This window comes from Melitaea cinxia, chromosome 15, assembly GCF_905220565.1.
Source record: "Melitaea cinxia chromosome 15, ilMelCinx1.1, whole genome shotgun sequence".
NCBI classification, from domain to species: Eukaryota; Metazoa; Arthropoda; class Insecta; order Lepidoptera; family Nymphalidae; genus Melitaea; species Melitaea cinxia.
Window position 1 is genome coordinate 3,321,076 of NC_059408.1, and position 288,358 is coordinate 3,609,433.

General features: G+C 34.3%; 11 protein-coding genes and 2 long non-coding RNA genes across 13 annotated transcripts; 7 read left to right on the plus strand and 6 right to left on the minus strand.

Moving 5' to 3' along the window:
* The first annotated feature begins 37,522 nt into the window (after positions 1-37,522).
* On the plus strand, positions 37,523-39,875 carry LOC123660732 (protein MCM10 homolog). Its single transcript, XM_045595781.1, has one exon. It carries the CDS (start codon positions 37,631-37,633, stop codon positions 39,749-39,751), a length of 2,121 nt encoding a protein of 706 aa, XP_045451737.1. The 5' UTR covers positions 37,523-37,630; the 3' UTR covers positions 39,752-39,875.
* Positions 39,866-56,300, minus strand: LOC123660733 (GMP synthase [glutamine-hydrolyzing]). The gene is made up of 16 exons (XM_045595782.1): positions 56,066-56,300; positions 53,910-54,032; positions 53,258-53,444; positions 52,268-52,385; positions 51,146-51,302; positions 49,014-49,157; positions 48,345-48,441; positions 48,002-48,090; positions 47,369-47,526; positions 46,705-46,885; positions 46,029-46,163; positions 45,465-45,636; positions 44,321-44,438; positions 43,803-43,917; positions 41,665-41,856; positions 39,866-41,342 (listed from the first exon to the last, which is right to left on the minus strand). Exons 1-16 carry the CDS (start codon positions 56,093-56,095, stop codon positions 41,241-41,243), a joined length of 2,118 nt encoding a protein of 705 aa, XP_045451738.1. The 5' UTR covers positions 56,096-56,300; the 3' UTR covers positions 39,866-41,240.
* A 3,331-nt stretch (positions 56,301-59,631) lies between these two features.
* Positions 59,632-68,403, plus strand: LOC123660105 (26S proteasome regulatory subunit 7). The gene is made up of 10 exons (XM_045595212.1): positions 59,632-59,810; positions 59,896-59,933; positions 60,044-60,217; positions 61,707-61,846; positions 63,692-63,860; positions 65,211-65,343; positions 66,495-66,621; positions 66,934-67,030; positions 67,722-67,930; positions 68,188-68,403. The coding sequence occupies exons 1-10, from the start codon at positions 59,738-59,740 to the stop codon at positions 68,330-68,332; spliced, it is 1,305 nt and encodes a 434-aa protein (XP_045451168.1). The 5' UTR covers positions 59,632-59,737; the 3' UTR covers positions 68,333-68,403.
* Positions 68,404-69,197: 794 nt separating this feature from the next.
* LOC123660607 lies at positions 69,198-74,153 on the plus strand. Its single transcript, XM_045595663.1, has 9 exons — positions 69,198-69,209; positions 69,386-69,517; positions 69,900-70,025; positions 70,460-70,638; positions 71,284-71,425; positions 72,086-72,168; positions 72,413-72,593; positions 73,550-73,808; positions 73,960-74,153. Exons 1-9 carry the CDS (start codon positions 69,198-69,200, stop codon positions 74,094-74,096), a joined length of 1,251 nt encoding a protein of 416 aa, XP_045451619.1. The 3' UTR covers positions 74,097-74,153.
* LOC123660608 (TBC1 domain family member 31) lies at positions 74,147-76,600 on the minus strand. Its single transcript, XM_045595665.1, has one exon. It carries the CDS (start codon positions 76,598-76,600, stop codon positions 74,174-74,176), a length of 2,427 nt encoding a protein of 808 aa, XP_045451621.1. The 3' UTR covers positions 74,147-74,173.
* Positions 76,601-85,962: 9,362 nt separating this feature from the next.
* On the minus strand, positions 85,963-86,616 carry LOC123660137. The gene is made up of 2 exons (XR_006744138.1): positions 86,218-86,616; positions 85,963-86,077 (listed from the first exon to the last, which is right to left on the minus strand). It is a non-coding gene; the product is annotated as an uncharacterized LOC123660137 (long non-coding RNA).
* On the plus strand, positions 86,447-96,467 carry LOC123660136 (fumarylacetoacetase). The gene is made up of 9 exons (XM_045595240.1): positions 86,447-86,656; positions 91,149-91,256; positions 91,422-91,546; positions 93,419-93,559; positions 93,708-93,805; positions 94,249-94,404; positions 94,982-95,188; positions 95,591-95,739; positions 96,127-96,467. Exons 1-9 carry the CDS (start codon positions 86,573-86,575, stop codon positions 96,328-96,330), a joined length of 1,272 nt encoding a protein of 423 aa, XP_045451196.1. The 5' UTR covers positions 86,447-86,572; the 3' UTR covers positions 96,331-96,467.
* A 4,679-nt stretch (positions 96,468-101,146) lies between these two features.
* Positions 101,147-150,906, plus strand: LOC123660399 (zinc finger and BTB domain-containing protein 49-like). The gene is made up of 11 exons (XM_045595489.1): positions 101,147-101,509; positions 102,031-102,355; positions 128,262-128,448; positions 133,979-134,149; positions 139,158-139,283; positions 139,728-139,851; positions 140,689-140,821; positions 143,368-143,635; positions 144,895-145,014; positions 149,185-149,241; positions 149,939-150,906. Exons 1-11 carry the CDS (start codon positions 101,316-101,318, stop codon positions 150,418-150,420), a joined length of 2,187 nt encoding a protein of 728 aa, XP_045451445.1. The 5' UTR covers positions 101,147-101,315; the 3' UTR covers positions 150,421-150,906.
* Positions 150,907-155,421: 4,515 nt separating this feature from the next.
* On the minus strand, positions 155,422-172,901 carry LOC123660332 (H/ACA ribonucleoprotein complex non-core subunit NAF1). Its single transcript, XM_045595434.1, has 5 exons — positions 172,489-172,901; positions 163,023-163,183; positions 160,949-161,055; positions 160,048-160,184; positions 155,422-156,568 (listed from the first exon to the last, which is right to left on the minus strand). The coding sequence occupies exons 1-5, from the start codon at positions 172,860-172,862 to the stop codon at positions 155,971-155,973; spliced, it is 1,377 nt and encodes a 458-aa protein (XP_045451390.1). The 5' UTR covers positions 172,863-172,901; the 3' UTR covers positions 155,422-155,970.
* Positions 172,902-174,095: 1,194 nt separating this feature from the next.
* LOC123660220 (protein phosphatase 1 regulatory subunit 7-like) lies at positions 174,096-179,014 on the minus strand. Its single transcript, XM_045595320.1, has 6 exons — positions 178,791-179,014; positions 178,461-178,692; positions 177,939-178,067; positions 176,934-177,096; positions 176,456-176,764; positions 174,096-175,469 (listed from the first exon to the last, which is right to left on the minus strand). Exons 1-6 carry the CDS (start codon positions 178,795-178,797, stop codon positions 175,296-175,298), a joined length of 1,014 nt encoding a protein of 337 aa, XP_045451276.1. The 5' UTR covers positions 178,798-179,014; the 3' UTR covers positions 174,096-175,295.
* Positions 179,015-184,210: 5,196 nt separating this feature from the next.
* Positions 184,211-186,206, plus strand: LOC123660264. Its single transcript, XR_006744156.1, has 3 exons — positions 184,211-184,396; positions 184,550-184,701; positions 185,933-186,206. It is a non-coding gene; the product is annotated as an uncharacterized LOC123660264 (long non-coding RNA).
* A 13,642-nt stretch (positions 186,207-199,848) lies between these two features.
* On the plus strand, positions 199,849-227,915 carry LOC123660465 (inositol-3-phosphate synthase). Its single transcript, XM_045595540.1, has 11 exons — positions 199,849-200,058; positions 200,691-200,803; positions 202,683-202,840; positions 214,213-214,346; positions 217,715-217,835; positions 218,447-218,597; positions 219,739-219,830; positions 220,712-220,820; positions 222,193-222,369; positions 222,744-222,919; positions 226,510-227,915. The coding sequence occupies exons 1-11, from the start codon at positions 199,949-199,951 to the stop codon at positions 226,606-226,608; spliced, it is 1,440 nt and encodes a 479-aa protein (XP_045451496.1). The 5' UTR covers positions 199,849-199,948; the 3' UTR covers positions 226,609-227,915.
* Positions 227,916-234,962: 7,047 nt separating this feature from the next.
* On the minus strand, positions 234,963-242,402 carry LOC123660609 (atypical protein kinase C; the record flags this gene model as incomplete). The annotated part of the gene is given in 11 exon segments (XM_045595666.1): positions 234,963-235,050; positions 235,476-235,591; positions 235,888-236,055; positions 236,299-236,511; positions 236,757-236,937; positions 237,333-237,553; positions 238,060-238,216; positions 238,448-238,647; positions 239,039-239,124; positions 241,129-241,179; positions 242,363-242,402. Coding segments are annotated over 11 exon segments (1,521 nt in total), but the record flags the coding sequence as incomplete, so codon positions are not given.
* Positions 242,403-288,358: the final 45,956 nt, after the last annotated feature.

Sequence of the window (288,358 nt, forward strand, 5' to 3'; positions counted from 1 at the left end):
AAATATGTTATTTTATTTATCCTTAATCCCTAATCCCTACTAATATTATAAATGTGAATGTAAGTTTGTTTGTTACGCTTTCACCCGAAAACTACTTAACCGATCATCATGAAACTTTGTACACATATTCTTGGAGGTATTAGAAGTAACATAGGATACTTTTTATTACAAAAAAAATTCAATACGAGCGATGCCGCGGGTAAAAGCTAGTTCGATACAAACTTTATATTATATGTACCTAAACAAACATTTACGTAATCACTCCATATAAACTGTTATATACTTTTAGTTTTAAAGCAAAACTAGGTTAATAAAAAAGGATATAGGTAAGTCTTCTATTAAACAGTAAGTAGAACTATCACAGATAACATCCAACTACAATATCTTACTTCAACTTGTTACTTGTATCTGGAAACTTAAAAAAACAAACAAAGCCAATAAAACTTACGGCTAATAAAAAGAAAATGTACTGAATTATCGTTCATCATCATTTCAGCGTTTTGCAGTCCACTACTGGACATAGGCCTCCACAAATTCATGCCATTTTGGCCGCGAACTTATGTGTGTTGCCCATAGTCACAACGCTAGGCAGGCGGGTTGGTGACCGCAGGGCTGGCTTTGCCGCACCTAAGACTGAATTATGTAGGAGATTAATTATCTATACATCATCATTACGTTTTACTCTTTGGATTTAGTCCTTGTTGTAAATTATGTACTATGTGTTTTCTTTTTATATAATTTTAACCTGATGCAGTGTGTTTTCACAAATAAATTTATTATTATTATTATTATTATCTGTGAAAAATGACGACTGAACCTGCAAATATTACGGTAAAAATTCATTGCTCCCCACCCGCACAAAGTAATTCAACAATAAGTATAGGTGAATAACTAAGATTAATAAATAATCCATGAGCTGATAAATCTCCTATGTGTCTTTTTCATTTTCTTTTTTATACTATAAATAGGGCAAACGAGCGTAGAGTGCGTCTGATGATAAGTGGATACCGTAGTCTATGGACGCCTGGAACACCAAGCGCGTTGCCGTTTTCATCACCGACCCTCTCCCGGGACTCAGGGTAGCCTAACCTTAGCACACGAACACATCACGAGTTTGAGAGCGGCGTTATTTAGCTATGATCTTCCTTAACTTTGACGTACTTCCCCAGTCGGACTGCTCTAAATTTTGACCAAGATACTACTGTGCCCTACCTCAAAAATTCTACAGGACCTTGGCGAATCCATCTGTGCTGTTTTGGTACTCGTGAAAGGCCTTTAATTTTTATAAATTTTAATACTAAGTACAGGTAAATCCTTAATTAATAATGGCCAACGAGTAAGGATGAAAGAAAATACAAATAAATACATACTTTATTGTACAACCAAAAACAATACAAGTAACGTAAAAGAAAAAGAAACAAGCGAGAAATAATAATAATAACAAAAAAAAGGAATGTACAAAAGGCGGTCTTATCGCTAAAGAGCGATACCTTTAGAAAAAGGATATGAATAAGAATAAAGCGGCAAAGAGGTGAACTTTAAAATAATATATGTAATCACATATAATTATACATACACTTAAATAAATATAATTAAAGGCATGAAACTACATATAAGAGTACATACATAAACATACATATACATACATACATACAATATAAACAACTAATAGATATTATGAATATAAACGACAGAGTACAAGAGAAATATAGCACTAAATCAGTAACGATATTATAGCAACTTTAAGTAATGGTCTTTCAAATGGCTCTTAAATGACTCTAATGATTGTGCACGCCGTATACTTACGGGTAAAGAATTCCATAGTCGGGCCGCTTGGACAGAGAATGAGTTAGAGTAAAAAGAAGAAAAATGAGATGGAATTTTAAGAAGGAGGTTACTATCAGAGCGGAGAGACCGATCGTGAGAATTCGATAATAATTCAAAGCGTTCTTTTAAGTAGCAAGGCGTCTTCGGATTGAACAGTGAATAGTAGAGAAGCGATAGAGAGTGAGTATTTCGGCGGAATCTAATTGAGAGCCACCCGAGATGCTTTCGGAAATCAGAGATGTGGTCATATTTCCTTATCCCAAAAATAAACCGAATAGAGAGATTTTGAATACGCTCGAGTTTATTAAGTTGGTCTTCCCTTAGGTCAAGATAGCAGTTGTCGGCATAATCAAGGATAGGTAGAAGGATCGTTTTTGCTAACACAATCTTTGCGGGGATAGGTAAAATATTTCATAACCTGCGCAAAGAACTGATCGCACAAAACATCTTACGGCTTAGTTCCTTTACTTGTGAATTCCAAGCTAAATTTCGGTCAAAAATGATGCCTAAATTTTTCACTTCTGTACTGTAAGGAATGATATTGTTGTTAAAAATAAAAGGTGGCAGAAGTGATTCATCTAAGCGACGAACCAAACGAGAGCTACCAATAATTAATAGCCTGACTTTTCACGGGGTTTACTTTCAATCCAAAAGAATTACTCCAGTTAACAATTTCATTTAAGAAAATATGGATAGAAAAGTAATAAAATCCTTAATAGCTAGACAATGTATTATAAATAAATAGGTAAAAACATCGCGTTGTTAATCTCAGTGAGAGTGATACATATCTTTTCACTTTACATTATAAAATATTAGTTTTACTTTATCGGTTGAATAATTTTTTAAATTGCATAAACAAAAAATAAAGTCTTTAACTTTTGAATATCGTACTTACGTTCGAACTTTCCTTGAAAACGTTAGATATTTACTAACAAAACAATTTTGAACATTAGCAAAACTATACGAACATTTGTACACAGTGGTGCGAGAACGAGTCGGTCATCTCTTTCCGGCGGAAGTTGTCCAGCAGCCATATCAAAAACAATGTCACAATTATATACCACATAACAATGTCCAAAATGTCACGACCCTAAGTTACAAACACAGAGTACTTATAACCAGACTCAACATTTAAAAAAACGTAAAATTATATATATTTGAAAATCAATCATACCGTAAGCTATGAGTATTGTGAACTAAGTGTAAAAATAGTATTGTCTTGCGCGTATGTGAAAGCAGATGTATATTAGTAAAGATGACGCGCGCTTGAGTGCTTTGTTCGGTTCTTTGTAATGTATCGATGAGACATGGCGGCGCTACCGTCGCTAGAAAACAGTGTAATGAGTGCGTAAACGGAGATTTGCTTAGATAAGCATTATGTGAACTACTTCTCACTGTTAGGATTCACATCAATTAATAGCATTATAGATTGTTTAAATTTCATTTTAGGACCACCATTGTTAACAGACAACATAATATTTTAGCCACAATATATAACACCTGCTGTGTGATTACGGCAGTAAAAAATATAGCCACGCCCTCTCTTCCTGTGGGTGTCGTAAGAGGCGGCTAAGGGATTACACAGTTCCACTACCACCTTGGAACTTAAAAAGCCGACCGATGGCGGGACAACCATCCAACTGCTGGCTTTGAAAAACACAGGCTGAAGATGGGCAGCAGCGTCTTCGGTGCGACAAAGCTAGCCCTGCGGTCACCAACCCACCTGCCCAGCGTGGTGACTATGGGCAACACACATGAGCTCAGGTTATTTTTGTCGCGAACTTGTGCAGACGTATGTCCAGCGGTGGACTGCGATAGGCTGAAGTGATGATGATGAGCGATTGATGTATTTTCATCATATTCGTCGGAGCGTATTTAATACTAGGAAGGTTCTAGAACTATTTATAAATAATGCATAGATCAAAATTTAAATGTACAAAATAATGGTACAGTCACGAGGTATGGCACAAAGAGAGACAAGGTTTTCAAAATCTGGAGCCGGTCATCTGAGGTACCTATTGACCTTAAGTTTGACCACAAATGGTCCCAACTACATAATACTGTTCTTTAATAAGGGAGTGTTCCTGTTGTAAATACGTTAGTCAAATCTCCATATAAAAACAATATGTCAATGCCATTTTAAGAGTTAATATGAAAATTCTCAACAATTTATCACGTTTCAGCCCGTAACACCCCACCGCCGGGGATAGGCTTCTTTCTCCGTGTAGGAGAAAGATCAGAGCTTAATCCACCACACTGCTCCACTGCGGAATGGCGGACATATGAGGTACTATGAGTAACGACCGCTATCAGGTATTTATAATAACAACCGGAACAGACGGCTTGACGTGCTCACCGAGGCACGATGGGGAGACCTACGAATATTTGTACAAATTCAAATACCCATCCCCAGCGGAACTCGAACCAGCAAGCTGTCGGTGATTTGGACGAGTACACGCACCACTACACCAGAATTTTGTGAAATGTAGAGAACTTCAAATTATAATAATAAAAGAAACTCTCACGTATCTTAAGGCATGACAGGTGTATATTACTTCATTGAGTAACATCAAAAACAGGAAACGGGTTTCACGTGACCGATGGCACTTTCTCCCGCACAATTTTATGGGAAAAACATGTGATTTGCATAAAGTAAACGATGATGTCTCTTGATATCATTTTTATTCAATGACATATTATTATTATGTTTAAAAAAATCATTTGTACGAATTGCTTTTTAATTTAATAATGATTATATATAGATATTACTAACTCTCGTTATTAAAGTTATTAAAGACTAGCTGGTACCCGCGACTTCGTCTACGCAGGATTAGTAACTACTTCGAGAAGATTATTATTTACTCAATATCTATCTTTATACCAAATTTCATCAAAGTTGGTGCTGCGACATAAAAATCAATTTGTTACTACCAAATGTGCATTGGAAATATATTATCAATTTTTATTGTATTTATGGTTCACTGTTTTTGCGAAGACATATACTTATAAGAGATAGATATATGCTGTCGCGGACTTTTTTGTTGGACTAATTAAGATAAACATTTCTCTTATACATTCTATACGTGTAAGCTATACAGTTTTTGCAACGTACGCCAGAAAAGCTCGCAGATGGCAGATTTTTTTCCGACTTACTTGACAATTATCGTTATATTTTGGACAATTCACACACTATCTTTAAAAATTATAGTCTATGTGTTATTTTAATGTATAAACTATATTATTGTAAACTTTCATTAAAATCCATTAAGTAGTTTTTGCATTAAAGAGGAACAAACATCCATACATCCATACATACAAACTTTCGCGTTTATAGGATAATTGTGTTTGCTAGCGAACGAAAAAAATCGACTTCGACAAGTAATACAAGGTAGGCAGACGAAAAAAATTAACAAACGCACTAGTCGTCACTACGATTTTCGAGGGTTTCCTTGATTTCTCTGGGATTCCATCATCAGACCTGGTTTCATGGCACCACCCTTGGGATATCTCCTTTCCAACAAAAAAAGAATTATCAAAATCGGTTCATAAACGACGAAGTTATCCCCGAACATACATGATATACATATACGGTCGAATTGAGCAACCTCCTCCTTTTTTGAAGTCGGTTAAAAACAAACAAACAAATCACAAGAATAAAGACCAAAAAGAGTCACAGATAATCTAAAACTGTGAATTTTGATGATTAAAGAAAATCCGTACATTATCCTATCCAGTTGAGAAAAGTTTTGTAATAGACATATAATTCAACCACTTAATAAATTACTGGTCGGAAAGAAATCATGTTAACGTCTCTAAGAGAGAGATATTCAACATAAATCAGACACATGACAAGTATGTTAATCATCATGAATTATATCCTTAGAATTACAATAATTGTGTTGGCTTGCAAATGAAAAAACCGACTTCAATTACATAGATCAGTAATATTATACAACGTAGGTAGACAAAAAATAGTCTATCGAATTCACGTTATTAGGGATAACTCAAAAAGTACTGGTCAAATCTCGATCTAATTTAAATGAGACCACATGACAAACACCAACTTTTTATTTAAAAAAAAATCATCAAAATCGATACGGCGATTAAAATGTTATGAGGTATAATACAACGGAGGTCGACGAAAAAATAGTCAGATCTCAATTAAATTTAAATGGAACCACATGACATTCGATTTAAAAAAAAATCTTTAAAATCGATACACCTGTAAAAAGTTCTGAAATACATAGAAAATACAATCGAATTGAGAACCACCTCCTTTTTTGAAGTCGGCTAAAAATGTTAATATGCGTAATTTGTTCAAGTGCACAGCGCTACCATCTAACGTGAAACATCAGCAATTCATCGCCACGGTCTATTACAGAACACTTCAATGCGCAAGAGTTGATTTAGGCTATTCTCTACAAATTATTATTGGTGCCGCTACTGTCGTTATCAATTTTAAATGTGCAGTTAACGCACAGTTTAGTATTAATTATTTAATGAATTTGTATGAGTATTATGCAAACTACGTCTACCTACAATCTGAATTCGAATTTTTGTTACACTAGCACGACACTTATTTAGCTTATTTTGTTTTATAATAGATTTTTAAGGTACTATAAATGCACTAATGAAAGGAACTATGCTGAATTTTAAAATAAAAGGTATCCACTGTCCACTAGTCCGCAATCAATTTTGTATCCAGTTTCATTAAAATTTAATCGTTTTAACGTAATGCCCGATAGCCAAAGTACAAAAAACATACACTCAGAGGGACTGAAGAAGTGAAAATAATAATTATAAATTTTTCTTTAGTATAGATATCATCACTCATCATCATCACTTTAGCCTAATACAGTCCACCGCTGGATATAGGCCTCTACAAGTTCGCGCCAAAAATGGAGTGAACTCATGTGTTTTTTTATGTAACTTTACACCAAAACACTACCGGGTTGCAATGTTTCTAAAGAGACTGACCCACAAACACTAATGGGATAAGATGAAAGAAGCAACGATTAAAAGTGATAAAATTTTATGTTTTACACAAAGAAACGATACTTTCTAAAACCAGAGAACTAGCTACTCTGATCACTCATACAGATAGCTTAGAAATAGTTAACTTATTCCAATAAATTTTTTTGAAGTAAAACCGCTTTACGCACGCTTGACATCTCTTTTTTTTTAAGCTAAGTGTTTTCTTCTGTATTTGATATAGAAACCACTTTGGGGCATTTTTATTGCGTCGTTAATTTATACGAGTGTCTAATAATAAAATTCGGGTACCTAGTTAAAATGTTCTGATTGACTGATTACCTGACTACCTGTCTTCTAAGACTTACGGCCGTTCCCAGTAATCTATATATCGCCTTTTAGCGATAGATTTTTGACACAATTTGTATGGAGCTTACATCAAAAGGCTATCTTCATTGAGCAAAATCAGAGAAAGATAGATATTAGAACGCAATTATATTAAAACTATATTGCGTGAATTTATATTTCAATATTGAAACTGGTTGTTATTCTCCATAATAAATAAACAGATGTGTTAGTGTTTTTTACAAATATCCTTCTCAAAAGAATACAATGAAACCTGAAATATAGGAGGTAGAAAAATCAGGAAGTATCTTTCTTAAAATGGAGAGCAGCCCGACTGGAGAAGTACGTAGACCTATCAGAAGATCACACCAAGTACTTCTCTGAAATAGTGCGGTAGTGAGTTAGGAAGCCTGATGTCCTGAGATCTTACTGTGACAGCAGAAGTGGGATCAGCAACGAGCTTGTGATGTTCCTGGTGTTGCGAAAGTATGTGGAGAGATTCTATGGACACCTGTCCATAGAATAACTACGCGATTCACAGAATCGGTAATAAAAAAACTATAATACGCCAGGTGAAATCGAATAGGAATCGAGGAGTATAATATGTGGTGAAATATAGAACATTACATTTTAAAGTAGGTTTTCAACCCAGATGCTCACAACGGCCTGATGGAACACGGTCAGTTGATTGAGCAATTTGCACCGATCATTGCTTCCAATATCGCACGTGCTAAGAATTTTCTATTGTATTATGAAGGCATTACTTATAAGACTTTATTATTTTATTTATTTTTTTATTTTTAAAATTTTCAAATTTTGGCTACTAAGAAAGTTAGTGAGGCCGAAATTATCTCTAAAATGCGATTTCTACCAATCAACCCACTGACTCTAACTCTTAGTGTGACTGCGTATATCTATATTATATTAGTGCGTGAAGCAAAAAATTTGTAACGCTTTGTACAAAAATTGTGCGGACGGAGGAGTATGAAATTTCGTACACTTATAGTTTATATAGAGAAGGAGTGCAGAATGCCATTTTTTTCTTAACTTATGAACAAAAATATATTAGATCAATAAAAAAAACATTACACACACATTTGTTTGACACACGCACGCATATTATACGCATATTTTGTTGATTGTCAGTCTGTAGTCAAATTAAAAAAATTAAAAAAAGATTCATTATTTTCATTTCTTACTTTTTGTCAGTCTACCTGTTATCTATATAAAACAATCGCAACTAAAGTCGCGGTACAGATAATTTACATACACATAATGTATAACACTCAACTTCGAGTTGAATGATTTATATCAGAGGTCTAGAAATACACACAAATTCAACGACTCTACTTAAATCATTGAAACATTTCAGCTTAAAAAGAGAAATTGTATCAATACTTAAGATATAATAAAGAACTTAAAACATAATAAGTATAAAGTCAATAAAAGACAGTTAATACGTATAATATGATATTACCGTGACCCCTATGATGAATGAGGTAGGTTATACATTGATCTAGGTTATAATACTACTTTTTTATTTATACAAATAAATAAAATTGGAGTGTCTGTTTGTAATATTGAAATAACAGCCTATTTACTAAATGTATATGGATTTATACACGGTACATATACCAAAATAATATTTTTTACAATTTATGTCTGTCTGTCTGTCTATCTGTCTGTCTGCCTGTCTGTTTGTTCCAGCTGATCTCTGAACCGGCTGGACCGATTTTGACGGGACTTTCACTGTCAGATAGCTGATGTAATGAGGAGTAAATAAGGCTACTATTATTTTTGAAATTTATTCATTTTATAAGTCTGCGAACTGAACAATAACTTTTTTGTTAAATTTCACGCGGACGAAGTCGCGAGCACAGCTAGTATATACATAAGTAAGTGAAACTCGACGACCGCTTTTCATATTTTGCAGCAGAAGTTAGGCCTTAGTTTTCCACATGAATGTTTGTCTACTTGTCCTTTATAGAATCGTAAACTATGCATTTGATCATATAATGATCTTCAGCAAAGTGTTGTGCGTGAGCACAAAGGTTTCGGAAATAATACGAGCAAAAAAAAACATAGCAACATGCGAAGGCTACAGCTATAATAGAACGAAGAGAATAGAAATAATAATATATTAAAAAATAATAACATATTTAAATAATAATAATAATAAATCATGCTAAGCATGCATAAGCTTTGCTCTTTTCTATATAACGCTTTTATCTTGTATCGATCTGTCCGTGCTATTACTCTGTACGTCTAAACAAAAAAAAAACATAAATATTTATTTTTATTTAAGGTGACAAGATTAATTTGTCTTGTTTATTATTTTTGTAAAATAATTAGCAATTAAATAGTTAAACCTGTCATTACGACTGCTTCAACTGCGACACAACGACTGCTAAAACATGAAATTTTGCAACAAAATTCGTATCAAACTTATGACAGACAAGATCTATTTTACTCTATGCCCGTAAATTTTGAGACTACAAACACTACCACTATCAATACAGCCTATCGCAGTCCACTGCTGGCCATAGGCCTACACAAGTTCGCGCCAAAAATAGCGTGAACTCATGTGTGGCTGGTTTTGTCGCAAACACTACATAAACCTTTTTTTCTAAGTAAATTGGGTTTTAAAATATCACGTTATTACTCACATTTCTTAAAAGTTAATCATAAATATCGGAATAAGAGAAACAGCGAGGATCATCTAATTATTTATACAACAGGAGTAAATGCAAAAAATGTATAATTATCCGTAGTATTAGTAACCCAGTACCGTATATTTAAAGATTCATTACTGTTTAGAAGCAAAAAATTCTCTATTAATATGATTTTAGTCAGATAAATACAATGCAGTGATAACAGACAGTGAAGTACAATGTGCGGATTTATGGCTAATTAGCCATTTCTTCCAGACAACCCAGGTAACCCAGGGTATTTATATTTTTCAAAAAAATTGTAAATTAAAAATAACATACAAACTATTTGATAGTAAAATTTTTTGTTAAACAAATTTTTAATATTAGAAATGATACGATTACGGTAATTCGTCTCTTTCACGCAGAATTTTTAATTCATATTTTCCATAAGTTTCCATGATCCTTAGCCCCATATGTTTAAAGATCATTATGCAACAGCTTCCTGTATTACCCGTAACAGAATGGAATCAGAGCGTGCTCTTCACTGTTTTTAGATCATCGCAGTACATTATAATTACTATGAAACGGCAATCAAAAACCTCGATAGCTTGGCAGTGTAGCGATTTATCACATTTTACTTAATACTCGTGTAAAATATTCTTCACTCGAATAGGTTTACAAATAAATTACCTTTAAAAAAAACATCTCTTTCGTAACGCTAGACCCGATTAATAATTTTATCGATCTGTGTTAAAAAAATGAATTATCACGATCAATGATCTCGTTATGTTGTTAAGCGCAAAACACGAAAGCCGTTCATAGAAGGTTTTTACGTAATGAAATATTATAACCCAAGAGCCAGTGAGGGCCAGGCCTTTTGTACGCCCTTGATACCTAGTGTCTGCCAAATTAACCATGAGTTGAACTTCATATTTGGCCATTGCTTCAACCTGTGTTGGGAGCATGCGCTGAGAAACTTTCAGCTTTTATAAAATGACAAAAGTCTGGGCTCTTGGTCTATTAAGAAAATAGGAAAATTTTAAAAATCGTATATTTAAAATCGCGTTATACAGTTTCCAAGACATTATAAGCTCTGTCGTGTCAGCTAGTTATTAAATAAAATTTTTGGTTATATTTCTGTATTTATAATTAATATTATTAGAATTTTATCTTAATAATTGTGTGTTGCTCGCTTTAATAAAATCGAACAGTAATACGAGTACAACGCAGGTAGACGATAAAACGGTCAAGCAACTACGCATTATTAGGGATAATTCAAAAAGTGCTATTCAGATATTAATCAATTTTGAATAGGAACATGTAACAAGTACTAATTTTCAATAAACAAAATAATCATAGAAATCAGTCCAATGAATAAAAAGTTCTGAGGTAACACACATTAAAAAAAAAGTTGAATTGAGAACACCATTCTTTATTTGAAGTCAATTAAAAATAACTAATCACTATTAATATTTCCTACAAAATGTAATGTTTCAATAAAACCTGATATAATCATAATTTAATTAAAATATATTCGTCTACCTCAAGTCTCACACGTTAAACTAAACATTTATACTGTTTTATTAATAAGATATGAATAAAATAAAAACTAACAAAGTTATTTATTTGAAATGTTAACTTTCTTTTCGTCGCAGTAAGATAAATTATCCTAATTGGGTAAAATTTCTGTTACCAAGACTTTAGGAAAGTTAAACGTCAGTGTATGAGCTAGCAACGTTTTTGAGATGATTCATTCAAACATAAATTTTGATGTATCTCACTCAAGGAGAAACAATTAAAATTTAATTTTAATTGGTGTTGGTATCGATTTTACACAAATTATTTGTTTCAGAGAAGACAAAATGTAAATTACATTAAAACGTAATAAATATCAAAACATTCAGCATAGATGTTGCGCTGCAAATTTAGAAAACCAATCAGTTAAACGTTGGTGGAATGATAATTTTACTTTGACTTCATTAGACATGGATAAATATGCTACATCTATTTTTGGGCACAAATATATTATTTTAATATTAATATCATCACTGAGATAGGGCACAGGAGGAAATATGCCGCACAAAACCTGAAGCAGTCCGTCTAGAGAAGTACCTCAACGATACAGAAGATCACAATATAATACTGCTTTCAAGCAGTGGTGTGTTCCTGTAGTGAGTGGATTGGGGTTAGGGCCGGCAACGCGCTTGCGATGCTTCTGGTGTTGCAGGCGTCTATAAGCTACGGTAATCGCTTACCATCAGTTGAGCCGTACACAAGCGTGTGTTTGCTGACCTAATTATATAAACAAAATTATAATAAACAACATATTTAAAATAAGCGATGCAGCCATGTATTATACACAGACATATAATTTCAATATGTTGTTGTCCTCGTTTGGACAATCTTTTTGAAAAATTATAACGAATTGATATAAAAGTAATATTAATTTTTTCTCTTGACTAAATCGTTTTTTTTTTTATGTATAAAATTAATATAAATACACAGGAAGCAGAAAATAATCAATACTAAAAGAAACGCTAAAATAAAAACGTCTGCATAAATAAAACATTAAACAAAAAGTCGTACACCAGATTCTAAGCTCGACTCAACCACTTACTCAACTGAGCGAAAAAAAATGAAATTTCTATTCAGAAGAAATTTTGCAAACTGATTTAATTAAATAAGAAGAAAGTAATGGTCAAGTAAAAAGTATTTTCTTATATAATAAATTAGGCTTTACTTTTTAATTTATATTTAATATTTAATATTTATGATATTTAACATATGTAATGTTATCTAAATTATCACATGTTATTTTATAATTGGCATAAATTTAAATTTAATTATTATAATTGTTTGATGTAAATTAATATTTTTTTATTCCTAGTTTACACACTGAATTTTAACAGAATCACACTCAACTGCCCTCACTATGATTTACTCTTGTGTCAGAGGCCCGGAAACAAAATATACAAGCACAAACGCCCAGAAAACAAACATCAATATGGCTAATATTATATACATAATTATACTCGTATTAGCCGTAACAGATGTATTATTTAAATATTTATTTATTTAAACTTTATTACACAACTCCAAAAAAAAAAAAAAAACAACATAACACATCAAGAAAACACGTTGCGCAAAAGGCGGACTTAAGGCCGTACAGCCTTATCTACCAGTCAACCTTAAGGCGTAAAAAATAGTAAAAGTAAGTGTTGAGGTAGGACTATAAAACAATACAAGCAAAATAAACATACGCATATAAATACATAAATATACTTATATATATACATATATACATACTACAAACAAAATATATAAAAAAAAGAGAAAAAAAAATACGTTCAAACAAAAGTAAACACACGAAGAAATGTCATGACGTTGAGAAATGTTTTGAAGTTATATTTAGTGTAAGCCTAAGATGAGGAGAGTAAAAAGATAAATAAGGAGGGGCTATTGAGGGGATATATATATATCTTATATATATAAAAAAACTCTGTCAATATTATATATAAATATCTTATTTAAATTTTCAATAAACAAAATACTTTTTATTCAATCACTCAAAATTTAATATATCTTCTTAAAGTTGTAGTCATTGACTGATGACACTAATTTTAATTTAACATGGGAAAAATTGTTTATATAGAAATTGGTATTACTTGATTTGGCATAATTTGTATTAGCCCGAAAAAAAAAATAATGATAAACCTGTATTATAAATATTTCCAGTACAAGACGTTTAAATTTTTATTCACAGATAATTATTGCACATAGAATGTCAGCAGAGAATGGCGGCAAAATTGTTAATAGCATTTCACCTCAAGTTGAAAATTCAATTCTCTAAGCAAAAAATAAACCACTTCTCACTAGTCGATGAGATGTATACTCTACATACTATTGAGCTCTCTTATTTATTGATTTAAGTTTTTTGAGTGAATTTGGTAGAAGAATATAATTTAAGATTAGTGATTAATATTCATTGCGCCGTTTAGCCGATTTAGTCTATGTAACAGGTTGTCATCCACAAAAACTGTAACTATAGTATGCGCATGTAAATCTTCGCAGCTAGCCTATATACTATACATTATATACTATACCAGGAACATGTTAGAGAGATTTATAAAAGAACCTTCAAGCTCACAGTGTATCTTCATTTAATCTGACTCTACGGGTGAGTGACTCTACTAAGCTATTCTGTTATACAAAATAGACTGTTTTTAAATTATTCAATGACTATATCAATTACTAGCCGACCCGTGCGTGCCCACTTCGTTGGACGTTAATTATTTTTGTGATGCAAATATATAGTAAAGTTTTCATCTCGCTCGCATTTCTCCAACTTGATTTAAATTAAAACTATTATTTTTCACTGATTTTTTTTTGTCAATAACAATTAAATATAGCCTATATCACTCCCCAATAATGTAGTTTTCTGTTAGTGAAAGAATTTTCGTGATCGGATCAGTATTTGCGAAGATTATCTCCTACAAACAAACAAAGTTAGAAACTTTACCTCTTTATAATATTAGTATAGATTATAAAAACAAAGATACGTAATACTGTTTACGTGTGGCTTAATATACGGTCACCGCCATTGATTGTACCTGTTGCGCTGGCGGTTGCGGGTAATTGGCCATACAGGTGTTTGCCGTGGTCTGGGTGTTTGTGCAGTCCTTGTGGGTCTCGCCACCGTGCCTCGGAGAGCAAGTTAAGCCGTCGGTCCCTGTTGTTATCATGTACACCTGATAGCGATCGTTACTCAGAGTAGGGAATATAACCGCCAACCTGCTTTGGAGCAGCGTGGTGGATTAAGCTGATCCTTTCCTACATGGGGAAAGAGGCCAGTAGGGGGCTATTACAGGCTGAAGCGTAATATACATGTAACATAAAAAATAATGTATTTTATTTTTAAAGTAACACAAAATAACGTTACTTTTCAGAATAGACCTCTACACACTTTACCTGTTTCGAATTTCAATACATGACAGTTTACTTGTCGAAATTGGTATTTTTTTTTTCAGTCTTAGCCTTAATAACTTGAAAGATAAATTCATATTACTGGTTTTACGTACAAGGATCAAACAACGGCCGTATGGTCGGTACGTCGTTGAAAACCGACGAAAATTTGGTAATTTCTCATCTTCAATTTTTGTCGTGTAGTTAGTTATTAAATTATTATTTATTATTAGTTTACTATTATATAGACCTGCAATAACTTCTAAAATAACTGTTGGTTTTTTTTATAGACACAGATGTCAGAATAGTTCTAATTTTAAGATAAAGTTTATAATCAAGCAAATGTTTTTTGGATTCTGACTTAGTCATAATTAAATTAAAGCATTTTTTTTAATATTTTAATGTAACATTCACATTTTTTCGTAAAAACCATTACATTATTAAAACAAAATTGCACATAGCTGTAAATTGGCTAATTAATAAAAAAAAATCTATCGTAATGCCTAACGTAACTGTTTATACATCATAATCACAGATACATCACTATTGCGTCAGTTTTGCATTATTTATTTTTACGTGTTAAGTAATTAATTATTATATCTGTTTTATTAACTTGTAACCTATCAATTAATTGTAATTCCTATTTCTTGTAATTTTTCCGGTATTTTATTATGCAAGAATATTAAATTTATTAAACTCAGCTTTTTGTGTTATGTTACTACATGTGTGTGTAAAAATAAATTGGTAAATCGAATACTGCGATTTTTTTTATTTAAGTCTTTGACTTTTTATTTTTCAAAATACATTTGCATATTTCACCACAGAGGTGGTAATACAGTGGAGGTTTAATTCTGTCATACATACAATGAGAAATTTTTTTTACCTTCTAGTAACAAAAAATAAAAGTAATAAAGAAATATTAAATATCCTATTATCATATTATATTATTATTATTAATTTTGTGAATATTTCATTGTTTTCATCATTTTTAACAATTAAAGTTAAAAATATAGTATCAAGTTCAGTAAATAGGTCGTTTACTTTGTTAAAAAACATTTTTTTCTCTGACCATTTTAAAAGTTGAAAATTGAATTTAAAATTCAAGGTTAGTTAATTAAATTTTAGAAAAAGCACTCCTATATTGTTAATATCACTTTTGTAAAGCTACTGAAGTGAAAATAATAAAAAATATATAATTTAAACTATCTATTTATTTCTCAAACATTACAATTTACGTAACAATACATGTAACATATTGTAATGTTAAATTGTAACAAAGCTCGTATGTTACACTAACATAATCCATTGTCCCATTATATCCTCGGCGGTTATGTTAACCTGGTGGATGATATGAACAGGTGATATCACAGGTATATTGCTGTGTTATTGAATCCTCGATATATTAATAAAGAAGAATAATTTATTTTTAATTTCAGCATTACAATTTAACTACTAATAATTACTAATTTACTATTTTTTTTTTACCGCCATTTCATTTTGCCTTTTCAACCAGTGTTTTATAACTATTTGTTATTAAAATAAATGGAATTATTTTACATAAAATACACTGTACTATACTTTTATGTTATAATTATTATTTGATATGCAATTTGTTTGCAGTAAAAATTTTGATACCCATCCAAACATTCTCTATGTAGACTCATAGATTGATAAGGATTACATGGCCTATATGACTTTTTTAAATATATATAAAAAAATTGCTTTTTCTTATCTTGTTCATTAAGAAAGTTTTAATATACGTACGTATAAATAAACATATATTTAAGACGTAAATGTTTTCTCTATATAAACTTTCGCGCCATTATAATTTAACTTTTTGTAAGTGGCCAGTTGCGATGAAACAAAAACCTTTTGTAACCGAACCTGGAGTATAATTAATTAATTAAATTATGCACTTGACATGTTTATTTGTATGATTTTAAATACTGATATTACGGAGCTAGAACTGTAAATTGGTAATGATTTTATCATTTAAGAGCAACGGTTTTCATAAGTTGGCATCTAGCGTAACGTTATGCTTGTAGTTTAACTTCCAGTTTTGTACGCAATGTTTATTTGAAAAGTATGAACGGCTTACGTTGAACCTATATTATGTTTTTATGCTCTATATAATATTCATATTATCACATCAATATCGAACTTTAATTCTCTCTTTATTCTAAAGATGATTTTTTGACATTTTTAATATATAATTTCTCGTATTATCGCATAAATTATAAATACAAATTGGTTCAAAAATTGCTTAATAATTTCAAATTGCATTTTACAAAAAAATATAAATATCTAAAATATAGACAGAAACATTGCATGTTAAAGTATATTTAACAAAATCATATCGTTAAAAATTTAGAAATTATATTTTTTATCATATCAGAAACTATTTTTTCAAAAATAAAATGTAAACAAACTCACCGGCACAGATGCAAAACCCACAAACACAATTAATTACACAGCACTAACACAGGCACACCACAATGTTCAAACCAAAGAGTTCCATTGTTTTCAAACGAAACAAAATATAAATTAAAAAATAGTTTATATTACAAATTCGAAATTTGAATAAGCGGTCATCAACAGCGCGCGGCTCTGCGATCAGTTGGCCGGCGAATGCCGTGATGGTATCGTCAATCGCATACACGTATGGCACATTACGTAGCTCCGTGTTACGGTAATATTTGTCTTTAGGAACGCAGAAGATTCCGAGCTTACATTTTTTAAGTGCACTCGCTGTCAATCGCGACTTTAGGTATATAAATGATGAAAGAAACATTCATAAGACGTTTATTTCGTAATTTAATAATATAGACAAATTTTCTAATAATCATCTCTATATAAACGAGCAGAAGCAGTTTAATAAATTTATTATGAACAACTTAACTTTGACTAAAATAGATAAATGTAATCTAAAAAAGAATATATAATCGTGAAATATGATAAATATATTTTAATTTTATCTATATGTATAAAAATTAATGTTTGTCTGTATGTCCTTTATAGAATCGTAAACTATGCATTTGATCATGTCATGATCTTCAACAAAGTGTTGTGCATGAGCCCACAAAGGTTTCTGAGTTAGTACGACCATAAGAAAATTTTTAAAAAAGCGCAGTTACGCGCGCAGGGTACAGCTAGTATTAAAATAAAATTGGATAGATCACACTTTAAATATTGACATTGCAAAGAAAAAGTTACTTTTGTTTATAATATAGTTAATTATTTAGATTTAAAATTAAAATTGTCTATTTGAAATTATAATAAGAATAATTAGTTTAAACAGTTTAAATAAAGTAGGAATTCCAATTTCACGTATAATATGGCTGAAAAGTTCGTACGTTTATTTATTTGAAATTTTAAAAGATCCCAGACTTGTTAAATTATATATTTTTGTATAATATAAAAATCTTGTTTACTGAAAACTTTTATAGGCTATTATTATATGACTGACTAGTTGATGGCTTTCTACTTCAAGGTTTAGAGTTCGATTACCAAACGATATATATTTATTTATATACATTGATTAAGTAAAACTTACATACGAAACGATACGATTCAGCCTGTAATATCCCACTGCTGGGCGTAGGCCTCTTTCTCCGTGTAGGAGAATTATCGGAGCTTAATACACCACGCCGGTCCACTGCCGGTTTGGCGGATATATTCTCTTCTGTGAGTGACGCTCGCTATCAGGTATCTATGATAGCTACCGGAACCGAAAGCTAAACGTGCTCACAGAGGCACAGTGAGGAGACCCACAAGAACTAACAACCAGACCGGAAATAAATATTTGTATAAACACAAATATTCACTCCGAGCGGGAATCGGGCCCGCAAACCACTGGTGTTAAGGCCGCCTACACAACACACGAACCACTACACCAGAGTGATTGTAAACTTACATATACATATATAATTTTGTACCTATATATAATTTAAGATTTTCTTCCACTATCAAAACGTTTAAAAGCGAGCTACAACGAATACAAGAATATTACGAAATAGTAACACGTACACGATTCTAATCGTCTTCAAATAGCTTTTATATACAAAAACACCTGATCTTAATCCGTGCTTCACATAACACATAACATCTTCGTGCTTACAAACGTTTCATCATGTCACAATGAAATGACATTACGATTAGTAATTGTAGAGATCCTATTACTTTGCACAGTATACCTTTAAGTATCATCTTTACAGTCTATACAGTCCACTGCTGGACATAGGCCTCCACAAGTTCACGCCAAAAATAGCGCGAACTCATGTGTTTTCACCACGTTGGGCAGGCGGGTTGGTGACCGCAGTGCTGGCTTTGTCGCACCGAAGACGCTGCTGCCCGTCTTCGGCCTGTGTATTTCAAAGCCAGCAGTTGGATGGTTATCCTGTCACCGGTCGGCTTTTTAAGTTCCAAGGTGGTAGCGGAACTGTGTTATCCCTTAGTCGCCTCTTACGACACCCACGGAAAGAGAGGGGGTGGCTATATTCTTGAGTACCGTAGCCACACAGTACGTAGTTAAGTATCATGCTATCAATATTTACTTTATAGACAGAGGTTGTCTCCGTAAATGAAATTGAAAAGCTTGCAACAAAGTGGTTAATAAATAAATATAAATTAAGTATATATACTTTATTTATTATTATTATGTGTTATATATAATATATATAATATTTTAGTTAGAATATTTGTTATTTTCTTCAAGGTACCTAATTTTAAAACGTGCTTAAATAGGCGTTTACGTTTAATTCTCAACGTCCCCCCTTAGGATGTAAATCCAGTGAGATCCAGAAACACAACTCAACCATAAATAAACAGATCGTGACAAACAATTGTATGATCTATACAAACATATATCATGTACGAGAATCGAAGCGGCGACCGTCAACATATCAGCTAGTTGTTATAACCTCTGCGTCAACGTGTCATCTAATATTAATACATGAATAAACATAGTTTTTTTTTTCATTAATCAATGTTTGTCTAAAACAGTCTATCTCAATTTTGTTAATCTAAATAATGAGATTTTTGAGCTCGGTGTAGGTATTTACTCTACAGGGCCAGGGTCCGGGGCGGCATTCTTTGTTAAGGTCAGCCGAAAAACTCCGGGGCGACAAACTATATTGGGCGTTGAATTTAAAATACGCTACTATTTTAGAGGTTTTGAAATCTTTGGTTAAAATATATCTACTAAGTTTTCTTATAAAAGTGAAAACATTTAGATAAACTTTTCTTAATTAAAAGCTTTCGTCATTCCTTTTAAGATGAAACATCTCATTCAAGATATCAGTTAAGGAATCTCGACTAAATCTCGTGCACAAATAATTAAATATGGAAGATCTAGAAATTACACAGAAAAGTCTAGAACAACCGGTCACAGATCTCACTGGTTACGGGAAAGTATTGATGTTCCGTAATGTACGTGTTTGACAACAGTGGAGAAAAAAAACACGTCAATTTCGTGAAATTTCCAGAGTAATTTGAAATTTCGTTTAAAATTTTTTGGTAACAGTTTGGTTAAATTTCATTAGTGCGCGCCAAAAATTTTAGCCCTTAGTTCCCGGCAGCCCCACTATTCCTGGCTATTTTGACTACCGGTGGGGCCGTAATGTTTGGCGCGAACTTGGAGAGGCCTACATCCAGCAGTGGACTATGATAAGCTCGTGTGTGTGTGTGTGTGTGTATGTGTGTGTGTCTGTGTTTGTGTGTGTTTGTGTGTGTGTGTGTGTGTGTGTGTGTGTGTGTGTGTGTGTATTTAGATAACATAGTAATTCTAAAAAAATTCCCAACTAATAAATAACTTAAGAACGGTTGTTATAGAGGCTCCAGCAACGGGCTTATTGCGAACGTTAGTCGCAGTTAGTAGTAGTTATATATCATATTACCCAGCTATTAATTTTTATTTGTCTCGTGTCTCATTTCTGATACTATACTCGAGTTCTACTAGTGTGAGTGGTTGAGAATGATTTTTTTAAACCATATTGTATCCATATAATATAAAATCGTACCAATTTAGTCGTTCTATATTGCAATTTTATTTCATGAGGACTTCTTTTCCACGCTTAACTCCTTCTACCTCTCTTTATTTTATCAATGGATCGATGGCTCTTCTGATTACACGAGTGCTATTAAAAAGCGTTAATAAACTTAATGCCGCAGAAACTGCCTAGCCAGATTCACCTAAAAACAACTTTTTATAAAAGAAGGTACATTTCACTAATTTGACATACGCTTCAGCTTGTAATATCCCACTACTTCTTCCCCCATTGAGCCTCTTTCCCTATGTAGGAGAAGGATCAAAAGGAGAACAGGATATACTCCCTACTATGAGTAACGATCGCTATCAGATGTAGATGATAACAACTAAACTTGTCAGCTTTATAATACTAATTATTGTAATTGTAATATGTATTGACTTTAAGGTACACGTATATAAGGTACACGACTCATCTGCTATACTTATATCACAGAGAAAATTTTAAATATAAAATTTATTCCTTTAAATTATCACAAGACGAGTGAAAGTTTACCATGGCGCGGTTTTACCTCAACTGTATATTCGTCAACAGATCCGCCATTAAATATAGAAACGCATAAAGATATCATAAAAGTGTCATAATGAAGTAATAAATCTTTGAAGCGACACGCCTCAATACCGCTGCAGGTGTAATAAAAAGCTAGACTTGAGTTTTAGTTAAGGCGTGTTCGGTATAAAAATAATCACTACAAATGATCGATATACAGATACAAAATATTATTTGTAGTTGCACACATCACCTGTTAGGTAAAAAATACCGAAACAGTTAAACCTAAAATCATAAATTATTACTAAAATTTACAAAATATTTAAATAGCAGCAAATTGCTTTTAATTGCATTTTATTTGCAGTTTTAAAATAATTTTTACCACATCAACCAAACATACCTGTTTATTTTTGTATTTCAAAAAATAAAGCAATAAAATATAAAGAACATTAAATCAGCGCTATGATTCAAAATATAAAATTTTCAGTAATAGAATAACAACAAAAGTTAAAACTAATTTTATAATTATTTTATTACTTGATAAACAAAACTCTTTCTCAGAATATATATTTGTGTACATAATTATGTATCGTAACGCACTTTTTAATTAGACGAATTAAACAAAACTCTATGTTCGCATTCAGCCTACAACATCCCACTATTGGGTATAGACCTCTTTTTCCGTGTAGAAGCATTGGAGCTTAATCCACCACTTTGATCCACTGCGAGTTAGCGGATATGTATACTATGAGTAACGATCTTTATATATTTTAGTTTTATAGTATTTGTACTCGATAGTTGATATTGTTCTAGGTGACACTAATTGTCACTTCTCTGTGTACACTTCCCTACCGCTTTCACTACGCTGTGTCCTATATGCCCAAAGGTTGTCTGGAAGAGATCGGTACTCTAGCGATAAGACCGCCTTTGTACACTGTTTTTTATTTGTTATATGTTATTGTATTGATTGTTGTTGTGTACAATAAAGAGTATTGTATTGTATTTATGATAACAACCGGGACTGACGGCTTAACGCGCTCGCCGAGGCACAGTGGTGAGACCCACAAGGATAGATCAAACCGGAAAGAATATTTGCACAGATACAAATATCCATCCCGAGCGGGAATCGAATCCGCAAGCCGTCGGTGTTTTAGGCGACTACTCACACCAGAACGGTTGTTGCGCAGCATATGTAAATAAACACAACGGGTATTAAAAATAAATCAGTGATATTCAACATACTAATATGCATATAAATTTCAATAACGCTAACACGAGAATTTTGTAACATCTCAAAAACACATAAATTATTTCATTCATCAAACCATAGTAACTCACTGACACAATGTGGATTTCATAATTAATGTTGAAATTTTATTGAATTCATCATAATTACTTATTAATAACCCTTTTTATAGTCAAGTATTAAAATACGTATTTTACAACTTAGCCTTGGAAATCATTTTCTATTTAAAATAAACATTCTCTTATGATCAGCTAATTATTTACATAAAGGTTACTAACAGAGCAAACAATGTAATAACTGAATAATATTTTGCTGCACATTGTTGTAAGGCTAATTTCTACTTTAGCTATAAATATCAATGTTATACATTGCTTAAAATCTAAAGGTTTCGTTATTATATGCGTATACCGTGATGGAATCTATGTACAAATAAATGAACTCACTATCAACGACCCCCATAGGACTCGTATCGTAACGAATCCCGTGTCCGATCTCTGGTATAAGTTGACTAGAACTCTAAATTAAACTGATCTAAACTGAAACAGGCTGAAATTTTTACACTGCTGAGCAATTACGTTGTTATTAAAGGGTTGAAGCACCGTGTTACCGGTGGACAAATAATGTCCTTACCAAAGGTAATCCTTAACAGATTCTAGTGATAATAACCGAAACCTAAAAGTTTTCATTCTCTTCCACATACGATACGACCCAAAAGAACTAGACCAGAATCGAACATTTTTATAAATAAAAATAAACCCACTAGTGAGAATCAAATTCATAACCATCAACATTCATAGAACATTCGCACCATTAATCATAACAGTCATCGAATAGCTAATCAGCTTATCATTGCCATTTACAGCTCTTGATTGTCAAATTACCAACTCTACCCTTACCTTAGGCAAATACTGCGTTAGTGAAGATTTTTTTTATGTGTTGGTTGGGTGTACTACATATTATGACGAATAATTTAAACAACTAAAAAAATTGTGCTGTGTGGCTACGGCACTAAAGAATTTAGCCATCCCCCTCTCTTCCCGTGGGTGTCGTAAGAGGCGACTAAGGGATAACAAGGTTCCACAACCACCTTGGAACTTAAGAAGCCGACCGATGGCGGGATAACCATCCAACTGCTGGCTTTGAAATACACAGGTCGAAGACGGGCAGCAGCATCTTCGGTGCGACAAAGCCAGTACTGCGGTCACCAACCCGCCTGCCCAGCGTGGTGACTATGGGCAAAACACATGAGTTCACGTTATTTTTGGCGTAAACTTGTGGAGGCCTATGTCCAGCAGTGGACTGTATAGGCTGTAATGATTGAAAAAAATTGTGTGCAACCATGTTCCAGATAGCAAATGCAATATCATTAATAAACATTGAGTAAACTACGTGTTTATCTAAAGTATTACACTGCGTCGGACAGTTAATGGAAACGGTACAAAATAAGGTAATAACATGTTCATCACAGAAATACAGATTCCTACACATGAACTAGTTTTCGAATATCTTCGAAAGTAACTTTTTCTTAAAACAGTGGTTTGGTGAAATAAAGTTAATGCGATTGCATATTTATGCGTGTAATTGTTTTTAATTATAGACTACTAGCTGACCCGGCGAACTTCGTATCGCCTAACATAAACTTTATCGTATGGTATTAAAGTTCAAATTGACTTTTAAGTATTATCACAAATCTTTTGTATGGGAGTATAGAAAAGTGTTGTTTTTAGACTTTTTCAGGAAATATATATATTATTTTTTTTTTAGAATTTTTCTCTCCGTAAGAACCATCCTCGTACTTCAAGGAATATTTTAAAAAAAGAATTAGCGAAATGGGTCCAACAGTTCTCGAGTTTTGCGCTTAGCAACACATTCAGCGACTCATTTTTATATTATAGATTTGTGGATCCCAATGTCATGATTATACAGATTGTGTGTGACTGTGTGTGTTGTGTATGTGTGCAACTTCTTAAACTGCTCAACAGTAATTATTTCATACTAGATTAACTGCATGTTCGTTTGCTATCTCCATATTTCCATAACAGGTAATTCAAAATCCAATTAAAATTAATTCAAGTAAGCTTATCTAAGCTTTATAAAATAAATGTCATTTACTAATTTTTAATCTCACAAGTTATCCAGTACTATATATGCAACCAGCACTTTTATCGTTCAGAACTATAAAAATAATAGCAGCAACGTGTCACTTAGGAGGTAAGGGTACCTGAGAGACTTTTGAAAAATAGGTGTAATATTTTAATAAAATGTTTCTGTCTCACTGTTGTCACCGCCCCGCCCCGAGCCAAGAAAGAGACAACTGCAGCTCAGACCATTGTAGGTAGATAATTATCGACCAAAACAGCATATCGTAGTCGGCTATTTTCTACCCAAAACATGCAAAAAAAATTTTTTTTAATGTAATTAATACAAAGCTTCAGTTATGCCCCTATGTTCTCGTTTATTTTGTAAATATGCGTAAATGTATAAAAATGCCTGAATATATATAAAAAATTAGGCCATATTTCTAGTTTTTGAAGACTCCTACTCCCTGTGATAATAAGAACATGAAAAAAACCAAGCCATAGGGGCAGGGGCATGGTCATGGTCATGGAAGTTATAAAACTTTTATGCTACAAAAATATTTATAGAGTGTCATTATCCAGGGAGAAAACAGTCAACTACGCTTGTAAAGAGAAAGAGATGGTACCCTTTACTCTTAACATCTCAATAGAGGCGTCGTATGTTTAGCAATAATCATTTATCATTACAGCCTATACAGTCCACTGCTGGACATAGGCCTCCACAAGTTTACGCCAAAAATAACGTGAACTCATGTGTTTTGCCCATAGTCACCACGCTGGGCAGGCGGGTTGGTGACCGCAGTACTGGCTTTGTCGCACCGAAGACGCTGCTGCTCGTTTTCGGCCTGTGTATTTCAAAGCCAGCAGTTGGATGGTTATCCGCCACCGGTCGGCTTTTTAAGTTCCAAGGTGGTAGCGGAACTGTGTTATCCCTCAGTCGCCTCTTACGACACCCACGGGAAGAGAGGGGGAGGCCATATTCTTTAGTACCGTAGCCACACAGTACACCATACAATTATCATTACATAGTATAAAACAAAGTCGCTTCCCGTGTCTGTATGCTTTTAGATCTTTTAAACAACGCAACAGATTTTGAAACGGTTTTGCAAAATCATTTTTCTTGAACACGGTCGAAGCTGTAACTTCAATTACCATCTTACGTACAAAACGTTTACGTTACGTTTTTTAACATATTGTGAATCGGAACTCTAACTTCTCTATTATTATGAAAAAAAAAAGAAATATTTAAATAAATACTAAACTTAATTAATTCCTAACAAGAGCCATCTATCGACGAATAGTCTAACCACCTATTACTTTATTTAGTTTACCTAGTAGTTAACAGATGGCGTTTTGAATTTTTCTGTAATCGCAACAATAATGACGAATAATTTGTTGAAAGTATTGCAAAGTAGTTTTAAATATATATAATTTAAAGATACATATTGTAATTTATAATTTAAGTAAACAAGTAAGTTATAGCTGATGTTAAGTGTTTATCATCGCGCACAGACATATCCATGAGGCTGTTACTGGCCATTGGAGGAAAAGCTATAGCGCATGCTAACTAAACAACAACTTATAAAAGTTATTTCTTTTACAGCAATTTACATATTTTTTAGTCTTTGTTAAAATTAATATATAAGTATAAATACATACAAGTATAATAAGGCAAAACAGAATATATAGGTACGCCCTCTCTTCCCGTAGGTGTTGTAAGAGGCGACTAAAGGATAACAAAGTTCCACTACGAACTTAGGACAGTCACTCACCCGCTTGCCCAGCATGGTGACTATGGGCATATCCCCCAATGATTTTGATACAGACACTTCGGCCCTCAGTTCCCGACATTTCCACTATTTCCGGCTATCGCCGGTGAGGGCTGGATGGTAACTGCAGAGAACCGGTATGTTTGCGGTGAAATAAGGGAGACCTATGTCCAGCAGTGGACTAGGATAGGCTGAAGTGATGACAATGACATGCGTTTAATAAAATTATTAGCCATTAGGTCAGGTTTATTATGATTTAGTTACGACTGTTTTTATCCCTTATTTTGGAGTATATTAAGGAAAAGATGTATGTATTTATGTATATATTTATGTATGTATTTATGTATGTACTTATGTATGTATTTATGTATGCAGTTTTGTATGTATATGTTTAATTATTTGAATATTTATTATAAATTTGTTATAACTTGTACACCTATGCTGACGTTAGACCATTTCCTTTGCCCTAAGGTTGCCTGGAAGAGATCGCTTTTTAGCGATAAGGCCGCCCTTTATACCTAATAAATACATTGTTAATATTTTTCTTTCTTTGCTATGTATTATTTCCGTTTTTGGTGTACAATGCAGTGTATTATTATTATTATTACTAATAAAAGATATAAGGCGCCCGGTATGAAAAACTATCGTGTTTAAAGTCTTGTGAAACAACGAAACACCAGAAACGCTAAGTGAGGAAGCAGCTATAAAAAATATTACCAGCATCTACTGTAGATACTATATGATCAATAGGCATAATTTATGCTATGATTTTAGAGTTTCGGCGTTTTTTTTTTTAATTATTACTAAATTCATTAATTTAATAGAAGATATTAATTTTTAAGTATAACGGTATAAATTCTTAGGAGTAAACTTCAATCGCGTGTTGGAATGGACGCCCATACTTTTTTATGTAACAGACTTTTTTCAGCAAGCCTTACGCAATATTTCAATTTTCTATCACCATTATATTTATTTAAATATTAACAATCAGAGAAACAAAATTAAACTTTCACTTATTCCATTATTTGTTAACAAATTAGTTTAATCCCATCAGAACTTTCCACTGACCGCTGGAATGGTGCGCAACTGGTAATAACAAAAGTGAAAAGTGTCTTCGACACAGTCCACCGAACTCTAAAATTACCTATTTAGTTCATAGATTGCCCTTAGCGTAAACAGATTGGTAACGTAAACAGTCATTACAGAAAGATAACGCCTGTGGCGTCACCTTCACCTTTGAGAATATCTTAGTGATCAGTCTGTTTTCTTTTAAGGGCCTGTTGTTCCGGTTGTAGATAACACTATTGGACGGATGACGGTATTCAACGAATAGACATTTCTGATATATTATCCAATTTTACCACCGAATTGCACTATATTTATGAGATAATTCTGTTCGCAAATAAGAATCTGAAAGTTGTACTAATTGATTGGTGAGAAACATGTCATAATGGCCTATTCTACCTCCTCCAGAGTCTAACTTATGTGCAGGATAAACTTTACCGCACATCAGGTTAAACGGTAAAGGTCTTATCATAATCAGTACAATGTAAGATGATACAGATACGTAACTGCATAATATTGATATAATAATATAATTGTGTTTGCTCGCAACCACAATTATATTATTATATCCAACCGACAATACAAAACCGACTTCAATTACATCGGCGAGTAGAGTACAACGTAGATCGACGAAAAAATACTCAAGTAACTGTGCGTTATCAAAGAGTACTCAAAAAGTAGTCATCAGATCTCAATGAAATTTATATGTGACCACATGACAAACATCAGCTTTCGATTAAATTAAAAATTATTAAAATCGGTACACCCAGTAAAAAGTTATTGCGGATTTTCAAGAAGCTCTCTCGATTTCTCTGAGATCCCATTATCAGATCCTGGTTTCCTTATCATGATACCAAACTAGAGATATCTCCTTTCCATCAAAAAAAGAATTATCAAAATCGGTACATCCAGTAGAAAGTTATGCGGTATAATACAACTTAGGTCGACGAAAAAAGCGTCAAGTAAAAACGGATTATTAGATATAGCTCGAAAAGTAGTTGTTAGATCTCAAATAAATTTAAATGGGACCAATTGGCACACACCACCTTTCGATTAAAAGAAAATTTGTCGAAATCGATCCACGCAGTCAAAAGTTCTGATGTAACATACATAAAAAAAAATACCGTCGAATTGAGAACCTCCTCCTTTTTTGGAAGTCGGTTAAAAATACTCAAAACTTGACGACGCGTTGGTGCAGCGGTTACAAGCAGTGGCTGTTGCGCTGGTTCGATCCCCGCTCACGATAGACATTTGTATTGGCTATAAAGATGCTTATCGTGGTCTAGGCGTAATCTACATATTAAAAACACTCCGTAAGTACTCAAGTCTTTCTAATTTCGTAATTAATACTCTCGTATAATATAAAAAGCTCTCAATGTTAAGCTCTTAATTTCTTAATGTTTATTCAGTGTTCCTATTGTTTTATATTCACGTTCCTATTATTTTACTATCTTTGTGTAAATTGTTCTATGTCTTAAGTTATGATGTACTAATCAATATTTTTTGTATATGTTTGCCTTGCAATAAGATACAAAAAATATTGCTTAATAGATATTAATAGTAAAATGTATTCTAAAAATAGACAAAGGTTTAGTGGAGTAAAGTGGAATGGAAATGGAATTTGAAAGCGCAGTTTTATTTCTAATTTAATATCATTTTAAGTACCTTTTATGAAACACTCGTGTCCCTACACACTTATGAAACTAAGCCACTCAACTTTTACATAACACAAAATTTGTCTTATTTTTAATATTATAGGTCGATTATTATGGCTACAGCATATACGTAATCTAATACGTATTTAATAGCACATAATTCTTCTTAGTTTTCTAGGTTAACAAAAATAAAAACACGTGTTACAAATAAACAAACGAACCCTTTCTCTTTGTAATATAAATATATGTTTAATAGTCGTAAATATATGTTTACGACTATTAAAACAAATTATTATTAGATTTGTTGTTTTTTTTTTTTATTATTTAGATGGCATATAAAAATATATAAATACTTTTTGTAAATGAAACACAATTAAATTTTGATTTAAGTATTCCTTTACAGTTTAAAATCTGTTACTTAGTAATATTGATATATTCATTAGCATTTATTTGTTTTTTCGTTTTTAAAATAAAGTTGATGACCTATTTTATTTTTAGAACAATTTAATCAATAGAAAGTACTCCGTAATTCAAATTACTCCTATAAAAGAGTTCCAATCAAAACTTCGCGGTCTCGTTTTGCACAGATAATCAATTTATTTATTTAAAAGATTGTATAATCGACCGAAATCAATTCGTATTGACCAACTTTTCTTAAATAAATAAAAAATAAAACGTCATGGATTATTTTAGGTTCATTTACGTGAGAATTTAAACCTCCAGACAGGTGTTTTATGGTAATAAAATATTATGATAACTAAACTTGACTAAAACGGCCTGTCAATATTTTTTCCTGTATAGAAAAGTTTTTGACATAATCAATCTCCAACGCTAATAATTTTCCCACAAATGATCTCTAAGAAGGTATTTAGCATATGTTTACAATTACTAGGACCTACATATTTACGTGTTCAGCGAGTAGAGAGACACCTAAGGACGAATACCCATACCTATACCTATATATATATTATATATAATTATACTTATGTAACGCAGTTAGATGTCAAATATCCCTGTATATGTTGTATATTTATACAAAAAAGAAATTGTCAACTTCAGTTAAATTTCTGTTTGTTTCACCACAATACTAAAGTGCTCGTCAACTAAAAAAAAACAATCCTTATACTAATAACAATATTGTTTTATATCCGGTATCTTAGAAAAATAATTTTAACAATGTTGCCGCTATTTTTGTACTAAATTATAAGTTATGCAAATTATATTATGATAAACGCAATACAACGTAATTCATAAAGAGCTCATTAATATTCCACTGTCGGGAAAAGCTTGTCGCGTTAAGGAACTCAAGCTTAATCAGACACCCTGTTAGATACCGGAAGGTTTTGTAGGTACTGGAAAATGTTGCAGATATCTTGTGAGAGATGCAGATTAGTAATGCTTTTTTTTTCTTAAGCAGAAATTTGAGTCATGTTTACAAAAGAAAGGCATTTATTTATCGAACCCTTTAGTTTCTGAGACATTAAAAACAATTCATGCAATTTATTATGATTTTTGAAGTGAAACTTCTTTGGGCGCATGAGGGTAAAATTTTTACAGATGAAACGGCAACGTTTTGATGAAAAGGCAACGTTTTGATGAAAAGGCAACGTTTTGATGAAACGGCAACGTTTTTGTCGATGGTGCTGGAACGGAAATCTAAAGCTATAAATTTGTATAAACATAAACGAGACTTAAAAATTAGTTTGCCGAAGAAGTTTCACTTCTGACATGTGTACTTTGTACGCAAGCACTTTTTAATTAGCAGTTAATAAATGTTTTAAAAACCTATGTGCTTAAACTTAACCATACTCTGTGGACGTAGAACTAAGTTACTGTGATCTGTAAAATCGACACGAACCGTTTATTGAAACAATAAAAAATTTAAATGATCTCCAACTTTAACCTCGACATTTACGTAATGAAAAAAAAACATTACTAACAAAATAGCAACAATCTTTTTAACTGGAAACTACTTGAATGTTTAAAGTGTTAGCGAATATGTAACTTAGTTCTTTGATATACAGTTTTCTATTAAAAGCTTCGATCAAGCGTGTTTTAATATCTATTATAAAATGTTGTGTCCGCCGGATGGAGCAAATTATAGCTTATAACAAATTGTCTCAAGTTTTCACCAGAAGAATGTTGGTGTAATACACGTAACTTGTAGGACCACAGTGTAAGTATTGATATATATACTAGTGGTCGCACAGAGGTCAAAATTCGACAAAAATTAAAAATTTAAATTAAAGAAAACCAAAAGATATTGAAAATAAAAAACCTTTTTTTTAATTTTTTCAATTTCACTACAGACTTTGACAATCAACAAAAGAGTATATAGGTAGGTATGCGTGTGTGTGTCAAATACATTTTTTTTTATTGATTTAATGTATTTCTATACATAATTTTAAAAAAATATTGGCTTTCACAAAAGATGTTGGCAAGGGCGAACTATAATATATAGATATTTCAAAGTTCATATATTTGACAACTCATTTATTTAGACTATATTTGTGTACATTACCAAAAAAAAAACAATTAACTAATAAGGTCAAAAAAGCTCACATGATTTCGCCAATGTTACGTAGAATCGAGAATATAGGAAGAAGGTTGATTGATCGGTCAAGAATAATAATAATTATGTTCGCTTCAGTCTGTAATATCCCACTGCTGGGCACAGGTCTCTTTCCCCATGTAGGAGAAGGATCAGAGCTTCATCCGCCACGCTGCTCCAGTACTGGTATTTCCTACTATAAGCAACGATCGCTATCAAGTGTACATGATAACATCCGAGACCGACGGCTTAACGTGCTTTCCGAGGCACGGTGGAGAGACCCACAAGGAATGCACAAACACCCAGACCACGGCAAACATCTGTATAGCCAATACAAATGTTTTTCATATGCGGGGATCGAACCCGCAACCACCAGCGCAACAGTCAAAAACCAGTGCTGAGACCGTTGCGCCAACGCGTGCGTTTACATACAAATCTTGTGTGTTAATAGATACTATTTTTTAGTATGTCACACTTTTTTTTTTTTAATAACTCCCGAACTCCCGATTTTCGCTAACGGCGCTCTTAATATACCGCCCATTTATATAAAATTCACATACATTAGCGTTCTAAAGAATCGCATTTAAAAACAAAAACTAAGTACCTAAAACAGTTCAATTTATTGTATAAAATTTTTATCTAATTTCCCTGAGCTGTGTCAGCTGTTTATTTACTACTAAGCACGCTGACTATTCAATCGATTTAATTTATAACCAGTCAGCTAATAAATAAAGATAAATAAACATTTTTTATAAACATCGGAAGTGGGTAAATTCATTAATATTCAAATATTGATATCATACTTGCTTTCATGATCTCCATACAGTATTCACGCATTGTTTACGCTTTGACGGTTTTCATTATGATACGCGCTCTGAGAGTACAACGGCCTGGTTGTAAATACATTTTGTTATTTACTAGGTATTATATATAGGTAGGTATTATATATATTGACTAGCTCGTTGGCGCAGTTTGTAGTGACCCTGCTTTCTACTCCGCGGGTAGCGGGTTCGTTTTGATTTTGCCATACAGATATTTGCCGTGGTCTGGGCGTTTGTGTATTGTGTGTGTTTCCCGACACAGGTGTAAACCCTAGTGGGGGCCGTTGAGTGTGAGGCGTTTATTTGTTCATTGAATAGTTACAATTCCTATACATCAAGTTTATGTGTACGAGATCCGGGGTACCTAGACATTGTTGAAAAGCCAAAAAAAATAGGCAGGTAAATAATAACAAAATAATTAAAACAAGACTATTGTTTATCAAACATGTAACTGTTCAACAATATCCTAGCTAGCTAATTAATAATACAGAAGTAACGCGTGCTATTCTTCCGCTTGGCTGACTTTGATGCAACTTTTCTATTGCATACGCAGACTATTGCTGTCTTTTAGCGAGGCGATGCAATGAGGTTTGACACAAGTGCAACCCAGTTTTATTGAAGATGCTTATAAGATCTATTAAAAATATCTTAATCCTAACTGTTTCGCAATTTTAAGACAGGTTTTTTTTTTGTTTAATAAATTATGTGCCCGGAATAATTCTTAGTTATATTAACACAATAAATAAGTAGATGTCGGCTCTTGTTAAAAAAATGAAATATTTATAAAATAAATAGAAAAAATCGTGTATGAAACGATTATTTTGGTTTCTGTTATAGTAGCTACCTAACAAAAAAAACCTTTTGAACGTATAATAAGCTTCTATAAAATAAATTATTTACATTAGGCCTATGGAAACGATCTAATAAATTTAAAGTCAATCTACATTAAATTTAATGACTATATCGTCCGTATATAATTCAATCATATTTAATGTTTAACGATCCGCCTTAGTTTAAACTATATTTATTTCATTAAAATACACTCAATAATGAATATCACAAAACTTCATCCTATAACAGTATATTTAACTTTAAGAACTTCATAAATAATTAAACAATAAAAATGTAAGCAAATTTTTGTACCAGTACTTACCCAAAATTACCAGGATAGCAAACAGGAAACCGACGACACACATGTCCACCTTTCCCGCTAAAATGCTGACCACCATTGAAGATAACTTCCGAGCAACATGGCGAAGAGCACCGCCCGCTGTCAGAACAGTCCGTTAAACAGCACGATCTAGATTCTTCTGTCTCGAAGATCCGCTCGTCACAAGGCAAAGAATAACGCCATTCAGGACTTGGGATCCTGTAGTTAAATCTAGAATCCCATCGCATCGTCATTTCTGGACATCTCTCTACATAGGCCCCAGCCAGCTGCTCCATATATTGCTTATAAAGCCGCTTTTGCCTCTGACTCTGCGATACGTGCAGGCGCAAAACGTTAAGAAAACACATGTTTGAAACACGTGATATTCTGCTGGACGCGCTCGTTCGATAAATCTACAAGTGGACATGAGACCGACTGCGCGCCATGAAGAACTTTCAGAGAAAATATATAATATTTCACTGTCGCTGTTAGAAGCGGTTCGTTAGATAGGAATTTTGTGGCATTTTCTCAAGCAATACTACAGATGGTTAAATAAAAATATAATAAATAGATTTACTCCATCTCAATTCTTCTAAAATCGATAGAGATGAAAAATAGTTGATACATATTCATTAATCAAACTTTCGCATTGAAAGCTAGTAATGATAATTGTACACTAAAGTACGTTGACTTTACATTATTCTCGATAAAAATACCGGTCAGCTAAAGCAAAGATATCGGAAGGTGGCGCGCGTCACGTCTGCGACCACACTGCGCCCGTGCAGCGCGAACAGCTATAATCGCTTTACGTCAAATTAACTCCCATTTCCCCGACGAGCGAAAAAAACGGAACTCATTGCACTGAAAATGCGGCATAACTGAGACAAAATAGTGTCACAAGCCATGTCTAACGAGGTTTTACTTGGTACATAATTAATATACGTAGTGTCTTTTTTTATTTTTTGAACTGTATAATCGTACTCGCTGTTATTTCTTATGTGCCTGTGTTGATATTGTGGTGCTTTAATAATTTTTCTCAGCCTTACTTCAAGTATAAAGTAAACAACAATTTTCATTCATTTAGAAATACAAAAGAAATGAAATAAACGCTACTTGATTAAAAATATCAATTAAATATAAGTAGTAATATATAGGTACTTATATATGTATACCTCTACATATATAATATTAACAATAAGGCGTATATTTAAAGCCATTATAACTAAAGAAATAAATTTAAAGTATTAACGTTGTAGCTACGAAAGATACAAACATCACGACAAACTACGACTACAAATATCACGACAAATTAATATTTGAAAGTAATGAAAGTAGGTACCTACTGCTCTGTACATAATATAATTAAAGAATAAACTACTTCCAGTAAAGCTTAATGGATTGTATAATCGTAATTAGCTCGATATTATTCTAGAATTTTAATAGGCTTATGAATAAATTTTAATAGGCTTATGTATAAAACGAATCAACTTTTACCAATTCACTCGACGATCTGGGACTCAACGATGCATTGACGTAGCTTTTACTATAAGTGGTTTACTATAAACGCTAGTATTCGCGGATTCAATCCCTGCACATGATAAAAATATCATTTATACAGATATTTTTCTTTGTCTGGGATTTTGTGCTTATGTTGTGTGTATTTGCAGATCAAAACACAAAACTTACAACCTTACATTAATAGCTCTGGGCTGTGAAAAAAATGTTGAATATTTTTATGACTCAAAACAAAGTTTTAATGTGCTCAAAACAAAAAAAAAATACAAACCTTTTAGCATACTTGTCCAAGTTAAAAAAAATCATTTGAATAAATACTTGTTTTGCGATTTTTTGCCATTTTTGGCTGTTTTTTGGGAATTTAATCAAAATTAGGGGGTGAGGGACCAAATGAACCCTAAATTTGATCCAGCACATCGTAATTCATAACAATAGATGGGTCTAGTCAAAGGTACAGAGCACTTCTTTATGGGCCTTTGTAATCAATACAAAAACTCACATGAACTGTAGTAAAATGAAACTAACAAATAAGTGGTCATGAACAAAATATTTTTTTTCATATATTAGAAACCAAACAAAACAAAAATATTCTTACGCTTATTACATGACAACATGTTCTCATATTTGTGCGAAAGTACCTACCATTAAAGTAGTAGTTAGTAGTAAAGTAGTTAGTTGTGGTTTCAATTTCTGCTCGAAACATATACCTACTTATTTATATTTGTGCGTGACTGATTAGGCACCAAGATTTACATGAGACATGTGTGTAGCTAGTGTGACGTAGAGGGGGAGAGGGAGTTGAATCCGAAGGTATCAAATGACTTAGCATATATCTCTCAAATGAATTATTCAGAGGTGAATTAGTTGATATATTTCAATATATGAAACTTTGCTTTTTCTTTTTTAGTTTTTATGTGGATTCCTTGGTAGTGTCAGCAATTGAATGCCCGTATCTAACTACATACAACCACGGAGTAGATGCCTTTGCCCAGCAAAATTTGTACAGCTAACACGAAAAATAAAATAAAAATTTAAAAATAATCGTATATAACCAGTCTTTATTCAGTATGCCGTGTGGTGTCGGCCGAGTAGAATAGCACCACCCCTTTCTTCCCGTGAGGGTCGTAAAAGGCGACCGAAGGATAAACCTGGCCCAAAATCATCAGGGTCCTGGAGAAGGAAAACTTCATTTGAACCCGTAATGAGGTCTCCGTCAAGTATTCGTGGCATAGCTCTAAAATGCGAAAGACTCCTGCAGCCGAAATCACTCCACACGTATCGACTCGTCGTTCCTATGGGCCTAGTCAGTGAGATCGAGAGGGTGGTGCAGACCTTAGGCAGCTCTGTTTTCCTGAAGGAAGAGTGACCTAGGTGACATAGTGTCTGTCTGACACTATCTAAATCGTCTGCAATAGACCGACTAAGGCCAATGAGACTAATTCAGTACTTTTTAGCCCACTACGCAATAATAACGGTGTTGCAAGTTTTACGCCAACGATTTAGATGCGGTTTTTTACGTGAAAACGAGTTTTATTGCGGTGTTCCTTAGATTACCTATGTTTGGTAAAAAACTAGCAGTTTGAAAAGTACTTATTAGCTCTTTTTCAAAATTATGTATGGCATTTTCGGCATAAAATAGAATTAATGCGTAGTTTTTTTTATATTAATATTTACATCACGATTCATATAACGAAATTTTTAAATATATATTGACAAGTCCTCGTGGTATACTACTGTGGTTTCCATTTACTTTATTGTCTTAAAATGAAAAAAAAAATATTAATATAAAATGTACCAACATTAAAACTATCACTATCACTCTCTAAATTTAAGGCAGCACCACTGGGGAACTACCTCAACTTTACAGAATATAACACTAAATTATACTGCTCTCAAGAGTATATGGTGTTCCTGTATAATTAGCCAGAGATCTTGAACGTGGTCGAACAAACGATTAATCAAAGTTTATTAATCTGAGCAACCAAAATAAAGATATCTAAGAAGGGGGATTAACTTAAGGGTGAACATTTGTTTTATCATCATCACTTCAGCCAATCGCAGTTCACTGCTGGACATAGGCCTCCCCAAGTTCGCGCCAAAAATGGCGAGAACTCATGTGTGTTGCCCATAGTCACCACGCTGGGCAGGCAGGTTGGTGACTCCAGGGCTGGCTTTGTCGCACCGAAGACGCTGCTGCACGTCTTCGGCCTGTATATTTCAAAGCCAGCAGTTGGATGGTTATCCCACCATCGGTTAACTTTTTATATAATTGGAAAGCAACCATAGATATTACATAACAAAATTAACAGTATTAATCATCTGTATTTATAAGTCACAGTAACATTTGTGATATAGTAACATTGTTTTCTGAACCGTCAATGTCAATAGTAGTGAAAAAGTTATTTCCCGCGAATTTTATACAACTTGTTATAACAGACTAATAAAACTAAATTTACTAAATGATTTTAATACTTTATAAAACAATAATATAATGGATGAAATAGACGAGTTAGAACAATTAGATGAATTATTACGTGCTGATCTTAGTGAAGAGAATAAAGACAATGAGGATAAACCAACGCAAATCTGTGAAATAAATATATTTGAATCTAAAAATAATAGTGAAGATAAAGAAGTCACGAACGTGGATTCCATATCTGCTATTCATAACGGTGATACAGATTCTTCCGATGACGAGGAAAAGAGAAATTACACAGAAAGGAAGTATAACGACTATGGCACTCAAATAAAAAAATCTTTGGACCATCAAGAACAAGAACAAAACGAACGAAGAATTGAGTTTGAAAGTAGACTTCGACAAGCTAATGTTGATGTTAAAATTGCTAAAAAATCTTCATCATTTAAACAGTCACAGGTTACACAAGAAAATAATAAAAATGCATTTTGCGTGCCTGAAACTAAAAATAAAAATGTTAGTGATGTGTACACTGATCCGATTTTCGGGATTCGAATCACAAAGCCATTAATTTCTAGTTCTGCGCTATTAGACAGGATGCAAGGCAGAGAGGCTGTTAACATGCTCAGAGTAAAAAGATATGTAGAAAACGAGGATCTAACCAAAGATTGGGTATTAGCGGGGGTTATAGTAAGAAAAAGCAGTGCCAAAAAATCACAAAAAGGTAATAATTTTATAATTTGGACACTCAGTGATCTCAAGGATGATATGAAAACAGTCTCTATGTTTCTATTTCGCAAAGCATATAATGATTTATGGAAGACTCCAGAAGGCACAGTCGTAGCAATTTTAAACCCTAATGTTCTCGAGAGATCTCAAAATTCCTCCGAGCAAGCTTGCTTAAGTGTTGAGAAACCAGATAGAGTAATGATTTTAGGCCAATCAAAGGACTTGGGTACATGTAAAAGTAAAAAGAAAAATGGAGAACCATGTACTGCGTTTATTAATTTGAGTCAATGTGAACATTGTATTTATCACGTTAAACAGGAGTATCAAAAATATTCTAGAAGGCAGGAACTTCAGTCATCTACAATGGGCAAGGGACTCACTAATTTACAGAATAAAGTGTTTGGAAAGAACACATTCATATATGGAGGTAAATCTTACACTGCACCACCACCCAGTAACCACAAAAAAATCAAGGATAGGGATCAAAACAGGCTTATGTCTTTGACTGACTACTTTAAATCTGAAGGTGATAATTTAATGACGAATAAAGCACCATTTGGAGCTGGATTGATAAAAAATAACAATGGAGCATTGCATAGTCCAATGACTCAACGATTAAGTGATTCACAAAGATTAAATAATTTGTCTAATACCTCTAAAAGTACCATTAATTCTTCTCCAAGTTTAAGTCTAGCAGAAAAAGTAGCCAGCTCTCCTACATTAGGTAAAGGATTTGGATTGAAGGGCAGTGGTGTTGTTGATTTAAATATATCTTATGGAGAAAAAGTTGCCGCCAAAGCAAAGTTGAATGCAATAAAATTAGTTCAACAGAAAGGAGGTATAGAGAAACACGATCCAAATAATGTCAAAGGGACAGAAGCTGGCAAAAAGAGGGCATTGGAAAAATTAAACCAATCTGGTTCTGATGAAAATGTCTGTAAGAAAACAAAACTTGACAATAACTGCAATAAACTGAAGCCAATCATGTCTGAACGGTTTAAGAAAATATTAGAAGCTACTTCTGCTCATCAGAGTTTGATAAAGCAACATGAAGATGATGAACAAGAGAAATATTTCAATAAACTTGAGAAAAAGGAAGCAATGGAGGAAAAAATGTTAAATACATTTAAGCTTGCTTGTAAGGCAGTGCGGTGTGCTAAGTGTAAATATACTGCGTTCTCTGCTGCACAAATATGTAAGGATGAAAGACATCCCCTCAAAGTTTTGGACACTTTTAAAAGGTTTTTTAAGTGTGCAGATTGTAACAACAGGACTGTTTCTTTGGAGATTCTTCCCTTACATTCTTGCGGTAACTGCAGTGGGTCGAGATGGGTAAAAGCTCCAATGCTAAGAGAAAAGAAAGTCACACTAACTGATAGTCTTTCAATTAGAGGAGAGGAAGAAACATTCATAGGAAGTCAAGTCAGCACAGGAAAAAATATAAATCTATTAGTTCCAGAAAACTGACAATTAGGATTTTTTAAATAATTTGACTGCATTTAATTTATTGTTTTACTATTGACGTTTTAGCTATAATGCTCTTTTATAGAAATTATGAGAAGTTTTAAATAAAATACAAAATGAAAATAAAGCATAATAAAATTTTATTACGAAACTTCCAGTCAATAACACTGAACCATTCCATAAAACACAATGTCTCTGATTTCATACAAGATTAACAATAGAGTGACAATTTTAGTGAAAAAATTAAAAATTCCCCTTTAATACAATAATTCCATATAAAATTGCCACTTCTACATTACACAGGGTGCGGAATACATGGCTTTAATAATTTACACAGCCTTGATATTATTTACTACGTTACAAAACAGATCAGTGGAGCTAACAATAATGTGACACCAATATCATACCATGTTCTCTGTGTCGTTACCAATTTATTTACAATATTTCATTTTAGGGACAGTGGTCAAAAAAACAACTTGTTATAAATAAAAACAAAACATAATTGAACATTTAAACTAACAATCTGACAGATGCAATCGTGTTTTACTCAATAAAATTATATAAAAAAATAGTTGAAAGTTGCCCTGTTCAACTACATTTTTAACACATTTCATCGAGCAACATATATGAACTTTACACCTGTAGAAAGTCAGCCTTTTAATTGCATATCAGTCCTTTACATTTTATAAAAGCGTAAAAAGTATTCAGTTAATTTTTAGAACTCGGGGCACATACAATGTTAATTAAAACAAAATAAATATTAGTAAAAAATATATATTCACAAGAACATTTAATGTTTTTAATAATTAAGTATTATGTTATATCCTTCACACAAAATACATTTTTTTATGTAAAAATGTGCCAATTAACTGAATTTAAAACTGGGTTTAAAATAAAACTAGTAACCAATAACTAAGAAAAAATACATAACTGTGAATGTAATAAAACAATGTGAATGTTGAAATAATCAGCATTAAATTTATAATCATTTGCAACATAATATATGACCTACAAGTATTTTTTAAAACCATCATTATACAAAATTCACAAATCAGCAAAATTGAACGATATAAATTATTTATATAAAACAAATCTGATATTGTTGTTTTTTCAAGTTAATTTACAGTGAATTGTAACGTCTACAAATTGAATTATGATAGATGTTCCTTTAGTTTGTTTACATTTCTTACAAACACAACAATGGCTAATTTATTTTACATGGGTTAAGTTGTAAGTTTACAACATTATCAGAAGCATTTGGACGTTTATCATTCTTTTCTGTTAGAAAATTCCTGTGTATAGTTTTCCATTGAATAGAATTTTTTAACACTTACGACAAAGTATTCACGAAGTACCCTCATGCTAAAAACAAAATTTTCTAACAGAAATTTTTGACCCGTAGGATTATAAAAATTGTCTAGTAATGAATTTGTATGACCACTGCCGCTGTACATCCGTTGTCTCAATACAAAAGATACAAAAGTGTACATAATCATTCCCACTCGGTGGTCGCGGGCGGCTTAGGCGTGAGGTCGTACAACACGCGGGAGATACCAGGCACACTCAACAACTCCTTGCACATTCTGTCTAAAACCTGAGTAAACACATTTTATAATAAGCATTTATTATAAATTATACCATCAAAATTGTAGTACATGAAAATAGAATTACGAACATTTGCATGTTTATTGTGTATTATTGCTAAGGTTAGCTTGATGAAATATTAAACTAAAGACTTAGTCTTGGATGGACCTTGACCTCGTTTTTCACCAACAAAATTTTATAGAGTACATTAGCATTAATATGTTTTGAGAATCAAACTGATATTTTACCAAGAATAACAGTTCACGAAATAAAAAAAAATATGACTGACATGAGGAAAATTAAATAAAAGGGGCAATAAAAGTGCGACTAACGTCCTGCGGCATAGCGTCGGAACCGGGCAGCGCGGCCACGCCAGTCATGAAGTCGCTGGTGACGAAGGGGCGCAGCACGAGCGAGCGCTGGCACGAGGGCGCGCGCAGGCCGGCGTCGCGGTCGAAGTGCACCGGCAGCAGCACCACCGGCATCTGGGCGATGCGCGTCGCCGCGCTGCTCGACAGCAGCACCTGACGAGGCGCGACATGACGGTGCATACATCGTGACTTGACAGTGCGCTCATCGTGACATGACAGTGCGCACATCGTGACGACAGTGCGCACATCGTGACATGACAGTGCGCACATCGTGACATGACAGTGCGCTCATCGTGATATAACAGTACACTCGGGCTGCCAGACATACATAGCATGACAGTAGGTTATAACACTCAGTATTACGGGTAGAATCGTGGTCGCTTGGCTTGTAAACTAGCATAGTTAAGATTCTGATAACTGAGGTAGGGCACAGCAGGAAATTTCCTGTTCAAATAATGGAACAGACCGAGGAGGTAGTACCTCGACCTTACAGAAAATCACAGCAAAATAATACTGTTTTCAAGCAGTATTGTGTTCCTGTTGGTGAGTAAGGTGACCAGAGCTCTTGGGGGGCATTGGGTATAAGGTTTCGGACGTCTATACATATATATTACGGTAATCGCTTACATCAGGTGAACCTTACGCTTGTTTGCCGACCTAGTTATATTAAAAAAAGGGTTCAGTACACTCGAGTAATCTATCTATATCTATAATCTATAATATATATAAAAGCGAAAGGTCACTCACTCATCACGAAATCTCCGAAACTATAACACCTACAAACTTGAAATTTGGCAGATAGGCTCCTTATAAGACGCAGGCATCTGTTAAGAACGGATTTTACGAAACTCGACCCCTAAGGGGGTAAAACGGGGGTTGGAAGTTTGTATGAAAGTCCTATGTTTTAGAAGTAAGAGACTTGAAATTTAAAATGTATGCTCTATAGATGATGAAAAGGTGTCCAATAATGTATTTTTAGAAATCAACTCACTTTTAGGGTTAAAACGGGGGATGGTAGGTTGACTCAGTCATCACGAAATCTCCGAAACTATAACACCTAAAAACTTGAAATTTGGCAGATGGGCTCCTTATAGGTCGTGGACATCCGCTAAGAACGGATATTACGAAATTCGACCCCTAAGGGGATAAAACGGGGGTTGGAAGTTTGTATGAAAGTCCTATGTTTTTGAAGTAAGAGACTTGAAATTTAAAATGTATGCTCTATAGATGGTGAGGAGTTATCCAAATAATGCATCGTGATTTATATATATGAAAGAGAAAGGTCACTGACTCACTCATCATGAGAACTCAAAAACCGCTGGATGGTCCCATCCACCCAGGATGGACAAAGATGAAATTTGGCAGGGGGGTAGAGTATAGTTGGTAGACTTCCGTAAGAACGGATTTTGTGATATTCCACCGCTAAGGGGGTTTTTAATTGGGGATGATAGTTTGTATGAAACATATACAGCAGCTATAAGTTCGCCTGATAGGTTATTTAAAAAAATAATTTGCGTTAAACATCTTAATAGTAATGCATATCTTCATAACTATGCGAACGTAGTCGCGTGTAACAGTTGTAGTAACAGGTATTATAAAACAAAGTCTCCAAAAGTGTATGTGATCGATTCCTTCAAAATCTACTGAACGGATTTTTATGCGGTTTCACTTTCACCAATGGAGAGAGGGCTTCAAGAGGAAGGTTTACGAGGAGGATGATAGTTTCACTGGAGGTTTACCGGGAAAACTTTGTGACACACTGATTTCAACGCGAGCGAAGCCGCGGGCACAGCTAGTATAAATATATAGTAAAACAATTTGAAGACGCGTTGACGCAGCATAACACTGGCTATTAAGCTTGCGATCGAGTTCAATCGCCACCATATATTTTTTTTGATCTGGGCGTTTTTCAAGATTTATGAACTAAACACAAACATCTCATTCTTTTAATATTAATTTTAAATAATAGTTTCTTATTTCATAAAAAAACTTGCAATAAAATTAATCCTATAGTAAAATGTGATATCATTAATAGTTGTGATTACAAACATTTTATAAAACGGCTACATAAAGACAGTAAATTAATAAATTAATCATACCTGTGTGGCGAGGTCATCAGCCTGACGTATCGTTGATATGACCTGTTGCGTAAGGAACGTAGGCGTGATGTCAGTCACTTGTTCTTTAATAAGACCTCCGAATGCGTAACAAACCCTGTTTAAAAAAAATAAGTAAAATAATTTGATTTATTTTTATTACTAAATCACTAGTAAAAAACAAAGTCGCTTCATAATGTCTGTCCCAATGTACGATTAGATCTTTAAAACTACGCAACAGATATTGATACGGTTTTTTTTTTTTTTTGTTAGAGTGATTCAAGAGAAAGGTTAATATGTATACTACATGTATAATATGGTAGAAAAACACTGATAATTTTAGATATTTCTAACTTATCTTTTGTTGTAGATAGTATTTAGTATTAGCATTGCACCCGTGCGAAGCCGGGGCGGGTCGCTAGTTTAAATATAATGTATATTTAAAATGTTCCTTCATTTTAAATGAAAGTATTCATCAATAGATTTTTCAAGAAATTGTAGCTATATTATGTGCGCTGTACCTGTTAACGTTGTGACAGACCCTCGGTATGATCTTAGCAAGGTAGTGCATATCCTGCCAGTCGGGCGGGTAGCGCTCCGTCGACAATGCTACCGCGTAGCTGTATGTACGGCAATCGCCTGCATGTGATAAATATTATGAAAATAGTTAAACAAACATTTACCCTAAGGTAGATACGCAACTTAATGCCTGTGTTATTAAAGGTAACATCTAAGTGATTAAATATTTTTTTATTAAATATACATAACATATATTAAATAAATAAATAAGCCTTTATTTCTTTCTCATTTTTTCATACAATTATAATGGTTAAATTTTAGACCTATATAATTATTATTAGGTACTTATAGGCTATTTATTTATTTAACATATATTACACATAGAACTACTACGGCAACTACTTAGATCAGAAAGCAGGGTCACTGCAGACTAAGCCAATGGGCTAATTAATTAAAGCTCTTAAGGTCGCTTAGATAAAGCTCTGACCATTCTCCTATACAGTAAAATGGATATTTGTCAAGTAGGAATATTCCAATCTAGTTAAATGTGTGATTTCTTAGTTAAACGAGTATATAGAGATATGGTACAGTATGGTATAGATATTATATGATAATATGGTATGCGACGCGGCGGCTTGTCCGGATAAGCTCTTGTGAGTTTTTGTGGCAGGCTTATGTATGTGTTAAGTTATGTGTTTTTTTGTATTTTCAAACAAATAAAAAAAAAGTAGTATAAGTGTACACGTAGTAGTATAAGTGTGCAAGTAGTAGTGTAAGTGTGCAAGTAGCAGTGTAAGTGTGCAAGTAGTAGTGTAAGTGTGCAAGTAGTAGTGTAAGTGTGCAAGTAGTAGTGTATGTGTGCAAGTAGTAGTGTAAGTGTCAAGTAGTAGTTTAAGTTTGCAAGAAGTTGTGTATGTACGATTTTATTTTTGTGTTACCCCACACATTAGGAATTCTAAACATTTTTGAATATCATATCAAAAATTGACCGCTCCAGCGGGATTCGAACCCGCGTCTCCGACTGACCGTGTCGGCGCTCTAGCCAATTAAGCTATGGAACGATGTACCCGCTAGAGCGAAATTTTTGATATGATGATTTTTACTTTCGGTTTAAGCGAACGCCACGGTAGTACGGGAAGTGCTCACCCTGCACGCCCACGGTGCGCACGGGCAGCAGCGTGGCGGCCACGGGCGCGGCGGACGAGATGCGCTTGAGCTCGGCCTGCTCGGCCGGCGTCGTGGCGTTGGCTACGCGGCCCAGCAGCGCGTGCGACTTCACGCACATCGACGCGTACTCCACCATTATCTTCACGATCACCTGCACACGTATATAACATGGTTCATTATTTATAACGGTACTCAAACACGAGTAATTAGCAAATTAATTAGAATGTAACACTACTTTATTGTATATTAGATCAATTTTGACATTTAATTTATTTGTTCGTAAGTGGAAAAAAAATACTTGAAATACATTCAATAATTTGTCAAAAAACTTATAAACTTGTTTGTCATTTTTACTAAAAAATATTTTCATTTTCGTGAACGAGTCATATAAACTTAATTTTTAAGTAGTATAAAATTTTAATCTATCAAAAGAAAAAGCAAGACGATTAACATTCCCGCAAAAATTTAATGACATGAATTACAAAATGTCTCTTCTTATCCTGTCCCTGTACGACCAGTGTATCAACAATTAGCATGCGTCACCTGCGTCTCGGCGAAGTCCCTGTCGGCGTAGGGCTCGTCCTGGCACAGCACGCGCACGGCGAGGCCGGGCCCCGGGAAGGGCTGGCGCTCTACTAGCGCCGCCGGTAAACCCAACTCTGCGCCCAGCACGCGCACCTGATCAACACAATAAGTCATACATTTGATGTTTCTGAAAACCTTTTGAATAAACTAAATTACCTGAGCCGGGAAATTTAGTGCTTTTTCAGTTTTTAGAATTTCGGAAAGCAAATTTTTAAATAAGTTCTAATTACGACTTTATGAGTCGTAAAACAAAGTGTCCAAAGTTTTAACATGACATTTTAAAACTTATACTTGAATACCCTCTAAACTAGTCAATATTTAAAGAATCAATGGGGCGGCAATGATTAGAGGTCAAATCCAAATATTGTATACATATAAGTTTTTCGACATATGTCACAATATAGCGAAAAAGACCCGTCAGTGGGATTTTACAGGCTGAATTGAACAAAAGCTATACACCTCATCCTCACCAACTGACATCGTCCTCGTCCGTGAGAGCGAGCGAGACAATGAGAGAGAGAGAGAGAGGGAACAAAAGCTATACACCTCATCCTCACCAACTGACATCGTCCTTGTCCGTGAGAGCGAGCGAGACAATGAGAGAGAGAGAGAGAGAGAGAGGGAAAGGCAGTACCTCGTCCTTGTGGAAGTCCCTCAGCGGCTCGACGACGCGGCCGCGCTGGCGCAGCGCGCGCACCAGCTCCGTGTCGTTGTGGTGCGTCTTGATGGCGGCCGCCGCTCCCGACGCCAGCGCCGACGCCGACTCGATGAGGTCCGGCCGCAGCGTGCCCTGCCCCAGCAGCACCTGCTCCTCTCTAAGCGACGAACAAATATATATATAAATATATATTTAAACAGCAAAAAAATCTTGTCTGTTGTATGGGAGCCCCTTTAAACAATTATTTTAATTAATTTTTTAGTATTTGTTGTTATGGTGGCAACAGAAATACGTCATCATATGTATATGTATGTGTATGTATATATATGTATGTGTGTAATGTGTATATGTATGTATATTTACGTATTATATGTATATATTATGTATGTACACCTCCATGCCGTCTAATTCTTTAGTCATGTCCTTTTCATGCTAGAGGTTGTCTGGAAGAGATCGCTCTTTTAGCGATAAGACCGCCTTTTGTACATGTCTATATTTTCTTTTACGGTGTAAAATTTTTCTCTGATAGTGTACAATAAAGAGTATTTGTATTGTATTGTCATCTGTGGAAAATGACAATTGTCTAACGGAGGGGTCAGTGGAGGCTCAGTGGGGACAGCCCTAGAGCACCGGTACGCACTGCAGCTGCAGCAGGTCGCGCACGGCGCTCTCGGCCACGCGCACGAACACGTCGCCGATGATGCGGCGCTTGTCCTCGGGCGCGGCCGCGTGGCACAGCAGCGGCGTGTGCCGCACGCGCCCGCCCGCCTCGCGCACCGCCGTGCTGCCCTGCCGGAACTGCGGCAACACATAGCACACATTACACATAGCACATCACACGCGTCTGAGCCTGCGGTGCTTGAACGTTGGCCTAGAATAACATATCACGTAGCACATCACACGTCTCACACTTGAACGTTGGCCTATAACAGGAATCGAACTACTACTAACGACGAATAACCAAGTACTCCAGATACAATTCCAAAACACTAAAAGTTTCACGTCGTTGCTGACCCACAATAATAGAAAATTGCTTGTCTAGATTTACCGTAACATCCACTCGAATGATATGGACAATTGTACAAAAAAGTTATGAGTCACAAAAACATTTAAACGTGGCAACACCGGTCTTACATTTAAACATTACTCACATTATTTGCTTTTGTACCAGTTTACAATTGTTTCACCAACTCAGTACTTAGAGACCATTCACACACATACATACAAACGAACAATACAAACTACTCATACATGTAGTTATCACACAACATACCTGGTGTGCTGCATTGATGACATGCAAACGTACGCCAAGCTCCCGGAGACACCTCTCCACTTTTGCACTTTCGTTTTTACGCATGAAACCTGTCATCATACAAAAATTATATTATAGGATATTATAAGTATAATCACATTGAGAAAATTGTGAATCATCACTGTCAATCAGCTTAGCCATGCTCCTTGACCAATTAAAGCGTATTAAACTAGAATGCTGCGTTCATACTGACAATAAGCTTTACAGACAGGCTTTTTAACTAATCTGAATGAAATGAAAAAATCTTCTTAACACAAATACACAATAGAATTTTGATACAGTATGATTTTTGAAAAATTCTTACCATTATCTATATGCAAAGCGATAACTTGGTCTTCGCGTAAAGCATTTCTTAATAGGGCTGCACATACTGTTGAGTCGACGCCGCCGCTGACTAATACCTGTGGAAGAAATAAAACTATTAGAAAATAAGAAATATAAGAATATTATGAATCAAGGTGAATCACTAAGTCTAGCTAAGTTCAAATTTACGGAGGGATGTTTAACTTCTAGCTGAGCCGAAAATTAAAAATACACATTGTTTCAATAATTATTTCAAATTCGTGCGTTTGACAGTGTGATATATTTTACATTATTTTTGCCATTAATATTATCATTTTAAAATCTATTTCGAGAAATTACAGTTATAAATTACAAATTATCAAAAAATTGTAAACAACAAAGCAATTTCAATATTTATTACTAACCGACCTTACAGACGTTGTCCCATCTGGAATACAGCTACCAATTTGCTCGCTGGCATATCAATAGCAGCACCAACTACCGGGTCCAATTTCATTTTCAAACTATCAATGAACTCATAGACATATGCGCACAAAATTTGAACCAAATCGGTTCAGCCGTTTAGGAGGAGCTCAGCGACATATAGGCACAGAAGAAAATACATTTGATTGGCCATTCCTATTAGTCAACATGGCTGTAGACTGTACCCCCGTGGGTCCGCAGTACTCACGAGCACTTTGTGGTCGCCCACGGTGTCGCGGATGTACTGCACGCAGGCGTCGCGGCGCGAGCGCAGCGTGAAGGAGCGCGACAGGCCCGCCACGTCGAACAGGAAGTTCGACAGCATCTGCTTGCCCTTGGGCGTCAGGTCCACCTGCAACCAACGTCCGCGCCACCATTCAAACTGCTCCTGCTCTTACAGTAACGAAGCCCATCGCAGGAAACGAAGCCCATCGCAGATAGCAGTGCGTACTGTCGGCGGACACCGAAGGCGTATCTGTGTCGTCCGCCCCAGAAAGGGGAGAAGGACTAAGGGACAAGAAGTCGAGAATAAAATAACTTGTCGGGAATGGAAGCGTGCGCATCTGAAGGGAGAGAACCCGAGACAGTAGGGTGCGCACTCCCATGTTTGGGCCCGAATAACCACGACCGGTTGATAAGGCCATGGGTTGGAGGTGGGACTTGTTCCTGCTCTTAGACCCACCTCCACCTTTGTCCGTCCCTGGACCATTTACCGTAACCATCCTAACCTATTTACAGTAACCTTCAGGCGGAACGATCCATACAATTCTAGTCAGCAAAAAGCTGTCCAAGAATAGCTGTTTGGAAGCTATTTTTCTAAACATAAGTAGTATTATTGAATTGTATGTTTTTTAAACTTATAAAATCTTTGTAATTCACATTTACATATTTTAATATACTTCTTTTCAATTTGACTGCGTCTGTTTTAAAATGGTTCCAATACCCATTATAGATGCATCCATATAAATATTTATCAGTAAATCTTTATCATAAATTTCTAGCACTGGTTGAGAACATAAGAAAATTTTGATTATTTGGACCTAATAAATGGTTGACTTTTCCAGTTTATCTTTATTTTGCAATCTTCTTTTAGATGTTTGTTAAAATGAAACCTGTATCATTCCATTTCATTTAGCATTTTTTGATATCTACAGAATCTTCTTTCGATTTCTTTATTTTTTCTTTTTCTGTACTTATTTTTATAATTGAAACTCTATTTTCAAAAACATTTTTATTCAAGTTTTATTTCCGGGTAATTTTTAAAACTTCATTTTGTATTAATTTGAATTTCTTTATCATGTCTAATCCAATTGAAAATTCATTAACCTCTGTAATATATTAAACCTCTCTGCAGTATGTTTTAAATTTAGTTGTTTAGTATCTTGTGTATTTTGAACTAGTTTTTCTATAAATTTCTCTAATACACACACACATACAGTCTGTTCTTTTTTGATTTCCTCTAAGTACTGATCTTCAAACAGAACATTACCATCCTCATCTAAGTAAACTTTCTTAAGTTCTTCTGACATTGGTACCCAAACTCTTCATACCTGCTATCTTTTCTATAAGCTGTTTTTTTACCTTTGTGAAAGTTGGTATTTTATTAGTTCTTTGTGATGAACAATTGATTGATACTCTTCTTATATAGCATACATTTATCTTCACACATATTAAGGTTAAACATTAAATATTTGCTTTTCCGTCGTTCGCCGGCAGTATGCTGAATTCGAAACAAAGTTTCTCCATCTTGTATTTTATCTTATCTTTATGCATAAACAAAATAACGTTTTATATGATTATATCTTGGACTATGAAGGCTAGCAAATAAAACAAATTTGTGTTGCTCTGAAAACAAAGATTTTTTTATTGTCATCATTACATTAATAAATTAAGCTGTTAACCAATTACCTTAACACATACCTGAAAACATTGAAACTACAATACAAGTTTATCGTCCCCTCCTACACAGTTCCTTACTTATTTTCTTAACTATTCTACTTTTTAAATTACTACATTAAAATTCTCGTAAACGTCTAATTTGTCATGTCTATTTTTTAAAAACTTAAAAACTAATGGCATAGATAAAAAACAACGTAAAGAAATACTGTCTGTATTTTATTTACATACTTATTTTTATCTATAAAAAGCACCAAATCTTAATAGATAACATTATAACACTTTCATTTTTGTGAATTAATGTCTTAATCTTCTAAGTTTTCTAATGCTTTTTAAACCAACAATATCGATATATTAACGACAGTTACGGTGCTTATTTGACATCAAACTTTTATTGTATAATATGTCTTAACAGCTTTTAATAAATAAATCAAGTAATCTTACCTCAGGGTGAAACTGCACACCATACAAACGCATCTGCTCATTGTATATCGCAGCGATGAGATGATTGGACGACTGTGCGCCCACTCTGAAGCGGTCACCGACTTTCTGTACACTATCACCGTGTGTCAGGAGAACTGGCTGGAGTTTTTCTAGACGACTGGAAAATATAAAACAGATATTATACATCATACTTGCTTGATTATACAAACTGATTACATACTGCAAACTATTCATATTGAAAACGACATACACAATATTATATGACAAAAAATTTATGAAAAAATGGCCTGTTATATTTATTAGGTATCTTTCATGTTTGTAGTAGTTTAGTACACAAAAGAAAATATCTATGACAAGTCTTTGATTACTTTTTAACTGACTTCAAAAAAAGGAGGAGGTTACTCAATTCGACCGTAATTTTTTTTATGTATGTTCGGGGATAATTCCGTCGTTTATGAACCGATTTTGATAATTCTTTTTTTGTTGAAAAGGAGATATCTCTAGTTTGGTACCATGATAAGGAAACCAGGATCTGATGATGGGATCCTAGAGAAATCGAGGGATACTCTCGAAAATCCGCATAACTTTTTACTCGGTATACCGATTTTGATGATTTTTAATTTAATCGATAGCCGATGTTTATCATGTTGTCACATTTAAATTTCATCGAGACCTGATTACAACTTTTGGAGTAATCTTTGATAATGCGTGTTTACTTGACAATCTTTTCATCTATCTACGTTGTATTACTTGTCGATATAATTGAAGTCAGTTTTTCTTCGTTTGCTTGCAAACACAATTATCTACAGTTACTACAGACATGACAGTTTCTACGACATTAGGAATATTACCACCTGTATAATTTTATTACTGATGATAAGACTAGTGTTTTCTGTAATTTACTTCATAATGTAAGTTTAACTTGTAAACTAAACTTGTAACTTATTTCATACTTAACATTCAATTTTGATAACGTAAGCTATATTTTAAAGTGCTAACGCTATAAACGCTTGCTTTTTTTTATTAGATCAAAAACTAGACAAGTCGGCAAAATTGATGCTCAAAATCAAACATCTCCAAGACATTCAATAATAGATTTAATAAGCACTTTTGATCACTCACTTGAATAGAGGGCAAGTTGTTTCAACTTCGATTTCGTACTGTCCATCCTCCCGCGCTTCTTTCCTTAAAACCGAACCCCCAAACTCTTTGTTCAACATCTGCATACCATAACATATACCTGTAAACGAGAAGCATTGTATTTAAAACGCGATATTTCTATACATTGTGTGTCATAATGAGAAGCCATAAGAAGAATTAAAATATTATACATCGGGTTTACACTAGACAAAATCAATAAGTATTTATTATGCGTATATATATGCGTACATAACGACAAAAATTGTGGTATCTTCTCATTGGTAAAAATTAGTAAACGCTACACACTCAACGTCCGCTTAGGATTTACAACTGTGTCAGGGTTCCAAAAACCCAAAAAATAAAAAAGTAGACCACGCCCAGACTATAACGGACTATACAAATCTTTGCCATGGGTCATGGTGGAAAATCGAATCCGAGACCACCAGCGCAATCAGCCAATACTGTGACCAGTGCGCCAGCACGTCATCATAATAAATATTATACGATAAAAAAGTTACATAATTTTTTTTAGCAAATCAACGAAAATAGCAGTAAGTTTATCAAAAGTTCAATGAGGAATAATTATTATCGTAACATTTAAAAAAAATTTTTGTTACTAAGTAAATGGTAGCAATATTTTGCAATTGTCTCAACATAAATTTAAAGTGATTATTAAGAAGAAATTTAAACAAAAAAAGTATCATTCGGTGCAGGATTACATAGTTGATAAAGATATTACAAAAAGTTGTACTAAAACACAGTTTATATATTATTTTTAAAAGAGTAATTTGCGGAGTTTCCTCCCGATTCTTCTACATTCCGAATCGGTGGTAGATTCACTTAAAATAATAATCACTTTAAAATTGTAAAATGACGATTCGAAAGTGCTTTTGAAGCCTATTTAATAAAGTTGTTTTTGAATACAAAATTCGCAATTTCATTTGTTACAAATATATATTAAAAAAATCTTACCTAGAACCGGTAGACCAATCTTGAAAATATCGGCATCGTATCTAGGTGCATCTTCTGCGTATACAGAATTTGGTCCTCCAGATATTATAATAGCGCGATAGCCCGCCTCTTTTAGGTGGTAAGCCGGCGTGTCTAGCGGCAGGATGTCTGACTCTACACATAGTTCTCGAACCCTCCTGTCAATCACCTGTTCATGATAAGTATATTACATCACTTAGGGGTCTCCCTTGTAATCTCAGAATGCAGTTAGTTGTCGTTTAGTGTAAGTCTAACGGAACTCTAATACTGTTAGATGTTTAATTGTTGACGAAAGGGTTATTTAAGTTAAATCATAGTACAACACAGATATGGTAATCTTATATAACAAAACAGTTGAATAAAAAAATATAAAAAAAACTTTTATTTTTAATTTAAGAAGAAACAAAATACTTACTCTGCGTAGACATATCAGGTAAGTACTTTTTACGTTAGATTTTTAAAGGCTAACGGAGCCATCTGATGTTAAATGGCTACAGTCGCCCATTGGCACCATAAAAGGACTTGCAAGAGCTTTAGGGAAAAGATCTGTACACTCGACGCTTTCAAAGCCCAAAATTATAAGGAAAATCTCTGGACATATGTAATAGATCAATTAATTACGGCCTAAAATTACCTTCCCGTACTGTGATCCAGCATCCAATATGGCAACCTTATCTCTCCCGTGAGTTGCACCATTGGCGCCGCGGTACTGTCCTTCGTTACTGGCTGTGTGCATCTCGCCGACTCGCCAGCAGCACTGATTAAAAAAAAAATACAATTTTATAATGCCTCATATAAGCTTTTGGGTGACTGGTCACCGCAACCATGGCGCCTGATACGACGCCGAAATGTTGGGAGTTTCAAAATAGCAATCTCGGTAAGTTCCGTATAATCAAGTGTTCAGCGACCATGAAAGTTTAAAAACATATATAAATACTAATTGTTAACAGCTCAATAGTTAAAGATCAGGCAACCAAACAGAAACCTCCTTGGTTTCCTAATAATTCTTTTAGACAGTAAAACCTTTTTGACTCCTTACTATATATTGCTGCATGAAGTTATGCTGGGCCGTAACCACTTGACTTCACATGAAACACCTTGTTTAATAGCTATTTTGATAAGTATACAAAATAAATTACAAAAGTTATTATAACACTGTCATGAGAAAAATTACTTCTTTGTAGACTTAAGCCTAACATTGGGTACATCCCCTTTAATTCGATTGCACAACATAACTAAATATAATTGCAATGTTTATTTACATTATACATATTTATAAAATAAATAAACAATAGAGAATCTGAAGATGCCGATGTTCTTATGATAATAAAAAGAAGGATGTTACTTGTTTATTTACAATTATCTATACAAATAAATAAAATTGAAGTATGTGTTTGTAATATTAAAATAACCGCTTTTTACTAAATGCATATGCATGTGTATACACGGCACATATACCAAAATAACATTTTTTACAAATTTTATCTGTCTCTGTCTGTCTGCCTGTTTGTTTGTTCCGGCTAATCTCTGAAACGGCTGGACCGATTTTGACGGCAGTTTCACTGCTAGATAGCTGATGTAATAAGGCTACTTCTATTTTAGAAATTTATTTATTTTATAACTATGAACTGAACAATAAATTTTTTGTTAAATTCCATGCAGACGAAGTGCAGGCACAGCAGTCCTTTCACCTTCACCTTTATAACTATATTGAAAAAGTCTCTTTTTATCTCAAAAAAGTTTCCAATCATTGGAACTGGGTATCATAATACAATAACAGGATTTTATATGTATATGTTCTAAATGACTCTATAAAACCCTCACATGAATTTTTTATATATACTTAACAAAATTGTAAGTGACATATGTTTATATGAGTTATTTGAGCAAAAAAAAACATTTTAGAGTTTCGTAATAGTAGCAACTCTTTTATTTGTATTAGATTCTACAGAATTGTTTTTGATGATTTAACTTAAAGTGTAGAATTTTTTATATGTTATAATTGGAATACTTGACTTGGTAATTACTAAGTGAATATTTATATAGGGCATCTAATTTTGAAATCGTCATGAACAGGGTCACAAACTAGTACCATATACAGTATAATAATACTTGGTAAATGAACTGTAAATAAGAAATAATTTTTGTTGATAGTTTTGTCTCTCCATACAAGGTTTACGTATGTATCTTTTAAGAATATCCAAATCTTAATAGTTGCATATTTAATTTATATAGTGTATAATCTTTATGTGAAATCATTTATTGAATTATGGGAAAACAATTATTTAAAAATATTCAATTAACTCGCTGCCTGGACAAACTTCGTTCTGCCAAAAGTTAATATTAAATTTAATTTTTAATTTTTTTTTAGCATTAAAACCTTTCAAGGAATATACAAAAAATAAATTTGCCGAATTGGTCGAGCCATTCTCGAGTTATGCGCATAGAACATTCATTTTTATTTATTAAGATTATTATTATTCAAAAAATAAAGACAAATTATTAATATTACGATAAGTCATATTTAAACACTCTAAATTATTGCAATACAATAACAATATTACTTAATAATTTTTAATAAAAGTAATGTCTTATTTATATCAAGTTTTGTAAAATTTTTACATTTCTATTTTTACAAATTAAATAATACAAATAAAGGTTAAAAACCTTTGAACGCAAACAAACAACATTTTACACAAAGCAATTGCTTGCAGCTGAGTAAACAACCTGTCGTAACACTACTAATAGAATTAAGAAATTCACAATTAAATTTTTTCATACTAACCCTACCTTATTCCACAAATTCTTAAATCCAATCATTACAACACAAAAATATATATCCGAATTCCATCACTGCACAAATTCTCATTATTACTGTCAAAAAATTACAAGTCACAACAATACTAATGTCATTGTTAAAATAAATAAATATTACAATGGTTTAAATACAAAAACAAAGAATAAATAACATTATATATGTATCAGATACAAGAATAAAGACCAAACACATTTGAGTTGTGAGTGTGAATAGCTATTTATAGAGAGCATCCCACATGATGCTTATGAACTAATCTATAAACACGTAGTGTGCTACACTAGTGAGTGAAAGAAGCAGTATTGCTATTTCCAATTACTTTACATACATTATATTGATGATGAAATATATATTTTGAAAAAAAAAAATGGTACTTAAATGAAATTCTTATAAACATTTTCCACTATTTAGAATGATATTTTTTTTTTTTTTTTCACAAACATGATATTATGAATTAAAAGATCAACAGGTTATTTACAAATAACATAAATTGGAATATTGGGTTTTGTTTGTATTTATAAAAGAATAAAAAAAAGATTAATAAGACATTGTTATTTGAAAATTGTTAATAAAATTTTGGAAATTCGATAAATATATATATATATATATATATATATTTAATCTTATAATATACACACACTGTCGTCTGTTCCTATGGTAAGCAACTTAATGCTTGTGTTATGAGTAACAGCCGACTGTTATAACTATATATATTTTTTTAAATATACATAGAAATAATACATATATAAATACAAATATTACACCCAGACTCAGGCAGGAATCGAACCCGCAACCCGCGGCACAGAAAGCAGGCCCACTACAAACTGCGCCAACGGGCTGTATTACTCATAAGTTTAGATTTTTTACTACAAAGATATCAATATTGCTTTATTATTAGTTGACATGCTAAAAGATAACTATGTATCGGAATGCGCAAGAGTCATTTGTTGATTAATTTTTTTAAGTTGAATTATATAAGTTTTAGAAAGTTTTAGTTTTTCTTTTAATTGGAATTAGTCTCATTTTTTAACAAACTTGCTTTTTAATTTTACTTTAAATATTAATTAACTTTAAAATTTAATTAACTTTTTACTTGAATATTTACACCGATGCTCACACAAATAAGGAAAAAAAAATATAAAATGTAATTTTAAAATTTTTAACAAAACTCCTGATTTCATTGTTAAAAAATAAAATAGTCTCATATAAAATTTAAAAAAAAAATCAATTATTTTAATAAGATTCTAGATAATAGAAATAAGACATCATACCTTATAAATTACCAAAAAAAAATCTAAATTAAATTTCGTTCGACAGCAACATAATTATTGTAGTGATCACTGTAGGATGACAGATACTAAGAAAGAGCATAAAATTTATCACAAATTAGGAAAGGTTATGATACTATGATAATAATTTTATCAAAAAACTATGATGAAATAGGTCAATTTAAATATGTATTTGTAAATTGATTAATATGACATTATAAATGACGAAAATTACGATAATTTTTTTTAGGTTACGAAGTGCGTAAAATTGTTATCACATCATGACAAAGAACGTACCTTTCGAAAAACACAAAACATGATAAGTACACATTTGACAAACTAGCCATTTGATGTGATATTTGAAAGAATAAGATGAGAGATAGTGGAAATGATAACGAGATAAACCTAAACGTTAATAGATACAAGGAGACAGTGTAGTATACAAACCGGGCTACAATTACATCGTGTTATTGTTTTGACAAACTATAAACGGCTTTACCAATACTCGAATATGGTAATCGGACGTTAGACAGTTGTTGCGAATTCTAATGGGTATAAAAACTGCCGTAAGGCAAACGTAAAACGCTTCAAAACCGGGATTTGACATTACTTACATTCTGGGTCACGGTGAAACACACAACTTGCAATACATTGGAACTAATTAATTAAAGCAACCAAATTGATATTTATCTCTCTTACCTAGAAAAGATAGACTGAGATTTCAGAAGAAAATATTCATGAAAAACGTGAATAAATGTGATTCTCCATTCAGCACTACGAATACAAAATTTTAGTACTGACAGAAGACACTAGGAGGCGTCATTGACTTTGCTCTTGTCAGTTTTTAATAATAAATAAGTTAAAATTTACTCATTGCAATAGTTACTACACTTTTGTGATTTAAGGTAACTTTATAATATAATTAACAGACTTCCAAAAAAGGAGGAGGTTCTCATATCGATTGTAATTTTTTTAAAATGTATTTTACCTCAGAACTTTTAACTAGGTGGACCGATTTCGTTAATTTTTTTTAAACGAAGGTTCTGCGTGTGGTGGTTCATTTAAATTTCTAATAAGTATTTTTCGAGTTATACCTAATAATGCTTAATTACTTGACGATTTTTGAACTAAAACTTCTTTACGCACGCTTGATTTGGGAAGTACAAGACTACAAGCTGGTGAATGTGTGACGAGAGCGTTACGAAAAGAGTGATCGAGCGAGGATAATGTAAGTTTAGTGATAAATAAGTTAGTGAAGATAGAGAAAGAGAGTTACGTTTCGGTAGTTTTACTTCAGCAGTATGGTCTAAAGCACGCTCGTTTTTTGTTTTCGACCTCCGTTGTATTATACCACATAACTTTGCACTGCTTGTACTGAATTTGAGGATTCTTGTTTTAATCAAGTTTTAATCGAAAGCTGCAGAAGCAGTGCTGTGTGGCTACGGCACTAAAGAATTTAGCCACCCCCTCTCTTCCCGTGGGTGTCGTAAGAGGCGACTAAGGGATAACAAGGTTCTACAACCACCTTGGAACTTAAGAAGCCGACCGATGGCGGGATAACCATCCAACTGCTGGCTTTGAAATACACAGGCCGAAGACGGGCAGCAGCGTCTTCGGTGCGACAAAGCCAGTACTGCGGTCACCAACCCGCCTGCCCAGCGTGGTGACTATGGGCAAAACACATGAGTTCACGTTATTTTTGGCGTAAACTTGTGGAGGCCTATGTCCAGCAGTGGACTGTATAGGCTGTAATGATGAATCGAAAGCTGATGATTATGGTCCCATTTAAATTTGATCGAAAACTGATAACCACTTTTTGAGTAGTCTTTGTTAACACGTATTTACTTGACTATTATTCTTCTACCTATGTTGTATTATTTGTCGATGGCATTAAAGTTGTTTTTTTTTTTCATTAGTGAACAAACTCAAATATAAAATAACATGTACATTATTTAGTTAACTTTTTTAAGGACCATTGAATTTTGAAATGCAATGAATAAGTTACATTATCTTGAATGAATCCAATAACATAAAGCAAATTCCAAAATGCTTGTCATTGTAAAATTCCTTTACACGACACATCAGATTCAACTTCCTATAAATTGTTACTTTTATTTGTATTCAAGTAATCTACAAACAAAAATTGATACACTCTATTTCAAATATTTTTAGTTTGAGTTCAACTTAAAGCAAATTTGAATTAATAAAATATCCTGATTATTTTACATTTACTTTTTCGTTTCATTTTACGTATCGATTAGTTTCGGTTTGACAACAATTTGACATGAAGCAGTTTCATCAAAAATTGCTAGGTATTGGAAGCAGCGAAACATAATTCATATACTTTTTAATAATCCAAGAACTAATTTAAACCAAAAGATGCCTGACCATCTAGGAGATGATATGCGAAAAGTGAAGGATGACAAAGAAGAACCAGAAAAGGAAATTAAATGTGAGATGATCCTTAAAATTATCTTTGTGTTTAACCATTTATATTAATTATTTTTATGGTTATTGATACTTATTCTTGTTTATAGCGCTCGATGAAGGAGACATAGCTCTATTAAAGTCATATGTAAGTACAATCTTTGTTTCAATAAAAAAAATATGTCGAAATGCAAGTTACTTTTGATGACTGGCAGTTTTCAAATAATTATATTTAAATATCAATTTCGATTACTCTAGGGCCAGGGCCAGTACACTAAAATCATCAAAGAGGTCGAAGAAGGTATCCAAACTGTCATGAAAAGGGTCAATGAATTGACTGGCATAAAAGAGTCAGACACAGGATTAGCTCCTCCTGCTTTATGGGATTTAGCTGCAGACAAACAAACTCTTCAAAATGAACAGCCATTGCAGGTTAGTTAACACAAATGCATTAATTGTGAGTTAATAATAACAAAGAGAATTTAGATTTTGTACAGGTTGATTATATGGATGTTTTAGTAACCCATTGGCACAGTTAACAGTGACCTTTCTTGTTAGTAAACATTATGGATATGATTTCCTCCTGGAGTCTAGGTATAATATTTATAAATGAACATAACATTAAAAATATCCTAGCGGACCCGGTAGACATTGTCCTACCCGGAAAACAGCTACCAAATTTGATAGCTTGCATACCGATAGCACCGCCACCTAACGGGTCCAATTGAGATAAAAACTAACATATCTTCCAAGTTAGACAAAATTACAGATGCTTACAAAATTGGATATAAATTGATTCAGTAGTTTCAGAGCTATATACAGATAGCAGCGCCACCTACTGAGTCCAATTGAGATAAAAACTACCATATCTTCCAAGTCAACACAAAGTTATAGATGCGTTCAAAATTTGATAAAAATTGGTTCAGTAGTTTCGGATTTACATACCAATAGCAGTGCCACCTATCCCATCCAATCAAGATAAAAAACTTCCTTATCTCCCAAGTTGGACCAAATTATAAATGCTTAAAAAATTTGATAAAAATTGGTCCAGTAGTTTCGGATTTACATACCAATAGCAGTGCCACCTATCCCATCCAATCAAGATAAAAAACTTCCCTATCTCCCAAGTTGGACCAAATTATAAATGCTTAAAAAATTTGATAAAAATTGGTCCAGTAGTTTTGGAGTTACATACATTTAAAATTTTCATTGTTAACGCCCACCCCCCTAATCCTTATTAGGCATGAGTTATCCTAAAATCCGCTCATCGATAATTTCTACATCACGTATAGGAGATTCACACCAAATTTAGAGTCGATAGTTTAAAAAGGGGAATTTTCCATTGTTTTTCATTGTCCCCCGCAACAATATAATAGGTAATGTGAAATACCTAGTTAATACCATTTTTACTGTATGTAAATTAAATTAAAATGCGGTCTATGCATAAGATCAATATAATCATTAATAACTTACATAAAATGCGCCCTAATATATTATTTAACATGAACTTTATTGAATAGCAATAAAATTCAAATTGACTCCTAAATTTTAGTTAGAAAACATTTGTATGGAGAAAGAAAAGGGCTGTTTTTAGGGTTTTCATGGAAATTATTCGAATTTTTCTTGCCGTAAAAACCATCCTTGGACTTCAACGAACATTTAAAAAAAAAATTGGTAAAATTGTTCCAGGCGTTGTTGAGTTATACGCTTACGAACACATTTTACGATTCATTTTTATGTATAAGAAGATAAATTATATTAGTCTGCTGCCACCTAGAAACACAGGCATTTTAGAAACAGATAGATTTGTCTGTTTGTTAAATGTTTTTATTTGTATAATTATATCACACCATGTAAAAAAAAAAAATTTGAAGTGTAATTTTTGACTCCGTTTGATAAGCTCTGTTGTCTATTTTTTCAGGTTGCAAGATGTACAAAAATCATAAATGCAGATTCAAATGATCCTAAATATATAATAAATGTGAAGCAGTTTGCCAAGTTTGTAGTAGATTTAGCTGATTCCGTGGCCCCCACAGACATAGAGGAAGGGATGAGAGTTGGGTATGTTATATGAATTATTACATATTCACAACTTAAGTTCTCCTATCCACTAACTTATATAACATTCGGGCCAAGTCTGAGAGTGATAAAAGCTGTGCTTATTGAGAAATTGTGATCTTCACTAGTATATATAAAAACTTTTGCAGAATCTTCTCTCGGTTATGTATTACAGCAATAAAATGTTCAGTTATAATAATTAATGGTAAATGAGACACTATTTATAAAAAATATTTAAACAGAAGTCTAAAAAGGCCTCTTATTAAGTTTAGCTGTAACCTATCTTGTGTCTAAACTACTACTTATATTTAACTGATTTTTGTACATAGCTTACACTTGAGATTGAAATTCTTATATTATATGAAATGGAGTGTAGTATATGTTACCTTTGATGACTCTAGCTTTTCCATTCTGTATGTTTATACCTACCTACACATACTGCTATGAATACTGTTTACCCTACTCTTAGAACTCCTGGTCTGGATTTGTACGATTTTATTTTTGTGTGGTGTGTGTGCATATATAAATAAATAGCATGGTGTCGTCTAATGTCAAAGATATTCATAGTATTATGAAACTTTGAATAGTTACGGGTTTCTGTAAAGGACTCACTATAGACGGCGTCACGGTCGCCTAGACCGAATATAAAATCATCATATAAAAAATTTCGATCTAGCGGGTACATCGTTCCGTAGCTTAATTGTCTGGAGCAGCGACCTGGTCAGTCGGATGCAGGTTTGATTGATTTTTGATATGATGTTAAAAAAATGTTAAGAACACCGATGATAAAATAAATATTTTATGTATTACAAATGGCATGGGCAATTAAGAGCCCGTGAATGTTGTGAAATAAAAATAAAAAAATACACATACACTTAAAAACTTCATAAAGACTTACCATATGGATTAAACACAAACAATTTAAAAAATATTAATAATGGAGGGTATAGATATAAATTTGTTATTAGACAAACAAATTTGTGGAACATCACTCCAAAACTAATGTTCATGTACACTTTCACTTGATAACGCTAGATACAGTTATTGAGGTATTTCCTTGAACTACATTTATTTATAAAGAAATAAATTCTAAAGTCTTAATTGTATTTAAAATAGACTTCTCATAATGACAGAAAGTCAATAATAAGTAAATTGCTGTGTGGCTACGGCATTAAAGAATATAACCACCCCCTCTCTCCCATGGAGGTAAAATGGTGGTTCAAAACTTGTGTGGCCGAAACAATATTAAATAGACATTTCGATTCGAAACTTCGTAGGAGTACTCCCAAAAATAAATAAGCAAATATATCTTTCGTGATTTTCTGAAGAGCAACCCCTAAGGGGTAGGGGGTGAAATGGGGTAATTAACCTAATAATCGACATGGATGTCGTTATTTATGTTTTTTTGGGACGTTGATTTCGAAAATGACAGTTATTTCGAAGTCTAAGACGGCGGACATGACATAATTAAATTATTTCCCAATACAAACTCTGAACTCCCGTTTCACCACTATGGGGTGACTATTCAATTCGAACCTTCGTAGGTGTACTCCATAAAGAAGTACTTTCAGCATAAACTGAAAAAAATAGTCTTTACCCTTGAACACTTCCTTAGGTAGGTTTTCTGCGCGAGCGAAGCCGCGGGCAAAAGCTAGTATAATATATATATATATATATATACGGCCAAATTGAGTAAACTCCTCCTTTTTTGAAGTCGATTAAAAATAATAATCACTAAAAATTTTACTTTGTATAATTTGATAGTGCTTTGGGAGCCTATTTGAATAAAGTTGTTTTTGATTTGATTTGATAAAAATATAATTGAATATATATATATTTTTTTTTTAGTGTCGACCGTAACAAATACCAAATCCACATACCCTTACCACCTAAGATAGACCCCACAGTTACCATGATGCAAGTTGAAGAGAAGCCTGACGTAACATACAGTGATGTGGGAGGCTGTAAAGAACAGATTGAAAAGTTAAGAGAAGTTGTTGAAACACCCCTGCTTCACGTAAGTGACAAATGTATCATTATCATATAGAAAGACTACATTTTTTTGTTACTACTTTTTTTGACATGAGACAGATAGACAAAGAGAACATATTGTATAGCTTATTTCACGTCCCTTTAAAGATTTTTACTTCAATAAGTACGACATAAAAATAATACTGTACAAAGGCTGTCTTATCCCTAAATAGCATTCTCTTTCAGACAACTTTAATTTAGAGAAAAATACCTTCATAGTAGCTGGTACTCACAATGTTGTTTGTATTTCATTAGTAGTTAGTAGCTTACCAATTTTTAACCCTTATTTCTACCCCTTCAAACTTTTTTTATAGCAACAATGGTAGCCTATCCCTATCCCAAGGTCTATTGTATCTTTATACCAAAACTTTATCAAAATCCGTTAAGTGGTTTCGTCATCGTAACTAATTTTAGAATTGATTGAATTTATATTAACATGGAGAGTAAAGATAGATTGATATCTAAAAGTCTAGGTATCGGTCTGATGCAACTCTCCTATAATATTAACCGCATTGCTTAGCTTTGTTATTTTGAGATATCCTAACAGAGTTTATTTGTGTGGTAACACTATTTCTATTATGCACTTTTTAATGTCTACATATTTACATACTATTTTGTTATTGGTCCATCATCAGCCTGGTTGGTAATATGAGCCATCTGATATATGAAAGTATCTAACAGTTAACAGCTTATGATATATTTTTCCCTTTTTTACCATCAAATTCCACTTCATCTGTCTGATATTTCTACTTGCAACTTGTGACATACATAATTGTATTTGCTCGCAAACGAAAAAAACCGACTTCAATTACATCGACAAATAATACAACGTAGATCGACGAAAAAATAGTCAAGTAACTACGCGTTATCAAAGATTACTCAAAAAGTAGTTATCAGATCTCGATAAAATTTAAATGTGACTACATGATAAACATCAGCTGTCGATTAAATTAAAAATTATCAAAATCGGTACACCCAGTAAAAAGTTATGCGGATTTTTGAGAGTTTCCCTCGATTTCTCTGGTTTCCCATCGATAAGGAAACCAGGATTTGATGATGGTACCAAACTAGGGATATCTCCTTTCCAACAAAAAGAGAATTATAAAAATCGGTACATCCAGTAAAATGTTATGTGGTATAATACAATACAATTATTAGATATAAATCGAAAAGTAGTTGTTAGATCTCAAATAAATTTAAATGGGACCAAATGACACACACCACCTTTCGATAAAAAATTTTTTGTCGAAATCTACCCAGTCAAAAGTTCTGATGTCGCATACATAAAAAAAATACAGTCGAATTTTAAACATTTTATGTTGGTTTTTTTATACAGCCTGAAAAATTTGTAAAACTGGGTATCGAACCACCAAAAGGTGTGTTATTATTCGGGCCCCCTGGCACCGGTAAAACCCTCTGCGCTCGAGCCGTAGCTAATCGCACTGATGCCTGCTTCATTCGTGTTATTGGTAAGCTACTGTTATATAATTAGAATATTATTGGATCAAGTATAGTAAATTTCTCTAGCATTTTTTTAAGGAATGAATTTGACAACTTTTTATATCATGTATTGTGTTTATCATTTTGTTTAATGAATTCTACGTTGTCTTGCTGCTAAACGCTATTTAAAAATAGGGGTTGGTGGTAAAAGGGTGAAAATTTAGGGTTGTATGTATTTTTCAACGCCAAATCATAATAAAATAAAAAATATATAATTTATCTAAAAAAAAAATTTGGGTTGGACTACCCTTAATATTTAGGGGAATGCAAAATAAATGTTGTTCGATTCTCAGACCTACCCAATATGGACACAAAATTTCATGAGAATCGGTCAAGCCGTTTCGGAGGAGTTTAACTACAAACACCGCGACACGAGAATTTTATATATTAGATAAATTATTCTCAAATACAACACAATCAAAAAATAATATTATGTAATCATCTAAATAATTATTAAATCGCACTTAGTTTTATGTATATTAAAAAAATCTTATTGTTTTTTTTTTTGAAGTAAAACTTCTTTAAAATCGTGTAGGAGAGTATGAGATATAATACATTACACAGTATTTTATAATCTCAGTGAAAAAAAAATCTCGTAGACTACTTTTCAGAAGTCTCACTTCTGCCATGTGTGAATTATACACTCACTTGTTTAATCTTAAAATACATTTTGTATTATTATTTTTCATATAGAAATGTGTTTCCTTGCTTATAATAAGCCAAATGTTTGAGGTACAATAATTATAATTAATGTAACATATATCATGCAAACTATATATCATACGAAAATCATATGGAGAGTAAAGAAAGAATGACACCTATAAGCTTAGTTGTCATTCTGATACACCTCTCCTACAGCAAACACTTTGAACAACTTTGTCATCTTAAGATTATTGACAGAGCTACACATTGTGGAACAAAACACAGATTCAGTTATATTATATTATTTATTTACACTTCTGCACACCAATACAAAATTTCAACATTACATGACATTAGGAAAATTCAAGTTGCATCTATTGCAACAGATGGCCTTATCACTAATATAGCAATCTTTTCCAACTTTTTAATTATTTTCTACTCAAAACTAATGTATCTTTTTTTTAAATGTATAACCTAGGTTCGGAGTTGGTTCAGAAGTATGTCGGTGAGGGTGCAAGAATGGTCAGAGAGCTTTTCGAAATGGCTAGAAGCAAGAAAGCCTGTCTCATTTTCTTTGATGAAATTGATGCTATTGGTGGAGCCAGGTATGTAATACTTAACAATATGTAGAAAATCAAAAATGATTTTTATTACTTTACCAGTAGATATTCAGATTAGTACGTGCTGACAATTTTTTTTTAAATTTAATTATCCCTATAACAACTTCGATGTTTTTACATACTTTACCAGCTGAGCAAATTTGCTGTAGTTTAAAAGCAAAATTTTTAATATTTATGGTATCTTTACTTATTTCTCTTTTGGTTTAGATCTCCAATTGACACAGACAAATATCCAATTAAAGATTTTAGATCACAACTTTTATTACTTTTTATACCTTTTTTTCTATTTCTCCATAGATTCGATGATGGAGCTGGTGGCGATAATGAAGTGCAGAGGACTATGTTAGAGTTAATTAACCAACTGGATGGATTTGATCCAAGAGGGAATATTAAGGTAAGGTTAATTTAATAATATTATGTATTAGGTTCTGTGTTCCCTAGCTGGTGCAGAGGGCGTCCACAGTGCATCTCCATCCTGAGCGGTCCTGAGCGTCTCGCTTGATCTCGCTCCAGTCTTTCCGATCTTCACTCACTCAGGTCTTTCTGATGGCTTTGGCTTCGTCAATGAGGGTCCGCCGCCAGGTTTATTTTGGACGGTCACGCTTGCGCTGTCCTTGGGGGTTCCAGTCTAGGGCTTGCCTCGGTATAGGGTTAGAATCCCTCCAGAGAGTGTGGCCTATCCAGCTTCATTTCCGGCGTTTGACCTGCTGGTCGATCGGGCTTTCACTGCAGCGCTTCCAAAGTTGTTTGTTGGTGATTATGTCGGGCTAGTAAACAAAGGGCAACGGGCAAAGGCATCGGTTTAACGAAGACCTGGAGTCGATGCAAGACACCCTTGGCAGCCCTACTCTCGACCCTCGTCAGGACCTCTAACCACTGTGAAAGTAGCATTATTTACTGTAATCTTTTGTAAAGTCGAGGTACTTCCTCAACCGTGCTCCAGATTTTAAGCAGGATATTGACGGGCACAGTGGTGACTATGGGCAAAACACATGAGTTCACGTTATTTTTGGCGTAAACTTGTGGAGGCCTATGTCCAGCAGTGGACTATATAGGCTGTAATGATGTAATGATGTCGGGCACAGGTGCTGATGGCGACGAACCGGCCGGACACGCTGGACCCGGCGCTGATGCGGCCCGGGCGCCTGGACCGCAAGGTGGAGTTCGGGCTGCCGGAGCTGGAGGGCCGCGCGCACATCTTCCGCATCCACGCGCGCTCCATGAGCGTGGAGCGCGACATCCGCTTCGACCTGCTGGCGCGCCTCTGCCCCAACTCCACGGGCGCCGAGATCAGGTACGTGGGAGTGTGGGTATGTTGCGACACAACGATTTAGTACAGTTGGAAGCGCGGACTCACCTACTTGTTTTACGAATAATAGATGCCTACCATATACAATCACGACACCCGTATTATAGCATTTAGATGAGTAAAAAGTTTCTAATACAACAAAACAAATTCAAAACTGTTAGTATGTATTAATGAGTACTCATAAAATTCTTTCTCTTCATTTATTACATAAGGATATATAATAAAAATCGTTTTGTCAATAGATCGGTGTGTACGGAGGCGGGCATGTTCGCGATCCGTGCGCGCCGCAAAGTGGCCACTGAGAAAGACTTCCTGGAAGCCGTCAACAAGGTCATCAAGTCGTACGCTAAATTCTCCGCGACGCCTAGATACATGACTTACAACTAGATTATTGTATATTATCTGTGGCACCGTATCACCGTTATTGTAATCGATAAATAAAGCTAATGTTCTTAAAATTGTGTTTTATTTTTTATTATTGTAACATCGTTTTTATCAGTGATGTTAGAATTGTGTAATTATCTTAAATTGTTGTTTTTTAATTTACATAGTTACTACAGCAACATGGTGTTTACGATATTTAGAATTACGCATCTATTTATGTTAAATTTACATTACAACATAAATACATACAAAAGGGGAAACAATTATCCCCTGTGTTCTTTAAACACCATTCAACCTTAAGGTTGGCAACGCATCAGCAACTCCTGTACATGTTGCGGCTGTCAATGGGTGGCTATAAATATTTAACATCGGGTAGTGCCGTACTAAATAAATTCCTATTAAAAAAATAATGCATAAAAGAAATATATCCGCCTGATTCTGGGTGTAATATGTGTATTTATATATGTATTATTCCTATAGAAAATTAAACTAAAATATAAATAGTTATAAGTTGTGTATAAGATAAGATATTTCCGTGACGAAAGTTTTACCCAAACAACAAAAACTCACGCAAATTGTTTCACTAATAACTGAAGCATATTAATTATTACGATTCCTTTTTAATTTATAACAATAAATATAAAAAACAAGTAGCATTTCAAGTATGGCAATAAATTAGAAAAAAATAAGAATACAAAAAAGTGAGGGTAGAGGTAAGAAGCCTTTGTCAGTTGTTACGAACGAAAAATTAAAGAACACATTTTCTTATGATTTTAAAGTATTTTAAGTTTTGTGTGCCAAGACATTAAATAGTTAAAAAGATAGTTTATTGTTATATTTCTTTACTTTTGACATTTTATATGATACCATGTCACAGCCGGTAAGTTTCCACTTTTAATATTTTTACTGAGATTATTTCTTTACTAATATTCCTCGCATAAATATCTCTCTTTTTCTTCTTAATTAAGTTTAAATTCATAGATATAGAAGATTTTGTAATATTGTTTAATAGAACATCCATTTTAGTATTATCTAAAATTTTAATTATTGTTTTAGAATGCATATACAGATGTTGTGGAGTTATGCGCATTATTGCAGTGTTTAGGGTTCGGTATAAAATCTTTGGAAACAACCGACGTAAACGTCAGTCAAGATGAAGCAATTCGGACAGTGGTCATCAACTGCCAGGTATGGTAAATAGCTAAAATTATAGACTTTAATAAGAAATGTCATTATATTATTAAGATTATTAGTTTTTTACAATTAAATCAACCCCTCATACTCGACGACCGCCAGTAGGATATAAATCCAGAAACACAAATACAACATCATCTGTACGATTTATGCAAATTTATCATATTTGGGATTGAACCCGTGAACCCGTGATTAATCCATCAGCCACTTGTTGTATGGTCATCGTAAGTTAGGCATAAAAGTTAATAAAAAAAATGCTCATGGTTACTGTGGCGTATATTAATAAAATATTCCAACTGCTAAAAATTTCAGTATTTATTAAGACATTTTGCTCATGCAAATAATTAAAAAATCATTGTTTTTAATTTCGCTTTAGGCTTCAGGATTCCATGTTGTAATGGAAAGCGCAAATACTACTTGTTCATGTCCATTGGCTCCTTCACATCAAAACAGCGGCTTCTGGGAAGTATCTGGTGTTACGGGAGGAAAGCAGTATAGTAAGGTAGTTAGTTTGTTGTGAAATAACATATTCTAGGTACATTGATCAATTCGTTTTTATTATCGTTCTAATTTCACAGTGGCTTGAATAAATTAGAACGATAATAAAAAATTATAAAAGTATTCAATTTTCATAATTTCAAACTGTTAACATTAACATTGTAAACTGTTTTTATCTGAATCCAGATAACCCAGATAAAAAAGTATGGAAATTGTATGAAAATTTTGGAATCCCTGTTTCAAACTCACAATAGTTTACAATAACTTCAAATACAAATCATCGTTTTTTATTTGGAATTTTCAGCAGTGTGCCCATATTTTCTTCAAAATAATGTACTTAAATTATTAGATTAAAAAAAAAAAAAAAACATTTTTAGTAATACAGCTATTTGTAAATAATTACTTACTTAACAAATATAAATAAATGATTATTCATAGGAATGTGGCAGTGCCCTTCTCGGTTCCCTTCCCAAGGCACATCGTGAGCGACTGACGAAGCAATTACAAGATATTGTGCGCTATATTAAAGAATACAATGAATCGGAAGGAGAAAAACACAAAGAGTGTTTAGGAAATAAGTCTGCCAGCATGCTCGATTTAAAAACACCTGAGAAACGGTAAATGTCTTACAAAATCTTGTTTAGGTATAAAAATTTATAATGAATGGTATCATAAAAATCGTCGTAAGTACTTTATGATAAGAATTAATGTTTTTTAACCAACTTCAAAAAAGGAGGAGGTCACTCAATTCGACCGTACCTATATATGTTCGGGGATAACTTCGTCGATTATGAACCGATTTTGATAAATTTTTTTTTTTTGTTGAAAAGAAGATTTTCCAAGTGTGGTACCATGATAAGGAAACAAGTATCTGATGATGGTATCCCAGAGAAATCGAGGTAAACCTTCGACAATCGTAGTGACGACTAGTGCGTTTGTTAATTTTTTTCGTCTACTTACGTTGCATTACTTAACGATGTAATTGAAGTCGGTTTTTTTTTATTTACGAGCAAACACAATTGTTTCACGTTGTAATTGAACTGTTTATAGTGTAACTTGGCGTTTAGACAATTAAAGACCGGATATTAGGCTACTTACCACTGAACCACAGAATGGGGCTTACATTGATGTGACAAAAGCAAATCTGATACTAATACTACCTACTTAGGTATAAGCTAATTTGTTTAGGAGTCATTTTATTATCGTCCTAGATTTCAATTGATTTACGTTTAAATTAAAAAAAAAAACATGATATATTTCAGACATAATGTCTTAAAGACCGAGACGCCAACACGTTACCGATCCCTGGATACGCTGACGACGGCTGGAAACACGCCAGGGCAGTTGCCTGCGCCCGGACCATTACTTAAAGACACGACTGATGACAACGCAAATGAGAAAAAAGTTTCTATTTTACTATTTTTATTAATAATCCAAATGTTTATTTGAAACTTATATATTGAAATAAGTAGTTAATTTTCGGTCGCATTCTGATAAGCGGTTACCGTAGCCGTGCGCGTGACACACCAGAAGCATAGAACAGGACACTACCTAAAAAGCACTATTCTTTAGCTGTGATCTTCTGTAACTAATAAACTCGATAGCTCCATCTGGTCTCCTGTATATATCGCTCTGGTGGTGCGTGCATTGTGCGGATGCTCACACACCGACGATTGCGGGTTTGGTTCCCGCTCAGGATTTACTTGTATTGATGCAAATATTTCTTTCCGGTCTGGTTTTCTGACCATGTAGGTTTCACCATACCTTGGAGAGGACGTTAAGCAGTCAGTCCCGGTTGTTATCATAAACACCTGATAGCAATCGTTACTCATGATAGGTAATAAATATATCCGCTAACCCGCAGTGAAGCAGCGTGGTGAATTAAACTCTTACCCTTCGCCTGTTTGGAGAAAAATGCCTATGCCCAGCAATGGGATGTTACAAGCTGAATCGATCTATCTTGTATGATGTCGAAGTACTTCCCCAGTCAGGCTGCTCTAGATTTTGAGCAGGGTATATTACCTGCTGTGTCCTACCTCAGTAAAAAATCATCGTATTTTCCAGATGCAGCTTATGTGTCAAAGACAAAGCACATACACGCTTTCTTCTACGCCCGGGAGCTCACAACATCGAAACAAAACTTCAAGGTACCTATCTAACAATAAAAACCTTGCAAGTAAGAGAAGTATTAACCCGTACAAGAAGAGATAGATACTAATGTATAGTATTTACCACTTGTATTATGTACACACGTCTCCTATACCCACCTATACCAAGTTTGAGATTTATATTATTCTCAACAACGAAGTAAAACATTAGGGAAAAACTGTTAGATGCCAATCCGTAAAAGCGATATAGTCAAATGAAACTTTCAGTGTTTCTTTTTTCCAGTCCTATTCAAGTGCCGTTTACTTCTATAGTAGAAAACTTGTTAAATGCAGAAAAGATGGCTGAAGCACTAAGAACTAAAATAGCTAATGTTTTAAAAGATTTTGTTAATGATGACAAGCATGAAGATATAGAGGAGATGTCTTCCTTGGTGCTGGATGTGTCTAAAATATCTGTTATAAAGGTTTGGTGACTAAGCTTAATTAATATATAATAGGACTCGTATCATATAGCACAAGCACACACACAAACGACACAAATATCAATCTAAATACCACGAAAGATGTAGATTGTACATAAGTATATCTATTTACATTTGCATGGAATCGAAACCACTGTCGTTTAGAGCAGCAGTCAGTTACTGTGATCCAAGGTATTCCAGACGTCGTCCCAGTTATATTAATTGTCACTAATGAGTTCTAACGGTAAAGATTTCGGTTAGTAAATATGCTAAGTCAAAACTGCCTAGATTAAGCTTAAGATTTGAAGCCTAGAAGCAGGACGTTTGTAGCATCAGTTAACGTGATGAACATAACTTAACGTTAAATTGTGTCATGATTGAAGCCAAAACTACTGGTCTTGAGTCGTATACAATAATTATAAATTTTATCTATATCTATACATCTATACAAATAAACAAAATTGGAGTGTCTCATTGTAATATTAAAATAAGCCCTTTTTACTAAATCCATATGGATACACGGTACATATACCAAAATAACATTTTTTACAATTTTTGTCGGCTGAAAATTCCAAATATAAAACGACGATTTTTATGGGAAGTTATTGGCAACTATAGTGTGTTTGAAACAGGGATTTCTAAATTTTCATACAATTTTTGTCTGTTTTTATCTGGATCCAGATAGCCCAGATCGTTTTTTTATTTGGAATTTTCAGCAAAGCTGTCTGTCTGTTTGTTCCGGCCTATCCTTGAAACAGCTAGACCGATATTGACGAGACTTTCACTGACAGATAGCTGATGTAATAAGGAGTAACTTCGGCTACTTTTATTTTAGAAATTTATTTTGCAACTGCGAACTGAACAATTTTTTTTTAATTCCACGCGGACGAAGCCGCGTGCACAGCTATTTAACAATAATAGTAGGTATATTACTATTTTTACGATTTTAATTTTTTTAGGGTACTGAGCCTACTAAACTCCAATTTTCTTCAAGCCCTAACTTATCTGGGTTAGGTGTACAAGATGAGTTTATGAAGAGATTAAAGCGCGTCGAAAGCGCATCAACTTCTAACTTGGCCAAATCTAAAGCAAAAGATGAGAAAACATCCAAACTTCGACGATTATCTCCAAACATTTTTAAGCTTAGGAACAGCCCTAGTGTTGCCAAATCTGATAGTAATAAAACCCCTCAAGAAAATAAGAGCAGCAGATTAAATAGTAAGTATATATTCATACACTGAAATTAATTACATATCACGTGTTCAAAATAATAATAGTAAAATTGTGTTAATCTTGTAAAAAAAAAATGTTGGTCTAATTATAAGTTATGTTAATACCTAAAGAATTATGTAAAACTTATTAATTTCAGGTTTATTCAAACCAAAAGTGGTAACACCGGTGCGAATCCCTAAAAAAAATGACGCGAGCATTAATCTCAGTGGTTCAAAAAAGAAATACAGCAATGTGAAGTCTACAATACCGAGACCTGCTTCTAAAAAGGAATAATATTTTAAATTTTTAAGAAATAACTGTATAACTGAAATAATAAACCAGAATAAATAATTATGTTTTATTGAAACACTTTAATTCTCTGACCCATCAGAACTGCTGTAACTATGGATTAATTTCTCAACTTCTTTTTCCAAATTGTGATTTCGCTCTGATGTTTTCTTACTTGAATGTGGATATGCAGGATCTTTCGAATCTACACAATCTGTTCTATTTTTTTTATTGTGAAATTTTCGTTTACTTTTGTGAGAATGCTTTGTAGAAGAGTTTAATATACTATCTATTAATTCTTCTTTTACTGCACTATTGTGATCACCAATACTTTGATTGTTTTTCTTATTAATTTTGCTACTGTTGATTATATTGTTATTCTCATTAAAATCTTTTTCAGAATTGTATGATTCTGTTGAAACAGTCTCATGTATACATCTTTTATTTATTTCCTCCTCTTGACTTTTTGTTGTCAGTTCTTTCAAAGTATAATTATTCGATGTCTGTGCCTTTCTTCTAGTTTTCTTTGCTAATTTAAGACATATTGTTGCTTTAGGATATTCTGTAAATTGCTGATAACAGCTACCTTTATCTAGAGCCATAAAAGATTTGAAAAATCTTCTTGGATGTATATCTTCACTTGTATCATTGAGTAAAACATAAGTTTTCTTCAAAAATGATTTTTTGTTTATAGGATTTTGCATGTGAAAGAAATTCTCAATCTGGTCCTGATTTTGCAATCTTCTGAGAGCATTCTTTTGAACAATATTATAAGAAACAACAGCCATTAAAATAAATGCTGGTTCATTACTCAGTATATGATCCCAAAGTATTAACCATTCTGAGCAAGTCAGCACTTCACTGAAAGCTGTTTCTAAAATCTTCAAAGCATATGTTTGACTTGTCACACCTAGGTTACAAAAGTGATCTAGTAGCTGTTGATCATGTTCAGCCAATATATTTTCAACCATTGCAAGAATACTGATTGGAGGAAACGGTGCATATTCAAACCAGAGCTGACACTGGTTAAACAATATTGTTGCTACACTTTCAAATAGTAAAAGAGGATCTTTCTGTAATACTTTTACAAATGGAAACACAAAACCAGGCAAAAACTTCATCACACCAAACAAGGGACACCAATGAGCAAGACAAGAAAGAAGCCTTTTTAAGTTTTTTAGTGTTATAGAACTATGTATAGTGAATTGTTTTTCAATATCTTTATAAGCTGGATGGATACCTTTATCTACTAAAACTGTATATGCTGTCTTATTTCTTGGAGTAACCAGCAAGGATCTCCAGATTATCGAGCGAAATTTATCAGGATATTCCCCATACTGCATTAAGATTCTTCTCAATCTAGCGCTGTCCATACAAATTTTCATTCTTTGTTGGACTTCTGCTCTTTCAGGTGAATGTTCGACACACTTATGAGAACCAGAAGTACATGGTAAAACTTTATTTGTCGATATATTCTTAGGTTTTTTAGCATAATCCATTACATAAGAAGTATTATAAATGTTTACTTCTCCTTGCTGTAATATACAAAGAAAGTATCTCCCAGTAGGACTAACAACAAATTTTCTTATTCCCGATGATTCCGGATGAATGGTATGTATAATCTTAAATAATTCTATATCAAAGAAATATAAAAAACAGTCACTACTCAATAGAGCTAAAATCTTATTACTACCTCCGTCAAACATTTGAGGGATGAATGAAATTTTTTGGACACCTGAAATATTATATTTAAGTAAATCAATAGATTTCAAAGCTTTCCATGTGTCCATACTGAATAGAATCAACACAGGTACTAGCCCTGATATGGCCATTGCTCTACCATTCATGGTGAAAGCAACACTTTTTAAGTGTTTCAACTCACTAGGTATTATTTGCTTAACTGATTTCATTGTCTCATGCTTCCAAATTTGTATTGTATCATTTTGAAAGCAAGCGACTAAAAAGTCACCAGCTGGAGTGAATAAAATTTGTTGTATTTGAGCTCCTGGGTATGTGTTCAGAGTAAAATATTTTGTATAATTCTTAAGTTCCCAAAGGATAGCTTCAACTGAACTGGCAGTGAGCAAATTGTTTACTTTATTGTTTGAAAAGGATATATGGTTTATAGGAGCAGTGTGACCTTTTAGTATAGTAGTTACCTGTGCCAATTCACTATCTACGAATTTTATTTCAAACTTTTTAGCAGTAGCGACTACTAAGATATCTAGGTCGTATGGAACAAAATGTAGGGCAGTACAAGGACCGAGGCTTTTTAACTTCCAAAACTGTAAATCAGCAAAATCGAGTACGAAGACATTGCCAATATTATCTACGCATGCTAACTTATTATGAGTATCTTCAAATGTTCCAATAGAAAAGCGAATACGTTTGCTCTCTCCGTTCGATCCCCGAATCGTGTGGTGAAGTTGTAATATAACTCCATCTTTGGGCTTTGATTTTAATTTTAAATCGTACTTTTCTATTTTATCACCTTGATTGTCTGTTGCCATTTGTAATTTTCTTACACGAGAAAAACATAATCATAAACTTTGACAGTCATAATATTTAACATGATTCTATGATACTTAGTATATTTTAAATTTTGGCGGAGATAAATTTAAACCAAAACAAACAACAAAAAAATGTATGTTTTGTTGTTTTAAAATTTATCCCCAATAGGGAAAGGCAAAGGACTATAATCCATACAGCCTAGTCTGAATTTGTAAGTTTCGTTCTGATATATCAAAAGGCCGGAGCCAAGTCTGAAGTAACTTTATTGTTCTTCTGATTCGATGACTGGTAGAGTAAGGCCGAAACCAAGTCTGAAATTTCATATTTTCGTCTACTCTTCTTTGTCTATAAGTGATAGGCGAGGTCGAAACCAAGTCTGTAATAGGCCGAAGCCTGAAATATCAAAATAAAATTTCACATCCGATGAATGAAGGTCCTGATCCTGTTTCAAATATCATTGATAGTATTGCAAATAAATTCAAATATACTAGTATAGTTATCCAAATTAGTCAATAAATCTTGTGTATTGCGCGGGACATTTTTTGGTCCAGAAGTTGATAACAAGTTGGCTATAAATAAGAGGCGTTCCAGATTAAAAGCGGAGCATTCAAAAAATATGTGATCTAAAGACTGTGTAGAGTTGTTGGTGCAATGTGGGCAAACGGGCGATGAGATGATACGCATACGATTCAAATGTGCATTAAATCTGCAATGTCCAAATCTCAAGCGGCATAGTATTGTATAATATTTTCTGCTTCTATGTTGATGCGATTTAGTAAACCAAGGACTTTTTCCAATATCTTGATTTATCTGAGCATACCAAGATCCTTTTCTTAACAAGGTTTGTCGCCAAAGATCACGCCAATCAGATAGGATTTTTGATTTAATAGCAACTAATAGATCAGTGTATGGTACGGCAACATTCTCATCAACAGGGCTGCCGCTGTCACTGTCAACAATTGAACGTGCCAGAAAGTCCACATGTTCATTTCCCCTTACTCCTATATGTGAAGGTGTCCACAATAATTTGATGTTGTAGTTTCTTCTGGATAGTTGATAAAGGAGATGTCTTATTTCTAAAATGATGAAGTTTGTATTAGCACTGAATTGATAATTATCTAAAGTCTTTAGAACGCTCATACTGTCAGTAATGATCAGCCAATATTGATTAGTTTGTTTTTTAATGAATTCTAGGGCAGCAGTAATTGCTAGAGCTTCAGCTGTAAATATTGATATCTCCTTTTTCAATCTGACGCCTTGGCCAAACTTCAGATGAGGTACATAATAGGCCATGGAAACATTTATATCATTTTTTGATCCATCTGTGTAAACTTGTTTGAACTTATCAGAGTATTGTGCTATGAGGTTGTAAACTTCCTGGCGCTCTTTTAGCTTATGGTCAATAATAATATCGATTTGATTAATAAGACAGTCAAACTCCTTTTCGTAACACATCCAATTGCTAGAACTGTGTATTTTGTGTTGGTTATTTAGATTTAACATGAATGAATATTCGAAGAGAATAAATGGGTTATTAGAAGTTAATGGAGCATTTACAGGATATTTACTATGTAAGTAATTAAGCTTTTTAATTAGAGGATGATTACTAATGGAAAACAGTTTTAGCAAAAAACAGTATTTCAAATATTTAAATCTAAGGTGTAAAGGGGAAATGTTGCACTCGACCTGTAACGAATTAATTGGGGTTGTTTTCATGGTGCCAGTGATAAGTCTCAGGCTGTGATTTTGAATAATATTTAATTTGTTAACCAACTTGTCATTAGCAGAAAAACATAGAAATCCATATTCAAAATGACTGCGTACAAGAGATTTATATAGGGTAAGAAGGATTTTTGGATCAGAACCCCAATATGTTTTTGCAAGAGACTTTAAAATATTAAGAGCCTTAAGAGCTCTATCAACTATGTGGTCTACATATTTGTTCCATGATAAGTTATTCATGAATATAACACCTAAAAATTTAACTTCATTTGTGATAAGAAGAGATATATTGTTATAGTTTATTTTAATTCTTTCAGACCCTACTTTATTAAAAACTATGACTTTAGACTTTTCAAAGCTAATGTCCAATGCAAGATAATTAAAATAAGAATTTAATTTAACTAAAGCTTCGTTTAACTTAAGATTTAGGGTAGTTATATTATTACTAGAACAATAGACTACCAAATCATCAGCAAACTGTAAATTGTATATATGAGAGCCTAGAATTAAGTTTAATCTATGTATATAAAGTGTGAAAATCAATGGACTCAAAATGCTACCTTGACATGTACCTTTATGAGAAAGCCTTGGACCAATAAGTCTATTATTATACTTAACAAATACCTTCCTACTGTGCAAAAAATTAAAAATCCATTGTATAACTTTTACAGGTAAACCAATCGCAGCTAATTCCGTGGATAGAATATGATGGTTAACATTATTAAAGGCTCCAACTACATCGAAGAAAACTCCAGCGAGAGCTTGCTTTGATTGTATAGCATTATAAATATCAAGATGTAAGTGAGCAATGCTCTCCCTTGAAGACCTGCCTCTTCTAAAACCAAACTGATTAGAAGGTAAAATATGATTAGACTCTATGAAATGTTCCAATCTTTGTTTTAAAAGTTGTTCAAATATTTTTCCCATGCAAGAAGTCAATGCTATAGGTCTATATGAATCAAAGTTAAACTTGTCCTTGTTGGGTTTTAAGATAGGTACTAAACAATCAACCTTCCAATCCATAGGAATAAGATTATGCTCCCAAAGAAGATTCAGGATATTTAATAAAATTAGTTTAGATTGAGAAGACAGGTGTTTAAGCATTTTATATGAAATGTAGTCAAGGCCAGGTGTAGAGTCTTTTCTGGATGAAATAGCAGAATTTAATTCGACAATGGTAAAAGATTTTATAATAAAATTTTGATTAGGAAGAATATGGCAGAAAGAATTAAGATTAAAGGCTGGCTCTACAGTATCTGGAGTATATTTTTTGAGAAAATCAAAGATCCAAGAATAGTCAGAGTTGTTATGGGAAGGTGGAAAATAGCTTTTGTTAAATTTTCGCATATACGTCCAAATGACTGATATAGGAGTCGATCTGTTAAATTGTTCACAAAGTTTTATCCAACTGTTTCTTCTCTCATTTCTGATAATATATTTTTTGGTGGCTTGTAGTCTTTTAAAATTAATGTAATTAGCCTCAGTGGGATCAGATTTAAAAGTCAAATAAGCGTTTTTGCTATTTAATACGGCTTTGGTGCAATTGAAATTCCACCAAGGAAGAAGTTTTTTTTTTTTATTTAAGTTAGAAGGAGAGCATGAAGATAAAGCTGTATTAACCAAAGAGTGCTTAGAAATAGAAGATGATTTCCACAGTGCTGAGTGTAAAATATCTGTAAATTTTGTGTAGTTATGAAGGGGGTCTTGTGTATCAAGAGAAAATTCAGTGAGCAATAGTTGGACATTTAAATTATAAATGTTCCAATCAACGTTGTTCAGGTTAGGGAAGCAGGGTAGTGAGCTACTATTGGGAATAGGAGTGGCATTGTAATGATTGTTATTAAGTAAAATTTTTGTGATTACAGGAAAGTGGTAGCTGCCTAAGGGATCGTCATGTACTGACCAGTCACACTCTAGAGCCAATGAAGGTGATACTATGGTTAAGTCAAGAGCATTCTGTCTCCATATGTGCGAACCAACAGTGGTCATACTTCCGTCATTAAGTATAACCAAATTATTGTTATTGATAGACTCTAAAATGTCTTTGCCTCGACAATTAGAAGTAGAACAGCCCCAGGCTGAGTTTAGGCCATTAAAATCTCCTGCTAGGAAGATTGGTTCTGGTAAACTTTTAATTAACCTGTCTAGTTTAGATTTAGAAAAAGCAGGATTGCAATTAGTTGGACTGTAAAAGCTTATGATAGTAAGTTCTTTGTTGCTAGAGTATTTTATACGAACAACAACATTTTGAATGGAGTCATCATAAAAAGTATCAATTTTAGAATAAGAAATAGAGCTATGTATTAATATGGCTACGCCATTGTGGGTGTTTCCTGAATCAAGACGAATTACATTGTAATGACGTATCTTAAATTTTTGACAAGGCTTTAACCAAGTCTCACAAATTAACGCAATGTGAATATTTTTGTCCAAAAGGAAATAATTAAAAATATGTTGATTGTGTAGAATACTCTGAGCATTCCATTGCACAATATTTAAAGTATCCATAAAGTACAAATTATTTATTAGTAACCTTTTTTAATGTATCTTGCAGGACATTTTTAATATTTTGGGAAGAGATAGGTATTTCATTATTTTTGTTTAGTGTTATAAGTTTTACTAAAGCTTCTGTAATAGATTTGAGTATTATTTCGGAATTTAAAAGAGATAAGAACTGATCAGTTTTGTTTAATGATGGAAAGTGAGAGCTGTTTAAAACATCAACAAAGCTTTTTTTCTGAAATTTATCTCTGTTAAGCTGGATTTTTTCTTTTTTAACAGGGCATGCAGGGGATATGGCAATGTGATTGCCAGAGCAGTGACAGCAACTGGCTGCAGTATAAGGAGTCTGACAATCTTTAAAATTGTGACCTTCGCCACAAATGCTGCATCTTTGTGAATTTTTACAGAATTTTGCAATATGACCATACCTTAAACACTTTAGACACTGCTTTACTGGCGGGATGTACTGCCGTACTTCGAACCGCCAGCTGTTGAGGTCCACACTATCTGGTAAATTGGGACAGGAAAAGGTTATAGAAATTGTTTTTGTGGGGATTAATTTTATTTCTCCATTTTCTCTTACACGTCGCATAAATCTTCGTATAGATATAATATTTTTCGTGCTAGTTAGAGCTGAATATATTTCTTTATTGGATAATTCTATAGGCACATGAGAAATTACCCCAGTGACCTCTGTAGCGGCAGCCGGAAGGGAAGCTTTAAGTTTGTACCCATCAAGATATTTTTTGTTGCCTAAGACCGCGTTAGCAAAAGCAGGTCTATCAAAGATAACTCCAACTTTACTTTTATTAATGCGTTTTAGTTGTTTCACGCCTTTATTATATTTTTTTATGCTATTAGCGAGTGTCATCATGTCTCTTGTTCCGATTGGCTTGTCAGCCTCTGTACTCTCCAGGAATACAATATAGTCAAAATTACCCCCGTTCTCAGGGTAGTGCCGCACGTAATCGGCTACCCGAAACGGGGCATACCTTTCGGCGTCTGTTAGCTCAACAGATTTTATGGACTCGGAGTCGGAGCTCAACGAGTCGTCCTCAGCGTTACCTTCCTCCTTCTTTTTCCTTTTCTTACTTCTCCCCATCTCTTGATTAATTTATAAGTATTTATTTATAAAAAACTCCAGTGAATGAATTATAAAATTAATAAAATATTTTTGAAAAAAAAAGACCGCCTTTTCACTTCAAAGTTCCCGCGCTTTTTTTTTTTTTTTTTTTTTTTTAAAAAATGTATGTTTAACATTGACAACCAGTCTCTAACAGATTAAAATAAATAGGTATTATCACAGCAAATGGCAACATAAAAATATTGTAATGGTCACTGTCAGCACAGTTCACTGGGCTTATTGTTACCAATTACCATCATAAAATGTCGGTTGCTGTAATATCCCACTACTGGGCAAAGGCATCTTTCTCCATGTAGGAGAAGGATCTGAGCTTAAGAGGAACCTACAGGTACCCTACCTGAGACTTGAAAAATATGTATTTGAATAAAATGTTCCTGTCTCGCAGTATGCTGTGCCGCGCCCCCAGGCAAGAAAGAGACACCTGCAGCTCAGACCATTTTAAGTAGATAATTATTGACGAAAACAGCATATCTTAGTCGCAACGTATCGTAACGGTAATGGTAGAGATAAGTAACTTTAAATATAGCGTTATATGAGTTAATACTAGTAAAAAATATATCGCTATAATTGCTCGAAAATAACGTTATTAAATTATCGTTATATTATCATAAATAACGTTATATCTGCCGAGAAAAATTAACGTTACCGAGTTTTTAACGGTTGTTTTTTTTTATATGCAAACAAACGTACGGCTCACCTGATGGTAAGCGATTACCGTAGCTTATAGATGCCTGCAACACCAGACACAACCCAATCCCCAATCCAATTACTCACCAATAGGAACACAATACTGTTTGAAAACAGTATTATTTTGCTATGATACCTCAGAGTTATACCTCAGGTATTCAAAGCCCTGCTGTCTGCAGAGGTGCTTTGTTATAGAAAAAAAAACATTATAGATACAACCAAGAAGCATAAACAAAACACTATAAGCCTTCTTGGATACAACGTAACAGCTATAAAGGACAATGGCAGATTCCCTAACAAATTTTTGTTGGCATAAATTTCTAGCGTCTACTAATGAAAAATATGTAATAATATAGTGCTTAAATTCCTGATCACTTTTACCTAAAGAAGCACCGTCGAAAGAAGTAATGAATTGAAGATATTCCAGGTTGAACATTTAGAGGTTATGTTTCGACAACTTGTAGGTACCTAATCAAAAACTTAGTCAAATACATGTTAAATATAGTCCAAAACTACATTTTAAATATCTAGATAGATTGATTACAAAACCTTGTTAATAGGTATATTTAGACTTTTGACGCACTCCAAGAAAAATAAAGAAAATTATTTTTCTTAGACGCTTGTTTTAAACTTCAGGCCTAAAAATATTTCATTTTCGGGGATTTTTTTTGTTACCTGTCCTAAGGTATTTCCTACGTAGGTACATACAGCGTACGTATTTCGTACAGCGTTAGCTGTAGGTGATGTAAAATCGACGATCGACAAAGACGTTCATCTTCTTAAATCATGAGTGCTGTAGGTCAACAGATCTAATAAACCCAGCTCTTAGAATTTCTAGACCACCTTTAAGCTCCTGATTAGTTCTTTCTTTAATGATAATCACCATAGATAGATACTAGGACCATCCACTTATCGTGCCCTTTGCAGCATGGGATCATCTTTTTATCAGATAATCAGATGAGCAGCCTGCAAGGTCTTAACTAAATAAGAAACAGTTTACAATGGCACACAAAATGGTTGTTCCCTACAAAAATTGAAGGTGCGGCCTCTAGGTTAAAAAGCAGACTCTAGAAACCACTTAACTACAGCTGCGTGGGATAAAGACAGTAGTCCTATACAGTCAGTTAAGAGTATCTGCTCATTTTTTTTAATAGAAGAATGTTTATAACATAAAACATCATTATTTTTTACTAACAACTAAAACAATACTCTACTATTCCTGCACGACCGAGTACATTATTTTTACATATATTTTATTATTAAGAGCTGGATTCTAGTCCTTCGCTCAATTAAGACAGTTATGATTTTCAAGTGTTGTCATGGCTGTCATATTATTTTACCATTACCATACTCGAATTATTATTGTTTTCATGAAATAATTGGGCTTAGTAAATAAATAAATAACGCGTTATTCTTTGTAATAAAACAAGGTTTCGGATTAATACCATATAAATCGTTTAACGTGATGCAATATAATACATGTAAAGTGTATTATTTATTTAAAGGCAAAAAGTTCATGTATGTTACTGAGAGAAGATTTATTACCATGTGGCAACATTCAACGGAACTATCGCTAGGTACGTCATATTCCAATGACATGTCAAATCATTTTTACAATAGTCAAATGTTTTTTTCATTAAAAATGATATTTTTCCTAGACTTACACAGATCTTAAAAATATATTGAAAAAACGTAAGAAATTATTTTATTTACATTTGTCATTAAGACATTTATAGACGCTTAGGAATTCTATCAACAACTTTTTCGCCATTGTTCTTTCGATTTGATAGAACAATCACTATTTTGCTATACCAAATGACAATTGAAATAGATCATTGATTCCTAAAATGTATTAAATTTAATTAATTGATTTTTTTATGAAATGAAGTAAGTTTGTCTGTTTATGTACTTTTCACATACATAACTTTATTTGTAAAACACACTGTTCCTAACACACACAATATATACATATACATATAACGTCAGAGGCAGGCATTACAATCAAAGGCTTAAGTCTAATACAATATGTAAGTAATTAAAAAACATAATAAAAAATAGACGATAAAAGAAGATAGTAGCGCGGCAACAGTGTGTCTCACAAAAAGGTGGGACCTCAGCTATTCTCAGGACTAAAAGCCCCGACACTGATTTTCAGAACCACCATTCGTTTTCCCATTTTGGCGGCAATAGTAAAAAGGATAATTAAATAATAATGCGAAATTGAAGTTAAACAAATATTAATTATCAATAATTATACTAATATATAATAAATACACTAAAGAAAACAATAAATTATAATATGTGACATATTGAAGACAAAATATGACCTACATGACAATACACCTATTCATGAACACATACACACACACATACAATTATATAATACAATGACACATAATAGTAAATAGTAATAGGTCTTGTCATTTTTACGGGACAATTTCCAAAATATCATTAAATCTTTAAATAGTTAATGCAATTAGACAACGCGTAAATTAACAATAACTAACGTATATATTTTTTGAATTTGATCTACGTGTCTCAAGAAAATCGTGTTGGATATGTAGACAAAAAGTATCCACTGTCCTAGTAAGATGTATGAACATACGTTGTGCCTAATTTTATTCTTAATGTATTCTGTAGTTTTGGGTTGATTTACTTATAAACACATACATATAGATAGACAAAAACGAGAAATATATCTACTCTTTTGACTACCGTATCGATAATAAATACCCAAAAAATATATCTGATACGTAATATGGTTTTAAATATATGTCTGGAAAGAGAAATCAACTATCTTTTCCTTTGTACAATATTGGTACCTATATGTATAACGTCTAATGTTTTAACATTATGTATTTATATAGAAAACCATGCGAACATTTATCCACTTTGTCTAGAATAGAAATTGTGTAGCGTTAGTTATTGTTAGTCAAATACAAAGCGAGTGACATATAATACTCTTTACTTCTAGTCTAGCTAGCCGTGTTAGGTTTTTAGAGTGGAACGTAATAAGAACAAAGAGACTACCTGGATGCGTAAAGTAGTGTTAATTTCGTATTTGAAAACCTAGAAAAAACGTTTGTATCACGAAGTGTTGTCAGTACAACGACAATTGATCAACACCAAATCCTCTCGGGCCTGTCCTCTTTCATGGAGTATGAAAAGTTGAAATATATGTATTGTTGTATGTTTGTCCTGTTCAGGAAATATTTAACTATAACACGATTTAGGGCTGTTGGTTAGGGTGTTAGGGTTGACAACGCTTTGTATATTTATAAGGGTTTCAGAATTAAAATGCTCGTACCCATAGAATCAATTAACATATAGTTTCCAGGCGTTAGTGGACGTTGGCAAAACATTTTACCAAAAGCAACAAAGTTGAGTTGATTTTATATAAGCAGCATGTAGAGTATGTAAACTGAAAAAAAAAAAAAAAAACGATCTTATTGGTTATTTAATTACTGCTAATAAAAAAACAAAAAAAAAAAACAATTCTCATCAGAGTTCGTTACGCATTTGATTAAATTTTGTAAAATAAAACTAAGAAAATATATGTACCATTCGTAATGCTTCAAGGTGGTATAACGTTGATAATGCAAGTTATTATTTTGTAGTCCATTAAATTTAACTCCAGTATAATTTTGTTCATAGTAAATAAACTAGGTTTATCTCCACTCTCACTCTTGACATACGATGATAATACGTTAGATATTAACTAAAATACAGTTGATATTAAGCAAATACGTTAACTGCGAAGTGTGACCTTGACTTAATAAAGAATCCAGTCTGTGTTTGCCGGCCGGAGACCAAACTTGTTTTTCCGCCTTATTTCCATAGCGAACGTAAAATAGAATTTCAAAACAAGAAGACACTTTTACTGTGAAACTCATAGAAAACAAACGTGTCAGTAATAATGAAATCTTTTATAGAATATTCTGCAAACACAGATTTTCCCATAGAAAATTTGCCCTATGGTGTGTTTACCTCGCCCAAAAACGTGAGTGTCTGAAGTTTATGTTATCTGTTTTGTTATTCATTTTTTATGCCGTAGTTGTTTTTTAGTTTAGTTTTTCTTTTTGCGACTTTGCTTATTCTTACAATGTAGTGTAACTGGTTACAAGTCTAAAGATTACTCGGTGTTGTTTATTGTCTTTTGATAAGGCAGATTGACACGCGCATAGTTAAATCAAAGTAGATTAAATTTTTAAAAAATGAATTTGCTATCTAATCTAATCTTTATACCAGAAGAATTCGTTTATATAAAACTTTAAGCAGATTAGTCTCGCCATGTGCATTTTAACTATGACTAGTATACTGTAGTTCTGTTTTATTTTGTTAGTATTCGTACATTAATAAATATGTATTAATTATAATTAAAAGAATAGGGTAGAATAGGGAGTCTAACAATTTAACTTAACGCCTTAATTAAAATTCGAAATTAAGGTTATAAAGTATCACAATAATATAAAATGTAGTTCTTAATAATAATTAAAAGTTATAAAACATTGCCATAAATAGATTGGTACAGTGTATAAGTTCTGAAACTTAATAAGTTTTAGTTAATAAGATAAAATTTAAAAAAAAAATATAATAAAAACAACGTTTTTTTCTAAAGATTTACGATACTCGTAATTAGTTAGAAGCGTAAAATTTTACTGTCTACTATCTTGATATTATGCGAAAGTTATCGTCATTACAATAAAAATAATACTAGCAATGTACAAAAGAAAAGTTTATTTATCGGTATTTCAGTTTATGTTTTGATGCTTTTTTTGTGATACCATACTATAAGTTTTTGAATGCCCAGTAATAAAATAATAATAAAATAATGACGCCCGTTGGCGCAACGGTTACAGCCATGGATTGTACCTGTTGCGCTGGCGGTTGCGGGTTCGATCCCTGCACATGACAAACATTTGTATTGGCCATAAAGATGTATGCCGTGGTCTGGGTGTTTGTGCAGTCCTTGTGGGTCTCCCCACCGTGCCTCGGAAAGCACGTTAAGCCGTCGGTCCCGGTTGTTATCATGTACACCTGATAGCGATCGTTACTCATAATAGGAATATATCCGCCATCCCGCATTTGAGCAGCTTGGTGAATTAAGCTCTGATCCTTCTCCTACATGGAAAAAGAGGCCTTTGCCCAGTAGTGGGATATTACAGGCTGAAGCGTACCGAAAACCTTACAAGATTGCCCAGCTTATCTGAGTTTGCCTAGCAGGGTACTTTTCACAAATATTAAAAAAACTGCCAATTTTTTTTTTGCTGTGCTTAATTTTTAAACTGTGGAAGAAAATTGAATATGTCTCCTGCAAAACTAAGTTACTGATTTTTCCTTACTCACTTCAGTTGGCTACTAAACTGTGTTGAAGTTGGTGGCTGCCTTGAATAACCTTTGGTAGAATGACATAATTATCAAAAACTTAACCAGTAAGTTTCGCTTCCGCCAAACCTGTTTACAAAGCTATAAATAAATTTTACCCAATTAAGTACAACCGATTAAAGAAAGATAATAAATAGAAATCGAATTTATATTAACTTTCATGTTTTAGACTCATTTATTCGACCTCAGCACTTTTGTATTTTTAATTATTTATCCAAACTGATAAACATTAGTATTATCCGAATGTAGATTAATTTTATTCGAGTAAGCTAGATGAGATCGTACATTTGTAATACGATAAAACTAATTATTATCATAAATCTTAACAATAATGAAAACTAGAACCGTGTGGTGCCCGGCAGACTAGAATAGGGCCGCCTCCTCTGTCTAGGATGTCGTAAAAGGTGACTTAAGGCAACCAAAGCTGCATAAAGCCTGCGCAGCCTCCTCGGAGAGCGTGAGTGCCTCTCCGAGTGACTATTATAGCACTCAAATAACCACAAGGATAGAGGATCAAAAATAAATAAATGGAAAGTGTTAGATTATTATTACTATTCATTTCATTTTCTCAGTCAGTTAGTCAGTTCATCCTATTGCAGTCCACTGCTGGACATAGGCTTCCCCAAGCTCGCGCCAGACATGCAGATTTTCCTCAATCCTCATCCAGCCTACGCCGACAATCTTAGTCGGGAATAGTTGGGCTGCCGGTAATTGAGGGCTGAAACTTCTGCCGCGAATTTATTTGGGTTTTGCCCATAGTAACCCCACGCTGGCCACGCTGGGTTGGTGACCGCAGGGCTGGGTTTATCTTTTTCATATTCTCATTATTGGCTTTTTTCGATACACGTAAATATCGTTACTTTAATTTTAATCATATTTTCCGAATTTAAGCTAAAGTTTCCGACATCGCAAAGTAGTGGAACGATTCCTGTATGGACCAAGGTATACGAGCATAGATATAAGGTAATCCCACATACGACTTTACCGTTGCCACTAAATAATTTTGTAGTTTCTACGAGAATTAAAATCTATTTGTGTCAATAGCCAACGTAATAAAATATTAAAGGGTATGTGTGGCGATGTCTTTCTTATAAGACATGATCGAAATTGAATTTTGACAAGTTTTATATGAATTTTAATTAAATATCTGTTGCCCGCAACTTCGCTTGCGTAAAGATGGATTATATTTACAAAGCGAGTTACTATTAAAGTAGTACCTTTATCACATTATATTACAATAATTTAGAACCTTTTTGTATACCACAATTATCCACTTTTGTGTGATAGAATTATCAGAGTGCTTGCAGCGCAAAGCTTTCTTACTAACTACTAGCCTAACAGTTGTGCGAAATACAGTCTCCCCCTTGTGTCTACTTCAGCCATTTTAAGTTATTTCTGTAATTTATACGAATCCCTTATTTTACCAACCAGAATTTACGTTAAAGCAGAATATTATTTCATTTAAAATAAAATTTCTCGCTTCTAACTTCAGTCGATATAACAGACATTTTTTTAAAGATATACGCAAAAAATTCGATTAAGACTGGAATATAATTATTTATGACAATGTTACTCTACTTCCATAAGTAACCTGTTTACGAATAGGGGTACTAATTAACCGCCTTTAAGGGTAGGGTACCGCAAATGTAAAAATACGTCATTCACTCATTTTAATGAATAGCCTTAAAACAAAGTTTCGTACCCTTAACATCAAAAATGACGAAATATCCAAACAAATTTAAATCTTTTGTTTAATTTCTTTAAGGGTAGAATGTTCACAAACGCTGAAATACGTGTTTACTACTTTTTTTTTTTAAATTTTAATTTTTATATTGCAAACCAGCAACCCGCCCTGGCTTCGGACGGTAGCAAAAATTATCAGTGTTCCTCTACTATATTATGAATGTAAAACCGACTCAAAATAAGTTGCGTAGTTTTAAAGATCTAAGCGGTTATTAACACTGGCAGTAACCACCAGCTATTGCGGACACTCCGAAAAAGCGGGCGCGCTTGAAATCTACTCTCCGACCTACGCTGCCGCAAACACTACTATGTGGCTCCGAACAGTTCCAACTGGAACTTCAAAACCTATTCGATTATTATTCCAACTTAAAAACGGGAAGGCCCGGCCGGGAGGAACGACGGGGTTAGGACTGAGCTCCTTAAAACCGCAGGGCGAGCTAGGTTAAAAGCCTTGGTGAGAATCTTTAACGCCATTATCCACTGAGATACCACGCTAGAGGTGGTGTCCAAGAATATGGTGGTGCCGTTCTTTAAGAGAGGCGATAAATCGCTGTTAAAAAATTACAGACCGATCACAATTTTGAGCCACGTCTAAGCTATTTTTGAGGGCCGTTACGAATTGTCTCGAAAAAAGATTCGACGAATCCCAAATACCAGAGCAGCCTGGGATTCAAAATGGTTACAGCACCGTAGACCACATTCATACTGTTCGGCAAATGATACAAAAGACAGAAGAATATAATCAGGCGCCTGTGTATGGGATTTGTGGACTACAAGAAAGCCTTCGACTCTGTCGAGACCTGGACTTTCCTGGACTCTCTGCAAAGATGTCATATCGACTGGCGATATATCGAGGTACTGAGATATATGTCATTGCGGAGACGTTGGATAAGCTAGGCCAAATGCTGGCCGACCTAAACGAGTCCTTCCGACGAGTCGGTCTCGGTATGAATTTGGACAACACTAAAATTATTTTTAACAACCAAGTTATACCGAGACCGGTGTCGGTCGACAGTCTCCTTCTCAAAGTTGTTCAGGATTATGTCAGCATTGGCCAACGATTTAACTAGGACGAAACAACTTCGAGAAGGAAGCTGATACGAGGATTCGGTTGGGCTTTTTTCGAGCGGCTTCGTCGAACCTTCACTTCGAAGATACCGCAATGCTTGAAGACAGAAGTCTTCGAGCAATGCGTCCTGCCTGTTTTAACATGCGGTGCTAAGACGTGGATACTGATGAGGGGACTAGTCCACTAGTCTAAAGTCGTTTAACGTGCAATGGAACGGGCTATGCTTGGGATTTCTCGGAATGATAGCATCAGAAATGAAACTACATTGTTTCAAACACATTTAAAATATTTTCAGACCCAAAAGCACATTGGAGTGGCAATCGGAGAATGGATTCTGGATCTGAATACAATCTCGCATCTTTTTGCTGGACCCTTGTTGAAAGACAAACAACATGTTTTCAAGGTGAGTTACATATGAATGGTTCATTTACATTTTGTTATTTTCATGATTCATTATTCTGCTCTTCTTATCTATTGCAAATAGTTGTGAAATAGCACAGATAAACAAGTTTTATTATATATAAATTATTCATTATATATTTATAAAAAATTTCAATTCTATTTACAGGAAGAGAAGTTAAACTCGTTTATGAGTTTGACGAAACCGCACTGGATTGAAGCGAGAAACACGATTCAGAAACTTCTCGACGTCAATAATACTAAACTGAAAAATGACAACGAGCTACGACAAAAGTAATTTGTTCAATGAAATAATATGCCTAAACGAAAATGTTTTTGAGTATTTATACTTTAAAAAATATACTACAATGCGGTAATTTTACATCTGCTAAAATCGTTAAAGAAACTCAAAATAACTTTATTCGAATATGCTTCAAATGCACATTCGAATCGTCATTTTATAAAGCATGTGTGTCAATAACATAGGTATATTTTCCCCTGTAGAATTTTGGAGTTTTATTCATATATTTCCAACTAAGGATAATTGTTTGCAAGAAACAAGCCAAAATAAAGTCAAATATTTTATTATGTTTGAAACAAAAAATAATCAAGTTTCATGAGATCATCAAGTTAATAATAAACTAAAACAAATTAGGTTATCGTTAATTAGTAATGAAAATGGTAAAAATAATTAACTTGAGTTTTTGCTGTCATCATCATCAGACCACTATGACGTAGCGGCGTCTAGTATGTAGTCATTGTAATGTACCTATTGTATCCTAAATACCAAAGAACTGATGCTACATGTGGACAACAGCCTACCACTCGTGCACCTACTTTACACTGACAGTACCACCCACAAATCGGCGGAGAAGAAGTACTTACTTATTACATTGAATCCATGCGTTATATATTTTTGAAGATGAATGTCGCGATTATAATTGAACAGCGGCCTATTAGAGCAAAAAATGACGCGTGACGAATGACGATCGGCAGTTGTCATACGAGCGCACTGGACCAACCCTTTTTTTATTTATATATGTTATTGTTTACATTATGTTAATTCATATATGTAAAGGAAAAAGTGTTGGGAGATTGCGCTGATTTATAAAAAAAAAAGTTAAAGCTACAAAAACGATCAATTTTTAGAAAATTCCCAAAAGTGAGAGAAAACAAAAATATTTATCAAAGCCAGATATATTATGCAAAACACACAGAGTCGGTAGTCTAGTATTGAAAAAATGTAGCAGTAAGGTTCTGTGCAATTATTTCATTTTTCGTGATTTATAGGGGAAATTATCTAAGTCATTAACACCCATCCTTTTATTTTTAAGTGATAATTACTTTTCAAAATGAAGCTACTACCGATTCGGGATGTAGATTCTGCAGAGAAGTATCGACAAGAAAGTCCTCAGTTATCTACCTACTCTTTATAAAAATATTATATAATATATAATCTTGCATAAAATAGAGCATCCATGAATCTATATTATCGATTTAATTCTGCACCGAATATTAAGCTTTATCTATTAGATTTTTTATGAACACTTTAAATACATTTTAACCGACTTCAAAAAAGGAGTAGGTTAATCAGTTCGACCGTATATATGTATCAGTCAGTCAGTTCAGCCTATTGCAGTCCACTGCTGGACATAGGCCTCCCCAAGTTCGCGCCAGACATCCCGGTTTTCCGCAATCCTCATCCAGCCCACACCGGCAATCTTACGTAGGTCGTCGGTCTAACGGGCCGGAGGCCGTCCCACACTGCGTTTGCCAAGACGCGGTCTCCAGTCCAGGACCCGTCTGCTCCAAAGGCCATCGGTCCTGTGACACAGATATAATATCTATATATATATAATGTATGTTCGGGGATAACTTCGTCGTTTATGAATTCATTTTGATAATTCTCTTTTTGTTGGAAAGGAAATATCCCAAGTATGGTACTATGATAAGGAAACCAGGATCTGATGAAGGAATCCCAGAGAAATTGAGGGAAACCCTCGAAAATTGTAGTGACGACTAGTGCTTCTGTTATTTTTTTTTTCCTCTGCTTACGTGGTATTCGTTTAACACAATTATATATTCGTAGACCTTACAGTTAATAAGAAAGTCAAGAAATAACAGATATGATTTTTGGAAATATAAATTCATTTGTTTCATTTCAAGGGCGTTTGTCAAGCAGAGCGAAGCAACGATGCATGTTCCAGCGGAAGTCGGCGACTATACTGACTTTTACTCATCAATCCACCATGCTACTAACGTAGGCATTATGTTCAGGAACAAGGAGAATGCATTGATGCCTAATTGGTAATATGAATAACGAAGTAATCATAATGATCATATTAGGCGTAATACACATCAGAATAGTATTATTTTAAATTTACTGCGGATTTTTTTCTTATACTATTAGTACTAACGTGAAATTACGACTGAAAATCTAATATAACAATTTCAGGAAATATTTGCCAGTCGGTTACCACGGCCGATGCAGTTCCATTGTTATATCAGGAACGCCAATTACAAGACCCATGGGGCAGACTTTGCCTGTAGAAGGTAATACTCCGTTTAACAATGGCCATTGTGGACACTATTTTCTGTTCTGTAAATAGTTCTTACTACTTGCTAAAAGTCTCCATTGAAGATTTTGAGTAATATCCTCCACACCAAGTATTCTGAAACTATTTTGTACAAGGAACCACTTTTTGAAAATGGACCTTACATACATGATACCTTAGACCATCCTAGCCAAATTTCTTTAAAATCATATCTTTTTGTTAGAAAATACCAACTTAAAAAATTTGCTGTTTTTGTTTATACCGAAAATTAGATTTCGATCTCTTGAAGTCCATTTTGATAATCTCTGCTCTACACCGATTTACTACTTACTTATATTAGTGAATAATTAATCTATTTGCCTTGGCCCTTAAGAACTCTTATTGGCAGTTATTTCTTCATATTTATTTGCCAAATCTGGTATTTCCTTACTATGTTTCCAGGAGCGGATCCTCACTTTGGGCCATGTCGTCTGATGGACTTCGAACTTGAAATGGCTTTCTTTGTTGGAGGACCTCCAACTGCACTCGGAGAAAGGATTACAGCTAAACAAGCTGAAGATCGCATTTTCGGATTCGTTCTTATGAATGATTGGAGTGGTTAGTGCAAATTATAAAAAACTTTATAGTCTATTTGACAACCGGAACAATTGGACTTAAAATTTTGATTTATAGTAATGAACTGTCAATAACCGAAAATATCTAACCTCACTCTGCTGTGCGGTTACGGCAGTAAATAATATAGCCACCCCCTCTCTTCCCGTGGCTGTCGTAAGAGGCGACTAAGGGATAACGCAGTTCCATTACCACCTTGGAACTTAAAAAGCCAACCGATGGCGAGATAATCATTCAACTGCTGGCTTGGAATACACAGGCCGAAGACGGGCAGCAGCGTTTTCATGGGCAGTCGCCATAATGTTTGGTACGAACTTAGGGAGGCCTATGTCCAGCAGTGGACTGCGATAGGCTGAAGTGAGTGAGTTATCCTACCTCACAGGACGTAATGATATCTACACATCGCTTTATAAGTGTTCTATGTTGCTAAAAACAAAAAAGAAATTAAAAAAAAATATATTTTCATCAGTTTTATCATTTAACCATTAATTCAACTATTGTTTAACAACTAATCAACACCAAAATGAACAGAAATGGTTAATTATTTCAAATTCTCTTTCAGCCCGTGATATCCAAAAGTGGGAGTATGTACCACTTGGACCATTTACGTCCAAAAATTTGGGAACATCTCTTTCCCCATGGGTTGTTACTGTAGAAGCACTCCGCCCTTACATTGTGAACAACTACCCTCAAGATCCAGTACCATTCCCCTATTTACACCATGATGATAAATTCAACTTTGATATTAAGCTGGAGGTTGATTTAAAGTGTATGTATATGTATACTTTTTTTAAACATATTTTATACATAGATGTTTATAATCATATTAATTTGCATTTATTACTATGGACCTTGAATGCATATTCAATCACTACAAACTATTTCCAATTTTTCAACAATAAGGAAATCTTCAGTAATCAAAATTGAAAATGTGATAACTTTTCTTATGGTTAATCAAACATTACATCACATCTACAGGTTTATTGCGGATAACTTTAGACATTTCAGATACATTTTTCTTACTTTTTGGTAAAATGTCTAGCTTATTATTACCATATTTGTATATATTACATGTTATGTGTTTATCTCCTTGACAATTTCTGTTTTCAACAAAATTAAGTGAATCTTAAGTACAGCTAGAATATTAAACTGGAATCACTTTTTGTTTTAGCTGAGAAATCATCAGTGATAACTACTATATCCCGATCAAACTACCGCTTCTTGTATTGGACAGCCAAGCAGCAGTTGGCACAGCAAACTGTGACTGGCTGCAACTTGCGTCCTGGTGATTTGCTAGGATCTGGCACCATTAGTGGTGATGTAGGTTTTTAAAAAATTATAACCAAACATTTGTGTAATCACATTTTTCTTTCTTGAAGAATTTGTAAAATTTGATATTGTTGGAACTTAAGTGTTACTTCTATTTAATTAGATGTGCAGGTTAGATCCTTTATCATTTAGGTATCAGTCACAATTTAAAGATGAGCTGACCAATACATTCCATAAATTTACCTGTGCTTTTAAAAAGTGGCATTATTTTAAATTTTCACTACTTGCTTTTATATTTTATATGCTATACATTTTAAAGCTATTTTATTGATATATGACATACAAACAGTTGCATGGTCCTTCAATTTAATTTTTTTTTTTTTTTTTTACATAATCTAGGTTTTTCAACTAAATCAACACATTATTTGTATATTTCAGACATCAGATTCATATGGCAGCATGCTTGAACTGAGCTGGAAAGGTACAAAACCTATCCGCCTTCAAAATGGTGAAGAAAGAAAATTTTTACAGGACGGTGATACAGTCATACTCCGAGGCTACTGTGTCAATGACCATGGAGTCCGCATTGGTTTTGGAAAATGCGAGGGAAAACTTTTGCCAGCCCTGCCTTTTAAGGAATAAAAACCATGTTTTGATACCAAGAAATATTACACCATTGTGATTTAGTTTTTTGCCACTTTGTGTCACTGCCATGTGTGTTTTTAGAGCAAATTTTGTAATAGTTAGTCAACAATAAATGTGTATTTTTGTTTTTTTTACTTCTGTTTTATTGATACATACCTCGTCTTCAAGATTTTTTTGTTTCTTATGTGCAGTTACAAAGAAACAAGTAATTGTCTATACTATTCAAAGCCATTTTAAGAACTTATATTTTTGTTACAGAAAAACGATAAAATATTTTCGAACTTAATTTTTTTTACTAACAAATTTTATACCTCTATACTTGATACTTCAATAAATCAAAGATTACCTACTGTTTGTCGAAATGTTTACTCTTTAGATTACTTCCATAGTTTCACTGTACACTCCAAACCTGACCGTGCAGGTCTATTGAATTTAAATACCTAGATAAATATTTTTAAATGAGAAAACCATAATTATTTGAATAGTTTTATATGACTTAGTAATATTGTATTATTTACATTGCAACTATTTAAAAACTGGAAAAGTAAAATCAATATTCAAAAGGTAAATTTTTAAATTTTACAAAAAAAAGAAAACAGTGAACAAACAAAGAGTATATAATGGTGAACAATCAATATTTATATTTAAATTTTAAACAAAGACGTTTAAAGCTTTAAATTGTAAATTGTCTAGTTTCTTTTGCTAATGGTTATTCTCCAATGAAGCTTATATTATAATTTTTAATTTATAAGCTTCTTGTTATTCTCTGTGGTTATTCTCTTTGATCTTGACAATTGCAATGTTGTGTTGCAAGTGTCACGTAGAAATTTAACATAATACCATAGACCATAACACCAAGTCTTTATCCTAAGGGTCATAAACCCTTTTTTTCGTTTATATAATTCTATAGATTTCCAACAACAATTGAGTATTTTTATTTTAGCCTCTCTTTCTTTATTTAATTCTTAATCAGAAGTGTTCACATACTTTTATCATTACTACAAATACTTGTATTTATATATTTTAGTGTAATATGTTCTGTAATTTTTATTATAGTTAATATTGTTTATAATATGTGGATATATGTATACATAGGTGTATATTTGGTTTTTTTTTTAATTTTAATACTGTACACCCTTTCCGCTTGTTTAGATTATCTCCTCTACGCTGGTTGTCTGGAAGAGATCGTTATTTAGCGATAAGACCGTCTATTGTACATTTCTTTTGGTGTATTGTTTTATAAATTATAAACTTCTTTTTATGTGTATAATAAAGAGTAAATTATTATTATTACTAAATGATACCAAAAAATATACGAACTTGAAAATGTGTCAATAGGGCATTGTTAAAATACTTTGAGTAAAATATGAAGCGAGCTAATGCTAATACATTTGATCTAAAGAGCAACACGGTGTCTCCGTATAAATAAATGACAGTACTGACAATATTAAAGTGTTGCCCTGTTTAATTTTAAACATTAATTTTACATGAATGTTTAATATAAATACAGTTAAATATGTACAGTACGAATGCTTACGTATTTTTTCTAATTAATATGCGAGTTTATTTTCAAAAATTTAATTTCAAAAAATTATATTATCACAATTTCAATGACATGTATTTGTATTTATATATTCATATATGTTATATTTCTATTTACATAAAAAAAAAGTATTTAGCTATATCAGCCGGCTGTTACCTATAACAAAAGCTTTAAGTTGCTTATACCATAGAAACAGACGACCGAGTGTGTATTTTATAATATATTTATTTATTTATTATTATTAAATAATTATGTCTTTTGACATACTATAATTATATATTTTACATACCTGTTATGAAACAGCGAAGAATATCTCCGATGGCTCTGTTTATATATAATATATCTTAGAACTACATGATGTATAAATAAGCTAGTGTTGACCCTAAAATAAATAATATTTGGTTAAAATCAAAAGCTAACTGTTATTAATAATTTGTTTATTAGTTTATAATAACTTTTTATTGATTGATTCAGTTTCAGCCTGTCATATCCCACAGATCAACTCTTTCTTCACGTAAGAGACATACATCGTTAATAATATACATATGTATGTATATAAAATTACAATACGACGAATACGAGCAATCTTGGACCCAAGCGTCCCTACCTATCCGTTATGGTGGTTTAGGGATTCGCAAAATTTCCAGTGTCGCTTTACCAGCCTTTCTATCTTCTGTCCATAGTTCAGCAAATCTCATAAGTAAAATTTTAAGGGCATCCCCTTCAAACTTTGAGATTGCTGGTTTGGAAGAAGCTAGAAACGCTTTCTTAATTGCATGCCCAGGTCAAAATTTTCCAGTTTCTCCAAATTCACAGAGGAGCTGGGACGACATAAACTGCAAATTGACTTATGAAAATCTTTTAAGCTGTAGTACAGGCTCGGCGCGTGCTAGGCTTTTGGCCGTGGGTACGCATGAGGCTGGCTACTGGCTTCACGCGTACCCTTCGACAAATACAGGAACATTTCTTGAGCCTGACACGCTCCGAATCGCAACCTGTTTACGGCTTGGGGTTCCGGTCTACGCTCCTCATAAATGTCCCTGTGGCAGTGATGTCGATAAGCTAGGACATCACGGTCTGTCATGCCTAAAAAGTGCAGGCCGCTTCTCGAGACATGCCGCACTTAACGATATCATACGCCGGTCCCTTGCCACCGTCAACGTGCCAAGTCTACTTGAGCCGACTGGTATTGCAAGAGACGATGGCAAGAGACCGGACAGTATGAGTTTGATTCCATGGAAGATGGGCCGGGTGCTGGTATGGGATGCAACCTGTTCAGACACGCTGGCCCCTTCCCATCTACATGGAACCAACAACAGAGCTGGTGCGGCTTGTGAAGCGGCGGAAAAAACAAAAGCAGACAAATACAGGGGTCTAGGCTCCGAATATGATTTTGTCCCATTCGGTGTCGAGACCCTTGGTCCGTGGGGTCCTAGTGCTATAACCCTTTTTAAGGAAATATCTAAAAGGTTATTCGACGTCACAGGAGACCGAAGAGCTGGCAGCTACTTCGGACAAAGAATTAGTCTAGCTATTCAAAGGGGGAACGCTGCCAGTATCTTCGGAACCTTGCCTAAAGGGACTCCTTTTAATAATATTTTTTAATTATTATATTATGTATATATATACTTAAGGTTTTTTAGTTTAATGTTATTTATCTAATTATTTCAATTAATTTATTATATATAATAATTTAAAAATATTAATAATCTTATATAAATCGTTAAATTGATAAATTACAATAATGTACATTCCAAGTGTTACTTTGGCTATATCAATCGAAAGACTTCTTATTTTTCTTACATTGGTTATCTATACTTAAAATATATATGTGTAGCCATAATAATATAGAAATTTTATATATAGGTACACCATTATATTCTTATTTTCTTTCAATATCGGTATAAAAAATATAAAGGACGTTTTAAAAAAAAACAAATATTTTATATTTTTTTTACCCTAACTTGAAATTATAAGTCTAAATTATTTATCAACTATATATTTAATAACTATTACTACATTTATTTATATTCCATCAAATATTCAAGACAATAACTTTTTCTTAAAATATTGTTTACCAGTTTTACCGTATGTAAGTTATATAAAAATGTTTATGTAAAAAAACAGTAAGTAATATATTAGACATTAACAGATAAAAGTTATAGATCCAAGACGGTAATACAACTCTGGTCTCCGGTTACTGTAACGCGGTACAAGAAAAAAAGTAAATAGAACAAACCCACCTTAATATTAATATTGCTTGTGGTGTGGGTAATGGGTAGAAATATTATTCATGCAAACGCTCATGCGCCCTTCTCTTTCAAGTCCATGTTACAAATAATAATATTAGTATATGTATGTGTTTAACATACATACGTACAATGTAGATGTTTACAATCCCACCCCCGTCGCATTTAGTACGTAGGTACTCTGTAGGTACATATAGTATAGAAATGCATTCTGCGGCAGGTACTTGTAAACGAAAGGATGGAATCTAATAAAAAGAAGACTGTCTGAATCCGTCTATTATATCTATTGTCTATGTGTGCGTGAGGCTGTGTATGTTGTGAAAAGAGATTGAAGTACTTTTTACACACATACTTCCCACCCGACAATTTATTATTAGGAAGGGGCCAAGTTGGGTTGAAATATATACAAATAAAAATAATTAATTTTTTTATAAGCCATAAAAAAATATTGTGCAGCACGCACACAAGCCCAAGTTGCAGTAGACACATTGATTCAAAATTTACAATTTAATTAAAAGCACCTGTGCAACAAAATCAATGCAGGTGTTTCGTGAAAGAAGTCAAATAAATTCATCTACTATTTCTATATTAAATTATAAAATGACTAGCATAACTTAACTTTGAACCTTTTCACTTGGAATGTTTGAACGTTAGTGTACATTTATAAAGTTGTATATATTTAATTACGGTATAATAAAGCATGCGGGGGGCGAGGCGGCGCGCCGCGCTCTCATATTCCGTATATTGATTGTGTGCGAGGGGGCCGGGGCAAGGAGGGGGCCACGGCGTGCCCCACTCTGTTTTTTACGACACGGCTTTCTGTGTAACATAATAAGTATTTAAAAATTTTGTGAAATGTTTCGGTGTTATTTGTGAAAAATTGGGAAGTCGGAAAAGTGAATACGAGGTGAGAATTTTTAACAGCGATGGTTTAATTCAAAATTTCCGTTTTGCCGAATATAATATAAATAAAATTTTATAGCTCTAAATTCCGTCGGCGGCGCGTACCTACAGTATTACACTGTCATACCGCGTACGTATAGTGTTTTTTACGGGCATCGTTCTAAAAATAAGTTGTAATAATTATAATTTTATGTAGCGGTCGCAGCAGAGACGGTTTTCTGTCGATTTTTTTATTTTACTGACTAGAAGTGAGTGATTTGTGATTGATAGTGTTTGTGGCGGTGCAGATGCAGGGGCTCGTAAGCGACAAGACGTTCCACTTGAAGTGGAACAACCACCTGCAGAACCTGAGCCAGCTGTTCACGACCATCTACTCGTCGTCGGCGCTGGCCGACGTGACGCTCTCCTGCCGCGATGGGACCCTCAAGGCGCACAAGCTCGTGCTCTCAGCGTGTAGCCCGTACTTCGAGCAAATATTCAAGTGAGTCCGTTTATACTGCATTTATTCCTAAATAAATTGTGTAATATCAAAATGATTCATAGTTATATTTTGTTTATTTTATAACCAGCAAATGAAATTGATGTCAGACATAATTTACTCCACAGTTTACTCAAAACAATAAAACTAAAGAAATATGTATTACAATTAAGTTATATAAAAATGTAAATTCATAAAATTGTTTTATCATTAGATAAGAAAAAAATTAATGTTCACTAAATAATATCCAGATAATTTATTATTTATTCAATTTCTAAATGATTACTGATAAAGATGCTATTTAGTAAAATTATCATATATAAATTTATATTTGTTTGGGTGCTTACCATGTTTATTGTTTTGTTGAAATCCCTATATTTCGGCAATGTTTCAATCGGCACGATCACGGGGTGTCCCCGTAAGCACTCGAACAAATATAAATTTAAATATGAAAAGTTGTGGTGTTAGCGTAAAACAATATATTAGTAAAATTATATTTATGAAAAAAAAAAATCTATTACTAGGGACAACCCATGTCAGCACCCCATCGTGATACTAAAAGGGATACCATTCTCGGAGATAAATCTCTTGGTCGAGTTCATGTACAAAGGTTCAGTGGATGTACAAGAGCTGGACCTTCAATCATTAATGCACACAGCCTCAGAGCTAGAAATCAGAGGATTAGCATATGAGGCAAGAGATAATGCTGCACAGCTTTTAAATGTTAATTTGGAGTACCCTGCCTATGGACAAAACGCCACTTCAACACCTACCGCAGCTACATCAGCAACAGTTTCTACATCACAGACATATCCTCAAGCTCGCACAGATGTTGAAAGGCTGAAACAGGTGAGTTGAGCATTTTTACTAATTTCAATATGATCTTATGTTCAAATAGATAATTATAGTTATAAGCGAAGCAATATAAAATATAGTTGAAAATTGTAAAATAAAGTTACACTACACACTCAACTTACTTATTAGTTAACTCGTTTAATACTGACACAATATCTAGAGAATAATCAACAGGTCTGGCTTTAGAATTCAAAGCCTAAATATTGAGAATTAAATATTCTATATGATTAAAATAAGAAAACATATTTCTTGTATAAATATGTAATATTATTGATATTAACACCATTTTAATACTTAATTATAATTAGTATTTATTGTAAATGTACATAAATATCATAAACATAATTTTTTTTTTTTTGAAAGACTACTTATGTTAATGTTTACTTTTTGATATATTTGTGATGATTTGATAAAAATATTAAAAAAAAAATATTTAAATAAATGAATTTAAAATTTTACATTTTCTTTTTTTAAATGAGAATTTCTTTTTTAAAATTAGATGATGCATTTTGAATATAAAACATATTATGCATAATGCAAACAGTTACTTCCAAATAAAATGTAGGAGAATAACTTATTTTTCATACAAAAATGCTACTAGAATTTATTTTAAGAAATGATTTAAGTTAATACATTGAATATTATAGTTAGTGTGGTAGTACGTGTAAAATTGATGTAGCTAATTGCGAGTTGCTTTAGTTTACTTCATTTAAAACTGAGAAATATCTTTAAACAGACATTTTATATTTATCAACTGTATTGAATACTTATTTTTCAAAAAGGTTTTGTACAATTAAAACTTAAATATTTATATTTTTCTTTAAGCATGTAGGAAGATGATATTTAATCATTATATACAGTTATTTCTTATACACATTAAGTTATAATTTGTACGTCAGACATTTTTGTACTATACTGCAACCATTGTAACCGTACCACTGCTGGAATTAGTCTTCTCTTTAAAATAATAAGCATGAGACTTTCAAAATTTTCAAGTATCTCTTTAATTAAATACTGAAATTTTTTTATAAAACAAATTTCATGTTAAAATAATAATAATGGACCATTAAATACCTATAATAATTGTAAACAAAAAAGTTATTCAAAAAATATTGCTTAAATATTAATAAAGCCACTTTTGTCTTACATGGACCACTTTTTTATGAATAAGTAATTAGGTAAAAATAAAAAGATTTATAACGTTTCGAAGCCCTAAAATTAGTTCACAAACCGTTTTCGACCTTAATTATAATATGATTATTACATGATTATTACATTCTTACAATATGTAAGTACCTTGTACAGTAATTGGGTAAAATATAATTAATTTTGATTTTTATCTTTCTTAAAGCAAAGATCTCAATTAATTAAATGCATCATGTTTGACAAATTTGTAAATGAGATAACACTTTCAAAAAATGCATTAAGTAATACGATATTTTCGTGGGAATTGCAAACAAAAATATTCATTAAATATAAGTGTTGGTTTGTTTGAAGATGAAAATATAATTGGCCACTTAAATTTAAAAAAAAAAAAAAAAAAAAAAAAAATATATAGTAATATTACATACAGGACGTAAAGCATCATCCTTATAACTAAGCTTTGACCGTAAGAATTAAAAACTTTAATAACTGGGAATATAATGCATTTTATAGTTATCACACTTTTAATTGTCGTCTTCATGTACTCACTCGTCATATATACTTCAAAATCATTACATTCTCTCTGTTAGGGACATTATATCAGTTTAAACCGTTTTCTTAAATATAAATTTAGTAATAATAAAAATAGTACGATTTCATGCCGAAACTGCGTAAGTTTTTTATTTGTATTGAAAGAATATCTTTAAATACCTCGCAAACAATAGTATAGGTACTTTTATTGTTTCTAAAAATGTGAGTCCATTGTAAAAAATCACAGGTAAAATAAATTTTACGAAATTGAAAAAAAATATGCTTTTGTACGATGTGTCATCAAAGAATTTTGTAATATTATTATTAAACGTGTACAGTATAGTTCCATTAATTTTAGAGCGATATATTAACTTCATAAAACACGGTCTCCCATGATTGAGAGTTATAAATAGTGTCGACCTATATAAGATTAATTACATACGTTATACGAATGTTAATTATTTTTTGAGAAGATTAATAGACTAGAATATTTTTAACGCTTATTATGTATTAAATTCCTGCGTCAAACGGAGATTTTAATCTGGAAAATCAGTCTTAATAATGCGATACAAGCCGACGCAAAAGAAATCGCAGGCTTCTTCTTTATAAAATAATTCTTCGTACAACAAAGAAAAAATATAGGGCTGATTCTGTCAGATTTGTTTTTTTTTTTCGTTTATTTTGCCCTATTATGGAAGATTGAAAAAGCCGGTCCTAGGTCGTGTCGCGATGCACATAAGCATAATTATGCTATAGAAGTATAGACCATAGGGTCTACAATATCTCAACTCTCCGATCTCGAACCTCTTGAATTATTAGGTAGAATGTCTGGTAGAAACATAAGTTTTATTTATACTTTTATTCTTGGTAAACTATTCGATAAATTAAAACAATGTTTTAAAATTGTTTACTAATTTCATTAAATAATCCTGTTTTAAGCAACGTCTAAAGAAGTACTATTTGTCCCTTAACATACAATAATATTCAGAATTTTAACATGCATATTTTATATTATCAATATATATTTTACAATTATACACGTATATTAATACTATTTTGATTATTTATGTATAGATATTTGTACTTGTATGTGTATGTGTATGAATTAAGGAATCTATTATACACTATTTTTTTTTTATTCATCCTTAAGGATATTGTACACTTCCTATCCGTCACTACTATATCATGTCCTGTGCCCAAAGGTTATCTGGAAGAAATCGCTCTTCAGCGATAAGATCGCCTTTGTACATCTTTTTGTTGTAATTACTACTGTTTGTTTATATTTTGGTGTACAATAAAGTATATATTATTATTATTATTAATCGAATGTTAAATATTACTTATATTACTTATATATCGAATAATTGTGTTTGCTCGCTCCACATGACAAGAACCACCTTTCGATTAAAAAAAGATTTATCGAAATCGGTCCACCCATAAGTCATGAGGTCATACAACATAAATTGACGAATTATTAGCGATAACTCAAAAAGTACTTGTTAGATTTCAAATTTAAAGGAGATCACATGACACGCACCATCTTAATCTTTGAAATCGGTCTATCCAATTTAAAGTTCCGAGGTTAATATACATAAAATATACAGTTGAGTAGGGAACCTCCTCCTTTTTTTGAAATCGACTAAAAATAACACGTACAAACAATCGGAGTGTTTAAAAATAAAATGACGTGTTTTTATAACGATATAAATTTATTCTAATTAGCTTGAAAATATTTTCAATAGATTTTTTTCTTATTAACAACAATATATTTTCTTGTTTCTTATATTCTGTTCAATAGTAATGATATCAGATGTTTTCATATTAATATCGCGTTGTTTTAAATGAAAATAAAACATTCATTGTTTAAGTCTGTTGTGGGTTGAGTGGTAATGAATAATAAATAATATAATATTGCGCCACGTTTTATTCGCGTCGGTATTTTATGTTTATTTAACCTCTATATATAACTTTTTACAAAAGTGACGTCAATACTAGGATTATAATTATATATAAAAATGTTTAAAACAAAATAACTAATAAGTGTTGTAGACAATACTTTGACCTTAATAGTAAAAAAAGTATAAAAATTAAACGTCTGTGTTCGGAAAGGTTGTTATTTAAAAGTATCATAGCTCCTCTGAAACGAATTTAATATATGAAAAAATTCTTAAGTATGTTTGATAAATTTTGAATAAAATACACATTAATCACAATAAACTTCATATTTTTTTACAACGTTGGACCAATTTTTTTTTAATTAACTGTATTTTTATGCGTAGGTGATTTGTTACTTATCGCTAAATTTATCATAAAATAAACATGACGTTGGAAATGTTGGTATGTACAATCATTTCTTTTTTTTTTGTACTTTCTACTGAACATTCGAGAATAAAGTAACAATAAGTTTATTTTATTTTCATTACTATAACTACGTTATTAAAATTATATTTTTAATTAAAAAAAAATAAACCGAGGTTGTTTATAAATGTCTTAAAACTGGGCATTAAATTTTTTCATCTATGTATATTAAGATTAATTTAAGTCTAACGCGTGATTGCTAAATTGAATGAAATGACGTAATGGTAGTGACTCATTATTCTCGAAACGAAGTAGGTACTTTACTTTTTATATATTTTGTATATTTAATTCTTTACACATAAAATTATGTATGACTACATAAATTTTCGTTGTATAACTATTATTGAATATGTCGACGGTGTGTTGTTTTATTTTAAATATTAACCGAAACTAGTTCTATAAAAAACCCACAGGGACTTTTTTTTCGCATTTTTATGTTAAGAAGATCAAAGGATCGACATTTAAATCGATTTATTGACTATTGGCGTGTAATAAATAATATTAATCAGTCGATTGCCAAATCGATCTGCCTCAATATACCGGTAATGTTAACATTTTTTTTATATCGCAAATGTTTTGTTCATCTTATGTAAACATCTGTGGAAACAATTACGTACAATAGTTGAATTTGCATTAATGAAGTTTAATAATGACGGGAAGTATTACTCATTTATTTAATTTAACACTCGCAGTACTGTTACGGCCAGCATTATCAAACTGATTAAAATCTACGCACAAAAACGCGCGAAAAAGACCATTTGCGCAAAACGTATTATATTTAATATGATGTAATTTAAATTTACATAAAAAACAACAAAAAAAAAACGTAGCTACGCCTAAAACATGAATAATTATTTGAAATTAATTCATAAATCTTGAGTTATTTTATGTGAGTGGTATTTATATATTTTATAACTTTCATTGTATATAAATAGCATATGAAAACTACGGTATTACATTATTCCTTTTTTTAAATGCTATGGGATTGGGTTTTTTGGTAACAAAAAATTATATATTCTCGATTATAAAATATATTATACATTTCAATTATATTTGAAAAAATTTAATTAAAGTAAATTTTGTCTTGAAACCACACATACGTTACTATCTAAAGTGATGAAGAAGCGTAGGAGTAAGTAAGAAATGGGAAAAGAAGGGATGTTGCCTTCGACACTAACACTGCTTCGACAGTTCATCATAATTTATAATAATATATATAGTGTAGTTTCTCTTGTTCCCTTTATGTTATAATGTTTGCTTTATCATGCTCTATTTGAATTTTTTCGTATATTATTATTTCTATGGCAGGCGTTGCCAAAGAAAATTGCGACGTAGCTAAAAAAAGACTACTGTAACCAGCTAAGGCAGTTTATTTTTTAACGAATAAAATTTTATTTATTTACTTGCTGACCCCGCAAACGTTGTTTTGCCATATATGTTATTAACCCACTTAACCCCTCCTTATAACTTAGAGATATGAAAAATAGACGCTGGCCGATTCTCAGACCTACCCAATATGCACACAAAATTTCATAAAAATCGATCCAGCCGTTTCGGAGGAGTAATGTAACAAACATTGTGACGAGAGATTATTCTATATAAGATTTTTAAAACATACATATAGTAATAATGTAAGCCAATTGACTGTGACAGTAAGTGTGACATTATCACTTGAAAATATTTCATCTTAAGGAAAATCTTCCACTTAAAAATATCAAGTATGACGTTAGTAAATATTTTTTTCTGTTTGCTTAGTTTGGTAATTTTTAGACTTAAGACATAAAATAACCTTTATTTTATTACAATATGATAAATGAACAGCGTTGGCATCTATATATTTTAAGACTAGATTTTTAAATCCATTCAAAAAATGTTCTTTTTTTTAAAAAAAAAAAGCTTAAGCCAAAATTGATGCATCGTACTATCGTACCAGTTTGGAAAAATTAATTACTCATTTTACTAAAACGTTAGAAGCATAACTGGATGTGGTAGCCGAAGGTTGGCAAGCGCCGATGTGTTGCAATTTTTATTATGTTAAAAAAATATACTAACTGCTAAGTACATAATTATGCTATAAAATCTGGAGGCACGGTAGTGCCCCCACCAAGACGAGCCAAAAAAAAAAAAAAAACGAAAACACACTACCTATCTTTTCTCGAAGCGCTTCGTCGTTTTTTTGAACCCTCATAACTTGAGTTTGGTTTATTTATATATTACTCAAATAGTTTTCTATGGAAATAAAAATCCATCGCTAAATATGGTTTTAAGCACGAAACTTGAGAACTACTGGACTATTTCAAGCCATAAGGTATCCCAATATTTTGTGGAAAGTTTTTTTAGAAAGAAAATTAAAAAAAATATATATATATATATATATATATATATATATATATGAAGTTGTTGTATTTCAGAAAACGTTAAGTAACTCAACGCTCTACCTTTCACGCATTTGACAATAGGCAAGACATGACAACGTCTATTGTTGCAGCTAGTATAAATAAAAAATAAACGTCTAACTCTTAACGGCCCCTAGTCTCCCAGTAGGATGAAACTTGTATCGGTGGTTCAGAAACACACGCAAACACACAAACAAAAAGGTCCAGATCCCAACAAGTATCTGTATGATCTATACAAATATTACAAATATACGAGGGGAGGTCCAAAAGTTCGTCGAAAGTGAATGAATGGGTTTAAAAAAAATAAGACGATAAATCTATTTTTCCTTTTTAATATTATCACCCTTAATCTTACTGAATACCTTTATTAGATCTATGAATTAATTTTTCTAAACCATCGTAAAAATATTTTTTACCTCTTACCTTAAAATGAGCCAAAATTTCCTCCTTTACCCAATTGTCTTTGGAAATAGCCTTCCCCATAAATCTTTTTTTTTAAATTGGGATATAAATAAAAATCACTTGGGGCAGATAAGGGCTATAGGGATGGACTAGTGATTCAAAGCCATGCGTTTGTAGAGCAGCCATTGCAACTCTGCTCTTGTGAACCGGCGCGGTCTTGCGAGAGCAACACACCCTTGGTCAATTTTTCTTGTATCGTTGGGGTAGTATTCTCCAGTTATGGTTCTTTCCTTTTCTTTATACTCAATCAGTATATTATACCCTCACAAACCCAAACTATCCATCAAATTTCAGCCGACTCCGACACTTTGAGTCTCTGGCGGTGGTGTCCCCTTTTTATGCCATTGCATTCTTGTTTGGATTCAGGCTCAAAGTGATGAACTAATGTTTCATCTCCGGTAACAATCCGCTCCAAAATCTGTGCATGTTCATCTCCACACAACTTCAAAAATTGTTTTCACGCATCGACGCGCTGCTGTTTCTGAAGCGGCGTGAGCATTCTTGGCCCACCTCGCACGGTCTTTGTTATACCTAGGTGGTCATGTTGGTTCCGCATAATGGTATCGGATTCTCCAACTAATGCAGAAAGCTGTTTTTCTTTAAACGGGTGTCCCCTAGTACAATTTTTCCACTTTTTCGACTATGTCTGATGTGGTGCCCTCAACTGGCCTTCCTGAGCGGGGGTCGTCTTCAATCGACTAAGGGCCAAATTTTCTATTCTCAACATTTTTTTTATATAGTTTATTTCTTGGAAACGCTGTAAAACCTAAATCTAAGATTAGTAAATTTTCCAAATCCGAATTGTCTTTTTTCAGTAAAGGACAGGATGTAATAGTTTACCTACTTTCGAGTTTTGAATTGGAAAGAAAGAAGACGTACAACTACTTCTAATCTGAATCTTGTCAATAGCCGATATGGAGACTCGAGATAAAATTAATTTAATGTAATGTATACACACAACAATATAAATATATTGCAACAACACACACTTGACCGGTTTATTTTATTTTTAAAGTAACGCTTCACACTCAACGGCCCCCAGTAGGATTTTTTCCTGTGTTGGGGGTCCGGAAACACACACAATACACATGCACAAACGCCCAGACCTCGACAAACATCTATATGGCCAATACAAATATCTGTCGTGAGCGGGGATCGAACCCGCGACCGCCCGCCTTAGCGTAACAGTCAGTAAGTACTGTGTCTGCTGCGCTAACGCGTCGTTAATATTTATAACGATTTTAACGTGAGTTTGTTCATAAAGGAAACGCCATCATAAAGAGCTGGCTAAATATATGTCTTACTCTCTTTAGGGCCGATTTTAGCGGTTAAAGATGAAGTTTATACTGCAAATAACTTACAAATAGACTTTTAGTCTTTGCCTAAACAGGTTATTAATTTTGACAGTTAAACGAAATTGTAAAAAGAAATAAGTGAGTAATCACAACTTTCAGTACACTTTGAAATACGATTAAGTTAAAAAATAAGCAGTTCTTTATTATAGTATGTATATGAAATTGTATAAAATAAAATATAACCAACCATGCTGTGTTAGTGCTGAAACCATCTTTTTTTATTGAAATATATTCAAATCTCATGACAAATCAAATTTTATATCCACAATCTAACTTTTATGGACCTTTTTTTGTACATTATTTTTAACCGACTTCCAAAAAAGGAGGAGGTTCTCAATTCGACTGTATTTTTTTTTTTTTTTTTTTTATGTATGTTACATCAGAACTTTTGACCGGGTAGACCGATTTCGACAAATTTTGTTTCAATCGAAAGGTGCTGTGTGCCAATTGGTCCCATTTAAATTTATTTGAGATCTAACAACTACTTTTCGAGTTATATCTAATAATGCGTTTTTACTTGACGCTTTTTTCGTCGACTTACGTTGTATTATACCGCATAACTTTCTATTGCATGTACCGATTTTGATAATTCTTTTTTTGTTGGAAAGGGAATATCCCTAGTTTGGTACTGTGATAAGGAAACCAGGATCTGATGATGGGATCCCAGAGAAATCGAGGGAAACTCTCGAAAATCCGTAATAACTTTTTACTGGGTGTACCGATTTTGATAATTTTTAATTTAATCGAAAGCTGATGTTTATCATATGGTCACATATAAATTTTATCGAGATCTGATAAATACTTTTTGAGTAATCTTTGATAACGCGTAGTTGCTTGACTATTTTTTCGTCGATCTACGTTGTATTACTTGTCGATGTAATTGAAGTCGGTTTTTTTTTCGTTTGCGAGCAAACACAATTATTAGCTAATGTTTCAAGTAAACCTAAAAACTTTAAGTATCGCATATAAACTGAATTTATATTTTAAATTTTAAAAAATTATATTTTCATATACTTAAAATTTTTATGGTTTTACATAAATGTATATTTTATTACTGTATTATCAACTCGAAAATATTAAACATTGCTTAAATTCAAGATAAATATTGAATTTCTGATAACTTTGGGATATAAAAATATAAAAAATTATGCCACCTATACGATAAGTTATTTCATTTGTTTTGTTTATTTTTATTATTATCATAAATGTTTTTAAGTGGAAATTTTTGCTTAAAACTTTAAATAAAAAAAAGTAACGACTCGTATTAGGAATTTTTTTAAATATAAAATAAATAAATTAAATAAAACGTATAAGTTTGTAGCGTGGGTTTTTTTAAATACAAATTAACGTCTTGCCTGACGTTTTTTTTTTGACGACGCGTTGGCGTAGTGGTCACAGCACTATGTTGCGCTAGCGGTCGCGGAATCGATCTCCGCACATGACAAACATTTGTATCAGCCATATAGAAGTTAGTCGTGGTCTGGACATTTGTGCTCGTGTATTGTGTTTCCGGTCTCCCGACACAGAAGATCTTACTAGGGGCCGTTGAATGTTAAGCGTTTATTAATTATTATTATCATTACTCGAATTGACATTGAAAGTTGGTTCGCCCTTAGTAATCGTAGCGTATTTTTTTTAAACATACTTTAAACATTTTTTAAATATAAAATCTTTTATATAAAACTAGCTGACCCGGCGAACTTCGTATCGCCTAACAGTCGATTCTTTAATTTTTTTTTTTTTTAGAATTTTTCTCTCCGTAAGAACCATCCTCGTACTTCAAGGAATATTTTAAAAAAAGAATTAGCAAAATCGGTCCAACCGTTCTCGAGTTTTGCGCTTAGCAACACATTCAGCGATTCATTTTTATATTATAGATTCTCGTGTCACAATGTTAGATACAATTACCCCTCCGAAACGGCTGGACTGATTTTTATGAATTTTGTGTGCATATCGAGTAGGTCTGAGAATAGGCCAACATCTATTTTTCATACCCCTAAGCTATAAGGGGAGTGAGGGGATTAAGGGGGTTAATAATGAATAATGTATATTGCAAAACAACCTTTGGGAGCTCAGCTAGTAAATATATAAAAATGTATGTAAAAATTCAAAAGTTTATTGTCGCACTCCACCGAAATGGCTTTAACGATTTTTATGAATCTTTTTGTATTTGGTAGACATGAAAATAGGTCGTAAAGTCAGCCTTACATACTTTACGGTTCAGCTAGTAAAATCGTGATTAAGTATACAAGACTTATACGTGAAATATATATTACTTATTATGTCAATTTATGTATGATACACATATCTGCTTGTGTGAAGAATCAGTTTTTGACTCTGATTTTTTCCTTTAGAATCCTTTGAAACAGGAAGAAGTTGTTACGCTATTTGAGTGATAGTTAAAGGGGCCTACTCAAAGCACTGCCTGCAGGGCCCTGCTTGCAGTGCCACTGCCGATCGTATTGTATGTATGCATGCAGGGCCGATATTTTAATTGTTCACCCTGTCGCAGGGCCGCAGTGTCGTTCTGCCAGCCCGACACACGATCTCCCCACTCCGTAAACTGCAATCAGGGACATGTGTAGCTCGGTCGGGCCGATTTAGACCACCATTTTGTTTACGTCGGTACATTGCGACGTTTGTCTACTCTATTTGACCTGGGGTTTGTCTTGTCAGTGGTTGTCATTTAGCAATTAATCAGTTAGTTGGTGGTTAGTTGGTTTGGTTTTATTATATTATTTGTTTGGCTCTGTTTTCTTCAAGAAAAATGAGCCAGCGAGAAAAAGACGTGTGGAGGGACGTAATCTAATTGTATAGGGATTTGCCATGTCTTTGGAAAACTAACCACGATCATTATCATAACAAAGATATGAGGTCGCAGGCTATGTCGCTTTTACATGAAAAATATAAAACTTTTTTACACCAGTGCTTCCTTTTTTTCTTTTGAACGCTACAAGTACTCAATACAGTCAAACCCAATGCTATTTTTTGGTGTTTGAATAATGTAGGAGCCATTTATAAAAACTGACGAATTTAGGCAAGGACAAAGAGAACACAAGTGAACACGACAACGTATGCCGCGTAAATGATTTGCAGTGCTTTGTGGAGCAACATCCTCTGCGGCAGTAACTGCAAGCAGGGCCCTGCAGGCAGTGCTTTGAGTAGGCCCCTTAACTTGGAGTATAGATTTAGTTAAATCTGACCTGTCAAGATTCAACAATTAATTTCTTGTTATAGCAGCGTTTCGATACTGCTTTACGTCAAACCGCGTTAAACTGGTTAGATCAAGGAACGTGCCAAAGTTCGAATGACACACCCTCGCCTCACCTCTTCCGATTATCTATTCCGTATCAACAACCTTTTATTATTAATATAATTTTTTTTAATATGGAAAAAAAAATGAAAGATGGAACCAGTTTAGTTTTTTTTTAAATTTATTTTACTTATTCTAGTTGTCATTATAGCGCTACCAATAGTAGATATTGATTACGATGCTTTTCAAAACAACTATGCAAAAGACGGGGTACTGCAAACTCCAACTGGGTGAAATAAAATACTTTTTAAAAATATTTTCGCGCTTTCTACGAACAGGTCATCAAGTAATTAATTTTATAAGTACTATATTTTTACATAAAAAAAAAACTATATTTTCATTTTTTGTCGTAGTGTTTTTATACAGCATATTAAGTTATATAAAAGAAGAACTTGAAACGTATAAATAGTGTATTATATAATATGTGTAATATGTACGACTACTGTTTTAATTGCTTTTTTTTATTACGAGGAGCGTATCCGGCGCATTGGCATATCTGCTATAATAGTCACTATTGTACCGGGTTTGGTCCTCTTTCGTGCTTTATTTATATACTAGCTGAGTCCCGCGGTTTTACATGCGTTAATTTGAGGAAAAACTAGCCTATAGCCTTCTTAGGTAAATGGACCATCCAACACAAAAATAATAGTTCAATTCAAACGAGTATTTTCTGAGATTAGCGCATTTAAACAAACAAACTTTTTAGCTTTATAATAATGATAATCACGTACAACCTTATTGCATCTAAATTAACTTACATAGCAAACTGTAATATTAAATACACAGAGTGCAATGGCGGTATTATCATTAAGTAGTGATCTCTTCCAGACTACCCTACAGAAAGGAGCGTGTATCGGTAATAAAGTTAAATTAAACTACGCATACAAACTCACATATACATAAATATATACTTTATACTATTAGTATAGGTGTATATATTCTTAAATAAATAAGTAAATGAATATCTTATAACATCTGTTCCTATGGTAAGCAACTTAACAATGCTTGTGTTATAGGTAACAGCCGAATGATATCAATATTTTTTTTAAATAAATGTACATGGAAATAATACATATATAAATACAAATGCAAATATTAAACCCAGACTGCGCCAACGGGCTAGTTAAAAATATTTTAAGTTGAAATACGTAACCAGAATTATTTACCTATATGTATGTACCCAAAACATATATTTTTTATTTATTTTTAATCACATGTAAGATATTATAATTATTTATAATGGTGTTACTATAGTCTGTTCGTTACGGTAGATTATCTTAGTAATTAAAATTGTAAATTGCGCACAGTAGGAGTTTGTCCGCATCTGCTAAGGGTAAAGTGTTATCATTAGGTGACATTGTTTTTTTTTATTATAACGACTGATTCGTAATTTAAAAATTACTTCATATTTACACGTATTAAGCTTATAAAATAAATAAAATATAAATTCCCTCCTATTAAACTTTTAATATAATGGCGGATGTGACAAATTGAGAAAATTGAGATATAGGTAACAGCACCATACGTTTCTACGTATATAACTTACGTTTCTAATTTTTTTTTAAATTTTTTTTTTATTTCTAATTTATTATTAAAATAAAATAAATCTAAATATTTCAATAAATAATACAATATTAATTATAAATAAACTATAATTATATCACTTAACTTCTATACCTACTTCTATGATTCATAATATTTTATTGTAAGGTATCGCTATAGTCATAATAAATCATATATTTTTTTATTACCTGTAAACTCAGTTTAAAACAATTTTTTTTTTTCGTTAGGTTCCATCTAAAAGCTAAATGAATGTAACGGCTATATTTCGAATTTTCTACTCTTCTATTATAACTTTTCCTGCTATAGATAAAATTTAGATGAAATGTATTAAATTTATATTTCTAGTTTTAAATAATCGCTGATACATGATAATTGATAGTGACTATCGTTGTTGATATTCTACCGAAGGTTAGCAAGGAAATATCCCTATCAAAAGTAACTTGATAAAGCGTTCGTGATCTGCTCAAAATCTAGATTAGCCCGTCTAAAGAAGTTCTTCATCCTTACAGAATGTCACAGCTAAATAATGATACTCCCATGTAGTGTTGTGTTGAGGTCAGAGGTCCTGGGGAAGGGCGGGGGTAGATCAGCAACGCGCTTGCGATGCTTCTAGTGTTACAGGTGTCTATAGGCTACGTTAACCGCTTGCCATTACGTGAGCTGTTCGCTTGTTTGCTGACCTAGTCTAATAAAAAAAGTCCCACCGGGCACCATGGATCTCCTTATCAAGTTCAACATCCAGGCTAAAAATAAGTATTGTAAAAAATTCTTACACCCGCTCCTATACTTACAATATAATCTTCTACTATGACAGTGATAGTGAAACTTTCAAATTAATTATATTATACTAGTTGAAGTTCGACGAGAACTTCGTAGCACCATATTTTTTCTCGAAAATATCCCATTTTTTTTTTAATTTTTCTATTCCAAATCATGTCCTAACAATAACGTACATTAAAAAAAGAATTATCCAATTTATGCAGTTGTTGTCAGTACATACGTTTCGGCGATTCATTTTTATTTATTTGTACTAGCTGACCCGACGAACTTCGTATCGACATTTTTTTTTCGTGGATGTATCGATTTTTTTTTAAATTCCCTTTTGTGCACACTAACAACCGCTCCGTTGTAAGGGCGTGCGCCGTGTATGCGCCTAAACATCGACATTCCGGTTTGGATGTCTGCCCTTGTCCCTTGTGCGGCGGAGAGGGCGTTAAGCTGTCGGTCCCGGTTGTTCTCATATATGATAGTAATCGTTACTCATAGTAGGGAATATATTCGTCAACCCGCAGTGGAGCAGCGTGGTGTATTAAGCTCTGATACGTCTCTTTCATGAAAAAAGAGGTCTATGCTCAGCAATGGAATGTTACAAGCTGAATTGTATCGTATCGTATGTTAGCTGTACTAAATCAATGTATATAAACGACAGACTGAATCGTTTGTGCAAACCATGTCTGCCTATATCTATAACGAACACGAAAAAGACATCCAATTAAGTTCACCAATCGTTAAGCGCGTACATATACATTTCAGTAATTCATTTTTACATATATACGTAGACTTATTCAAAACATTTACACTATTGTATTTTTTTAATTTGAATCAATCAATCAGCCAATGAATCATTGGAATTGGAATCTTAAGTCACACTAGTACGTTAATTGTAATACTAATATCATAAAGTGGAAATTTTTGTTATTTTTTTAAGGATTCGCGATAATATTACTAATCTGATCGGCTTTCATCGCAATAGGTTAAATTTTCTTGGTTTTATGTTATATTGTGTTTTTTTTTTGTGATGTAATTGATATTTAATAGGCTTTAAATTTAAAATAAAATGTAGCTTCATATTATTAAAAGTTAAATGTTTTTAAAATCTATGGGATTATATATAAACGTATGGAATTACATATTATAAAAAGTTATAAGTTATTAAAATGTATGAAAAAAAATATTGTCTTTAGGTCTCTGTCGCGTACATGATAGAAAATTGCATGATAGAAATTTTGTTCACGTCGTAATAATTCCACGTATCTCTTTACAAATTTATACTTCTAATCTTAAAACACACGATCTGGAGGCTGGTTTTAGTATATTATATTAATCAAAAAAAAGTAGAAAGAAGGTTTTATTGTGGTCGATTGTGATAATTTTGGTAGTCCATTAATTAAACCGCTTACCGCCCGACTTTCATGACCTTTTATTGTAAGGTCAAAGTTTACTCGTGTAGTCATGTGATACGTATTAGTTGGTAGTATTAAAACAATTTTATCGACGTAGGGCACAGGAGGAAATATCTTACTTAGGAGTAGGCCGACTGGGAAAGTACCTGAACCCTACAGAAAATAGTTAAAAATACTGCTTTTAAACCACGGTCGCTTAGACCGAATATAAAATCATCATATCGAAATTTCGATCTAGCGGGTTCATCGTTCGATAGCTTAATTGGCTAAAGCACCGACACGGTAAGTCGGTGATGCAGGTTCGATCCCCGCTGGAACGGTCGATTTTTGATGTGATATAAAAAAAAATGCTTTTAAACAGTTGTGTTCCTGTGGCGAGTGAGGTAGCCGGAGTCCCTGGGTAGAAGGAAAGGTAGGGGCTTACAGCCCCTATCTTTCCTTCTACATTTATTTTTTTTATCGCTCTTGCAATGCTCCTGGGTTTTGCAGACGTTCACAGACTACAGGATTCGCTTACCACCAGGCACAGCTGACGCTTATTTACTTCGAATAAAAAAAAACAATAAAGTAAATAATACACTGTATCGTTTCAGCCTGTAATAAAACTATCCTTCTACCTACACCCCACTACCTTGTCGCCTCCTAGGTAACGTTATTGCGTCAATGAAGTTTTAATGAAAAGCGTTAGGTGTTTCCGTAATAGAACAATAATAACTTTGTATAGAGATCGCGGTACAAAGTTATCCAATTTAGAGTAAAGCAAGAACAGTAATATTAATTTAACATTACTTGCTTATACACACTTAAATCCGCAGACCGTATTATGGCAGTTAATCGTGTCTCGTGTACAAAAAGAGATTTTCTAAAATTTTAACACAGCGCTTTAGCTGTTGCAAAGGTGATATAATCCATTTAGCTATAACTGAAAGAATATATAGACAGTTAAAATTAGACACCAATGAAGTATTGAGCGCTATTATTGAGATTAATGAGATAAATATCATCCAACCCGTAGTGCCATGTAACGGACAGACACAAAAATCGTTCTTTATGTACTCACTGAGACATCCTCAACCACCGTGGCCTAATAGAGATATAGATGTCAATCTATATTGTTTGATAAAGCCTGAATGGAAATATGTTATTTTTTCTAGGCGTTGGACATGTCAAATATTGGCGCATTTCCATTAAAAGATAAGGCCTGATCAAGACATAGATGTCGGCCTATATTGTCCGAATGGATGAAAATGTGTTATTGTTTCTAGGCGTTGAACATATTAAGCTTCGTCGCGTTTCCTTTACAATATAAAATACAATAATACGTTTACAGTACAGTACGTTAAGCAAAATCTCAGACAGAATATTTTAAATGGATATAAGACAATAGAAAAGATTAATAAATACTTTACAAGACCCGCATATCGAAGATCGCGTTGATAACTAGGCACGAGCGAGCGGCAAAAGCGTTTGGCAGAAAATTAAACTAAAATCAACGAATACACTCGATGTCGTATCGACATTTTTAATCGTTTATAATAAAAAACTTGACTGATTAATTACCTTTAGGTTATCTCGTATTTTATTTTTATTTTAATCGAATGTTTATCGTCTTTTCGATGCTACTAAGTCTCGAATAATTACTTAATAGCAATAATTACTTTGACATAGTTTATGTGATAATAAATTAGATAATGACGATCTTGATTTTGAACACATCAGATGGGTTCGCCTATTGAGTCCAAGTTATAAATTTATACAAAAGCTTTGTAGGAAGCCGTCGTTACTCAGCATATTAAAATAAATTATAAAATTGTGTCATCATCACAGAGCCTTTTTTTTAAATTACATTGTTGTTTCATTATCTGTAGAAATAAAAAAAATGCTTCGATATTTTTTAAATAAATTGGATTCATAAAAAAACTCAAAAATATATTTTAAAATATTCTGTGTGTCGAATTAGTTGATCAACATGTAAAATCTCGTATAATTAAAGTATACATACAATATCATTCATATCCTGTCCTCCTAGATCAACGTATCCCTTTGCCACATAAATAAAAAAAAAAAAAACTTATATCTTTGCTTTCTCAGCCTATGCGCAAGAAAACGCGGGAAGCTTACGTATATAAATCTTATTGTTAGTACCTACATATACATACACATTTATTGCGTACAAAAATAATATGTAAATTAAACTCGAGTAAAGAATAATAATTACATACCGTACCACCATTGTTAATTGTATAGCGAAATAACGGGTTTATATCTTTAAAAAAATACACGGATTTAAACACACACTTCGGTAAAACTACTTTAGATAACGAATCACATCTAAGTATAAGTATATATTAATTACTCGGTTCATAAAAACTCTTGTACTACTAATTGTACATTTTATTATCAAAAAATAGTTTCGTGAATGATATAATATATAGTGCTAATTTTAATCTATGATTTGATATAATTTAACGCATTCTTAAACGGAAAAACCTTTTGCAGTTTTTATTTACTAGACTAGCTGCCTTATACAGACTTCGTTCTGACAAAAATTAATAGAAAAAAATAGTAATTTTATTTTTATTTTTTTAGTATTAAAACCTTCCGTAGGCCTTAAGGAACATACAAAAAAAAGTGAATTAGCCGAATTGATCAAGCCATTCTCGAGTTATGCGCTTAGCAACATTCATTTTTATTTATATAGAGATATGACCTCTTACAAAGATTTTATATATGTATTTGCCGATGAAAATGCTACGTCATCGTAGCTAAGGTCACCGAACTCGAAAGACCATTATTTTAACACAAAACCACATTTGTAACTAACGGACTACATTTTGACAATTGTAAAGAATCATGTTTTAGATTATAATCAATCATAAATTTCAGACAACACTAGATCTTATGTTTGAGCGCCTTATAGTGTTTTTAAAGTATATTCTGCTTTTATTTTAAGATTAGACTTTATTATTTTAAATAAAACGTTTCGTTATGTTAATAATATGAGACATGCGTGCCAGTACTTTTTATTGAGTAACAGGAAGTAAAACCTTTACAATAAGTTTCATTCGATTCAACAGACTTCGTTTATTGAGGAAAGTGTTTAGGTGCATGTTAAACATTTATAAGTCTAAGCTTATATAATGTTTGACACTAACATACCGGTAACTAAAAAGCATGACTTAACTTTAATAGTTTTAAATCGTATTGAAAAGAAAGATTTTTTCAACTCATCTAAAAGAGAAAAACCTATCTAATCATTTACTATAATTATCGTGTTTAAGATTATAGAAAAAAAAATACAATAATTAGAATTAGGAAATCGTTCTTGTTAGACAGTAACTTCAGTCATGTTGACAGTTCTAGATAGACAGTAAATACATATATATTTGGGCGTGACTCATATAAAACAACTATAAAGGACAATCTATTATATTACATTTTATGAGTTATGACACCAAGAAGCATAATTGCCTTTACTTAAACCTGTAACCCTGATATCTGCCCGGACAGACTTCCTTCTGTCAAAATTTAACAGGTAGCAAATATTAAATATTTTTAAATTTTTTTTAGTATTAAAACGTTCCGTGGGCCTTAAGGTACATACAAAAAATAAATTAGCCGAATTAGTTGAATTGGTTTGGCCGAGTAATGCGCTTAGCAACATTCATTTTTGTTTATATATAAATATTGAATATAAAATATCTTAAATGAGAGTTATATAATTGTGTTTGCAGGCAAACGAAGAAAAACCGACTTCAATTATATCGACAAGTAAATACAACGTAGGTAGACAAAAAAAAGTCAAGTAAATACGCATTATCAAAGATTACTCCAAAAGTTGTAATCAGATCTCGATGAAATTTAAATATGACCACATGATAAACATCGGCTTTCGATTAAATTAAAAATCATCAAATCGGTACACCCAGTAAAAAGTTATGCGGATTTTCGAGAGTTTCCCTCGATTTCTCTGGGATCCCATCATCAGATCCTGGTTTCCTTATCATGGTACCAAACTAGGGATATCTCCTTTCCAACAAAAAAAGAATTATCGAAATCGGTCTATAAACGACAGAGTTATCCCCGAACATACATTAAAAATAAACATATACGGTCGAATAATATAATAATATAATAATAATAATAACCTCCTCCTTTTTTTGAAGTTGGTTAAAAAACTGTTACAATATTTATAACATAAATACATTACACATAATTATTTATCAATGTAAAAAATATTTGTTATTGTAAGCTCTCTTCTCAGAAAGGTAAACGGAAAAAAGTTCTTAGGGCTTCTGATTTGCAATATCTCATCGATATAAGAGCGTACTCGTAACGGTCCGGTTAAGCCTATATGCATTTTTTACAATATAACTAGTATTTTCCCATGTGAAGACTAGTCGATATTACTTATTAGGTACACATGAATTAATATTTCATTTATTGCGATTCTTTGTTTTAAAATACAGGTGTTTACAAATGGCTTTAATGCTGCATTTTCTATCAATCAGCCTTGGTATGCACAAGATATTAATTTTATTTTTCTCAATTTTCACTTTTAATTTACATACTGAATATTATATATTATTATATATTTTTTTGACTAGCCCGTTGGCGCAGTTTGTAGTGACCCTGCTTTCTGCTCCGACGGTTCTCTTTCTGGGTTCGATTCCCATCCCGAGTCTGGGTGTAATATAAATATTTATTTAAATATTTATATATATGAATTATTTATAAGTATGTTTATCGAAAAAAAATATTTAGCTATACCAGTCAGCTGTTACCTATAACACAAGCATTAAGTTGCTTACTTTAGGAACGGGCGACTGTGTTTATTGTGTAGATATTTATAGATATATTTATTTATACACTAGCTGTGCCCCGCGGTTTAATTTGGGGAAAAAATATCCTACAACCTTCCTTAGTAAATGGGCTAAAACAAAAAGAATTCTTTCCTTTCTATCCCCCGTGTAGGGACGGGCAGTAGAATACAATTTCCTACGGCCCGGCAAGAAGGCCTGTCGTAAGAGCCGACAAAATTCTTGAGGTGGTAGGCTTCGGCCGTGGCTTAATTACCACCCTCTGGGTAAAGTCGCGCCGCCAAACGGCAATTGCCGTGTTCCGGGGCGGGTCCCAGAGCAGCCATTTGGGGGATGTGTCTGGGTAGTTGTGGCACTCTATGTGACCGATTCTGTCTGCTCATCACTGCCGCATCGGGTGCCTGGCTTCGGAGGGTAGCGGGATCCGAGGCACGGTGCCGCCGCTGGCCGACCGTAGGAAGTTGGGGGCCCAAGTAGCAGGAAAGCCACCTGTGAAAGGCTGCCCCGCCACCTGACGAAAAATCCCAGAATGTTCTACCTTGCCGGTTGGCGACCGGAAGGGAGGACCAGGTAGCCATTCTGGGGGGGCTCGGGCGTCCCCGCAGTCTCCGCGTCAGGCTCCCTACGTGCGGCGGTGTAGAGTCTGACACCTGGTAGGTAGGATGCCGCCTCGTCCAGTTCGCAATCCCCAGCACCTATTCACTCCCCATGAAAGCACACAAGAATAAAAAAAAGGTATACACAGCGGCTGCACGTCCTCCCACTGAAAGTGCACCTCTCTAACATCCGAGGTTTGCACTCCAATCTCGAATCTGTCCACCACCACCTAGAAACAGAAAAACCGCAGCTGCTGTTCCTCACTGAGACGCAGATCAGATGTCCGGCTGACACGGCGTACCTCAGCTACCCCGGGTATTCTCTGGAGCACAGGTTCATACCTCGTGCCGGAGTCTGTGTGTACGTCCGTGATGACATTTGCATCAAGCGTCTTAAGCACCTTGAGACATCCAGTTACTCCATCCTATGGGTTCTGGTGGACACAGGACAGGAGAAAATCCTGTATGCCTGTGTCTACCGTTCGCACAGTGGAGACGTGGAGACAACTCAGTTATGTGACCATCTTACCCTAACGGCGGATAAGGCTCGAGAGCGTTACCCTTCGGCACAGTTAGTCATCCTGGGGGACTTCAACGCCCACCACCAGGAGTGGCTGTACCCATACCAGGTGACCGACCATGCTGGAAGAGAAGTGCGTAAACTAGCCTTGACGCTGGACCTCACCCAGCTTGTAAATTGTGCTACCAGGGTACCAGACGTAGACTCTCATACCGCCAACTGCTTAGACCTATTTTTAACAACTGATCCAGACAGGTACTCAATAACAGTTTCTGCACCACTGGGTACTTCTGACCACTGTCTGGTAAAATCAATATCCGTCTGTTCCCCACCCGAAGAATCCCCATGTGGCCCAAGACGGGTGTGGCGATATAAGGCAGCGGATTGGGATGAGATGCGTCACTTTTTCTCGTCCTATCCTTGGCGAGAGGTATGCTTTTCTTCTGATGATCCGTCCAGCTGCGCTGAAGCCATTACCGCGGTTATACGCCAGGGTATGGAATATTTTATACCATACTCTGACGTAGCGACGAATGGAAAAGCTCGCCCATGGTTTGATGCGGAATGCTATCGTGCAGAAGCCAAAAAGCGGTCGGCATACACTGCATGGGCTGAAGCTCGAGCGCGCAAGTCTCCAAATTCTCGGAATTTGAAGAAAGCTTTTAACCAAGCCGCCAAGGTATGTAAAAGGACGTTACGCAGGACTAGATTCAACCATATCAGCCGCATTGGGGCCAAACTAGCTTCTTACCCTTCTGGGAGCAAAGCGTTTTGGTCCCTGGCAAAAGCCGTTGAATCTAACTTTTGTCGGCCGTCACTTCCACCATTGCTGAGGATTGATGGATCACTGGCCCACTCTGCGAAAGAGAAAGCGGATTTGTTTGCATCTCTTTTTGCTGAGAACTCGCGTCTGGATGTTGCAGGAAAAGCTCCACCAATCTCAACTCGTGCTGACTGCATTATGGCAGAAGTACGCATACGCCAAAAAGAGATCCTTAAAATCCTGCAAACTCTAGACGTGAACAAGGCCAGCGGACCGGATGGTATACCAGCGATAGTCCTGCGTACCTGTGCCCCTGAGTTGTCTCCACCTCTTACACGCCTGTACCGCCTGTCGCTTAAGACTGGCAAAGTGCCGAAGTCTTGGAAGCTTGCCAACGTGCAGCCTGTGCCCAAAAAAGGTAGTCGTGCAGACCCTGTCAATTACCGTCCCATCTCGGTCACATCCATACTCTGTAAGACTATGGAACGTGAACTTAACAACAAACTCTTGGCCCACTTGGAAGGTAACGATCTCCTCAGCGACCGGCAGTACGGTTTCCGCCAGCACCGTTCGACTGGGGACCTTCTAGTGTATGCCACACATATTTGGAGTGAGGCCATTGACAAACACGGCGAAGCACTTGCCGTGTCTCTCGATATCTCGAAGGCCTTTGACAGGGTTTGGCACGCGAGCCTTATAAGCAAGCTTCCTTCATATGGTATTCCACCTGGCCTTTGCACTTGGATTTCTGACTTCCTGAGCGAACGTTCAATACAAGTTGTCCTTGACGGGTACTCGTCGGACCAAAAGGCTATCGACGCTGGTGTTCCTCAGGGATCAGTCTTGTCCGCTACCCTCTTCCTGCTGCATATTAACGATCTGCTCGTCCCCGGTACCTTTGGGTACGCTGACGACTGCACAGTGACGGACAGATACTTTTCGAGTGCAGGGGCTAGTAAGGGTGTTATTCAGTCTTGTCGAGAGGATATGGTCAGCCGCTTGAACGTCGCCCTCCAGGCAGTCTCCGAATGGGGCGATGCCAATCTGGTCACGTTCAACGCTACAAAAACACAGGCGTGTGTGTTCTCCTCTAAACGGAGCCCTTTACACCTGGCTCCGACTTTCCGGGATATTTCTGTGGAAATTACCGACTCCCTACAGCTCCTCGGTGTAGAGCTATCGTCCAATCTGAACTTTGGGCAACACATCGAGTCCAAAGCAAAAACTGCAGCAAAAAAACTAGGTATTCTCTCTAAGGTCAGGCGATACTTCACTCCAGAACAGCTGCTTCAACTATACCAAGCACAAGTTCGGTCTTGTATGGAGTATTGCTGCCATCTTTGGGATGGATCCGCCAAATACCAACTGGCAACTTTGGACTCGGTGGAAAAACGAGCTAAGAGACTCATAGGTGACCCTACTCTGACAGACACCAAGTTGCAGAGTCTCGATCATCGGCGTAGGGTAGCTCGTCTGTCGGTGTTCTACAGAATATATTTCGGTGAGTGTGCGAAGGAATTACACGATCTAATTCCCCCAACAACCTTCCGCCATCGGGACACTAGGCGCGGTCGATCGTTCCATCCTTATGTCATCGATATGCCACCTACGCGCACAAAACGCTTTGGCTCTACTTTCCTGATGCGCACAGCTAAGGAATGGAACTCGTTGCCCGCGTCTGTGTTTCCCGAACGATACAATCTGGGTGCCTTCAAGGCCAGAGTGAATAGGCTGATATTAGGCAGGCATGCTCCACCTTCGACCGCATCGTCACTTAACATCAGGTGAGATTGTGGTCAAATGCCTGCCTATTTGTCATAAAAAAAAAAAAAAAAAAAAAAATCAAAGAATCAATTTGCACCAGAGTTGTTCCTGATAATAGCGCGTTGTATGTTTAATAAAAACAATAAAAAAAAAACTTTTTAGCTTTATAATATACAATTAATACATTATACCTTATTCAAATTTTCAAAAGTTAATGAAATACTTTTATTCATCATCTCAAGTTCAAATCAGTGATGAAACGGATAGCAGTTTGGCCGGATACCGGCTATTCGGCCAACCATGTGGCCGAATAGCCGAATATACGGCCGCCGGATATCCAGCGGAACTTAGCTGTTTGGTGTATCGCACACACACGCATACACACACTTGCCTTTCTTCCCGTGGGGGTCCTAAAAGGCGACCGAGGGATAAACCTGGCTCAAAATCATCAGGGTCCTGGAGAAGGAAAATTTCATTTGAAACCCGATATGGGGTCTCTGTCAAGCATTCGTGGCATAGCTCTAAAATGCCAAAGACTTCTGCAGCCGAACTGGCTCCACACGTATCGACTCGTCGTTCCTGTGGGCCTAGCCAGTGAGGTCGAGAGGGTGGCGCAGAGCTTAGGCAACTCTGCGTTCTTCTGAAGAGCGTCCGAGGCGACACAGAGTCCGTCTGACTAAGGCCAATGATAATGGTACTGAATTACTCTTCGGTATCCGGCCGGATACTGAAAACAAGGCCGGATAGGCCGGATACCGGATAGTTACCGGATATCTGTTTCATCTCTAGTTCAAATACACTTTTTAAACTTATTCAGAATGCCTACCATTCGGGTTTTAATACAAATTTTTTTCAAATATTAATTCATTTATTTAATTTAATCACTAAATTTTTGTTTTATATTGAGGAGAAATTTACTAAAGTAAGAAATTAACAATTGTTTCTTGTGGTACTTATTTTATTTTATTTGAAATCTCACAAAGAACGATGTATTCAACTTTTATATTATCTACAGCCTAAAAGTCACATTAAATTTGATAAATGATGTATCTCAGGTAGAGAATCGTAGCGGAGATATTACAAAAAAATTGTAGACCTTTTTTTGTTTTTTTATGCGTCTGGAATGTACCGCTATCAGGATTTTATTATTATTATTTATATTTTAAATAATAGCTTTTGCTTTTACGCATTTAAATATGTATTTATACATCATGTTACCTTCTTTGTTGAGATTTATTTTAAAAATATATTGGTATTTCTTTTGTTTTAAAAGTTTCTACATATCTTTTTCCCACGGATTCGTCTCCTGTGACTGTTCACGTGTTTTAATATAACAAGAAATAATCACGACTCACTGATTGCCGTGCTTCGTTTATTAAACGACGTAATAAAAACAGTACACATAGTTTTATGTATAATTTTAATACATGTGTTTCATTTTTTGTTATATCGAAGTCCCCTGGGTAGTGTTTGAAGTACGGAATATATATTTTATTTAAATAAATTAATACGTATTAAAATAATATCCGTTTACGTCCGTGTTTATGGTTCGCTCCCATAAACTACGGTGTGGCGTTTGTTATTCTTCTTCAATAAATTAGATTTCGAATGCGAGAATATTTTTAAAAATAGGACTGATTGTGTCTGAAATTATAGCGAACCAACATACTTAATAAAGGAATAGTAGTAATTTCTAGGAATAATGCAAAATTAAAAAAAAAAAATGTAATATACCTCAACTATATATATATACTAGCTGACCCCGCAAACGTTTCTTTGCCATATATGTTATTAACCCGCTTAATCCCCCCCCCCCCTTTATAACTTAGGGGTATGAAAAATACATGTTGGCCGATTCTCAGACCTACCCGATATGCCCACAAAATTTTATTAAAATCGGTCGAGCCGTTTCGGAGGAGTTCAATGCTTAACACCATGACACGAGAATTTTATATATTAGATATATATATATATATATATATATATATACATATATATACATAATATATTCTCTAATAATAATACAATAATATGGAATATATTAGCAGCAGAAAAAACGCCAACTGAAACTGCCAAGGAAAACTTAAGTTCTTTTACGCTTATTCCGTTGTTTAATATAAACGCTCTTTCCAGATACACATGTACCAACAGTCAATGATGCGGGCCGATGAGATACGTCGACGGCGAAGAGAAGACATGCCAACCACACAAACAGCAGTTAACAATATCCTAGCTGCGGCTGCCAGGGAAATGGAAGAGGCGAGGCACGCTGCACGGACCGGAGACCGCGTCGTTGCCAGTATACAAACTGAGCAAGAAGGTTAGTCGTGGTAAAGTTGCCAATAGACTTGTATATTTATTAGGATTTGTGCTGTTCGACTGAGGTAGGGCACAACAGGATTCCTTAGGAGGGAGGCGACCTTTGTGTTCGAGGGAGCCTCTCAGGAGTTACGAATCGCGTCGAGCTTGTAAGGCAATCGCTAGCGGTATCGCGGAAGTGCAACAGCGTCCCCGTGATTCCGCCCAGGCGTGTCGAAGGAACACCCCCAGAGGTTTTAGTCCGTGCGACTCGGACATACCCTCCAGCTCCTCCATTTCCTCTGGGTAAAAGAAAAAAAAACAGGGCACAACAGGAAATATCTTACTCAGAATCTGATCTGACGTTCCTCGATCTTACAGAAGGTAACAATTAAATAATACTGCTTTCAAGCAGTACTTACTATTACTACTATACTTGTTGTGTTCCTGTGGTGAGTACGGTAGAGAGCTCCTGGGGGGCATTGAGGGTAGGGTCGGTAACGCACTTGCGATGCTTTTGGTGTTGCAGGCGTATATAAGCTACGGTAATCGCTTAACATCAGGTGTTTGCCGATCTATTCGTTTAGAAAAACATTTGTTTGACTAATTGTCTATTAGGTTAGGACATCTTTATATGATGTGACAAGTAGAAGTATCAAAATGAATACGTAATTTGACAATCAGGTCGACTGTTTACAGAACGCTTTAGTGCTACTACTATTCACTTCATTCTATCGCAGTCCACTGCAGGATATACCCCCCCTCCCCCAACTTATATTATAAAAACTAAAATTTATCAGGATGGTTAGATGCTTGATAGTACTCTTGCACGCAAAATCTTCTGAACTGATTACATTGAAACTTCATTATTAGATAGATAGCTGAAGATCCACAAAAACACATAGGCTACCTTTAACGCAAGGAGCAGCTAGTCTGCAATATTCTAAAATATAGTAATAGAGAATTTGAATTAGTGGTGGGAGATCTGAACTTATGTAAATATTGCATTGTTGAGTAAGTCAACATTATTGCTATTAAGGGCAGGTTTTATTTTCCTATTTTGTTTTTATTATCTATTGTTTAGTTTCAAAATAAAGTTAACTAAATCCACGGTACAACTGAATATATTTTCTAAGACGAGTACGTGATGACGTAATTTTATCAATGACTTGAGTCTTTTGGTGTTTTGTTACAGATTTTAATTAGGTTCTGGGTATTAGCTGGTTTGTACTTAGACATATTGTCTCATAGGTGAATCATTCAATCAGTACATAATAGCGTCAGCTCCTTGACTCTGATTTAAGATCAAAAATAAGGGTTCATAACAATCTATGATTTGTTTAAAAAAATATTATTTGTTCTCAGTATCTGCCATAATAGGCATGTTAAAGAAATAATTTAGTTTTTTTTTTATATTTGCAAAAAAGTATTAAAATTGGAAGAGGTAGGTAGGTTATCGCTCGGTCTTGAGTTATTTATTATAATAAAGTTTAACACCAATTTTTTGCTAGTACTCTTCCGACTGTTCTAAGAAGTTCTAATTATTTTTTTCTAACACTACATTTTCAATATTTCTACTATCAAAGGAACCACAATTTCGATGCTGGCTTTTTTAGTGTAATGAAAAAAAAGAAATTAAAGATAGTGTGATAAACAGGGGTATTGACTTCCGGCTCTCAACTTATGAAACATACTTTTTTTTTTACTCTACATAGCGTTGCTTTCCTACGAATGTGTGGTACTACCATGGCCGACCGACCGTATACTGTAATTATCTACACCAAGGTTCTACCACAATAAGAAAAAATCAGAACGATTCCATTGTCCGAACATTATTTACCAATTAAATACAATTTTAATATAAATATAATTCAAAAGTACTTTTAAGGCCTAATTGAATAAATAAATAATTTGTTTTGATTTAAAAAAAATGTATTATTGTAATTTTGTTTTTAAATTGTAAATATTGTATAATGTGAAAAAAAAATCAAATTCAAAATCAATCTATCAATCAATAAAAAATCGAAGTCAAGTATATCAACCCTTTTTGGAATCGATTGAAAAAAAAATCACGAAGTACATAATTTGCTACTATAAGCTTTTAAAATACAAACATGCGAGCTTCGATATTTCAACGTCGAAGCTAATTAAGAACCTATTCTTCACAATGCTAATAATAATAACGAACATATATATATTAATATATGTATCGTATTACGGTATTAAAAAGCCTATAGCAATTTTATTCGTCGAAGGTTGTCAACAGAATATCGTTGACACAAGAGCTATTTTTGTTTTTATCAATATTTGTAATTATAGTGCTCCGCCTTCGAGGTAATAATACAATTTTTATTACGTTTTTCTTCGTTAAAAATGTTGGTCATATTATTTTCTTGAATGACGACTATTGTAAACGAGTTCGGAAATATTTAAAAAATTATTATCTCGAAACTCTCTACGTACTCTGTACCAATATCGACATTTAAAATATTTCGGATGCTGAAGACTTGTAAAGTCTAAATATGGAATAAAAATTACTTTCGAATTATTTAAAAAGTGTTTTATATTATTTATAAAAATTACATTTTATATACCAACTAAAAGGAGCAAGCGTTCGCAGCTATCAACAATGAATTTCAAACTCCCATATGAATCAATCGCTTAATAAAAAAATGCTGATAAATAAATGATTCGAAAGTGCCCATAAAAGCCTACTTGACTTTAGATACCTATTTGATTTCAATTGAACGTATGTTCAACGCGTTTGCAACCGTAGCTTCGAAGTCATTTATTATGTACTAGCGGCCCGCCCCGGCTTCGCACGGTTGCAATGCTGGTACTATATATACTACAGAATGTCTTTATTTATAGTGTGCAGCTGGCATAGCTTGTTTGATAACATAATGACAAAACATTCAAATATGCTTCGTTAGTTTACACGTGGTTACAGAATGCGTTGAAGAAATAAAGGTTCACTGCTCGTTCCCCGTAGGTGATAGGGTGATAATATGTAACCTATATGTTGACCCGACTTCTTAATAATATTCGTGCCAAATTTGAAGTAAATCCATGCGGTACTTTTTGAGTTTATCCCGGATATTTATACAGACAAACAGACAAAAATTCTAAAAACTATATTTTTGGCTTCCGTATGGATTGTAGATCACACCCCAAGTATTCTTTTAAAAAATATTAAATGTACACTTTTGACTTTCCTACCATTATTATTATATGTATAGATAATAATAATTCAATAAGGTTTATTATTATAAATAGCCATTCATGTAGTTGTAATAAGAGAACATTCGTGTTCAACCCGAGTTCCTACTCCTAGCGACATTTCGAAATATTTGGAAAGCGTGTGACATAAAACCACTTGTAATAATTCTTGGAATATTTTAATGTTTTAATGACTCAAATCCTCGCCCTCGTAATATTTACTATGTGAATAATCTTTTTAATTCGTGTATATGTTGCAGTCAGAACTCTTAACCAGTCAAAAGTACTATTGACTAGCGAAATCAGTCAAAAGTACTTTTGACTGGACAAGTTGGTCAAAAGTGGTTATGACTGAAAATTATTGGTTATTAGTACTTTTGACTGCAAATTCACGGTTAAAAATAGTTTTGACTGACGCTCTCCGTCAAAAGTATTTTAAACTGCAAAAAAGCGTCAGTCAAAAGCACTATTAACTCGTTAGATGTGAATAAATTTAGTCAAATGATCCTGATAAACCATAATAAATTTATGCCCACGATCTTCTTGGGACTGCATGTCAATCAGATAGACTTGGCAGCGGCTGTTCATTTCAGTGTGCAGGATCGGTTTCTAAGCCTGACTCATCCTTCGCACATTGATAAATATATATTAATCATTTCTTTTGTAATATTAGCGTACTTTTTTGCCGTTTCATTCTTAAGTCTATCGCGACCACCATGCCCTATAGAAATATGAGCAGCATCAATAATGTTGTAGATTTCCTCAGCCGGCAAAAATATTTGACAGGTTCTGTGTTTGTAACTAATTTTTTTATATCACAAACTTCAATGTGTTAAAGCGCTGTAGTCTACTGTACTGTAATGGTGTTTCCTTTTCATTAAATTTCGCGTCTTCCACATCCATTGCAAACTTTTTAAATATTTCTTTTGTCATCACATTGAAATGACTATCTTTCATATCTTCCATCGCTAAAATTCTTTGCAAAAAGCCTTCTTTCTTTTCGTAGTCACTCATTTTTGTTCTAATATCAGCACGTTCTCCACTAATAATGAGTATTATAAAAAAAAGTTTATATGTGCGTTTGTCGTTATTTTTATCGATCACCTTAACTTTTTAAGAGTTTTGACTGATACAACCAGTCAAAACCACTTTTGACGGAACCATTTAGTCAAAAGTACTTTTAACCAGCTCCATTGGGCAAAAGTACTTTTAACTGTTATTTTAGTCAAAAGTATTATTGACTAAAGCAAACGGTCAAAAGTACTTCTGACTGATTTTGCTAGTCAGTAGTGCTTTTGACTGGTTAAGAGTTTTGACTGCAACATATATAACATATACGAAAAGAAAATTATGTTTTGATATTATTGTATTTTTTTTTTTGTATGTTTTATGTGACTTTCGTAATGTTACTACAGTTCCTGTATATGAAATCGATAGAAGTACTCATAAATACAAAATAAAGAGATAATAAACATGTAATGAAATTATACTCGAATTTAAAAGGGAACGGCTTATCATGTTTGCAATAAATACTTAAAAATTGGCAAAGATATTACGTTACATAAAAAAAGATAATCGAAAACGTCGCCCTTTTCAAGTCTTTAAATAATATTACGTTAAAATTAATATAAAATTCAATAATTTATATAAATAAATAAGGTAAACGAAAGGCGTTACCTTTAGTGTTATTGACTGGAGGGTTCGTTCGGGTTCATAACTTCGTCTTCCCGTCTGCGAAAAGTTCAATGAAGCTGGATATTTGAGTATTTTGATTGTGTCTGCCACTATTTACTTCATTTAAGGTTAGATCCGCTAAATAGTAAAAAGGTCATTATCTTTTTAAAATTTCGTTTAATAATGTTTATTATTGGTTTTTTTTTTGACGGGAATTAAGGATAGGCCTTAATTTGTCTTGGCGCATTAAGGTGGTATGATATATTTTAAATAAAGGTATATATTATTAAAAATATGCAATCCAACGGCCTAATTTTCTTTACTACGTTATCTTTTAGGAAATACTGATTATAAGAATTATATCATAAGTTTAGCGTCACTTAATGATTTTCACTAAAATTGTACAGTTGATAGACAGAAAGATCATCACTAAAATTGTACAGTTTAAAGGATCCATCTTTCATTATATTTTTAACGAACCAACCGTTTATCCAAATGTTTAAGAAGCAACTTCAATTCTAGGGTTGGATAGAGTATTTTCTTATGTAATTTCGTAACATTCGATAGTACTGCCACAAAAACTTTCCAGAATAAATTTTAGGAGTTACTTAATGCGATTACCCATATTTCATACTCTGCAATCACAATTTGATCCACAGCAACTGCAGCCTCTGAGCTTAAACGTGATCTAGAAGACGACAGACCGAAAAAACGTTCCTCAATCATGTCTCCAGAAGATGACAAGTTACGAGCCAAGAAGAAGGCTATGACTGTACGCTTCCAAGAAGAAAATAAGACTGAAGAGGGCCCCGCCAAAATTATGTCACCGGGTAAGTAAACCAAAAATATCTAAATAGCTGTCGAACAAAACTGTTTAATATCATTTTTTGAACTGGAATCTTTTACAAGGGGTCAATTCCTTATTCCTTCCTTAGAAGTTATAAAAATATAATGACCCATTTTTTTGTCGGATTCACATTTCACAGATTTTGTCGTCCGAACTGTTTTAGGTAATATTGATATCATCGAACCAAAGATAATATTTAATAATAGATTCATTTATTTTTTTTATTTTTAACTTTCGATTTTATATCGTCGAATAGGGCTACAATCGGGGTACCAATGCTAGAGTACAAATTATTACGATTTTTTCTAGATTTAGTCACACTTTCTTATTATCAACTTGATTAAATACGGACAGGATGCTTTTAGATGTGTTAGACCAAGTTTTGATACTTGACTGGTAGTTTAGGACGGCATTAACTTTTATATGAAAATCATTGTAATTTAAAAAAAGAAAGCTCCACAAATTAAAAAAAATAAAGCTAAATTAATGTTATGTTCCCTTAATTGAGTCTGTTTCTCAGTCTAAATTCTAATTATTTTAAAATAAAAACACTGCTCTTAGCGAAGAGTTTCCTTAATGGTCGATCAATAAGTTAAGTAAAAGTGCATGCGCTTTCATGGAGACCTTTCTATCTAAAGAACTCAATAGAGTAACGAGAGAATATTTAATCTAGTCGTTAGTCACGAGTCATCGTGAAATTAATCCAATTATAAAAAAAATTAAGAACTTAATTAGTTCTTTGACCCAACAAAGAGGTATAATAAATTTATTTTATTGCACGTAAACTGGATCATAAATAAAATAATATTTAATTAAATTAAAAAAAGAAAAAAAGATAATCTGTACATCGGTATTTAAAGCGTTTGATATTAATAAGTATGTGAAAAAATACGAGGTTAAAAATATTATAAGAGACACGTTTAAATTGTAAACAGAAAAAAAAGAACAAATATTTTTCATAAAATCTATTCGAATTGTATCCGACGCGTTCTCAAATATCAAGCGTTTTTTTAAGCGTTTATTTCATTGTTGTTTTAAAATGAAATATTTCGAGCAAACATTATTTATATTTTACATCGAGCGCTCGCGTTAATTTGCCGAGACGGCGACTTGGATTATAATAAAATTACGACTTCATCACGTAATGGAATTTCGAATGATATATTTTTAATATCATTACGTTAAATAAATACGAAATTAGAACAATGCTTTATTGTAATACATTTATTAAATGAATTTTCAAAAAATAAGGTATAAGAGTTTTGTCGGAGGTTAAATATATAAAATATACTATTACTATATTAATCAGTGAATAGAATACTCGGTGCCGGTACCAGTCGATAAAGTTGATTGTTAAATGTTAAATTTGTCTTTAATATAGTAGAAAACCAAGTTTCGGAGGACATTCTGTAAGAATAATTTTAATAAAAAGCTCCATATTACAGTGGAGTTGTTTAGCGATTTTACCAATGAGTACGCTAGGACACAGAGCGGCTGTCGTAAAAGGTAGTTAAAAAATAAAGGGGTTTCTAAAAAAAAATTAATCTACATAACATTTCACGGTGGTAAGTAATATTCAACTATGAACGTACATCCGTGTGCGAGTACGAATCGCACTTAACCGGTTTTAAAATTGTTTTTTTTTTAATACGTTTTTTTACATAAATATAGTTTAAATTAAAAATTCAAAAAATAAAGTATGTTGCGATTGTCTCAGACATTATCGTAAATAAGTTTTTATCTCCATTTAGCATGAAATAAAGAGATAGAGATTATCATTACATTTTACATTTTTTTGACTTTGATTAATATTTAAATGTTATTTTACTTAGAAAGACATTCGTTAAAAGCTCCGATAGTAAGCTGCCGTTTGTTACGGAGTAATTACTTTTAACGCTTTATACTAATTAATAAAAAGCGAATACTTGTTTTATAAAACAATAAAAAATACATTTTTAAAATACCCAGACAAGAGAGCTAAACGTATAAAAACACTTCAGTAGATACCTACAATGCGTAGCTTGAATTTTTTTCTCTATTTTATTTTATTTTATTAATTTATATTTTATAATTATCTCTCTAATTATATTTGTGGTTTCCCAAATATATTTTATATTAATATTACGTACTAAATTACATTATAACGTTCTAAACAAGTTTTATATTTGACAGGTTTTTTAATTTTTTATTACATAAATATTAAAATTTATCATCATCCCAAAATATAACGCGGCTTAAAAAATAAATAATTTTTAAATTAAGGTCTTTTATTGCCGTTTAAAAAATTCATTTTAAATGAAGGTTTTTCGATCATAACAGGTAATTTTTGGGTCAACGTTTAAATGTACAATATTTTTTAATATTTCGGATTAGGCTTTCGGTTATTACAAAAATGTCGTCGACGATAAACGGCATTCCTCTACAAGAGAAAAATCCATGAAAACAATATCAACACAAAAAATATGTATATATATAAAAAAAAACTTTATTTAAAAACGACTTATCCTCATAAATATGTATGAGAAGCTCGCTGTGTACAAGAACGGGTATATTGAAACACAGTTTAATATTGAATACGACACAAATTATTCATAAAGGAAAACGAAAATATCTTATCTCCTAAATTGATATACAATATATATATAAACATGCAGTTATCATCTAATTAAGGTGTTATATTTTTATTGTAATAAATAATGTTTTTTTTTTCTTGTTACGTATTTGAATAATTAATATAATATAAATTATATTAACAGAAATCGTTGCTAATTAGTGTGTACGTCTGTAGATATTTATGGTAATGTTTGAGATTACCGAAGTAATTTAATGTTTTCCAATTTATTTTATGCTGTAATAAATTTTAATAATAAAGAACATGGTATCTAAAAACTAAGCAATGCAGATATAACTTTGTAAATTATAGATTAATCCTTATCTTAATTCAGAGTTAGTATCGTACGGATAAGATTAACGTAATAGATCAAAACAATAATCATAGAACACTTAATTAAAGTATTTTTTTATATTTTAGCAAGCTCAACTAAAGTGACTCTTACACGATCTTATATGACGAGAGTTTTTAGTGTTTTATGAACTCCTAGTACAACGTGATTGCATATCATAAATTTGATTATTTTTTTGTAATGCATTTTAATCTTATAAAAAATTGTGCTGCAATATTTTTATACTGTAATATAAAATATTGATTATTCGTTATTTTTTATTGAATAGTTAGCAATATCAATCTCTAACATTTAGTACTGGTAATACCGATATTGTACCGGTTACGGTTTTGCAATCGGAGGACGTCACTACTCAGGTCTTTCGTATGATAATGCTAATTGCTAATGCTACTTACTGCATCCACTTACGATCATCATTTGCCTAAATGCATATATAAAAATAAAGCTTATAATCGGTGCTTTAACCTCAAAAAATTATCATATTAGAAACTGCAAAACAACAATTTTTTACCATTATATAAATTATTATTAAAATTTGTGTGGATTTTAAGTTTTAATAAAAATTAAATTTTAATTTAATTCCTCTATAACAAAACAGAATTATAAATCTTTAGTATTCCGACATACGAGCACAATTAAAAAGTATATAATAGTTAATTATTAGTCATTTTTTAAAATTATTTAGGTAGTTATAAAGATAAAAATAATAAATATTTTAAAATAAAACTCGAATGAAAAAAAAACGGAATCGTTATTAAAAATGACGCATTTACTTTGCCAGGCGAAACAACAATAGAACGCTCTCAAGACAATAATTTAGTGTAATTTCCTTTCACGGCTCACAATTTAATAGCGAGTCTCCGCTTGTAAGTAGATACTTGCAATAAAATGGATAACAGTGTCATACTTTTAAAACTTGAAATAAAACAATGTCTTTTATATATAACTTAAACAATGCAGAACTACGCTATACGCTATCTCGCTTATATTCATCATTTAAAAACTTAAATTTATGTAAGAATTTTTGTTGTTCTACATTATGTTTAGATGTAAAGATTAAAAAGTTTTTTCATTAAGACGATCTTCAAATTTTATCAAGCTTTCAAATTTCAAATTAATTAACGTTTTATCTTTACTTAATAAAGTTTAATGTAAGCAGATAATAAATTGAAAAACGAATCGCGTGTCGCACTCGAAAACGTCGCTTTTCTTTAAACGTAATATGTTATACAGCGTGACATTTACTCTACCGTATATTATAATTAATTCATATTAAAATTAAATTGCAAGAACGAATCAGAAAAGCAGCTGCTACTAAGTCATAAATATTTATATTAATTTTACTACTTTCCGTAAAATATTTTGTATTGTACGCATCTAGAATTGTGTCAGACATTCCTGTGAAAGAAAAGAGTTGTAGTTCCATATGGCCCTTTTGCCTCGACCCAATAGATGCTTCACTGTAGCTTAAGATATACCTTTGTTACTTATTCTTCTGTTATGTCGTTTTCTGTGATGAATCTTAAATATGAGCAATTTTAGTGATCCAATGTGTTCTACGCATTGAACTTTCTCAGGCATATTTTATATGAATTAATAAATTGTTGACTATTGTTTGTGTGACTAGTGTGTGACTGTAATTGTCGTAGAATCGCTATTTGCAACAAATATTAGCCATATAGACGATAATCGTTATCTGGGTATTTGTATCAGACTTATACGTATTTTCCAGAATAGTACGCACATTCTTCTGGATGTAATTAAGACTGGGATTCATTGTTTTAGACCATAAATACCTATGCTTACACTTTAGCCTGTAATATCCCACTGGTATAGACCTCTTTCCCCAAAATTATATATAATAAATAATACTTGATCTCAAGTAGTGTTGTGCTCGTATGGTTAGTAAGGTAGTCAAAGCTTTTGGTGGGTGGGTCGGGGGTAGCAAAGCGTTTGCGATGCTTCTGGTGTTGCAGGCGTATATTGACTACTACTAAAAAAAGATTAATGATTATTAATATTTTCTAGGTGCCACAAACTCTAACCACGGCAGCAATGACTCCAAAACCGAGGACCTGAAGTCCGGCGGCATCAAAGTAGTGCAGCTGGCCGTACTGCAGAAACCCACCAACAATGAACATGATGACTCAGACGGTGAGGTGCTAGAGCTCCGCTGATATCACTCATACATACTATATATATGCTATGCGTCATGTTAGATCAGTTCATGAAACTTGCTTATTGGAAATTAAAACGTAATGATAGGATTTAGTATTAAACTATAAATAATTATATTATCCATGATGATATATAACATATATGCTTTACTTGTATCAGTGTAATATTTTGACGCAGATTTATTTGGTATTAATTGACAATTTTAGTTGCAATTTCCAAATAAATTTGCTAACATTTTGTAATTGCTTTTAACTAGTTTTGAACGATTTACTAATTACAAAATATAAATTTTCAATGACATTTATCATAAATCGTTTTTCACGTATGTTACACATACACTAACGTTTACTACAGTGGGATCAAAATTTGTATTTTTAATACAGTTCAGTGAAAGTAAAAATGTGACTTACTTAACTACAGAAAAACTAAACAAGCATGGATTAGAAGATGATGAAGAAACAGATTCAAGCGGTTCAATATCGGACTCAGCGGTTAACGAGTCGCAGGACGGACGACCACACGTGTGCGACATATGCGATGTCAGGTAAATAGGCTATATTTTATTCGACAGGTACCATAATATTATGTTGTTTGCAGTTTTGTGTGGATACACTAGCTTGGATTTATGATTGGGGAGGGATCACCAACCACTAACTAGTGCTATTATCTATATTTAGAAGGTTTTTCTGCCCAAGCAAAGAAAATATTAAAAGAGTCGCTTGCTTTTATAATTTTAAAGTATTTACATTTGCGTACAAACCCATAAACTTTTAAACGTTTACACTTTCTCTATAAGGGTCATCCATAAAATACAAATTGAAAATATTAAACCAGGTAAAGATGAATTAAAAGTTGAATTGAAAATTTGAGTATTTAAGTTTAAAATAGAAATATGCAGTATTTTGTAAAATTATTTTAAAACTTAATTGGCAAAATACAACATTGCACGAACTACAATGGTGAAACATATCACATAATATATTTTACTTACTAGACGCCTGTAGTAACACCAGAAAGCATAGCAAGCTCAGTTTCACTGAGGTAGGACTCTGTCGAGTCCCAATAGAGGGAGCTGGTGTTACGGATAGTTGCACTTATGACTCCTCTTTCGACATCTATATATATATATATATAAATCTCATGTTACGAAGTTTGGCCGGGTTATCTTAATATATATTTTTTTTCTGTGCTCGTGTTTATCACTGAACTACTAAACTGCTGAACCGATTTGGTTAAAATTTTGTACGTATATTTCAATGGTTTTATGAATGGTTTTAAAAACAATTGGACCCGGGAGGTGGCACTGCTACCGGCATGTCAGCAATGAATTTCGGCATTCAAAAACGGCAAGACAACGTGGTTTACATAGGCATGTGTGCAGGTTCGCGCGCTCGTCGCACCTGTCGCGGCACCGGCTCACGCACACGGGCGAGCGGCCCTTCACGTGCGGCGGCTGCGGGCGCTCCTTCGCGCGCTCCGACAAGCTGCGCGTGCACACCAAGATTTGCGAGCGGGTGCGTACCGTCCCCGCCTCCCGCGCGACTTGCGCTCCAGCCGTCCGGGCGGCGCCGCGCCTACTTGGCGACACGGAGCGCACTAACCCACTCGCTTCTGCCACTTGTGACGTCACTCACTGCTTACACACTAACAGACTCGCTTTCTGTCGCTTGTGACGTGTGACGTCACTCACTGCTTACACACAGACTCGCTTGTGTGAATTATGTGACGTAACGCGTGCGTTTACACTAACCGACTTGCTTGTTTGATATCTCTTACTTGTGCGGCTTCAGGTGCTACTGCACCACTAATATATATATTCGAGCAAAGATGGTTACATGATGTCTCAAGTCGTGTTCATACTAACGGTATGATTCTGTCCAAGCAGCTTAATTATATATAATATCACTGTGTTTACACTTACAATTCATTTGTAACAAGTAACTTGTGACATTACAGGCTGTGTTGTCATTTTCACCCTTATTACAGCATTATTAGCTTTTACGGTTTTATTAGATTTAAAATATATTAATCCTCCTTCCACAAATCCGCCGATTAATAATACTGCCGATATGTACAATTATAATCCGTTTGCTATTTCGTTTTTGTTTTAATAATAGTAAAAAGCATATGTCAGTGAAATAACGCATATTATAGTGTGTTTTTATTAGGATATCTGCAGATTTATTTATAAAAAATATAAAACAGGAAAATAAAAAATTAGACACAATATATATTTCCTGAAGGATTTTTCAATCCTCTTAATAGACCACCTAAGAATGCAGATCTCGATGTAGGCACTTTATTGTCAACCCAGGCTTTTAATTTTGTATGACCGCCATTTCTCCACGTTTCATCTAAATAATATAAAGTAGTTAGGTTTTGTTCGGCCTTTACTGCGTCTAAACATTGTCGTCGCCATAAAACTATCTGGTCTTTCTATTAAAATATTCTTACTATCCCTTTTATTATTAGAAATTGTCGAATCAATGAGTTCGGCTTGCAATTTGATTAAACAAAATAATCAAACTGAATTCTTATATTAATAATTTTACAATGCTTGATTTGTTAACAATGATAGAGGAAAGGGGAAAAAAGGCGAAAAAGGTCCATTTTACATAATGGCCGCTTTATATATATCGTTCTGTCACTCACTTCACTGTTCATAGACACTATCACAGATTATATAGACAACTTCACACCGGCGACCGACGAACAAGGAACGGTCGCGTGCTGTTGTAGTGTTGCTATACGAAATAAATAGCAGACATTCCTTAACAGAAATATATATATATATTTTTGGTGCTTTGTACAATATCGATCTTGATATAGACGAGATATCAGAGTCTTCCTTTATGATTTTCACATTTCGAAGAGCGCTTTTCGTAAAATCATCATATTTATCAACGCGTTTGTAAAAAAAAAAAATAGACTAGCAGTAAATTTGGGCCGAGTTATTTGACGTTAATGTGACGTCAGGAAACTTGTTTGCACATTCGAATACATCAAGCCTATATTTTCAAACTTAATTTATCCTCTTTTAATTAAAATTACAACAAAAAATCACTAGCACAGTTGCCAGTGATTCTGCTTTCTGCTTCAAGGGTGCGATTCTCGCTTTGAGTCTGGGTGACATATTCATATATATATGTACTATGTATAATATATGTATAATGTTTTAATTTATAATTATCCTTGGATATTATGGTGAACAGTAAAACAATAATTGAGTTACTCTGAAAAGAGAGGTTTTTATTTGATCACAATTATAACTTAGTTTTACAAAACATTATTAAATATTAAATTAATTACAATGTCACCTGAAAAGAGAAACAACATTTAAAGCTATTGTTTCACCAGTTCTTATTAATCATTATTATTTGAATATTTAAATTACAATATAATTCTCACAATCCGTTAATATGAAAAAAAACAGCTCCATAGCAACCAATTCACAGATAAAATATACGTCAAAGAAATATTACAAATTATACTAATATACTAATAAGTACATACTTAAATAAAGTTTCACACACTATAAAAGTATCACACACTGTAAAAGCATACTGGCATATATAAATATATGCCAGTATGCTTTTACCTAAATTATGGATTTTAAATTGCTTGCCTTAGGAACAGATGACCATATATATAAGCATGATGAATGTATTTATTTATGCTTTCTAACAAACAAACATTTTTATAAACGCACGCTTGCATATGAAGCTCGTATACTTTTTGCATCGATAAAAAAAGTAAAATAATATTTTTCAAATTAACAAAATTTCTATGCTATTTACTAACACAATTGCTTATTACAAATATGTTTATTTATCCTCTACATAAGTAAAGTTTTATTAATGAAGTAATTAAATTATAGTTAAAGACTTTGTTTAAGTTATTGCAAAATTTTATTTTAATATTTTATATAATATTAAATATAAATTAAACGAAATTAAAAACAAAACTTATTCCAAATTTAAACCAGCAATCGATGCACAGAGTATACTAATAAAACGTTATTCCGTAACGTCAGGTGCAATCAAAACAAATAATTGTCCAGGAGGACCCCACGGTCGACATGAGCGATGTGAAGCGGGACACGTCAGAAGTTATGTCTGGGATGGTGCGTACAACTCACCGGGAGTCCGGCCACCTTGTATTCACGGCCAGTGGTGACGTCATGTTGCCCCCCCGGGGCCCCGCCCCGGAGCCCCGGGACGACCCCACCGACCCGCCCCGTAGAGGACGTGGTCGCCCCCGCAAGACTCCGCTACCATTAACGCCTAAGATCAAGAAGCGACGTGGACGACCGCCTAAGACATCTTTAGGTCAGTACTTTTTTTTCTACTTTCCTTCAACGTGGGTGGGACAATTTTCTACTGTAACTATTTCATACTAGTTCTCGTAATTCTTTTGTACTTTTATTTCATATACTTTTTCTATCTTTTCCCCTTCCTCTTACCACTACTCTTTTCAAGATCAGTAATTCTTCTATTGGGGAGCTTTAAGTGTCATAGTTGTGGTTCAAGGTACATTTGAATATCTCTCGGTTAGTCTACTGCACTTGTGCTGACGAGCTTCAAGTATGATAGTAATTACGTGTTGACTGACCGGTAGGAACATTAATTTTGACTTATATTCCTAGATTATTATAATTGTGTTTTGAAAAGGTCTTTTGTAAGAAGTCTTACAGTAAGCCTTTGCATTACAATAATTTCTACTTTAGAATGACTTCTTCTACCTCACGAATTATTTATTTAGCCTTCATTACAGAGCACAACATATCTAACAACTGGACCGATACACAACCTCAATAATTGCATATATTAAATAAAGTGAGACGGTGTAGTGACTACAACTAAGGCAGATCACAGCAGGAATTAATCTGCTCAAAATCTGGAGCACTGGGGAGACTGGGGAAGTATTACGACCTTATAGAACACCACATAGTTATATATAAGGAATTTTATGTACCCGTGGTGAGTGAGGTGACCAGAGCGCTGGAGAGCGATTTGGGGGTAGGGTCAGATTATCAGTTGGGGTAGGGCAACGCGTTTGCGGAGCTCCTGGTGTCAGACGCCTATACGTTTCAGCCTGTAATATCCCACTACTGGGCATAGGCGTCTTTCCCCATGTAGGAAAAGGATCAGAGCCTAATCCACCACGCTGCTCCAATGCGGGTTAGCGGATATATTCCCTACTATGAGTAGCGATCTGTTATATACATGTTATGTATGTAATAACCCTTACATTGGTGCCTCGTAAGCACTTTGAATTAGAAGCTTATTAATCTCGAGTCTTCAGGGCTCAGTCTCCAGTCAACTTCGGTTGAGACCACTTGCCATTTCTATTTCCATTGTTTCAAATTAATAAAGTGACCCCTTTACTAAATCAAGTTCAGATTTCCTTTTTATTCTTTAAAAAAAAAAGACTCAAATAGAAAGCCGTAAAACAGATCGCTATCAGGTGTACATGATGACAACCGGGACCGACGGCTTAACGTGTTCTCCGAGGCAGACGCCCATGAGCTGCAGTAATCGCTCGCCAGCGGCCACGTAGGTAGTAGTGAGTGTGCGTGTGCCCGCAGACATGGAGGGCTGCGTGCTGACGGGCGGCGCGGTGGCGGGCGGCGCGCTGGCCTCCCACCAGCTGCTGCTCAAGCGCAAGCGCGGCCGCCCGCCCAAGAACTACTTCCTGCCGCGCGCCGGTGAGTCCGCACCACACTACCGCACATCTGTGTGGCTGATAAATATAATATACTAGCTGACCCGCCGAACTTCGTATCGCCTAACACAAACTTTATCGTATGGTATTAAAGTTCAAATTGACTTTTAAGTATTATCACAAATCTTTTGTATGGGAGTATAGAAAAGTGTTGTTTTTAGACTTTTTCAGGAAATTTTAATTTTTTTTTTTTTTTAGAATTTTTCTCTCCGTAAGAACCATCCTCGTACTTCAAGGAATATTAAAAAAAAAGAATTAGCGAAATCGGTCCAACCGTTCTCGAGTTTTGCGCTTAGCAACACATTCAGCGACTCATTTTTATATTATAGAAGATATATATAATCTAATATATAAAATTCTCGTGTCATGGTGTTGAACATTGAACTCCTCTGAAACGGCTCGACCGATTTAATAAAATTTTGTGGGCATATCGGGTAGGTCTGAAAATCGGCCAACATCTATTTTTCATACCCCTAAGTTATAGGGGGGGGGGATTAAGCGGGTTAATGACATATATGGCAAAGAAACGTTTGCGGGATCAGCTAGTAGCTATATACAGGGTGGCCGATCACTTGACGTCATAAAAAAAAATTTAGGTCCGGTATGTTGTGGGGTATCCGAATCACCCCCATGTATGTTACGCGATTTTTTATAGTTTAGGAGTTATGAATTTTTTTCGATTTTATGAGAAATTTCGACTTGACCATCTTAAAAAATTTCTAAAAAAAAAAAAGAAAATTTTTTTTTAGAGTTTTATTTTTTGCAACTGAATTCGCATAAGTTGTACTTTTATGCATAAAATAATCAGCTTCGTAGCTTTGATGAAAGTTATGAAAATGTTGGTCTAAAGTCAAAAATCTACGTTCCGTGAATTAGGACTTAAATTTTCTACTTTAAATTAAAAATCTAAACAGGTGACCTTATGATTTCTTAGTTAGTCTTAAAAATGCGCCAGACTCTCAGCTTTCATAATAATAATAAAAAATCCGTACTTAATATGGAAAATTTGGCTAAAATCGGTCTTCAAAGACAGCAAGGTGGAGAATTCTTAAAATTTGCCTATTGATTAAAAAAAGTTTTTTATCATTCCTAAGGCTAATTAATGATTAGAAAATGCTGGAAACCTATTGTGTTGGTTGGATAAGAAAAGTTTTAGGCTTTTAAGTAAGAACAAGATCATAATGTTAAAATCATTTAATATTTTTAAAATTTATAATAAATGTTCAACGTGGCCACCTTCAGCAGCAATGAAATAACGAATGGTGACACAAGTAGCAGTAAACACAATGTGAGCACAACTGAGATCAGTAACTAACGAACTAGCTTTGATCGGTTGCGATCGGCCTCTTATGCCACCGAGAGTGAGGGAGATAGCAATATAGTTTCTTATCCTTTCAGCCCATTGTTATTGCAGGTAAAATTTGCCGTTTTTTACGACGGTATAGAATTTGTATTGTTTCTGGAGGTGGCCACGTTGAACATTTATTATAAATTTTAAAAATATTAAATGATTTTAACATTATGATCTTGTTCTTACTTAAAAGCCTAAAACTTTTCTTATCCAACCAACACAATAGGTTTCCAGCATTTTCTAATCATTAATTAGCCTTAGGAATGATAAAAAACTTTTTTTAATCAATAGGCAAATTTTAAGAATTCTCCACCTTGCTGTCTTTGAAGACCGATTTTAGCCAAATTTTCCATATTAAGTACGGATTTTTTATTATTATTATGAAAGCTGAGAGTCTGGCGCATTTTTAAGACTAACTAAGAAATCATAAGGTCACCTGTTTAGATTTTTAATTTAAAGTAGAAAATTTAAGTCCTAATTCACGGAACGTAGATTTTTGACTTTAGACCAACATTTTCATAACTTTCATCAAAGCTACGAAGCTGATTATTTTATGCATAAAAGTACAACTTATGCGAATTCAGTTGCAAAAAATAAAACTCTAAAAAAAATGTTCTTTTTTTGTTAGAAATTTTTTAAGATGGTCAAGTCGAAATTTCTCATAAAATCGAAAAAAATTCATAACTCCTAAACTATAAAAAATCGCGTAACATACATGGGGGTGATTCGGATACCCCACAACATACCGGACCTAAATTTTTTTTTATGACGTCAAGTGATCGGCCATCCTGTATAAATGCTACGTCTAAATATTAAAACAGAAACGTGTAACACCTATCATATCCTTGCAATTATAGTATTTTAGGTATATAATTATAGAATCAAAACTACGAAACGTGATTTTGATCATTCTATGGTTTCTTATTAATTGCCTTTCTAGAAATCTTGTCAAGTTTTTTTTTTATAATTCTGTAACGCTATCCGTTTAAACAAAAATTCACACAAACAGACGCAAAAAATAGAGTTTTACTTACCAGTAATCTACAATACACTACAAAAAATATTGTGGTATTTTATAGGCTATAATACATAACGCTATTGCTCATAGGAGTCCAAAAAGAGTTATAAACGTCAAATGAGTGCTATCTGCGTGTATCATGTTCTATATTTAAACTTAGACAGTTTTAAAATATTCCATAGCGATAGAAGATACATGTGATTACAGAAAACTAATTAATGCTATAAAAATACTTATTTAGATATGTTATAGTCTATTATACATATCACAATATGACTCCACAAGAGTCCAACAAGAACCGTAAATGTCACACGTCTTTTATGTCACCACTCATCATGTCTAGAACTTGTAAATTATAAAATATAATTAACAACAAACAGTTACAAGTAGCAGTGGCTTGTGACTAAAACTGAAATAAGAGTAACTATGTAATTATGTAGCTATAAATTAGAATCAGACAGATCATCAATACGGTACTCTTATGAATAGAAACAGGAACAATTACTGTCTGAAATAATTTTAAAGAATATTTTAAGAAAATAGCATAGACAATAGCATACTTTGGGAATACTTAAAGAAATATAATTAAAAATTTAAACTTTTAAGCGTGACAAGAGTATTATTATTGTTATCATTATCTTAAATAATTTTAATGATAGATAAGTTTTTAAAAGCTTTTAGTTGTCAATGAAGCACGGTTGATTCCGCCAATGGAACGTAAAATAATGTATTTTTACCACCAATATTTTATATTTCGTTATATATTTTTTTATCGCTTCCTTTATGTTTTAAATAAATTAAGTTACTAACCTATTATTTTTTTTATAAAACTGATTATTTTAATCATCGTTATAATGCAAATTTAAATATAGATCTCTAAAAACTGAAGAAAAACCCAAACGAAAGCAATTAGAACTGAACGTTGAAGACGTCAATGACTTAACATTTTTTACCTATGATCAATTGTCTTATATAAAATATATGAACAACGACCTAACACATCGTAATCAAGCAAGCTATTATTAATCCTATGCTACATATATAAAAGGTTGAATTTTTTTTAAATACCTTTTTATAATTTGCCTCGGAGGTTATTTATTTTTTTAACAGAGTTTATCGTTTCTTGTTTGCGTATGTGTGTGTGCAGACTGCCTCATAGCATATGCTTTTTTGTTTTATTTTTTTATTAATTTATTTTTATATCGCTTTCAGTCTATTCGTTTGATATTTGTTTGTCTATTCACATTAAAGTTTTATGGTTATAAAGATAGATTACTTTAGAGTGAAATAATATTAAAAATTAATAATTTAGTAACAAAGACATTTCGATTAAAACTACAAACAAATTTGATATGTAACGGACTGAACGCGATATGTGTTTTGGCGTAGAGAAGTTTATACAATTTTTTACATAACTTATAAGTACTCAATATGGGTGTAGAATCATATGGACATACCACGATTTTATGTATACCCTCAATGTTGTGGTAGGTCCATACAGTTCTATCTTTTTAGATATTTTAATGAACTGTTTTTTTTAAAGACAAATAATTTATAATAGGGAGAAAATATTCCGATCTTAATTTTATTTTAACGCGAATTAGTTAGCTAGTCAAAATTGATATTTATGTTAAAATCTGTATAAAAAAATTATCTTGGGTACTTCTAAAAACTAAATTATATTGATACTTTAGTTTTTAAGTGAAATAAATAAAATTAATTTCCATTAATATAACTTAGCTACGCCGAACACGAAACGCTAAGCTAATCAAGTCTTTCCCTAGGTATGGATATGTCAATACCGATGCAGTACGGGCTAGCCGCGGAAATGAGCAAGTTTTGTTAGTATTATACATTGAATAGCATGGAATAACTAAATTGTACCTAAGTTTACTATGGGATACTGTCGGTACTAATCGGTATTTGTATAGTGACTGATCATAGGAACTCTATGTTTTTATATGTATTTAAGGGAAATGTTAATATTATTTTAATTTATTTCTTTTATTTTGCACAAGATTTATTATTTATTATTATTGGTGGCGGTGTTCTATTTCAAAGTAAATCTACACGCAATCAAATTAATATTATTACAAAAATCGTATATTTAAACTAACAACAATAACATGCCTGCTTTGCTCGTGACTAACTGATAACAGTATACACTTAAGATAATAAATTAAATATAATAATGCATGTCTATAAATACGTGAAAATAGTATTACGTTTGATAACAGATAAATATAAAAAACAAGGTACATATTCCACATAGAAGCATGTGCATTAAGGGGACAAGTACTGGGATACGGTTTAATTATGCTCAATTATAATCGATTTATGGTTGTTTTTGATAATAATTATAGATTTTGATACTTGCGATACATTTTTATATTTACTCTAAGTACTTATATGAAATTTTGTCTCAAGTAATTAAAATCGAATACTATAACATATATGATTCGAAAGTGTTTTTGAAGCCTATTTGAATAAAGTTGTTTTTTATTTTGATTTTGATTTTATAATCTCTACGTTTTCCAGACGGTCGCCCGAACGAGAACTACAACGCGACGAATCTACCTTTCGGGGACTTCTCTTACCTTACCGAGATGATGTACAACCCGCTCGCGTACTCATATGGTGTAACGAGCGTTGACCCCGATAGAAACGTGGATATTGACCCCTCGGAGCACACGGACGCAACTGAGCACGGAGACGTAGAGCACGGAGACGGGGAGCACGGGGAGGGGGGCAGGTCTGAGCATGAACGCACCATTGATGTATCTGACTCGTCATCGTCAGACGAAGATCGTGACGAAGAGCCTGAAGCTCATATCATGACAGTAGGTGACTGCCAGATCGTAAAACTACCGCCAGCTGAAGAAGAGCGCGCTGATGTCCCCGATGGTCACTCGCTGACCACTGTCCCCGTTTCCACCACACCTTCAGCGCCCAGCTCCGTCACCATCACCCCCATCACCACGGTGGGTGATTGCACCATACGTCCCGTCGAAAACACATAATGCGAGAACCTTAGGGTCTACCCCGTCCTCTTGATACCCTTCAAGTGGAAATAGATTGAGAAAATCGCTCGGTGAACCTTCCGACGTGTTCGCGATCGGTTCGCTTTCTTATACCTAGGGCGGTGCCGTGGCCGGATCACGTAGTCGGTGAGAAAAACGAGATTACTCAAAATTTTCCTTAGACATACGAGGAAGTAAACCGGCGTGAACCCTATGATTTGCGTGTTACATTCCAATGTTTTGTTTCGTTCCAATGTTTCGTTTATTGATATAAAATCTTGTTGCTTAGTGCAAGCCCAAACTCTCGAAAATAATTTAATTAGTAAAGCCTTGTAATGTAGCATTACTTCGAGTTTCTTGTTTTTATCAGAACGTAACGTAAAAAACTTAAGGTCTTACATACTTCTAGCGGTGTCTAAAATGCGTTAAAAGTAAAACTGTTTTTAGAAGAGATAGCAATAGAAATTAATAAAAATAATTTTTACACATTGTTTATTAGTATTTGAACCTTGTAAAAAAAAATCCATTTATTTCTCTAAAAATTACATCATAAAAAATCACGTCTCCCAAGAAAGAATAAAATATTCTTGTAAAATATAGTTGTAGTTAGTCTGTCGAGCCGGATTTTGGAAATTCGTAAAATTTAGCAATTTACGACAGTTAAAAAAAATGTTTGCATTTTGTGTCATAAATTTCATACTAAAATGTTTTAATCACATCATCAAAAATCTAACTCGACAGACTAGAGAAACAATTTCATGTAGTCGAGTAAGTGTTGAAGCACGCGCTCTAATACGCGTCTTGTTAAAAGACGGGTGACATTTTTATTTGGTCGAGTTATAAGTAATGCTACAGTACGCGCTTCAGTTATATTATTTAAAGTATTTTACTTGTTCTGCTAATGCGTGTATTTCGGTGATTTATCCTAATAAATATATACTTAGAGCTATAAATGGTCGTTCACTCGAGCGGTTTCGCTACGTCTCTAAGATAAAACTAGTGACGTACAATCTATGCCAGTTTCCGATTTTGTCCGTTTTGTTGTTCGAACAAAATGTCCTATTCGTATAGGAGAAAGTCTTCCTAAAACGGCTCTAACGAGATGGATGAAACTCTTTACTATCCGCTCTTGTACTTCTGGGGTAGACGCTAAGAACATATTATTGTGGTAGCATTCGTGTGGAAACGAGGTCGTAGCATATCCCGATGTAATTTGTGAGATAAATAGCGCTTAAATGGATGGTAGATTTTGATCGTTTAATAAGAAATTGCTTGTGCCATCGTTTCGAGACTAAGTGTCTTAGAAAATCTTTATCGCAATCACGGAACATATGTGTGGGAATTAGAATTATGATGTCTTCCTAACTGTTAGTGTTAATGCTTTTTACTGAGTAACGCGTAAACTTTACATACTGCGGCGATGTTCCTCGATGTTACGTCACGGCGGCCTAATGGTTTTGTAATGCTACTACAATGATCGCGACTAAGTGAAACAAACGAAACAGAGTGACTGTTGAACATGCATTTAAATTGGTGATGTAATTTATTGAACTGGAGATTTAATTGTAATTGCTAAAGCTTTACAAACGACTTGGCGGAACATGACATCGATGTGATTTTTTCACAGATAGATAACGCGACGGTCTATGCTGCGACCGTGTTGAGACTTCAAATAATAATTAAACATAGGCCAGCTTCAAAATAGCTGTCTTGGCTTCGAGTGACGTCACAACTCTCAAACATGGGCGCGCTATAGCGTGTCGCTCCAATATGTATAATCTGAGCCATATTAAACATAGTTATAGTTTAAGGATTTTATATGTATGTAGAGGTATTTTCCTAACGTCGCAGCCGAATGTCATGTTCCTCGACGTCGGACAACAGATATACTCATTCAGACACAATCATTCAGAACAAATGTCACAATTAACGACATTTTACATGAAAACCGTGAAGTAACTGCCTTTTTGTACACTTTGAACGATTATTGACGGTAATGTAGTACTAATTGTGAAGTGGGAGGGCGTAGTTTCCGCGGACGAGTAGTATCTATTAGTGAGACGTGAATGCAATATTTATAGAGGTTTTCATGTACAATGTATCATTATATAATAATCACGTATAGATTTATAATATTTTCCGAAACTCTACATAGAGGAGTAACAAATATTTACTAAATATTGTAATGGTGAAACGTAGATATATAAAATTGTACTGTGTTGCCTTCAGCGTATTTCGTACTTATGTTAAGCTGTTGCCCACGGAGCACCGCAGTGTATTGGCGGGCTACGGATCTCATTGAGCTTGATTTGTAATATCAAGCCTAATTTTATGAATTCTATACAATATTTACGCTCGCGTGGGTAGCGTCACATCGATAATAAGACGTGATTCGGTTGACAATTCGTCAATGTTTCGTTTCCCCCAAAAACTACAGACAAATCGTTATTTTAGGATCGAAAAATATATTTGAGTAGTTATAATAATTATTCATAAGTAGCGTCTGATTGGCTGTCTATTATAATAAATATTTCTAATATAAGTTTTAATAAGCGTGTTTAATCACACGGAGGCGGTTTATCCGACGTCGATAAATCACCGTCCGACCGCGCCGAGAGCGACGGATACTTTTGGAATTATTTTGCTAATAATAAAATATGTTAAAATTAATCCATTGAAATATTCGAGTTATCGTGTAGTAAGCACACGCTGTTTCGCCTTTCCATGTCTAAATGTATCAATCTCTGTGAATATTAGATCGTAGAGCGTAGTGTCTTAGATTAAAAAATAAAAATAAAAAATATTCTAAATATTATAAACTCGGCAACACCACACGAACAAGTGATACGATGTTAGCTAATTATTTTTAGCAGAACGTTTTATGGACGTAATATATAATGACATATATTTCTTTAATCATTTTGCCTGTGTCGTGTAGAAGTAGTCGTAACGTGCCGCCGGCTGTGAGACAGCCAAGTTCGGGATTATTTCATTCTGTCGCTGAAAAATTATGTTCCTTTAATTATTATATTCTATGTTCGTTTACGCTTCGTGTCAGTCGGAGTGTCGCATTATAGTGGACGTCTTCAAAGTATTAACTCGCTACTATGAATATTTTTAAGAAATTATTTTCTTCAAATATCTGTACAGTAGTATAGTTCCTAACGTGTAATCGATACGAAAAATGTAACCCTTCAACTAATCGTAGCTGATTAAATATAATTTGTTTAGCCTTTAAGTTTGTATTATGAGATCAAATTATTCTTAAATCGTAGTTCACTACTAGTGATGTATCGTCGGATCGTTTTGAGGTACGCTTTCTTTAAACGATATTTTATTACGTATTTAATGGAAGACTGCTCTGTTGTGTGTACCGTTCTCTGAATGATTTCATCGGTTTTTATGTTTTATTTAGGACCGATTCATCGACTTACGGATGTAAGAAGCCCAAGAGGCATTTATTGTCATGAGTCTCAAAAGGCAAGCTAAGATTACTGTGTGTTAATTTAACGAAATGAATCTGTATTTTTGTAACTAAAGATAAGTTAATGCGATCATTTACTCCCAATCAATGTGAACTTATATCCCACATTTGTAGGTTAGATTTGATTTTAAATTTAAATTACAAGGGCCCTATTGGCTTTGTGTTGTCGTTAAGTTTAGTGTGTTTCCTGTTGCCGCTTGATTAACAATCAACATCTGTTTTATGTGTAAAACGAAATCTCAAACTCATTAAATTAATGTAAGATCTGGCAATGTGTCCATATTGTTCAAATTTCTTCAAAACATGTTTTATGAATAAACGTGCCTTTTTATCTTAATGTTATTAAACTAGTGAACTTGGCGCTACTTCTAAAATATCAACGGTGACAAAAAATAGATATATGTAACTCCGTAGACTATTCTACGAATATACGCTGTGGTACAAAACTGTATAGATTTTTAAGTATTACCAGATGTTGATTGGTGAACAAAGGTCTTATGGTTTGGCAATAAACGAAAATAATTATTTATGGAATGTTAGAAGCGTGATTGCCCGGTTGATTGCATTTATTGTGTGTTATTTTTTATTGTAATGTCAGCAGTGGTCCGATCATATACTTAATCGAATAAATGTCATTTGCATTTATTTTAATTTTTCCTCTACCAAAAGAAAAAACAATACCGCGCATTTTATAAATAATTCATTTTATTCTATTTTCAAATTTTATTTTATTCACTGCCATTTAATAAAATGACAATTGTTTTATGGCACCACTGCTATCAAATTGAAAGTATCCTTTTTAAATTGTTTTTTTATCTCGTCAAAACTTTTGTAATTTACATATATTATACGTATTTTATATCATCAACCGAATGTTCCGTTCGACGAGATTAAGTTTTTTTTAAAGCAATTATACTCGAGGTGTTTTATAACAATGAAATCAAATATTATATTATTCAGACAACAAATTGAAAAAAAAAATGTTTAGTTGTAATGTGAGATGATTTTTATAGTCTTGTATTGTGAAATGGCTATCATTTTACGTTGTGATCATGTGAGTGCAAAATTTTTTTTTAATTATTTTAACCAGTTTCGTTGACTATCGTCAATATAAGGGCAGCAGAAGTAATAACGTATGTTTAGTTCTGCATAGTCCAAGAGCAGTATTTTTTAGCTGTAGTCTTTATTATTATAAACTTTTTTTTTTATTATTTTAACATTTATGAAATTCGATCGTTAGTTAATTTCTAACAATGAAATATTTAATAAAGAAATCACAAAATAATTCTTCTTTAATTTTTCCTTTTATTTGTTTTATTTTTAATACAATTTTTACATTGTTTGAAGTTTGGGAGTAAAATATTTATTTTAGATTAAATATAATTACAACACTTTTAATATTGTTTTTATTTATCAAAATAAAATAGAAAAGTAATAGTGGCTAAAAGATTTACGGCAGAAAGGGTTCAATTTTATTTGCTGAAAAAATTGGGTAAGAGAAAATAATACTCGCAAGATAAACAAGATGCCTTTTAATTAAAAAAAAAATTATAACTACATACAATAGTTTTACAGAGTTTTGTTAAAATAAGACTTATTTCAGATGAATATCATTGGAACATGAACTAACACTTGTTCAATACATTATGGCAGTCTGTAACTATTATATAATTCGAATTTCCCGTATTTTTTATTTGCTGCCAGTAGTTTTTAGTTGTAAGGACAAAATTTCTGTCTAGACATTTTCTCTATACAACACAAATACTTTAAAACATAAAACTCAAGTGCATATACAATAACATTAATGCAAATTCACGCTTAACCAAAACTGTTTTCTCACTTAAAAAAGAAAAAAAATCAATACATATACAAAACATAGTCTATTTCTAATTTTTTTTATTACTGTATAAAAATATACTCAAATAAAAACCTTATTGAACTCCGTATTACATTTTATTCGTTATAAATATAGATATTTGGATAAGCAAACTAGTTTTGTTAAGCACAGCACTAGCTATTGACTAAATGTATTAATTTGTAAGATCTCAAGATGTTTTCAAATATAATTACGTGCTTGGAGGCGGCGGCGGGGGACCGTGGACCCATTGAGGTAACTGTCCGGGCATATTACAGTAATTAGAACCGAAAACTGGGAGATTTTGATTGAAAGGGGGCATATTCATTGGAGGTAACCCTTGCATCCTAGGGTTTCTATTAAACGGGAGCCTATTCATCATATACGGGGGTGGTGTGGGGATGAAAGGGGCAAACATGGGGTTAAAGGTTGGAGGGGTAATGTAAGCACCACCAGGGTCTACATTGGGATGTGGTGGGGGGGTTCTCATCTCTTGGTCGGTCCAAGGTTTTTGAGCCCTCGCAAATTGATTGGGATATCTTCGGAAACCTGGAGCTGAACCGCGACCTCGACTCGAACCACCAAATCTACTACTCGATTCTGAAGGTCGATTTCGTCTCGCTTCTAGCATTTTTCTAGGAGGGGTTTTAGAATGCTCTCCAGTGTCAGATGAATCTTGCTGTTTATTTTGTTTTTGATGGTCTTTTTTAGCCTTGTTTGCTTTGCGTTCTTCCTCGTCATCCGAATAGTCGATGTGGTTTGGTGGAGGCTCTATATCGTTCAGCCATGACGCATCAGAACCCTTTGCTCTGAAAAAGAGAATAATTGAAACAGTAAGTATAAAAGTATGGGATGTAAAATGAAAAGCTTTTAGTAAAAACTATATGAATAAAGAGATGTCCATCTCTAATAATTGTGTTTGCTCGCAAACAAAAAAAACTGACTTCAAATACATCGACAAGTAATACAACGTAAGTAGACGATAAAAATTAACAAACAAACGAATTTCGAGGGTTTTCCTCGATTTCTCTGGGATTCCATCATTAGATCCTGGTTTCCTTATCATGGTACCACACTTGGGATATCTTCTTTCCAACAAAAAAAGAAATATCAAAATCGGTTCATAAACGACGAAATTATACCCGAACATACATAATATATATATATATGTTGCACCAACTTTTTTTCAATATAACTTTGATGAGTAAGTAGGGCTTGTCAAGTACTATAACATATATTTTTTCGGTGATTGTAGGTCACCAAGAACACTGAAAAAATTAAAGATGAAATATTTACTTATTAATAATCGATGCTTGTAATTATTTAAATAATCTAAAAAAAAAATACGGAATATACTCTAACGTTTCCTACAACCTCATTTTGGATTTATCTCTTTAGCTCAATTATTTTTTAATATATCGCTGTTTGACGGATAATCATACATATAGCCATATTTCTAGATTAAAGCGGAATACGGCACTAAAATTCATATAAATTGCATACGCACATCTAGTTGATACTATAACATGAATTTGGATAGAAGTTTTCATTGGGGGCCGACTCACAATACTTATCCTGCTATACTTATACTTATACTCTTTGAACTAGTAGTCATTAAAATATATATGTATTTTAATGCCGGTCTTTATTGAATGTGCCCACTTTGTAGAAACGCTGACAGACTAACAAAACAAAAAAAAAAAAACCAAACGTGATTACCCACAGCAAACCAAAAACAATACTATAAAACCAGCACTAAAATATGTTTAAATTTTCTCTTTCTCCATGTAGAAGGATCCGAGCTTAATCTACTATATATTTTCTACAGTGAGCAACAATTACCATCAGGTACGGTGGAGAGACCAATAAGGACAGACATCCAAACCGGAAAGTGAATTAGGACATTATTAATAAACAAACATATAGTTAATTAAAATTAATTAAGAAAAAGTCTTTAATTATTTTCTGATTCTACTGATCTGATATATTATATCTATATTGAGTAGATAAATATCATTAACAGTTATGAAAGTCTGTCTTTCCAGTTCGACCAGCACAAATTTCACGGGTATGTGATAAACATATTCAATTTGGTCGCACTCCGAACATTTTATAGCACTTTCCCCACAAGGTAGGCAACGCGATGCCGGTGTTTGCAGGCGTATATAAGCTACGGTAATGACTTAGCATCGGGTAAGCCGGACGCTGGCCCTGAGCTGGTTGTGGAGCGACTCACTTCATCAGCGCAGAGAGGAAGACGTAGCTGGTGTGGCGGCTGCGCGGCGCCACGAACACGGCCGCGCCCTCCGCCGTAACGACGAGCTAGTAGCACGAGGCGACTCACTTCATCAGCGCAGAGAGGAAGACGTAGCTGGTGTGGCGGCTGCGCGGCGCCACGAACACGGCCGCGCCCTCCGCCGTAACGACGAGCTAGTAGCACGAGGCGACTCACTTCATCAGCGCAGAGAGGAAGACGTAGCTGGTGTGGCGGCTGCGCGGCGCCACGAACACGGCCGCGCCCTCCGCCGTAACGACGAGCTAGTAGCACGAGGCGACTCACTTCATCAGCGCAGAGAGGAAGACGTAGCTGGTGTGGCGGCTGCGCGGCGCCACGAACACGGCCGCGCCCTCCGCCGTAACGACGAGCTAGTAGCACGAGGCGACTCACTTCATCAGCGCAGAGAGGAAGACGTAGCTGGTGTGGCGGCTGCGCGGCGCCACGAACACGGCCGCGCCCTCCGCCGTAACGACGAGCTAGTAGCACGAGGCGACTCACTTCATCAGCGCAGAGAGGAAGACGTAGCTGGTGTGGCGGCTGCGCGGCGCCACGAACACGGCCGCGCCCTCCGCCGTAACGACGAGCTAGTAGCACGAGGCGACTCACTTCATCAGCGCAGAGAGGAAGACGTAGCTGGTGTGGCGGCTGCGCGGCGCCACGAACACGGCCGCGCCCTCCGCCGTAACGACGAGCTAGTAGCACGAGGCGACTCACTTCATCAGCGCAGAGAGGAAGACGTAGCTGGTGTGGCGGCTGCGCGGCGCCACGAACACGGCCGCGCCCTCCGCCGTAACGACGAGCTAGTAGCACGAGGCGACTCACTTCATCAGCGCAGAGAGGAAGACGTAGCTGGTGTGGCGGCTGCGCGGCGCCACGAACACGGCCGCGCCCTCCGCCGTAACGACGAGCTAGTAGCACGAGGCGACTCACTTCATCAGCGCAGAGAGGAAGACGTAGCTGGTGTGGCGGCTGCGCGGCGCCACGAACACGGCCGCGCCCTCCGCCGTAACGACGAGCTAGTAGCACGAGGCGACTCACTTCATCAGCGCAGAGAGGAAGACGTAGCTGGTGTGGCGGCTGCGCGGCGCCACGAACACGGCCGCGCCCTCCGCCGTAACGACGAGCTAGTAGCACGAGGCGACTCACTTCATCAGCGCAGAGAGGAAGACGTAGCTGGTGTGGCGGCTGCGCGGCGCCACGAACACGGCCGCGCCCTCCGCCGTAACGACGAGCTAGTAGCACGAGGCGACTCACTTCATCAGCGCAGAGAGGAAGACGTAGCTGGTGTGGCGGCTGCGCGGCGCCACGAACACGGCCGCGCCCTCCGCCGTAACGACGAGCTAGTAGCACGAGGCGACTCACTTCATCAGCGCAGAGAGGAAGACGTAGCTGGTGTGGCGGCTGCGCGGCGCCACGAACACGGCCGCGCCCTCCGCCGTAACGACGAGCTAGTAGCACGAGGCGACTCACTTCATCAGCGCAGAGAGGAAGACGTAGCTGGTGTGGCGGCTGCGCGGCGCCACGAACACGGCCGCGCCCTCCGCCGTAACGACGAGCTAGTAGCACGAGGCGACTCACTTCATCAGCGCAGAGAGGAAGACGTAGCTGGTGTGGCGGCTGCGCGGCGCCACGAACACGGCCGCGCCCTCCGCCGTAACGACGAGCTAGTAGCACGAGGCGACTCACTTCATCAGCGCAGAGAGGAAGACGTAGCTGGTGTGGCGGCTGCGCGGCGCCACGAACACGGCCGCGCCCTCCGCCGTAACGACGAGCTAGTAGCACGAGGCGACTCACTTCATCAGCGCAGAGAGGAAGACGTAGCTGGTGTGGCGGCTGCGCGGCGCCACGAACACGGCCGCGCCCTCCGCCGTAACGACGAGCTAGTAGCACGAGGCGACTCACTTCATCAGCGCAGAGAGGAAGACGTAGCTGGTGTGGCGGCTGCGCGGCGCCACGAACACGGCCGCGCCCTCCGCCGTAACGACGAGCTAGTAGCACGAGGCGACTCACTTCATCAGCGCAGAGAGGAAGACGTAGCTGGTGTGGCGGCTGCGCGGCGCCACGAACACGGCCGCGCCCTCCGCCGCGCCGCGCGCGCGCGCGTGCTCCGCCGAGTTGAAGCGCACGCAGTAGTGCGGCTCCGTCACCTGCGAGCGCGCATTCTATGTCATTGTAGGCATTTCTTTTATTGTTAATAATAGGCTTTATTTTATTAAATAAAAAATTAAATGAAATTTATTTTTTTATTTAATTAAATTAAATTTAAAAAAATGAGTTCAGACTGAACATCTTATCGCTTCAGCCTAATACAGTCTACTGCTGGACATAGGCCTCCACAAGTTCGCGCCAAAAATGGTGTGAACTCATGTGTTTTGCCCATAGTCACCACGTTGGGCAGGCGGGTTGGTGACCGCGGGGCTGGCTTTGTCGCACCGAAGACGTGCTGCCCGTATTTGGCCTGTGTATTTCAAAGCCAGCAGTTCGATGGTTATCCCGCCATCGATCGGCTCTTTATGTTCCAAGATGGTACTGAAACTGTGTTATCCCTTAGTCGCCTCTTACGACACCCACGGGAAGAGAGAGGGTGGCTATATTCTTTACTGCCATAACCACACAGCATGAATGATTAAAATAATATTTTTAAGTAAACATACATATTATGTCACCTAAAAATAAATTGTAATAAGATTACTTCAAACTTTTCATAGTAATAATGAATGTGACAAACAGATATTTAACAAACAAAACAGATATTTAAATTTTACTTAAAAATGAAATATTAGCCCTGGCAAATCTTAAATACTTTAATAAATTTATGACATCGTCTCAAAAACAATGTTGTATTGAAAAGACATTAACCTTATTTTTGTTTTCAACAATGGCAAAATAAAATGGATTAAGTAATACTTACAGGTCCAAAAACATCAAAAACTTTTCCTAAGGCTCTGGCTCCATTGTCTAGAAAAAGAATGCTATCCAAATCTACCACTGTAGAGTCAGATATTGCTCGTACTATAACTGGAAAAATAACATTTCATTTATATTATTAATAGTTTTTTTTTTTTTTTTTTTGTACAACTAAATCAGCAAACAAGCGTATGTCGCACCTAAAGGTAAGCAATTACCGTAGCCTGTAGACAACTGAAACACCGGAAGCATCGCAAATGCTTTGCTGATCCTACCCCCAATCCACGAACAACACAATTTTCTGGTCACCTTACAATAGGAACACGATACAGTTTAAAAGCAGTACTATTTAGCTGTGTGTATCTTCTGTAAGGTCAAGGTACTTCCCCAGTTGTGTTGTTCCAGATTATGAGCAGGATATTTGCTGCCGTGCCCTACATAAGTTAAGTTGTATTCCTATTGTAATAATTTAAAATTTATTAATTTTTTTCAATTTTGGGAGTTAAATGATAAACTAAATTATGCACAAGGATAAAAATAAATGAAATACAGACAAACTTGCAATAGATAATTAATTATAAACACAAGCATGCTCTAGGCATGTTGAATATTTATTAAGATTGACATTCTAATGAGTTACTTTCTAATTTCTATTATTTATTGGTAAATAACTAAATTTTTCCTTAAAATGAAAGTTACCAAACAAAGCAGCAATAATTATAGAAATTATAAAAATAAGAATATCATCATAGTTTTACCTATATACATTTTGTTATTTTTGAATACTTCTTAAACTCTGCTATTTAAGTAGTAATTAGTCACCATTCTCCCCTTTAATTATTTAGTACTTGGATGACTGAGCTTATCTCAGTATTTTTAATAAATCGTGTTTTATGGAAATTGATGAAATATTTAAATAATATTTTTCGATCTTACTGGCATAATAATATAAAAATATGAACTGGTTATTAAAATAAAAAATCATGAGTGCAATTAGATAAAAAAATGTGGATTTGAATTAGGGGCTTCTCATTTAGGTATGGGCCGATGTCCCACCTGAGCTATTAGAACCTTGTAGATGGTGGCAATGGCAATAGATAGTGGCAAAATTTACCTCCGTATACTAATGATATTGTAGCAGTTTGTCATTTCCTAAAACACGGATAAAATAACATTTCCTAAAAATGGATCCTAGCTAGATCGATTTATCGCCCCCGAAACCCCTTGTATACTAAATATCATGAAAATCGTTAGAGCCGTTTCCGAGATTCAGATTATATCGTATACATAAAATTCTCGTGTCACAATGTTAGTTAAAATACTCCTCTGAAATGGATGTCTAAGAATCGGCCAATGTCTATTTTTCATACCCCTAAGTTATAAAGGGTTCCCCCCTAAGGGGGTAATAACATATATGGCAAAACAACATTTGCGGGGTCAGCTAGTACATATATAAACGTATATGCTGAGTGGTTACAGCAGTAAAGAATATAGCCACCCTCTCTCTTCCCGTGGGTGTCGTAAGAGGCGACTAAAGGATAACACAGTTCCACAGGTGGCAACCTTGAAACTTAAAAAGCTGACTGATGGCAGGACAACTATCCAACTGCTGGCTTTGAAATACACAGGCCGAAGACGGGCAGCAGCGTCTTCAGTGCGACAAAGCCAGCCCTGTGATCACTATGTCCAGCAGTGGATTGTAATGTCATCGTGGCTGAAGTGAGATACAAAAGATACTCATTTAAAGGTATTAAATTAGGACCACTTAAAAACATAAACTAGTACAGATTTAACAACAATATTTTACAGTTAATGGCCAAGTGATTTTTTTTTTAAAGTTGCCATGTCATGGGAAAGGGCAGTTTCATTTAAGAAATAATTAATTTTATCAAACCAATATAAAAAATTATGTAAATGTAAATAAAAACTAAAAAATAATACTCTTATGTATGCAAGTGAGCACTTATGCGTAATGTACTTTTATATGGTAAAATGTTTAATAAAATTAATTTACTACCAGACTTTGTCAATATCATAAAACTTGTATAATATTAATCATATAATAGTAAATTAAATACCTAATCTATCAACTACACTGATAATAGTTCCAATTTTTGTGGTTTCTTGTGCTGGAAGACTAATGGCAAGATCTTCTATGGGTGGCAAATCGTCCAGCCCGAGCTCGCCATGCACCTTCGGAGGTTCAAGCTTGCCACGGTTGCTGCCATCTAATTCATCTCTATAAACATAAATATAAAAATATAAATGGTTATTTTAATTTATTTGTGCAGTTATTTGTAAATATCATCTAATAGAAAATTACTTCACTCAAGTTGGCTTCAATAATACTTATGTATCGCCTGTAAAAAAAACACTGATTTGTGTAGCAGAGAAATCTGCCTTTCAGTGTTATTACCCATAAAATTGTATCATTTCTCGAATTAAAGAGGGTAGGTGAGAGTCAACACGTGCTAGTGTATCTTTCCTATTATTTGGTGAAAATTTTTGTGTTTATTGTTGAATTTTGTATACTGTGCCGGTTTGTTTTGAATAGTAGTGCTGTTTTTATTTTATGTAATAAGTGGTAGTTCCTAATATGGAGTGGGACGCTTCACCTCCTCCTGATGGGGGAGGTGGCGGCGTTGGCGGCAATAAAAGGCACTTGTCAATGGATCCTGATCCTGAAAGTGTAAAGAAAGCCTCTCCTCCGTCTGCCTCTGTGCAAGACACTTATACTGATCCAGATTTCACAGGTAATAAAGTTGCTTATAATCAGGATGATAAAGGTCCCTTTTCTGTTCATATTTCTAAATTGGAATCTGTGCAAAAATCTGGTCCATCCATTCGCCTTCTCAATTTCGCACAGTTCCTTCATAAGAACTCCATAAATGGAATTGTTAACGGAGGCATTAAAAACCTAGGCAGAAATAGGATTTCTGTAGATTTTTTGTCGGCTGATCTAGCAAATTTATTTGTCCATAATCCTATTCTATCCGCAAATAACTACGAGGCTTCTATCCCACAATATCAAGTCACGAGGACTGGCGTGGTCCGCTCTGTCCCCATTGAATGGTCTTTATCAGATATGGTTGAGGGAATGGAATACCCTCATAACTGCGGTAAAGTCATCAAAGCTCGTCGCCTAAATAAAAAAAGAATTACCGATGGAAAACCTGAATGGATACCTACTACTACAGTTGCCCTAACCTTTCTTGGACAGAATTTACCTGAGAGAGTTTTTTGTTTTCACGCATCCCTTCCTGCTTCTTTGTACCAATTACCGATCATCCAATGCTTTGCTTGTTGCCGTTTCGGTCACACTAAGGGCCAGTGCCGTTCCACCCCCCGATGCTACAAATGTGCTCAACCTCACTCTGGCGAAACCTGCTCTGTCTCAGATGAAAATGTCTCTTGTCTTTTCTGCAGAGGCAATCATAAGGCTACAGAATCTTCAAAATGTCCGGAGCATGAAAGGCAAAAGCAAATTAAACTAATTATGACCAAAGAGAGTATTGGTTACACAGAGGCTTCATCACGTGTCCCTCATCTGCCCCGGCTATCCTATGCTGCAGCTTCTCAAGCGTCGCCTAGGCTAGAGCCCTCTCCTCAAGTCACTTACCGATCCCAAAGCTCTCCTACAGACCCTTCTCCTCAAATCACTCACCAATCCCAAAGCTCTCCTACCATTCCCTCTACCTCCTACCGTAAAACGGTGTTCAGTACTCCTCGTCCTAGTACCCCTTTGCGCCCCTCTTATGATGTTTATGCTCATTCCTCCCTCACCAACTCTCCTAAATCTACCATGCCTAACGGTTGTGCTTTTCCTAATCCCCAAATGATTGAGCCGACCCCAAATTTAACTCCTAACGATAATTTAATTGAGATTTTGGTCTGCGCTCTTGTCAACATGATCTCTAAGTTTGGAGACGCTTTACCGAACAATGTCCTAAGTTTATTGCAAACTTTTATATCTACTTTAGTTAATAAAAATGCTGGGTCGCACGATCATTCAATGGAATTGTAGAAGTATTCGAAATAAAAAACATGAACTAATTTATTTAATCAATAAATATAAACCTGCAATATTTGCTCTTTCAGAATCTAGGCTTCAGCCTCATTCTATATTTAGAGTACCTGGCTACTTGTGCTTACGTGATGACAGAGATGATGGCTATGGAGGGTCCGCTCTTCTGATTGATAGAACTGTTACCTTCTCGCAAATTCATATCCCTTACCATGGTCCTGGTTTTCAAGTAATTGGTGCTAAAATATTTAATGTATTATTTTTTTCAATCTATTTACCACACCCTAGTTCAGCATTAATTTCAGAATTAAACAATATCTTATCCACATTTTCGTCTCCTCTTGTCATCTTAGGAGATTTTAATGTTCATCACACACTCTGGGGTTGCGGTAAATGTGACTCAAATTCCTCATCACTGTTGTCATTTTTTGATAATCTCAATTTATGTGTCTTAAATGATGGTACTCCGACAAGAAGAGGTGCCCCGAGTGAAAAACCTAGTGCAGTTGACCTCTCCGCGTCATCTCCGAGTTTAGTCATGTCCTTCGTGTGGATGGTCTTACCGAACTCATTCGGTAGTGATCACTTTCCCATATTAATAAATTTTGATTCCGCTCCTAATAAATCGGCTCCTCTCCCTCCTCTCTTAAAATACCGAACTCAGAAAGCTGATTGGCGTAAATTCTCATATTTTCTTGATTCTAAAATTGCTACCCTTCCTCCGGTCTCTGACAATAATTTTTTACTGTGTTATGATCTGTTTATTTTGTGTCTAACCTCTGCAGCTGATGAATCGATTCCACTTAAAAATTCTTTTCTAGATAAAATACCTTCGCCCCCATGGTGGGACTCTGAATGCACAGATAGTATTCGGAAACGCAAGGCTGCTGAGGTTACCTATCTTTCTGATTTATCGATGATTAATTACCTAAATTTACAGAAAACAACTGCTAAGACTAAGCGCTTACTCTCAAAGAAAAAGACTAGTGGGTGGCGTAACTTCTGCGAGTCTTTGTCACCGCGAGCTCCTGCCTCGCTTGTGTGGAGAAAAATAAAATCTTTCAGACAAATTTTTCAGGATGATCGTATCGTCTCTTCTAATGATTCCTCTTACTGGTTGCCTAACTTTGTTAATAATCTAGCTCCTCCCTATGTTCCTTCTGAAAACATTTTTTTATGTCCTCCCTCTTGCATGGCTTCCGAAAGATTCAACGATTCCTTCTCTTTAAATGAACTACTTTCTGCCCTTGATGGACTTAAGGATTCTTCGCCTGGGATCGATGGTATCCCATACTCCTTTATTATGAAATCCCCCACTTCTGTTAAACTATATCTGCTTGATATCTTTAATTTAATCTATAGCTCCGGAATTGTCCCTGATTCGTGGAAAACTCATATTATCATTCCTATCCTAAAACCTAATAAAGACCCCAGGAATCCTTCTTCATATAGACCAATTGCTCTTTCATCTGTTATGACTAAAATTATGGAACACCTTATTAAAAATAGATTAGAGTGGCTTATAGAGAGTCGAGGCCTATTGTCTAAATACCAATTTGGCTTTAGGAAGGGTATGGGCTCTTTAGATAGCCTCAGCATCTTTACCACCGATGTTTGGCGTGCCCTTAGCTCTGGGAAACATGTTATTGGTGCCTTCCTTGATATCTCATCTGCATACGATAACGTTGAGCTCCATATTCTCCGTCAGAATATGTTTAACTTAAACTTGCCGATGAAAATGATCAATATTGTTTTTAATCTTTACTCTGCCCGATACATCACGGTTCGCGTCCAAGGTTTATTACTTCCAAAAAGAATAGTCTGGAAAGGGCTTCCTCAGGGCTCCGTTCTGAGCCCCCTTTTGTACAATTTGTATACTTACGACCTTGACAAATCGGTCCTCTGTTTTTGCAATATTCTACAATATGCTGATGACATTGCTCTTTATTCTTGTTCTTCAACTTTTTCCGAGGCCACTTCTAGACTTAATTCTGCCCTGTACTACTTAAATAATTGGTTAAATGATCATGGTCTTACCTTGTCTGCCCCAAATGCTCTGGCATCGTTTTCACTCGAAAACGCTCTGTCCCAGATAGCATGTCTCTTCACATCAATAGTCAACCTATTGCCATTCAGAATCACGTAAAATTTTTGGGAGTCATACTGGACTCCAAAATGTCGGGCGTTCAACATCTAAATTATATTTCTAACAAATGTGAAAAAAATATTAATATTCTAAGATCTCTCTCGGGCGTTAGATGGGGATCGCACCCTTATTCGCAGAAGTTGTTGTACAATGCGATTATACGTAGCCATTTTGACTATGCAAGTTTCGTTTTGGAACCATGTAATAGGGTTGCTCTCTCATATTGGACTAGATTACAAGCGAAATGCCTACGAATTATAGCTGGAGCAATGAAAATGTCTCCTACTAATGCCCTTCAAGTGGAATTGGTTGATCCTCCTTTACATCTCCGCAGACAGTTCTTATGTGACAGGTTCCTTATTAATGCCGTACAAAACTTTTCTCACCCTTTAATTAATAAGCTCCATGATCTCAATCAGCTTATTAATAATTCAAATTTTTGGACCTATAAAGATAAACCCCCCCTTACTAAATCTTTTCTTAAAATCAACATCAATGGTATATATCAGTTTGACAAAAATACACTATTCACGTATAGCTACGATTCCTTGATATATCATCCTAGAATTATCCTGAACCTAGGAATTACTAAAGAATCACCTGGCGCCGCACTTGAGTTTAATAGAATAATCGATTCGGACTGGTCAGAATGGTTACATTTCTTCACTGACTCATCTAAAATTAACCCCGAGTTAAACGTTGGTTCTGCTGTCTGGATTCCTAAATACAATATTATCTTGAATTACAAACTGCCTCCTCTCTCCTCAACTTTCTCAGGTGAATGTATTGCCATTTTGGAAGCTGTCTTGTATATTGAATCTCATGGTCTTAATAAATCTGTAGTATTCACTGACTCTCGAAGCTGCCTCCAGGATTTATTGAAAAGTCCATTTCATGCTAAAAATAATCTTCCCATTACTCTAAAGATAAAAGAAACACTGTTCAAATGTCATCAGTCGAATATTGAAGTAGCGCTTGCTTGGATACCGAGCCACAGCGGTATAACAGGTAATGAGATGGCAGACATATGTGCAAAAGACGCCATTCACCTAGGCTGCGATAAATATAATAAATGCTTTACCCGAGACTTTAGAAGTTTGGCTAAACAATGCCTGGATAAATCTTGGGATAGATTATGGCAATCTTCAAGACTAGTTACAGGTAAATATTATGGCAATATCCAGCCGTGTATCCCTGTCAAGCCATGGTTTTTTAAATACTCCGACCTAGGTAAAATAACTACGTCGATAATTATCCGTATACGATTGGGTTTCTCCTGCACACCTGTGTTCTTAGCTAAGTTACGCATTCGTGATAGTTCCTTATGTGAATGTGGCTTGGAGGAAGGATCTCTCGATCATTTATTTTTTAATTGTCTGAAATTAACTGTATCACTATATGATATGCTTCCCAAAAACATTCCGCGGCCGGTCAATGTTTGTTTTCTTCTAACTTTAGTGCCATCTTCTTTTTGTGTTGTCTTAGCTAAGTTTATTAGAATCAATGATATAAAATTATAATTTACCAATAAATTAAAGTTAAATAGTCATGTCAAATATTTTCAACTAACTGCAGTTTAAGCGGCTTATCCCACTATTGTACTGTCAAAAACGGACCGTTTCCGGACTTATACACTTTCAGTAGGTACTTGTCATTGGCAAAATCATCGGCGAAAAGCTGATGGAGCCATAGTCTTTAAAAAAGAAGAAGAAGAAGTATCATTTCTCGTTATAAATGTGTAAAAGACAAGATGTTCAGCTCAGCCTATTGCAGTCCATTGCTGGACATAGGCCTCCCCAAGTTCGCGCCAGACGTCCCGGTTTTCCGCAATCTTCATCCAGCCTACACTGGCATCTTACGTAGATCGTCGGTCCAACGGGCCGGAGGACGTCCTACACTGCATTTGCCAAGACGCGGTCTCCACTCCAGGACCGTCTGCTCCAACGGCCATCAGTCCTGTGACACAGATGACCAGCCCACTGCCACTTAAACTTGCTAACTCTGTGGGCTATGTCGGTTACTTTCGTTCTCTCGTGGATAATCTCATTTTTAATCCTATCTTTGAGAGAAACCCCAAGCATAGCCCGTTCCATTGCTCGTTGAGCTACTTTAAGCTTGTGGACTAGTCCCTTCATCAGTGTCCCCGTCTCGGCTCCGTATGTTAACACAGGCAGGAGGCATTTCTCGAAGACTTTTGTCTTCAAGCAATGCGGAATCTTCGAAGTGAAGACTCGACGAAGCCTGCCAAACGCCGCCCAGCCCAACTGAATCCTCCTGCGGCCTAGTTGGATAGTATGGCCTAGGTCTAGGAAAATAATCCTGAACAACTTTGAGAAGGGTACCATCGCCCGATACCGGTATCGGTATGACTTGGTTGTTAAACATAACTTTCGTTTTGTCCAAGTTCATACAGAGACCGACACGCTGGGAGGACGCGTTTGGCCTAACTCATCCAACGTCTCCGCAAAGATGAAAATATCGTCGGCGAAACGAAGGTGAGAGATGAATTCACCGTTGACGTTGATGCCTCGTTTCCCCTAATCCGAGTTCTTAAAGACATCCTCCAGCGCAGTGGTAAACAGTTTCGGTAATATTACATCTCCCTGTCTTACCCCACGCTGGAGGGAAATAGGTCTTATTCTATGGTCCTGGACATGAACGGTCATCGTCGCCGCGTCGTACATACATTTCAGTATCTCGATATATTGCCAGTCGATATGACATCTCTGCAGAGAGTCCAGGACAGCCCAGCCGGCCTAGCATGCATACAACGAGATATCTCTTGACGAGAGAGAGAGTTAATGTCTACATCGAGTATTTTCTCGATTACCCTAACATGCGCACTACGAGAGACAAAATTCTCTTCCGAAGACTTCGCCTTGTCGAGTAGAGAAACATTATCAACCATAATCCCAACTGAATATCATTCTTATATCTTATGTCGTAAAGTTGAATTTACAAGGTTATTGACCAATTTCAAACGAGTGACACATGTTTTATTTAACAATGTTCTCGGCTTTTTGGCTAAGATAAAAAGTGTATATCTAATTTAAAAAATCTAATATGGAAAATAAAACGGCGTAAGTAAATGAATTTAATTATATATGTAAAACAATATGCTCGTGTTGTGCTTTATATTTTGTCGCACATTAGATAATTGTAATTCTATCACGCAGTTTTTTTTTTTTTTTTTAATTTTTAAAATTTTTTGAATTATAGATTTTTTTTTTTGATTATTGATTTTACTTTTATTCTATTTAATTTTATTTTTAGTTATTGATTTTTTTAATATAATTTTGTTTTGTTTTTTATTCTGAATGTTGTCTTGTCTTGTTGTACTAACCCAATATGGACTTATACTTTGGTCTGAAATAAAGTATTATTATTATTATTATTTAGAATAAGAAGCAACAGGGCGCAAATACGTTTTTTGTGTCATTATATGGCACACTTCACTCGACTTTTCGCATTTCCCGCTCTTCGTATACCGAAATTATATAATTATAATAGGGAAACGCCATGGTATACAAAAAATAGGCACCCGGTTTTATTTATTTTTTATTTATCGTCTTTCTCGTCGATAATATTGAAGACGAGAAGTTTCTCTTCCTAAAACGACAAAATTCGACAAAATTACGATGTCATGTTAGCTTCCGTAGAGATAAATATCACAGATCACTAAAATTTAATGATTATCTCTTCTTGACGTAACGAGAAGAGTATCGCGTGCACGCATGTTAGCTACTGTAGACATAGAGAGATAATACGAGAAAAGGGGTAGACAAAATTTTGTCGTGGCGCGCATGCTAGGCCTGCAGGTCTCGACAGAGTCGAAGGCTTTTTCGTAGTCCACAAATGCCATACACAGCGGTTGATTACATTCTTCTGTCTTTTGAATAATCTGCCGAACAGTATGGATGTGGTCTACGGTGCTGTAGCCATTTCGAAACCCAGCCTGCCTGGTGGTTGGAATTCGTCGAGTCTTTTGGCGATACGATTCGTAACAACCATCGAAAACAGCTTATAGACGTGGCTCAGAAGTGAGATCGGTCTGTAATTCTTCAACAGAGACTTATCACCTCCTTAAAGAACAGCACCACCACACTCCTGGACCACGCCTCCGGCGTGGTACCTCGGTGGATGACGGCGTTAAAGGGTCTTGCTAAGGCTTTTAGGCCAGGTCGCCCTGCGGCTTTAAGGAGCTCAGTGGTAACTCCGCAAGCCCCCCAGGCCCTTCCGTTTTTAAGCTGCCCAAGCGCTGCACTAATAAATCGAAAAAATCGAATCGAACTCTGGGATACACTACAGAAGGCTTCTCCCCAATGGTCTTTGGAAAATTTTGGACCCCCTATTCTGCTCAATCAGAGTAGCAATCTCTCTCGTATTTGAGCAGCGAGGTCACGGCGTACAAGTTTCCGTATTCTCTTGGAAAGAGCCCTCTCTTTTGGCGAAGCAGCCGGCAACTCGCGCCTCTTCCAAATCAGATCCAAGGCTTTGGGAGAAAGTTTGGTCTGCTTCGTTGACTTTGTTGGTGGAAAGTGTCTGCGACCCAGTGAACACACCGTCTTCACGTTATCGGTAGTTTCCAGCGAATCGAATCGGTTTTGGAGTTCCAATTGGAATTGCTTGGAGCCACATAGTATTTGGGGCAACGCAGGTAGGAGAGTAGATTTCATCAAGCGGGCCCGCTCTTTTCGGAGCCATATATTCAGAGCGCCCCGTACTAGCCGGTGGTCGCTGCCGGTGTTAAATCTGTTAACCACCATGATGAAATCTATCTCGTTCCTCATCACAGTATCGGGGCTATGCCATGTTCACCTCCTTTGAGGGCTTCTTCTCAAAAAATAAGTTCATCAAGAAGAGCTGCTTCGATTCGAGAAAGTTGACATGCATCTGCCCCCTGCAAATCCTGTGCCACAATCCGTGTGATCCGATGCTCGATCCGTCGCGGTCTTGTACTCCTACTTTAGAATTGAAGTCTCCCATAACAACGCAGTAGAAGGTCAAAGTAGTGCCATGTATGGCCCTTGTAATGTCTTTATATAAGGCTTCGACTTCATTGCCAGAGTGTGCCGAGGTCAGCGTATATACTTGTATCATTTTCAGGGAGTACTTGTCAGTGAGTTTAAGTACAAGGTACACTAACCGGGTCAACAAACTGCTGACTTCTACAACGTTGCTAATGTGAGTCTTGTGGACCAGAAAACCGACCAGCTAGACAAGGTGACCATTGATGTTTTACCCGTACACTATCACATAAAAGAACAGTTTCTATTCTGACATGACTGATAGACAAGTAGTATGATGTTTTAGTGTATATTTTGTGCTTTAATAAAATTAATATTTTAATTGAAGCTGATAAAAAATGACTTACCCGCTAGATAATTCTTCAATATCTTTTACAGAATCTACATCACTGTCACTAGAGTCATCTGAACTGGAGTCAGAATCACTGTCCAAATCTCTGTACTCGGTTACATCGTATTCCACGATTCCACTCTCTGAGCTATCAATTATCATGTGTCTTGTAACCCCGACATCACTCTCACTACCTTCCGATAGTGGACCGTGCGCACAGGCATTGATAATATTATTCTTTAGCACCATCTCACTGAGTTCCACAGCATCCGAATCTTCATTTCCCATATTGTCATTCGATCTCGTGTCTTCCGAGTCGGATTCCGAGCCATATTCGGCAATTAAACTCAGCGACACGTTTTTATTGTTACTCTGATCAAGGTTTTCCATTACAATGAACAAACAATTCCGCGTGGACGGCTAAGTTACAACGAATTTATTGTACTGTTTCTATTCTATTTATTATATAATATAAAATGTAAACTTCCTAACTTCAGTGGCGAAGTATATCACAATGCAATTGTATTATATAAAATAACATAATTAACTTTTTAAACGGAATTAAAACAGCGTATTATCGTTAAATTGCAGTAAAACAGCGAATTCTAATCTGGGAAAATGTCACTTGACTAATGACAACTTGAGTTTGAGTCACAGAGCACAGTAATCATACAGTAATACTTAGTTACTATAAGACCAGAATATAAGTGTATAATCTATGGTTACTTACTGTTCGAGTTGACGTAAAGCTGTAGCGCCAACTTCAAAGTTCAAACTGTTTGTTTTTTAAGTTTTTATACTGTTTTGTTATAGACAAAATTGTGCCTAGAAAAAGAGGAAAATGCGGAAGCTGATAAAGACCGAACATGAACTAATTAGACGGAACCCAAAAATTGCATTACCGTACCGTAGTTGAACGTAACGTTGTAGCCTGTAGGTACTTTATATTTAACCTTCCGACTTCCGAATCGATTTTTTTAATGTATGTTACAGAACTTGATTGGGTGGACCGATTTCGATGATTATTATTTGTTAAATTGGTGCTTGCTATGTAGTCCCATTTAAATTTAATTGAGATCTGACTAGAAGTACTTTTCGAGTTATATCTAGTAAAGCGTATTTACTTGACTACTTTTTCGTCGATCTATGTTGTATTATACCGCAATTACCGTATAACTTTTCACTGGGTGTACCGATTTTGATGATTCTTGTTTTAATCGAAAAGTGATGCTTGTCATGTTGTTCCATTTAAATTTGATCGGATGACTATTTTTTGCCTAATCTTTGATAACGCGATTTACTTGACAATTTTTTCTTGTATCTACATTCTATTAATTTTAGATGTAATTGCAGTCGCTTTTTTTTTCGTTTGCTAGCAAACACAAGTATTAAGAAATACTCTATTTCATCTATAAAGCAGTATTTCATAAATAATTACAGAAAGTAATTTCTGGAATATATTCGCAATCAAAAAGCAGTTATCGACTAGCACTGCCGACATTGAATAACAGAGTAAAATAAAAAGAGTAAATTTTCTTAATTACTATTATTGCGTAATAATTCGGTTTTTTCTAAATTAAGTTTCTTGTTTAAAAATGGAGTAGGTAAAATAAAAAATATGTGGTTTTTATACTTTTTTTTATTACAAATATATAACATACAACAATATATTTACACTTGGAAGTTAACTTTACTAAAGACACTGAGGGGCTGATCTCGAACATCCATCTTGTGGACAATGTTGCCGCTGGACTCCGAGACTGCCTGAAAATGCAAGTCTGCAGTATTTGTTGAAAAATCTAATATGTACCTATATAATTGTTCGTAAAAGTAGTATTACAAATATATGGTCAATATCATTAAATTACATTTAATGTACAATTAATTTGTGAAAATAATAACACGAAAATGCAATTAATTAAACGTTTTCTTAATGTATATGAATGTATAGTTAATTTTATGATTATTACTATATTTAAAAGTAGTAATTTTTTGGAAAAAAACAGAACTACTTTATTCTTTTTAATACATATTTTTTTATTTTAAAAAGTATTAGTGTTATCAAACTTTTTCCTTAAAAACGCTTGTATAGGAACTCTGGGTAACTTTAAATGATGTAAAGGCATGTACTATACAATTGTAATTTTTCAAAATGTTTATGTACTTATGGAGAAGTATGGACGGACTTTGATGAGAAATAATTTGTTCCGTCGGGTAAAGATACATTTTAAGGCAAGGCATTTGTGATTTTGTACATTGTACATATAGTTATATGATGAATGATGAGTTTGAAATGTGCAAATGACGTCTCTGAGTGTAACTATAAAATAATAATAAACGAGTTTTACAAACATACATACACTTAAAATAGTTATGACTCTAATCATCTAATGCATAATGTCACTGCATTATTGTGAACATTGATGGCTTGTAATAAATCTAGCAAACAACCTACTAATGAAAGTTATGTTGTTATAGTTAAATTTGAATACATATTTGTGTGCTGGTTGTTACTTCAACACCCTTATTCACTCCTTCAATGTGTCTCAGACTGTTTACAAATAATTGTAGTTTAAATGCATAAATTGTCAAACTCACAATGTTAAAAATTTTACAGTAACATATAAAACTAATGAATCTTACATCAACTATTTTATATGATAGATGATACTAATACATCAAAGTAAACTACAAAATATAATGACCAAAAATTACACAAATATCGGTCAAAACATGACACACTAATAATTTTGACAAATAACACATACACATACAACAATTTACAATGTAGAGTTAACCAAACTACGTGTTTAAATAAATTTTTTATCTACACAAGGTTGCATCAATTTGCTGCAGTGAGGGTAGAGTGAGTTTCAATTTTCGTCGGTAAGCGGGATCCGAGGCGATCGGATTCCTTTCTAAATATATAGTTGCCAACTTCTTATTCTGTTGCAGATAATCGACTGATGACCATTCTGATACTTGGTTATCATTTAGCTGAAAACAAAAAAAATACTATATATACAATCAACAAACAAACATTGAAACACGACTTAAGCGAGGCACTTTTTTCATCAAATAAATAAACAAACGCTTCCCAGTCAACGGCCCAAAGTAGGATTTTCTCCTGTGTCCGGGGGTCCAACAGCGACTAACATCTATAATACAAATGTCTGCCATGAGCGGGTTTCGACCGCGCGACCGCGTGATCGCTGCGTCAACGCGTCGTCAAACACATCGTGCGATGTCAAAAATACATTGTGAATTAGTGTAGAATAAATAATAACAACAGACTACAGAAAACGAGTTACAAAATGATTACTCAAACACGTAGTACATTTTATATCACTATGACTGTACAAATGTTGTATATGAGAACAATTTGATATGAAGGTCAAATGAATAAGACATTATTATTTTTTTAAACATTTGTAAATTAATCTTGTTTGTCTAAATTAAAGAATGGAATGAAGTTATAGCAGAATAAAGCATAGGCAAAACTAAAAATCAATTTATATGCATATATATTCTAGCTGACCCCGCAAACGTTGTTTTGCCATATATGTTATTAACCCCCTTAATCCCCCTACCCTTATAACTTAGGGGTATGAAAAATAGATGTTGGCTGATTCTCATCCCCACCCAATATGCAAATATTCATAAAAATTTTGTGAGCATATTGGTGTGCAATTCGGTCCAGCTGTTTCGGAGGAGTATTGTAAATTGTTGTACACAGGCCGAAGACGAGCAGCAGCGTCTTCGGTGCGACAAAGCCAGCCCTGCGGTCACCAACCGGCCTGCCCAGCGTGGTGACTATGGGCAAAACACATGAGTTCACGTTATTTTTGGCGTAAACTTGTGGAGGCCTATGTCCAGCAGTGGACTGTATAGGCTGTAATGATGATGATGAGTAAATGAAAGATGTATAGAACAGTGGGAGTTAGACTACACAGGATTTCTAAAAGAATATTCCGCAAACTTACCCATAATTCTTCCAAATCACTCATATGGCTTACATTTTCAATGGCTGTAATTCTATTAACAGCCAAATCTAATGTCTGTAGTTTGACTTGATTTTCTAGATTTTCTATAGTAGTCAGACCATTCTCAGAGACGTACAAATGTTCCAAGTTAGTTAAATGTTCGAGATTCTCTAATTTTGTGATGCGATTACTTTGAAGCACAAGTATTTCTAGATTTGAAAGGTCATCCAGGTTTTGAATTTTAGTTATTTTATTTTTACCTAGATAAAGTTCTTTTAATGTTTTTAATCCATCAAGGTTTTTTATTTCCTGCAATATTAAAGAATATAATACTACTTTAAAATACATAGAAAAAAAGTATGGAAAAAAACAAATTATAAAATAACTAGCTCTTTAGTGATTTTGTAACTAAAATATTTAAAGACTACACTAAGTAATTGAAAAAAAAAAATCATCAAAGAAATGTATAAACACTCACTCTTATACGATTATCTCCCAGCTCAAGTGTCTCCAGTTTTGGAAAATGATTAACATTTTTAATTTCGGTAATTTTATTTGAGCTTAAATAAAGTTTTCGTAAGTTAAGAAGATTTTCTAAACCAGTGATTTCTTTAATTCTGTTGAATGACAGATCAAGGATCCTGAAATATAATGATTATATATATATATATATATATATATATATATATATATATATATATATATAATATATATTAATTAATGTTTGTATAAATAATGTTAAAATTTAATTTTTCTCTTAGTTTCAAACAATCCAAATACTAGATAAAAATATTGTTTTATAATTTTATATAATAAAACAGTTACAAATAGTTTTAGAGAGAACATAAATACCAAAATGATTGTATTAACAGTTAACTTCAATAATACAATTATTACTATTAGCTAATAAAACTTATATTATGTGCTGTGTGGCTACGACACTAAAGAATTTAGCCACCCCCTCTCTTCCCGTGGGTGTCGTAAGAGGCGACTAAGGGATAACAAGGTTCCACAACCACCTTGGAACTTAAGAAGCCGACCGATGGCAGGATAACCATCCAACTGCTGGCTTTGAAATACACAGGCCAAAGACGGGCAGCAGCGTCTTCGGTGCCACAAAGCCAGCCCTGCGGTCACCAACCCGCCTGCCCAGCGTGGTGACTATAGGCAAAACACATGAGTTCACGTAATTTTCGGCGTTAACTTGTGGAGGCCTATGTCCAGCAGTGAACTGTATAGGCTGTAATGATGATGATGAATAAAACTTATAACAAATTGAGATTAAATTTTATTCAAAGCATTCTACTCGTTTTTAACACTACAAAATTTAAAAAAAAAGCCATAGGAATACACCAATCAGGTGACTCATTTAAAAAAGACCTGTTTGTTATGAAATTGAAATCTAAAAAAAAAATCAACAAAGAAGGTATAGGATGACTCATTAGAAAATACCAGTTCGCTGTAAAATTTGTATAATACTCACTCCAAATTGACCAAACTATCCAAATTCTCAATGACAACAATTTGATTGTCGTAGAGTTCCAGCTCTACCAACTTAGAAAGTGTGTCGAGACCCTCAATCTTCTTTATAAAATTCCATCTCAGATATAACCTTCAATTTTTACGATATATTACAAAATATTAATAAAAAAACAATAATATTTAGATATGTATGTGAAAACTTTTTGTAGCAATTGAATTATTTACACAAATAAATGATCTTAGTACAAAGTTATTGAGTTTCTGTTCTTTTTATCAAGAACCAAATAAGACATGATATCAATATTACTGTAATTTCATGAGAAATCTTTAAGTTGAGCTCTTATAAGAAATTTCAAAAGTAAATCAGTACAGTTTGCACTTTTTTTTTTACATATTCTTAAGAAAAGAGAAAAAAATGATGTAAGTGCTATTTCGAAAAATGAGTCAACGTTGTATAAACTAAATCATCATAAAAATCTGTAAAAGTGTTTTATAAAAGGTATCAGGCCAATATCAAATTTACCTTTCTAAATTTCTCAATGGCTCTAAGTTTTCAATTTTTCCAATTCTGCCGTGGTTAAGGTCGAGGATCTCAGTGTTTTCGTTGACCACGATCAGCTCCTGGGTGCTTTCCTCGCCTGGAGGGGGGGTCACTGGTGGAGGAGGCGATGAGTTGTTCTCTCTCCCATCCTCAGTTGTTTCCATTTTGTGTATCATATCAAGTTCGTTGTTGGCCATTGATGCATCTTGATTATCTAAACAGTACCAGGTAAATCCATAAATTAACACCGGTGATTCATATAAATATTTTACAGCCGGTTTAAACACCATTATACACAATTCGCGTATTTACCTGCCATTATTCTCAGATATAGAGATGATACCTTTGATGAACCTTAAAAGTATATTTCAGTTTATTACTTGGTTACGAGTTATAAATGTTTTAATACACTTTTTTCAATAATAATTATGCAGAGTACAGAGTATACATGTAATTACTAATTATGTTTAACAAAAAAGTCTGACAGATTCAGGACAGTTTGTTTATTAATTTGACATATCACGTTACAATGATCGCAATATGCAAATAAGAATTTTATGTCATTCACTAAACATTTTAATCAATCTTCACCATTTCCGCTTTAGACCTTTAGTGATAACCTCTGTAAAAATAGAATATATCATTAACCTTAACATGCACTATGATAGGATTCTAATTTAGTTGACGTATAAAATTAACAACTTTTTAACATAGATCAAGTAAAAAAAGGTAGATAACGCACCTAGAACAGAAAAGTGAAGCCACTTTTTTAAAGATGTGTGAGTGAGTGAAGTGTTGACACCTTTTAAAAAAAGTCCCTAAAATTTTTATTAAACAATTAATTTAATATAGGTAAAATGGGTATGTGAAAATAAAAACCTGTTTATAGTTTTAAATAAATTTACTAAAAATAAAACAAAAAATCGGTAGAATAATAAAAAAATATATTCGTAAGATAATCGTATGAATGGACACTTCCTATCCCCTCTGTTTATCTCTTTTCAGTTTGCAGTCGGTTTTTTTAACTATTTTTCTTAAACCTAGAATCCTTTATGTTGGATAAGTTTTTTAAATTTTTGTCGCTTAGAACTCAGAGTCATCGTCATTGTTTGCATTTTACTAATATGATGTAGTCTTATGTTCAAATATTTTTCAATCACTAATCGTATAAAATTGACTTTATGCGCATGGCCAGCATAATCGTGGTCATTTTCTCAGTCTTACAGCCGCTACCCATTCACCTCTTATTAAAATATTCGTTGGAAACCTAAAACCATGAAATTTGATAGTAAAATATGGGTACCTAGTTTACTCAAAAATTGTAAAAAGTTAAAACATAAAACAAACGAGTTAATAATTCATAAATATATTTTGATTTTTTTATTTTCAATTTATGTAACATAAAATGACACGAGAAAAAAAACAATAACTATGTCTACTTTTTACTTAATTATTTTTCTGGTTACGTACAATTTACTTACCCACATTTTGGGGGTATTGAAAAAAAAAACTACTGGCAACACTCCCGTGGTACGTCATTTCGTGACATTGAAATTATAAGTTCCGAATAACCTCAATATTATTTTGGAATAACAATAAATTTAAAGTTTTATATGTACTTACGTGTGAAACGATATTCCTTCAGATTTTTTGTTTACTTTGGTATTGTTTTTGCACCATTTAATCACACAAGACGGCATTTTATAAGCAAAGTTACTGTATGAAGCCTCGTGACATACTAACGAAAATGAGCGTAGTTTGATGCATATGTGTGCGTGAGCGCGTGTATTTACTTGAAGGAGCCGAGTTTTGTGGCTTCACTAACAACAAAGGCCGCGCATTATCTACTTTTTTTTACTATATCTATGCTTTTTAAGATAAAATATTACTATTTATATATGTAGTTTTTTAATATTGGAAATGAATTCCTTTTTTGTACATTCTGATCGTGTAATAAGCCTAATTTTGTATTGGAGATATCCTACCCTTAAATACACAATTTGCATCAAAAGTCAACTTCAAATGTCAATCAGATTTGTTTCAGTTCAATCTCATTTTTTTTTTTTTTTTTTTTTTTTTTTTTTTTTTTTTTTTTTTTTTTAATTTTGGCATCGCGCGGTTTGCGCATATGCCACTAACAAAAGCAGGGAAACGTTTATCAAGATTTGAAAGGATATTACTCACGGAATTGGAAAAGGATCAGATAGGATTACTATGATAGGATAAGTATACGGATTTATAATTTCAAATTATTATCTAACAGGAAAATAGATAAAGCTGTATATATATCAGGATTAGAACATGAAAGAAGAGATTTGATAGAAGTAGGAAATGGTACACGGATGGAGACCAGATGATTATAAAAGGAAAAAACGTCATTCAAAGGGCAGGTAAAGAAAATATGATTAAGATCACCCACATCCCCACAAGCACACAAATCTGAATCAATTAAATTAAACCTGGCCAAATGTACAGGTGTGCATGCATGACCCAATCTCATTCGAATAATTGATGAAGTAACTTGTTTACCAAACCTCAGAGATGAAAACCATGGCTTACTAGGAATATTAGGTTGTAAAGACTTAAAAAATTTCCCCTTGATCCTCCCACTAGTTTCCCAAGCTTCATCCCAAGTTTTCTTGAGATAGAGCCTAGGCAGCGTAGTCAAATCATGGCAGTAATTAATGTAAGGATGAATGTCACCGCACACCACGGCCTCATTAGCTAGACGATCAGCTACAACATTACCAACAATATCTACGTGTCCTGGAATCCAGGCAAACATCACGACATATCCTCTTAAAACACAATTATGTAAAGCAGTTCTAATATTAAATATTACATATATATATATTAAATATTACATATAGATACATGGGTTTAGATTGAAATGGATATCTTTGAATCGCCATTAAAGTGCTTTTAGAATCAGATAATATAAGGGTTTTTTCTAATTTCATTAACAAAATGTATTCTAATGCTTTGAGGATACCAAAACATTCCCCTGTAAAAACAGATGTTTCAGGAGGAAACTTAATTTTTTGGACTATATTCAATTGTTTGTGATAAACACCAATTCCAACATGAGAAGTATGTTTCGAAGCATCAGTGTAAATGTGATGCCAATTGTGGAAATTATCGTCTATCACAGAATTAAATTCATAATTAGCACTAACGATATTTCTGTTGATGCCCAAGTTCAAACAAATATTAGGTGAGATAGTCAAACTTTCAAAACTACAGGAGAACAAAGGAAGTGAAGGACAACGATAAACAGATGATTGAATGGACATAAATTTTCGAAAACTAATTATTAAACAGGGTAAGGACTTATGTCTCCAATAAGCGGAGGTGTTAACTAATTCTGACAATAATTTGAGTTTATTAAAAAGTGGATGATTAGAGTTCTGTACAAAGCGGAAGAAGAATTTGTCTGCTAGATATTGTCTGCGTAACTGTAAAGGTGGTTCACAACATTCAACTTGCAGGGCATTAATAGGCGTAGTCTTCATAGCCCCAGTAATAATTCGAAGAGCTTTAGCTTGTATGCTATTCATTTTGGAAAAACCAGAAGAACAACCGGGTTCAAGAAGAAAGGTACCATAATCTAGTACACTTCTAATAATAGCATTATATATTAATTTTAAAGACAAAGGATGCGCTCCCCACCACACTCCCGAAAGACATCTTATTATGTTTAACAACCGCTCGCACTTAGCCACCACATATTCCGTATGGGGAAGTCCAGTGAGTCTTGCATCGAGATAAACACCTAAAAATTTAACATTATTTTTCACTGGAATTATAATATTATTGTATTTAATGAGGACGGGAGGGGGTAATCGGCATCTAGAAAATAATACTATTGTGCTTTTTGATGGTGTAAGTTCTAAATTATTTTGGAAAAGCCAGTTCTTTAATTGATGAAGGGAAGAATCCAGAGCAAATTTAGCATTATCAATGGACTTATTTACATTATAAATTAACAAATCATCTGCATACTGTAGTACCTTAACATCGTTGCCCAATGAATACTCTAAATCATATGTATAAATATTATATAAAATCGAACTTAGGACTGATCCCTGCGGGATACCTTTCCAAACTATTCTAGCAGGTTCATTAGAATCTCGCAGGGTAATTGAACGCTCTAATAAAATGTTCAAGATAAAATGTATTAACATAAATGGAACTTTTAATTGATTGAGTTTATGTTTTAGAATTGGGAGGGAAACATTGTCATAAGCAGAGCTTATATCTAAAAAAGCTGCCAAAACAGAATTATTATTAGAAAATGCCAGACGAATATCTGTAGTGAATATCGCCAGACTGTCTATGGTGCTTCTGCCTCTGCGAAAACCAAATTGATTTTCTGATAACAATTTATTACTTTCTATAAACCACTCTAACCTATTTTTAATTAAATGTTCAGCAATTTTTAGAACAACAGAAGAAGGTGCTATGGGTCTATATGATGAAGGATTATCAGCAGGTTTATTGGGCTTTAATATAGGAATTATCTCCTGCTCTTTCCAATGCGGTGGAATTTTTCCAGATTCCATAACAGAGTTTAAAATATTCAAAAAATATAGAAGGCATGTATCGCTCATATGAGTAAAAAAAGAATACATGATACCATCTTTCCCGGGTGTAGAATCCTTAACATTTGTTAAAACTCCTTTCAATTCAGGTAGTGTAAAGGGGGCATTAAGAACGTCGGAGGTATAATTGCAAATATAACCTGTGGAATAAGTGAAACTGTCACCGATGTCATTGACATTTTTAATAAATGTGTTTAGTCGTGGGTCGTAACGTCTTTTATGTGTAATCGGTTATACGTAGTTTCGTGGATACGCGTAACTAGTTTCGAAACTGCTTATTTTTCGAAACTAGTTATTTTTGTATACAGTATCAGTACGGGACGGCGACGTCATATTACTTTTGTTTGTATTATGGTTATGAAGTAGTTATGTGTTATAACTTGTAATACATACGAATGCCGTTACGTGCGTTAATATTGATGGATAGTATAATTAAATTAAATTCCCTTCATATTTTATCCAGGCTTACGACTGGCTGCAAAACATGTTATTTAAATTACTTTTTGATTTTTGTATAGTCATAATAATCGATGCAGGCGTATTTAGAAGTTCATTTGATTTTTTATGTACAGTTTTTAATTATTTTTCGAAATACATACATACATACATATAATTAAAAATACAACAAAAAACCCATACTATTTTAGTATATACTTCAACACGAGACAATAACATTAATCGTTAATAATTAATCACTCGTCAACTGTCTTAACTTAATGCTAAATAGTAAATTCGAAAATATTTAAAAAGAAACACGACCGAAATTAAAATTTCTTTAAAAAAAACTGTGCGTATTAAAATAAACTTAAGCTCATAGTCAATTGCGTACAAAATCCCATGAGCATATTCGAAAACAAAGATGCATCTATAGTACTTATAGCCATCTCTTTTTATCCTACGCGTAAGCGTATCTGCGTATTGTAATGATTAATATTAGTAACCTGTTACGTTATTAGGCAAAACGCTTATGCGCCGGTCGTTGTGTCAAGTTTTTGATAAAACTGCGTACGCAAAAAAACTGCGTACGTAAAATAATCGTTACATTCGTATCGGCGAAACTACGTATATAGTTATTAGCTTCGTAACTAGTTACTGAAACCGATTACGTTAAATAACGCCCACCGCTAAATGTGTTATCATGAGCTCTATGTGAAGAAGAAATCGGGCTATAAATTAGTTCTGGTTGAGGAACAAAGGAAGGAGCCAAATTATCCAAAAATTGATTAGACAAAGTAGACGGTAGACTGGGGGATGAATTCTTGAAAGCTGATCTGAAACGTTTAATATTTTGCCAAACAAAAGATGGTTTAACTTCAGGTGAGATAGTTTCACAGAAACTTTTCCATCCTTCCCATTTCTTTCTTTTGAATAATTTTTTAGTGGTAATAATAACATTATTTAATATTTCAAAATTTTCTTCTGAACTTAATAAATTATAATTTAATTCCGCTTCCTTCCTTTTTTTGACAGCCCAGGAACACTCACTATCCCACCAGGGAGGCAATGGAATATTATTTGAAGAAGGCTTCTTTGATGGAAAAACTTCGTCAGCAGTCTCAATAATAGCATGTGCAAAAGCTTCAGAACTCCGATACACATCACCTTGGCTTAAGATAGAAAGAGTTAAGATCTTATTATCTAGGGTAGCTTTGTATAAATCCCAGTCTGCGCTAGCCAACTGATATTTAATTCGGAAAGAAGTTTTAGTTTTATTAAAATTTTTAAAAGGTAAATTTATTAAAATGGGGAAGTGATCACTACCATAAGTGGAGTTTAAGGTTTGCCAAATCAATAATGAGGCTAAACTAGGTGAAGAAATGGAAAGGTCAGGAGCACTTTTACCTTCATTAATATTGGTTCTTCGTGTAGGAGTGCAATTATTTAAAATACAAAGATTAAGTGAATCTACAATGTCCAACACTTCATGTCCATAGTTATTATTATTTGAACTACCCCATGACTGGTGTTGAGCATTAAAGTCACCTAAAACAAGTATAGGTTTGGGAAGAGATACTAAAATATTTTTAACTTCTTTTAAAATTTGAGAAGAAGGATAAGGAATATATATAGAGACAAAGCAAATGTTATATACAATGATAGCAATGATTGAGAAATTTTTATCATGAGAAGTAATATTTACAAGAGAAAAAGAAAGAGGATGTTTTACTAATATTGCAACACCACCATAGCCATCAGATCTATCTTCTCTAATACAAGAATATCCTTGAATTTTAAAGATGGATTTAGGTTTTAGCCAAGTTTCTTGAAGACATACTATGGTGGGATGATACTTATTAATAATATGGATAAGATCACTTTTCTTACTATTTATACTACGACAATTCCACTGAATTGCCTTGGCGTAACTGTCCATTATGACTAATATAATTATTTATAATTTCCATTATTGGTTGGGCTACGTTGGACGGTTGATTTTGATTTAAAATATTTAATAAAGTAATTATAAGTTCGACAATAGATTGTTTAGATGAATCATTTGTTTCATTGTTAAATGCACAACCATTTTTAGGGGTAGGCAAATCAAATTCATTTATGATAGCATTATGAGCCTTTACATCGTATCCTGTGTTTGATGTTAAATGTTGACGAGGTTTTAAAAATACAGTTTTCTTATAGGAAACATTTTGAAAATCTTTATTATTATTTATATGAGTTTTGTTGATGACAGAGGTTGAAGGAGTGTTTGGGGAAGTTGCTACAACATCAGAATATGACTTGGTTATTGTGGGGAAGATTTTGGATGCCTCTGCATAAGAAATACTATTTTTAGCCATATGTTCTTTGATATTTTTTTGTCTTAAAAATTCTTTACATATTTTATTTGTTGCATAGTGGGAGCCATGACAAATACAGCAAAATGCCTCATCTTCTGATGTACAGCTGCTTCCAAAATGACCGTCCTTACCACATTTAAAGCAGCGAGGAGTTGATCTACACATATCTTTGACATGTCCATATCGACAACATTTAAAACATTGTATAGTAGGGTAAATATATAAGTCTACAGGAAAAGAATTAAAACATATGAAAACTCTTTTAGGAAGAATTTGGCCATCGAAAGTCAGGACAACTGTTTCCGTATCAATAAAACTGGCTTTATTATCAATAAATGTTTTCTTTTTTAGTCGCCTTGCTTTTAAAACACTACCACAACCTGGGGGAACAGAAACATTCTGGATCACCTCTTCTGTAGACCATTCTTTGGGAATCCCTCTTATAATACCCATTCTAGAAACATTAAATGATGGAATAAAGGCTTTGAATTTATTACTCGAAAGCTTAGTATCGCTGGTAAAGTTATTAGCGTCTGAAAAATTTGTAAATGTAAGAGAGAGCCTATTTCTGCCAATTCTCTTCAAACTTCCATTTAGAATATTTTTAAATGAATTATTTTTAAGAAATCGACCAAAAGAGACAGGGTGAAGTGTGACATTTTCATCTGGAGACACTTGTTGTTTTTGTATATGGACAACATATGGTCCAATATCTGAGGCTTGGTAAAGGCGAGTTGTAGTAGTTGGGATTTTTGTATCAGACATATCACCTTGACCACTAGTGGTCAAGGTAATATCTATGGAAGGATCACAATTATTTTCATCATTTACACAAGAACAGTCGCTCTCTTTAATTATCTTGCCATGACGCTTTCGTTTTTTATTACAGTGTTTACAAATTCTTAAAACATTTGTACGCTTTCGCGGTAGTTTCGTATTATTTACAGAGCTAACATCCGTATCCATGGATGATTCGCAATGATCGATAGTTACATAATGTGATACCTGCGGGACTGTGCCCCCAGGATCGGGAGGTTCGTCTCCCATGGAGAGAACAAAATAAAAGAATTAAAAACTTACCCTACGAAGAAATATTTACACTAATTACAAATTCAAAACTAAAAAGAACTAAAATAACAAATATTTACACTACTTTACACCTATCTGAACCATAAAAGATTTTTTTAAAATTTTAAAATACAAAAAAACACTCCCGCTCTTTCGACGTTTCCCGCGCTTTTTTCATTCAATCTCATTCCTTACTTCCTCAGACAGTCTTCCCTCTATAATAAGTTACTCTATGACTTATATACTCTTTGACTCTATGCTTTGCATGGTCTTTGCCAAAGAGCAAAACGGAGGGGAGTAGCAATGTACAGGCGTTCCCCTCTGTCAAGGTATAAGGCCAAATGGCCATATGCATACAATAAAACTAGTTGCAGCCGCACTAATCACTAGACTAAATCTAGTTGCGCGATTGAATCAACGTCCTTCAAAAGATACCAAATTGTTCTATTTTTTGCTGCAAAAAAAGATCTGCCACGTCAAATTTACTAAAACATGGCGTTACTTTTCATACGTAAGTATTTTTTAATCACATTATTACTTATATACTTCTTTTAAACCTTTTTTAAACTTAAAAATTACAAATATTATCGGTCGTGTTGACTCGATTTGTTTACCAACACAGGCCGCTCGCCCTCATACAATATGCGGATCGGTCGAGCGACTGATCGGAGTCTATTTCCGAGAAGTCACTGTCGCCGAGCGATAGTGTTGTTACCGGTTTGTTTGTAGATGGTTATCGATAAAAACGGCAAAGTTAGAAATATGCTGTCGCGATACTTTTTAACCGACTTCCAAAAAGGGAGGAGATTCTCAATTCGACTGTATTTTTTTATGTATGTTACTTCAGAACTTTTGACTGGGTGGACCGATTTTGATGATTTTTAATTTAATAGAAAGCTGATGTTTATCATGTGGTCGCGTTCAAATTTCATCGAGATCTGATAACAACTTTTTGAGTAATCTTTGATAACGCTTATATATTACGTATATTGTATTTACTTGTCGATGTAATTGAAGTCAGTTTTTTTTTCGTTTGCGAGCAAATACAATTATTGTAGATAATGATGTGTTCTACAAAGTCTTACTACATCATATATTTCTATTATCATTAGTTTTTGCAGCGCACGCAATGTAAGGAATTTTTTAGGTTATTTTTTTATCCATTGGGTTACATTATTGGAGTTTTAGTAAGGATCCCTAATATTTTTGAAAATATAGTATAACCTATGCCACTCAAGGATAGTGTAGCTTCTCAACGGTGAAATAATTTTTTGAATCGGTCCAGTAGTTTCGGAGCCTCATTCAATTTTCATTCAATGCTAACAAACAAACAATCAAATCTTTATTTACTCTTTATAATCGTTTATTTTACATGAAGATGTTTTATTTGTAGTATATAATAAATTAAGTCTATTTTTATAATAACATCTTACCTTTGTATCACTTTAAAAACCTTATTTCCCTAACCAAGTGCTTGAATTTATCGATAATGCATATCGACAGTTGTTACAACCACGGCTGTAAGCAAGTTGTCAGTGTAGTTTCGGCGTGTTATTATACTGTAATGACACAGAATGTATCTATGTGTGTGTGAAAAATGTAAGTGTGATTTTGATTTAGTACGTGTAAATTTCGTAGCGACAGACGATTATTTTTGTATGGGAATGTGTAATTTCTCCCCGCAAAAATGACAGACAGTTTTGTATCGATAACAAACTCAATGGCTACTCCCCTCCGTGTTGCTCTATGGTCTTTGCAGACAGTCAGACCACAAAGTACTTTGTAAATGAGTCAGACAGATACTCACGTCACTCAGTCACAGAGTACTTCATAGATTATACACTTATATACTGGTATAGATACGCCACTCAGAAATTAAAATTGATGTATCACGACTTCCCCCACTAACAGATGGCGTGCACATACAATTTTATTTCTATAATAATACTACAGATGGCGCTGTTTATTTCATTTTTTACCAGAATGATTATTATTCAAATAACTGTATGTACTTTTCAATTTTTCCACTTATTTATTAATATAAACAGTTTGTATTAATAATATGGTGGAAATAGTGTAAAAAGTATTTTATATCTATTTATCATTAATTTTCATCAAAAAGTAACAAGTATGTACATTAAGAATATTTAATATTTTTCTGTGTTACGTATTAAAATTTTGATTTCAAATTAATTCAATTTTACCTAATATTAACAGAAAATCGAGGGTTTAAAAATAAAACACCAGTACCATATAGAATTTATAAAACTGTTGTTTATTTTCGTCTTTTATTATTATAATCGGATGCTTGTTTTTTAACATGGTCATTCCTATCAAAATTTGAAAATTTTCCATTTAATAATCGATTTAATCCAGGCACCAATTGTATACGATCACCTTAATACAAAGATTGCAAATAAAATCAACCAAATCAACTCTATGTCTCTCACAAGTTATTATGCTTACTTAAGTTCAATGTAGGGACAGTATTCCTCGTCAATCGTCTGCTTGATGATTTGAAGTACTCCTCGAAATGTTTGTGGCATATACGAATGGAATTGTAACTATTATTTTTTTAATTTTTCTTGAATTGTATTGTCAAGTGCAGATTTCTATTGGTTAAACTTCTCTGTATGAGGATATTCCCATTTGGGAAAAGGATGTAAAGGTCCTGAAAATTTTTAATATTCTTAAAATATTGCTTTTTACATAAAAGTGATACTAAAGACACATAATAATGAATTCTAAATGCAATGAAAGGAATAAAAAGAGTTAATTATTACGTCTATTTTATTAAGGGTGTGATTTAAACAGTTTGCAAGGTATTTGTATCTTTGTTAGAAAAAAAATATTATTGGTTAGCTAGTAGTTGGGCAGCAACATATAGTCAGCAAATATTTCTAAATCAGTTTGCAATTTTTATCTGTCTATCTATTTTGTCTCTGAACAGTATATAGTTTTTTTTTTTTTTGTACAGCCGAATATATGTAAAAGCAGCAATGAGTGACTTATTTTAATTTAAATTTTGGTAAGCACTCAAGAGACTAAGCAAAAATTTAATTTTGTGCTGGTAATATAAGCTTAAAAGATAATAATGCTTATTTATTTATTTATTTTATTTATTCTTAATGTACACCAAAATACAGACACATATAAAGAAAGATACAATACAAGATGTACAAAGACGATCTTATCGCTAAATAGCGATTTCTTCCAGATAACCTTTGAGTACTGGACACGATACAGTAGCAACGGTTAGAAGTGTGCACAAATTAAGGAGGAAAAATCAATAATAAATAGATAAAAAGTACGATATGATAGACTTCGTTAATTATTAAAGAAAAAAAAAATATAAATACATGCCTTGTGAAATTAAATTAAAAAAAAATCGCGTTATTATGTACAATATAGGTAGATTTTTTTATCGGAGGTTAAATTTTTGTCAAACCCCGCTGTTACAGAGATATCGTAGTTGAAGTTTTGAGGTTAAAATTAACCTACCACCTTTAGGGTTAGAGCTTGGCTCCGGCGCTCGGCGGCGAGGGCTGCCCTCCCTCCGCGCCTCCGCGGCACAAAAAAAAAACACTCTAGGGGTAGGACAGACCAAGACCGCGTGGACAGTGGGGTGCTCCGATTCGGTTTTGGGTATTTCTCGAATTTCTAAACCAATATTCTAGCACGCAATGTCACTAATTTTATTAGAATATTATGTCTGACGCGTTATTTTGTTTAAAAGTGTCGATTTGTCAGTCGTTAAAGGTCAGTTCGTATCGTATTTTGATCTTGCAGTAAAGATCCTTTTTACGTAAATTTGTTCGAAAATAACGCGTGATAGTCGCAGTACGGAGCATGAGTACACTTACCACAGCACCGGAATTAAGGTAAAGTCAAAAATAACAAAAATTTAACCTCCGATAAAAAAAATTACTTATATTGTACATAATAGCCGGATTTTTATAATGTTCTTTAAATAATTCTCAACAAGGATGAACGTCTCTCAATAAGTAGACTAAATACCTAAATATAATATTTATTCTATTGTACCAGCCCATGGCTAACTTCTGAGTTTTTGTTTCAACTATACTTTATTTAAAATTACGTGACTGACGTAGTACGAGCGCATCGTTATAAATAGCGCTTCGTTATAAATAGCGCATCGTAATAAATAGCGCATCGTTATAAATAGCGCGTCGTTATAAATAGCGCATCGTTATAAATAGCGCATCGTTATAAATAGCGCTTCGTTATAAATAGCGCATCGTTATAAATAGCGCTTCGTTATAAATAGCGCATCGTTATAAATAGCGCTTCGTTATAAATAGCGCATCGTTATAAATAGCGCATCGCTATAAATAGCGCTTCGTTATAAATAGCGCATCGTTATAAATAGCGCTTCGTTATAAATAACGCATCGCTATAAATAGCGTATCGTTATAAATAGCGCATCGTTATAAATAGCGCTTCGTTATAAATAGCGCATCGTTATAAATAGCGTATCGTTATAAATAGCGCTTCGTTATAAATAGCGCATCGTTATAAATAGCGCTTCGTTATAAATAGCGCTTAGTTATAAATAGCGCTTCGTTATAAATAGCGCTTCGTTATAAATAGCGCTTCGTTATAAATAGCGCATCGTTATAAATAGCGCATCGTTATAAATAGCGCATCGTTATAAATAGCGTATCGTTATAAATAGTGCTTCGTTATAAATAGCACTTCGTTATAAATAGCGCTTCGTTATAAATAGCGCTTCGTTATAAATAGCGCATCGTTATAAATAGCGTTTCGTTATAAATAGTGCATCGTTATAAATAGCGCTTCGTTATAAATAGCGCTTCGTTATAAATAGCGCTTCGTTATAAATAGCGCTATCGTTATTTTCACGGCCCCAGGCGCTATCGTTATTTTCACGGCCCCAGGTGCTATCGTTATTCAAAACGTCCTTGACACCTTCAAAAGTACAAATAATAATAACAAATGCGAAACAAGAGGGTAAAATTTTTGTTCAAATCCCGCACGACACTCAATGGAACTTCGAACCGACTGCGATTGCGATCCGCGATTTGCGATGATAAGGCTGGCTTACATTTGCTATAAAGAGCTAACTAAACAAAAGGGCTACCAATATGTCTGGGTTAAATTCTGTAAAATTCACATACGAAGGAACGATAAATCCCCGGTCCAAATTATTTCCAAGGAAGCGGATTTAAACAAGATAGTTTAGTATGTAGTTTGCATTGTTTAATTATATATAAGATTTTCTATTCATATTTCGCATCAGGAAATTATTTGCATAATTTTTCAATATTGTTTGTCATCACAATCATTTTTTATGTTATACTCATCTTTATTAGTATGAATATAATTTTTTATCATAGTTTGAGAATTGCATGCTTAGTTGTCTGTCGGACGCACGGCTATTGTCCTATACTATCATTAAAAACGGAATTGCAAAGTATACGTCTATCGCACTCATACTTATTAATTCGCTTATCCTACTTTATGCAGCCAACTTACTACCCGCTATACGTATCTGCTAACTTAAAAGTTGAATATTTTATTCTCATTGTTTATTTTTTATCTACCCACACATCACCGTATAATTTACTAATTCACTATAAGTTTGTATACAATTGCTATTACTTTACAAGGGTATCTTAGATATTACGCTTAATAATATGAATTACACAAATTCACTTAAAATTTATTATCAAAACATCAGGGGACTTCGCACAAAAACTTCTATTTTTTACCGTAATTTATGTTTAAGTTCCTATGATGTTATAATGATCACAGAAACTTGGCTCCTGGACAATGTATTGGATACGGAATTATTTGATGGGCGCTATATTATTTTTCGTCGGGATCGTGATTATAAGTCGCTGGATCAAACCAGGGGGGGTGGGGTATTGATTGCCGTCCGCCACGGCCTGCGGGCTAGTCCTAAACCTGAATTTCACTCTAGTGCGGAAGACCTTTGGATAACAATCCCGTTAAAGATACGTGGTGCTGCTCAGGGTAACCTTCACGTAGGTATATTATACCTTTGCAACCAAAACTTGGGACTGTCGTTTTCTCAACAGTTACAAAATTATTTCTGTTCCGTAAACCGATTAATTACAAAATTTCCTAATGACCGGTATCTTATAGTAGGTGACTTTAACCTTAGCGGAATAGCTTGGATTCCGTCAGCGGATGGTGATCATTCTCTTGTTCCCAGTAATTATTCTACTGAAAGTGAGACATTATTTATAGACGAAATACATTCCTTAAACTTGAAACAATACAATGGAATTTTAAACAAATTTGGAAAAATACTAGACTTAGTATTATGTAGTATCTCTGTCACAGTACTAGATGCTTCTAGTGAGGCCCTTGTACCTATCGATCATCACCACGGTGCATTGACAATCGATTTGGCGTCGGTCTGTGAGTCTGCACTGGGACATGGTAGTTATAAAAAGTATTTATATTTTCGTGCTAAGTATGACGAAATTAACTCGGAATTATCTAGTGTCAATTGGCACCAAACTTTCTCATCAATGACGTTTAACGAATCCATTGCGTATTTTTATGCTGTAATTGACTCAGTACGCGAAAAATACATACCTACAAAATGGTCTGGTGACAAAAAATACCCCAAATGGTATTCGCGGTCACTAGTTAAAGTCCTTAAAGAAAAAGCCAAATACCATCGGAAGTTTAAAGCGTACGGAAACAGGTGTGACGAGGAATCCTTTAAATTATTACGAGTTACTGCTAAACATATGGAAAAAGATTGCTTTGATCGTTACATTCGATCTATTGAAAATTCAATTATGGAAAACCCAAAATATTTTTGGTCTTATTATAAATCTAAATCAAAATCATCCGCCATTCCTAATATGCTAGAATATAATAATAATATATATCACACTGGCGAGTCTATATGCAACGCCTTTTCTTCTTATTTCTATTCAAATTTTTTAACACCAGGTACTTCTTGTGATTATCATTCCCCCGTCACTTCAAGCACAAGCGTATCGGATATATCTGGAATATGTGTAACATCCGATATGGTTGAAAAATTACTGCTTGGCTTAGATACTTCTAAATCGGCAGGCCCGGACAAATTACCTGCTCATTTCTTAAAGAACTGCTCCAAGTCCCTGACACTACCAATTTTTCTGTTGTTTAAGCGATCCCTTGACGAATGTGTAGTTCCAGCTATTTGGAAAAGTGCTTATATATGTGCTATTCATAAAAAGGGTGATAAGCAGAAAATAACGAATTATAGGCCGATCTCCAAGTTGTGTATACTAGCTAAAATGCTTGAAAAAATAGTTCACAGTCAATTATCGGAGGCTCTGCGATCTATTTTCAGCCCTTACCAACATGGCTTTCTACAGGGCCGCTCTACTGTAACGAACCTGATACTGCTTAACTCCTTTATAACCGATGCTATGGAGGATGGTGTCCAGGTTGACGTAGTTTACACTGACTACAGCAAAGCGTTTGATCGTATCCATTACGGAACCCTATTAAAAAAGTTAAGTCAAGTAGGCATTAGGGGTGATCTATTAAGGTGGTTTTCTTCCTATATTGATAACCGTTCTCAGGCAGTAGTCATTAACAATTACATATCTAGTTGGGTAACCATTCCTAGTGGAGTCCCTCAGGGATCGTTGTTAGGTCCGCTTCTGTTTGTGATCAGTGTAAACGACGTTAGTTCATGTCTTCATTCATCCCATAAACTTTGTTTTGCTGATGACATGAAGATTTTTGCGAAAATAGGAAATAGTGCGGATGCTGAAAAGCTTCAAGCTGACCTATATAGATTAGAACACTATTGTAATACTAATTTTTTGGACCTTAACGCAGCTAAGTGTAGCGTCGTCACGTTTACAAGAAAGCGTAACATTATATCACACAATTACATTTTAAAAGGTGAAAAGCTCCCTAGGAGTTCTACAATTAGAGATCTGGGTGTAATACATGACACCAAACTCCTCTTCAATGCCCACATTGATAGTGTAGTTAGTAAAGCCATTAGTGGCTTTGGGCTTTGTGATGCGTACTTCGGTGGACTTTATTAGAATCAAAACATTAAAAATATTATATTGTTCACTTGTACGTAGTCACTTGGAGTACGCCTCGCAAATTTGGAATCCTAGGTATGGGACTTATATTGCACGCCTCGAAAATATTCAATAGAAATTCCTAAAATACATTTGTTTTAAATCAAATCAACCGTATGATTCTCGTAACTATGTAAACCTATGTAAAAAATACCATATTCTTCCTCTTGAACTAAGAAGAGAAATCGCTGACTTAGCTTATCTGTTTCATATTACTTCAAATCGAATAGACTGTCCTGAACTTTTGTCACAAATTACATTTAATATTCCATCAAAAACATTGCGAAAAAATCCTTTAATTTACCTATCCTCCGTTTCCTCAAACTATAAACAAAATACTTTTCTCTGGCGAGCAGGTAATAAATTCAATATGTTTGCGAATAAATTTGATATAGACCTCTTTGACACTAGCTGTGCGTCTGTTAGAAAGTTGATTAGCGACTCATTCTTTAACTCTCTTTAATTTTGTTGGTATTGTGATAACAACACTATTAAAGATACATTGATATGTCTTAGAGATAAAATGTGATATGTGGTTAGTGATGTATTTCTGTGGTAGTTTCTGTTTCTATATGTGGGGAACTATTATTGGCTTTATGTCTCTATGTAAATTTTGTATTTGTGAAAGTATTTTAGCTGTTGTTCCTCCTCAAAATTAAATAAATAAATAAATAAATAAATAAATAAATTCCGTCCTTTTTTAACAGGAGTGGAAAATTAAATTACATTTATCTTTTTCAATGTCTACTTACGTAGTAACTAATACTTAATCTGTGATGTCTAAGGAGTTATAATAAGGATGTATGATTATAATAAGGATGTTTAAGGAGTTTGTTTTTATAAGTTTCACTGTATGGATCCCACAAGCACGCATGTTTTTCGTTTTCTGTTAGTAATTTATTTATCAAATCCCGTGTCCATGTGTCCATGTCACTTGCGACGCCATTTTTATTAGATACTTTTTTAAGAGCACAGATTTTTTTTAACGTATCGGCTTATTTAGTCACGAAAAGAGCTGTGTAATTAACTCAAGCTGACACTGTTTAAATCGTCTGCAACAGACGGATTGAGGCCAATGATGATGATGAATGAAATAAATTATATCGAAAAAATGTTAAATTCGAATGGACACCGGAATGTAACAACGCATTTGAGCGCCTTAAAAAATTACTTTTGCCTTTTGCTCCCTGAGCCCTTTAGCCCTCTTACTTTGCTCTTTGAGCTATTGAAAATCTATCGATTAACATTTTTTTTTACAAATATCATTATTTTATTTATTCAATCTATTTATTTTTAATTAAAAAATTAAGGAAAGTGGATCTGTTCCAAACTATACTTGAGCAATTAAAAATGCAACTTGAGCAGTTTTTTAACACTTTCAGCAATTTAAAATATTGTATATGTTGCAGTCAGAACTCTTAACCAGTCAAAAGCACTATTGACTAGCGAAATCAGTCAAAAGTACTTTTGACTGGACAAGTTGGTCAAAAGTGGTTTTGACTGAAAATTATTGGTTATTAGTACTTTTGACTGCAAATTCGCGGTTAAAAATACTTTTGACTGACGCTCTCCGTCAAAAGTAGTTTTAACTGCAAAAAAGCGTCAGTCAAAAGTACTATTAACTCGTTAGATGTGAATAAATTAAGTCAAATGATCCTGATAAACTATAATAAATTTATGCCCGCGATCTTCTTGCGACTGCATGTCAATCAGATCGACTTGGCGGCGACTGCTCATTTCAGTGTGCAGGATCGGTTTCTAAACCAGACCCATCCTTTTCTTGCTTTTCTTCCTTTGGCATACTTTGCACATTGATAAATATATATTAATTATTTCTTTTGTAACATTAGCGTACTTTTTTGCCGTTTCATTCTTAAGTCTATCGCGACCACCATGCCGTATAGAAATACGAGCAGCATCAATAATGTCGTTGATTTCCTCAGCCGGCAAAAATATTTGACAGGTTCTGTGTTTGTAACTAATTTTTTTATACCACAAACTTCAATGTGTTAAAGCGTTGTAGTCTACTGTACTGTAATGGTGTTTCCTTTTCATTAAATTTTGCGTCTTCCACATCCATTGCAAACTTTTCAAAATTTTCTTTTATCATCACATTGAAATGACTATCTTTCATATCTTCCAACGCTAAAATTCTTTGCAAAAAAAAAATTCTTCTTTCTTTTCGTAGTCACTCATTTTTGTTCTAATATCAGCACGTTCTCCACTAATAATGAGTAATATAAAAGTTTATAATAATTATGTGCGTTTGTCGTTATTTTTATCGAGTACCTTAACTTTTTAAGAGTTTTGACTGATACAACCAGTCAAAACCACTTTTGACGGAATCATTTAGTCAAAAGTACTTTTAACCAGCTCCATTGGGCAAAAGTACTTTTAACTGTTATTTTAGTCAAAAGTATTATTGACTAAAGCAAACGGTCAAAAGTACTTCTGACTGATTTTGCTAGTCAATAGTGCTTTTGACTGGTTAAGAGTTTTGACTGCAACATATACATCAAAAGATATAGGAGTTTGAAATTATTGATAAATAAATATTTTTCAACACTTTTTTGACTTTTAATTAAATAATTTAAGGTGAGCAATTTAAAAGGACAACGTAGTTGAATTGAGCTATTGCAAATCTATCGATTAGTATTTTTTTTATTACAAGTATCATTATTTTGCAGGCTGGGGTGGGGTAGGTCCATCCTTGGAGCCTCTCGGTAGAGAGTACCACAGATTAAGTATTAGTTACTAAACAGAAAAACGAGGAGTAATTCAAAATTTAAATATGGCCGACTAACGAACGATGTGCCTCAATAATATTGCCACGGCGAAAAATATTGGAGATAAATTAAAGTATATTTATATTTTATAATATATCTTTTTATGCCTATGAATCATACAAAACATGTTTGAATGATTATTTAAATTAATTATATTTGCAAAAATTCTCGACGCTACTGCTGCTACTGCCATCTATTTTCGACACATTAATATATCACACCGAACTCACCCTCCTCGTCCAAGAGATGGCGTTAGTTTGTGTGACTATTTTTGAATTACGATAATGTAGGCGAGTTTCACACCTTTTTTACTCTTTGACTTGCCATGCGAAGTTTATATCACTGAAAAGAAAAGAGAGATATATCATTTTGATTTTAGGATATATATCACTCATTTAGCTCTTCAGCTCGTTTAGCTCAGTGAAATAATTTTATAATGCAACCAAAATGCAACCTTATGTGGTCGTAAAAAATACTTTTTCGCTTGTTCAAAGCAAGACGTCAATCGTCTGTGAAATATGAATCGAAAAGATTCAGAGCCATAGCTAACTATCTCTCTCTTTCGCATGATAAACGCCATCGTCCGATCGAGTGGTTCACTAGCTCAGTCTCTTTTACTCCCGCTCAGTACGTCAGTCTCTCGAAAATGAATCATAAGCCTAGTGAGCTGGAGATATATTTGAAACGCAAGTGAGCTGATGAGAGACTAGCTAACTTGAAAAGATAATTGTTTCATTTGTATCATTCACTCATGAGTTACCCAAGTCTATCTTTGACTCAGTCGCTCTTTGCTCAGTCGGTAGATTGTTGTGGAGTTGTACGTATTACTATTTAATGCGTTTGCAAGACATTTGTAGAAACTACCATAATTATCTATTTTTAATAAATAAAATATAAAAAATTTAAGCATCGATTAAAAATCAATTGGGGAAGTAAAACGTTAAAAGTTAACGAGAGTAATATACTATTAACCCTACATACTTAACCAGAATGAGTAGAAAATCTGAAAACATAATTGTTTCATCACCAAATGTAAAATATACAGATGATTACATATTTTCCGAATACGAATATAATGAAACATTGGTAACAAAAACGGAAAAGGATATAGTGGTAAGTGAAACATTAATGTATTTATATAAATACTGTCCGCCGGGTCTTATTGATCGTGGAAACTTGTAGAATGTACCTTCTTGATGTTTGAAATAAAAAAATAAATATCATTAGAATTATGTATTGTTAAATATAACTGCGATTCTTTATTATAAATTTTTTATTTTTTTGTGTTATATCGAGGAGGAAACAAAAACGTAATGCGGAAAATATCTAAAGTATTTAATATATTATTTTATATATAAAACTAAATAAAAAATATTCAAATGATAACAAAACCTTTATTTAATTGTTTTGATGATGAGTAAATTTAAACCTCGATTTTTATTCAGACTACCCTATATACTCTACCCTAACATTTTAAAATGTTAGACATGTAACTATGTCAGTAAATTATACATAATTATTTTATTATATAAGTACAAAACTGTTACTGTTATTATCTTCTTCAAAGAGTAATAAACAAATATTTTCTAGGAAAAACATTTCATGTAAGGCAATGTGTTGAGATAGACAATATTAAATACAGCCTAATAATAATAACAGCCTTCTTTCTTAATATAAATAATATTATTATAAAAAATATAGGCCTCCACAATTTCGCGCCAAAACTGGCGTGAACTCATGTGTGTTGCCTGTGTATTTTAAAGCCAGCAGTTGGATGATTATCCCACCATCGGTTGGAGAAATATAATTCTATGAAAACTGACAAAAAAAAAATATTAGTTTAATTTTTGAAAGACTTATGAGACAGGGCTACTTTTTCCAAATTGTCTTTTGGTTTTGAAATACTGCCTGATTTCATATTAATAAATATAGAAACATATTTAAAATTTTGTCCGTTGTCTGGACAAAATTGCTTATAATTTCTACTTGTAATCCTAATTTACAACCATGTTTGTATTCTGCTTTCATTTTGTTATTTAGGCAGAGCCATTTAGAACTTCACTATGCATCCGAACTGGACGTAAAGTTGGAAAAGTGGGGGTGATGTTAGTCGGTTGGGGAGGCAACAATGGATCCACATTTACAGCTGCTGTCCTGGCTAACAAGCACCAGCTCACATGGAATACTAAAAATGGACAGATGAATTCTAACTGGTTAGTTATATATCATAACACTATAGCATTATTAAAAATATGCATTCTTTGGATTCTTTAATCGTACTAGTCAGACCTGGATGTGAATAGGGGAAAATTTGTGCATCTACCGCGAGCAGCAAGTTTGGATGCCACTAAATACATAATATGACATATACATAAATGAAAAATAACATTATTATTTAACAACTAATTTATAAATTTTTTACTTTTTATCTATTTATCTACAACACAAACTTTACTGGCAACTAATACTACCAACAGAAGGTGTCACGCAGTAAGAATTTCATATTGTTTACAATATTCTCTACAACATATGTAAGAATCAGCCGTTAAGAAATAAGTAAAGTTAGTACAATTTTAACACACCTTTAACACCTGGTATTTGAGAACTTGCCAATGGCCTCAGATTGTGTGTATGATCACTGTACTCAATAATAATAACCCTATTGTATAGAGGTAAGGTTTGTCCAGGGATCTTGGACCAATGTAGTTCTTGAAAGGCGGTTAAATAAATTATAATATTAAGATTATTACGAACTATCTATACCGTTGTACCTCAATCACTCATAACAAGCTGTAAATAACACTGATACTAAGGCATTTTATATATAATAACGGGTTTATTTTAGGTTTGGTTCGATTACGCAGGCATCGACGGTTCGCCTCGGTATCGATGAAAAGGGTGGCGATGTATTTGTTACTATGTCAAAACTCTTACCCATGGTGCATCCTGATGATTTGGGTAAGTGAAATTTTCATACCACTAGATTAACAAACAGTAAGGTCTGCTAAAACAAAAGAAGCACCACGAGCTCTTTGCCGATTCTACCTCAAAGTTTCTATACTGCACATTCCCAGGAGCTCTGGCTATCTTAATCACCACAGAAACACCATTACTTGAGGGCAGTGTTAAGGCTTGCAGTGTTTGGCTGCGATCTTCTGTAAGTTGGACTCAGTCGGGCTGCTCCAGATTTTGAGCAGGATATTTCCTGCTATTCCTCACCTCATATGCTCTATATATCTAGCTTATTTTACGATTGGATTCCGTCGGTTAAAACTTTTCTACCAGGTATTTGCTATGAAATATAAAGTGCCTAAAACTTCCTTTAAAATATTAGCGTCTTTTTTGAGGTTTCTTACTTACAAATATTGCTACAATATTAGGTAGTTAATAATTAGTAACCTAGTAGTTCGAAGGTATTATGTATGGTATCTGTTTATGGAAAGTATTGTTCCATAACATAGAGTGTCCAGTATCCCTGACCTAGTAGCCGCTGTCCTGATTCTGATACGCAGGTATTGATCCAAATAGTAAAATGGAGTACGATTGTATTTATGACAATGAAAAGGGTATTGGTATAAAAGTTTGTTATTAAAATAGTTTTCATTCGAGTTGACAACTGTATGTATCTCTTTCATTAAATTTAAAATATTTATTGTCAATTAATGTATACTTAACATATACGTTTACGTATACCTATTGGCTAAAATGTAACGAATATTTCTGAATGAGTAAAAAGTCAGTTTTTATTAAAAGTTTACTAAAATTTGTGACGTCAAGAATACACGATATTGTAGATTTAATTTTATGATAAAATTGAGCAGGTCTTGAGAATTTCGGTGTTTAGAATTAATAATGGGGAAAAAAAATTAAAACAAAAGTGTGTGTGTACGCACGTAAGAAGTTATATTTCATTGGCTAGCTAACTTCACGTTGCTAACTTCTCCGTTGACTAGCTAACTTCAGGGTGTTGGTTTTTATCGTGACGGTGTGCTCGCGTATCGTAATAACTTACTCTCACCATTTTCCCCTAACGCACCAAAGAAGTACAACTTCAAAAAACCAAACTCGAAATTCGATTTATTTTAACAAGCTTATTAACTAAAGCTCGTCAGGATTATTAACAGAAAATAATTTACAAAGTAGTACGTACAAAAACATGTGCGGCACAAGAAATAATTATTGTTTCGAATTGAAACCTCCTCCTCCTTATTTGGTAGTCGGTTGAAAACCGTTGTATTTTAACCAATCTCAGCTCTCAGAGTTTTTCCTTAAACACAATAATCTTAACCGAAGCTGACGAGTTTTTTGTTCATTATATATCGTAATTTTGTTATCAGATAATACAAGTTAGTGTTTTCTAAGAGAAAATTCTTTTTAACCGACTTCCATAAAAAGAGGAGGTTTTCGATTCGACTGTATTTTGGTTCAACCAATTCATGTATGTTAGCTCATAACTTTTAACTGGGTGGATCGATTTCGATGATTCATTTTGATCGAAAAAGTGGTACTTGTCATGTGGTCCAATTTAAATTTAATCGAGATCTGACAAGTACCTACTTTTTGGGTTATCTCTTAAAACGCGTATTTACTTACAATTTTTCTGTCTTCATATGTCGTATCTATTATTTGTCGGAGTAATTGAAGTCGGTTTTTTTTTCGTTTCAAACACAATAATATTTAATGCTACTTTGTTCTTCATTTGACTAGATATTACTGGAAGATATTTTTGATAACCTATAATATCTACTAATGGTATCAAAATATCAACACCTTAAAAAATAACATAATTCAAACGACGATATACGTTTATACTTATCAAAAACATGTGTGTCGATAGTAATCGATGGATGGGACATAAGCCCCATGAACCTGGCGGATGCCATGGTCCGCGCCAAGGTCATCGACTACGACCTCCAGCAGAAGCTCCGCAAGGAAATGTCAACGATGCGTCCAAGACCGGCCATTTATGATCCTGACTTCATTGCAGCGAACCAGGTAAGTGATTATCAATATATTGATACGTGAAGCAAAAATTTTGTACCCCTTTTCACGAAAATTGCACGGACGGGAGGAGTATGAAATTTCGTACACTTATAGTTTATATAGAGAAGGAGTGCAGAATGCTAATATATATATTAAATTATGCATATAAATATATTAAATCAATAAAAAAAAAAAAAACATTACACACACTACTACGTATTTGACACCCACACACCCGCTCTGACGTATTTATATAATCTTTTGTTGATTGTCAGTCTGTAGTAAAATTGAAATTTTTTAAAAAATGTTCTTTATTTTCATAATTATTTGTTTTTTTTTTAAATTTAAATTTTTAATGATGGTTGAATATCGACCTCTGGGTGACAACTATTAGTAACAATTATTTTATTTAACTTCATATTCCTCTTTAACAATCCGGTACCAGAGGGTTACCGGAAAGAGGTTCGTTACGAATAAAATTATTATGTTTAATGGACTTTTTACTGGTTATTGGTACATTATATTGAAACAACTTTTTCTGATTTTATCGCGGCTTATTAGGTTTTTTAGATGCCCGACGTTTCGGATACTTTGCAGCAACCATGGTCGCGCGTTATTGGTAAGGTTGATTGATTGATTGGTTTTCAGTTGTGCCAGTGAAGTATGGTTGATTCCGCCAATGTCAAGTATAGTGTAGAATACACGAAGGAGATTGATCGGTGCGGTTGAGATAACAGTCTCAATTTAATTTTGGAAACAGGCAAAATAGTTAATTGTTACACCTTACCCTAACACAACACACACATTTAAACTAAAACTACAGCTGTTAGTAACTAAAACATTACAAATTGATTATACTAGATGACATGATTTATTTACAACTTAATTTTATTGATTTAAAAATATTTACACAAAAAATGTACAGTAAGGACTAAACACCAGCATTGGAAATTTATAGGACAAGTAATGCTACAGGAATGATGTCATATATAGGACGGATCTAGCGATTAAGTTATTGACAGATTCACAGGAAAAATATATTATAATTATTGAAATACGCCAAAAAATACACTATTTATCTAAATATATATAATATTACATTACATTTCGTGTACACAATTTTGGAATATTCTTAAATTTGCGTTCTGGGAAAAGAGTCCTGTTCAAGTATACCTAATTAAAATTCTTGAAGTTGTCAATATTGTGCTCCAGTAAAAACATGGATCCGGTTTGCTAAGGTTGAGGAACGACGAGACTTGAAAAAATGCAGCTTTGGGTAGTTAATCATCCAAGACTTTTCGTACAATCGCCTTAGATTGTCTTAAAAAGAAATTAACATTATTTTTTGAATTGTTTTATTTTTAATTTGAGCAAGAAACTAAAATCATTTTTCGTAAAATTATGTAATTTTTAACATTTTATATATTTTTATTAACATTTGATTTTTATCTAAATTATACTTAAACAGTAATTCACTCATTCTTTCCGCCCAGTAAAGATTTTAAACCACGAACTAAAGTTCGTTTAAAATAAATCGTGATGATGTCTAGGAGATAAAAAAGCAAAAATATTTTGCTTTCGCGAGAAATGCCATGCCATTTTGGTTAGGTACAGGTTTCCATACTGCCATAAAAATCGAAATCTTAGAAAATTTAATTCAAAGTTTTGTATTTGATTAAACTAAATGAATGATATAATATACAAGATTTTACTAAAACTGGGTTGGACTGACTTTTACCAAAGCATGGCAGAATAATTATGAGTCGTATTTTGTTCCTGTCTCTTATTTTCCTGTATTAACTAAGTGTTGGCAACGAATGCAAATAATACACTAATAATAATACTCTGAAATACTAATATACTCAATAATGTTTGGCACGCCATATTATTAACTATGCAAGTGAACGCAAATTATGTTGTATTTATTATTAATATCGGTGACTATAGAATTGTTTTTATAACGTTGTTATTCGAAATCTTATTATTCTTATATTCAACTGAAAAAAGGAATAATATATTTTATATAATGAAGTATATAACGGAGTCTTTTTATATGGCAAACTCGGTGTGCCCGCGACTTCGTTCGCGTGGAATTAGTTACTGTTCAGTTCGCAGTTATAAAAAAAATTGAAATAAAAGTAGCCTAAGTTACTCTTTATTAAATCAGATATCTGTCAGTGAAAGTTCCGTCAAAATCGATCTAGCCGGAACAAACAGACAGACAGACAAAAATTTAAAAAAATGTTATTCTGATATATTTACCGTGTATACCTTCATATGTATTTAGTAAAAAGCGATTATTTTAATTTTATCTACCACAACTCGTACCAAACTTCAGATTAATTACGTCATCGTACGTACACACACAGGTAGGAATCGTACCGTACGTGTGAGGAATTTTCCTTTTCATCCGCTATTAATATCTGCTGTGTAGTTAAGGCCGTAAAGAATATAGCCACCCCCTCTCTTCCCGTGGGTGTCGTAAGAGGCGACTAAGGGATAACACAGTACCGCTACCACCTTGGAACTTAAGAAGCCGACCGATGCAGGCGGGATAACCATCTAACCGCTGGCTTTGAAACACACAGGCCGAAGATGGGCAGCAGCATCTTAGGTGCGACAAAGCCAGCCCTGCGGTCACCAACCTGCATGCCCAGCGTGGTGATTATGGACAAAACACACGAGTTTACGCCATTTTTGGCGCGAACTTGTGGAGGCCTATTAATATATATAACATACATTTACATTACAGTATCGCAATAGTATTTATTTATTTCATTTGGACAAACACTAGTTGCTACATTACAATTTTCACATAAAAATTATACTACATTTGAGCTGCGTGCAATGCAAACAAAAGCAATGCGCACCATTTTAAGTTGCCACAACAAGCACAAAAAGAGATGTAACACTAGTATTTAAAAAATTAGTATTAAAAACATTATATCTACAAACCGAAATATAGATGAGTATAATTAAAAATAGATGTAGTAAAGTTAAAAACAAGCATAATCAGCAAACACAAAAACCAACAAAAACAAAATCATTTATCTTATACTATTAAACGAGCAATTCTTGTATATATATATATAATCTGGATCTCGGAAACGGCTCCAACGATTTTCATAAAATTTAGTATATAGGGGGTTTCGGGGGAGATAAGTCTATCTAGCTAGAATTCATTTTCAGATAATGTCGTTTTATCCCTGTTTTTAGGGAGTGAAAAAAATATCGTTAGAATGCGAAGGTAAATTTCGCATTTGTCAATTTAGGTGCAATAGCTCGGTGGGAAATCCGTCGGCCGGGATCAACCGAGAAGAACATGGTTCAAATCCCCATGTCCCTATTCAATTATTTTTTCTTTTTCTTTTTCTAATTGCACTCGTTATTTTTTATTTAAATAGGCTGTTCTTATTTTTTATTATTATGTCGGTAAAATCGAAAAATATTATTCATATTTTATCATTATTATTTTTTAATTATTTATTATTATTGATTTTTTATATTTTTTATTATTGTCGGTAAAAAAATATTATTCATATTTTATAAATATGTAATTCGTATTTAAACATAATTTTCAAAAAAAAAACACGATTTGTTGGAGCGCCTGTCAGTTTTTGAGAAGCAATTACTATCAATCTTGTAATTGTGTATTTTGTATCAATTTTTAATGTATCGTTATTTTTTATTTTTATTTTGCGTTAATTCATTATTAATAATTGTGTTTGCAGGCAAACTAAAAAAAATCGATTTCAATTACATCGACCAGTAATACAATATAGGTACATGAAAAAATAGTCATGAAATACGCATTATCAAAGATTACTCCATAAGTTGTATTCAGATCTCGATAAAATATGACCACATGATAAACATCGGCTTTCGATTAGGTTAAAAACATCAAAATCAGTACACCCAGTAGTATGTTAAGTATTATGTAGTTAATGTAAAGTTTCGATTTCCCTAGGATCCCATCATCAGATCCTGGTTTCCTTATCATGCTACCAAACCAGGGATATCTCCTTTCCACCAAATAAAAGAATTATCAAAATCTTTTCATAAACGACGAAGTTATCCCCGAACATACATTAAAATATATATATACTAGCGACCCGCTCCGGCTTCGCACGGGTTTAAAATATAATTATAGCCTATGTTATTCACTGAAAAATGATTAAAATCGATCCAGTAGTTTCGATTTATTCATTACTGCCCGTAGCCCGCACGCATTAACTTTAGAGTAAAAGCCGGCCGGAACTGCCGCAAACGGTACGTATCGCAATTTTTAAATCTATAAAATCTTCAAAAATATTCATTTAAATCATATGCTGTAAAGGGCCCCATATAGATCAATATTAAATCAACAATGTATTTAAGGTATTTAATTAGATAAGGAATAATGCTGTAGTGGTTAAAATCGATTTGAAAATTAGCCATTATTTGTCGTAAAAAGTAAATGACAAAAAAATGTTATTGTGGGATATCCATAAGAGACATAGCGGAGTTTTCTGTAGAACTTTTCAATGTGTATAATACTTAGTACATTATTTTGATAAATCTCGTAGGGTTCAGGCTGCGTTTGCAATGTAAGCGGAAAAATGTAATTATCTACGACATCACATTAGAAACCTCAAAAATAACAGTATTTCTCCACTATTTAATGCATGTTATTATACATATAAACCTTCCTCTTCAATCACTCTATCTATTAAAAAAACTGCATCAAAATCTGTTTTGTAGTTTTAAAGATTTAAGCATACATAGGGACATAGAGACATAGGGATATAGAGACAGAGAAAGCGACTTTGTTTTATACTATGTAGTGATATATATATATATATATATATATATATATATATATATATATATATATATATATATATATATATATATATCTCGTACCTTCGGTGCAACAAAGTCACAACAGCTCATTTCTTAATTTTACAGGAGAGGACTTTTAATTTTTTTTTTTCGCTTTTACTTCCTCATTTCTGGATTACTACTTATAATAGGTTTGAAATGTTTATAAAATTAATAGTTTACTTTCTTTGCTATGGTTTAAAAATCTTATATTAAATTATCAAAAAGTCCTATTAAAAGACAACAAAAAAAGTGTCCTGAATTGTGACTTTGTTGCACCGAAGGTGGGATATATATATATATTGAGTTTCCTTCAGCCGAATTGAGTAACCTCCGCCTTTTTTGAAGTCGGTTAAAAAACACGTCATCCAAACCGGCAGCGAATCATTTTAACTCTCTCTTCTACTACTAATCCTTCACGATTTACTAAGAATACCGAGCTGAGCTCGGTCACCCAGGTACTAAGTAATTAATCCTTCAACAATCCCAAAACAACTTTTTTAAAGGCAAGTAATTTATCATCAAAAACATCCACCTTCTCACAAATACTATTATATATCTTGGATATACGGGATATGGCAGAGATTTTTTTAGGTTAGTTCTGGCAAGCGGCTGATGCAACAAACCCGAATTTATAAGCCCGCGTCGAGGCACATGACGTAGAAACACGTAATTTAAACGAACTCAAGAGGGTATTGATTTTTATATGATTAAATCTATTACACTTTTTTTTATTTGTTATATAAATTATTTCCCTGTCCTAGTAGATATAGGATTAATATATGTATAATATAAATGGATAGACCTTGCTTTTTTATTTAAGAACTTTTTAGAAGAGATCACTGTTTACAAAGGTTCACGCTCAAACTACTTTATCCGTGATAAATTTATTTTTACATGAGTTCTCTGATAGTTTATCAATAACTTATGAACAAAATAAATGTTATTTTAAACCGCTAAATTGGCCCTAACACAGCTATTTAAACAACGTCAAATTTAAAAATGGGCTAGGAACTGTTATTTCACGTTGAACGTGATCGCTAGACGCTACATCGATCGTTACACCTACAGACCTCTCATTTTAAGGAACGCAGTTAGGAAACAAACAAACTGTATATTTGCATTCCATAAATATATATTGTTTTATGTAACTACATCGGCAAACAAGCGTACGGCTCACCTGATGGTAAGCTATTACCGTAGCTTATAGACGTCTACAACACCAGAAGCATCGCAAGCGCGTTGTCGATCCCATCCCCAGTTCCCCCCAGCTCTAGTCACCTTACTCGCCAACTGGAACACAACACTGCTTGAAAAGAGTGTTATTTAGCTCTGATCTTCTGTAAGGTCGAGGTACTACCCCAGTCGGGCTGCTCCATATTTTGAGTAGGAAAAGTCCTGCTGTGCCGTACTTCAGTTAAACATATAATTACAAGCATACTCTAAAAGCGCGTGTCTTACAATGTATATAAATTGTATTGTATTTCGACATGACTGTTATACAACATAGCCAAAAAGCTTGTAGCCAAATGTCTTGTTTGCATTGTATGAAATCTCATTTAAATTGAAGATCGATAAACACGTGCAAATTGCGAGGTACGTCATAGCAACGTGTTAGCGGACACCCGACGGCACAAGTACGTACTTGCAAACATTACGTAAAAAATATTTTTGTTATCGGATTCCCGTTTTTACGTGGTAGAAATATAGTCCATAATTGCTTGACTGAATTACAATAGTCCTCACATAAAATGGTCGGTTTTAGAAACACGATTTTATTTTATCCGGGAGTTTTGAAATGGAAGCCACAAATTTTTATAAAAGTTAAATTCGTAACTTGTATTTCTGCTTAGACTTATATTGAATTTATTAATAATAACTATAGGGTTATCTTCGGTACAATATTATATCAAATGACGAAAGATGACGTGGCTTCAGTAGCGCTGTTTTTTCTGCAGGACATATGACCGAAATGAGTAACTCTTACGTAGTGACGTAGCGAGCTTAACTCGATCCCGGGGCACAATACCTTTTTAGCTCCCCATTCGAAAACCATATAATATATTCAGTAAATTTTTTTTTTACGGAACATTTGGCGCCCCTTTGTGAGTAGTGCCCGGGGCATGATGACGCCCTCCCTCGCTACGCCTGCTTAAGCTTATTGTCGATTTTTGTCATCATAAATCACATCATCAAAAAATTAGGCCGTAAAAGAGTGATTAAAAATTATTTTTCAAGTATTTAGTCAAGGTAAATTCTAAACGACTTCAAAAAAGGAGGAGTTTCTTAATTTGACTGATTTTTTATGTGTGCTGACTTGATGACTGATGATGACTGACTTGATGACTGATGATGATGTGACTGATTTTTATGTGTGCTCAAAACTTTTTGTAGGTTGTATCGATTTTGATTATTCTTTTTTTTTCCTTGATAGAGATTGACGAATACTTTTTTAATCACTAATAATGCGTATTTAATTGATTCTTTTTTGACTAGCTACGTTGTAATTAATACTTGTCGAACAAAATTGAAGTCCGTTTGTTCGTTTACAAACACAATTATTGATTTTGATATTTTTTTTTATGTAGACCAACTTTTTTATTGAAGCTTACAACTGAAATTTTAAAGTCAGTTTTTATTTAAGGACAAGTAGAAGTAAATAGAATATCGTAAAATATTGAATTTGGGCTCAAATAAATGAATCTGTTGCACTCATGTAAACTTTGATTTCTATACCTATGTTTTCTAGATTCATTATTTATTACTAATTCAAACGGTTTTTTGATTGACCTAGTTTATTTATAGCCTGGTTTCTATACGATTGACTCTTCGTTTCCCACTCAGACATTTAAGCGTGTCATTTAGTGTGTCTGTGGATCTTCCTGCTGTGCCTCGGAGAGCACTTACGCCTGGTCGGTTCTAGATCCTTAGTAATAGTAAATTTTTACTATGTTCATATATATGTATTTCTTTTTGCATGCAAAGTAAACATACTTGTATTAATTCCCTCCATCATGCTACATATTTTTACCCCTTGGTACTTGGTTTTACTACGAGTAGCGATCGTTATTCGAGGTAGAAAGAGTTGTGACATTTTACCTAATGCTGAGGATCACGGTTTTGGATGTGCATTTATCGTTCAGTGCACGTAGACCTATAAACCGGGGATCGTTATGGGTTTTTCCGTTATGCCCCGGAGAGACTCTTAGTCTGTCTTTCCCAGCTGTTATCGAATACAACTGATAATAATATTTATTCACGGTACGCAAAACCCGAAATGGGAGATCAAGTCCCGACTCTTCTTGTATATGTATAAGCCTTCGCCATGACAAAGGGATATTTTTTAATTTATCGACACAACACGTACACTCGCAGTTCCCTGTTTTTAACCGTTTTGCAATATATTGTAGTAGGCTTGCAGTAGATCAAGTATACATTTTAGTTGATTTCAGTTGGATAAGTGTTGTTACATGCAATAAGCTTGTTATAAATAAAAAAAAAGTCTAATAGAAATTTACAATTAACAACGTGTTACGTTTAGTAAGTAGAACATTTCACAAAGCTTATGACAGCCAAGTTGAAATTATTCCTTTGACGTGTTGTATCATAAATGTACATAATAAAATGGATAGGCCTCGGTAGCTTAAACGTAATTTAATTATATTTAGTTTTGTGAAAGTGTGACGACGATATTTCTCATCTCGTTCTAATTAGACAACCCTTTGTTCCTTTAACCAGTAACGGATATATGTATATTTACATTAATAAATAATATTTAATACATTTTCCAAATATTACATGTATTTTAGAGGTGTGAATCGGACGTGTAAACCCTGAAGCGAACAACAGGGTAAATGTCAACTGCGCCAACGGGCTGGTCAAATTACAAATTAATATAATTTTGTTTTTAATTTTTGTCTACAAATGGTTGACAGCCATTTAAGCCTTTAATCAAGTTTTTTTTTTTATTTAACAATTAACATCCACGGGCTCAAAATGCCCGTGTTCAATATTATAATACCACAGGTTAGTCAAGGTTTACGAGCAGTTACTATGTGAAACTCGTAAACATTTATCGATTGTTCAGTACAGCTGCGTTAGGTTACAAATGAGTTTGATACTGTTTTATAAACATGTATCACATAACCCGAGCTCATCCTATGATAGTTGATCGCTTTAAACGTTTCTTTCAATGATTTATTTATAACTTCAACGTGATTCTTTAAATTGGCATGACTGTTTTATTTATGAATCGATTGACTTGAAACAAACACTAAATTTTAAGCTATGCTTGTCGTAATATATTAGTACTACATCTAAATCGGATAAGCCGTTTCTGAGATTAGCGTACACAAACGCACAGACAAACAGACAAAAATTCTAACAATCATTGTTTTGAGTGCTATTTGCGTTGATAAAGGCCCCATAATATTTTTTCTCATATATCTTAAATGTACAAACAGCGACCCGTTACATTTTTATTATATGTATTGATTTTTTAGGTTTCTTTTTCTATTGGACTCTTTCTAGAAACAGGTATTTATACAAATTTCTACCTCGATCGGGATATGAGCCTGCGACCGACGGTGTTTAGGTGCTTTTTCGCACCAATACGCTAAATATTGTCGTCATTGTTTACGGGTTTGAGCATGTGTGTATTTACCCTAGGGCCAAAAGGGCCACGGACCGGGCTGACACTGCGAGAGGTGACGCAAGCCGAGCATACGTACTAGGGATGTGAAAATATTATCGATTTTCATTACAATAGTGGATAACTAAAAAAAAAAGGGTCAGCCAAAATATATTCCGGCTATTCGACAATTTAACGGAATTATGCAAAAGGCGGCCTAAACAAAATGATCAGCCAAAAATTGCACCGAAAATAAAATCGACTATTTATCAACACATTCCTAATAGAGACACTGCTTTTATCTTTTTCCTTTAATATATTATCCTATAATTATATTTTATTAAAACTAAAATACTTCACTGGGCCGAGCCGTTCTCAACTATTAATGGCAATAGCTGACTGAAAATTTTTGAAATTACAAAAATGTTCTTGTCCTTCATATAAAATCAATTACACGTATTTAAATAGCATTTTCCTGTTGCTTCGGAAGTCTGTGGTTGCGTTTGGTAATTGAAAGATTGATACATTCTTATATTTTATATTATATTCAATTGAAAAACCGCGTAGGTCGGTTTTACCCGTGTTCAAATTTTGTTTGATTGTTTTACGTTTATTACTATTGGATCTACCCTCATGAAAAGCCGTGTGGTGTCGGCCGAGTAGAATAGCACCACTCCCTTTCTTCCCGTGGGGGTCGTAAAAGGCGACCTAGGGATAAACCTGGCTCAAAATCACCAGGGTCCTGGAGAAGGAAAATTTCATTTGAAACCCGGAATGGGGTCTCCGTAAAGCATTTGTAGCATAGCTCTAAAATGCGAAAGACTCTGCAGCCGAACTGGCTCCACACGTATCGACTCGTCGTTCTTGTGGGCCTAGCCAGTGAGGTCGAGAGGGTGGCGCAGAATTTAGGCAACTCTGCGTGTTCCTGTCAAGTGAACTAGAGAAGACTACGGCCAATGTATGCAATGTACCCTCATGAACTATATCAAGGATATTTAATTCAATTGAGAAAAAAGAAAATAAAATCAAAATATTGAATAATACCCTCAGATTTATAAATTAATGCGATACAATTAATTCTTAAGCCTTTTTATTGTTATAGTATCAAGTCATACATTTTTGTTTTAACCGCGTTTATGATTACTGTTCGTTGTCAGTACGACCCAGCGAGATTTTCTTACATATTAAAACCTTCGTTGTTGAAGTTGTAATTATCGACAACGTTATTGATTGTTATTTGGGACGAGTTTTTGTTGGACGATGCTTCGAGTTTTTCGATTTTCTAGCGAATGATACCAAAATTTCGATACTAACAAAACTTACTTACACGGTAACGTGTAACTTCGACTACACTATGCTTACAGTATTAATAATAATAATAATAATAACCCGGCCGTTTGATGGGCCGGGGCGTATTCCTCCACCCGCTTATATTTATATATGTAAGTATAAGTAAATTTACTATATAATTTATATAAGTAGTTATTATAATATATGTATCTATTATGTATTGGGCGGGCGGAGTGACATTCAGTATAATAATAATAATAATAATATACCTTATTGCACATTGAAATAAAGCACAAAATTTACATTACAAGCAATTATAGTAACAAATTGTACAACCAGGCGATCTTTTTGCAAAAAAGCAATCTCTTCCAGACAACCTGATAATGAAAGGGATAATGCTTTTCAGATGGGCAGGTGGTATATAAATATAAATAAGTAAAAGAAAAAAAATAGAATATATAACAATTGTATACACATACACTATACACATACGTACGCAATAATAAATAAATATAAACATTTACATACACATTAATATATAAATACAGTAATCGTATAATATATAGCTTCATGGCAATGCCTAATTAAATAAATTTATATGAAGGTGGACCGCGCTGTGAACCTCATCCGTGGAACAAGATACGAGCAGTATCTTCAAATCCGAGCCGACATCAAGGACTTCCGCGACAAGAACAAGCTGGACAGGATTATCGTGCTGTGGACAGCCAACACTGAAAGGTAAATTGCTTTCTATAAACGCCTTTGCGTCCAACGCTTTATATTGAGATAAGGTGCAGCAGCAGATATCATACTCAAAATTTAGAGAAGCCCGACTGAGGAAGTACCCTAACTAAATTGTTTTTATTTTATTTTATTTTTTTTAGCTGACCCCTCAAACGTTATTTTGCCATATATGTGATATACAACCCCTTACCCTTTACCTTAGGGGTATAAAAAATAAATGTTGGCCGATTCTCAGACTTACCCGATATGCACGCAAAATTTCATAAAAATCGGTCCGGTCGTTTCGGAGGAGTATTTTATCTAACATTGTGCCACGAGAATTTTATATATAAGAATAATAAATACATAGATATATATATCCAAATATTACACCCAGACTCAGACTGGAATCGAACCCGCAACCCCCAGAGCAGAAAGCAGGGTAATCACAAATTGCGCCAACAGGCTAGTCATGATAGACAACCACATATAAATAATACTGCTCCCAAGTTTGTTGTGTTCCAGTGGTGAGTGAGGTAACCAGATATGGGGATCCTCGTTGTTCACAATAATACGGCGAAATAGTATACAAAACCTAACTCTACTTGACAAAGGTAATGAATAGACATTCGCATATTCTGTTGGACATGTTATAAACTGATGAGGATCAGAATGTAACAGGAACAAACGTGTACAAGCAATTATTGGGCTCTCGCAAATGAGTTGTAATTAAACTGTGATATTTCATAATGTTCTAAAAACATATGTTAATTTTATTAAAAGTTATACTTGTTCATAATGTTTACTATTTTTTGCCTGCGTTTTATTTTTTTTGGTGACGTGAAATAGACTTATTGCAAGTATTGTCTAAATACAAAGTTTCATGATTTTACCGTTGACAATGACTAGCTTGCATACTAGTTTGCATTTCCTATTTCAACCCCTTCGAGACTATTTTTCCCGATAAAACTTCGTACTCAATTTCACTAAAATCGATTAAATGGTTTAGGCGTGAAATCGTGACAAATAGACAGAACTACTTCCGCATTTATAATATTACTTACAACCAGTTATTTTGTATATTTGTCAAGTTCATGGATTACTATCAGAAAGAGGTGACGAGGTTTTGCTTTGACAATGAACTTCACCCTATAAATAGAAGGTAACGTGCTACCTAAAGGTCTATTCATTATTCAATTTTGATGCATATTACATGGTAGTTGAGTTAATTTTACTCTGCATCAAATATTATTTATTTACGTAGTTTCAGTGTTAATGCAATCGAGTTGAAGGGAAACATACCGCGCTTGAACGGTAGTTAGTGACGTAGGTAGCACGGTGGATGCCAATCTAAAGCGTATCGATATCATGTTGATAAGTAATAAAATGAAATAATGTTTGTTTTCGACACTTTTTACGAACAAAACTAACATAATTATCTGACAAAAAAAATAAACAATCCAGAAAAGGACAAATAAATTAACAAAATATACAGTGGAACATTCGCTTCAGCCTGTAATATCCCACTACTGGGCATAGGCCTCTTTCCCCATGTAGGAGAAGGATCAGAGCTTAATCCACCACGCTGCTCCAATGCGGGTTGGCAGATATATTCTCTACTATGAGTAACGATTGCTATCAGGTGTACATGATAACAACCGGGACCGACGGCTTAACGTGCTCTCCGAGGCACGGTGGGGAGACCCACAAGGACTGCACAAACACCCAGACCACGGCAAACACCTGTATGGCCAATACAAATGTTTGTCATGTCATCTAACCCGCAACCGCCTGCGCAACAGGTATATACAATCCATGACTGTGACCGCTGCGCCAACGCGGCGTCAAACATACAAACGGTTAAAAAGGTCCAAAAAGATTGGAATCGAAATTGACCATATAAATGTACATTTAATACATTATTTCATACCATATTGGTCAGAAGAATAAGTGAGTTTATTTTGGTATCAACAGGGACAAAGTTGTAGGAATAATAGTATGTTTATGTTATCAGTAATAAATTGCTTTGATGGTAATTGGTATGTGACGCGACCTTGAAAGTACTCGTTAGCATAGAACATATAATCTGAACGATTAATTATAATTGGTTGCGTTGCCAGTTACAATGATATTAATGTAAATCGGTGCATGTAGCATATATATACTTACAGTATATAATATTCCTGTAAATAATTGGAATACCCAACTATTCGAGTGGTTATGACAGTTCTCGGTTTAATTGCTTACTATAATTTAATCTGTGTAATGACAGGTAGGAGTTTTTATTTAAATTGTCACCCCATAATAATGAAACATAAATTCGTATAACCTTAAATGTACACTAAGAACATGGAATATTTCGATATATATCGAAATATAAACATATTGAAAAATTATTTAATTGCTATGAAAATTTCTGCAAATCCTACAATACTACTGTAGGAACTCTACTTACGTTAGTTTGATTTAAAATATCTGCTTTTTAATAGTTACATAATGTTATTGTATTTACGAGTAGGTATAGTTTTTTTTGGTATATTTAGTAAAAAAAAAATATAAGTGGGATTAATTGCATAATCTACTAATTTAACGTGGCGTTAGTCATAAATAACTTATGTCAAAATGAACCGGAACTCCTTTTATCAGCACATAGTTTATTTATAACTTTTATGATATTATTTCACTGGTGAAAAATCCCGTTTCCTACACATTTTCTCTCATCTCATATAATATTGTTTACAACAAAATTGTTAATGCCCGTATGATGATAATTGAAATGTACTTTATTAAGGGGTGGAGACCTGGTGTCCTGAAACACAGGCCTCGAGCCTATCTTAGGCACCAGTCTCCCACAATATTAGTGCTCATGTTATTATGTACCTATCTAATGTCTTGTAGCAATATTGTGGTGAGAAAATAAATAAATCTTATTATAATTATTATTTTTAAATATGCTTCTAAAGTCAATGTTCAGTCATGTTTTCCAATACGACTGGATAATGTTGAGATTATTAGAAATAATTAAATACGCATTATTAGGAATAACTCATAAATCACCCGTCAGGTCTTGATCAAATTTAAATGGGACCGCATGACAAGCACTAGTTTTCGAATAAAAAAAAAAAAAAAACAAAATCGTTACACCCAATAAAAGTTATGAGGTAACCCAAAAATACAGTCTAACTGTAAACCTCCTCCTTTTTTCGAAGTCTGATAAAAACGGGTGCACTGTAATGTAGAGCCTAAATATTGGGAATTCAGAAAGACCAACAACGTACGGCGTAAATATTCAGTTTTGGGTCTTAAAAAAATACTACCTTAGTACTTTGTAAATATAACTTGTAAGGTTTTATATGTACTTAAAAAAGTTATTGTTCCTATAGGTTCTGTGAAGTAACAAAAGGAGTTCATGATACGTCTGAAAACTTGGAGCAGGCTCTCCGCAAGAATAATCTCGAGATATCGCCCTCTACTATTTTCGCAATGGCCGCTGTTGATGAAGGGGTAAGTGACAATGTTTCTGAGAAGGCAGCAAAAAAAAAAAGAAAAAAAAAAACTAATTTAACTAAATTTTGCACTTTCTATTTTTGCTTCATCTTTCATGATTTTCACGCCAAAACTACGATGGTTTATTCTGAAAAACCTTTGACCCTACCTATAGAGACAACAACCTTTGACCAAATAATATACTATGTCAATAACAAATAATTCTGCCAAGCTTGTTTTCATAGATCTATGTTTCTTAAAATAACTTCATTATATCTTTTTTATTTCCGAGATTTCTCATCTAACGGTTAACGGTTTGGCGATGTACTTTTTTGACGCAGAATGTCTATACGTAATATAAATTTTTAGAAAGTCATCTTGCATCAAGTTGTGTTTGGGTTAAATCCGGCAAATAAGAGCAAAAACGACAGTCTGAATTGACTTTTCATTAATTTACATGTTGTGAAATGTAATAACTGTCACAGGAAACTGGTTTGGTTTGGTTGAATTTACCTAGTATCATTAATTTTTTTCTCTTTTGCGATAAAAAATTCAGATTTTATTCATGGCCACTGAACAAATTTTCCGCCATTATTTAATTTTAATAGAGTACAAAATAAACGTTTCAGTGTTGCTACGTCAACGGCTCGCCCCAAAACACGTTAGTTGACGGTGTGATCGAGAGAGCTGAGAAAATGGGCGTGTTTGTGGCAGGCGATGACTTCAAATCTGGCCAGACAAAGTTGAAGTCAGTTTTAGTGGACTTTTTGGTTTCTGCTGGTAAGAATATTGAGTAAATTCTTATGACTTGTATGTTTGAAAAGGCTGAAAAAGGGAATAAAAATCATGAAGTATTATAAAAATAATTTGTAATAATAAACAAAAATCTATATTAGTTCCTGGAGGGAATTGGGTATAGGGTTGGCAACGCGCTTGTGATGATTCTGTTGTTGCAGACAACTATAAGCTACGGTAATCGCTTACCATCAGGCTCACCTGACCTGGCTCACCATACGCTTGTTTGCCGACCTAGTTGTATATAATTGTGTTTGCAGGCAAACGAAGAAAAACCGATTTCAATTATATCGACAAGTAATACAACGTAGGTAGAAATCTCAAGTAAATACGCATTATCAAAGATTACTCCAAAAGTTGTAATCAAATCTCGATGAAATTTAAATATGACCACATGATAAACATCGGCTTTCGATTAAATTAAAAATCATCAAAATCGGTACACCCAGTAAAAAGTTGTGCGGATTTTCGAGAGTTTCCCTCGATTTTTCTGGGATCCCATCATCAGATCCTGGCTTCCTTATCATGGTACCAAACTAGGGATATCTCCTTTCCAACAAAAACAGAATTATCGAAATCGGTCCATAAACGACGGAGTTATCCCCGAACATACATATAAAAAAACATACGGTCGAATTGAGTAACCTGCTCCTTTTTTTGAAGTCGGTTAGTAAAAAAAGAAACAAAAAAAAAAAACTAGTCAACATCTGATTTTTGCTCGAAGTGTTCCATATTTTAATTGTATGCTAGCAAAAAGTATATTACTTAAAAATAAAACAAAACATGGGTATTGTGAATGGTATACTGCTGTAACGAAGTAATGTGCCTAAAATTGACCAAGTTGAAGTTCGAAGGTACATAAAGTATTATTTTATATATGCTTTATGAATCAAACGTACAAATCAAGCTCCGACTTTGCATGCGTACTAGAATTCAAACTATAAAAAATTACGCGTTCTATAGCAGTGGTGATTATGGAATTATTTAGCACCATATGAATTGCTATTTACACTTATTAATATTTTTATTTTTTTATTTTATTATTTATGTTTGTTCTTTTTCCTAAGATAACCTATGATATAACTATACTAATTTAGTATAATATAGAGTCAATTTTTGTGATCAGGTTTAAAGCCAGTGTCCATTGTGAGTTACAACCATCTTGGAAATAACGACGGCAAGAATCTGTCTGCACCGAGGCAGTTCCGCTCAAAGGAGGTAATAAATAATAATAAAAAATATGTGGTGTCATGGGACACCAGGTAGGAACGAAGTTCCTTCGGATAGTATAGAAGCAACACAATTTGAAAAAAAATATGTTGAATTTTATATATATTTTCTAGTTCTTGATTTTCTTTAATTTTGTTGATTGTTTTTTAATTAAGTACATAAAAGTATTTAGGAAATTTAGTATTTTAGAAAATAACAAATACCGTAAAATAAAATAAATCAAACAAAATAATAATAATAATAACTGAAACTATTAAGTGAAATAAAAAAAAACATGTCTTTATTTATTTTTATCGACAGTATAAAATGACATAAATAATTTAAAAAAAGTTTACTAGTAATATTTTACAAACGTCATATTATACATTCTTGTGACTGATATTACGTCACTTCCGTTATATATTTTTCTTACGGTTTTAGTATCACATTTTTTTCAGTTCGGTCGCCCAGTCAAATGTCAAGCCTGCCGTAAGGAACTTCGTTCCAATTAGTAACAATAAAATGTATACATTTTTATTAAACTATGTAAATAACATTAGAGCTCATCTGTAAAGCATTACCGTAGGCTATAGACGCCTGTAACACCAGAAGAATCGCAAGCACTTTGCCGACCATACCCCCGACCGCCCCAGGAGCTCTGTCCACTTTACTCACCACAGGAACACCACGGAAACGAACTTTGAAAGCAGTATTTTTATCTGCGATCTTTTATAAGGTCGAGATACTGCCCCAGTCGGGCTGCTTGTGGGGTGGTCAGATTTTAAGCAGGATATTTCCTGCAACACTACCTCAATGAATAAAATGAAAGAAAATTAATCGCTCGTTTTTTTTTAAATAATGTACCAATAATAAAATAACTTCAATAACAGATAACGAAGAGCAACGTGGTGGACGACATGGTCGCCAGTAACTCCGTGCTGTACTCGCCGGGAGAGAAACCCGACCACGTGGTCGTCATCAAGTACGTGCCATATGTCGGTCAGTACGAATTGTAAATATATTTACTATAACTTTTTGTGTACTTTCATATAAAAGTTTAATTTTTGTAATATTTCAATAAGTTATTTTTTTTTTAATTATCTGGAAATTTAAAGAAAACCGCTTTAAGTTTCGTGTTCATCTGTAGTGTTATTAAAATTTTACAACGCATGTAACTCCGTTTTTGTAATATTATTAAATAAATTTTTGTCTTTTATTATTTTTCTACGGAGTTGTAGTCTATAAACGGTCTGGCCCTTACCCGCTCTCATAAAATTAGTGAAAGCCAGTTGATCGTCTTCTAAATCTGTCCATTGAGTTTGAGCGATGTCCAGGAGACTGTCTTCTAAATCTGTCCATTAAGTTTGAGCGGTGTCCAAGAGACTGTCTTCTAAATCTGTCCATTAAGTTTGAGCGGTGTCCAAGAGACTGTCTTCTAAATCTGTCCATTAAGTTTGAGCGATGTCCAGGAGACTGTCTTCTAAATCTGTCCATTAAGTTTGAGCGGTGTCCAAGAGACTGTCTTCTAAATCTGTCCATTAAGTTCGAGCGGTGTCCAAGAGACTGTCTTCTAAATCTGTCCATTAAGTTTGAGCGGTGTCCAAGAGACTGTCTTCTAAATCTGTCCATTAAGTTTGAGCGGTGTCCAAGAGACTGTCTTCTAAATCTGTCCATTAAGTTTGAGCGGTGTCCAAGAGACTGTCTTCTAAATCTGTCCATTGAGTTTGAGCGGTGTCCAAGACAGGATTCAAATTAAAAAAAAAAACAAAATAGTACCAGAGAGTAGTACGAGATTTGAGTACTTGTATTTCCTTAGTCTGAAAATTTTAATAGTTAAAATCAATCGCATCAATTTTAATTTACTTGTTTATCTGGACAAGTAAATCTCGCGACAAGATAGTAAAAGTTTTAACGTAAACCTTTTTTTTTTCGTTTTAAGGCATTTAAATAAAAGCTTGTTTTTTAAAAAGGTTTTTTACTTTTAATTTATTTTTGACTTTCTAGTTATTGCTGGAAAGTTTCTCATTATTTAAAAAAAAAACTGTTATAGCTAAACTAAAATAGTTACTCCACCATATTGGATTTAGACTGATGTCATTTTATTCAAATTATTCTTAGCAAACCCTTTCATTTGATACCCATATTGTAGGAGTGCATTAAAAATAACTAGTCAGCCATCTTGGATACGCCGCCATGTTGGATTTAGAATGACATCACAAAATTAACCATGCATTACCATCAAAATTGAACTTGTATACAAAATTTAAGCTCAATTGGTTGAAGATATCTGCTTCAAAATTGAGTTGCTATATTTCACCCGAACTTCCATATATTGTAAGTTAAATAAAAGTTTGTAAAATACTCGTTTTAGGTGACTCCAAACGTGCCATGGACGAGTACACATCAGAGATCCTCCTGCACGGCACCAACACGCTCGTGGTTCATAATACGTGCGAGGACTCCTTACTGGCCGTACCTCTTATACTCGACCTCGTGCTGCTCACCGACCTTTTCTGCAGGATGGCCTTCCGCAAGGACGAGTCCTCAGGTATGTCGGCAGGACTTCTGAAATACTACTGCCCAGCACCACCACAAGTCTATATTAGATTTTAAGTGTTTTATTATTGTAATAAATAATTACGTAGACTGTATTTTGTATGGTATTGTATATAATGAAAGAAGAAAGAAAGATTACAAATATGAGTAAACGGCGCGGCGTCGTGGGTAAAGGTCTTTAGTCGCTCGCAGCGTTCGCCACTGGCTGCGCCTGATCGTTGTCTTTGACAGTGACTAATTCTTCACTCGTTTCTAAACTAAGACTAAAGTTTTGTCAAAATTTAACCTCTTTTCTTTTTTACTGCAATAAAACTTTATTTAATGAGATAGTGTACCTCACTAAGCGCCGTGTCCCACCGTCCTCAGCCTGGGCGCCGCTGCACCCCGTGCTGTCGTCGCTGGGCTACCTGCTGAAGGCGCCGCTGGTGCCGCCCGGCGCGCCCGTCGTCAACGCTCTGGGCGCGCAGCGCGCCGCGCTCACCGACCTGCTGCGCGCCTGCGTCGGGCTGCCCGCCGCGCACCAGCTGCGTCTCGAGCACAAGGTGACACACGGTCGAACACTCACACACTCACACACACGCAGCGCGCCGCGCTCACCGACCTGCTGCGCGCCTGCGTCGGGCTGCCCGCCGCGCACCAGCTGCGTCTCGAGCACAAGGTGACACACGGTCGAACACTCACACACTCACACACACGCAGCGCGCCGCGCTCACCGACCTGCTGCGCGCCTGCGTCGGGCTGCCCGCCGCGCACCAGCTGCGTCTCGAGCACAAGGTGACACACGGTCGAACACTCACACACTCACACACACGCAGCGCGCCGCGCTCACCGACCTGCTGCGCGCCTGCGTCGGGCTGCCCGCCGCGCACCAGCTGCGTCTCGAGCACAAGGTGACACACGGTCGAACACTCACACACTCACACACACGTCTCGAGCACAAGGTGACACACGGTCGAACACTCACACACTCACACACACGCAGCGCGCCGCGCTCACCGACCTGCTGCGCGCCTGCGTCGGGCTGCCCGCCGCGCACCAGCTGCGTCTCGAGCACAAGGTGACACACGGTCGAACACTCACACACTCACACACACGTCTCGAGCACAAGGTGACACACGGTCGAACACTCACACACTCACACACACGCAGCGCGCCGCGCTCACCGACCTGCTGCGCGCCTGCGTCGGGCTGCCCGCCGTGCACCAGCTGCGTCTCGAGCACAAGGTGACACACGGTCGAACACTCACACACTCACACACGTCTCGAGCACAAGGTGACACACGGTCGAACACTCACACACTCACACACACGTCTCGAGCACAAGGTGACACACGGTCGAACACTCACACACTCACACACACGTCTCGAGCACAAGGTGACACACGGTCGAACACTCACACACTCACACACACGCAGCGCGCCGCGCTCACCGACCTGCTGCGCGCCTGCGTCGGGCTGCCCGCCGCGCACCAGCTGCGTCTCGAGCACAAGGTGACACACGGTCGAACACTCACACACTCACACACACGCAGCGCGCCGCGCTCACCGACCTGCTGCGCGCCTGCGTTGGGCTGCCCGCCGCGCACCAGCTGCGTCTCGAGCACAAGGTGACACACGGTCGAACACTCACACACTCACACACACGTCTCGAGCACAAGGTGACACACGGTCGAACACTCACACACTCACACACACGTCTCGAGCACAAGGTGACACACGGTCGAACACTCACACACACGTCTCGAGCACAAGGTGACACACGGTCGAACACTCACACACTCACACACACGTCTCGAGCACAAGGTGACACACGGTCGAACACTCACACACTCACACACACGTCTCGAGCACAAGGTGACACACGGTCGAACACTCACACACACTCACACACACGTCTCGAGCACAAGGTGACACACGGTCGAACACTCACACACTCACACACACGTCTCGAGCACAAGGTGACACACGGTCGAACACTCACACACTCACACGCACGTCTCGAGTACAAGGTGACACACGGTCGAACACTCACACACTCACACACACGTCTCGAGCACAAGGTGACACACGGTCGAACACTCACACACACGTCTCGAGCACAAGGTGACACACGGTCGAACACTCACACACTCACACACACGTCTCGAGCACAAGGTGACACACGGTCGAACACTCACACACTCACACGCACGTCTCGAGCACAAGGTGACACACGGTCGAACATTCACACACTCACACACACGTCTCGAGCACAAGGTGACACACGGTCGAACACTCACACACAGACAGGCGCACGCACGCACAAGCACCTCTCCGTGCGTTCGTGTTCCAACATGCACGCACAAACTACGCAAATACTCATACGCACGCAATTTCTTGCAGCACACGTCCACACACCCAAGAGGAAATATATACACGCAATCTCAAACAATCGCTTGTACCCACACGCATGTATTTACTGACATGCTTATGCACACTGATATGCACGAAATAAACACGCTCACTCAAACATCACAAATACATCTATGTCCATGTAAATTTATTAATTATGAACTATAAATATATTTGACGACGCGTTGGTGCAACGGTTCCAGCACTGGTTTGTGGGTGTTTCGCTGGCGGTTACGGGTTCGATTCCCGCACATGACAAACGTTTGCATTAGCCACACAGATGTTTACCGCGCTGGGCGTTTGTGCTTGTGTATTGTGTGTTTCCGGACACAGGAAATAATCCTATTGGGTTTGTTGAGTGTAAAGCGTTTATTTTATTTATATATTTAATATTTTACTAGCTGACCCCGCAAACGTTGTTTTGCCATAACACAAAATTTCAAATATTTTTCTCAATTTGATCGCAGCACCAACTGTCGGGACAAACTGAAATTAAAACAGAATAATATTTAATATTTGATGCTGCGATGGTAGCGCAGTCTACCGGATCCAATGTAAAACATTCCAAAATTAACAACTATAGTTCGCGTCATGTAAAAAGAACGCTGAAAGAAACGGGAGGGGGTGCGTTTGCACATGGGTATACTCGCGCACAAAAGTACTACTGTTTTATTTTTTAATTAGGCTTTCACTCGCTGCTTCGTATAATGGTTATTGGTAGGTACATTAAAAAATACTAGAAATACCAGTGTGAATAATTCGGACTAAATACTTATTTATATTTATTATACTTATAATAATTATCACTTTACAAAATTACAATTTTTTTTTTCAAACAAAAGCAATAACAAATTTTTTAGTTATTGAAATGTCGTATTCAAATATATTAATTATCTGTACTCTCGATATTAGTATCTTAATAGTTTTTATGTGTTTAAAATGATAAATTGATAGTTGCTTTTTAGTAAAATAAATAGTAAATGGTGTTTTACAAGTGTCCGTATGCTAATGTGTTGTGAAAGTGAGTGATAAATGCGGAAAAAACGTGAATTACGATTGACAGTGGTTTGTTTACCAAATAAGACTGTTCCAAAAAATGGACCGTACGAAAATGTTTTTTCAAGAGTTGACAACACTGTAAATCGCCTTTGCGCATTTTGACAACCAGCGTTCTTTTTACATGACGCGAATTATATGTTATAAATAATTTTTCTCACTTCTCTATGTAAAACTATTTCGTAATTTAAAACTTTTGTGCACGATAGTATTTTGTGTCGACGTCGAACTGTCCAACCAATAGCACACCGGCAAGCATGCGACACGTGATAAACACTCCCGTTCCGCTACCCCATACCACCAACTAGACCGATAAATCGCTTCTGCGCAACTTCAAGGCCAGCGTTCTTTTTACATGACGCGAACTATACTTATAAATGAAAAATTAGTTAAATAAACATTTTCCACAACCACCAAATTGTGAATCTAAACCATCCTCGAATCCCCTTGAACTAACACAAAAAATTTCATCAAAATCGGTCCAACCGTCTAGGAGGAGTTCAGTGACATACACACACACACACAAGAAATATATATATAAAGATAGGGTTACTACACTTATGGTATTAATTTGTATCACAGACTATAAAGTATATTCCTACAACTCAGAGGTTAAGAATATTAGTCATAATCATATATGAGGTACATACTGAAATCATCATTTCATAAAATATTTCTATTTCAGGTTCCATTTTTAATGTCCGAGCTCCACTCAGGCGCCTTGTTCAAGTCCGCACCACCGCCAAAGAAACAAAAGTTAACACACGAAAATGGCGACAAGTAAAAACTAAAAAGAATATGTGTAGAAACGAAGTATGTGTGAGAAAAGCGATTGAGATCTAAATAAATATTATAAATTTATCTAAAAATTATTGTTTTACATTTCAATATGAAGCACAAGGGTTAGACGCTTCTGAAGCGTGATATTCACACAAATATATTTTTACTATAACGTGCTATATTTTATTTATCAACTTGTGATTTTTTTTTTGTAAAAGTTATAGCGTTTAGGTTGATGATCATATTTACTTATAATTAATTAAATACAAAAAACTGAGTATTATGTAGTTTAATGCAGATAAATAGAAGATTTTTTTATTTTATTTTGGTTGTTAGTCATTGAATTGTTTTAGTTGAAATATGTTACGTTTTGGCTGTGTTTAATGAGTTATTGTTAAATTTCATAAAAATGCTCTATCACTATAAGTAAGCAGAATTAATATAGAAAGAAAACGTCTATTTTATTATATTTATACGCGTATTTGATACATTCCTAGTTTATCTGAAAATATTTAAATTAATCAATATTGTTTTGTGTTTTGTTATTGAATGAATAATGTTACACAGAGGTATTGAAGAATATCCTCAAAAAAAAAAAAGAAAAAAAATTATGAATTTACTATAACTTTACTAAGATCTGATTTTTCTATATGTTAAAAGAGGGAAAATGATGTTTCGATGTCTTTACAAATTATTCCTAAAATAGATTTGAGAATAGATTTACAAAAAAAAAATCTGTTCAGAAAAGAAGTTAACATTCAATTATTTACAAAATCTGTTTCATTCGAAACATTTCGTAATCATTATTTTACTGTCAATAACTAACACAATAGATTGTTTACTTGTTCTTATTCATTAAAGTTATGTATTCAAAATATTAATATCACGACTTCTATTATAAAATTTCACCTAATAGGTGTGTCATAAAACATTTGATAAAAGTGTGTGTTTTGATGTTTTATTAGTTTTAGATCTGCCAGTATTAACTAGTGTCGAAGGAAACTATGTGCGAAATTGCATTTATAGAATTATATTTTTAGAAAACACAATTAAGTGTTAAATCACTGTAAAGTCACTCTTGGTGCCCATTGTTCCTTCCTTTAAAGTCAATAACTATTTATAAATATTAGTCTAAATACGATTTGAAGAAAATATCATTTAAACACAAAAGTCTTATGTTCTGATTATATTATTGAAAACATAGTTTATCGTCAAATTTCGATGTGTTTAGAATTATCAAAGGCTATGTATTTAATTGTATTTTATTTACTGCATGTACTTATATTCAAATAAATTTATTTCTTGATTGAATTACTAGTTTTATTTCTATATTATTAGCGGCTTTGTTTTGTAATTTAATTATTTACTCTTGTAAATATATCTAGCATCATCTTTGCTTTCTATAAATATTACATTTATGATGATTTATGAACTTCACTGTAAAATAAAAAAAAATATGGTATATAAATTACAAGTTTATTGATTTACATACCGTAAAACCGTACAACAGAGTATCTATGATAATATGAAGATAATGAATATTTGTGTGCCATAAACCTCTATTTGGACACCGGGCCAAATATATAGTACTTTTTACAAGTTTGCCCAATTTGCGGAAACCTTTGTAACTTAGGATTTTCTACCTTAAGAACAGCATATTTAGGGATAATTCTAGATAAATGCTTAGTCTATTATAGGACCTTAATACTAAAAGTTTAAATATTTATATTATCTGTTAAATTTGAGTGGGCAAAGTCAATTTTTTTTGTGATTTTCATAAAAATAAATCGATGAACAAGGGTTGTCACATTTTTTATTATTAATCAGTACGGTGACGTACTTGGTGTTACTATGACTTATATCGCTCTTAAAAATTAATCTAAAAAAATATTTTTTTTCATTTTTTTTTCAATATACCTCCGACATGGGGTCGGAGTCTGTGCTTAAACTACTCATCCATACCAGTTCTCGCGTTTATTCTTCTCGCACTTTCATTCTGCATACTAATTTCTTTCTTTCATACTTTCCACATTCACACACTAGCTGGGTTCCCGTCTAACCTACTATTATAATTCTATTGCTTATTTTATGAACACCTGGGAAAATGAGTGGGGTTTGGGTAGCTCTAAAAATATTTGAACTATCATACAATTTGCAGTAGCCTAAAGTACATGCACGTATTTCTGGGTAATTTTCCATCGAATATATCAGTCCGTGAATTTTGCAACATATTTATAGACTAACATTTTTTCATCCATTTTAGTCATAAGGCTGCCATAATCTGCTGGAGCTAACAACACGTTTGCCATTTTTCTTTCTCTTCGTCAGTGAGCTTGGTTTGTTCTCCAAGTGATTTTAAGTGAATTTTCTTAACTTTATTTAATACCGTTCATCGAGGGATCCCGAAACTCTTTTCTGCCTCCCGATTTGACATCCTGTTATTTTCTACCATGTCAATCGCTAAATCTAACATTTGCTCTGAATAATTTCGGTATGCCTAATATTCTTCTTTTCTTTCTTGTGTTTTTAGGTGTAGTATTATGCATCCTGAGATAAATTAAAAATAAGTAAATTCAGCAAAATCAACAAATACTCGTATCAAAAATCACCCTGATTATGTTGCAAATACATTCAATGTACTTTTTCAACAAAATTTTCATTTTTAGCTTATGTATTGATTACAATATTGAATAACAAAATTAATGAAAACAAAGGCTTATAAAATCACTATTTAGGTATGTACTTAGGTAGTTTCGAAATTAATGTAAAAAAATAATAATTATCTACTCATCTCGAATCCAATTTTAACATTGAGGTGACAACCATCAAGATAATATTTTAGTGGGTAAAGTTGTAGCAACTACTTTAGAAAAACTAATTTGACATTGCCCACCATCATATTTTTGAATTTAAGAGAGATTTCGCATCGGATATTCGATCTTTCCTGTATATTTATTATAAACTAACAATGGTAAAAAAGTTTTTCACACGAATTTTGGCCCGCAAAATATACCACCAACTTCAACACAGTTTAATAGCCAACTGAAGTGAGTAAGGAAAAATTAGTTACTTACTTTTGGCGGTTTTTTAAATATTTGTGAAAAGTACCTTGCTGGGCAATCTTGTAAGGTTTTACGGTACGCTTCAGCCTGTAATATCCCACTACTGGGCATAGGCCTTTTTCCCCATGTAGGAGAAGGAACAGAGCTTAATCCACCACGCAGCTCCAATGCAGGTTGGCGGATATATTCCCTACTATGAGTAACAATCGCTATCAGGTGTACATGATAACAACCAGGACCGACGGCTTAACGTGCTCTCCGAGGCACGGTGGGGAGACCAACAAGGACTGCACAAACACCGACACCACGGCAAACACCTGTATGGCCAATATAAATGTTTGTCACGTGTGGGGATCGAACCCGCAACCGCTTACTGTTTTTTTTTAATTTACGTATTTAATTTTATTCACAACAAGATGAATAAAATTGACATCAATTGGAGTAAACCACGGATTTTTTAGATGATTAATTATTTTGTTACAACTACAAGAATAATCGACAGGTCGGCAGGCTCCAAAATTTAAATTTATCAACTAAATTTTCCTAATGAAAATATTAAATCTATTCTCTTACTTCTAGATGTTTTAAAGTAAATTCTACTACAAAGAAAAAATACAGCTCAGATTAATCATTCTTTATTTTCAGTTAAGCATAGAATAGTACAGTACCACAAATTCTCCAGTCTAATTTGACAATACGTCGCAAACACGCACCAAGCATTTCACAGAGAAATCGTAACAAGTTACATAATTTTATTGGTGTTTTACAATAGACATACAAACGGAAATTAAATACGACACCTAACTCAGCTTAACAGCTCGTAAATGTTACATAAACTCAACGATACCTTTATGCGAGATAACTTAAAACTAAACTAAAATACAATATTTGTTCTGAACGCACTTAAGTGGCGAAACATTACATTTGGGGGGGATTTTAGAATTTATTTAATAAATTACATGAATATTTCATATCGAATATTTTTATCGAATTCGGAATTGTTTCGATGTTTCGTAGTTAAATACTTTAAATTGACTATTATAAAGTTTATTTGAAATACTCTGAGATCAATCCCCCTAAAATCTTCACTTAATTTTACAGTATAGATACAGTAGACATTACTCGTCATGCAGTTAGTGAGTGCTACAGTTTACACAGATTAAAAATGTTTGGCCGTGAATTACAAACGAAATTAAACTAAGAAAACAATACACAGTATTTAATATATTTAAGGAAATGCAATAAACCGCAAATATTGCCACCAATTAACTAACATTCGTCGCTATGTGATGTCACTTTAGTAGTAGAAAATGCATCAATACGACGCCGCACTTGTTTTACAGTGGAATGATTAATTATAATAAAACTAAAAGGTTAACATCTAAAAGTATCAAAATATTAATTAAATACTTAAAAATTAAAATAACGCCAAACCCTTGCCCACGCAGCTCGAGCGTCCGTGTCGCGAACTCGAAACCTATGAAAGATGCTGTCGATACCGACATTGGCACCGACATCGACATCGACATCGAGATCGAGATCGACATCGACATCGACATCGACATTGACATCGACATCGACATCGACATCGACATCGACATCGACACCGCACGTCACGCGCCGGAGACACAGAACAATATCGAGCGAAAAGAATCGACGCGCGTGTGGAACATCACTATAATATCGGTGCAAAATATCTAATAGATAGTCTCTACGCACTATTTAGAATTGTTTGGACGCCGCGACCTCGCCGCGACCGTTCGATAATACTTTTTTAATATATAAAGTCTTTTCATCTACGTTAACAATAATTTGGTATAATATTCGATAACCGATTTATATTACGAGAATTTATAATAATGTACACGATTTAAATTTGTGTCAGTGCTCTTTACGATATACGATAACATCGTTCGTTTAAACGTTATATAAAATTCGTTGGCTACCTAATCGAGTGATTTAGCTTTCGAGAGGAGAATAGGATCTACGATAGGGAATATATTTTACATTAACATTATAAGAATTATTTCACGTTGCAATAGGATTTCTAGAGTGTGTTACACAGAACTCCGACGTCTCGTCGCTATTAAAAATATTTTATTTTATTATTAATTTTAAATTTTCATGCCGCTAACCGTTCTACATTGTACATTAGCATGATAATGAAACGTGCTATTTAAAAATATTTTAGGAATCTTTAAGTGTTCCGTACTCTGACATCATCAACACGCTTTACATATCTCTAACAAACTTACGAGTAATTCAATTCAATAACACGCGTTTAACCGATACAATGTCACGACACGCTTATGTCACGATATTGAATCGTTTTGACGGTCTGATAGGACAATATAATAGGGGACATCTATAAATTACGTCAAACGTTAAGGGGGGAGGGGGTTTCAACAAAGTGTGACTATATGTGACAAGAGGCGAGGAGTCCCAAATTTTTTGACATTTTTTAATATCACTAGGTCGGTAAACAAGCATACGGCTCACCTGATGGTAAGAGATTACCGAAGCTTATAGACGCCTGCAACACCAGAAGCATCGCAAGCGCGTTGCCGACCCAATTCCCCCCCAGGAGCTCTGGTCACCTTACTCACCAACAGGAATACAATACTACTTGAAAACAGTATTATTTAGCTGTGATCTTCTGTAAGGTCGAGGTATTACCCCAGTCGGGATGCTCCATATTTTGAGCAGGAAATTCCTGCTGTTCCCTACCTCAGTTAAAATTTAAATATAATATAATTACTTCAATAAAATTAAAAATAATGTTGAGACTAATATTTTTACTTAATAAATAAAAATTTAAAGGAGTAAAATTACAAAATATGTGACATAACACTAGGTAGGGAGCTGTTCATAAATGTGACCAGCTATGACAAGGACGGGGAAGGGGTCAAAAAGTCGTAAAATTCGTGTGACGTTATTTATGGATGGTCCCCATAGAAGGGTTAAGTTGAACAACGACCTGCAATGTACACGCCGCCTCACAATCCACGTTTGAAGTGAGGCTACACTAGCTTATTCTACTCTAGGGAAGTACTATCGGTTTCTCTACGAGCTCCTTTCGGGGCGATATTTCTACGTTTAATTCCTCGCGTGCCTTTCGTTTAGCGAAGGAGGCTTTTGAAGACCGTCGCTATCGGTAAACTATCAGAATAACAGTCTTTCCATTATATATATAGGCAAATAGGTAACAACTATTTGCCTGGTGTTGCTATATTCAATGTTTTTTAAGAAATAAATAACAGAAACAATTTTTTTCTCGCTGATCACACTGTTTCAGTAATTATTTATAGTAGTAGCGATTCGTTCGTGATAGCGATTGTTTCCAAAATCTCCTGCTGGTCTGTCTCTAATTTAGTTATCTACAATTCAATTTATTGCTTAAAATAATCTTTTAAGTTTATCAAACGGGAGACGTGATGCGTTTACGAAAAATATATTTCTTTCTTGATCACAGTTGGCACAGAGGTGAAAGCCAGATTACATTTAATTAATATTTTATTTGTTTGTAAATAAGTTTGTAAAATTAGCAACGAGCACGCATCACGATAATTTAAATGTTTAAACAAACAATTTCGTTACTGTGTCATACACTACAGATAATCAAAATTTTATACATTATTTACTCCGTATAGTAGTACATTACATAGTTTTATGTACATAAGCGTTTTAACCGTTTTTCTCTAATAACACAAACGAATACAACGCGCGTACAAACAGCGAAAGTTTTAACATCTAATATCGTATTTATTACAACAAATTAAGGTTGAGAATAGTATGTACAATTTAGATAACCGCCTGCCTTCCCGCACACCTCGTATCTCTTATCTCCGCGAACCAATCGAATCAATTCCTTCGTATTTCACTATATTTTCATGGAAGAACTGTTGGATTGCTTTCGTTATTACACTTATTTGTAGAATTCTCGTTATTTACACGTCGAACGTAAATTAAAACTCAAAACGAACATCGAATAAAACTATCCATTAACACAGATAATACTTTCGTGGATTAACAGAACACCGACTTACAGTTAAATATTTATTCACATTTCGGAATGTGCGGTACACTAAAGCGATATAAGATAAATAGTAAAAAATAATCACCGATTAGTGTGTAACAGATAAACACGAGTCCACTTAACTAAGTATCCGTTCAATAGCGGTGCGACTGTGATGAGGTCGACACGAGAAGTGAACAGACTTCCCTCAGTGCACGTTGTATACAAATTATCTCGCTAGCAAGAATGAAATTTGTAATGAAAATTGAATTTTTGGCATACTTTTATGACAATGTGACAAGCAGCTATTGCATGTGAAGACTAGAATAAAATGTGTAAATTGCCACTGAGATATAATTTTCTGATAGAAATTTCGAATAATGTGTATAGAGGTTTAGTCTTCAAGGCCGCACGTATGTATATTAATATTTCGTAACTGAACCGAGTTATAGTTTGTTTACAACGTGCATCGGAAGTGTTTCTGTAAGTGTGACGAAACGTGTGCCACGTGCGACACATGTCGCTCGTGTGGCACGTGTCACACGCGTCGTTTGTGTCGCACGTGACATGTGTCGTATGTGTCGCACGTGACATGTGTCGTTTGTGTCGCACGTGACATGTGTCGTTTGTGTCGCACGTGTCGCACTAGCGTCAGTTGAGCGGCAAGCAGAACATGTGCTGTAGCAGCGTTGGTTTGCGAGGCAGCTCCGAGCACACCGAGTCGTAGTCTGAAGATGACGAGTCCGGAGCGTAGCCGTACGCCTGGAAATATATATTACAAGTTATTAAACGTTGAGGGAAAACAGATGAAATGCAAATTGATTTCGTTTAGAAAGGAATTTTGTATTATGAGTATGATGAGATTGTGAGATATCTCATTCATCAATTCAAATTCCAAAGAGGAACTTTTTTCCACTAATGTAGGTCACATCCCGATCAAAATCTGGAGCAGCTCGACTGGGGAGTACCAAGACCTTACAGAAGATTACAGTTATATAATACTGCTGTCAAGCAGTTTTATGTTCCTGTGGTGAATAAGGTGTGGCCGTGTGCTTATTTGTTGACCTAGTCGTATAATATAACAAAAAAAAAAAAAAAAATAATTCTTTATTTCAAGTATCGAATGACCGATAAAAAAAAAACGATTCTTCGTACAATGGATAAAGACAAAAAAAAAACAAATATAAGTTTTACAATTACAATAAAAATAAAAACCTGCAGGTGCGGCGGGTGCGGGTGCAGGTGCGGGTGCAGGTGCGGGTGCAGGCGGCAGGCGTGCTGTCACACGCAGTCCTCCAGCGACATGAGCAGCGGGTTCACGTACTCGAAGCCCTCGAACTCCGACTGGTCGATGTCGGCGATCACCGTGCTGGAACAGATTGTATCTTGAGCTTATGTCTGAATGTGACTTTATTTTTGTTGTGTACGTGTGTATTGTGTGTGCGCGCGTGTTTGAACTTGCACGGGTACGTGTACTTGTTTGTGCATTTGTATTAGGATGTGTGCTCGTGATAGCGTGTGTTCGTAACAACATGTGTGCTCGTGACAAAGCGTGTGCTTGTTCTGCGTGTCTGCACGCCGGTGAACATTCGTGCGCGTATTTTCACGCGTTTGCGCATGTGTACCGACACGTGTGAGCGTGTATGTGTAAGCGAATGCGAGCGTGTGTATGCGTGCACTAAATGTGGGTTTGAGAACGTGTGTGTATGTGCATATGTGTGTGTGTGTGTGTGTGTGTGTGTATGTGTGTGTGTGTATGTGCATATGTGTGTGTGCGCATGTGTGTGTACACACTCGTTGTCGGGCGTGAGGTGCACAGGCTCGTCGGTGAACTCGGGCGGGAAGTTGGCGAGGTCGCGCTCGCCCTCCAGCCGCGGCTTGAACGGCGGAACCACCTGCTTCTGCTCCAACTGTAAACAATTCACGAAAATATCTAATTATCACTCAAAATTAAAATAATTATAGTTAACGGTACCTTTAGTGTTATCTTTTGTATCATATCCGATTACAGGTCGACGCTGTTAGTCGTATAGGTTATTTATTATATGTAATTCCTACACAAGAGATTACTATTAGAATCACAGTTTTTTTAGGTATTTTTAGTTTTTTTTAAGTTAACGCCCAGGCGTTTTACTGAGGTCTATCACAGCCCACACAATATTTATTATAAGGGGGGTTTGCCAGTAAAAAAATAAGAAACCCATACCATCTCCCACTCGATGCTCTTGAAGAAGGGGTGGTTGACGATGTCGAGGAAGCCCGCCTCGCCGCAGCCGAGCCGCTCCACGGGGTTCTTGTTCAAGAAGCCCTTAAGCACTGACGCCGCCTTCACCGACAGCGAGCGCGGGATACGAATCGTTTTCTCTAGGATAACCTGGAATTTATGATTTTAAATTATCAGTTCAAATATTTCGTGCATCTTGACTCATTTTGTATTATTAGTGCTGCATTATTATAAAGGTCTTTGTCCAGTTACTGAACATTTATATGCTCTTAATGTATCATAAAGTAGTGCCCAGTTGATATATTCAGAAAACGTTTCGTTCTGATAACGAATTTTTAAATTTAGAACATGTTTTAATTTAATAAAATGTATTCCGATGTCGAGTGTATGTACCTGGAAGAGATAGTCCTCGGTGTTCTGGTCGGGGTTATCGGCCGCGTGAGCGATGTCAAAGGGCGAGCGGCCGGCGAGCATCTCGTAAGTGAGCACTCCGAGCGCCCACCAGTCCACGGAAAAGCCGTACTCCTCACCGCGCAGGATTTCCGGTGCTATGTAGTTTGGCGTACCGCAGAACGTGGATGTCGTATCACCGGGTCGAACTCCCTCCTGGAATTATTGTTAAACGTGGTCACATTTTGGATAAAGTGAGGATGTATATGGTCACATTGCGTTCACATTGTGAATTAATTGTAGTAAAATTGTGGAAGAATTTTAGTCAATTTTAGTCTGAATTGTGGGCACACTGTTTATTGTTCACATTGTGCGAACGTTTTGTTCACATTGAGGATGCATTGTAGTCACATTCCGTGTATTGTGTTCACAATGTGCCCACATTGTAGTCACATAGCTACCTTGCACATTCCGTAATCGGTGAGCTTGATGTGTCCCTCGTGGTCCAGCAACACGTTGTCCAGCTTCAGGTCCCGGTAGATGACGCCCCTCTCGTGGAGGAAGTGCAGCGCGAGGGATATCTCGGCCGCGTAGAAGCGCGCGTGTTCTTCTGGCAAACGTCTTTGACGCTGCATGTGGAACCTATGTTGTGAGGCATAGTATTTTTTGTGATTTTCTTTTTGGATACGTTAGTGAGTCTAATGGGTAGATTTGGAGCATTCTCAATGAACTTAGTGCTATACGCTCTATTACGCTCACATTTGGAAGTCATTAATTTTTTCGACCAGTAAAGTGAAGTCAGTTCGTAACTAAAATAGAAGTAAATTTTGCATTGGGTCACGGAAAATTTAAAAATCTGTAATTTCCGATAAATAAGGTCTAAATTTTAATTGCCATCAGAGGAACAATAAGTTTTGCTGATAACACACATGTTAAGGGAGCTTATACGCATTTTTGGGATGTAACAGAGAAAAAAGCAATCTTAGCTCTGCAAGACGCCTGCTTATATAAAATAACATCTTTCTTAGTTAACTCACATGAGGTCTCCGCCCCTCACGAACTCGATAACAAAGAATAGGCGGCTGGGCGTCTGGAAGCAGGAGTGGAGGCCCACAAGGAAGGGGTGGTTGGACGCGGTCTCGAACACGTGTTTCTCCGTCTGGACCCAGTCGATGTCTTCATCGTCAGTCACCAGCGCCTTCTTGATCACCTTCATTGCGTACACGCGTTTTGTGCGCTTCAGTTCCACCATTAACACCTGAGTGACATAAAGATAAATTTATAGCTACATAATTACTTATATTGTGCGCTTTGCATTGTATGTGGTGTCTTCGCTTAATTTACTAAAAAGTGAACAATGACTTAATCAACAAAAACAGTTAAAACCGAACAAAAAAGGTTAAAATAAAAAAGCCATCTTAACAGACGCAATTTTACGCAGAAATATTTAATATAGGAGTATATAGTAACTTTAGGTAGCCTTACGGATTTTGAAGAAATTGGATTAATCTCAAATAGGTTACAAATTAAAATTTGTTGGAAACTTGTGGGAGGTGAAATTGGTTGGTGAACCCATTGTTGAATTTTGACACGATCTCGAATTGACTACAATTCTAGGTGTAATGACATTTACATCTAATTTAAGAGAATATTTTTACCATCTTTAAAAATTTAAGAGTTCAATATTTGTCGTTAATGAGACATTTAACTATAAATCAACAAAGGATCCAAAGCATATCCAGTGACTAAAAAGTATCATGATACCTTGGCATAAGACCCGCGACCGATGACCCTGATCAGCTCGAAGTCATCTAGAGAGTACTGGCGTTGCGAGCCAGGTTCGAGGTCCTCGTTTCTCACTGGGGCTGAAGGCGGCGCCGGCGGAGTCTCCGGCAGCGGAGGCTCGGGCTCCGCTCGAGACCTAGAGTAAAAAAAAATTGTGATCAATCTAGTTCAAATTTATTTTGCTTGATTCTGTTTTTCACGTTATTTTTCACTTCTTTTAAATTTTCTTTTCTTATGTGTTTAATAGTATAGTATAGTCATAATTTGATTCAAGTTCAGTATTTATGATATATAGAAACACAGACAATCAAACGACTTTTTTCTAAGGTAAAGTAACCTTAGAAAAAAGTAAAAAATATGGTCTTACCTAACAGAAGACGCTCTTCCAAGAGTGCTCTCTCCGTTGGCGTCATCTTTGACCTCGATGGGGTCGACATGCTCGTTGGAGCAAGGCTTCTGTACCAGCTTGTGGCACTTTTTGTGCACCAGTAGCTTGCATTGGATGCACTTGAAACCTTGCCGACCCAGACCCCATATGCGGTCTTGGCAGAAGGCACAGAAGGCTCGCTATGAAAAATTAAAACTTTGATCGTATTTTTGTTTTTGCAACTTACATTTAATATTCTAGTGCTTTCTACAGAAAAGGTGACGTTCAGATATTACATATAAGTATGTTATATCGATAGTTTACTTGGTTTATTCGTTGTGAAATCGATCGGAAAGAATGAGAGGTTAAAGACAGACATGGTTGTAATTGTTGTAGTTAAAAATTTATGACACTTTTTCAGTTTGTTTTAAAACACACAAAAAATTAAGAACGAAAAAATGCGCCTCGCACGGCACATAGCTGTAGTCTTAAAAATTAATTATTTGGCATTCTATTCTCACACTTCTATATATTCAGAAAAGTTAGCATAAAACTGTTTTTTCAACGTAATAAAGATAAAAAAGTCCTTACTCTATTAAATCGCTTCGCTTGAAATATGTGACCGTTGACCCGGTAGAGCTTTCGCCACCGACGAGCGCCTCTTCTGTAAATGCTGCCTGCAATCGAGATAAGAAGATTATTTTACCTTCAGTCCGGTGACCGTCTTTTTAATCATGAATTTCGCTCAAAGACAGGAAAAATATTTATTGATTTGAAATATTGAACTAAGAAACTTTTAACCAGAAAAAAGGACCTAATATCACCGTGAATAGAATTGCAAAATAAAAAGATGGTTTATTTTTATTCGTCAAACTGTCTCAGTGACATAATCTACCTGATAAAAAATATTATAAATTAGGTCAAAATAATATGATTTCATTACGATTTTCAAAAAGAATAATTATATAATAAAAACCATTCGATTAACTTTTTAAGAATGTCTACATAACATATTTGAGTCGATATTCTAATAACGATTTCATTAAAAAAATGGTAACACCTTTCAAAAGCTCCACAATACCCGGCGTACAAGACATGGGCGTAGCGAGGCATGGTCCCAACTGTCTGTCTCTAATCCTTATCGCTATCTTATCGCCTTAACGAATTTCCACGATTGCCAATCCAATTCGGACTAAACACAAATCTGAGTTATTATTAGTTGTCAATTAAATTATTACAAAACACGACTGTATAATAGTATATTTATTCCTTTTTGAACTCAAAAGGTTGCAATGAAATCGAATTTAATAAATAAGTTGGACGGTTCATTAGTGCTAGAGCTGTAACTGTTGAAACGTAAGAGAGAAACATTTGAATTTTTAATATCGTGAAAATAAAAATTAAATATGGGTCCAGACACTAGAAACTTTTTTTTAACTGGTGTCTTTTCCGTCAATGATGTAGAGCGGTAGCAACACTACGTATGCATTAATCAGAATTTTATTTATAATGTTATTTATTTAGACGCATAAAGTTTTAAAACATGAAAAAAAGGACATGTAGAGATTTGCACGTTAAACAACCAACCGCTCATATTCATGGCAACAATAAGACCTACTCAATGATACATATATCTTCTTATATAATAAGTCTCCAAAGTTTGCAAATGTAAGTAAATCGCCTTGCGTCTTATATAATGGAATACGTTAGGCTGCGTAGAATCTACATACGATTATTAATATGTAAGCGATCCACTGTACTACGGAGCGTTGACTTTGACCTAGAAAGGTATCTCGTGCACATTCCTTTAAATAATAAATGACTTGAACAATTTCAGTTGATTTCGTTCAGAGGAAAGTAGCCCTTGTTGGGCACGACGTTTGAAGGCTCACGTGTTGAATCGTGATATTGTTAGCAAGCAAATTATGTGTAGGGACAATGCGCGGCTTGTAGAGCTATATTCATATGGTAATGCGGCGAGCGCTCTCGCCTCTCGTGGAGATTGTTTGAGTACTTTTCGAGCGTTATGATACGAAATATGAAACGTTTACGTTCAAGGTGGTTTTTGTGAAAATTTTACCGCCTACGTGTGTTGAGTATATTTTTCTGTATATAATCTCTTTTTCAAATAATTTCGTAGAAAATTTAAGAGCTTAGTAGCGTCAAATGCTTTTAAGGAAATAGTCGTACGAAATTTGGACTGAAACTATACTAACATAGTACATATACAGCAAATTAGAAAAAACTTAAAAAAGAAACAAGTGCTCCATGTAACTAAATTACATTAGTAAATTATTTGTAATAAATATTATACCTGTCTATTTGCTAGAATTTTCATCGAATTATTTTTAATAGTATAAAAATAGTTGTTCAGATATTAATTATTTTCTTTTGTTATAATTTCACAGCATAGATTCTGTATTTCTAATAAATCTAAATGCGATAGACTTAATAATTAGCCCAGTAAAATAATAATATTAAATTAAATTATTGTACTGTAAAAAGCAACACAATAAATTATATATATTAAATACTTTTAGCACCATTTCGAAAGAGTTGAAAAGGTCGTATTTACAGTGCAATTCCGTTGAACAATTTTCGTTTCTTCAATGAGTGAGTAATGGCCCTCATTACGGCGTTCTGTTTGCGATGCAATTAAATTAAAACAAAGGAATACTCACGATCCTCGCCCGCGCAGGGCATCCCGGGCGCCGCCGGGACATTCGGGAACACTGGAACAAAATTATAGCGTTATCATTGTGAAACAATAAACTCTTCGAATTTCGAGAACTTTTAATTAACGAAAAAAAGATATTAATTAAACGTTATTTTAAATAAATTAAACAGCTGTAATATGATCATTTTGTGGTTTTTTTTGCTACATCGTCAAGAGTGTATTAAACGTATGTGAAAACATTACGAAAATATTATTTTGATGATTGTAATAAAAGAGTTTTGACGTACAACGTATTAAAAGTAAGAACGCAAGTAGGACTTTAAGGTTTTGGTAGATAACTGTAGGGAGAAACTTTATAAACATCGAAAACAGTATCGTAAAATTAAAAACCTATCTTGTACCTAAACTGTTGCTTGTGTTCGATTGATTTTTTATATATAGCATACAAATCAAGAAGCAAGCTTAACCTAATTGTACACCCGTACACACATTTCACACAACGTATTAAGAAACACGTCTAGAAAATTCTTCTCTTCTATAGAAATTTCATATAATCATTCATCAGCTTTCATTTAAGTCCGATGACCGTTCAGGACATTGACGAGTACCCAGTGTCGGTCGACCTTCGTGAGAGCCCTCCGTGTCGCCAATTATACTTCTCGAACGACTCGAGGACCATTACGAGCTGACTACATAATAAGACCTTTAAAATTAGATAGAAGTTTTATTTACGGTTGAGTATCTTATTTTTTACTTATTAAGTTATTTTAGAACGCAACTTGTCTAACGAACAAACGTCGATATTTAGGTAAGTGCATGGGGCAGTATGGTAGAAATCGTTACGTAGTTAATTTTTTTACTAATCTCAGACGTTATTCCTTTGCCATGTAAGCATTAAATAAAATACTTTTACTGTAGTCTTTTATCGATTTTAATTAAAAAATGTTTCCTGTGCTAAAGTATTTGGAAACACAATAAAAAAGTATTAGTGCGCTCAGATCGTGACAAAAATCTGTATAGCCTACACAAATGTTTACCAGAGGGGATCGAATCTACGATAGACAGTCCAGCAGCCACTGCGTCAAAGCGTCATCAATTTGGGAACATAATTTTAACGTCTAAAACTTTCCTTTATATTTTTTTGTAATCCACGAAATACAATTACGACTACAACCAGGGCAACAGAAACGTTAAAGAGATTGTTGCAAATGAACTAAATGAGAACGTTTTAATACAACCGTTCAAAGAGATCTAACGTTTCAAACAATTGCCGAGTATTTTTCATAATTAAATAAACTTAATCAGTGGCTTTCATTTGACAATGGAATTTCGTTTTTATCAGTTGTATAAAGAAATTTTTTCTTCTTTTCATTTTACTTATTCAATTAATTTGTTAGCAGTTTTATTCAATGAGTCACGAAATTGTGACGCATGTTTGATTGAGCACCGATAATATACTTTTTATAAAGAAAGATTTTAATCAAAAACAATTCTCAAATTAATATTTCTTGTGTATTATGTTGAAGTAGAATTTCCATCACAGAAATTATTATTATAGGATCAAAATTTTTGAATCTTCTACAGCTAAGGTAGTAGTATTTGTTCTAACTAAAGAGGCTAAAAATACCACACAAAAAGATTAATAAATAAGATTTTAATATTATTGCGAATATGAAAGTTTCTGGATATTGTAAATAGATGCAAAGATAGATGTAGCGGTCGCAGGTTCAACGACTTATGACAAACTTGCTTTTATCCGTGGCTTCGCTCGAATTGAATTTTTTTAAATAATAAGTATCCTATGTTACTTCTAATACCTCCAAGAATATGTGTACAAAGTTTCATGATGATCGGTTGAGTAGTTTTCGCGTGAAAGCGTAACAAACAAACTTACATTCACATTTATAATATTAGTAGGGACGTTTAAATAAGACATCAAGTTTCTATATATAAGGTTCTTTTGTGTATAATTATGTCCTTGACTATCCGGTTAACTGGGACAAATCTGGGAAAATACCGAGAGATGGCATCCCTTAGCTTTATCTTTATTAGTTCCCCACTGTGCTTCACAGACGACGTGAATTTGTCTGTTACGCCTGTTACAACGATTTGCTGATAGTGATCATTTTATCTCGGCAGGGTAATTATTTTTGTTTCAGAGATTACCGGCTTGTAACAAAAAATGAGAAAAGCTTAGAAAGCCTAAAATATATGTATCTAAAATCATTTGATTCTTATTTTTAATTCAACTCTAGGTATTTACAGAAATTTTATTTTGAATAAGAATTTAATTGCCTTTAAAGCGTGTCTTTTATTTGGCTTCTATTAATTTGGAGTATTCGAAACTTAATTTATAATTATCACTAAAAAAAAAATCATATCTCTAAGGAATGTTTAATTTTCAATTTTATTAGAATGTATTGTAGAAACATATGAAGACATAGTTAAAGATTAGTTATACAAGGTGTACACGACCATACGACAATAAATGAAAACACAGGTCGTATTGGTATATAGAAATATCATAAAACTATCAGAAAATATTTTGAACCGTTTTTGAAAAAATGAAATTTTCGAACAAACTATATCACAAATTAATAAAATACATAGTACGCCATTTGTAATTTAGAGTCACTGACCTCTGACTAAAGGCGGGCGGGCAGGTAGCCTCTCGCCGCTGTAACACAATACATCGCAATACTTTCACACTATTATAATTCAATTATTTGTTTTTGATTGTCAGAATAATTAACACATACAAAATACATTAAAAGATATTAAATTTTAAAATTCTTAATATGTCCACCATGAACTCGAACACACGAAATGTATCTACGTAAAATATTATTTCTCACTTTTGATAACAGATCACCATTAACTGCCATACTTTTTAATTTTTCAAAAGATCGTATTATACGATTTTTGAAGTCCTCCACATCAGTTACATCCGTGGCGTAAACATCATTTTTACCATAACTCCATAAAAAAAAGTCGAGTGGTGTGAGGTCTGGTGACCTCGGTGGCCACCTCATGGGGCCATAACGGCCGATCCATCGCTCTCCAAACATCTCGGTTAAACGTGCTCTCGCAGAAATCACGGAGTGTGCAGGTGCACCATCCAATTCGTATACCAGCCCACACATCGATGGCAAATCTGTACTGATGCGAGCTGTCTCTCGTCAGTCGCGGATTTTCAGTGCTCCAGTGCCTTAAGTTGTGACGGTTCCATAAACCGTTCTTTGTAAAAGTACTTTTATCCGTCCACATTACGTTGAAGAGGAAGTCGGGGATTTCTTCATGTTTTCGTAGACATATCTCTTGTTAACAATGCCTGTACTTTTTTGTATTTAAAAGGCTTACGTTTGTCTAGTTTCAAAATATTGTGGACACGAGTGGGGCACACGAAAATGGCGAGCTGCCCATACCTCTCTTGATATGAACGAATCGCTAAAGCAGCGTTTGTGTGACATTCTCCATAAATTAATATCATATCGGTGTACTCTGAAGCCGTATAATTATAGCGAGGCATTTTTATTAAAAATATTACTATTTGCACACAAATTAGCGTCTAATTTCGCACAGTTTACCTAATAAATATCCTAAATAATGTGTCTTCACTTAATCTCACTCTAATATCTCACAGTAACAAAAAATATACTTGAGTACCTATAAACAATGGCGTCACTAGATCGAAAGTTGCGCGAGCGCTGAGGTATCAAATACCTTAACACGTCACAGGCTAACGGCAGTCGGCGACACACTGACCTACTTTCGATTACGAATTACGATGTGCGAAATACGAAAGAAATCGATGGAAATATTTCAGAAAGAAAGCGCAAATCAATTTTTACCTCTCCACATAATAATTCTAGTGTCTTATGAACAACGGTATAAGGTTTATTTTGCGTTAAATTGTAGCATGATTAGTGAAATTACATTATTTACAATTTTTATTTAAATTGTTTCAAATACGTAACTTGTGTCGGACATGACAGCTTAATAACAGATATGGGGTGATGTTTTAGTTATAAAAAAAGAAAAGTGTTTTGTGACTAAACTATGAGATATTAGTTAATTTAATTTTTGCAGGCTAATTGAGAATGTTACTAGCTATACTCAGTATTAATTATTGTCGTATTGTCACGACCACCTTGTATATATATATTTAAATAAAAATTATCGCTGAAATGTATGTGCATAACTTCTGAACGATTTTACTGTAGTTTGCATAAAAGAAAACTTAAAGAAATCGATATGTACATAAAAGAATACAGTACGAAGTTCACCGATTCAGCCCATAGAAAATAAATGCACAGTTAAGCCGAGGCCGCGGGTATAAGCTAGTTACTTCCATCAAGATAAAAGGACGAAACAAAACAGCTCACGGGCGCCTTATAACGGTATTCCTAGCGGACGAGATACAAAGAGCTGTAGAGACAAGACGACTGGAGTTTTATTTGAAAGAGCAAAGTTAATTTCGCTTACAGCGAGAAAAAAATAAAAACAAGAAGGAACAGAGAGCAATCAGTTTAATGCATTTCAAACAGAAACGAGGAAACTAGCGCGACGCGGTAAGTTTTATTAATACATAACTCGAGCCGGGGACCGGCTTGGAGCTGTCTCCGCCACTGCAGACTTCGGGTAGATTTATTTGTTTAGATTTTGTTTCGACTAACGATTTTACTTGTGAAGATATTACATTTGTTGGCAATAAATTACGCTAACATTTCCTTCTTACTTTTTTTTGTTTTGTTATATAATACTAATACAATAAGTGTATTTCTTATTTCATTTCAGTTATCGAGAGTTAGGATTTATATATTATAGTCTTCGTTTTTTTTTTTTTTTTTTATATTTAGAACGTTATATTTCGGAATAACAAATACATATATCTTACATAAATTTAAAATTATAACAATGTGTAGTGCATAATTAATACCAAACGAGTCTAACACATTCGCGGGCATATTTGAAAAAAGTATAAAAACAACAATTAAGACTAATAACAACAAAATACATTGTTACTCTGTTTTCTATAGGCGAGGTCCTGAGAGGTTTTCGCGCTGTTTGCCTTCGAAAGGACGATATCTATGGATGTGATGTTTTAGTGGCGGTCCTTTATGTCTTACATAGAGTTTTCGAGGAACAATTACGTAAAGAAAGCGTTTAATTGTTTGAATACGACAAAAAAAAAAAAAAAAACGGGACAAAGGAAACACTGCGTGTGACACAAACAATAAAATTGTTTGTTTGACATAAACCAGTATGCGACGTCAAAAGGAAAGAGAATTTTCTTATTTTATTGTTATAAAATCAGAAGTCTCTCTGCTTCTTCTCCATTATATAATAATAATTAGATAACAATAGAGAAGGAGATATTTATTTATATTTTAAGACGTTGTTAATGGTCAATCTGTAATACATAAACAAACAGTATACTACACACTACAAAGTTGGTAAATAACTCCACCTGATGGTAAGCGCTTCTGGAAACTTTCACTACCTACAAACACCTACACACGGTAAGCTCCTCACGAGCCCTGACTACATAACTCTGTAATCGCATAAAGCAGTATTATTAAGCTGCATTTCCTCACTCGGACTAGTAGCAATTTTAAGCGAGATATTTTCTGCACTGCTCTACATCAATAAAAAAATCTAGTTGTATAATCGAAAAAAAAAAATTAACCGAGACGTGACGGCTGGCAGATGTGAAAAAAAAATCGAAATTATTTTGTACAACTAATAGGCATAAAAGTACATATTATGACAGTAACTAAATATGGCATGATGAAAAAATACAATATTACGAATTTTCTCCAGAAAATGATGACAGTTTATTTAATAAGCATTTATTTTCTTTACATAAATTTAAATTCAACAATTTATTTAAACTCGCGACAACTCAATTTTTATATAGTGTAGTACATATATTCAATTATATAGCGTGACGAAGCCTTGCCACGGCCTGTGTCGCCACGCCAACAATCAGGTTTTACCCTCGGCTATAGATATTTCACATCAAAAACATACGCACAATACAATAATATAAATCAGCAATTAACTATTCGCATAATCTATCCGGCTAAAATCGACATCAAATTGTGGACTGAAAACCGTTCAATTATACGATGCATTTGCGTATTTGAATAACTGGCCATCGTCGACTGAGCATGATACAATGTGATATTACGCTTGGTTTACAATGCTTCTGCGTATCTAGATTAAGTTAATTCGTATTTAAAATTTTATTAAGAATATTTTATAATAATACTAGCTGAACCCGCAAACGTTGTTTTACCATATCCCTACTAATATTATAAATGTGAATGTAAGTTTGTTTGTTACGCTTTCACGCGAAAACTACTTAACCGATCACCATGAAACTTTGTACATATATTCTTGGAGGTATTGGAAGTAACATAAGAAACTTTTTTATAAAAAATATTCAATGCGAGCAAAGCCACGGGTAAAAGCTAGTATGTTATAAGCCCCCTTATAACTTAGGGAAATGAAAAATAGATGTTGGCCGATTTTCAGACCTACCCGGTATCCACACGAAATTTCATAAAAATCTGTCGATCGACTAGCTGACCCCGCAAACGTTGTTTTGCCATATGTGTTATTAACCCCTTTAATCCAACCCCCCTTATATCTTAGGGGTATGAAAAATAGATGATGTCCGAATCGGTCCAGCCGTTTCGGAGAAGTATGGTAACTAACATTGTGACAAGACAGTTTTATATATAAGAAGATGACCATGTTCTTTAAAGACCTTTGAAATGATTTTGGAACTTGAGAAAGAATCTTTCTCAGAATACGCGAAAGCGTAGCCCGATTTGGTTTGAATTAATCTTTTCAATGTATGCCACATTTAACAAAACTTAATATAACGTAAATATGTGTATATACTTAATGTATCTTAAGTGGATTGAATATAGCAATCAGAAGCGCAAGTGTGACACATGAAAAATATATCAGATAACCGTGTCTATAAACAATACAACTGTAGCAGTCACTTCTTTAAGAAACTATCCAAGCAATCACTTTTAATTAAGGGCTCAGTTTTTTGTTTCTCCCGGAATATGTAGTCTCTTCAAATAATGAGAATTCAGGGAAGATACGATTTAGCTGCTAAATTTCATCAGCTCACTTTATGTATATTTAATATAGTCTTAGATGTACATTAATATATATATATATATATATATATATATATATATATATATATATACTAGTCATGTATATCATAAGTAAAAACATGTAGACATTGTAAACAAATAAGTAAATATCTTATACTCGTAACATACACACGCGGTTGTCTGTTTTTACGCTTCTCTAACAGCTATCGCTATTTAACAGCCGACTACCATAGCTAAATTTTATTTGATAACCATATACCTACATAAAAACAATACGTATATAAGTAAATACAAAGAATACACCCACATCGGAGCAGGAAGCAGGTCAATTACAAACTGCGCCAGCGGGCTAGTCAAAATAAAAAGGTAAGGTGCACAAGAGGCGACTTTATCGCTACAACAGAGATCCTCAGAGATCTCTCCCCTCCAGGCAATTAAATAATATATAAAGGTAAATGATACCTATCATAATTGTGTTTGCTCGCAAACGAAAAAAGCCGCCATTTGCCATCAATTAGATCGACAAGTAATACAACATAAGTCGACGAAAAAAAATAACAAACGCACTAGTCGTCACTACGATTTTCAAAGGTTTCCCTCGATTTCTCTAAGATTCGATCATCCTGGTTTCCTTATCATGGTACCACACTTAGGATATCTCCTTTCGAACAAAAAAGAATTATAAAAATCAGTTCATAAACGACGAAGTTATCCCCGAACACACATAAAAAAATATACGGTCGATTTGGGTAACCTCCTCCTTTTTTGAAGTGGGTTAAAAAATACAAAACAATCGTGTTTATAATATAGGAACCGGTCTTTAATAAGTCAAGTACAGTAACAATAACATCTATTTACGTAGCTCAAAATTAAGAGTGTTATGCCAACAAATGAGTTTTCGACGGAATTAACGCTATGATTTTCCGACTTTTCTCAGATTGTTCATTTAAAAGGTCAGTTAAGAAAGTCTAAGCCGATTTAAGCGGTTGTAGGAAGATACTTATCACTTAAGATTATGGTGTTTTTGTTTATGGTAAAATTGACAAGATTTAAAAATATATAAAGTCAGTTTAATAGAAAAGTTATAAGATAACTTGATAGAAATCTATTAAATTAAAAAAGTTGTTAAAGATAACACCCACTTCTCATACAAAACTACACACAGCGTTACGTAGGGAAAAAATTTTTTGTACTCAATCTCTAATTATTCATGGATAGTTAATTCATATATTGTGTATGACACATTCAAAGGGGCACGTTAGCATTATCTACGCTACTAGCTTATAAAGATTTCCTCTGATAACAATCTATTGCTTAAATTTCACAAAAAAAAAAGTTGCACGGGAGGGATCGCTTTTGAGCGATAAGGCCGCCCTTTGTACCTTAATAATATTATCTACACTACGTTCTTGTCATACGTATCATTTTTATTTTGGTGTACAATAAAGTCGGTCCCGGTCGTTATCATAAACAATTGATAGCGCTCGTTACCCAAAGTAGGGAATATATCCGCCGAACCGCAGTCGAGCAGCGTGGTAAAATAAGCTGCGATCCTTCTCTTAAATTTTCCCACATGAACAAAGAGGCATATGCCCAGCCGTGGGATGTTACAGGCTGAATTGTATCGTAACGTATAATAAAAATTATTATTATATAAAAAATACCTCTTATATATTATAGCAGTAGTATCACGTGATTTTCTAGTCAAAGTTCTAAAAACCCTTACACAACACTTCGGTACCGCGCCGAGGTGATCCACACCGCCTTATTTCCTGTTCACGTACTATCGTTTACCTCATCAGTCTAGAATTGAGTTTGTTGCCGCAGTGTAATGCTATTCCGGCCTTATAGCCATTCTAGATACGGCCGTGATTAGACTGATATGTGTACTCGTATGTCGCTAGTGGATATAGATCTAGGTGGTTGTATATGCGGCGAGGGCTTATTCGATATATGATTCAAATAGATTACATTCTATTTTTAGAATAGTTGTTGTTTTAGGTAGGCTAGAGTTAGTTTTTGTATAGCATATAACATGGATACTTCTGTATTGATTTTATAAACCTCTGTGGGTTTTGTTTTTCTGTAATGTTGTATTGTATTTATTGTGAATATATTATTAATAAATAATAATAAATATAAATATAGATTTCTACGTTTTTTTTTTCTAAACGAATAGATCAAGAGTCCGCAAGGGCCAGACGTCAAGCGATTACCGTAGCTTATAGACGCCTGGAATACCAGAAGCATCAGATACACCATAGACCACAGCTAAATAATACTGTTTTCAAGCAGTATTGTGTTCCTGTTGGTGAGTAAGGTGACCAGAGCTCCTAGGGGGATTGGGGATTGGGTCGGCAACGCGCTTTCGATGATTCTGGTATTGTAGGCGTCTATAAGCTACGGTAATCTCTTACCGTCAGGTGAGCCGTACGCTTGTTTGCCGACCTAGTGATATAAAAAAAAGCATGGCAAGGTCGTTGCCGCTCCCCCCTACGTTATAGCACAGTACTTAATTAATAAAATGTAATTAATAAATATAAGTATGTATAGTAGGTGTATCAAGATTCTCAAACTGTCGAAAATCCCCACAACATGCACAGAAACAAAAATCCATACAAAACCGTTATCATCATTATCAGACATTTGTCATCGAACATGAATAAAAATGCATCAATCACCGAGCTCGCGGAGGTTTGAATCGAATCGGTAAAAATTAATCAAAAGACCGGAAATGTGCAACATTTGGTGTTCGATTCACCCGTTTTGCTTTTACTCGAAAACCGTAAATCAGGCTCCGGAACGATAGATTATTTCTGAGCTAACAAACAGAACGGACCTTGATTTGATGTATACTTTATATTCAAACTAAAGTTAGTTTTCTTTGATTTATACAACGAGTCGCAACTCGCGGTTCCACTCGCGTAATTTTCTCTGTCTGGATAAAAAATAACCTGTGTGTTCTATTCTAAATTTTGAGCTATCTACGTAACAAGTTTCATAACAATCGGTTTCATAGTTCTTGCATGAAACAGTAACAAATTTCCATCCATTCATATATCCTCAAATGTTTCGCATTTATACGAATAAATTAAGTAGGTAGAATTTATTTAAATCTATTTAGGTTACGTTATATCTCTATATATATATTTTTATATATTGTTTTTTTAATATCTGCTTTATTGAAATCTTCCCAATCCACTTTGAATTCAGTAATTTCACATTCAAGTCAGTAATATTCTTATTAATTTAACTACTTAACACCTAACCATAATAAACTGAAAATAACATTATTTAAGAAAAGAAAAAGTAATATTTGTCAAACAGCCTAACTTTTTTTTTTCATTCGCTTAACTCAATTTACCTAACAAACCAATATTTATTGTTATTACTTCAACAACTTTTTACTTTTGAATCTCGAATTCTTAAAGCTATCATTTGTCCACTCGATTTTATGATTGTTTGTTTTTAACCAATAAGTATGTCAAACATACTTATTGGTTTATATTTGTATAAACATAGTAGGTACTTTCGTATATTTAATCATTTCCACCATATTTTATCGTAGTAAACCAAGCAGATATGTAAATGAGTCATCTTGTTTGAAGTTATTGACATTGTAACTTATCTAAATTCTATAATAATCCATTCCTATATTATCAGATCTTGTACCAGCAACCGCTTAACTACCTTATATGCGTACACTCATTGCTATACTACTAAATAAATTGCAAATATCGAATTAAAATTGTATAGTAGGAAACACTTCTATTATTAAAGTTTTAAAACAAAAATTACCTCTTTATCAAATATAAATAGCGTAGGAAAAGTTATCATTATATTAAAGATTAACTGAGCTAGGACACTGCAGGACATCCTGCTCAAAATCTGAAGCAGAACGACTGGGGAAGTACCTCGACCTTATAGAAGATTACAGCTTCATAATACTGCTTTCAAGCAGTGTTGTGCTTATGTCCCTGTGATGAGTAAGGTGACCAGAGCTCCTGGGGTGGATTACGGGCAACACACTTGCGTTGCCTCTGGTGTTGCAGGCGTCAATTAGAATTACGACACCTTACCACAGACCTTCGCGTCCGAGAGGCGGCCATACTATTCAAAACCAAAAAAGGTCACAGCACGGATCTTCTTCCACCGGGAAGAGAGCTAGAGCGCTGGGTGGGACCAATGCAAAATCCCCACCCTTCCCTACTCATGACAACAGAGTACGAGCGCTTAGAGAATCTGAACCCCGAAGTCCTTGAAGAACACAACATCGTCGGGCCTTTCATCTTTACCGACGGAAGCAAAATAGAGGGTAAAGTAGGAGCCGCCCTCACATGCTGGAACCAAGGCAGGGAAGTAAGATACTCTACTTTCCGGTTAGAGCCGCACAACACTGTCTTTCAATCGGAGATGTACGCACTCTTCAGAGCCGTGGACATGGCAAAAACCTCAAAGTCATGCTCCATTAACATCTTGAGCGACTCGAGGTCATCTTTAGATCTGCTGAGGAGCCCCTCAGTGACTCACCCTCTGGCCCTGGAAATGAAGAGTCGAATCAGACAGCTCCGGGAGGAGAATAAGACAGTGCGGTTCTTTTGGTTGAGGGCCCATGTTGGAACACCGGGCAATGAGAGAGCGGACGGGTTGGCCAAAAAGGCGGCCTTAACAAAAAAGACGGCACCTGACTACGACAGAGTACCCATCTCGTATGTCAGAAGGCAGATCAGGGAAGAGACTGTCAGGATGTGGCAGGAAAGATATAATTCTTCGGAGACGGGCTCGGTCACGAAAATATTCCTACCGGATGTAAAGACCGCTTGCAGGCTGGTAAGGAAATCGGCACCAACAGCTGTCGACACAAAAATTCTGACCGGCCACGGAGGATTTGCGGCGTATCTCCACAGATTCCACCTCACTGACAGTCCTTCATGTATCTGCGATCCGAATTGTGAGGAGACAGTTCTGCATGTTATACTGGACTGCCCGAGATTCAGTAAGGATAGGCTAGATCTAGAACTCAAACTCCAGATCAAACTTGAGCAGACATCGCTCCATACCATCCTGGAGAGTGAAAAAAACAGAACTGCCTTCCTCACATTCGCGAGAAAGGCCGTCAATATAGCCGCAAAAAGGAACAGCACGACCGCTCCACCACCTGCTGTAATACCCACGCAGAGCGCTAACACCGTCGTCCACGCAACACACACCCAAACACACAACGCACAACTACAAACACAACAAAACTGTGTCCAACAAGCCACTCAGAGAAACAGCTCAACGGCTCCGCGGATTTCTCCTGGCCGCACCCTTCTGGGTCAAATAACAAAGGTCATGCCCTCCTCGCTGCAGAAACTGTTCAGGAATAGAGCCGACCAAAACGCACCTCCGCAACCGACCCACAGCGGGATGACACAATCCTCGCTTATGGAAGGGAACGGAAGCGAAGTAGTGGGAATTAAAACCAGATGCGTGGCTCTGTTCATGGACAGCGAAGTAGAGAGGATGGGAATAAGTTTCTGTCGTTCCGAAGGACGCGATCGGCTGGCGATTTCGCCGGGGCTCGCTTTACTGTTAAAGGGTAGCACGCAAAAGACAAGTATAAAGCGCACTAAAATCACAGCGCTATCGCAAGAACAGAAGGGCGACTCGACCTACCGTCTGGTGCGTTTGAATAACAAATCCATCGTGCTGTTCGAGTGGGGAGAGACGTCCCCCTTTACGCAGTCTAGTGTGTGGCTACGCCGGTTGAGCGAGACCCCCGGTGGAATCCCCAAAAGAATTAGCGTGGATTCGATGAGGGTCGGATATGATAGAGGTGACGTATCTGATAGGTACGGTTGCCTAATGGCCTCCAAGTACAGTGAGGTCATAGTCTACGAAGACAGGGGGGAGGATCTCGGATATCTAAGACCGAAATCCATAACACCAACACCTCCTGCATCTCCGGCCAACGACGAGTCCACGCTCTGCGGCTCGGAGCGCCTACAACAACGGATCGAGACCCAGAAGGCAGAGCGAATTAAGGCAAAGGCCACACCTGAACCTAAGCCGAGCTCGATGCCATTGGCGACCTTTATCCACGCAACCATCTCCCCAAAACCAGGTAAGCTCCCGCATCACCTCTCTCCCAAAAAGGCTGGACAGGGTGAGCGGCAATCGGCGGCGCTGAGCAGGTTCACCAGAGACAATAGTCCGAGGCACCCGGAGGCGTCACCGGCCGCTCGTACTAAGGCCGACATGGGACATGTAACACCGCCGAGACTTCGACCTGCCTCCACACCGCTACAACATGCGGAGAACGCCCTAATCGAGTTCCTGGCGATAATAAAGGCAAACCGCGAGGTAAGCCTGGCCACCTGCAAAAAGATCATGCAGGCCTACCAGTACGATCACCAAAGATTACTGGAGGTGGAACTCGAGGAAGCCGAAGCGGCCATATACAACAGTGAAACCCGACAAATACTCAAGGGCAAGATGTCGGGTAGGTATATGGCAGCATTTAACAGCACAGCAGGCTTCGTGAGCGCAGTCGAGTCGGAGGGGAATGACGAGGAGCCACAAACCTTCGAAACACCTGAAGGGGACCCAGTGGTGGTAGTGGCCAGATGCACGAAAGTAATGCTGGGGGACCGGATGCTACGGATGGCGAAAACCATCTCGGGCGACCGGGACGGCTTACCGACCGTGCCCTGGGAACTACCATCACTGGAGTGGATAAACGGGGTACCGGGATGCGGCAAGACAACTCGCATAGTCGGGGACTTCGATGAGGACACGGAGGTCGTGATTACGACCACAGTCGAGGCGGCCAAAGACTTAAAAGAAAAACTGGCGCACCGCTACGGCAACAAAGCCAAGCAAAAGGTGCGCACTATGGCCTCCGTTCTAGTTAATGGGTTCAACGAGGGCTCAAAAATCAACCGCCTAACGGTGGACGAGGCCCTCATGAACCACTTCGGAGCCATAGTAATGGCCGCCCGACTATCGGGAGCTCAGAAGGTAGTCCTTATCGGAGACATAAACCAGCTGCCGTACATCGACAGGGACAACCTGTTCGAAATGCGGTACTGCAGACCAACCCGGATAACAACCATCTCGTGCGAGTTGTCATGCACGCATCGAAATCCCAAAGACGTAGCCCTTGCCATCAGCGAAGTTTATAAAGACGTATACAGCTCAAGCCCAAAGATCCGATCTTTGCGAGTGGAGAGCCTCACGGGCGCGCGTATTCCTGCAAGAAGAGACCGAACCTTATACCTGGTCTTTACGCAAGAGGAGAAGAGGTTGCTGACTGACCAGGGATACGGATCCGGGGAGGGATCGCGCGTCTTAACCATCCACGAGGCGCAGGGCCAGACCTACGAGGACGTCATTGTCCTCCAGACGAAGGCGAGGAGGCTCAGGATCCACGACAGCGTTTCGCACGCTGTAGTCGCGGTGACTAGACACACCAACACCTGTGTCTATTACACCGACGACCGTGACGACGCAATTGGTCGCTTTGTGGCGAGGGCAGCGGAGACCGCGGATAAGAAAATACTCGAGCACAGTCTCAAGATGGCGATTCATCACAGAGATGCCGCCGTCACTGAGAGTGTGCTCGACATGTTGAAAACTATTGACGTGTGAAGACACTTGTTGAATAAATAAATAGTGTGTATATAAACATAAGTACTAAGTGCTAGATTAAATACGATTAATTATATAAATATAAATAATAATTACTAAATTAAATAGGATTAATTACATATAACATAACGTGTACAAATTATTTATACTTAACATGTGTAACAAATTAATTAAGATTAATTATATAATATTAATTTAAAAAAATACATATATGGTGATAAATATATAAGAATATATATAAAAAAGAAACAAAAAACGAAAAAAAAAAAAAAACTTACTAACAGTAACCTAGGCTAAGTGTATATTGTAAGTAGGCCAGTAGGCCATAAGTGTATATATAAGGTAACTAGGAAATAAGTGTACATATATGATAACTAGCATATAAGTGTAAATATAAACTTAGATAATAAAAACAACAGTATAAATACAAAAATGTCAAGAAATGTACACAGCTTCTACCCCTGGATAATTGTAAGATAAAAGTGAAGAAAAGGAAAAAGTAATAATAAATAGTAGTAATTATATATATATAAGTAAATTAAGTTAGCATAACCTTAAATTTTGGTCGGTGGACTCACGTAGGATTAGTGATACTAAGCTTAGTTTAATTAGTCTCTAAGTTGCATATGTAGGTGCCAAGGTATCGAGAGTAACAAACAAATAATTGGAATAACAAGAGCATGGGCATTATAAGCCCGTGGATATATATCGTTATAAAAAAAAAAAAAAAAAAAAAAAATTAGAATTACGGTAATAGCTCATAATCAAGTAGGACGCGCTACTTTGCTGAGCCAGTTGTATAAAAAAATAGTTATTTATATTAATCAAAACAAGAACATTATTGTACGTAATCAACCATTAGTAAGCACTTACAACATATTCTTAAAGATTACGTTTGTATGCAAGTAGGCCAACTAATGAAAGATTAACAAGATTGCGTGTAGAATTTAATATCGTAGCGCGTAGAATCGTAGCCCATAGCGGTCTACGAGCCTCGTAGCATTAACTCATATTACCTATTCTGTTTACCTACTAGCTGTAATCACTCGATTTTGTTTCTATACAGCTATGACTTAAAGTTGTGTTTCCTTTGACGTTTGTAAGTTTTATTTGTATTACCGGCGTATAAAATGCATCGCTAGTTAATATATTACGGTAATAGGTTAGTAATAAAATAAATGTACTAATAGCGCTCTTAATAACAGTTCTTTGAAATAATGTAAGCTTTACTACTAGTACTATGTTCGATGTGAATTAGTGGTCTTATGAAGCATTTTATTTTTTTACGTAACGTTTAGGATTATACTAATTTATTTTATGATTTGAAGCAGTGCATAATACCTAGTCATTTAGATTACAGTTATTCGAGATTGTTTTATATGAGGGAAAATATTTATAATATAAATAAAGAATGATTTAATTTAATTTAAAATTATTTATTTTTACACATTAATGGCCGAATATAATTCGTTAAATAGTTTTTCCTAGTCCAAGGAATTAGTTAGCTTTGAAATTCTGTCTTAAGAAGTAGATTTTATAGTGTTAAACTCAATGATAAAATATCAAGTGAATTTTGAAAGTAATTCGACTGATTGCGGTACAAGTAAGTGTAAGTTAACTTTCGAAAATTATTTTAAAACAATATTTCAGTATTATAAAACACATTTTCACGATCAAATAACCAATATCGATCTCTTCAACGCGAACTCAACAAGGTTAAAACCATTGACAATATTCGGTACAGTGATAAAATTAATCTATCTCGTTCTCGAAAACAGATAACGGTAACAAATAACTGTTATATTTTAACGTCTTCTCAAATTTCTAGTATAAAATTATACGCACTTGATTTTTTTTATTTATATTTTAGTACAATATTATAATTTTTTACGTGTACAGTGAATGAATTCACAAGGATAGCGTTATATGTTATTTGTTATGTAAATTAATTTATGTGTGCTTTACTATCGAATTGGGTAGTACCTGTAATGATAGTTGTAAGTTATGATTGAAATTAATAAATAAATAAATAAAATTTATATATCAATATCTACGTTTTAGATGAGATATTCATCTACACTGTAGAGAGGAAAATTTATTCATATTAGCGTCTCCAAGGGTCTTACGTACAGCTGGAAAAATCTTGTTTAAAATAGGCCCGACTAAGGAAGTACCCTACATCAAAATTACAGAAAATCACTGATAAATAGTACTTCTCTCAAGTTGTGTTGTTTTTTTTTATACAACTGGGTCGGCCAACAAGCGTACGGCTTACCTGATGGTAAGCGATTACCGTAGCTAATAGACGCCTGCAGCACCAGAAGCATTGGAAGCGCATCGTCGACCCTAACCCCAACTCCCCCAGGAGCCTTGGTCACCTGACTTACCAATCGCAACACAACACAGCTTGAAAGCAGTATCATTTAGCTTTTATCTTCTGTAGGGTCGGGGTACTACCATATTCGGCCTGCTCCATATTTTGAGCAGGAAATTTTTGTAAGGTAGCCAGAGATCTTGACGAGAGTTGGTAATAGAGTGGTCAACGCGATTATACTGCTGTTGATAGGGCAGGCGTTTGTAGGCTAAGGTAACCGCTTACCGCGCACGCTTGTTTGCCACCTTTTAATGTTAAAAAAGTGTGGCTTAAAAAACCTATGTCACGAGAAGGTATTGCTCGAAGATATGTTATCACAGACAAGATAGCGATCGTTACTCATGGTAGGGAATACTCCCAACCCCAAAATACAGTTAAGTAGTGTAGTGGTTTAGTAATAAGACATTCGAGTCCTATTGACTTCAGTCATTTATAAGTTTTGTCATTATTAGAATAAATAAATAATAAACTTATTTTCAGTGTTCCACACCCTTACGTTGATTGAATCGTTAGCATCGTGTTTCGTTGACATTAATTTAGTTAAGTCCGTATGATGCGCTTTTGGCGTTTCGGTCTATTTGTGGACCTAACATTCTGGAAACTACACTGTACTGTTCTGAAGATAATTAAATTGTGCATTATATGGGTTTGTGGTTATATGGGTTTGCGCGTCCTTTGTTACGATTACATATAATTGTCAACGTTTTGACAATATCGTTAAGTATTGTAGTTAATCGTGTTTTAGGTTAAGGCTTTAATTTTATAATAGTAATTAATATAAACAAAATGCCATTTATCTGATGTTGTTGTTGTTATTATGAATCAAGATAAGTATTTAAAACATATAAAGAGTTAATTTCTTGTAACATATGTGTATGTATCATAATATTTCCATTGGTTATTTTCACGTCGCGTCTGTGCCAAATTACAGAGCATTAACATCAACTTCTTAAAATTTTGTGTAATAACAAGAGACTTAACAACCGAATTCGCAGTTGGCAGCACACTGCACTGCACTGGTGTAAATTGCACTATAAAATGTAAAGGTTTACTTGAGCAGACAATTTTGCATCTCTAATTTATTATAATAGGTATTGAAATTGTATGATAGCTCAAATACATAAAAAAAGGAAAGGAATCAAAAAATAAGTCAGTTGCAACTGCGTGGTAATGAAAAATTTATAGGTAATAAAATATGTGACATTTCTTTAATAATACGTAGTAAGTAAGCACTTCAGGGTCTTTTTTAGAGCATGTTTAGTTGACTTTAACTAGGAAATCATTTTTTACACAAATAACAGTTATTTTACATATTGAACATTTCTTTAAGTGATCCAGCAAGTTCTACCTATTAAAGGTATTCAAACATTTTACGCACAGAGCAGAATAACTATACAAATAAATAAAATTGAAGTAACCATTTGTAAAATTAAAATAACCGCTTTTTACTAAATGCATATGGATGTGTACACAGCGCCTATACCAAAATAACATTTTTTTTACAATTTTTGTCTGTCTGTCTGTTTGTTCCGGCTAATCTCTGAAACGGCTGGACCAATTTTGTCGAGACTTTTATTGGCAGATAGCTGATGTAATAAAGAGTAATTTAGGTAACTTTAATTTTAAAAATTTATACATTTTATAACTCTGCGAACGGAACAATAACTTTTTTGTTAAATTCCACGCGGACAATGTCGCGGCTACAGCTAGTATATAATAAGATTATAGGACTGTAGCAGTACACTTTCCTATCTAGTTCAATTTGATTGTATATTAAGTAAGTCGTAACTAAATATGCACCAACGAAGAACTATAAATATAATAGATATTTAAATGTTCTTTTAAAACACTGCGATTAAAAATACAACTTATAGTAATTTTTTTGAAACTATGTGCAGTGCACTAAATAAATTTTTGCCACGAACTTGTAGTATCAGTACAATTTCGTTCCAATTAGAATTATTTAAATGCAAATTTAGATTTGTTATATCGGACTGAAGTATATTGCTTTGAATTGAATGAAAATCAATTAAAATGAAACGTTTAAACAGTATGTATTTTTTTTAATTTTTAAACAAGCAAAATAAATAACACAAGTTTTGTAATTATATGAAATCATAAATAAATGTAACCAAAAATAAAAATAACCATAAATATTTTACGAATCAAACAAGTACAACACACCAAAGAATAGCAAAATAATCTCACTAAAAATCTCGTTGAAATATAAAAAGAATAGGTATACGAATATAAGATACAAATTTTAAATACCGTTTTAAAAGGATTTAGAAGCTGCGAATGAGCCTTAGGGTCAAGTTGGTTTTAGGTCGTGTAAATTACAGCAGCTGGCCTCAGTCCACCGCGGGCGAGCCGTGGCACGTGGCCAACTGTATGATTAGTTTAGCACATTCTACGTTCAAATTGTACTTTTTAATAACGAATTACTAAATTAAATAAAGCAATTAGAACTTCCATATGAGTAACTTGGGTACAAATTTACATAATATATATATTTTAATTGATTTAATAATTAATCAATCAAATGGGTAGTTAAAAATTGCAATTTTTATTATTATTATTATACATTTGTGTAATACGATTCCAATGAATAGTTATTTGTTAAATTGCTTAAGATTCTTTCACAATTTAATTTTCAAGTATGTTTTCCAAAATATAAAATATGCAAATATTTGCATTTCCCGAAAAACTTAAAAAGCCTCCGACAGCCTTAACTCACTCATTCATTATAGTATTAAATGCATCTTCAGTAACTTTATATCAATTGTATGTCTATGTAGTTTCAATTCCATAGCTGAGCAGTGGCATCTATGACCTCATCTTTTTATTTGATAGGTTACATACGTTTTATTACAATTAAAGAATACTAATGTAAATAAGTATAGAAATTATTTTTTATAAACTAGAAACCAGGTACACAATGTTAAGGAACTTTAATTTCGGAAAGCTAACGTCTGTATTTTATTAAAGAAGAGATGTAAAGTGGGGACTGTACTTAATTACCATAAATGGTGATTCTTGATGGTTACCCAACTTTAGCATTTGTCACTGAGCGCGTCCAAAAAGCGAATGTGTTAAATCAAAAGAATATTTTGTACCAAAATATTTTAAAACACAAAAAAAGGAGAGGCGAGCAAAAAGAATCGTAAACACTGAAATTTAAAACAGACAAACGACGTGTGCGACAGTAAAGGCTATTTCATTTTTTTTAAACATAACAGTTGGATTAAAAATTCAAATTGTAAAATTGTGAATTCCGCTGTTTTGCAGAATTATTATGAATTTCATTAAGACTGTAGAAATTTATACCATTGTTATCAACGTCAGGTTTATTGTTAATTGGGTAGGATTATTTGAAAAGTTGGAAAATGAAATATTTGTGGAATTCGCTATTAAAGAGATATTTTTAACGGGGATTTCATTTTGTATTATTTCTAAAGTACTTTGCCTCGGTTTTAATATAAATTGTTGTACAGTTGTAAATGATTGATGTCCGCGTTTAGCAATTGCGTAGCTTCGAAAACATTTTTGCTAAAACAAAGCAAACATTTAAGACATTTGATAGACGATGTTCATCTTTGAAATTGTTAAAACAATTTTCTTGTTGATGTCACATTTCACAGTCAAATGTATAAAAGAAAATATACTCTAAGTTACATGGAAATTATGATACAAAAATCACAGTAAGATTTTGAATAGTACGTCAGAGAAAACATTTCAAGCATTAGCAACCAAATTAAACATAAATTTAAAATAATATTCGAAGCGACACATAGCACGATTTATCTCAAGGGCGGTTAATATGGAGTTTTAACAGCATTAAGTGATTCTATCCAGTTCGTTAGCTGTGCGCACACCACCTCATCTCCGCTTATACTTTTACAAATAAACAAGTGCCGATTGCCTTTCAATTGTTCGATTAATTGTTTGCTATTTTGATTGATTATTCCGATGTTTAAATAGAGCATGATTGCATTAAAATGAATCGAGCGCTGAAACGAGTGCAACCATGATTTTAATTATTCGTATAATTGGTAATTTAGATTGTTATGTTTACGAAGCAATTTATTATTCATAATATAAAATTAACGTTTGGTCGTTGTGTATTATTTATATACGTAATTTACAGATTGTTTTATTAGCAATATATATCAATTGTTTAAGTTTTATCCATTTTTTAGTGATGAATTAGTTTTTTCCTAATACTACATATATTTATTAAATATAATGCAAATTTTACATAATGATTCACGATTTATTTCGTTTACATTATTATTTATGTACATGTATTAATACAGCTGTTTATATTTCATTGTTTGAATTTGCGTTGTTAAAATTTTTTTTGTAAGAAATTAGAATGTTAGTCTGAATATGTTGGTTTGTAAGAATGCTGTAAATTATTTTTGACTAGTCATCCCTTGGGTTTTTACCCGCAAGGTGTTTCATAATACTGATTGCATTTGTCCATTGCGTCTTGCAGCATCTCACAATGTTTAAAAGTCTACATTACTCCTAGGTTTAGTAATTTTCAAAGGAAAAAAAATATTATAAAAATCAGTATCATGGATTTTATTATTAAATGTTTCCTTTCAATTCTATAAATTCATGTATGCACATATCTGAATATTACGAGGTGCTAATTTCTAACGATTAGGTTTAGGTATTAAATACTTTCAAGGAGTTCTCGAGTGTAACTTAACACCATTGATACACAAAACGGAAGTCTATGAAGAAAGGAAGGGCTCAAAGTCGGTGAGTACGTATTAGAAATCATCGTTCCTTAAGATACTATGCAAACTATTCGGTATTACCCGCAGTTAAGTTTCCCCATCGAGTCTTCTTTAAAACGATTTACAGGTTTAAAAATATATTAGTATGTATGTAGTCTTCTTATAATGCATGAGATCCTGTTCGGTTTTACCCAAATTTAAGTTTCCTCATTGAGTATTATTTGTCACGATTTATACGCTTAAAAAATCTCAATGAAAAGGCTTCTTATCGAAGCGCGAGTACTTGAAATTAGATTGAGATACGTCGAAGTCGAAAACAGCTCTACATTTTAATATTAGTATACACATCAAGGTACTAACATCTTCGAGCGTAAGCAGGAGCAGCGATGACGACATCGATGGGCGGGTACGGCTGTGACAACAAATGATGGCCGGCGGACAAACGCTCGCACGCGCTCGCCGCACAGTACACAGTCTGCCAGGCACACTCGCGCAAACACTCCGCCGTCTGAGACCACGACACCGACGGCAAATGCATATCGACACAAAACGCACAACAAACAAACACAGAGGGTATTCCCACTACCGTTCGAAGCACAAAAACATTTTAACAATTCTATTCTGTATTGAAACGTTCCATTCGAAACGATTGTAAAACTTTGACTGAAGTTAAGATTAGATAAACACCGATCCAATAGAAACGATCGACCGGCGCGCGTGATTTCAATGTGTATCGATATTTCTTGTTATCGATAAGATACGCTCGAGGAGTATGATAGCTCATCTGTGTTAGAAATGGTACTGATACGGTCGGCTGGTTTTATTAGCGGTACATTGCGTTGGGAGAAGGTCGCGTATTATATCTACTGTTTGGAGATAAGAGACATTGGAGCGATAACGCGGCGCTATCAGTTTTCGTAACGTGTTGTTTGTGGACACTAAATCGAACTGTTCGTTTATCGCCGTAGATAGTAATAGTTTAACAGAAATAGTATCGTAACAGGTGAAACATCAATGTCCCATTGCTCGGCTAATGTCTATGAAGACACAAACTACAGATTTGGAGATTATTTATTTTACAAAAAAGGGTTTTAACGGGATTCATGATCTTGGAGCTCAACTCTCCCTGCAAGATGTCTTACATAAGGTAGACATAATAACAATTGCGTCACAGTATATTTAAAACAATATTATGTATATTCACAATAATATTGTTTTGATATAAATAGTAATAATTGCAGTATAAACATGAGAAGGAATAACAAAAATGTAACTTCAAGTTTCCGACTGCGCAAAGTAAACGTCTCCTTTTTGGGTTATGGTATTCGCATGTATTATAAAATCGCATACTTTTATTTATATTTTAATTAAAATTTTCATTTGTAAAACGATCATTCGAAGATGCTTTTGAAGCCTATTTGAATAAAGGTGTTGATTTTGACTATCGATTTTACACCTTGTATTATAAAAAAAAAAAAAACTTGTGTTGGAGATTAGGAATAAACACATAAACACAAACGCCTAAAAACCAACATCCGTACCTACGACTAATATAAATATATGCTATCCCCACCAATTTATACGTATATTATAAAGCTGAAATTATTATTTGTTTATTTAATCTCAGGAACTATTGGTTTGTATTGAAAAATTGTTTTTGTGTTGGATAGACTATTCACCAAGAAAGGCTATTGGCTATTTTATCCCTCAAATAAACGCGTGTAAAACGAGGGGAACTGCTGGTTGTTACATAAAACTACGTTCAAACTTAATTTTAATGTCTAAGTATCATTAATCAATAACAATAATAATAACAGCCTAATTCGAGATATGTTTTCTGTAATTATCTTGACTATAAGCAAATTAGTCAATAGCGTTCTAATTATATTATATATCCACTTTAATTAATTACACGAGGACAATAGTACGGAGAATTTTATGCTAATTTTTATTATTGTATTATTAAATTAGTTATAATTACGTTTCATGAAACTGTTTCTCCTGTTATAATGTGCTAAGACCTTTTAATAATAGTTTTAGATGAAATATTTGTTAAATTAAAAAAAAAGACATGTCAGCACATTAATTAGAACCGTGTTGAAGACGATATTCTAAACAGTGAATGTAATTTAACATCTAAGAAGATTTATTGTTATATATTGCAATAAGAATATAGACAATAATATGAAAATATAATAATAAAAAATATAATAATGTTTTTTTAAAATAACGCAAATCAATTGATAATTGATTATCATCATGTAGATAATGTGACAGAGAGATCAGACTGACTCGATACATTAATGATTCTAAATCATTACAAAACAACATTCAATAAAAAAGTTACTTAATTGTATTTTACAAAAGCCTACCTACACACAACAACCTGAAACAGATCTTTAAAGTAACCTATAGAAAAATTGCTACCGCTCGGTACCTTCGGTGGTGCGTGTAGTCGCCTAAAAAATCAACGCTTTGCGGGTTCGATTCCCGCTCGGGACAAATATCTATTATTTTTATTTGTACAAATATTTATTTCTGATAGCGATCGTTACTCTTAGTAGGAAACATATCGCCAACAAGAGTGGAGCAGCGTAGTGGATTAAGCTCCAATCTTTCTTCTACATGGAGTAAGAGGTCTATGCCCAGCACTGGGATGTTACAGGCTGAATCGTATCGTATACAAAAATTGACATCCATTTGGATAAGTCAGTGTTAACAGCCTCAATAAATGCAAGTAAAGACAATGCGACCAGTTTGGTATAGCTCGGTCTTATCAGTTGTATCTTACTGATAACGTACTATTGTCACTGCGAATGCACGCAAATAATAAAAAAATAAGTGACGGAAAAAACAAATAAATTAAAACGTTTTCAGAAAAAGAGAATATCTCACGTCTTTGTTATATATATATAAGTTAGTCTTAAATGTATATGTAATGTAGTTTAAAGTTTCTATTAAATGTGTGTATATATATATAGACATTAAGGAGAAACTTTGAAATAGAGTAAGTAAATGAGAATATCGTATCACAAAATGAGAAATTAAAACATGGGACAATTTAAAATTACTATAATTTTTTATTAAAAACCAAAAACGTTAAAAAAAATAAATTATCTATCAAACAACTCCTAATACAAATAAATATAAACGCGTCCAGTCATCAAAAACAATCAATCACTGATAGATTACATATCTAAAAATTTCCACAAAGAAATAATGAATGCACTGGAAATACTAAATATTTTTGTAACATAGAATTTTTATAATAACTGTATTTTAGTATAAATAATAATTAATCAGACGCTTACGAAACATTCAATTCTAAATACAATTAGAAATTAATACGTTTCCCTCACGACGGACACAAAGAGATCGCATCGAACCGCAATCGCGTTCGCAATAACAGAAGCGGTAATATTCGTAAACAGAATACTAACAGTCGTCATTCCGATCCAAATCGAAGGGCGATATTAGATCGCCGGGCACCGACGGAAACGGGTGGCTCGCCGCCGCGTACAGGATCTCGCCCCAGAACCCCCTCATGTTGCACTGTTGCAGTGGCGGTCACGCGCGCCTCGATAACTCGATAACCGACATAGTGCACAACACTTAACTTGATTCGCACATTTTGTCATATCAAAAACAGAACGTACAATGTCACCGAAAAAATAAAAACTCGCACATTTCGTAATTACAAAAATAGATGGTACGATTTCACCGAAAAAAAAAGTTAAAATTAAATTCTCGACAGGGTTTGTTTTTCGCAAATATTATTACGATTTCCGTCTGCCAGTGTATGTAAATAAAAATAACAAAACGAGCGCGAAAAGTGACACAGATTAAATATAACAGCGTTAACCGTTTCGTTTTTAATGAAAATAAATTATAGTCCTGAGTGTAAGCAGGCCGCACTACTCCGCGGACGACTGTAGCCGCGTTATCATGTCGCAGTCGCTATCGCGATGATAAGTTTTGCCCGCAACAATTAGGTGAAACAGCTGATAATAAGAGTGCGGGAATTGTGGCTTGACAAATTGACTTTAAATAAACTTCACGTCATTTTATTTTGGTATAACTATGATTGTATATATTATAATATCCTTCATATCATTTCCAATTAAATAAATCATACGTCCGTGATACAATTGTTATGATATGGTATGATTTTGATAATGTTTTGAGGAAAGAAGGTCACGATAAGAAAGTACAGCTACAATCGTCCTAACAGATACAATTAAAACGTAGCTAAGTACGTATGTTTAAATGGTTTCGATGAAAATCTAGATTTTTCCTAAAATATTGAAAATAGACTAAGTCATAATTAAACCCACTCCATCCTAAATATGGTACACCGCCACCGATACTTACTCAATAATTGTGTCGAGTAACAGAAATCGAAAAAAGGAAACAAATTGACTTTGAAGCACAGAAACAAATTTTATTAAAAATGTAAACTTCAGTCGAAGATAGGAAGTAAAAATCAACATTTAGAAACTCTGATCGAGTACAAGTTATATTTGATTTGAAAAAAAAAAAAAATCTTTAAATACGAAGATAATAAAGACGGAGAGAAAACTCTGTTTAATTAAGTTTCTTTACTCACCCATCGCCCGTTCCCGTTTCAGAGGTTTTTTCTGGTCACAGAGTAGAGCGAACAGTTCTACAATACAATCGTCGTGCTTTCTTTGAACCATCATTAATCTGTGCCTATCCTTTGGACAATTTATATTGAGCTAATGTTATCTTTTGTCATGCTTTACGATAGTATGAAACAAACACAATTAAGCTTCTTCTAACACGACAATAATTCTATTTTAAGTATATTATTTTATTAAATGATACCCAAAATTACATATTTTTTTTAAAGGTTCTAAAGTAGTTAAGATTTTGTGTATAGAGTAAATGTATTAGAGAAGTATTCATTCTTGTTTTTAGAATATGCACATCTGCGTGTATATTTTAATGACTCACAGCTGAATTTTTAGACGTTTTTTGATCACAACATGAACGTTAAAATTTCAAGCGCTGTAAAGCAATTGTAAAGTTAAATATTTTGGACGGAGCTCCCGAAAAAAGTTATTACTCTTTTTCAGACATTGTTTTGGTTGTACTATTTATTATGGCGGTTCTGTTTTAAAACCTGTACTGTTTTCACGGCCCATTAAAAATTATAAAATTGTAATTAATTTAAAATAAAAGTTTTTTCGTTTCATTAATAAATATACGTTTTAAAAGTAATATATTCTATTATACGCCTTTTCTCAAATTGCCGTTTTCGCCATGTTCATCAAATTGAATTTCCACTCAATGTTTAAAAAAGCAGAATATAATTTAATAATTTAAAATTTGGTATAATATTGATTTATTATTAATTTATTTATTAGTTTAAGAATTTCAAATTCAATTTAAAACAATGAAAGGTCAATAGATTGACCGGAATCCACTACCGAACAATAACAAAACGTCATAGAAAACAAATATTTTATACACAATTTTATTCAAACAACAACACACTAACACTTCGCAAGTCTGACACCGTGTGTCGGAGGATCGGTTGAAATGATTGAAAGTATTTATTTAGGACACCTATCACTGCCCTACATTTGTATCGATATCTCAAGGGCGTGCTCGGAGTTGTCTACTACGTTTCGCGATGATCGATTTCATTAGTGGGTGTTGAATCGATGCATCATTTTCAAGGACATGGTTATCTTAAAAAACTTATAGAACTTAACATTTGTTTAGTAAAAATCTAGATTAATGAAACTTAATGAAAATTTTTATGACTTTACATTTTAATAATTATTATAATGATCGTCCGTTTTATAAGATTGTTGTTATGAAGCATGTTACCGCTCTAATGTGCGGTGTAATGTAAAGGTGCGTGTGCCATGTCGGCGCCTAAACACCGACGGTCGCGGATTCGATTCCCGCTTGGTGTGGATAGTTGTGTCTATAAAAATATTCCCGGTCTGGTTGTGGGTCTCCCCACCGTGCTCGGAGAGCACGTTAAGCTGTCGGTCCCGATTGTTATCATGTACACCTGATAGCGATCGTTACTCATAGTAGGGAATATAACCGCCAACCCGCATTGGAGCACCATGGAGGATTAAGCTCTGATTCTTCGCCTACATGGAGAAAAAGGCCTATGCCCAGACACATTATAGGCTGAAGCGTATGCTATTAAAAAAATGCTATGTATGTATGTATGTGTGTTATGCACCTGATGACCCATGAGAAATTTTTTAGCATTTGAAAAGTATATTGTATGAAATAAACAGAGGCTATATAATTTCGATAAAAAGGTCAACCAACGAATATATCACAGCTGGATAACTTTTGCATTGTCTTCTCATCAAAAATTGAGTGTTTGAAGACTATGAGTAAACAGTTGCTAGTGATGACCTATGGTACAATATGTGATGATGACTTTTCAGTGAAAAATTGAGGACATCCTCATAAGAGCTAGAGTAACCGATTTAGCTCAAGGTGTCGGGAATCTAAAGTGGAAAAATATAAGACAAGGATAGGGTTCTAAGGCGCTGAAACGGGGCAACAGACAACCTTAAACCAATCAATGATTTTTTTTAGTAACGCAGGACTACGATTATTATAAATCCATTGAAGAGCCTTACATATAGCAATAGAAAACCATAGGCTGACGTTCATAACGCTTAAGCATCGAAAAAAGTTAATTGAAAAACAAAATAAACTCACAACGCGTTATAACTGTATGCAAAACATCCACAACGCGAAATTTATGTTACGAGTTATATTGAAGCAAACACAGAGATACAAAGGCGAAATTATTCTATCGCCATGTGCTACAACAAAGATCGATTACGGCTTAAGAGCGTAACAGCGGGATCAACAAACAAGCCTATTAATAGAATGTTTGTTATTGTTTACTTTCGCGTAAGGCAGCGCCTGTCTGGGGCTCAGTTAAAAAATCGTAAACAAATTTTTCAATATTTATACCTTACTTATATATCACTTATACCTTTCAACGTAATGCTTGTGTGTGTATTTAACTATAACGTAAATAAAACACATTATGTAAATAGGTAAGTAATCCCTACTAATATGATAAATGTGAATGTAAGTTTGTTTGTTACGCTTTCACGCGAAAACTACTCAACCGATCATCATGAAACTTTGTAGATATACTCTTGGAGGTATTAGGAGTAACATAGGGTACTTTTACTAAAAAAATAATGCGAGCGAAGCCGCGGGTAAAAGCTAGTTACTTTATAATTATATATCCACGTTCATTGCCTAATATTTATATCTATATTTATTTACATAGCGGAAAGATTTGATTAAATTTTACTAACTCAAAAACTACTTTAAAAAAACTTTCTTATCCAGTAGAATGCTGTACTATGACTGAGTGACAGAAGGTATTTATTTATTTTATAAAGGCTATAATTTCAACATGAGAAGACGCTACAGTCAAAATCATGCAGTCAACGGGGCGGAGTCACGGTAGAAACCTAGTATACAATATAATATATAATAATACGGACTGTAGTTTAGATCAATACGTATTGATCACCTTGTTTTGTATATCTATTGTTTAACATTGCAGAGCGAGGTAGACGTTACTCACAGATCTTAACCGGAAAGTGAAGAAGTCTCATTAGTCGCTTACCTGGAAACAAGAAAACAATATTGTTAACCATTTTAAATGTAGGTAATGTGTTTTCATGGTCACGGGAGGACATGGTCCTTCCGTGACATTGGTTGCTGTAAAGTATCTGAAACGTCGGGCATCTAAAAACATGATAAACCGCGATGAAATCCAAAAAAGGTGGATCCATTGTAATAAGTAAATACTATATTTTGTTATAAGACCCGTATAAAGACACCTGTGCCCAACAGTGGCAGTGGCATGCAGACTGAATTAAAGTAAATAAATAGTTTATTTACTGTGATAAGTTCTAGAAAAGGATCAATAAAAACCAAACTAATCTAGCAAGTATGTGGAGCGAGCGAAACGGCAAAATAATACAAAAAGTATAAAATATATTATGTGTAACGGTAGCGGTATTATTCTCGGCGGAGATGACCCGCGGTGGACGCTGACAGCCGACAAATGATGTGGTCATCACGTAGCCTCTACTGTTGAAACAATGTTCATATTTTACTTTATACATGAATATTATGGAAATATTTTGAATGTCTTTTATTATTTACTAAATCTATGAAGTTGCCGCGCTGAGTAGATTTTAGAGGTTGTGGAAATAGAATAATAAACTAGTTTTTAAAGTTATAAATTTTAATAGCACGCGGTCAGAAAACAGGGGTAGGTTCGGAATCAGGCGCGTTAGGCACCTGATTTTCAGCCTTTATTTCCTTAGCTGGCCCACGCCGCGACAACGTACCTTAGAAAGTAATATGGAAGGACACTGGCCTGACTAATTCCCGGCGATGATAGTCTTCAGTTCCGTCTTCGTCCGATGACCGGCGGAGATCTCCACCGGTGTAAATGCCGGTAATCAGTCAGCCCGTTATTAATCGAGGGCAGTGACTCGATTTGTAGCAAAGTATAATTAAAGATATAAATCTTAAAGTAAAAAATCCTGGAACGAAGAAAGTTCCGAGTCAGGAAAAGAATAATTCAGAAACCAGTGTCACAATTAGCAAAATAATAAATAATTACAATTTTCTCGTTAAGTTAAGAACACCAGCAATATGTAATTATAATAGATATCATGAGAACTCACCCCAGCGGGATTTAAGCCGAGTTAGGGTCGAGGTTAGGTCTCGAGGTTCGGCGGCAACGAAGTGCAAAGAAAAAGAAGCAAAGACACGCGAGCAAGGCGCTCCTTCCCGCGCTCGGGAATATTGACAAGCAAAAGTCAAGTATGAAAAAGCAAAGTATGCGTTAAGCGTAGTCTGTATTTTTATAAATTATTAAGTTTAAATTTAGACACCAAATTATTTTATAATTTAAGGAGTAGACAGGAATATTAAATTTAGAATTTCTAATTACAATTAAATTGATTTTATTAAAGAAAGATCAATAATTACCAAAAAACATCAGCGGCATCTATCAAGTCCGTTAGAGAAAAACGCCGATATGAAACACCAATAGTCACGAAGTGTTGAAACATGCCGATAGATGGCGCCACAAGTAGAAGCATGATAAAAATAAAGTGAAAAAAACTTAACCTTTACTACAAGATCTTATTTATTAGAGTAACGTTCCAGCACAACGTTACAAAGTAAATTATTATGTATTATAGTAAGTTAATACTATTTGATCAGACATAGTTCATTGAGACAAGAAACAACAGGAAATATTTTGCTCAAAATCTGGAGCAGCGCGACTGGGGAAGTACCTCAACCTTACAAACGATCAAAGCTCAATAACTGCACTCAAGTGTGTTGTGTTTTTTTTGTGAGTAAAGTAGCCAGAGCTCCGGGGGGGAGGGGTCGGGGTAGGGTCAGCAAGCAATTGCGATGCTTCTGGTCATACAGGCCTCCATAGGCTGTAGTAACTAGTTACCATAAGGAGGGCCGAATGCTTGTTTGACGACTTTGTCATACATAAAAAAAAGTCTTGGTCTGTCCAGAGTTCCTTTGAACCAAATCCACATGACAACATGACATTTTAAAAGCGGATATATCAAATCGCAATCCTGTACAGTCTATTAAGATAAATTTTGACATACTTTACAAATATATTCATTTCATCAGATATACCCCAGGTATCAGAAGATAAAACATATCCGGACAATACACTCCGTGGGTAGCGGGTACGGCAAATCACGTGACTTCCGAAACAGCCGTTGGAGCGACACGTGGGGAATAACTCTAGTATTAAAAATTCATGTGGGCGGAATTTTAAAAGAGGCGTATATTATTTACATGAGTACAGTTATATGGACGAGGCGTGGGATTTTGTATCAATGCGTTATTCTAGAAATTAAAATGTTATGTTTAGTCCGATTTGAGTAATTAAGTGAGACGATATTCGTTATTCCATGCTATTACGATTCATAATCATAATCATCATCATCATCAACATCATTTCAGCCTATCGCAGTCCACTGCTGGACATAGGCCTCCACAAGTTCGCGCCAAAAATGGCGTGAACTCATTTGTTTTGCCCATAGTCACCACGCTGGGCAGGCGGGTTGGTGACCGCAGGGCTGGCTTTGTCGCACTGAAAACGCTGCTGCCCGACTTCGGCCTGTGTATTTCAAAGCCAGCAGTTGGATGGTTACAACACTCATGGGAAAAGATAGGGTGGTTATATTCTTTAATGACGTAACCACACAGTTAGTGCTAGTACGGTTGAAAATTAAAATATATTTTTTGGTGTCATAATATTGTTCAAAACGAACGATAAAAATCTTGAGATGTATGAACATTACAATGACGTTTGCCAATCAGCATTGAAAAAATAAAGAAGTTTGTAAGTTTGTTAGTAATATTGGATTTTGGATACAGCAGAATTCCTCGACATCTCTAAAAAGAAATGTCAAGGTGAATGAGAATCGAACTTAGAGGGTTTTGTTATAAAATAGGATTAGCAGGTGTGGATACAAAAAATATAAAATAACTCTACTATATTTTACTATGAAATGTATTATATATAAAATTTATAATATAGTCTTAATTTAATTTCAGAAAATTTCCGTTACTCCACATTCGTATGTGATTGTACCGAGCACCGCCGCGCTCGTAATGTAACTTTATAATGAAATTAATATCGGATTGAGAACGCAATCTCAAAGTATTAATTTTTAATGTTGACTTTAATCAAATTATTTTGTTTAGTACAGTAATTTAGCGAATTGTTTTTACTTAAAATATTACAAAATTTATACAATTTGCTATGTAAGCACGGATTTTATTTTGTTTTAAATTGATTAACATTTGATTTATTAATATACTAATTACTTAGAAAGGGGTGAAACTTGTGATGCTAAAAAGTGTCTATTCTAAATATGTCCGTATTTTAGCGAAGAGTTATTATCTTATTTTTAATGTATGTTCATTAGGTTTTGGTAGAATAATTGACATTAAAACTGCTAGTAAACAGTGGCGAATTAAATTAAGTACGAATTTTTTTTTATAATTGGTACTTTATAAATCCGTAGGTATAAATTTATAGCACGCAAACTAAATTGTTCATTTCGAAATCAAATAATGTTGTTTTGAAAAAGGTAACTAAACAAAACCGAGCTAAAGTGAAAAATCCTGTAAAAATCCTGCTTGTTGGACAAGGGCTCCTGTCTTCTACATCTGTGGTTTGCAGGATATTCTCCCCACCTGCTTCCATTTCGCAACGAAAAGAAAACCAAACACCACAAAACGCGTTCAGTCCCTTAATAGACAATAAGATTCGCGGTGTTAAAAGTGTGTGAGTGTTAATCGAGAAATGCTCATTTTGCTCTTAAAACTTCAGCACCTCAGCAGCCTCCCTTGAAAGTCGTTTGGTAACATTAGCTAATGAATACCGCGTGACGCCAGCCTTCTAAATATTTGCATATTTCAGCATAAGATGACGTAAATTAAAATTTTAAGGGCAAAGACAGACAAGACGTTTTATTAAACACACGACGTTTTCCATCAAAAGTTATATTGGCAGTCTGACAATCAATTAATTTAGTATTAACAAGATATCTCAAGGAAAATGTAAAAATAAAATAAAAATTATATCGTAAAATCGTTGTTTATTACTTTGTAAATTTGTTACATAAAATATAAGAAAATGGTAGTAACATTTCATGAATACAGCCAGAATACATTTTCATGCTGTGTAGATACGATAGCAAAGAATTTAGCCATCCCCTCTCTTCCCGTGGGTGTTGTAAGAGGCAACTAAGGGATAATACAGTTCCACTACCACCTTGGAACTCAAAAAGCCGACCAACGGCGCGATAACCATCCAACTGCTGGCTTTGAAATACACAGACCGAAGACGAGCAGCAGCGTCTTCGGTGCGACAAAGCCAGCCCTGCAGTACCCAACCCTCCTGCACAGCGTTGTGACTATGGGCAACACACATGAGTTCACTCCATTTTTGGCGCGAACTTATGGAGGCCTATGTCCAGCAGTGGACTGTGATAGGCTGATGTATGTGTGTGTGTGTGTGTCTGTGTGTGTGTATAAATTTTCATGTAAATTTATCAGTCATTAAAAATAGTCAAAATATTCAATTGAAATTATATACCTATTGATACTTTACAATTAATATATATACAAAATAAGCTTATTATAATCTCATGTAATGACGTGTCAATTTCCTTATCATGATCTCGAGTGCAACAGGTGGATTATTAGTTTTAATAGTTATGCCATACCGTACCATATTCATAATACGTATTAGCTGTCTAATGGCCTTATCGAGTTAATCGACTATTTGCAATCAGATTACAGACTGTTTATTCTAAAATTACCTACAAGTTAATTTATACAATATAAAAATTGTCTTAAACTAACTTATGTACTAATACGTATACAATTTAAAGTTAGATTTTTCTTTACATACTTTAAACTATTCATAAAATTTTTATAGGGTTTTCACTTTGAATATTTGCAGAGATTTTTGTCGCTCGATTTTTCAGAGATAATATATAAATATATGTGGAAAATTTTTTGGTGTTATAGTATTAAATAAAAAAAAGTTTAAGAGAAAATAGTAGGATATGGTTTAAAGATTTTTGTAGTTAATGACCTAAACTAGACTTTTAAGACTTACGAGGCTTTATGAAGTACATAAAAATAATTATAAAGTATTGTAGCTTTATAAAAACTTAGTGAAAATAACATAAAATAAAATACATACGATTGCTTTCTACGGTAAAGTCATAGTCACTGTTTTTAACTTTGTATATTTTATAATTTATCACTTTATAAATTAATACATACTTAAATAAATATATTAGTATCTTATTATATTTTTTTCGTTATACGTATATAACAAAAAAAAAGATCATAAATAAGGAAGTTTTTGTGAAATAAAAATCCAACAAATAAATATGTAAACGAGCGTCGAAACGCACACGCCTAGAACCGCCCGGTATGTGATCAGCCTAATGCGTTATTAAATCGCCCTCGGAGCAATAAAGCTTGATGTTTCTCGCGCTCATGACGTCTTGTTATTTGTTTAATTCAATCAGATCCTATTGTTGGTCGTTTCCCGTTTAATAACGCTATTTATTGGATCTTTTGTGTTGAACCCTTTTATTTTTTATCAGCTTACAGATGTTTCAAATTAAATTCTTCGTCGTTTCGCTTGTTGACTAGATCACTTTGAAAAAGTTTCTAAAAAACAAATAAATTGGACTACCGAGTAAACAAACTCAATCTCAATCCTATATGTCGTTTATTATGTACTGTCATTAGAGACTTTCAGAGTTTTGTTTGGCAAGTTACACAAACAGAGTCAGTATAATTTTGTCAATTGTAATTTGTAACAAATAAAGTTATATTTAAAAAAGGGCATCGAAAATTAGAAAAACATTAGATATAGATTTCTTTACCGGGACATAAAAATATTCATATTATGCCAATTAAAAGCGACACAAAAAAAAATGACTTAAGAACGTTTGATTTTCCATCAATTATGAAGGAATTTTTACCGTTAAATCTTGTTATCTTTCGTAAAAAAAAAACATTATTAAATAAAGGGCGGAGGTACGGAAACTTCTTTGAAGCTAATCTTTTAAAAATTACCTACCGTAGGGTAAAAGGTAAATATTGGCCTTAGGAAGTCTTCGAATAAATGATTCGGTGAATAAAACATTAACTTTGCATAGCGAATGGCCAAAAATAGCTATCTTTTTAAACTTACGTCCGAAAAATGCAGAATAGTCACTTATAGCTTATAGCGTTGAAATGCGAAATAGTGCGTTTTTTTCTTATTTCAGCCGCCGGGTTCGGCCATTTACTTTTTCGCGAAGAGTTGATGCGCAAAGGTTTGTATTTTTTGATCGTTCTCTCTAATGGGAAGCTAATGTCTTTTTTTTCTAAAACTTAAATGGTCAAGCACTCCTTGCATACGTACAGGTACTGGCTTTTAGGCTTGAAGTAGTTTATACCAACTGGAAAATTATTTTTAAAGAACATTTCTCGTAATATTCTAATTTTAGGGTATTTTCTTTTATTTGCGATAAAGCCATAATATACACGACGTATTATATAAAAACGTGATAAAACATCGAAGGCTTGACTTCCGACAAACTTTTTGTAGTAGTGACGTATTAAGTTTTGTCATTCGACATATAGCGCAGCATACATAAGCGGTTAGTTTCGATAGCTATTATTATTAATAATACAACACAACAGAATAGCGTGGTGGATTAAGTTTCAACCCCACTATATAAAGAATACCTTTGTTTAACATTGGGATCTTTTCAGAATATTACAGCTCAGTTCATTTGCATCTGTAATTTCTGTTTCAGTGTTACGAAACCTTGTTGTTATTACTTCTATACAAGTTTTTAGTGAAAGTCTGTAGAGTCGCGCGGTGAATCTAAGCGTCGCTTGCATATTAACGCGATGGATTTTGGCAACAATAACTAGGACAGGATGGATGCACACCTGTATCATAAATTTCCATTTGAAAATTTCGGTTTATTGCTAACACGAAAATCAGTTTCGTGCTAATATTTCGAATACGAATTTACTGTTATCCGTTACAATTTTCCTGCAATATTTGACAAATTTTGATCATACTAAAATAACAGACTTGAAATGTAAGCTTTCTCAGATACATGTAATGTTTAAAAATATGGAATGGATGGAATTTTACAATGAATGGTTTAAGCATAGCACTTAATACTTTAGTCTATCGCAGTCCACTACTGGACATAGGCCTCCCCAAGTTCGTGTCGAACATCCCGGTTTTCCGCAATCCTCATCCAGCCACCACCGGCAACCTTACATAGATCTTCGGTGCAGCGGCCAGAGGGCGTCTCACACTGTTATGCATAACTAACCTTATCTCCTTAATTTATTTAATTTATCAATTAATTACCGTTGTCTGGGCGTAATTACATCAGGCATATGTCAGATATATGTTGATATACGTATTATCTTGCATAATTAGTTGATAATTTTCGTCAAATAAATACCCTAGTATGTATCCCTTATACCGTATCTCGTACTACCATTCGTCGCTGACACATCGAGCCGAGGCGGTAACTGGAGCGTCAACCGCACCTGAGCCTTGTAATAACGGGGGATGTTTCTTTCATTTACTAAAAACATTCTACGTTTTGATCGCAGAAAAATATATATTTTAACTGGATAGTTATAAGCTTCGTGTTTTTTCCAACGTGATAAGGAACTGGAGATTGGTATTGATGTATTTATTATGCTTTAGTATCAATATAGAAGCTATTTTTTTTCTTTTTCTACAATTTAATTATTTTAAATAATCTAGCTAACAAAACAAACCGACTTCAATTACATCGACAAGTAATACAGCATAAGTAGTCGAAACAAATTAACAAACGCACTAGTCACCACTACGATTTTCGAAAGTTCTTCTCCATTTCTCTGGGATTCTATCATCATATTCTGATTTCCTTATTATGGTATCACCCTTGGGATATCTCCTTTCTAACAAAAAAGAGAATCAGATATATATATATATAGTAATATTTTACACAAGATCCTATCACATTTGATCATGAGCAATAGGTATTTTAAATTTCTATGTGCTCTGTGTATTAAATGTGCAACGCTATCGGTTGCTGACAAATGTGCGTCGTATAAAATAAAAATTGACTATGTCATAATACGTTACGATTCATAAACTATTTTATGTATTGAATTACTATTAAACAAACATTTCATAAAGCATATGAAATAATTCGTTATGTCAGAATGATTTATAGTCGATTATGATTGCGACAGTTTTCGACAGTTTACAATCTCAGGAGATAGTTTGCGACACATACATAAAAAAAGGTCTAGAACTTTTCCAATCGCATTTATAGTAACTTCTGCATTCAAATGAGTTGCATAGCACTAAGGTTTCAAAACTCTTCTTTATAATCATCACAATGGATAAGTTACGATTTTAAGTAAAGTAATCTAAAGAGTTAAGCAATGTCAATACAATGCTGGCAAAGTCCAAAAAATGTCCCATTAGACAGTATATAGTGTCGATAGTATTTTATCTAAGAACAAGTAAATAAAAATAAATCCGTATTTCCTTCGGTCATGTCTCAATTTGAGAACGATTTCACCTAAGTCATTCGTTTTTTAAAGTTTTTAAATCTTAAGAAAATTGCCTTGAAAACTTCAATAATGTTAGAAAACTTAACATCTATTATAACTCTTTATGAAGAGATCTTGAAGCGTATATTATAACTCTTTACTGTCTTTTAACAGCTGTAGCGGTAACCGTATTATAAATGTTTACAGTTACGAGTGGCTAATGTCCGTTGGGTCGGCTAGTGATGATATATACTCGTGATAATATTTAAACATTCTTTTGTATTTAAGTTAAAAAATATTACATAGATAGACTTATAAAACATTATATGAGTCTAAAACATACATAGTATTTAGATACTTAAGCTTTAGCCTGTAATATCCCACTGCTAGGCATAGGCCTCTTTCCCCATGTAGGAAAAGGATTCAGAGCTTAATCCACCACACTGCTCTAATGCGGGTTGGCAGATATATTCCGTACTATGAGTAACGATCGCTATCAGGTGTACGTGATAACTACCGGGACCGACGGTTTAACGTGCTCTCCGACGCACGCTGGGGAGACCCACAAGGACTATCCAAATAACCTACCTAAATACCCAGACCATGGCAAACATCTGTATGGCCAATACAAATGTTTGTCATGTGCGGGGATCGAATACGCAACCGCCAGCGCAACAGCCACAAATCAGTGCTCTGACCGTTGCGCCAACGCGGTGTTAATGTTTAGATAATTACCGTATACATATTCGGATATATATAACTATTCAAGAAATAATTCTCCATAAAATATTATCCAACGCAGAAAAGAAATTTAAAGTTAAAAATACCGCATGGTGGTTACCATTAGCTTAACAATGGTACATAATTAATACATAACCGCAATACACAATTTTTTACAATAGATCCATATGTATTAAGTCAGAAAGCTGAAGTGAGTCAAGTTGTTTGAACTTGTCTTCACGAGGCAACTCCTGTAACTCGCGGTGAACTTATTAATCTCGGCCCCTGCATCCTCCGTCCCCGCCCGAACGATGCCACTTCGACGTTCTTTACATACGGTTGATAGGTTAATTTTTATTTATTATTATATTTTTATAATTAATTATTAACTTGTCAACGTACATATTAATGTTCTACAAGGAATTTAAAACATTGTATATTTTAGTAATATAGTTTAAATACAGTTTATTGACAATCTTTCTGATTTAAATGGTTCGTAAGTTTAAAAATAAGCATTATCGATGATTTGTATTGCCAAAGATTTACATATTTGACAGATATAAATATTTATTTTCTTAATAAATATATAAATATTATTTATCCGGAAGCGAGGCGGTAATCGCAGCAACGACTCTGAAGCGGCATGATCACATTCAACATTACCGTCTACTATTTTTTTTTACTTCCTGAATATATTTTATATGTATTCTAAAATACTAGAATGTATTCCTATAGCGATTAATTGTAAATTCCAATTAAAATCACATCCGTACTGTTTGTGTGTATCGTAGAAGGGGCTTAGGGAGTTTATGGATCACACGAGACGCGTTGAGCTCCAGATATCTGTTCGTGCGACCGCTCTGCTCGGAGATATTCACGAGCACAATATCAATATTTTTATAATTTTCCACAATTGTAACGAAAGATCTGACTTCTAGACGTAAATGGTTAAATCCTCACTAGGACTATTAATCATTTGGACAAATATCTATTTAAAAAATATCTTTGCTTTTTACTACTATTCACTCAGAGAGCACATTAATTTTTAACAGATTTGTTATCAAAGCAACTGATTGCTCCTTTTAGCAAGAAAATTTTACGACTTCACAGTGTAATTGCTTTGTACTCAAGTAAAGGTCCGAAGGCCATCTATCGGTCTGCACAAGAAACGGAAACTTGAGTCCAGACTAGAATACTTAGTAGGACTTAAGGGGAAAAAGAAAAACCTTTGATAGAAGATATATTATATGCAGATAAGAATGAATATAGTGACCGTTTATGTAACTCAAGGTTGGGTATTATCTACTGTGATTTCATATCATAACTCAAAGGATACCCGCCCTATATAAATAAGAAAATATTAGTAATCAATTATATGCTCGAAACGTTGCCTATATTATTTACGAGTCCTAAAACAATAAAAAATGTAACTCGTATATATTTGTATTTCGACGAGTTTAACTCTTGTATAATAATCAAAAGAATTGTCAGGGTTAGGTAATTTTATTTATTAAACGAGTTACAAGCGCTATATAATTTAAGGAACCGTTTATATTAAATTACTGATTGCGTTTTGTCTCACACTTTCAACGTCTCACCCGATCATCTTTTGAAATATCCTTAAGATAAACTTAGTTTTTTAATTACTATCATCAAATATTATATGAAAATGTTGTATAAGAGTGAATGATATTAAAAAAAAATTGAGACTAACATATTAGTTTTAATGGTAAATAGTCCAACCGGAACACTACGAAGTGATAGTTCAAATTTCTTTAAACTAAAAATACTTAGAATTTACTTCCGTGATATGGTTCGATGTGTTTCTCACATCCATTACACAAGCACAAACGCAAAAACCACGGCAAACACCTGTTTAGCCTGGACAATTGTTGAGGGAGATAGAACCCACTACAGCGAAACAGGCGGCTCTGTGACCGCTGTGGCAACGCATCATCACATATATATTACGTTATAAAACGGTTACGTTTGTTAGAAAAATACTCAATATGCACTATTATAAAGTTTATTAATTAACACATCAATACTTAACGCCACTAAGTAGTATCGAGACCGCCTTTCACGTCTGATCTGTAGTCAGTATATATTCTCTCTGCTTTTAATCTATCACCGCCAAAGCTAAAATAAAATAATTCCCCGTCAACGTCCATTCCCCTCTTAAGTGTCAACTGTGTTGCCATGACAAACGAGCTATCAAAGGCCTGGCAATTAACCGATTTTACTGATATTAAAAATGATAGTGTTGCTAAACCTTAAAATAAATGTTTTGATAATTGATCCATATTTTTAATACTCTAACATTCGGCTAATCCTGACGTCAAACGCGGCCTCGCGTTTACAACACAATACAAAAAAAGGACAATAAAATAAGAGAAGAAAAAAAAAAAAAAACCGGCATTCTTAATCATAGCCAATAACACTTAGAACTAACATCGACTATAGGCTCTCTCACCCATAGCGACTCACTCTTAAAACTAACATCGACTATAGGCACTCTCACCCATAGCGACTCACTCTTAAAACTAACATCGACTATAGGCACTCTCACCCATAGCGACTCACTCTTAAAACTAACATCGACTATAGGCACTCTCACCCATAGCGACTCACTCTTAAAACTAACATCGACTATAGGCACTCTCACCCATAGCGACTCACTCTTAAAACTAACATCGACTATAGGCACTCTCACCCATAGCGACTCACTCTTAAAACTAACATCGACTATAGGCACTCTCACCCATAGCGACTCACTCTTAAAACTAACATCGACTATAGGCACTCTCACCCATAGCGACTCACACTTTTAACATCTCTTAGAAGTCCGCTTGTCACAACTCTCTTATATATTTCTGGTAAATTGAATGTATTGAAATAAGATGATCCGCCTCTATACAATAATTTAAGTATATATTACTACTATCCATAAATTATAATTATCTCTCTTTATTATTCTCAATATGTTAAACAATCATTCATTCTTTTTATTAATCACTTTTATGGTTAACTTTCGTAATTGTTACATGTTAAAAGTGTATATCTTTATCTAATGATCTTATAATTAATTTACATTAACTTTACTCTTTTTTTTTCTCAATTTACTTCTTTAATATAGTATAATCATATACAGGATACGTAATGTAATCTGTAATACATCGGTACTACAATTCACTCAGCATACAATTGTACATAGAATTTGACATATAATTAGATATTCACTTTTATGGTATTACATAAATAACTGTCTTTCATTACCATGATATCATTATTTTTAAAATCATACATACATCAATAATTCATTCTATAACAGTATATAAGGTCTATATCACCTACCATCACTTTAGTTATAACCAAATCCACTTTCTACTCTGAATCACTTGTCATTGCATCATTAAAAACTAGCCAAGGGTGTAGCCTATCAACAGCAAAAACCGACCTATATGGTTTACAACCTTCTTTTCTAGTAATGGGGGTATCCTCTATCTCATAGCGATCATTACCGATAATTTTTGAGATTCGAAATGGCCCTACACATTTAGGCAATAATTTGCGACTCTGTCCCGGATCTGAACGGATATCTCTCTCGACTCTTACTAAATCTCCTAATTTATATTGTGTTGGTTTTTTGTGAGACCTATCAAAACGTTCTTTCTGTTTTTGCTGATTAATTTGAATTCGGGACTCTGCATCAGACCTAATCTTAACTCGATCTAACGCGGAATGAGAATCCGCGACTATAGGGTTCATGATACCGTCCGAAACGCCTGTTGTTTGAACACCAAACAACATCTCAGAAGGAGTGCGATTGGTGCTTTTGTTAATAGTATTGTTTAGTGACCATTGAATTTGTGGTAAGCATAAATCCCATTCATTTTCAGGTTTACCGTGATTAGCAGCAGTTATGGCATCGACTATAGTCCGGTTGTACCTTTCAACCTGGCCATTTGCCCTGGGAGAGGCAACAGCATTCAAAATATGCTTGATACCTCTACCATTAATAAAGTTTGAAAACTCTTTGCTAGTAAAACTTGTACCACGATCTGATATTATACGGCGTGGTACTCCAAACAGCGAGAAATATTCTGTAAATACTTGAATGGTGGTGCTACTCTTAGTATTTTTAACTGGTTTTATGTATATAAATTTCGTAAAGGCATCAATGATTACTAAAATGTGACAATTTTTCTTTTTACTTATAGGAAATGGACCGCAATGGTCAGTGTGGAGCGTATCAAATGGTTTGTTAATTTTAGGTATAGGATGGAGCTCCCCTTCTTTAGCACCGGCCGGTAGTTTGTTATGTGCGCAGCTTAAGCAAGAATTGCAATACTTTTTAATAAATCGTCGCATTTTCTTAAACCAATAAATTTGATTAACTCTACTGTAAGTTTTTTCAAAACCAAAATGACCAATATCGTCGTGATTCATACGAACTACCTGCCACCTTACCGATTTCGGAACTACCCACTTTAAATTGACTTCATTATTTTTATCAATTACTACTCTATATAAACGATCATTTTTTATTGTATAGTTCTTATGAATATCGACTATATCTTTAGTGTCTGGATCATTTAGGATGCTAATTATTCTTTGTATCTCTGAGTCCTGTTCCTGCACTGTACTCAGCCACGCATCATCATCTATTGCTAAAACATCGACAACGTCTACCACGACCTTCGATTCAGACGTACTGGGATTGCGCGATAAGGCATCAACGTGACTCATTTTAGCCCCATCTCTATGCTCTACTGTGAAATCGTATTCTTGCATAGTTAAGTACCAGCGAGCTACTCTAGGAATCAAATCCTTTTTAGTCATTGTGCTACGTATAGCGGCACAGTCCGTAACAACTTTAAACGTTTTTCCTAAAACATAGACTCTGAATCGAATTAAAGCACAAACTACTGCCAGAGTCTCTAACTCATACGAGTGTAGTTTGCTTTCATCTGATGTGGTCTGACGACTGTAATATGCTATAGGGTGGAAAGTCTCTAAATTTATACGTTGCATTAATATGGCGCCTATACCGATTTTACTAGCATCTGTATGAATTTCTAATTCGGCCTGGGGATCATATAATGCTAAAACGGGTCTGGTGGTTAATTTAGATTTTAATTCATTGAAAGCCTTTATCTGTGGCTCATCAAAACACCACACAGCATTCCTTTTTGTAAGATTCGTCAGAGGTTTTGCTATCACTGAAAAATTGTGAATAAAACGTCGGAAATAGCTAGTGAGCCCAACAAACTGTCGAACCTCGTGAACGTTTTTAGGTATGGGAAAATCAATTACCGCCTGAATATTAGCCACCCCAGGGCGTATACCGTCTGCACTGATCTCATACCCCAAATAGTTTATTCGAGTCTGAAAGAAATCGCACTTTTTTATATTTAACTTAAGTTGAGCTGATCTTAACAATTGAAAAACTCTTTCTAACTTGTCTAAGCCTTCTTCTATTGTTTGTGATGTCACTAAAAGATCATCCATATATGCTAATGCTAGGTTTTGTTTACCTTTCAGCATAGAGTTAATGATTCGCTGGAAAACGCTAGGTGCATTAGCAAGCCCGAATGGCATTCTCTCAAACTCAAACAAACCATCCGGTGTTGCAAATGCAGTATACCGTTTACTGTTTTCACACATGGGCACCTGGTAATACCCTGATGTTAGATCAAGGCTTGTAAAGAATTGATTACCCCCTAACCTATCTAATTGGTCCTCAATGCGAGGCAAAGGATATTTATCTTTAAGTGTCTTTCTATTTAAGGCTCTATAATCGACACATAGGCGTTTATCGCCATTTTTCTTACTGACTAAAATAACTGGACTTGAATAATCAGAAGTACTTTCACGTATGATACCATTGGAGAGTAAATCTTCTATAATCTTATTTAGGTATTCACGTTCACTCTGGGAAACTCTATATGGATTATATACTACAGGTCTATTGTCACTTAGGTTAATTTCCATTTCAGTTAGATTTGTTTTACCTAATTCTCCTAAATTCATTGCAAAGCAATCTCTGTATTTTTTGATTAATTTAAACAATTTTTGTTTCTGATCCTCGGTCACTATTGTACTTATTTTTACATCCGCTAAAGGTAAAGGTTCATACTGTTTGGTTTCTGTAGTTATACCTACATATTCTTTATTTATTTCGTGGTATTGCTGTCCCCGAGCTAACAAAGCTCCTTTAGTAATTTTTAAATCATTAAGTGACAAGTTGGCTAGCATTAGATACCCTTTACCTGCTTTGAACTGAAATATACCAGGTAGAACAATATATTCGTTGTTAGGTAAAGTTCGAAGATTATATTGAACAAATAGCCCTTCCGAGTATTTACTATTTGTAGTGACATCAATGGGCATGGTAGTTTTTGGTTCAATAACGTAATCACTTTCTGCATACACTTTAATTTTTAAATCACTATTATTCACATCTGGGGTTTGTATAAAAACTAAATCATCATTTGTTTTCAAAAGTATTACATTAGGTTTTTCCGTAAATGACTGCCCAACCAGAATTGATGTTTTTAAATAATGATTTTCTACGATTAGAATTTCCGTTTCAGCCTTAACGGCGCCTATTTGTAAAGTGACTACTACTTTACCAATTGGTTTTACAGAAGAATTGCCAAAACCCTGCAAAATCGGTAAGTTATCAGTAGCCCAAGTATCATGCAAGAGTTTTGCGTCAGATTCTCGTATAAGAGTACACTTACTACCTAGGTCAACGTATCCTCGCAATGTTATATCACCCACTTTGACGTCTTTGTAAAATTTTGCATTATCGGACTCACTATTGGTAATACGCATGACACCCTTAGTTCGTTCCGTCGAACTATTATTTTTATTAGCGTCGCCAGTATTATTACTGTTCTTAGGACAATCTTTAGTTTCGTGGCCTAATTTTAAACAAAAGTTACACCTCTTTATTGGTTTATTACATTTTAAGCTTATGTGTCCCATTTCATTACAATTGAAACATCTAACTGTATCTGTGCTATTATTGCCTTTAATTTGTTCATTTGCTACCTTATTAAACTGTCTGGATTGTTGATGACTATTCCGGTTGCGATTATTGATGGATGGCGTGTTGGTTTCATGTTGAGATACCGTGCGCAAGTAGTTAAGGACCTGTTCTGGTTCCTCAAACATACAGGCACCTGCCCCCATTCGTACAAACTTGTCATCGATACCATGTATAAGGCAACCGACTGCCTTTTTACCAGATATCTCACATTTATTTATAAGCGCAATTTTGTCATAGTAATAATGTTCTAGAGGTTGACCAAACCTACACCTAAGTTTTAACATTGTTGTTAATAAATCACCGTAGTTTTCGTTTGAGGGAAATGCTAATTTTAATTTTTGTGTCCACTCATCCCAATTATACAGGACTGAGGATAAACCCTGATACCACTTTTTGGCTAAACCACTTAATTTAGGAAGAGCATAATGACATATTTGGCGGTCATTCCAAGAATAAATCTGCGCACATTCGTTAACCTTATTTATCCAATTTTCTATTGTTTGACTATTTTCACTAGGGTCAAATTCTGGAACAACACTGAACGCCACCGGAAAATTGTTTTGAGCCCAAAAATTTGAAGTTACTGGCGCAGAATTACTGTTAGGGTTATTTAATCTAGTAACATTATTTGTTGCGCTGTTATTGTTCGACAAACAAAGATCAGTTTGATCATTAACTGCAATGGGTATATTTAACCTATTTAATCGAATCGGCGATGTCAACGGGGGAGTTTTAGTCGACCCCCGGTTAACATTCCTACTGAGAGATTTATGTCTGCGACGCTCAGAATGCGCTTGTTTTTTACCATGTCTTTTATGGCTATGCTTACGACCTCGATTACGTTTCGTTCTACGTCGTGACCTACGTTCATAATCGTCACTATCACTAAAACTAGAATCTGTAGAAGTACTATCTACGCTTGATTCCCGCCGTTTTCGCTTAGATTTTCCCATTATCTCCACTAGTGATGCAATGAGTAAATGATTCAAGATATACTTAGGAACAACAAATACAAAATTTTATATATATATAACAAAACTAAATATATATACTATCACAATATTAAACACAGCATTAATAGACACCGGCAGTAAATCCGGAAACAGCGGCAATAAGTAGGTACATGGAACCTCAATTAAGATATATAAACACACCAATAGCTATGTAGTTTAAATTAATAATAAAAAAAGTCATATAAGATTAATAATAACAGTTTAAAAACAAAGATCAACGATAATTGTACATTTCTATTTCGAAACACATCGCGTAGTCTACGTGTAGGTACTGATTATTATAGTTTATGTATTAAATAGATCACTTTCACTAAACTTCCAAAAACATGTGTGCAGTTTGTTGTTTACCGCTCGCGTACC

Bases quoted from the DNA above. Each gene is read 5' to 3' on its own strand.
- LOC123660732 (XM_045595781.1), top strand. From the start codon at position 37,631: ATGGATGAAATAGACGAGTTAGAACAATTAGATGAATTATTACGTGCT.
- LOC123660733 (XM_045595782.1), bottom strand. From the start codon at position 56,095: ATGATTGGATTTAAGAATTTGTGGAATAAG. The intron at 48,442-49,013 runs GTGAGTACTGCG...TTTCTTCCACAG, and splicing joins TGGGCGACCACAAAGTGCTC to GTATTAGTCAGCGGCGGCGT. The intron at 44,439-45,464 runs GTGAGCACTTCC...TATCACATGCAG, and splicing joins GCGCACCGTGGGCGTGCAGG to GCGATTGCCGTACATACAGC.
- LOC123660105 (XM_045595212.1), top strand. From the start codon at position 59,738: ATGCCTGACCATCTAGGAGATGATATGCGAAAAGTGAAGGATGACAAA. The intron at 60,218-61,706 runs GTTAGTTAACAC...CTATTTTTTCAG, and splicing joins AAAATGAACAGCCATTGCAG to GTTGCAAGATGTACAAAAAT. The intron at 66,622-66,933 runs GTATGTAATACT...ATTTCTCCATAG, and splicing joins GATGCTATTGGTGGAGCCAG to ATTCGATGATGGAGCTGGTG.
- LOC123660607 (XM_045595663.1), top strand. The intron at 69,518-69,899 runs GTATGGTAAATA...ATTTCGCTTTAG, and splicing joins CAGTGGTCATCAACTGCCAG to GCTTCAGGATTCCATGTTGT. The intron at 71,426-72,085 runs GTTTCTATTTTA...CGTATTTTCCAG, and splicing joins ACAACGCAAATGAGAAAAAA to ATGCAGCTTATGTGTCAAAG.
- LOC123660608 (XM_045595665.1), bottom strand. From the start codon at position 76,600: ATGGCAACAGACAATCAAGGTGATAAAATAGAAAAGTACGATTTAAAA.
- LOC123660136 (XM_045595240.1), top strand. From the start codon at position 86,573: ATGAAATCTTTTATAGAATATTCTGCAAACACAGATTTTCCCATAGAA. The intron at 86,657-91,148 runs GTGAGTGTCTGA...AAATATTTTCAG, and splicing joins TGTTTACCTCGCCCAAAAAC to ACCCAAAAGCACATTGGAGT. The intron at 94,405-94,981 runs GTTAGTGCAAAT...ATTCTCTTTCAG, and splicing joins TCTTATGAATGATTGGAGTG to CCCGTGATATCCAAAAGTGG.
- LOC123660399 (XM_045595489.1), top strand. From the start codon at position 101,316: ATGCAGGGGCTCGTAAGCGACAAGACGTTCCACTTGAAGTGGAACAAC. The intron at 102,356-128,261 runs GTGAGTTGAGCA...CGCTCTTTCCAG, and splicing joins ATGTTGAAAGGCTGAAACAG to ATACACATGTACCAACAGTC. The intron at 139,852-140,688 runs GTAAATAGGCTA...GCATGTGTGCAG, and splicing joins TGCGACATATGCGATGTCAG to GTTCGCGCGCTCGTCGCACC.
- LOC123660332 (XM_045595434.1), bottom strand. From the start codon at position 172,862: ATGGAAAACCTTGATCAGAGTAACAATAAAAACGTGTCGCTGAGTTTA. The intron at 161,056-163,022 runs GTATTTAATTTA...TTATTTTTCCAG, and splicing joins CAGTGTAGTTGATAGATTAG to TTATAGTACGAGCAATATCT. The intron at 160,185-160,948 runs GTAAGTATTACT...GCGCGCTCGCAG, and splicing joins TTTTTGATGTTTTTGGACCT to GTGACGGAGCCGCACTACTG.
- LOC123660220 (XM_045595320.1), bottom strand. The intron at 178,068-178,460 runs GTAAATTTGATA...TAAAAATTGAAG, and splicing joins CCATTGAGAAATTTAGAAAG to GTTATATCTGAGATGGAATT. The intron at 176,765-176,933 runs GTGAGTGTTTAT...TTAATATTGCAG, and splicing joins TGGGAGATAATCGTATAAGA to GAAATAAAAAACCTTGATGG.
- LOC123660465 (XM_045595540.1), top strand. From the start codon at position 199,949: ATGTTAGTCGGTTGGGGAGGCAACAATGGATCCACATTTACAGCTGCT. The intron at 214,347-217,714 runs GTAAATTGCTTT...TTGTTCCTATAG, and splicing joins TGGACAGCCAACACTGAAAG to GTTCTGTGAAGTAACAAAAG. The intron at 217,836-218,446 runs GTAAGTGACAAT...TAAACGTTTCAG, and splicing joins TGGCCGCTGTTGATGAAGGG to TGTTGCTACGTCAACGGCTC.